The sequence below is a fragment of the Aulonocara sp. 'chitande type north' Nkhata Bay genome, linkage group LG6 (assembly GCF_057382095.1).
Source record: "Aulonocara sp. 'chitande type north' Nkhata Bay isolate Kocher_YH1m ecotype deep benthic linkage group LG6, A_spYH_male_GT1.1, whole genome shotgun sequence".
NCBI lineage: Eukaryota > Metazoa > Chordata > Actinopteri > Cichliformes > Cichlidae > Aulonocara > Aulonocara sp. 'chitande type north' Nkhata Bay.
In genome coordinates this window covers 26,665,123-26,952,195 of record NC_141349.1, presented here as the reverse complement: position 1 = coordinate 26,952,195, position 287,073 = coordinate 26,665,123, and the positions used below count along the sequence as shown (strand labels likewise).

Below are 287,073 nucleotides of genomic sequence, written 5' to 3'. Positions count from 1 at the left end.
TATCATTAAAGTTACGTAAATAGACTGTGATTTCACATTTCAAATGTAAATTAACATTAAATCACTGTAATGTAATAAAACAGAATTTTCATGATTATTAAATGTATCTGTCTGTACATATGCATATTTAGATTGTTAAAATACATTGACAAATGTATCATGATTGAAAGATTGAACTGTTGAATTCAAATTTGATGCTATGGAAAAGTATATAACGTGATTCCTATAAGCTTGTGTTACATCACATAAGTATTATTATCATTGCTATTTAGGGCGATCGTGGCTCAAGAGTTGGCAATTCGCCTTGTGATCAGAAGGTTGCCAGTTCGAGCCCCGGCTCGGACACTCTCGGTATTGTGTCCGTGGTCAAGACTCTTCACCTACTGGTGATGGCCAGAGGGGCCAATGGTGCGATATTGCATGCAATCCATTATTATTTAACTGTATATTTCTGTACATTTCCGTATTATGATTCATATTGCCACATTCATTGACCTTGTTTATAGGTAATTTCATTGTTTGATCACGTTAAAATGTTCCTAATTTAATGTCTAAAAGCACTTGGAAAAGGCAGAATCCCATGTAAAATTAGTGCAACAAACTCTATTTTCATTACCGGAAATGACTGTATTTTCATGAGAAAGTTATTTTCTGTTATTTTACGGTAGTATTTTGGCGCCCCAGCTGCCGGAATATTACCGTTTTTTTAAGATGTTTTTTGTAACAGTGTAGCTGAATATGTTTCCAAACCAACTTCATTCTAAGCCAAAGACGAGAAAATATGGTGAAGCATATCTGCCCTTTGGTTTCACCTGCACAAGTGCCAAGGTAGGTCTCCCCTGACGCAGGGAAATTGTTTTTCCCTGCGTCAGGAGCACGCGCTGGGCTCTTGGTTTTTAGTTCACAAACACTTGTTGTAATGACTAACTACTCCTGACATTTTGGAGATGTTAGGTCTTTATACAGTAAAGTTACAGTGGGATACAAATAACATCAGGCTGTTCCTGCCACGATTTGTTCCCCCAGTTCAAATCACAGACTAACAGTATCCTACAGTTGTTTATGTTTTTGAACCCATTTTGCACAGAGAGGCAAGACTAAGAAGTCTATGCTGCAGTTCTAGTGATTGTTCCAGTATTTATTTGGAAGATATTTGGCACTAATTGTTGTTTAGAATGTTGTCATTATCTATCTTTGAGACAGAGTACGGTTGTCCACCAGTGCACTGTGCACTGATGGAATGATACAGAACTTTGCTACTCAAACTTAGCAGTCAAAGTGCTTTTTACTACAAGCCACATTCATTAGTGCTTTCTAACAAACAGAGCATAAAGTTGCACTGCAATGGATGGATTGTGGGCACTTTGGAGTTCACTATCTTGTCCAAGGCCAAGGAGGAACCAGGGATCAAACCACCAATTTTCTGATTGGTAGATGCCTACCTCTATCTCCTGAACCACAGCACCACAATGCATACAGCAAGATTGCTTTGATTTTAGTCACTATATAATGAACAAATGCACAGACTAAAAATTCAAACATTAATTAAAGACACGATGTATGTGCAGAAAACTGGGAGTGACTGACTTCGTATATAGTCCAGACCAATACACAACCTCTCCTATTTTTCCACACACACAACAGATATGGCTATGATATCAATTGCATTCAAGGATTTAAGGGTTGTACTGCCGTGCAGAGATGCTCTCTGACAGCTGCACACACCAAGGACAAGTGGTTCTTCACATTACCCCAGCAGCATGTTTTCTGTCTCAGTGAGTACAAAAAGGTCCACGAGTGTTTCAGTGCACATTTCTTTATGCAGCCACAACTACAAGGGCACCCACTGAGCATGCTTCCTCCAAGCTGTCTCCATGTGAACTAGAAAGCAGTAAAACAAAAACAAGTGAGTATAATCCTGGTCTTGTGCTACTCTCTGCATGGAGAACTCGTGTGTAATTTTAGTGCAGTGGCTGTGCAGACAAATATGGTGACCATAAAATTCAGGGTACACAAACATCCTCGTGAACAACCTCTGAAGACAAAACTTATTTAGATGGACAAAGTTTAACAAAGGCTTAATTCACCACCAAAATACTTTTTTAAAAACATGATGCTACCTATTCATAGTTATAGTGTTTACTCAATGTCATAACCAAGGAAAATCATCTAAACTGTAAAATACATCAGTGTATCCAATCAGTTATATGAAAATAAATCTAAGACAGTGTTTTCTTCTTAAAAGTGTTTTTTAAATACTCTTAAATGTGTCTTTTTGATTATTTTTTTACTTAGCTTTTTGTCTGATCTGTTCAGTGGTCATAATTGATATACAAAACACCACAATTGAACCATGGATGGACACTTAACAACCACACAGAGGGGGTAAAAACAAAATGGACACAGATATCAGGTTTATAATGCCCAGTCAGCAGACAGAGAAGAGTGTTGGATTGCATTGGAAAAAAAGATTATACTGAGCTTTTAGTCCATCATCAGAAGGAGAAATGATGAGGTATTCTTTGGGCTTAAATGTCTGCGTGTGTGTGTGTGTGTGTGTGTGTGTGTGTGTGTGTGTGTGTGTGTGTGTGTGCCCGTTTGCCTGTTTGTGCCAACAGGCAAAGGTGTACATAGACACCTGCCTGAGGGCGTGAAGATAGCTCCATTTGTAGGTGATTGAGTTTGGGCGAAGGTGTGTGTTTGTGTATGTGTGTGTGTGCACCATGTTTGCATATATTTGTGGGGACCAAAAATTGGAAGTTTACTATACTTGTGGGGACCAGCAGCCCTTATGGGGACAAAATGCCCATCCCCATGAGTTTGAAGGCATTTTTGAGACTCAAAATGTGGTTTTAGTGTCAGGGTTACAATTAGTGGGAAAGCATTATGTCAATGAAGGTCCTCACTAAGATAGCTGAACGTGTGTGTGTGTGTGTGTGTGTGTGTGTGTTCACTAAAAAGAAGAGAGAGAGAGCGAGAGAGAGGCAGGGGGAAAGGTGAAAGAGAAAGAAGGAGGAGAGAGAAGAATGTATCACGTAATCTAATCTAAGTGGCTATTTTTCTTGTATAAAACCTGGGCTGCCCTCAATGAGACCGCTGTCCTCATCTGTCTAAAAGCAGTGAGTGAGTCATGCTGTAGGGCTATACACACTCACAACACACACACACATACACGCCAAGTCACAGTGAGTCAGCCCAGATCTGCTATAGATGCTCACCTCAATAATGAATAATGAAATAGGGAAAGGCATATAAACTGCTCAAATAACATGTGAACACAGTGGATAGTAGACATATGGATGATCCTGATGGACGCACACACAGGCACACAGTGACATCTTCACAGAGCACATGAGCAGCTGGACTATGGGCAGGTGAACAGGTGGATTGTACACCAGCACCTTGAGGTTTGTGTTTGTCCACAGGTGGAGAACATTCAACCGAAGGTCGTCACTGCAAGCTGGATGGAGTCGTCTCGAAAACAAAGGTTTTGTCAGCATTTCAGGGGATTTCAGTTTCCAGTTTCTAGTCAATGAATCAAAAGTTCCGGCCAACAGTTGGATAGCTTAGCTTCTAACAGAGCCTAGAATTAGCAGGACTATAGATAACCAAATGCATCCATTTCCGACTGCTGCTGGTCTACTGCCCATTCCCATTCTCCCACTCCATCCCCACTCCCCACAGGCTGCAGGTCTCAGACTGATCATTCATCGTCCCAGATTTGAACTACCCCCTAACCCCATCTGACACAACAAATGTATGACTGCTGCTGGTCTTCTGCTCTGGCCCTTCTTCATACATGTCAGGAAAGGCTGCACAACCAAATGGATTTGCCCTGCAGTGATTTTTCTGCCTTAATAATATTCAACTGATACCACCATCACTAGTCGCATTTTCCAGAAACATATAACACAAACAGATAAATCATTTCTTTAAAAAGTCTATAAAAAGCAATGTTATGCCTCTGTTCCAGTTTGTTTAGCCTCATCCCGCCATCATGTGCTATAAAAGGCACAAACAGCTGCAGGGAGATGCAGTGAGGTTAGAGATAATCATGTGTATAAGAATTTAACACAAACAATCCCAGTGTCTTCTCAAATATTACTCTTGAGCACCAGGAAACACGCACACGTACAGAAAAAAACATAATATTCAATAATTTCCCTTGTGGGATCAATAAAGTATCTATCTATTGATTTAAGAGGCACGTGAAACCAACACATAACCACACACACTTAAACAGGCAGAGCTAGCCGAAAGGCATAAAACAAATTAAACACCTATTTATGGTCTCTCAGCCACCAGGAGGCCCTAAAAACAAATTAGAAGGGCAAATTTCTTTTCAGCATTCCCTGCTAAATGTTTTGTGATACCATTGAATAAAATGAGCCTCATTTAGCCTTTTAGGCTTTGTTCTTGCAAAAAACTCACATTTATTTATGATGCGCGTAGATACATTTAATGTCCAGATGTGAGGAGCAAGATTTCCAGGACTTTCACTGTTTTAGATGATGCTTTTGGGGTTTAGGGGGTTTGTGTTTACACGTTGTTTTTTAAAATGAAACCCAAAATGAAGACCACACGATTCCAGGAAAAGCTCAAATTTCATCCCCCCCCCCCCCCCCCCCAAAAAAAAAAAGCGCACACAGGAAGCAATAAAACCCAATAATTGTGCTTGAAAGTGTGAAAGTGGGGGGAAAGACAAAGATAGGCAGCAAAACTACAAAAGGCACACAGAGAAAGTAAGAGAGGAAGCGACTAGAAGCGAGGCTTAACGGGGAGTAAGAACAGGAGCAGAAACTGCGCCAAAATCCAAAAACCACGACCATGACTTGAACATCTGTCAATAAGACTTCTTCTGCACAAGAAAGGCACATTTTAAGGTGCATCGTGCAAATCTCAGATTATAACAAAACGAAGTGAATGCACTTGATGATGTCTACAAACTTAAAGAGATTTTCTAAGAAGGTCACATTTGATAAATCTGTGTTAGAATAGTCAGGAGACCACACGAGCCTTCAAGCAATTCATGCTTGCTGTAATCATTCCTGCTGTTCTCGAGCATTAAAAGATCAGTTATTTCTAATGATGTTGGTGGTAAACAGTGTGTATAATTACAGCGCCCATTAACTCAGACCTGTGTCTGTGTTCCTACTGGCATCTAAAGATCTAATGTGGAAAAGTGACCATGTCAACCTCCGTCATATTCTGGTTAAAAACGTTTGCCTGACCTTGCACATTGCCAAATTAAGATTGTTTATTGGCTCTTTCTGGGCTATAGAGTTGATTAAATCTGGGAAAAGTGAAACCGCCATAATGCTGATTAGAGTTGGGAAATGTGACACTATGAAGTGCATCACAAACTGAAAGAGCTCCTGCGGGGAAACTCCTGCCAAGCGAGAGCTATCATCACAACAGGACACGCTGGCCCAGTCGAAGTGTGAGGACAGGCTGCCGCCATAATAATACTTTATTACAATGTCTGTAATATAAAAAAGAATCACGTTATTTAACAGAACAGTTGATCCTCTGTATCCCTGCACCACCAGGACTTTTATTGATGGAAAATTTACTTATTCTTCCAAACGACTGAGTGAAGATGATTTTTATGGGTTTTTTTTTTTTTTTTTTTTTCAGTAATAACAGACTCATCACCTTGGCCAGACTCCAACCAATGCGGGACAGCAAGGAGTGGCAATGATCCAGAGCAGGGGGGAGGGAGAGAGGCGATGCACTGTGTCTTTAAGCTCCAATGAAATCCATCAGGGGGAGCCAGGCTGCTGGATCATTGTGTCCGTGCGCTCATTACGTTGGAGGAACCTGTGCCGCGTTATCACGCTGGACGAGGTCTCGTTGTTTTAGACACAGGATGGTTTTGTCTGCGCTTGAAACGCATGGGGTAGAGTGAAAGACTTGAAAATCACCCGACAATGAGATTCCGCTGGGTTCTTTGTGCCTCGTATTTTATTTTGCTGCCACTAACCGGTAAGAAAACCACTTGCGATGTTATTTCAGCGCGGCGTGTGGATATCTTTTTTTTCTCAGTGTTGACTTTATTGCTTTGTTGTGTTTTTTTTCTCCCAACTCTTTGAGTGGGTAGTTTCAGATATTCTTACGTTTTATTGCTGTTATAGTGGTGGAATTTCTATGACGGCATCCTTAATGCTTTTCACCCTATGGTAATAATTCAAATCATTTATTTCTGTACTTTGTTTGTGCATTATTTTAGAGTCAGTGCTTCTTCGGGTCTTATTCCGTCTCCCACTTGTGCGACATGTGCTGCTGTCACCATTAAAGAGTCTTTTTTTTGCCTATATCTTAGAGTATAGACGTAAACAGCCGAGGAAAAACAGCGTGTATCTTTGCGCATGTTTAGCGCAACCTCCTGTCCGTTTACTGTTTTTCCGGACTGTTTCAAGTCAGTCATTTAGTGCTAAAGGTAAATGTAAAGCTCTTGCCAACCCGCCAGCTTAAGTCTACAAATCATTTGTATGCATAACTGTTTAGTGGTGCGCTGGAAATACCTTTGGCGGGCAACAAGTGTGTGTGTGTTTGTGTGTTTGTGTGTCCCTGTGTGTGCCTGAGTGTTTTGTTTGAAGAGAATTAATTATTTATTCTACCCAAACGAAGAGGATAAGGTTGAGCATCCTACCAGAACAGCAAAAGAAACAAAGAAGAAGAAAGAGGAGAAGAAGAAGAAGGGGGAAAAAAAGATACGCATCTTCTACCACAAAGCACCCGCAGCATCTTGACATCTAACAGCTCTGGATGTTAGGATCAAAGCTTCGTGTGTAGTCACATAACTGCCTCGGGTTTTGTTTTGTTTTTTTGTTTTTTACTACTGAAACCGTTCGCTTGTTCAAATAGTTCAAATCACTGGTTGCCAAACTCATATTCTGAGAGATGCAGCATTAAAAACATGCCCTCACACCCCGCGCAAACACAGATGTGGATATTTTGGAAGGGAGGGGGGATTCACATCCTTCTCCTTTTTGCTTTCTGAGCTCTGCTTGAGCCTGGAGGCACAACAGTCACATGAAAATCCTGTTTTTGAAATGGCTCTTATCATGTGCAAATCTAAGTGGGGGAAAAGGAGAGAAAGAAAGTGGGAGGAAGACTGGTGGAGCTTAAACTAAAATGTCAGCTGGGTTTACTCATCTTAAGGGAATAGGTTTAGGGACCTTGATGCATGATTACTCAGCGGCTGTATAACTCATAATTATTGATTCTCCAATTGAGCTGTCGTGGTTAGATAGCACTCTCTCTTCAGGGAGTCTCTGTCAATCATGCCATCCTGTTTAACCACCACACTGGGCACTCTGATCTTAAACGATCAATCAACAGAAAAATAACAGCAATTATTTTGATATTTTCAGTCCTAGTCAAGCCAGGATACTGTGCTGCTTTCTTACAGCATTTCAGCTATGAGGAATTGTTTGCTTTTTAGTCTCATGTGGTAGTATTTTTAGATCTCTGGAGTGGCAGTCTGCTAACACAACAAACAGAAAATGCTGTTTTTTGTTACAACATGTACTTCAGGATTTCTGACTCCTGGTAGCTATTTTCACAATTTTCTGACCCTTTAGAAACCAAGCTACGAATGGAATAATCAGAAAAATAAAATCTACATCAGCTTTAATCTGTACACCTGCTCACCTGCTTGTTAATGCAGATACCTAATTAAGTAATCACTTGGCAGCAGCTCACTGCATTTTGCCGTGTAGCAGCGATTGAGACAATCTACTTAATTTGAAACAGAGTATGAGAATGGGGAAGGACAGCGGTGTAAGTGATTTGGACCTGGCGTGGTTGTTGGTGCCAGGCGGTCTGGTCTGAGTGTTTCAGAAACTGCTGATCTACTGGAATTTTCTCTGCGAATGCCTTGTTGATGCCAGAGGTCAGATGAGAATGGCCAGACTGCTTTGAGCTAAGGGAACAGTAAGTCACATAACTGTTTGTTAGAACTCTCGTATGCAGAAGATCGTCTCCGATTGCATAAGATATTAAACCTTGAAGCAGAGGGACTACAGCAGAAGACCACGCCGGGTGCCATTGCTGTCAGCTAAGAACAGGAAACTGTGGCTACAATCCACAGGCTAATTAAACTTGACATTAGAAGATTAGTAAAATGTTGTTGGGTCCGATCAGTATAAATGTCTGCAGCAAAATTCAGATTGCAGAATTTTACATAAAACAGCATGAATGCATACATCCATCCCGCCTTGTATCAATAGTTATGACAGCAGTGCACCCGTCTTCTAATTGCTGCTCCTATAAAGCTAAAGCAATCTCAAACTGTTCACTGTTCACTGTACTTAAATGGCCTCCATAGTCACCAGATAGCAATCCAATAGAGCACCTTTGGGATTTGGTGGAACAGCAAATTTATACCATGCATGTGTAGCTGACAAATCTGTGATGCTATCATTTCAACATGGACCAGAATCTCTGAGGAACGCTTCCAGCGCCTTGCTGAATCTGTACCAAAAGCAATGAAAGCAGTTTTAAATGAGGCTATATGTTGAAAAAAATGTTTCGATTAAGAACAACATCTCCGCTATGTCTTCACTGGGTTTTTTTCTTCAGAGGTTGTATTTAATTATATTATTATTATATTAATACACCAGAAAGCAGCAGCATTTCTTTCCCTTCTGGTGTGGATTTTTATCCAAGCCGAACCCATTCAAAATTAGCAACAGGTCCAACATCCATCATCCTTAATGTTCTTCCTCTCTACCAGTGTGGTCAGAGCCACTCATCTCCCCCGGTGGGCCTCACATCGTAGTTCCCAAGAAGGGGAAGCTAGAGCTGCGCTGCTATGACAATGCCACAACGTCTGGCGCCCCGCCCAGGTTAAGGTGGTACAGGGACAAGTCTCGCAAGCTGGATGGAGAGGTGCAGGAGGGCAACGTGGCTTTCGTCAGGCTATCAGCCGCCCAGCTTAACCACATGGGTCGCTATATATGTGTGAATAACATCACACTGGAACAGAGCTCTATCTACGTATACGTGAAAGGTGGGTGTTTAATGGGGGGGGGGGGGGCATTTGGATGTTTGTCTTCACAACATTAATCCAAATCTTTACCTGTCTGTCATCTCCCTAGACCCCTACAATGCTTTCCTGCACATCATGATAAACATCAAACTGGTGCGAGAAGGCGATAGCTGCACCATTCCCTGCCTTGTTACTGACCCCGAGGTCACCCACCTGGGTTTGGAGACCTGTGATGGACGACCTCTGCCCTCTGGTATGAGTTATAAGAGTGACCTTCAGGAAGGCATCACCATCAACAACATTCAGAAGGAATACGATGGCTGCTACGTATGTGTGGGACTTCTTCACGGAGTCAAAGTGATGTCAAGTAAATACAATCTGGAAGTACGACTCGGTAAGTAAAAGTCAAAAAGCGATATGTATTATTCGTGTTTCCTGAAATTACCATTCATGTTAATGAGAGATTAGTCACTTTTGTCCAGAGTAATTAATTACTGGTGATATATTCCCTTCAGTGTGCATATATAGAAAATATAAGGTCTTGTTACAGAACAGAGCAGGCATCAGTGACAACAGGCAGGAGCCTAATTAAGTCAGACACAGCTTGAACAAGAGGACTGAGGAAGGAAGTGGGATTCAGAGCAGCTGGAAGATGTCCAGCAGCTGCCTGATGTATGGAAGAGTACCAGCTGAGCCATCAGCTGATGTGGGCTGGCACTCAGATGTTGTTGTTATCACCTAATCTATCCGGGTTGTGATCGGAGCTTGATTTTTGCAGCGTGACTAAATGAACACCATGTTTAAGTTGTTTCATGGGTGTTAATGAAGCTAAATGTGGAGGAAGAAAACAATGGGTTTACTGCCACATTCATATTTCTCTTCATACCTGAAATACAAAAACATCCATCTATGAGCAGCTGCTGAGAGCACAGAAGCATCTTTAGAGGAACTGTTTGAATTAGGAAAATGGAAAACTGCAAAGTCACTAGCAGGCGAGGCGATGGTGAAGTGGAAAAACGTCCATACTTTACCCGTAATTAGTAATTGGAAGTTAAAACCACAGCATTTGCTTTCACTGATGCCTCTAAAAGCATAATGGCATGTCATTAGTTCTGCAGGAATTTGGTTTGATGCAAAATGAAGGATTTTAATTTATGAAATTCATAGCTGCCTAGACTTTGGCAGCTATTGACATTTTGCTCAATATCACCAATAAGCGAAATTGTAGCATCGTAAAAAGCCAAAGCATGAGCAGATGCAATATGCATTCATCCTATGGGAAATCCATCCAGTCTTGGTTAAGACTGGAACATGATAGCGGACCAACACTGGCAAATGCAGAGCAGCTAGCATGGCTAATAATAGACAGTCCAAAAGCCTTCTGTTCACTTTCTTTTTTAGCCACAAAGAGATATTACATTTTTACGAGCTACGTGCATCTTAATAAAATAAAATCGATCATAGATACAATTTAAGTTTGTGCTTCTGTCCTCTGCATTACATCAGCACTCTTTATGCGGACCAGCTGAGGGGCAGTACGGCATGGTGTCCTTTTGAATGATGGGAAGAGGGAGAAAGCGAGAAGTACGTTGAGGAAGGGAGGAGCCGAGGGATTTGATTCCCCCAGTGAACAAAGCTCTGTAACAGAGCATGAAGGCTGTGTTTGGGTTAAATAGAATTAGTCCAGCACAAACACAGCAACCGAAGCGGCGTCTGCAGGCATTTAATGCTGGAAATTAATCGTCCTGCCTACGTGGGGACAAGTGTCTGCATTTGGTCATGCTGCTCACGTCAGTATAAAGCTGCACAGTACAAACCGCATTGGGGTATTTTATTATGGCGTTTAAATAAGCAATTTACTTATTTTTATTACATTTTAGCACAAAACCACCACATTTTTTGTTTCAGGTCAGATGAAAAGCCGCCGTTTGGGATTCATGATTTCAGATCATACCAGTCCAGAGATATTACAGTGCAGCAGAATGATTTCAGGCTCACATATGTCGTGCTGTTAGAAGTGTCTGTGTGACAATGCACAGGTGAAAAAAATGATATGATGCTGGTTTAGATGAACTCACAAATACAGCAGTTTGCTACAGTTGCTTTTTGAATCCCTTGATTCAGTGCCAGAGTTACGCCCAGTGATCACGCTGTCCCAGAAAGACAAAGTCATCTTGAGGACAGGAGAGCAGTTCGAGCTTACCTGCAGCTCCTCCAATGTCAACGCAGACGTCATTCTCAAGTGGGACTTCCCGTCAACAGCGGTGAGAATGATTCAGGGATTTATTTGCAGTTCTTTGTCAGGGATGTTTGGCTGCCTACTTGTCAAACAGTTTGCAACGTCCTTTAGAAATGATTTCATTTTGCACAAAGCTAACATGGAGAAAAGTGAGCTCATATCCCAAGTAATGCTTTAGAGACTTTTTCGTTCAAGAAACATGTTTCCAAAAGATTTGTGATGCTGTTTAACATGTAAACAAAAAGCAGAACTATATTTTCTGTGAAGAATTATACCCAATATTTTAATATTGAAAAAAAAGTTTGAAAAAAGACAAAAAAAAAGGAGAGAAATTCGTAAAAGTTTTGGAAACAGGTTGTAACTTCGCCTACTTTCAAGGTGCACGGTGAAGGGCAAACATGTGAAGAGGCTGATGGTCCAGCAACATTTGAAGCATGAAGAGCAACTTTCTGGTTCTGCCAGCATATTTCAGCAGCCTGTTCCCGTCATCACTGACAAAGGGTATAGGCTGAAGTAACAAAGTTGCTCTTCATACTGCAAGTGTTGCTGGAGGTTTGACCTTTGACGTGCAGAGGAGTGTCCAGACGGGGGGCTGGGGTGGCAGCTTGTGAGTAGCAAATAGTTACATTGTGCTTTTTATTCATATTTGGCACAAATTCCACACTTTGGATATGGTTGTTACTTACAATTTCTTAGTTACCAGTATAGACATTTTATATACTAGTATGTGCCACTGCTACAGTATTGTTTGATCTGTGATTTTAACCCATTGTTAGGTGGTTGCTAGGCAACATGATGGCATCATGATGTGCTAAATGCAAAATTGAGCCTTGTGGATATAAATGAGATGCTACTGTCATTAAATTAAAATGATACTATTATTTGAAGTGTTGCAGGCGCATAAATGTTACACATAGGTCATTTTAACTCCTTGGTAGGTGATGTCATAACATCTGATCTAGATAAGAAACTTAAGAAGGCTAAGACGTCACTGTGTACTGAGCTTGGTCGCTCAACTTTTGATCATAGGGAGGAGGTGCTGACAGCCAGACTTTGTATGTTACAGTAAGACTACAGTTGCTGGATTATGTAGAAAACAACAGATCTGTGTCATGTTACACCTGTAAAGCATGCTTCTTTGCCTCCTCTTTGCCACTTTGCAGCATCCTTTTGAAACACAAACCTCACACATCCTGTCCGGGGGTTTGGGTTACGAGCGTTCAACCTCACTCTTGATCCCAGCTGTTAACCAATCAGACTCAGGGACTTACCGTTGCCATGCTCACAACGAAAGAGGCCGCAGTGACAAAGCGATGGAGCTCAAAGTTTACGGTAAGAATTGGGGGCTTTGTATTTATACTCAAAAATATATTTTCAAGTTGCCCCAGTAATGTTATAGTTATTTCTGAGGCCACACATACCTGGATGTGTGCAGAATGTTATCAACCTTTTGTTCATAAAACATATTAAACTTACACATTTCTGCTCTTCAGATCAGGGGTTCATTAAAATGTTAGTAAGTCAAAGTCCAGTCCAGGAAGAGGTTAAAGAGGGAGAGAGCCTGAGCCTAAAAGTTGAATTCGATGCCTATCCTGCACCAAGCTTCATGTCCTGGTCTTACAATGGGAAGATTCTCCACAACACCACAGAGCACGTCATCACTCTCCACCGAAACAAATACAGGTACAGTTAGTTAAAAGTGAGTACTTCAAGTAACCAGTACGCTAGTATGTCACTGTGGGTTAAAGGATTTTACAAATACACTTGTTCTATCAGATACAGCAGTAAGCTGAGACTAGTGAGGGTTCTTGGCTCCGAGGGCGGGATCTACAACTTCTCAGCCAGTCACAAAGACGCATCTGTCGATCACTCGTTTCATGTGTATGTCAACAGTAAGTAGCTCTCACATTTGTTCCTTTGGGTTGTATACTTAGAACACAGTTAGTAGCTGAAATAACAATCTGTACAGAAGAGTAGCTAGATAAATCAGAGTTTTACAAACTTTTCGCCTGCATTGATTTTAGTTAAAGGAAACCTCATTTTGATCAGCTGGTACTTTTCTGTAGTAATACCACAGGTAGCCAGTATACTGGGAGTCAACAGGAGATGCTTTGTACATGTGCTGTATGCTTCATATACGACTTTCTTTTTTCTCCGTAAGGTAAGCCTGTCATTACAGCTCAGGAAGGGCCTGTTGATGGACAAGTGCGGTGCATTGCTGCAGGATACCCCGTCCCTAAGATCAGCTGGTACTTCTGTGAGCTGCCGCGCACAAGGTATCCCGAAAACGCAGCTTATATCAAGATCTTACAAAAGAGGATTAGGCCCACTGAAATTAAAATCATAATTCTGAAAAAATGATCATGAAACAGGAAATCAGTTTGCCTTTGAAATTTGATTTATTAGTAACATATTATTAAGTAAATATCTAACCAAGCCTTCAAGTACATTGTGCTTTATTAAGCACTAAAACTTTATGCCTTTTAATAAAAGTTTTAAAGCTTTTCCTATCCTAACAAACCATATGCACACTATATTTCACATATTTCCGTTCTCAGGTTAGCGACTAAGATACAAATAGTGATTTGGCCCCACTGACGAGAAGCAGCTGTATTAAAGGTCCACATGAAGATATGTATATGTAAAAAAAAAAAAAAGAAAGAAAGAAAAGAAAACAACAACAATTGGCTACAAATATAAATGGCTAGGTTTTAGGATCGTAGGAACAGAAAGGATCATTTTATTCTATTAGAACAGAAGTAATGGAGACGATTGCTAGAAGGAGCTGCAGAAACAGCACCCGGTTTCCACTGGGTGATCTACATCAGCGACACCACCTCTGATGTGTTTGTTGGCTGGTTCATCTGTAACTCAGATGCAGAACTGTGCTCTAGTTTCACATCTATTAGACTTAAAATTGCTTTAATTTTTCCATCTTTTTAAATTTGTTTTAGACAATTTAGCAATTGATGGAAAAGCTTTTAACGCACTTACAGTAAGGAGCTGTAAGTTTAGTATGTCTTATTTTTCCTACCTCTCCTACTGGAGTGGATCCAAAGGCACTGAATCAATAAATTGATTTGTAAAGGCTGAAACCTGCTCTTGCACGGAGTGATCGTAAGCAACCTTAATGTCTCAACAGGTGCTCACAATTGCCCAATGCCACCCAGTGGGAGACCTCAGAGGTCACTGTCCTTTCAGAGTCAACCTTTGGTAGGAGTCAAGTGGAAAGCCGACTGAATGTCAGCAAAGAGTTCACTCAGTACCACACACTGGAGTGTGTCGCTTCTACAGAGGAGGCAGAGGCCTACACCCTGTTCTCCATCAGTGGTAAGACACTGTACGGACCGCAAATAGAGCTGCAAGGAGAGTAACACAGGTGAAGCGTCAGTGTCTGCGTGGTGGGGATTTGTCTTATATAGCGCGCCACAAATACGTTGTGCAAGAATTCAAAAAGACACACAAACCCATTGACCCTTTGTCTGCACAGGCCAGGTGTGTGGTTACTGGGTACAGATTGAATGAGATTAGTGTATGCTGACTATGCAAGCTGGGATTATATGGCGCAGACTCACTAATCCTTGTCACACAAACAAACACCACTGCTGCAGCTGTCTGTTTTAACGGTAGAGGATGTCACTCCGTGTGTGTGTGTGTGTGTGTGTGTGTGTGTGTGTGTGTGTGTGTGTGTGTGTGTGTGTGTGTGTGTGTGTGTGTGTGTGTGTAACTACCAAAACTTGGCTACTTCAATGCTCCATGAGATTTCTCACTCTGGGTTTGTTGGTGTTCATTCTCAGAGCGTGTGGTCCCCCATAAACTCTTCACGCCTCTTCTAACCGGCATGGTGGCTACTGGGGTCTTACTCAGCCTCGTGTTAGTGGTGCTGCTTTATAAGTACTTGCAGGTAAGGAAAAAGGAAATAAACTGTGCATGCCTTATGATTATTGTGATTTTAAGCCCGGGTTTAAGTAGGGTCACAGATTTGACGTAAATCACAAAACTCTTTGGCCATCAGCCCCTTTCAAACCCATGAATCAGTTTCAAAGATTATAAACATCAATCTCAAATCAGGATCATCAAGCAGCATTGACATACACTTTGCATCCCAGGAAAGTAAATGGCTTTGGGAGTTTCTGGCAAAGGGCCCATTCTCATTTACTAATGACTCATGCCTCCATCGTGTTTAGAGTACGTTAAAGTTAGAAGCATCTTTCTTTCGTTCTGCATTTGGCAGTGATGTTTTGCACGCAAGAGTGATGGTAAATTCTTTTAATCAACATGAATGTGTCCTAATGAATTTCAGTTGAATCAGTCAACCATTTGAAGTGCAGACATGCTGTAGTTAAAGGATTTTTGACACTGCGATCACGCCTCCAGCCATTAATTTGCCCCCCTGAGCATGCTGTGCTTATTGCTCTCAGATGAGTCAGACTCCTTGAGAAGTAGCTCACGCATCTGCAGTGGGATCGTCAGGGGGAAAGTCTAGACTCGGGCTGACAACTAAAGTGCATCTTTGTAAAAGAGCAACGTGAAAGGGAATATGAGCTATACAGTCAAACACAACAAACAGTCCCGGGAAGCTGATCTGACGTCACTTTTTCTCTCCCTTCCAAACTTTAACAGAAACCAAAGTTCCAGATTCAGTGGAAGGTCATCGAGACTGTCCATGGAAACAACCATATATATATTGACCCCACCCAGCTGCCATATGACTCCAAATGGGAGTTCCCCAGGCAGAAACTGCGCTTTGGTAGGACAGTGTGTGTAAGAGTGCAAATGTACAGCGACTGTTATCATTTTTAGAGCATGAATGAAGTGTTAAAGTTTGTTTTTTGTGTTTATTTGAAGGTAAGACCCTGGGCTCTGGGGCGTTTGGAAAGGTAGTGAGGGCCACGGCATACGGATTGTGTTCTGCAGACGCTGTGACAACCGTCGCTGTTAAGATGCTGAAACGTAAGTCTATATTTTCCCCATCACCGTCTCTGTGTTGTAACAATATTATATAAAGTGGTACAAAGTACTCAGTACTGTACTTAAAGAGTGAAAACACCAAAATTCAAAGTGTTTGACTGCAATCCCATGTTTAAAATTGAATGAAAAATGATGAAAAATAAATCTAACCTGGAAGTGACAGAAATTGCAGTTCCTTAAGTGGCTCCGAAAGCAAGTCAGTGCACACAGACTCTGTGTTAATGAATACAGTGGGGCCTTTTGTTTTTTATTTTTAATAACTCATTTTGATACTTGCAAGAAGTAAAGTTAGTTATATCGCTAATTAAAATCAGTAAACTAGATCGCTCACTTTTGGTCTTTTGGAGCATTTTAAAGGAATTACATGACAAATATTACGGCTTGCTGCTTGGTACAGCTTGTATAAGAAGACTGTGGCTCTGTTTTTACTCCACACTAATTAGGAGGCATGTGTGTCCGAGCTACTCACCCCTACAGTCTATGGGGCCTGCTTGCTGACAGAGCTTGCTTGGGTTAGCTGATAACTTAGCACTCCAACCAATTGTCCAAATATTCTGACTCGAAAAAAACAAACACTCAAACAATAACAACAACATAAACAAGTTTCAGAGTAGAGATGAATATGAAGTTGTTTTTTCTCTTTTTACAATTCTTTTAATCCCCCACATTTATGTTAGATTGGAAAACACTGGGCTGAAAACCAAATAACTGTTACACCGCCACTAGTGTCACTACTGGTACTGTTTCTTCTGTATTTCTGATTGCCGTTAGGCTTTTAAATATGAGAATACGCCAGTCACAAAGGAATACTTTCACTTTACGGCCTTTGATTTTGTGCTTATACGTCTTCCACTTTAATGTTGTGATGATGTCATCTCAGCCAACGCTCACTCCACGGAGAAGGAGGCGCTGATGTCTGAGCTGAAGGTTCTCATTTACCTTGGAAACCACGTTAACATCGTTAACCTGCTGGGAGCCTGCACCGTCGGAGGTGAGAGGAGTCACTACGAGCACAATTAGTTCACTCAGAATCAGATTTGCATGTGAGATATTTTTGGATTGGTTTTGTCGTGTCGGGGGCACATAAACCTTACACATCTGCACTCTTGTTTTATTGTTGACTGTCATGATTTATGATTATGAATATTGTCTGGGAGACACATTTGCCATATCCTCATGTGGTGACTCACTGCTGTACCCGGCCATTATCAGCATCTGCCTTCGATATGAAGACGTGATTCATTTTACCTTGCCACAAATCTGCTGTGTGTGTGTTCAATATTATTTAGCTGTCTAGACCTCAGTATTGATTATAATTTAGTTTGGTGTTTTTTTCCACAGATGTATGCATAAGCACTTATTGTGAGAGAAACAAGGAATAGTGACATTGTTTCCTCTGTTTAAACATGATCAGCTTTTAAACACCCTTGTTGTCAAGCCTCATCACTGTGTCAGAACTGCTTGCCGTTTCTTCTCATTTTCATTGTGCTGTCATGGTTTAAAAATCAGTGACTGATGGTTGTCGTTTTTGTATTGTTTTGGTTTTTGTCCCTGTATTCTGCCAGGACCAATTTTGGTAATTACAGAGTACTGTTGCTATGGGGACCTCCTCAACTTCCTCAGAAGGAAAAGAGAGTCCTTCCTAAACTCCAGAGCTGGGGATGGTTACTACCACAATGTCTCGAACCCAACAGAGTCCACAAGGTGCGTATGTGCAGGAATGCTTCATGGCGATGACAGCTGAAAGTGGCTAGTTTCTCTACTTACGTGTTTGTATCTGTGTGTATTTCTTTAGCAGTGAGGCTACTGGTGCAGGATATATGCCCATGCGTCCCTCTGAGAAAGAAAGGTCCTCTGAGTCAGGTACAACGTCGCTCTCTCTTTACATTTCTAATTACAATACACTGCATAACCAATAGCATGCCTCCACAAAGGATGAAAATTCCCTACAAATGAATCAAAACTGGAATTCTCACATATAACTGAAGTGCATTGTGTGCCTAGATGACATAGATGAGCTGTCCTTGGATGCTGAAGATCTCCTCAGCTTTTCCTACCAGGTGGCCAAAGGAATGGAGTACATTACTTCCAGGAATGTAAGGCTTTTACAGACTGTTAATAAACAGTATATAGACTCGTCATGGGAGAGATTTAAAAGTGCTGTTCCTAGTTCATAAATCATGGCATGGCTCAGGGCCAATATTCGTGCAGAACTTTTTCTTTCAGCTAATGGCATCATTATAGTAGGAAACCACGGCATTGCTGCATTTCAAACGTATACTGCACACAAGCAGATTAAACAATTAGGCGTCTCTATTTAATGCTGTCAATTCAGCAATGAAAAAAATGCCAAATGTAACGATGAAGTTACAGAGAATTTGTTCAGTTATCACATAACTGCATCTTCCCCCAGGCTGTGTGGAGCATTTTAGCCATTAAGGCACTGCTTTGTTTTATGCCATATTTAGATTCAACGCACAAAGTCGACTAGGCGTATAAATCAAGTCGAGATAATGTCACATATCTGGATTGCATCTCAGGACCAGTGTTGTCTTTACAAACTTCTGTATTTGCTGACACACCCATACAACCATAAAACACTCAAGCTGCAAGCTGCACAATCCAAACATTGATGTTTTGCACACTGCATTAGTGCTTGCTGATTTACAGCATTTCTCACAGCGACTTTCAAACAATCAGGTAGAAGCAGAACTCTTACATGCGCTACCTTGTCAATGCTAGTTACCAAAAACAACGAAGTGCACTTGGTAGTTGTAGGACTACACAAACGTAGACGCAGCAGAAATTAAATCCTACAAGAGTGATCCGGTGGACAGGAACATGATTCCAAATGAAAGGAAATTAAATGAATTAAAGTTTGAAGAAGCTCCACCTTAGTTACATACAAACAGTCAGCCTTAAACCGCTTCAATTGCTCAGACTGTACTTTTATTTATTTATTTAATTTATGCATAGTTTGTTGGCTTATTTCTACTAATTTATCCATTTGGATTGCATTCCCTACCATATTTTTTCATGATTTCAGTAGAAACATGGCTTCTGTGCCCAGGTTACCTGAACAGTTAAAAGAAAATATGACATGAATTACAAAAAAGTCCAAAAAAGTTGGGCACCGTTTTGCCCCCAGTACCATCCGAGGCTTTTGAATTGAGTGCTGGATGATTCCTCTCTTCTTTAGTCCACAGGACTTGGCGTCCAAGTTTTCCAAAGAGAATTTCAAATTTCGATTCATCTGCCCTCAGATCAGTTTCCCCCTTTGCCTCAGTCCACTTTAAACGAGCTTTGGCCCAGAGAAGACAGCAGGGTCTCTGTATCATGTGCAGGATAGAGCTTTAACCTGTATTTGTGGAGTGCACGGTGAACTGTGTTCACAGTGCTCACGAGCCCATGGAGGGATTTCCATGACAGGATCATGACTGTTTTAAATGTAGTGCTGCCTGAGTTTCATATGATTTTCAGCCTTGTCCATTGCGCATACAGATTTCTCCACATTCTGTGGAATTGAAGATCATTACTCTGAAATTGTTCCACAGTTTGCAGATTCATTTTTTTGCCGATTGGTGAACCACTCCCCATCTTTACTTCATGTTACTGATCTGTTGCAATCAAATTCGAAATGAGCTAGATTTTTCTTAAATGCATTTTCTTTGTTTAAACGTTTGATGTTTTTCCTATATTGTGTTGTCATTCAAATATGGACTCAAGAGATTTGCAAATGCATGCATTTTGTTTTTACATAGCAGCCCAGCTTTTTTAAAATTATGATCGTAATAACACAATTCCCCTTTTGTTGTGTAAAGAAACTGTGCTCAAACACAGCTTTAACGGTGTCTTTCGCCACAGCTGATTCGTTTCTCACAGACACAAACTGGTGGCAGGCCAACAGAGAGCCCAAGCTGGTGACACTTTTTCTTTGTAACATAAAGATGAAAAAAAGTGTTTTACTTCCCTCTACGATGCAATCTTAAAACCGTTTTATTAACCAGTTACACTCTTAAATAAGACAAAAGTAACTGTTTAAAATGATCGTGTAAAACGTGGCACCCGTTTACCCACACATGCTTTCTTGAATTTTGTTTGGTCATATTGAGTCATTGTTTCTCCTTCTTCTACTTCTTCTTCTTTTGTAAACACGTCAGTTCGCCTTTTGTGTTTGCCACAAGCTTTACCGGCCTCGCCTCCTTTGTAAGCGTGCCCTGTCATTCACTGCAGAAACCGGTTGCTGTGTCAATGCTCATCGCTGTGTTTGTTTCTGCTGCCGCGTTTGTGTGCGCAGTGCATCCACAGGGATCTTGCAGCTAGAAACATTCTGCTGACTCACGGCAGGGTGGCGAAGATCTGCGACTTTGGCTTGGCACGAGACATCACCACCGATGCCAGCTATGTGCTCCGTGGAAACGTGAGTCTGTCTTTCCGTCTGTCAGTCTTTCGCTCCCTCCTCCTTTGTTCTTTGTTCCCGCTCCGTCTCCGCAAACCAAGACAGGAAAACTCCCACGCTCGCTTCTCTTTACGGAGTCTGAACTGCTCTATGAAACAATACATGTAGAATTTTTGTGAAGAAAGTTGGACAGCAAGCTAAAAAGGAAAAGATGAAAAGTTTGCAGTTACACTGGCCAAACAAGAAGAAAGTTCTGTTCATTTTGTACACGAAGGCATTATTTATTGAATTGTATTTTATAAAACTTTCATATAACTTTTTTCACACTGAAAATTTAGATTCTTTTTGATGGGCTATATTATATTCTTATAAATGAGGACACGAGTTCATGGCTCTCTCCCTCCTTCAGGCTCGTCTGCCGGTCAAGTGGATGTCACCTGAGAGTATTTTTGACTGCGTCTACACGATTGAGAGTGACGTGTGGTCCTACGGCATCCTGCTCTGGGAAATATTCTCCCTCGGTAACATTTCCATTTTATGCTTTACTTTCCTTTTACTGTTTCAAATCATCATTGTCATCCATTTGACTGGGGGTTTTAGTACAGGCTTATTAATGCTCACAAGCAGCAACATAGCTTAGGGCACGCACGCAAAGTGGTATTGATTGAGAAGCCAACAGTACCGTGCAAATCAATATTTTTTTCCTTTAAAAATGATGTAAAGTTGTTGTTGCAGGTAACAGCCCGTACCCTGGGATGCAGGTGGGATCTGCATTTTATAGGATGATTCAGGAAGGCCACAGGATGAGCAGGCCTGAGTATGCCCCCACTGAGATGTAAGTGCATGTTTGTGAGAATGAGTCTGTTTCATATACTGCCATCACAAAGGTTGCAGGAAGTCGTGTGTTTGTTTTTTTTTACTATCAGGTGATAAACAGATTATTTTTTCAATTAATAAAATATGTGTTTTAGGCCTTGGTCAAGCACTTACTTCATCCCAACCTTTTTCTTTGATGATATAAGCAGGGCAGAACCAACAACGCCAACAGTGTAGAAGCTAAAAGCAGAGAACTGTTTTATTCAAAACAAATTATCACTCTGTTTTGTGGTGATCAATTAATAATTCTTTGTTTTTATTTATAACCTGGACTTCTTTTATTATAATTTTACATGATCAGTTATTTAAATAAATTATTTGGATCTAATTTATATGTTGTTTTCCATCAGTGGGTACTTGAACTAAATCAGCAGCAGTTAAGGTGTAAAAGCCAAATATGTTATTATTTGTTCGATGCTGCCTTATATCCATGACTAAAGTCATTTTCTACAACGTGACTGATGCAATATGAGCTGTTACAGGCTATGAACCTGTCAGCCTGTAGTTTAGATGTATAAAATAGCTAGATTGTTTTTGTGTTCTGGCTGTTTCTCTGTATCCCAGACATATAAACTAATGCCAGTGTGACCTGCGTTGTAGGTATGACATGATGCTGTCCTGCTGGAACCACGATCCTCTGAAAAGGCCTTCCTTCAAAAAGCTGGTGGAGAAAACAGAGCTGCTGCTGTCAGAAAATACCAAGAATGTGAGTGCAAGAACGACTCTTAGTCTTACTTTTGTAATCTGTCTTTTTTGTTTTTCACTCATTTCCCTACATTTTATCTCCAAAGCACAAAAATTATGTTGTTTTTTTTTTCTTTTTTTCTTTCTTTCTTTCTTTCGTAAAACACAAGTCTGTGTTACTCCTCAGGTGTACCTGACCCTGAGTAATGCTTCAGGTCCTCCAGAGCAGCAGAGGGCGCCATCACGGAGACTGAGCTCAGTCTGCAGCACAACAGCCCCCAACCAACCTTTACTGCAGAACACAGCTGACGTCTTCCTGGACTATGTCTGACACACCAATTGGACACATACATAAATCCCCACCTTCCTGACCTTCCTCACCTCATACCACACAAACTACACTCCACTCTACTACAACTAACAGCTGATCATTTTAAACAAACTCTCAAATGCTGGCCTTCCTGCATCTTCCATACACACACACACTCACACATACAGAAACACACACACATATAGATATTGTACATATTGAGGGCTGCACTTGGCTCTCAGCCTCTATCTACTCTTGCCCTTTCAATATTGATCTCCATGGTAGGTATTTCAGGTGCACGTCTAAATAAAGCAGACCTCAGCACTAACCGGCCATCAGATACATCACCCATCAGCAGTGGGAAGAGTCTTGGCTCACATTCAGCCTTAGATTACATCTTAAGATGCTTTGGAGAAAACAAAAGGCTGCCAGTACATGTACATACCTGCACAGGGGAGATGATAGTGAACTGATAAATAAATAAACAGAGTTGATGCTGTGACTAGAGGACCTCTTTGTATCAGACTTGTCTGCCATTTCATAGAAATATTTTTGACATTTTGGGACTTTCTTGTTGAGAGATAGATGAGAAGAATTATACCATCCTCGTGTCGCCGCATGCAAATGAGGAAGTAAAGCTTAAAAACTGTAGTTTCTAGTTTAGGAGACACAATACACAGGTAATCAGCTTGTCTGGCTTGGTCCAATGGTAACAAAATCTGCACACCAGCATTTCTAAAGCTTGGACACTTGTGCAGTTGCTAAACATTGAGTAAAAGATATGTAAGATAGTAGAATAGCCCCTGAGCTGCATGCCTGTGGTAGTTTTGCCTTTTTAGAGTGTACAGCTTTGAGTTGTGCTTACGTAACTGTCACCATGCTGCTGTTGTAGGTGTTGAATGGTGTGGTTCATACAAAATTATCAGTCTGTGCAGTCTTTAACTCGTCTCCATATGTTCTTTATTGCTGTCTATCAGTATTTACCAGTGAAAGCCGATAAAACCAATCAGTTGAACTACAAGTTTGTCTTAAAGACGTTAAGGCCTGTAAGAGTTTGGCCCAAGAAACAAGGCATCTAACCAGATACTTGCTTTGGATGGCATCACTTTGGCCTTCATTATTAATGTGAAGATCTAAGATAGATATTTTAACACAGACATTGAAGAAATGTTTAGGAGTGCCTTCTCTAATCTGCACAAGATTGTCAAAGTTAGGAGACCCTGCCTTAGAGGGATGCTGAGAAACTAGTCCACACATTTGCTAATTCTAGTCTGGACTGATATGTAATTGTGATATATGCCTAAAAAAAGCATCCATTTGATCAGAATTCCTGGAGGAAGGAACTTAAAACAAGATCCTACTATGTGTTTGGTTGGCTGACGCCATCTCTGCCATTAAGATTAGACTAAAATGATAGAGCTTATATTAAAGGCTACCATTAGAAGTGCCTTCTCATTCTCTGTGACTCCAATGCTATGTGAGCAAAGATGATGGCACTGCAGCACTCATTAGAAGTTGCCATGGTAGTTAATGAAGTCTCAGTAATGGATTTTTGCACATTAGAGGCACCAGATTGTACAGAAGCTATTCGGTGGCTTCTAGCTGGTATTCAGTGGTGACTTGGGGCAGATCCTTCTTATGAGACATGGTAGCTGCACTGTGATGGCGCTTGAAGAGCTTAATCTTGTGGAGGAATGTTGGGATTGAAGAAGATTTTTGACAAAATCCTGCTGGACTTCGGTGAGGGAAAGATTCTTGTTTTTCTAGAGGAGGTTGATTCTGCTGTTGAACTCACTGGGGAGAGATGAGGTCATTCAGAGCAACACTGCCAACCCAGAGTGGCTCGGTGCCTGAAGAACTCTGACAAAGATCCTTCCAGGAGTTTTTGCTGCTTGTGCGTGAGCATCATTTGTATCCTTCCTGAAGTTCTTACATACCCTCTGCCTCTCCGGAAATACCTCTGCATTACCGAGTAATGTAGGAATCATATGATTTAGAAACCAGGACACTGCCATTGTTTAAGGTATTCCATCAATCACATGCTGCCCCATCCGCTGGCTACACACGTGCCGAGCCCGTCTGACCCATTTCCTTTCCTTCTTTCACAAACCCAAGAATAGGTCTCAGGGTTCTTCCATGGTTGACAGTGCATCACTGACGTCATGAAATCGCCCGTGGTGGCGCTGGAGGGTTGAAATGGGGAACATGTCATGAAAAGGGAGTATAGGAGAAGCGTGAGGAGCACACTGCCCTGTGTCGCTGCTGTGTTTAGGAGGCATAGCCTTTCAATCCAGACATCTTGCTTAAAACATTCTGCCTAAGAGGGCAGACTGGATGTTGGAAAGGTTAATTGTTCTTATGTCACTCAGCAAAAATATTTTCCCAAAATGTCAAATCCTAAAACCTTAAAACTTGTTTTCAGCAGGCCTTTAAATGAACACGTTTCTCTAAGGTAGTACAAAGTGTCTTTGAAGAGGAAACAAAAAGAAGAAGAGAAGCCATAGCAGAGTGGCATGCAAGCGATAATTCCTAATGAAAAAGATAAAGCCATAAAAGTTACATAAACACGAATTTCCACCTGTGCGTTGTAGCTTTGAAAACTGTGACTTATAAACAACAATTGCTGTATGTTTTTATGGATAACTTTAGTCTCTTTAGCAAAGCCAGTGTGGCCAAGGATTTAGGACTGATTGTGTGCTTTTTACTGTATGTCAAACCTGTATGCAATGTAAATATCTTAGAGATGTGCCTTTAGACTTTTTTTTTTTTAAGTGAATGCATTTGTTTGTGACAGTTATTGGTGAGAGAGCAGAAAAATGTTTCTGCACTCTGGCTTTCGGGTTCTTGCAGTTTTGATACAGTTGGTTGACTTGTAATAATAAAGAATGTATCTGTGATGGTCAAACTAACTGCAATAAGTCTTTTATTGTTTTCTGTGAAACAACATGGAGTCGTAAAAGAAACTCTTGTGAAATGTTGCCTCAGGTTGCCAACATGGTCCAACCATCATGTGTCGCATGATGCTTCTTGATGAAAGGTTGCCATCCCTGTTCCATGGATGCATTTTAATGGCAGTAATTACTGTAGGAGTAATAGCACTTTTCAGTCAAACTTCTAATGTGAACCTCAGATGGGCACTAGGATTGCCAGCCAGATACACTATGTTGTCAAAAGTATTCACTCACCCATACTGACTTCAGGTGTTTCAGTCACTCGCATGGCCACAAGTGTAAAGAATTAAGCACCTAGGCATGCAGACAACTTTTACAAACATTTGTGAATGAATGGGTCACCTTAGGAGCTCAGTGAATTCCAGCAACTCTGTGCAACAACTCCAGTGGTGAAATTTTCTCACTACTAAATATTCCAGCTATTAGTGGTGTTATAGCAAAGTGGAAGCGATCGGGAACAAGACCAACTCAGCTATGAAGTGGTAGATCGCATAAAATCACAGTATAGCACGGCGCCACTGAACTCTAAACAAGTGCAGACGTGCTCTCTGGGGGATTCATGCTTCTCCATCTAGTAATCTGATGACCAAGTCTGGGCTTGGCAGTTGCCAGGAGAATGGTACTTGTCTCAGTGCAATTTGCCAATTGTGGGTAGGGATGGGGGTTTTTGGAGGAGAAGGGGGGGGGGGGGGGGGGGGTTAGGAGTTGGGCTCAACCCCTTGGTTTCAGTGAAATGAACTCTTAATGCTTGAGAATACCAAGATACCAAGAAATTTTGGACATCTTGGTCCCAACTTTGTGGGAACAGCTTGGGAGTGACCCCTTCCTATTCCAACATGACTGCACAGCTTTGCACAGAGCAGAGGTCTATATAGACATGGATGTGTGAGTTTGGTGTGAAAGAACTTGACTGGCCTGAGTCCTGACCTCAACTCTATAGATCACCTTTGGGATGAATTAGAACAGACTGTGAGCCAGGTCTTCTCGTTCAACATTCATTTTCTGACCTCACAAATGCGCTTCTGAAAGAAAGGCCAAAAATTCCCATAGACGAACTCCTAAACCTTGTAAAAAGCCTTTCCAGAAGACATAAAGCTATTAGAGCTGCAAAGGGTGGGCTGACATCATATTTAAACCTTATGGATTAAGAAGTTCATATGCATGTGAAGGTAAACGACCGGCAATAAGTGTACTTTACTGTGGGTCAAAAGGAAGGCCATCACTGGCTTAAAAACTGAGTACAACACACATGTCACATTTAATATTTGCAACTGTTTTTATTTTCAAATTGACCAAGATGGGAGAAGAGGGGATTATAATAATAATGTTAGCAAACATTTTGCTTCAAAATATTGATTACATCTGACTTTGGGGTAGATAAAGGAGCACAGTTCAAGAGCAGAAGAAGGGATAGAAATACATACAGTACAGGTTAGCATAGCACCGTTTTTACACTGAATACTGGTGTTTTTAACTTTGTGTATGTGTACAGTATTATACTAGATCTAGAACTGTTTAGAACCAAACGGTGTAGTGGAAGGGTGACCTGTGTATCTGTGTGGAAGGGGGAGCTCGCCGTCTTGTCAATGGCGTCCCGTATCAAATATCCTAGACCTCAACTTTGAAGAGATTTTGAACCCTTTTCCCAACCAAGATGTTGTCAGAAACATATTGCTGCAAACCAATAAAGTCTGTAATGGTGAAACATTCAGAGGTTCTTTTACGATAGACTGAAATTCAGATTGTAAGTTCTGGATTCTTGCAGTGAATTGTGAGTTTCGTTCACACCCCTCCATTTCCTTCATCATAAAGCCTGTCAAACAGGCGCACAGTTACAACATCCATTAGTCTCTTTAAAACACCATTACATTCTTTGGGCTGGGTATCAGTGACACAAACTATAAACATTTCATTACCCTTTAGAGATGCCTTAAAACGCACGCACGCACACACAAACACACTAATCTATACAGGACAAACAATTAATGTGAGACGAGTGGAAGACCTGATTCAAATATTAAAGCCCTCACTGTGTAATCTCGCCACTATTCCTTATTGTATGGGGGAAAACAAGAAATGAGGTTTTATCCCCGCTAACAGCAATTTAGTCTAAGTTAAGCTTATGTCCAAGGGTTAACATTTGAGACTTGTCAGATAGTACTAGAGTCACTGTCAGCAGTCTGTTATTGCAGAACAATAATAGTACCCATCTTCTTTAGCCTGGCAGGTGACCAGTGCTCTGCAATGCCTAATAACCACTTTCCAGTCACACTTCTGTGCATGAAAATATACTGGGATAAAGCGACAGCTAACATGCACACAGACTCATTCACACAAACATATTCAAGTTGAGCCGTCCCACACACGGGCTCGCACAATATTGCGCCCAACGAGAGCAGACGTTCCTTGAAAATTACAATTCCTTTATACTGCAACGCAAGAACTGATTGGCTATCGCCAGGGGAAAGAAATACTGACCCCCAAGTGATATAAGAAGTAGGATCAAGGACAGGAGATGTTATATTCACACAAACCCACATGCACACTTTTACTACACTCTGAGACAAAACACATTCTAAATGCTCCTTTGCCAACATTTCACTTCCTCCAAACCAAGGCTTTTCTGTATGATATGGCTTAATCACTGAAGTACACAGGCTGAGCCCAAACCATTTAAAGTGGAGCGGGACCCTGTCCTGGTTTTTGACTGCTATTTGAGAACCGAGAGTCAAGTGAACTGGACTGCATGAGGTTTTCTGAGGCCTAGGAAGAAGGACGAAACACTGATGATACAGGAGACCTTAAGATAGTCAGCTGAAATTCAGATGCTTGGGTAGCGTGAGGTTAGCGTATTCCAATAAGAGTGACAACAGAAGGATTTCTCTGCAATTCTGCTCTACTGCGTCTCAACATCTACCCCCACAAAAACAACAAAAAAAACCCACCAGCATATTTTTATATGCTTTGATAAATAAACAACGAAGGCTCTAAAGAAATCTGGGGCAAATTTGATTCAGTCACCACTTCCTTTATGAATCTTCTTCCTATGGTCTTTGCAGCATCACTGTCTAATCCTTCTGGTCTGGTTCCAGACTGAGGCAGAAGCAAAAACTTTCCACATTCCTGAGAATACAAGTACCATCCAACAACTTCAAACCCTTTACTAAGTCAATTATTGTAAGACACAAGGGGCAACACACACACACACACCAGCCACAGACACTCTTGTTCACTCATTCACACAAAGATTGTTTTCTCAGAAACACTCATTAGCTCAAAGAATCACACAACAGATTACAAACAACAGGGTCGACAGTGATTTATCGTACACAACCACGTTAAGTGCTAAAGTTGAGGAGCTTGAGGATATACTGTTTTGTTACATATAGGGCTCTTTAACTTTTAAAAAATAATCCCTACTATATACACACGCATTAATTTTAATAGGGGTAATATCTTGTTGGAAAATATATGCCTTTGAATAGTCTGTTTGAAATTTAAAGTAAAAAAAAAATTTGACTATGTTATTGGCACTTGGAATCACTAAACCCGTCATATGTACAGTAATTATCCTGTAAATAATACAGTTAAACTGTAATCTAGTTTCTTGCCAAACATGATCTGTAATTAGAAAGAGAGCCTTTTTTTGTCTCAGAGACACAGTGTTCAAAAAACAACTTCCACAAAAAACACCCAAGCCCAGCCATTTTTTAAAACACTCAGAACTTTAAAACCTTGTTCTGGACTTAATTTTTTTTTTCCTGGGAGGGGTGGTGGTGGTGGTGGTGGTGGTAGGGCGGGGAGGTCTAAGAGGAGTCAGTGCTCCATCTTTGACCACACTTGACCAAAGTAAAAAGTTATGTTGTTTTTTTTTTGTTTTTTTTAAAGCAACTAATAAAAGCTTACACAGTTATTTTTTCCATGCAATCATATAAAATACTACATTTCTGTTTTCTGTTAGGCTATGGTGGATATTTACAAGTTTTTGTTTGTATCATACAGTAAATCTGTACAAGGCCAGTTCGCTTTGACACGCTTCTCAGAAAAAAAAACAAAAAACAAAAAAAGTGACCATAAAGTGATTAATTCAGGTTTTCACGGAAACTGAAGCTTCCCTCACAACACCGCTTCTCATGAGAGGAAATGGGGATTTGAATCCATCCTGTTGCCATGGTGACAGTCTTTTGGTGAGTTCCTTGTGGACTCATTTTCCTCTTTCCTATGATTTGTTTCTTTCAGATGAAGGAACGATTTCGGGGGGGAAAAACAAACAAACAAAAAAAAAACAAACGTATGCAACAATCCCTTAAGAGTTCCAATTCCCCACATGTTCTCGCTGTACACACTCCCCTCCTCGCTTCACTGCTGTTGGCTGCTGACAGCGTCAGTCCTGTGCGATGACGGGGCTTTCTGCTGTTTCTGGGGCTGTGGTTTAAGCTGCTGCTGGTGCCTCTGGTGGTGAGATTGTTGTTGCTGCTGTTGCTGCGGTTGTTGTTGCTGCTGCAGTTGCGGTTGCTGCTGTGGATGTGTTGCCTGGGTGAAGGTTCCCTGCTGTTGGAGTGGGAAAGCTGCCTGCAGGATCAGCTGCGTAGACTGGTTGTTGTGGAGAAGACGAGGGCCCTGGCAGCAAGACAATGCAATGATATTAGACAATGAAGGAAATTCTTCTCCCTCTGCTCATTCTCTAGTGTCACTGAAAGTCTTAAACATTTACAAGTGTAAATGACACTCCGTACACTTAAGACACACTTTATATAATTTCATAATTATTCGCAATATCATAAAAATGAAATATCTGTACAGTAAAATTAAACATGAATGCTATCCTATCATACCATGCCTCTACAATATTTTAAATCAATGACATCTTCTGCCCTCTAGTGATACCTGTAGGAATTGCTGTTGTTGCTGCTGCCCCTGCTGGTTGCTTTGTGCCACTACAGCTGTCTGGTTTTGGCCGTCTGGTTGTCCTTGAGGTGCTTGGGCCGGCTGCAGAGTCAGCGTTTGGGTCTGCCCCCCTTGCTGAAGTGGTACAGAGGGTTAACAAAGGGAATATGTTGAGGTAAAGGAATAAAAATGAATGAAAAAGTTCACTCACTCACTGCTTTCAGGGTGAATGAGCAGCTACTCTTAGTTTTATCGTTATCAATTATTAAGATGTGTGCCATTTTTTCACTATTTAAGTAATTACCCAACAACCTGCAAGTCTTTGATTTTTCAAGCGTGCTTTTGGGTTTCATTTAATTATTAAAAGGGTTATGCTGTTTTTTTTAAACCCAAAATACTTTTTCTATCATCCTGAATCTCTTCGTTAACTACTTCCAGAACCACACTGTTGCGTTAACTAGTCTTTTTTCCCCCTCCCCTTTTCATTTCAGTTACAAACACCTAGAAAATTATTGCTAACGAGCATTTTCAAAGCTACTGTGCCAGAATCATTACACCAAGCGTTAAAGAACACACATTTTACTATGCCAGGAGCAGTTTGTCAGCCCTGAGTGGCTCAGATATAATCATTTAAATGGGCTTCACTCCAAATAGTTTTGATCTTAGACAGAGAGAGGCAAAACAAAAGAAACAGACATCATTCAAACTGTGTTTACCTGCTGGCTCCCAAATGGGTTGTATGCGGTAACCACCTGCCCCATAAACATAGAAGTGGGAACCATGACTGCACCACATGCATGCATTGGAGCTGTCACAAGCTTGGTCACAAGCTGCTGCCCTGCTGGGAAGCTGGAGAAAGAACTAGATATATTTATCCATCATAGTAAATATCAGCTTTTCAAATGTACAAACTGTCAGATTGTCATTATAATGGGAATCAGGTTCGATTGTTCTGCACTAACCGGATCTGTCGGTCCTGGGTGAAAGTGGCCACAGCTGTGCCTTGCTGGGTGTTATTCTGCGGCAGGCTGGTGCTGATCTGCAGCACATTTGGCTGTCCTGGCTGGGAAATCATCATTGTGTTGTATAAAGGAGCAGATACAGAGCCCTGGGTCTGGGGTTGAGGTTGGGGCTGAGGCTGAGAAGCTTGCTGAGTCTGACGCTGGGGCTACAGAGGAGCAACAGCAAAGGCCATGACATTGTCTTTTAAATTAACGAAGCATTAACAAGATTATTTAAAGATTTTCTGTGGATTCGTTCTCCAGTTTCACTTTCCCCACTTTTACGCTGTCATGTGTGAAATTTACACATAACACAAAATAAATCAGCATGTAAGTCAAAGTGGTTTTTCGTAAGTTTTCTGTCTTCTAACTTTGAGACACAAAAATGAAATCGGTGAAATGTCTTGCTGCTGTCACACTCACCATTTTGAGCTGACTTCAAAATTGCACGAGATAATCAATAATTCACAACATGGAAATTTAAACTGTGTCTATTCAGAGGAAAGGCGGGGTTTAATGAAAGCCTCCACTATCACTGAGTGACCCCTAAAGTGTCACATTATTAAAAATGCAAACAGCATGAGATTTTAACATTTTATCCTCACAGCATAGCACTGTAATATCTGCATAAAAGTGACTAATACTGTCCCAAATTTAGGTAAGATTATTGTTCACAGAGAAAGCTGAAAGAAGACTACATGCACACACAGGCAACTTCTGAGATTAAAAGGAAATGACAAAATCATGGACATGCAAAGGAAACAGACAAACATTTTCATCTGATCTGAACTTTCAAAACCATTTTCATAGTATTTCCATAGCCTGTCTGCTTGCGTGTGTCTGCCGGTATCGCACCTGCATAAGGGTGTTGGTCTGCTGTTGTAAGCTCTGTTGAGTGGGAGGAGCCTGCTGCTGGATGGTGAGCTGCTGTGTTCCCGAATGGACGGGGTTAATTGTTGTTTGCTGGACCTGATTGGTCAACGTAGTTGTCTGCTGGACTGATCCTACTTGAGGAAGCTGTACATTCATGGGTCCACCCTGCTGCTGCAGCAACATCTGTTAGAATGGACACATGAAACGTCAGGCCACATTCAGATAGTAAGGAGATTTACAATGTGTGCGTGTTACTTTTACCAGATCTGTGCGTGACAACAGAATAATCAACAGAAATAAATTATCTTTACACAATCAGGAGATGGCAGTTTACTGTTTTCTATGAATAGAAGAAATATATAATGCATGCAGGATTCCAGTCCTGATCTAGGTCAAGCAAAACCAGGTACAGGACAATTCACCTACTTGGTCTGAACAGAGGTCACATTTCTTGTTCGATTAAGTGATTTTTTTTTTCCACATGTGGAAAATATTACATCAACACTACTTCTTGGCTCTATCTGTATCCTGTGAACAGAATCCACCCTGTTGGTTTATTTTTATAATTAATTTTATTTTGCTGTAAACACTAGGTGCAGTCATACACACCATTTTCTCAATATACAGATGTTAACTTCGACATGAAGACAGAGAAAGAGTTATGAATAGAGAGAAATAAAGCAAAGTAATAGAGGATGACACAAGGTAAGTTACACTAGAGATATAAATAGACACTGAGTAAAGTGGATTTAAACACACCTACTGTAAGAAAAGGCTTTTATGTCATAAAGCAGTGCTGACCTAAAAGTAATCTTGCATACGCATCTACAGCCTACCTGTATACCCTGCCCCTGGACTCTCTGCAGCTGCTCCTGGATGTGTCTGAGCTCCTCCTGCTGCCGCTGAATGTTAGCCTGGATCATTCTGGTCCTCTGCTCCAGCTGCTCCTTTAAGTGCTGCATGGCATTCACCTGCGCTGAGAACTCCATCACTGGCTGCAGACGGAGAGAAAAAGAACAAGCTGTGCAATGTGTATGTGTATGTAAAAAACGTTTGTCACCAATTAACCTGTTGTCAACAAACCATTTGAGCTCTTCTCCACATAATTATGTCTCACCTGCACATTTGTCTGGAGCTGCTGTTGTTGTTGTTGTTGCTGCTGCTGTTGCTGTTGTTGTTGTTGTTGTTGTTGCTGATTGATCATACCAGGAGCTACACTCTGCCCTGTAGTCTGAGAGCTCATAGACTGCAAATATAATGAAAACAAAAACTATGATTACAGGCATGAATTTTTCATTGTATTACACCACTTTATATGCACATGTTCAAGACTTAAAACTGAAATACACTTGCATTTATATAGTGTTTTTCTAATTTTACAGATACATACATCTACACAGGAAAATTTAGAATAACAGTTAACCTAGTATTCATGTTTTTGGACTGTGAGAGGAAGCCAGACTACCCGGAGGAAACCCACACAGGAACAGAGAAAATATGCACACTCCACACAGAAAGTCCCCAGCTGAGGTTTAAACCAGGAACTTTCTTGCTGTGAGGCAACAGTGCGACGCACATCTCTGAGTTTTGACGCCGCTTAACGCCCATTCAAAGCACAACAACTTTAGTACGCAAGTTGAAAAACACAGATTTTATGGTAATTATGTATTTTTGATTGAAAGATTGTTGAAGTGAAGATGCAAAACAATGAACCTCTCACCATCCCAGCTAACACTGCAGTACTGTCTTGATGCTAACCGCTGGCCTACTGAAACCTCATCAGCATATTAACCTTGTCCGTTGCTCTCCATTGAAGTTTGAAATCAAAACTGTAGCTGAGAAATTTGATTACATGTATTGAAAATTATGGTGGTAAAATCAGGTCACATTCAACATAATGTGATATAATGGAAATTTAAACTCGCGTACAGGTTTTATGTACAGCCCAGACTTTAAGCAGCTAAAAAGATGCTTTATAATTTCCCCAGTGATGCTCTTTCAGGCCTTCACTGTAACTCTGGTTTAGCTCTCTGTCTTTAACAAGTGTTTTTGTGACAGCAATTTTTTTTGAATTTTTGCCTGAAGAGTCATTTAGTTTTAGTTATAATTTAGGGATCTAAGTTTAGGGTCAACTACATATCACAAGATTATCAAAACCTAAATGTGAAGTTGATTTATTTGCCTAAAATATAAAGTGTAAAAGTTTGTGTTTTTACTCCACAAGGTTTGCAAAGCATCTTATTTTCCCAGACTTAAAAAGCGAAATATGTCCATATGTCTGCTCTAAATTTTGTCATGTTTTCATGAGAAACAGAGGCATGGGAGCTTCCTCCACACCCTGTTTGCTGAGGGCAGATCAAATTCTGTGCATCCAACCTTGATGTACACAGAGAATACTGACAGGATCACTTCCAAAACTCGCACCGCCTCTCAGAACATTTTCATCTTGTTTTTATTCGTTGGTACAAGTGTCCGTAGATTTCATCGCAGTTTTTATCCTCATGCATTCGTTTTTATTTTAGTGATTTTGTTTTCGTCAGGGAGAAACAGGTTGTTGACAAAAACTATGATGAAAATTATTAAAATAGTAAATGGCCTGCATTTGTATAGCACTTTACTTATTATTTATTAGTCAGCAGAATTAACACTGTTCTTGAAGTCGGAAGCGTTTGTCTGCGCTTAGTGCTCAGATTACGTAAGAAAGCTTCAGGAAATAGTCAAGCACAAAAGTTCCACCAGGAACCAGATATGCCAATCCATAAAACAAAAAAGAAAACAGTGTTTTCTTGACCAATTTCTGTGTTAGTTATGGCCAGAAGTAGTTTTGTAAGGATTTTCTATGCATTAGCCAGCTGTGTCCTGTCTCACCTGGCTGCTGATAGATGACCGGCGCTGTGATGTCATCTCCATGGTAGATGCTAATGATTGCCGAGGGGGCGTGGCCGTGTCCATGTGTAACTTGGGAGCTGTCGCTGCAGAGAAAGTAATTGGTGGTCAATGGTTATTTTTAGATGATATCATTTTACTACAGGAGTTAGCCACTGAATTTTAATACAGAGAGGATATGTCACCACCTCCCCTTAACAGTATGTCAGTGTATGTCACATTACTTGTGCAACTGTGGGTGTCCTTACAAGTGCAGGTGTTGTCAGACACATGCGATGAGGACTTGCGGGAACTCCGCGAGGAAGTCGAAGGTGTTCTACTGTGGTCAAATCGCTCCAGTGCCTCCTTCAGGCTGGACGTATTGAGCTGTGACTCTGAGCCAGAGTCTTGACTCTGGAAAAATAAGAAAATACCAAAGATTTAAAAAACAAGAAAGCCTATCCATTGTATCTAATGGAGTGCATACAAGTGGAAATTACAGGCCTAAAAGGTAATTGAGGTACCAGCAGAAAATCTGAAGCATAAATTTCATAATCTAACATTGTAACAGCTCCTAGAAGCTGAATATTGTACTTCAACATGTAATATATTTCTGGTATTTTTGCTTTCATCTGTTTCAGTTAGTCTTACGCAACAACTTCTACCACAACATTGTTTTTAGACTCAATTTTACTCCTGTGCTTGACATGTTTGTAATTATAAGGACCGTGCTACATGTTTTATTTATTTCTCACCTTATCTGCAGTGACTTCTGGATTTGCCTCCTCGATGCCGAGCTCTCTGCGCTGTTCTGCCCTCACCTCTGCATAGCTGCATTTTAGACCAAAAACAAAAACAAACAAAAAAAAAAAGGGGGGGGGGTTTGAGAAGATGGTTGACCAATAAAAACATTATAAAAATAGAGACATAAAGAGTCTTTTGTTAACACAAACTCAACATCGTTCCTGAAAAAGTCCAGTGATCAGCAATCTTCTGGAAAAGGGGAATAAAATAAACATACTTGTACCTGACTACTGTGTGCGTGCAGACAATAAACTCAGGTCGAGAGTTCCATTGATGGTAGGTGATGTAGTAGTGTGTCTGCAGCCAGATCCACTGTTGACCTTTCGTCAGGAAACGGTAGTAGCATGACTTCCCTTTACCATATTGCATTACTGAACAGAAGCGGGGCAGAAACAGCCAGATGTTACCAAAAACACTCAGAAAAAGGCTTTTACAAAAGATTTTTGCTAGTTTGACTTAAAAGTAAGTGCTCACAGTGTTCGTGACATTTCGCTAGCGTCTCCAGGTCGTCCACATGGTAATAGTCGTACCCTGATGTCCCCAAAACCTCAAAAGGCAGGTAGCCTATAATTGGTGGCGCTCTGTAAAAGGTAAAAGAATTTTCTTACTCTGATGTAAAATTGCTGAACGGATACTTTTTCTAGAGAAATGCTTTATTTTCATGTACATTTATTTATTTTATTTATCCATCCATTCGCTTCCGCTTATCCTTTCCAGGGTCGCGGAGGGTGCTGGAGCCTATCCCAGCTTTCATAGGGCAAGAGGCGGGGTACACCCTGGACAGGTCGCCAGTCTGTCGCAGGGCTAACACATAGAGACACAGACAACCAGTCGCATTCACATTCACTCACAGATTCACACCTATGGGCAATTTAGATTGACCAATTAACCTATCCCCACTAAGTGCATGTTTTTGGACTGTGGGAGGAAGCCAGAGTACCCGGAGAGAACCCACGCAAACACGAGGAGGACATGCAAACTCCACACAGAAAGACCCCGGCCTGATGGTGGAATTGAACTCAGGACCTTCTTGCTGTGCAGCAACGCTGCTAACCACCGTGCCGCCCTCATTTATTTTATTTATGATTTGTTTATTTATTTTCTATGATTTCTTAACTTCTGGTGTCCTGAAAAGTGAAACTAGAAGTGTGGAGGAAAATCTCAATGGAGAAATAAATTGAAGAACAAGAACACAGTTTGTGAAGAACTGAAATGAAACATATTTGAACTATGACCTGGAAAAAGACCGTACTATCCTCTAGTTCACATTTAAATTTGTCAATAATGAATGAAGACAGAACTTAAGAGGTTAGATGCATGAATAAAGTCTCACATTTGCTAAACTGACAAATCATAACGTGTGTGAATGTGTGTTTCAGCCATCTATATAAGACAGCAGCCATGTGGGTGCAACTCAACCACCCAACAACCCGTTGTGATTGAGTATACAGGAGAAGAACTAGATCTGCCTACCGATGGTCTAAAAAGAGGAATTTCCATTCTAGACTGTGTCTTGATGTGAACTCTTCATTGGGCTCCTCCACCGTACACATTTCCTATGAAAATAAAATTGTGAAAATTAGATGTTTTGAGAGATAATTAATAGCTAATTGACAAATAAATACTTGACAGTCTAATGAGTAAAGTCAGTTCATGTCTGAATAATACCTTGATAAACTGAGGCTTAGCTAGCCGGACCGTGGCTACAAAGCACACCTGGTCATCAAAGGCAGGTTGTAGCGACCGCTGTAACACCCCTGCCAGACCGTTCCTAGTCACATTGGGAACTGCACAACAGTGTTACTTACTCAGCATGTCAAAGAATATAAAATGTGGTTCACAGAGCAGTACACAGAATAATATCTTTCTAGGCTAGTAAATGATATCTTAAAATTATGCTTATTTTCCACTTTTTGACTTTAACATTTAATGGGTTTAACACACAAGTTTAATGCTAGTTTGTATCTATACATGCAAGCTTGTTTGGAAAATAGTATTTAAAAAAAAAAAAAAAAAAAAACATCTTCTGAAATTCCTCACATGCAGTGCGAGGGACATACCGTTATTGAGAGACTTGAAGTTGCCGATGAACTTAACATATTCATAAACAGGGGATTCTTTGGGGTCAATGGCCCCTCGCAGCATATGACAGCAGAACTCCATGTGATTCTTAGCTGGAGACAAAAAAGAAAAAGAGATTATAATTACCAAGGAAAAAAAAATACAACTGCTTGTAAAAACATGCTGTTCATGTGCTCCACAAAGGTCATGTCCAGTCCAGCAGCTTCACTCTGACAAGCCGTGTGTTCACACTATGGTGACGTTTTTGAAATTTGAATCCTTTTTAACATTATTTATTTATCAATTTATTTGAGAAATACTTTTACTTGTGAGCATTTTTAATCTGATAATAATAAATAATCCTGTTTAATCATCAGACATACAAAAAAAAAAAAATTGTAAACCATATCATTTCAAATAAGCAGGTTTTATGGTACAAGATGACGGTGTGTTACTCACACTTTAGGTAATCAGTGCTAAGGTTCTCTAGCTCAGAGGGGTGTGTGGACAGAGCCTTGTACACTTCGGAGTGTTCCCCAACCGGCAGGAAGTTTAACAGGTTCTGGTCCACCAAATCCGCCTGATAAAACACCCACACACAGGCACACACACACATTCAAGAGGAATACAAATGAAGACAAGCCCTTTTCAATACACACTGGTCAGCCTGACATGTTTAATCTGAACCACACAAAAGATCCTATGAAAGCTTTTGTTATAATAAAGTGTATGACTAATACAGACACGGTTGCAGGGGGAGGTGATTTACCGGGAGGTGTTCTAGTAGTGAAGTGACACTCTCAGACACGTAGAGGATGTTGCCATCAGTCATTATTGCTATAAAGAACCCATCAAGAGCCTGTTAAAAAAAAAACAAAAAAACAGTGTCAAATCCCATAAGGACAAACTTAAAATTGTAAATTTAACTTCAGATATAACTATACTGTACAAAATGAGGTGACACTGACCACTGCATTAATACAACTGTGGGTCAAGTGCCTGTGTTTTTACACAACAAACAAGATTACAGAACGAAACCTAAGATTTCTGACCTCCAGCATGAGCTGGGTGAATTCCTCATTGCTAAGAAATGGAGGCTTCCAGTCTTGCCTGATCTCACTCGACTCAGACTGAGCTGCAATCTCTGGTGAAGGACAGAGAATTCAGTCAGAACTTAATACAGACATAGTGGAAAACGTCGAGGAAGAATAAGAGCACGAGAGGTGAGGGCATGTAAAAAGACAACAAAAACAGCATAAAGTTAACAGTAAACAACTGGGTGGAAAAATGTTTTGAGACTGCTATGTCCAGTATGAAAACAAGACAGTTAAAAACATACTAGGCGGAAGCTGGTATTTTATTATCTTGCAAGTCAATGACACTAGATAAAAACAAAAGGATCATTGACCTATAAACAGTGATGAAATAATTTAACATAAACACAATATCAGTATTCATAAAAAGTTAAAACTGCTGAAACCCTTATAATTATTAAAAGACATAAAGGTAGATTTACTTTAAGAATAACTTGTTAGGTCAAAAATACACAACTGGTTCAAATAGTTACCATTTTGTAATGTAAAATTACAGCACCAATGTCTCATAAAAAGGCAATAAAAACATACTTTCGCTTTCTAGTGATGAAGGTAAGCAAACCCTGATAAGTGTGGCTAAATCGGAATGATCAAGCTAAATATACAAAAAACATCCACCCTGTGAGGTGTTTAGCAAAAACAGGAAGTGAGACGAGCACGGCAGAAAGCTCTGACCTTTGTGTTTACACAGGAAGTCGATGCTTTTCTGCAGGATGGTGGACTTGTCCATCTTTCTAGTGTTGCCAGGCAACATTGTGCCGAGTTCCTTGATGAGGACATTGAACTGGTCTCGCCGTCTCTTCTCAGACTTGTTACGGGACACGCTGCAAGCAAAAATAGTTTTGAAATAGAAGGTTTAAGACATTTTATTTGGTTCTGTTTTCATCCAGTGTTTTGACTGGGCTTTAAAAACACAACCTTTAAAAAAACAGTAATGTAACTTTATCATAAGTGACCCTGGTTATGTGAAAGTCAAGGCAGAATGACTGTTGTGTGAATGGCATTAGGACAAAGTCAGCTCTGACACTGTGTATTAACAAAAATGTACTAACTCATGTTTAATCAATATTCTATGACTTTTTTAAGTCCATACTAGACTAATCTCCTCTCCAGCATGTTTATCTTACCGTTTTGCTTTGTCCTTTTCATCTTCTTCCATCAACCCATCAAAGATGCTACAATCATCCCTAAAGAAGGAAGAAAGCAAACATATTTACAGCCATTCACAGCTTTCAAGACTTACTTGTTTACGTTTTCCTGCATGTGCGGTGGCCTTGAAGGCAGGTATGCATTGTTAATAATAACCAATGACTGATGTTGGCTAATGAGAGAATTCCTATTGTACATGCCAGCAGCAGGTTTATTTTTGGGTCACACAGAAAACGGGTGAGAGAGAGAGAGAGAGAGTGAGAGAGAAAGAGAGAGAGAGAGCAGTAGAAGGAATGCGTTTTGTTTGCCAAGAAGATTAAGCGCATTTGTGTACTACGTTTCAATTAATATAGGTCAAAAAAAATCATTTGATGGGGACTCATAGATGCTATCCATAACTTTCTTTCTTTAAATGAAAAAATATTCTTTCAAAAGTAAAGAAATATAAAGAGTTAAAATAATGAGTTTTAATTTTTGAGCCAGATGTTACATACATATATTTTGTGATTTTGTACATGTGACTATGAACATATTCTGTATACAGCAGACACAACATTTTGAGGTGTTGTGTGCAGCATTATACCCCATGCTTGATGTCATGGTGGCTGCTAATCAGGGCTGTGGCTGCAGTGATTTGTTCTTTAGGCGTGAGGTAGGCATTTGGAAGACCACCTGTTGAGACAAAAAGAGCAGGTAGTTTATTAGTTTAACTCCTAGTTATTTTTCATATTGTATATGAAGGCACTAAATGGGGCTTTGAAGTGAAAGCCTGAAAGGGTAGTCCCTTTTCTAACCATAACATTTGCAGATCATATCTTTTCTCTTAACTAGTTCCTTTCTTTTTAAAAAACACAGTTACATCTCCATACATGCATGCACACACTAAATAATAAAAATTTCTGACATTTAATAAACACTTTTCCATGCACCAGATTAAATCTGTGTGTCTGTGTATTAACTTCTCACCTCACTGCAGCCTATGCACGTGCTCAGTTAACGTATTTTCTCAGGGGGTTGTAGAAGGGGTTTGGGGTCAAAAGTGGAGCTGATGTCATTGGGGTCATGAGAGGGCACCAGGCCACAGGAAGGACATGGTGGTCAAGCAAACCTGCTGGAGAAATCAGAGCAGAAACTAATGGTCATGGGGAGACCAACCAGAGAGTTTGGAAACATAATAACCATCTCCTAGTGCACTGTCTGCCATTTCTTAAACCAAGATTTATTTTTATTTATTCTTTTTTCCCCCTTTAAAATCAGTTTCTTCCTTTTAATTTTGGTACAATATACATTATGGACATAAATGTATTTTATGAATTAAGATTATTAAATTACAGTATAACATGCGGCAGCATCTTCAAAGTGTGAATAACATAAATCAATACAAAAAAAATACCCTGAAATGAAATTTACTTCTGCACTTACAATAGTTTTACATCATGTAACTTACATTCTGGAATGTCACTTGTTGGTATAATTAGCTGTTTGAGATCGCAGCCTTTGAGTTGCTGACAAATCTTGTGTGTGCAAACCACACCTCACCTGCAACACAAACATACACCCACTGTTTACCATGCACAGAAATTCTAGAAGTCACCCGAAAAATGCAGATGTTAGTTGCTGCAAAGTACAAAACAGGAAACCTGAGCTGCAAGTAATCAGCTTTTACACATAGATTTGTCATACCACTAAAACGCCAAAATCAAGTATGCTCTGTCTAAGAAACGGTTAAAAGTAAAAGGGATTTAATACTACTTTCATATAAAAAAATTAACAACAAATACCCCATTATCTCAGCAACAGTCCAATCATTTTACAGAGATATATGATCACAATTGAGGTGCTGGACCCAATATAACCTTGGCATTTTGCCATGAAAAATGACTGGTGATGACTTAGAGTAGTTGCTGATTGTTTTCCTGTTAATCAACAGTTCTGTTGTTTTGATTCTCAAACTGTTATGACCAATCTAGTCTTCGCATCAATGCTCAGTGTGCGTTTTCTTTTTTTTATTAAAAACAACAGTCTAAAGATTTACTCTTTACATTAACACCAACCAGCACCACAACTGAACAGCAATAACTTGTGAGTGTTAGTGCTTTTTTCAACAAGCAAACTCATGCACAAGAGTCGAATAATCAATTTCAGCATTTGCTAAAGGCTTAAAAGATTAGTCTATAGGAGTCGCTTCCAAACTCGTCAAGTAGTCCCACCGGCACAGGGACAACAGACCACCACTTAATCAACGCCTTCTAAGAGGATTTTGCTGTATATAAGTGTGGGCAGAGAGGTCACGAAGACTACACTAACAACTGTGGACAGCATACTAGAGGAGATGCCCTCTCATATCTCCCTCATGTGTATAAAACCATCATAAGGAGATCACACTGGTGGTCCCAAGGCTATATTTCGGGATGCTGACCTGCACTTGGTGTTCTCTTCATGGCCAATAAGTGAAGCCTCGTTAAACTGAGCTTCTTCATTGGACGAAGACGTTGTAAACCATTCCCAATGAATTAACTCTCATATGAGCAACATGACCGAATGTTTTTCCGTCTCCCAAAACAGCAACGAGCCATAAGATAAGGCAATCTAGCGTTTAACATATACAATTTAATGCCACAGGTGTTAGTTATACAACCTAAAAGAGAGCAACCCATATAGCTAGCTAGCAGGCTAACTAAGCTTGCTACCGAAAACTGCCAATTTAACTCAGAGATTTAATGCTCTTACTGCCCCAGTTTCCTCATGCTCACACTCCGAAAACACTGAATGACACTCACGGGTAAAGCATTTCACATTTGTCAAAAATAAACAAGAGGAAAAATATGTCTATCATAGCAAGCTGGCGCCGAGCCCGAAGCTGTCACGCAACAACTGACACTGAAGATGAAATAATCTAAAATATTACCGTCGGGTCCTCAAACGCCGCGCATGAACATCCGCGCGGGGCAAGGTCCTCGCGTAAGCCGACAAAAACATGCCTATCCACCGCGGAGACACATCTATAAAACCAACGACGGTGGAAACATTTTCGCGGCAGATGTACATACACACATACATACACTGTTCCCGGGCACACGCGCGCGCGCTCACACACACACACTGGCAAGGATACGCGCACGCGCTCGCCCACTCTTACACATAGACACTGGCTGCTCCAAATGTGGGTCACTGGGCCTTGCTCTCCCTCAAGCGTGCGGAAACAGTCCCGAAGCCTGCTCTGCAGTCCGACCGCTTCCGCACGCCGAAAACACCGTCTACAAACCACGGCTGCCGTGCTATTTCACGATCGGTAACTGCCACCAGCTTCGCGTATGCATTAAAAACCCTTACCTTGACGAATAATCGAGAGCAGCCTCCGTGTTTTGCTTACTTGTGAGCGTTGCAGCGAGGTGGTGGGGGCCAGGAGGACTTCGGGTTGGGGAGAAAAACAGGAGGCCTACTTCATATTACGACGTACAGTCATGCGCAATAGAGACAGCAGGGCGCACTATTTTGCATGTACAGTAGCCGAGGGAAAACTGAGGGAATCGCTGAGTGATCTTCGAAAGGGGAAATGACTCCGCGTTTTTTTATGTGGTTTTTCCACACAAACTACTCCACTGTCCGAGCGACCGAGGTAGCGATTAAAAATTAAGGCATTTAAAATGTTTAAAAATGGCTGACGCCAGTCTGGATAATAGTGATATATAAAAATAGATACACAGTTTACTCGCGTTTTAAAAGCACCTCAATAGCAATATTTAAATAATATATTTAGATAAACTAATAATATCTCTACTGGCTGTAATTTGGGTTGCACGGTATTAACTGTGAATGTGACATTGGACGGTCGCCACAGGGGTGTAGAAGCAGGTTAAAGACAGCCCTCCTGATGACAAGGGGTTCCCCTTTTATCGACATTCAATCGCAGGCATTCACGGCCATGACGTTGTCCGTATTTTGTGTCGAGGTTCCCCCTAACTTTTTCTAAAGGTGCTTTTAGGCTTTAGAGATTCTTTTTATGAGGCATAATCTGGAATTCTACATCAATTTCATGTGTTTGCAGTGATAGATATCTACACTATACTGGTTACTGTCTTTATGGACAAGATGCTATCAAGACAGTACAAATCATATAAAAGTGTCACACCATAAATTGAACAATATCACCAAACTGGGAGACATTTTATTTCACTAGTCCAGCGGCCCTCAACATTTTTTGCACCACGGACCGGTTTATGCCCGACAATATCGGCCTTTAAGGTGTCGCGGATAAATACAACAAAATAAAACTAGTACCGGTACCGAAAAAAAGAAGATTTATTCATAACACACGTGAAAAGACCCAGGAAAACCAAGTTAATGATAAAAACGATAACAAAATAACGCTGAAAACCGATAAAAACCCTGAGAACCATACATTTCACACCGGAGCCTCTACTCTTGTTGGCCGGTACCAAACGACTCACGGACCGATACCGGTCCGAGGCCCGGGGGTTGGGGACCGCTGCACTAGTGTACTTCCTTCTCTGTTCCTCTGATGTGAGCTGTAAATATTGCTCATACGTGGGGGAAGGATTTAGGCACAGAATAAATAGAGGATGACTGGCAGGAAGCTATAACCCTGATCAAATCTACCTTCATATGCAAGAGACTCAGTATAATAGTGTTCACAGATTGCATATCACCGCTGATGTTTTGCACAAGAGTCTAAATTGATTTCCAGGTTCTGGAAAGTTATGTCTAAGGAAATTAGTGGAATGTTTAAAATAAGCTTCTTTATTATTATTTTTTTTAAAGATCCTGGTGTTTTCCTCTTAGGTCTACCCTCTAGCGAGTTGCACCTAGCACACTACAGATTTCTGGAGAAGCTTCTTCTACAGGGAGTGCATAATTATTAGGCAAGTTGTATTTTTGAGGAATAATTTTATTATTGAACAACAACCATGTTCTCAATGAACCCAAAAAACTCATTAATATCAAAGCTGCATGTTTTTGGAAGTAGTTTTTAGTTTTAGCTATTTTAGGGGGATATCTGTGTGTGCAGGTGACTATTACTGTGCATAATTATTAGGCAACTTAACAAAAAACAAATATATACCCATTTCAATTATTTATTTTTACCAGTGACACCAATATAACATCTCCACATTCACAAATATACATTTCTGACATTCAAAAACAAAACAAAAAATCAGCGACCAATATAGCCACCTTTCTTTGCAAGGACACTCAAAAGCCTGCCATCCATGGATTCTGTCAGTGTTTTGATCTGTTCACCATCAACATTGCGTGCAGCAGCAACCACAGCCTCCCAGACACTGTTCAGAGAGGTGTACTGTTTTCCCTCCCTGTAAATCTCACATTTGATGATGGACCACAGGTTCTCAATGGGGTTCAGATCAGGTGAACAAGGAGGCCATGTCATTAGTTTTTCTTCTTTTATACCCTTTCTTGCCAGCCACGCTGTGGCGTACTTGGACGCGTGTGATGGAGCATTGTCCTGCATGAAAATCATGTTTTTCTTGAAGGATGCAGACTTCTTCCTGTACCACTGCTTGAAGAAGGTGTCTTCCAGAAACTGGCAGTAGGACTGGGAGTTGAGCTTGACTCCATCCTCAACCCGAAAAGGTCCCACAAGCTCATCTTTGATGATACCAGCCCAAACCAGTACTCCACCTCCACCTTGCTGGCGTCTGAGTCAGACTGGAGCTCTCTGCCCTTTACCAATCCAGCCACGGGCCCATCCATCTGGCCCATCAAGACTCACTCTCATTTCATCAGTCCATAAAACCTTAGAAAAACCAGTCTTGAGATATTTCTTGGCCTAGTCTTGACGTTTCAGCTTGTGTGTCTTGTTCAGTGGTGGTCGTCTTTCAGCCTTTCTTACCTTGGCCATGTCTCTGAGTATTGCACACCTTGTGCTTTTGGGCACTCCAGTGATGTTGCAGCTCTGAAATATGGCCAAACTGGTGGCAAGTGGCATCTTGGCAGCTGCACGCTTGACTTTTCTCAGTTCATGGGCAGTTATTTGGCGCCTTGGTTTTTCCACACGCTTCTTGCGACCCTGTTGACTATTTTGAATGAAACGCTTGATTGTTCGATGATCACGCTTCAGAAGCTTTGCAATTTTGAGACTGCTGCATCCCTCTGCAAGATATCTCACTATTTTTGGCTTTTCTGAGCCTGTCAAGTCCTTCTTTTGACCCATTTTGCCAAAGGAAAGGATGTTGCCTAATAATTATGCACACCTGATATAGGGTGTTGATGTCATTAGACCACACCCCTTCTCATTACAGAGATGCACATCACCTAATATGCTTAATTGGTAGTAGGCTTTCGAGCCTATACAGCTTGGAGTAAGACAACATGCATGAAGAGGATGATGTGGACAAAATACTCATTTGCCTAATAATTCTGCACTCCCTGTAATTGCCAGAAAGTGTATTTCACTCAACTGGATTAAAGGTTCTAGTGTTACCATTGGGAACTGGGAAATCTTTAATGCTCTTCCACATGAAAGACTACAAGCGACTATAAAGAGTCATGACAAATTGTTTTTGAGGGTCTGGTCACTCTGTCTACACTATCCACCTTCTGGCTTTAAATACTTGCTTCTGGAGTACTCGGTAATATCCCAGAATCTCTGATTGTTAGCTTGATGGCTGTTGATGACAAGTTAACTTATTTATTTATGTTTGTGAATTTGTTAACTATGTAATAGGACTGCAGTGGGATGTTGGGTGGGCTGGTCATTCTTTTGGATGTGTGTCAGACTCTTTGTTACTTGCTAAAACTTAATAAAGTATTTTTTTTAATCCAACAGTACCATAAGGTCATTCACTCATATATAACTTTCATACAGTGCTATGTTCTGTGCATTTATTTCGCTGTTTCTTTCTTTCTTATTCAGCTGCTCCCTTTAGGGTTCACCACAGCAGATCATCTGCCTCCCTATCTGAAGGAAAAAATGTCCATCCCGGTTTTCCCTCCAAGGCACGAGCGATAAGCAGAGTTCTGTCCTTTCCTTCTAAGATTCCTAATTATTTAAAGTAACACTCAGGTATGCCATTCAGCGTGTTAGTACGAGCTCGGGAGCAGCTTGGGAGAACAAGAAAACAGAGACTGCTTTAGGTTGCCTTCCCAATCGACTCAAAGGTTTATTTAGTACATAACAGCTTATATAGAGGAAAAAAAGGTTCGTGTGTCAGCAAGTTCTCAGTTCAAACCGGTACAGACCAAATAAGGAAACGTCTTCCTGCCTTGTGAGCAAAGAAGTATCCTGTGTGTAGTTTATCAGTTCAGCTACAATTTATGATCATCCCAGAAAAATACACTCCTAGACATAGAATACAGAGTTCTTTCATTAGTGAATTCTGAAACAAACCACCTGGCCTTTAACGAGCCTTTTTCTAAGAGATAAAGAAAAAGGGAGGATGGGAGTAAGGAAGTGGTCTCGTCTCTGTGGTATTTTCGACCTTGGGGTACCAGCTTGTGAGTCTTACACATCAATTCTTGGGTCAGAGAGAAAGAGAAAAACAACTATTAAATGGGCCTTATTGAGTAACTCTTTTCTGTATAATATCACAATAAAACAATATCCTGTAAATGCTACCATGGTATCAAAATATCACAACAGTTCTCTCCTTTTATCATGAAATGATAACATAGTATAAAGACAGAATGTAATAACATAATATAAAGACAAATCATAACTGTAACTGGTCCTTCGAGCAAGCTTAATATCAAAAATTCCGAGAGCGTATACATGGTATCACACAACAGACAATCATCAAAAACATGCTGCAACGGTTACAAAGGCTACAATTAGTTCCCTCCATTTTCCAAACGTGTCCTGTAGCCACTTATCTAGCCACTGACCGTGGCCTGTATTGGCAATTAGTTCTATCTTCAATGCTTCAAGTCTATTCATAGCTTGTGTGAATGAACCGTTAGGAGCGGTATTATTGGGAATGAAAGTACAGCATACATCAACGGTCACTAGACCACAGGTACCGGTCCAATTAACAGGTAAAGCTAATCTAAGGGTATTATTGCACAACCAATAAGCGTTAGGGATTGCTCTAGTTAGGCGCGTGACCATGTGTGATTTAACTAACTCCCCCCAGTCAGTATCATTTAAGACACCGTCTGGGGGAACAATGATCGAGTCTCTGCTCGAACTTGAACTGTGTGTGTGTTCCTCCAGATATGATACAACTTCAGCCACAGAGACAGCTAGCCATGTCTCATTACAGCGTGCACCTGGGGAGTCAGAGAAGAATGTGTAGTTATCCTTTGTATAATCTATGTGTGTGTCTGGGCCAGTTAACTTTAGTCTGCGCAGACATATCATACTAGTATTAAAATGGAAAGGGATCTGTCCTAAGGGCAGTGAGGGTTTTAACCTATTCTTAGGGCGTTTCATTGGGGCGCAGGTCCCTGCGGTGTCATTAGATAACTTCAATAATTCGCCTAATGGAGTCTCAGGGTTAGTTGGTGTGTGTGTGTGTGTCTAAGTAAGCAGTCGAGAGGGCTCAGAGTCAACTGTAAAGCGTCTTTAAGGAGAGCATTATCTCCGCCGATTTTCTCTAGTCCCTCAGTGAGGGGGAAACCGGATATGGGGTATCCTACTATTACCTGTTCTGGATTAGCCTTTGAACAGACATAACAGTTACTGTTTCCTAAATCACGAGCGGCTGTTCTGGCATTTTCATACCAGGAGTTGACTCCTGCTCTATGGGGTGCATAAAATGGTTTATTAGTGGCGTCTATGTTGTCATTTACTGATTTTAGGGAACGTGAAGAGTGCATTAAGTAGGTGTCTTGCAAAATAGAACATGAGGTATAGTCAGCAAAATATGACCTGCAGAAATGTGAACATGGTTGCGGTTTACAATACAAAATAGCAAAGAAAAATCCTAAAGTTAATGCGATAGATATGATAAATAACCTAAATATATAAGAAAATATATAAGAAAAACAGTTCTTCAGTCGTCTCCTGGCCTGGTCCCAGGTTCGAGAGACATAGAATAAGCGTCGTATGATGACAATGGGCATTTCATTTTCTCCATTATCAGGATGGAATGAGTCTAGCTTTATCAGGTTAGACATCATGTGGTACTTTTGGCTTTCTGTTCCTGCTGGATGTTTGAGTACCTTGTTGTTGTTCTTTCAGGCGTTGTGTGTTAATCAGTGATTGTGTGTGTGTATGTACATTGGATCCTGGCGCTGGCTCGCCGGAGATGTCGTCTACCCGTGTGTTTATTTGCTCTGGTTCCGGGCGTTGGCCCGCCGGAGATGTCATCTGCTTGATCCGACGCCTGAGATGGTCCGATTGGGCTGGTCTTAACCCTGCTGGCATGAATCCACTGAGGTTGTCCGTCTGTGAGGATGCTGGTTCTTCGTCACTGCCAGTACAGTCTGGGGCTGGAACACGCGCGGCCTCCCAGAGTGTCCTTGGTTTTAGTGACTTCTCCAACACGCATCTCCTTGTCTCCACTGGTGGAACTGTGCAGGGGAAAGGCTGAGAGAGACAAACTTTCTGATAGTTATTATTCAGTTTTTCTACCAGGTTGTGAACATCAGTGGACAATGCAATATACATCACCTTCTACTAGCGGTGCCCCTCTGGAAGCTGACCATGGTGTTGTAAATAATCTTATTTCAAATGGAGATAATTTGGTTACTGCAGATGGAGTCATTCTAATCTCACAGAGGACTTGAGGAAGTAATTTGACCCAGGTCATTAAAGTTTTAGCACACTTTTGAATTACTTCTAATGTGAATGAAGATCCTCTATCACTGTTAATCTGGTGAGGTATTCCGAATCTGGGTATTATTTCATTGCTCAACTTTTGACAGACTACTTCTGCAGTTTCTTTTGAGGTTGGATAAGCTTCTACCCATTTACTAAATTGATCCACTATTACCGGTAAGTACTTGATGCTTCCTTGCGCTGGCATATGTGTAAAATCAATTTGTAATGTATGAAATGGAAAATCTGGTTGTGGTAAATGCTGATGTTTTGCTTTTGATTTTCCTACATTAGTTCGTGCACATGTTAGACAGGTTGCTAATATGCTTTTACTGCATGTGATGTTTTCTCAATTACAAATCTTGATTTTATTGCCCCTATTACCCCTCTTTGTCCGACATGACTCACACAGTGAAAATGTCGGGCAAGGACTGGCATCAGGGAATATGGGAGGGCAATCAAACCCTTAAGATTTTGTATAAGCCATCTCTGTCATCTAAGGTACAGTCATTATTCTCCCAATAGGTGTAATCACATGCAGAGGCTTGCTCTTGTATGAATTTTAAATCAACATTTGTTTCTAAATAGTCTGGGAGTGTAACAAGTGGCAGCTGTAGGGGCACAGATAATACTTCCTGTGGAGGTGGGAGCTGCAGCCTTGGCTGTCACGTCTGCTAAGGCATTACCTGTTGCTTCGTCTGTGTCAGCTGTACTGTGTCCTTTCGTTTTTACAACTGCAACGGCCGATGGTAGCTGTATAGCCTGAAAAAGTCTTTGAACAAAATCAGAATTTAGCAATTTATTTTCCATCAGCAGATCTAAATCCTCTCTGTCTCCACAATGTGCCAAAGTCATGCACAACGCCAAATGCATAGCGGCTGTCTGTGTAAATTGTCACATGCTTATCCAAATGTAGCTCACAGGCGCGTATTAAAGCCATGAGCTCTGCTTTTTGTGCTGAGTGAAATGGTAATGAGTGAGCCTCTAGTATGATGTCAGGCAATGTCACCATTGAATAGCCACAAAGAAATGAGTTGTCATTCGGCCTTGAACAGGACCCGTCCACATAAACCGTGGCTGAGTCTGGGATAGGTGTTTGCTCTAAATCTGGACGTGGTGCTGTGGATTCCTGTATACGTGTCATGCAGTCATGATCATCAAGCCTGTCTGAGCCATCCTGTCGGTCAGAACAACACAGCATAGGATCAATAAATGTGCTGGCGAATCAGGTGTGCTGCTCGCTTTTATAGTGAGATTTGCATATGTTGTGTAGTTATGTTTGCTAGAATGGTCGTGACCTGGTGATTGGTGTGTAGAATAGTGTCATGTGAGAGTGTGAGCTTCTCGCAGTCCCTTATCATGATAGAGCAAGCTGCTACTGCCCTCAGGCAGGCCGGCATTCCCTGAACAATTCAGGCAGCACCTTTGAGTGGTGGAGGTCAGCATGATAAAGCATCCACAACTGCAGAGTTTTTGTGGGTAAATAATGACAAAATCACCGATTTCTTTAAGAATCTAAAGAAATTCCTGCTAACAATGTCCAGAGACAAAATTGACTTAAATGCAGTAACTATGTGTAAACAGAAGCCTGATGAATCTATCCTAGTATTCATAAAACGCTTTATGCACTGTATTTATAATTTATTTCCGGAGCCCTATCCCGAACGATTATCGCCAGAAACCAGGTCAGTAGAAATGTTGAATATCATTTGTGATAAGAAAAGTAGTCTGCTTAAAAAGTCCTGTAGAAAATACATGATAGAATGCCGCGACGTGATACATCAAATGTTACCACTATGGAAAAAGGGACCGGAACCAGGTGTAGATGCTTTAACATCAAATAAAACTAGTGCAGGCTCTAGCAAAGAACATAAACCTACCGCAGGAAAAGCTAGTCTTGCATGTTCAGCCGTTCAGCCTACAGCCCCACCTCATTACGATGAGACCGAATTAATAGTCGCTGTAGCAGCTGCACGCAAACAATGTCAGCATTCTGATCCAACCAGCTCAAAAGAAAGCGACGAAAAATCTGAATCACATGCAACGGATCTTAGACACCTAATTAAACAGGATCAGGAAAAACAATATATACGCCGCAAGGAAGAATTAGCAGAACATAAAAAAAGAGAAAAACTTTTGAAAGAAGAATGTGAGGAACTTATGAGAAAAAATTCAGACGACTATGAAGAAAAACTTTTGCATCAGGCAGTGTCCACGATAGACACCCACATGAAACGCCACGATATCGTAGCTAGAGGTTTAGAGGTAGCTAAAGAAATACCTGTTACCCGAACTTTAATAAAGACTTATCTAAAAGGAAAAAAGGAAAAACAAAGCCAGGATGACAAAGGTCCTCACGCCAACACTCGCGGTAGTAAACAAACAGAACCAAAATCTAGTGACGTCAATGACACTTACCCCTTTATGATAATAGGAGATCAGTGTTGTATTCAGCCCCCTAAAATCTCAGAATTAGTGACAACTATTAAAGTGCACACAATTTCATGAAAGCCATTATTTGAGTTTCCAACCTGGCTGAGGTGACAGTGCTAACCACTCCATCATTGTGTCACCCATAATTTACATACATGCAATATTTTCTTTAAACTAAAAAAGAAAACCAAAAAGAAATTATGAAATAAACCTGTGAAAACCTTTCTATGAGCAACTCTATGACAGGAGTAAAGATTTCAATTGTGAGACATGAAAAAAACAGAGGAACATTTTTTTTATAACTTTAATAATTTTACAACCAAAAGTACCTCTAAATTAAACAATTATCATGTTCCCTTCCTGCAAGTCTCTGCTAGTCCACCTGCCCTTTTCTTCCATATGAGCAATGCACCAGTTTGATGGTCTCTTAATCACACTGACTTCATTCAGCGTAACTGTGTCCATTACTCATTCCTCACTAATGCCTCCGGGTGAAAACGACATGCTATAATAAGACATAACATAAAAACAATCATCCATTAATGGTTTTCACAGCGCAAACAATCATAAAATCAATCAATCTGAGCCCATGGTCCTGAGCTGGAAAAGGCTGGAGTGCCCACCCCAGGTCAGGGATGAGCTCCTGCCCCAAGTGGAGGAGTTTAAGTATCTCGGGATCTTGTTCACAAGTGAAAGAAGAAGGGAGTGGGAGATCGCCAGACGGATTGATGCTGCGGCTGTACCAGTCCGTTGTGGTGAAGAGGGAGCTGAGTGTAAAAGCAAAGCTCTCAATTTAGCGGTCGATCTACGTCCCTACCTTCGCCCATGGTCACGAGCTGTGGGTACTGACTGAAAGAATGAGATCACGGATACAAGCGGCAGAAATGCGCTTCCTCCGAAGGGTGGTTGGCCTCTTTCTCAGAGATAGGTCAAGCAATTCAGCCCATCCAGGAGGGGCTCAGAGTAGAGCTGCTGCTCCTCCACATTGAAAGGAGCCAGTTGACGTAGTTCGGGCATCTGATAAGGATGCTTCCTGGGCGCTTCCTTGGTGAGGTGTTCCGGGCATGTGCCACCATGAGGACGCCCCGGGGGAGACCCAGGACACGCTGGAGAGATTATATCTCTCCCCCGCAACTTGGATAAGCAAAAGATGATGATGATGGATGGATGGAATTTTATATTTGACAATGGTGACGTTAAACCGAACTGATGAAAAAGCCAAATGACAAAAAATAATGAGCTAAACTGAGTTACCTTCTATTTATGCAAAATAAATGCTTTATTAATCCCAAATTTAAGAATTTTTTATGTTACAACTGTTGAAATAATAATACTTATTCTCCCCTCGAAGGCAGGGAGTATGTAATTGTATGTTTGCAGCGTAGCATCCACAGTTTGCAAGATATCATTTTTTCAAATTTTGCGTAGTGGTAGATACCAGTAACAGCTCAAGCTGATATCATTTTTTTGAAAATTCTGTAAAGATCAGAGCAAAGGAGGAAATAAGGAATAACATTTTTATGGGTCAAACCTCACAATAATATATGAAGCCTTTCGGAGACATGAGTACTTGGGTTGACCTTCATTAGCATTTTAGGTCAAAGTTGACCTTGTAAAACAAATTTGAAGAATCCATATTGAGTAATGTGTCATATGAAAGGGCATGGGGAGAGCTGTGCAACACACTTTTTATTTGATCAATGCGACGCCCTGGGGCGTCACAATGAAGCCATAATCAGCCGTTGTCATCGTACTGTAATCAAAACATCATAAAACGAAAGACATCATAAAAGAGTTTTAGTATAGCCCTTGCTATTCCGGGGGTGTTGCATTCTCTGAGTGCTCTTGTTGTTATTATGATTATAATTCATAGAATGTGGTATGTATATTGGACTATTTCTTGAGCTCTCTTATATCTCATTAATTCATTCCTCCTGCCTGGGCTCATTTTTCTCAGTCTCTCAGCTTCTTATTCCCGCTGTCAAGCTCCTTCTTCTGAACTCCAACTTCTCCTCCACTTTCCTCTCTGTCATCACTTTCACTTTCCTCACTGTACGTTGAGATTAGTCCTTATCTGCTTTTTAAAGGATTATCCACATTTTCCTATCTATTATTTTCTCTCCTTTCTGCTTTTTCCCTCACACAGCACCCCTGCATATTATGCACGATTCAGTCATTCTGTAATTGATCTCTTCTTGTCGCGTTCACATTCTGGGTTTCCTTTACTCAACGTGTTCTGTTCCTTCTTTCTTTCTTGCTTTTGTCTTCCTTCTTGCTTCCTGCTTTCTCCAGCATTCCACTTTAACACTTGTTCTGCACCCTTCGTGTCAATCACCTTGTGGGTTCCTCAGTAACTTTATTGCATCTCATTCCTTGCGTCTTCAGCTGATTCCTTCTTCTTTTCATTTCCCCCAAGCCTTCATTATTTAGGATTCCAGCATCACATAGTTGATTTCCTCATCCTTGTTGCTATATGTTCCATTCTATTCATTATCTCTTTGTCTTGTTCAATTAAGCATACCTGCATTTCCAAACTCCCCCCATGTTACCTTCTAACAGTAATATAGCTGTTTTATCCCAATGATTTCCATTTCTTACGTGCACTTGTGTATTCCAGCACATGCTGCACCCCCCCCCCCCCCCCCCCAAAAAAAAAAACAAAACTCTAAACCTTGGATTACCCCAGCAAATGTGCAAATATGAATCTTTTCAATGTATGTGTCATATATACTGGGATAAATCAATGATAAGTAAGTACAAAAAAACCTCATGTGTTATTCATAAGATTCAACACTTGTATGTATTTGCTTTCCTCCCTATACTTCCTGCCTCTCCGCTCATTTTTCCATCTCAGAGGCAAAAAGCCTTTCAAGCGAACACCCACAAAAACCATCAACAACAACAACAATAAAGCACTTAGCAGAGGAGCGACCCATTTTTGTTTTCATAAATGTGACAAATCCAATGGAGCCACACTTTTTAGTGCTAACAAATTGGATCAGAGCTCCGGTCTGGTTCATTCTGGGGTGGTTTTGGCCTGTAGAGAAGTCCTCCCACAACGTTTTGACAAATCTGTCAACAGCTGGGATTCGTTCATAGGTGCAAAATGATGTCCTCCACAGCCTGGCATGTCTAGTAAATTACCTTGTGGAGCCATGATCACTAGAGCAGCTTCCTTTATATGCTTATAAAAATCACCCCCACCTCCCCACCCCTCATCTCCCCATTTAAGTGCTTCACTGTACTTGTACATATTGTCAGAGATTGAATTACTACATGGTAATGGAAACCATGCAGAGTGCTGTGGGACATCCGTTTCCCACACAACAACCGTTTAATCACGGACAAACACTGGGCTGTTTGCCACAATATGTATCAGTGTCTATATGTGAGTGAGTGGAGAAGAGGCCAAAAGACCACAAAAAAAAAAAGTGAGACCGTCTGTTACATGTGCGCTGCAATGGAGCCATGCAACCACATGGAACCGCAGTTAGTTAATATTCCATCTGCCAGGGAACATGCACAAAAAAACATTGATCTTATATGAGAAGAGCTGCCCCCCCCCCCCCCCCCACACCCCCCTAGTTACTGATCATATATAATTAATGCTAAATATACATTTCAAATGCTTATCCAACCATGATATACAAACAGTATCTAAGATATTTTTGTCAGCTACAAATGCAAGAGTGAAATCCATATTTGCAGGAAACCGTCATAACATAATGGATCTTAATTGAAGCAATAAAAACGCAAATGATGAAGAGCTTGGCCTTTTATTGCCCCCTTTCTACTCACTCCCTCCTGGGCAAGTTGGTATGAATGCAGCACTTCAATCAAAGATTAACATACATCATCAGACCATGCCGATCCAGAGTGGACGGTGTGTGTGTGCGTGCATTTGTGGGTAGAGTAAGAGCTTATTTCACACAGAACCAACCCACAAACCCTGCATGCTTTCAGAAGGTCTGGGCACGGGGAGCATCACCACTTCCCTCCCCTCCCGCCACTGCTGGATTCCAGGGTTCTCCAGTGTCACAGTATTTTTGGGGGGGATATCTCATTCCTTTCTTTTGAGTTTCTCTCGCTCTCTTTGGTCCCCCTTCTTGCCGTTGCTGTTTTTTGGGACGCTCCGATTCTTCTCCCCCTCTCTCCAGTGATGTCGTCTCTTCTGAGGGAGGAGATGCAGAGAGTTTTGTTTCGACCTGCAAAAGAGAGACTGGTGGAGTTCATTGAAATTGAAGAGCCATCGCACGGAAGACATTTTTTCTGTGCCTCAGGTAAACAGCTTGATTGTTGACTCAGAAATGTGCGTTTGATTTTTACACAGGAGTAAATATCTTCCTCCTTAAAATGTACATTTTTAATGTGTTTAATAACTTACTTCCTTAAAAGCTGTGTATACCTGCACCACACAGGGTGTGTTAAATCTATAAGGCTGGCTTGCTGATGAAAAGCCCGGTGCTGCAGTGCACCTGTTTGTGATGTTTTTCCATTTTTCCGCAGTTGCAAAAAACAAAGAAGTCCAGCTATGTATAGTGCACTGTCAGATGTCTGTGCCCCTAAAGTCTACATCCAAGAGATCCTTCACCAAACGCTCCTGCATACATGAGTGCTACCGGAGGGCAGAGATCTGGTCCCTGAAAGACCTTACCCTGATTGATGGAAGAAATCCTGACGTGGTAATTAGCCAAATTCTTCTGTAACTTCCATTGTTCTTAACTGGCTAAAATAGAGACAAACTGTCTTTTGGGTAACTGTATGTGGATGGCATTCTTGATGACCACATAGACCGCATAATAATAATTCTGTGGACATTTTGCTTTATCAGTACCTATTAACTAAGTAATTAAAATGTATTTATAAAGTGCATTTAAACACAGTTTTCACCAACCAAACTGGTGCACCAAGTCACTGCACTTTGACCACCACCATAATGTTCTGTTTATGCCACAGCTGCACTAAATTAACAATATTTGTAATTATCCATGTCATTTTTTATGTTTCTGGAATGTTTAATCTACCAGTAAGTACCAAGCTCCTTAATGAAAATGATATTTTTAATGCTAAAATTGCTGTTGTTATTATTATTTTCATCCGTGATTTATATTAAAGCACACTAATTTTTTATTTTATTTTATTAAGATGGCAAATTACAGTGATTGCATTCCTAAACAGAAAAGGTTTAGTGATTGAATGTTATGCAGAAGTCCAGTGTACCGGCATTTTTCAAATATAAAAATGTGAAAACAAATTTTGTGTTTGCTTAATAAATAATAATATAACTTTTAGTTTTAAACACGTTTTTGACAGATTTCTAAAATACTGGTGCTTTCTTGTTTTTATGACAAGTGGTCTAATAAATTTGTTAAGCACTGTATGTATCCCATATACACACAGGGGTGTAAATACATTAAGATAAAATCATAAATGAATTTAAGATAATTCCAAGCTCCTTAGCTGTTAAATTCTAGATGAGTTATGTTATTAAAATCTTTACTCCTGCTCTGGCACCCTCCCGTGACTCATCAGCAATAAATTTGACATTGTTATTTATCTATTTTTCACATTTTAATTAATCGTTTGGAAAATTTCTACAGTTGCTTAAACACATAATGTTTGTGGGCTAACAAGGGACAAGGTAAAGATGAATGGTCTATGGTCATTTGGCTTTAGTTGCCCTATAATAATGTAAGCTTTCTACAGAACAAACACAATAAAAAAAATGCAGTGATTCTTAAAGGTGCTCCATAAATATAATTTTCTTTGGTTTCAGGATGACCCTTGTTTCCTGCTGCACTTCGACGAGGTGCGTACAGTGACGGCCATCAGCTGCTCAGCCAAATATGCTATGGTGCGTGCCCTGGTTGCCCTCAGTGACCGGTACTGTCAAAGGTCACTGAACCTGAGGAACTTTGACTGGCCTTACATCAAGCCCACCGCCTTCTACTCAGACAAAGGGGACTGCGCTGTTCTGTCACAGATATGCTTCTATGCAATCAATTTGGTTTGTCTCTCCATGTGTCATGTGCCTCTGGATGGATAATAAAAGTACGCAGTTGTTGTGAGAGTGCCAGTTAAGGTGGGTGTTTATATTACGAAGTTGTAGCAAATACTGTACGTGTATATTGCTTATATCAGTTAGTGTGAAGCAAATGTAGGCTCGTAGCTTCAGTTAGCTGGGCTTTGAAGAACTCATATTTACAATGAAATATGTTTTGCATTAATGCTCTGCTAAATGTAGCTTCATGGCAAATGCTAGCTATGTGCCATATTTATCATCTAATTTTGTTAACTTTTAATTATATAACCCTGGAAGTTATTATATTATATTCCATGTGCTGAATTTCAAAATAAATGTAGCACAAAAGAAATAAAGCAACTGCAAATTCCTTGCGCTTTTTTCTCCCTTTATCTTCTTAAACACAGGGTACGAATCATGTATTCTGTCCTCTTTATGCAGTGCACAGTACTGTTAACAGCACATGTCACAGGGAGCTGCGCTGCAAAAATCTCATTTAGTTTAATGAACCTTAAAATGTATTTGGTGGATATTTCAGTGTCTGATTCTGATTCCAGTATACTCTATGCCATTTCTAGATAAATAAATGATTAGGTATTTCCTCAATAGATGTATTACTCCAATGATGAGAGGCTTTCAAGCAACATTGGTGTACATGAACTGCTGTGCAAAACTCTTGAGCCACCTCTCATTTCTTTACATTTTGCTGGGAAAATAGATGCAACAAATTTTTAAACATCTGCAAACACGCACAGAAATACAATAAACAGTGAAAAAAAAACGAGTTTGTACAATTCCAGTAAGCCTGAGTTAAGTTAGTTAATACTAAATACTAAGTTAGTATTCTGTATGACCAGCTTTTCTCTTTAACATAGCCTGAATTATCTTTGGAAAACTTGTAATTCCTGTAAGTAGTCTTTAGGAATAGCTCTCTGGGCTTCTTGAAGGACATCCAAAACTCTTCTTTGTATGTTGGCAGCCGGAAGGAAAGGAAATGGAAGGAAAGGCCTTTTCTTCCATTCTCTGTCAAGATGATTCCACACTGCTTCAATAATGTTGAGGGGCAGACTCCAGGGAGGTCGCGCCATAGCTGATAGTGTTCCACTGTATGTTTTTCTATCCAGATATGCTTTTAGTGCATTGGCAGTGTGTTTGAAATGACTGTCATGCTGAAGCCCCTACAAATCAGATGTTTTCAAGATGCCTGCGTGGTGGATCAAACTCTTATGGCACTTTTCTGTGTTAATAAGTCCATTAATTTTGACATGATCACAACACCAGTGGCTGAATTGTAGTCCCAAACCATGACAGAGTCTCTATAATGTTTTACAGATGGCTGTACACGCTGTTGCACCTTTTTCCTGACTTCTTCTCTACATATTAACAATGATTTATTAAAAAAAATTGGTTTCATCACTTCATAAGACCTCTTACCACTGATTTTCAGTCCAGTTCTTATGTAATTTAGCATACCTCAGCGTTTTCTCCGTTTTCCTTCCTTAAGAATTGCTTCTTGAAATTCACCCCTCCACTGAGACCATTTCTGATGAGGGCTCAGCCAGATATCTGGCACACACACACACACACACACACACACACACACACACACACACACACACACGCCAAGACCTGCAAAGGTTTCAGTTAATAGGTGAATCAGAAAATATTACTTCATGCCTGTTCAACTGTGTTATCTTTGGTATTTTATTACAATTACAAGAAGTTCCGGCAGCTTGGAAGCAAAAGATAAAGAAATTAGGGGTGGGTCAAGACTTTTGCACAATAGGTTACATAGGTTAAATAACCGTGGGTGTAATTAGTATTTGAATTCAAGGCTATAACTTCTAGTCAATGCTTTTAGCAAGAGGAGCTACTTTTCGTTATTTAACAGTCATACCTCATAGCGCTTCTAAGTGACAGGTTTTTCAATTTCATTTAATATTTCAGATTTTATATAAAGAAACATTTAATATCTAGCATAATTAAATTATCTTTATTAATTAAAACTATTTTTAGTATAATGCAGTATTTTCTCGACCGGCCAGGTTGACTCGGGACGATTTTACTAAATGCACTTGTACTTCATATCTACAGGTGGCGCCAACAAACACACGCGCGCGCGAGCGCGTGCGTCTAAGAGTTTTAGTTGCCTTGGAAGTTGCCTGACGAAAATAAATATATAGCGCAATAAATATTTAAGAATCGTTGTTTCTTTGATTTTACATTGACGTTTATTTATTTTAAAATTGGATCATTATAATATACTTGTTGTGTGTCTGCATATTTTTAATGTAGTTAGGTTTCTTTGTTTTGTTTCCGGCACACAACGGACGCACGCACTCGCGGCTCAGGGTCTGCACGCCTGCCGCCAAAATTCAAGTTAGAAGAGAGAAGCTGTTTCCCAGTTGTCGGTTGTAAACACGGGGCTAATATTTGGTGCTTTCTGTTTAAGGTGGTGGTTTGTCACCTGGCTGTAACAAATCTTGCCTCCGGAATCAGCTGAGAGAGGAAACCCGAAAGATGTACATCAAGTCTATTATTATCGAAGGATTCAAGTCCTACGCGCAAAGGACGGAGATCAACGGCTTTGACCCACTCTTCAACGCCATCACAGGATTGAACGGCAGCGGCAAGTCCAATATTTTGGACTCGATATGTTTCCTTTTGGGTATTTCAAATCTCACCCATGTAAGTGTGCTGTTGTCCGTAAGCTAGCTTAAAAGCTATCAAATCCAGTGTTCCAGTTGTTTATATTTGATTACTTAAGAGTTTTTGTTGAGTTTGATAATGGCAGTGGTTGTATTCCTCTCAGTAACAAGCGAAAGTCACAAATTGTTATAGTGCTGAAAACTACTGTATTTTGCGAAACAAATTTAAAAATAAAATGAAGTATGAATACAAGAAATACATCTAGTTGTAGTTTCGTAGAAGCTGTCAATAGAGTAAGCATAAGAAGGCATCGACACTTTGAGACTGCGGTCGCTTCATGACTGGAAGTAAATAGCCGTCACGATTTGTTTATAACAATATTGTTCTCTCATAGCAAGTGACAAAAAATAATAAAATAAACATATCCTTTCTGAAAACTGACTCAGGTCAAACTGAACTGCCACAAAAGTGAGAAACAAAATATGAAGAACAACTGTTGAATAATACGAAAGTGCAGTGACCCTGAACTGAGGTTAACTAAGTAAGAAGCATGTGTAGTTGTTTCTCATTCAAAATTTGCATCCTTTTTTGTTTCATCTCACCTGACAGGTGCGAGCCTCCAACCTCCAGGACTTGGTGTACAAGAACGGACAGGGTGGCATCACAAAGGCCACTGTGTCCATTACCTTTGACAACTCCAACAAAAGCCAGAGTCCTCTGGGGTTCGAAACACATGATGAGATCACTGTTACGAGACAGGTGGGGAAAGAAATAAAGGAGGAAACTCTCTGACTTTAGGATTATTATGCAGTCCTTGTATTAACACGCATATACTTTTTTTTTTTTAGGTGGTAATTGGTGGCAGGAACAAGTATCTCATCAATGGAGTCAATGCCAACAACACTCGCGTGCAGGACTTATTCTGCTCTGTTGGTCTTAATGTCAACAACCCACATTTCCTCATCATGCAGGTCAGTCTTGTTTCAGCGGTGTAGTTGTGGTTGTAAATGGATATGATCTGTCACCCCATTCAAAGATTTTCCTTTTGTTTTAATACATTAGGGGAGGATCACCAAAGTTCTGAATATGAAACCACCAGAGGTAAGACAAACACTTTGCCCATTAGGAGGACACTTATTTCCCTCCCTTCTCAGGACTTATAATATTGAATACTTCTCTTCTTTCAGATCCTTGCCATGATCGAGGAAGCAGCAGGTACCAGGATGTATGAATGTAAAAAGATTAGTGCTCAGAAGACCATTGAGAAGAAAGAGGCCAAGCTGAAGGAGATTCAGACTGTATGTTAATTCACTCTGACTGTATCACTATCTATACTTGTTCGTCAGCAAACTGCTGCTGAAGCAAACCATTTGTTGTGTTTGCTCTTTCAGATTTTGGATGAGGAAATCACTCCAACCATGCAGAAACTGCAGGAGGTAGTTTGGCATTAAGATTTGAACCGACTATCTCTCTCCACAGGTTCAACCCGTGAAGCCTGTGTTCTTTTTGTTTTTACTGTTGTAATATCCATTTCTGAACCTTCCTCTGTCCACAGGAACGATCATCATATCTGGAATACCAGAAGCTGATGCGTGAGATCCAGCACTTGTCGCGGCTGTATGTGGCCTGGCTGTTTGTGTGTGCAGAGGAGACCAAGCTGAAGTCAGCAGAGAATCTAAAAGTGATGCAGGACAACATCGCCAAGATGCAAGCCAGCATGGCAGAGAACGAGAGCAAAGTCCAGGAGCTCACAGCCCAGATTCAGGAGCTGCAAAAGAAAAAAGACCAGGTACTTTACACTGGGGAAGAAAGGGAGCGATTTTTCACAATTTGATTTTCTTTTTCTGTAATAGTGGGCAGATTTTTTCAGTACCTTTGTTGAAGTCTTTAAAATAATTTGTATGCTATAGGTCCATCCTCTGTATGTTTTAATCAAACTGCAGCAAAGTAATCCGTATCAATCTGCTTGTCTGTAGGAAGTAAATGGAGTATTAAAGTCTCTTGAGGAGGCTCTAGCTGATGTTCAGCGTGTGGACGCCAAAGCTCAGAGTGCACTTGACTTAAAAAAATCAAATCTCAAAGATGAAACCAAGAAGAGGAAGGAGCTTGTAAAGAACATGGAAGAGGTAATGGATTAATAAAAATCTTGCTATTCTATGACTTGCAAACAAGGGCAATGTGTACATCTGAATCATTTATTCAAACTGTTGTTTTCCTTGATCTGCAGGACAAGAAAATGCTTGTGGTGAAGGAAAAGGAGGTTTCTGTGTTGACCAAGCAGCTTCAGGCTCTGCAGGAGGAGGGAAAGAATGACAGCGCTGCCCTTGAGGCAGCTGAGCAGCATTTCAAAGCTGTGTCTGCAGGTCTTTCTACCAACGAGGATGGAGAGGAAGCCACACTCGCAGGCCAGATGATGGCCTGCAAGAATGACATAAGCAAAGCAGATACAGAGGCCAAGCAGGTGAGTCTTGCTTTTAGAATAAATATTTTTGCAGAAGGCTGATTATGCTTCTGTGACTGGAAAACGTTTTTTTCACTGACCTTATTCCCTGGGTTCTTATTTTATCATGAATTTCCAACCATCTATTTTTTTTCTTCCTTATTTATGCTCAGGCCCAAATGACGCTTAAGCATGCCCAGGCTGAGCTGAAGACCAAACAAGCAGAGGTGAAAAAGATGGACAGTGGCTACAAAAAAGACCAGGACACTCTGAAAGCTGTCAAAAACAGCAGGGAGAAACTAGAGGCTGAGCTAGCCAAGCTCAACTACGAAGGTACTAATTCATGATTATTTATGTATTTGTTTAAACAGGAGTCACATGAACTCACGTATGAGGTGCCTTTTCTGTATAAACCTGTGTACTAACTGGAGGGTTTTTTATGTCCTTCTGCAGATGGGAAGGAAGAAAGTCTGCTGGAAAAAAGAAGGCAGCTGTCCAGAGAGATAACTAAACTTAAAGAGACGCATGAGCGTCTTATGTCACGTTTCCCCAACCTGCGCTTTGATTACAAGTAAGAACTCAGATCTCATCAAATTATACCACATCTAATGTTATAAAGACATTTAATGATTTTCTAATTAGGGAAGTATTAAAAAAAATTAAAAAGGAGCACTGAGAAACTTTCATGTTAAAAATGTAGAGGTGTGTAAATTTATTTATTTATTTATTTTTATAAACTTGTATTCCTTTGCATACTTGGCTGACAGTTCCCTCACCTTTTAGCTTTGTTGTATTGTACCTGTGAAGGGGAGTCTTAGCCATTTGTTAATATATTGATATGATGGCAGATATATATGGGTTTTTATGTGGTGCCAGAGGACACCAGCTAATAAAATGCTAGGACATTTCTTTTCCCTCCTGGGTCCCCACTCTCTGTGGTCAGTTGTTGTTGTTGTTGTTGGTGTGTGTGTGTGTGTGTGTGTGTGTGTGTGTGTGTGTGTGTGTGTGTGTGTGTGTGTGTGTGTGCCCACAGTGCTGAACAGTCCAATGATAATAGTTCTGGAGTGTGTCAACACAACATGTAGTTACATTTCTGGGTCGTAGGGTTTGAAAGCGGTTTGCAGTTATGATGTTGGGATAAAGCCCAAAATTTAATTTATAAGAATAAACGAACAAATGAATCACATCCTCTCTTTTGAAAGGCAGGAAAGAGACACTGTGTGGAAAATTTAAAAATAAAAAAACATAAGAAATATGTATTTCAATAATCTCTTAGCTACCTCAGAATATCTTCGATAATTATAATTTCCAATTATTCCAACTCTGTTAATTGATAACTTCATCAAATTTCTTCAGTATACTTATCTTAAAGACTTTGGCCAAACAAAATATGAAAAAATCAATGCTCGAAAACGGGATTTAAAAAAAATCATTAGAGATTAAATCATTCCTTGAAAAACAGGGTTTATGTGTTTTTAGAGGGAGTGAACACTACTTAATGAACTCAGGTGTGCTAACCTCCTAAGACCTGAACTCTTCCATGGCATGCATTTTTAATTTCTCATTGATATTTGGGCATATTGGGACCCAATGAATGTAAAAACAAAGAAATACCTGATGATTTTTTATTTATTTTTTTACCTGATTTTTGTTTCTAAGAACAATGAGAGCCACATCTGAGGACATTCGTTTTAAATTTTGATAGAACTGTGGCAGTATAATGTCCTTGTAAGTGGATATCAGGCCCTTTAGAGCAAAATTTAGTATTTTGCTCTAGACAACCCAAAATGTGATGTCCACATATGTGGACGCCAGGTCCTAGGAGGTTAATGTTGTTTTTAATGTCCCTCTTTAGGGACCCTGAGCGAGGGTGGGACCGCAGCAAAGTGAAGGGGCTTCTAGCTAACCTGATCACAGTCAGCGACATCTCCTATTCAACAGCGCTGGAGGTCGTGGCAGGAGGACGGCTTTATAACATTGTTGTTGACACAGAGGTAGGTGTGTGTGACCAGTCTGTGTGTTGTTTATTTATTTATTTTCATTCACAGATCAGTGGGATGGCATAACTGAAGTTATTGATTTTTGTTTTTTTGTAGGTGACAGGCAAAAAGTTGCTAGAGAAGGGAGAGCTGCAGCGAAGGTACACCATCATTCCCCTGAACAAGATCTCTGCAAAGACACTTAATGACAGAGTGATCAACGCTGCCAAGAACCTGGTGAGAGAATCTTCTGAGTGTTTGGGTTTGAAAATGTTTGGAGAAGTTGTAAAAGTGCACTTAATTTTTCCCCCCCCCCCCCCCCCCCCCCCGTTTACTGAAACTTACCATTGACTCTTATTGCATTCTTTCTGTCTTATCTTCATCCAGGTTGGAGTGGACAATGTTCACACAGCTCTGTCCTTAGTCGGTTATGAGTCTGACCTACGTAAAGCCATGGAGTATGTGTTTGGCGCCACACTGGTGTGCGACACTCTGGACAATGCCAAAAAAGTGGCTTTCGATAAGCAGGTGATGACCAAGACAGTCACACTCGGTGGAGACATCTTTGACCCACAGGGAACCCTGAGTGGAGGTGAGAGCAAGGAGGACGTGTGTGCTCTGTCATGTGTTATTTATTGGATTTTGTTGCCACTGTTTTATGATGACTTTGAACATTTTACCTGCAGCGATGGTTTTATTTGAACTCACTCAAGCACTCAAAAAGTAAACTGGCTTTTTTTCCTCCTCTCAGGTGCTCGCTCCCAGTCTGCATCAGTTCTGTCCAGCCTGAAGGAGGTGAAGGAGGTTCAGGACAACCTGAATGAAAAGGAGGCCCAACTTCAGGATACTGAACGGCAACTGGCCAGCCTGAAGGGAACCGCTGAGAAGTATGTACATGCAAACACACAAAATATGCCCATGTTTTAACTGTTTACAGCAAAACTCTTAAAAACCTTGTTTTTAAGACTTAATGCACCACAACGCCGTTTAGTATTTAAAAGCAGTGGGAAAAAAACACAACAGAAACACACTGTGATGTAGCTGCCAGCATGTTTTCTCACCTACCCTGGTACATTTCCTTGTTCTTTTCACCACACTTCTCTCTCTCTCTTGCAGGTATCGTCAGCTGAAGCAGCAGTATGAACTGAAGGTGGAGGAAGAACAGATTCTGCAGGCCAAGGTGCAGCAGAGCTCCTTCCACCAGCAGCAAGAGGAGCTGGAGAGGCTGCGCAAAGCAATTGGTCAGAGAAATCAAAATACGTGGGGCAACAAAAAACCATCCAGTCTGCACTTTGTGTTTTCTAACTTGATCAAATGTGCTGTTTGTTAATCCAGAGGAGAGTGAGGAGACGTTGCGTGTTACTAAGGAGGTGCAAAAGCGGGCTGAAGAGAAATACAAGGTGCTGGAGAACAAGATGAAGAATGCTGAAGCTGAGAGGGAGAAGGAGCTGAAAGCTGCCCAGCAGAAACTCAATACAGCCAAGGCCAAAGCCGATGCCTTCAACAAGAAGCTGAAGCAGAAGCAGCAGGTTAAATGAACTTTTGACTGCTTTGAATAATTGCTACAATATACAATAATATATTTTTAATTTTAGCCAGAATTTTAGTCAGCCAGTGTGTGTCTGTCTGTTTTGTGTTTTATTTATTATTTATTTAACTCTTTCTTTGCTCATGTTTGCAGGAGGCTGATGCTGTGGCCCTGGAGCTGGAGGAGCTGCAGAGGGAGCAGGCTGGCTACGAGCAGCAGATTCAGGCTGTAGACGAGGCGATGAAGGCCATCCAGGAGCAGATTGACAGCATGGCTTGCACTGTATCCCAAAACAAGGTATTTGGGCCATTTTGAACATGCAAAGTAGCTCCCAGAAGTCTTTTGGCAAATAGACTTAGATGAGTTTATTACTGCTCCACTCCAGGGGTGGAACTCGTTCACGTGAACTTAAAAAGTGTTATGATTTATCACAATCAATTTGTCTGTGTGGGTTCTCAGTCATCCAGGTCATGACAGTCTTAAGAGCTTGAAAAAGAGGGCGACTGGACTCTCCTTCTTTTGTTAAGCTCTTACGAATCCCAGTCGATTATTAACTCAGATCTTTTAAGTAAAAGTCTGACAACTTTAATTAGGCTGTTACAGGGTTTCCACGTAGTTGTTTTGGTCCTCATTATGAATTATATAGTTTTTCTCTTGTGGATTATTGGGCTGAGCATGTGCCATCTTTCTATGTAAAAAAAACAAAACAAAAAACACCATCAAATGTGATGTTTATAAATTTAAGTATCCAAATGCTTTCCTAATTTATTTTTTCTGTTGTAATGTAGGAGGCAGTGCGTAAAGCCCAGGAGGAGCTGGCCAAACAGAAGGAAGTGATTGTGTCACAAGACAAAGCGCTCAAGGTATATCTATCTATACATCTATATATATTTATTAATTAAATAATGTTACAAGCCTTCCACAGGAGGATTGTTGTTGTAACTGCAACAGTTTCAGTTTCTGACTCAAACATTTTAAAACATTTCACATTCCTCAGCACTGAGAGCTTCACAACTGGTTAGAACTTTCAGATATGACTGATTAACTGAATTGTTTGTCCATCTCAACCCTCCAGACAAAGTCCACTGAGGCCAATAAGCTCAGAGAACAAAACAATGAGGTCCAGCTGAAGATCAAGGAGCTGGAACATAACATCAGCAAACACCGCAAAGACAGCCAGGATGCTGCTGACAAGGTACACGCAAACTCTCATTAGCCCACAGTCCTCCCACTGCAGTAACACTTAATGTTGTCTTGATCCAGAAGATTGGAGTGAGTTTCATCTTTTCTCGTATGACTTGAGCATCATAAACACGTTTCCATCTCTCAGGTGACTCGGATGCTGGAGGAGCACGACTGGATCAATTCAGAGCGCCACTTTTTCGGTCAGCCGAACACTTCTTATGATTTCAAGACCAACAACCCGCGTGAAGCAGGCCAGCGGCTCAAGAAGCTGGAGGAGACCACCAGCAAGCTAGAGAGGAACGTTAACAAGAGGGCTATGAATATGCTGAACGAGGCAGAGGAAAGGGTGAGGAGGGACGAAAAAGTATATTTGTAACTCAAAGGCCTCAGCTACTGTCTGTTCCTCCATGTAACATCATTCCCTTCTGCAGTACAATGATCTGATGAAGAAGAAGAGGATTGTGGAGAACGACAAGGCAAAGATTTTGCAGACCATTGAGGAGCTGGACCAAAAGAAAAACGAGGCTCTTAACGTGGCGTGGCAGAAGGTATACTTCTCAGCACCTTTATTTATTCTTTCTCCTTTACTTATACTTATTGTCACCTTGCTTTGTTTTAAACTTACCATTGCAGGATTTTCAATAAATCTAATATCTGTGGATGTTATAAATCAGTAATGTCAGTGAACAGGACTTATTTTGTGCAGCAGCCACTTCTGCGTCTTTCTCTAACAGGTTTCAGTCACTATGAATATAAAAAGGTGTTAGGATCATAGGCTGTATGAAGAGTGTCACCACCCCATCTTTAAAATGAGGTCAGACAGTGAAACTGTACATATGTTAGGTAATCCTCCTTTCTTACACTCAGGTCATTTTTGTATATTTAGTCATCCTAACATTTTATTCAGTCTGATCCAAAACGGGTGACTGAGCCAAGAATCACATCAGGCTTCTGTAGGTTTTGCCCCCTAGTGGCCATTAAGAAGAAAGCAGGTTGGCTGCCTGTTTTACAGGAGTCACATAGTTTCTTTTTCTGCCTCCATACGACACATATATCATTGCCTCCTTCCTGTCTTGTTGTAGTTTTCTTTGTTTGTTTCTTAGTATCCTGTAGTTGTGGCATTTCAGATACTGGCTTTTGGTTGTTCCTTTTTTGTTTAACTTTAGAATAATTAATTTATTGCCCATTATCTCTCACTGTAGGTAAACAAGGACTTTGGCTCCATCTTCTCCACCCTGTTGCCAGGAGCCACAGCAAAGCTGGCTCCTCCGCAGGGCTGCGGTGTCCTGGAGGGCCTCGAGTTCAAAGTGGCCTTGGGTAACACCTGGAAGGAGAACCTCACAGAGCTCAGTGGTGGGCAAAGGTGAGTAACCTCATTCAGTATGGCCTTTTAGTGTCACTTCGATTGCACCTAAACAATACTGTAAATAAGTTGTGTCTGTTTTCAGATCACTGGTGGCCCTGTCTCTCATCCTGGCCATGCTGCTGTTCAAACCCGCTCCCATCTACATCTTAGATGAAGTGGACGCTGCTCTGGATCTGTCTCACACACAAAATATTGGGCAGATGCTGCGGACGCATTTTAGACACTCTCAGGTAAGTTAAAGCATGAAGGTTTTCACTTTATTTCGCAGAATACACTTCCTGTCGTGAAATACCGTAAACCATTATTCCTCTTTTAAACCAAGTTAATGGGTAAAGTTTTTCCAAACCTTGTAATTTTTATTGTCTTTGCAGTTTGTGGTCGTGTCGCTAAAGGACGGCATGTTCACAAACGCCAACGTCCTATTCAAGACGAAGTTTGTCGACGGCATGTCCACAGTGACGCGGACCGCGCTCAGCCAGAGCGACCCCAAGAAAATCCAAGAAAAGCCATCACAGAAAGAGAAGAGGAGCAAACAGCTCATCAGCTAATCATTGCACTGAAATTTCATCGCACATTATGTCATCTAAAAACCTTGTAACATAACCTAAGGAGGTATCGGTTAATAAGAGTTTTCTCTTTATCTCATGTGTTCTTCTTTGTTTACATCTTTGCATTTCAAACAATAACGAGCTTTATTTTGTCTGAACTGTCCTTATTTATCCTTTCTCTTTTGTGGTTCACGTTCCCCTGCTTCCTGTCATCTGATTTATGTGCAGTTTATATTTTAGTAAATAAAGGAATAAATGCATTTTTGTCTGGTCTTGTTAGTTCTCCCATTGAAAGGGGGGGGGAGTACATAATTCAATTTGTTACTCAAACATATCGAGTAATATGTGATATAAAAGGGCACAGAGAAAACTGTACGACACACTTTAATCTTTTTCGATACAAAACCCTACGACAGGGGACGGGAACTCCAGGCCTCAAGGTGACCTGCACGTGTTAGATATCACCCTGGGTCAACACAACTGAATCAAATGATTAGTTCATTACCAGGCCTCTTCAGGACATGTTAAGGGGCAAATTTAGCCATTTAAATAAACTGTTTTGGATCAAGGTCACATTTACAACCTGCAGGACACTCGGCCCTTGAGACCTGGCGTTCCCCCACCCCTGCCCTAGACATTAGTGACACCATAGCAGGCTGATATCAGCATAAAAAAAAAAAAAGCTAATCGTAAGGTGTTTTGCCTTAAGAGGAGTTACACTCATTGAGTGCATTTGTTCCTAGTGCCTTCCACTGAGGCTGAAAGCGCTTAAACATGTGGTTTTAATACAGAGCCTATTTGGAATTAAGTGAAGAGTAATTGGTGCAAATTATTAAGGGGATTTTATTTATTCAGGGACAAATTCAAACAACTATAGCATCTCTTTGAAGTTGACAGCAGGTTTTTGTTTTTAAAAGACTTCACAAAATAGCCTTACATCTTGCTCATCCATCAGGCAAAAAACCTTAATTTTTTTTAAGATCCCAAGAGTTCTCCAGTAGCCCCCGTCCTTTCACCACTAAGCAGTGATGGTGTTCACAACCCCTGAAAAGCCCCCCCCCCTCCATCCTTGTCGACTAAGGTGCGCAACCTTCTGTAGTTTCCAATGTTAGGCAAACCCACGACAGCAGTAAAGCTCCCAAAATTGGGGCTACAGGAAAACAGTGTCCACAAACCTAACACACTGGTTTATATATCATTTATCGTCAGCTTACTGTCCATTTAAACAAATAAATCTCAACAAGTTACGATAACAGCCTCGCCCTTCAACATGTCACTGAGTGCAGATGTAGAGCAAGGTTTGTTAGTCTCTTCAAGCTTTGCCAGCCATAAACATGAAACAGTCTGCATAAACAGGTGGGAGTCTCTTGGGCAACCCAGCATCGCAGCTCATGGGAATTATTATTATTATAGAGTGGGATATTTGTGAATCTCAGAGCATCAAAGAGGTCGGGGAAGTGTGCTAATGTATGGTCACTGATGAAGAAGGAAAAAAAGAGACACCGATGCTGTATGTTCTTGCCGCTGTGCGCTCAAGGTTGGCTTTGGATGTGTCTGCGCAGCTCCTGGGCCTTATCCCGCAAATCAGGCCTGCTGTCGGACTGCAGCGTCGACAGGGAGCGCTGCAGCTGCTCCCGGCTCTTCACAGACACACAATCCCACTGTTCACTCTCTGTTCATATCAGAGAAAGCACAGAAATATCATCAGTCAATCGATCAAATCTTTATTTCAACATATGAGTAATAAATGTAATCACACATTAAAAAAATCAAAACATGAAATCACTCAAACACGAATATGTACACACGATCTACAATTCTTTAACTACAGCAATCCAAAAGTGTTCCTTTTTATAATATGTAATTATCAATTTTTAATGTATAATACAACCACATCAATTTTTAATACTCTGCTTGATCCATATAGTGCTTTAAGACTACACATGCTCCTCATTGCTGTCTATACTTTTTTTTTTTTTACACTTAGCTCTTCCCTCACCACACAATCTTTCTTTTGTTTAAATTTAGTGACTATTTGTTCATATCAAAGAACATTTGAACTTATTCTTTTCTGTTATGATTCCCTCTAAAAGCTGCTGTAAACTCTGACCTGAACAAAACACGTTCATATCATCTGCAAATAATACAAGTTTCAGGGTGTTTGAGGCTTTACAAATGTCATTTATGCATATGTGGAACAAGTCTGAACCTTAATTCAGAGCAAACCTCACTACTGTAAAACCTTATGATCAAATGGAGATGCTAGAAAAAGAATAACGCTACATCGCCCAAGAATAAAACTGAAAAACAAAATACATGCTTGTATATAAGCAGGAATCGATATTTACCTCCAGTTCTCTTGACGATCACATCCACGACTGACAGGGCCTCGGTCCTCACAGAGGAGTAACTCTTGTTTTCTGGATAGAAAAGCAGCACAGTTGGGCATGAAACGCATGCGTATAAACTATAAAACAAAGTACCAGGACGTAGTGAAGGGCTTACCTAAAGGATATGTGAGAGCAGCACAGGTCTCTGTGAGAATCTCTGACAATGAATTCAAGTCGTCATTACCCTTTTCTAGCAGCAGTAACCTGCAACGAAAAAACAGCTCAATGCCTTTTAATCATTTTTTTTTTCTTCACAGCCAGTCGAACACCTTCTCTTTGTTTCGCTGCTTACCCCTGGAAGTATGCCTTCATAGACTGAAGAACAGCCAGCTGCACTTTCCAGGTGCTCAGCTTAAGCTTCTCGCACATCAGATTGCACACCTCTGCCTGGAAACGTGCTACACACACACACACACACACACACACACACACACACACACAGTTGAGAACATTACTTGCAGATCTTTCAATCAGCTCAAACACATTTCTTGCCCATTCTGTGGTAAGAAATTTGTGGAAGTTCTGCCAGATAACTTAAAAATCCAAGATACATGTAGTGGCTTATAATACGTCTAAAAAGTAGACAAAGGGAAAGAATGGTGTCAATTAAGGGGACAACATTTTTGAGCTGGTCCTACATTCCCATTTCTTTAAATGCCATATACAATATGTCAAAACAAATTTGGGGTTCAGTTTTGTCTCTTGTGAGAATAAACTTACTCTGAGTCTCGGGCTTTCTTGGCCAACCTTTTCCAAGAGTCTCAAAAGCACAAATAATAGCTTCGGTCTGCAGCTCTTTCTCCTTCACATCTTTATCATCATCGTCGTCGTCGTCTTCCAGTGATCTTGGGGATCCAACACCACTCTCTGGACTGCTCTGTTGTAAAATTATTAAGACAGGTTGAGTTCATTAAAAGACTTTTGCAAAATATGGCATCAATATTTTAATATTCATATTCAAGAGGCAGTAGGGAGGTTTCAACCTTCTTGATTAGAGGGAAAAGGATCTCTGCCATGTCGGCGAAACGGTCCTCCTGGCTGCTGTGGAGCACGTCCCCAGCACAGCGCAGAGAAGCAATTTTGTACACGAGATTCTCCTTACGACATTCCTTCAGCACAACCTCCAACACCTCAGAGATGGTGGGCTGGCCGCTGCAAGGCTTCTGTAGCTCCGTGCTGAAATGGAAGAAGTGTGACAAGAAATGTTGTGATGTACTTGGAAGAAAACATACAAAGAAAAGGCTGTGAGAGACTTTTTACCTGCATTTGGACACTACAGATCCAATGGCTTTCAAAAGCTCCTCCTGGAACAAAAATAGTTTAAAATAGAAAAATAAAATGAACACTTTCTTGTTTTCTTCAGGTATATTACATATCATTACCTTGCCAGCCCACGTGCGCCCAGATAGACCCTGCATTAAAGCTGTCAGCACCAAGCCGAGGTGTGGCGCCACCAGTGAGCCTGTCTGTTCCTTGGCAACAGTTGCCATGGCAGCTGCACCCTGAGCCTTCATCTTCCAGGACTGGGACTGCAGCGCTTTCTGTGTGATGGCAATCAGCTCGGTCATGTACAGTCTGATGCCTCCAAAGCTTCCTGATTAGAAAAAAGTTTAAAGAAGTGGAAACAGAATTAAATCTTTATGTCATCACAAAAAGACACCATCACAAATATACAGCACATCTGAAGCTGAAAGGATTAGTTGGTAAAACAGAAACCTTGTAAAACAGGAAGATTTGCTTTGTTTCCTTTATATGTTCAGTGTATTGCAGCAGATTAATCAGTAATGCATAATTTTCATTAATGCTGTCTAGATTTTCCTCACCTGGAACGTTCTCCTGCCACACCTCAGACCACAGCGTGGCATCATGGCTCTCTCCTTTGTCCTCATCAGGACCCGGTGCCTGATGCATGCCCAGGAAAGCCAGTGGCAGGGCCACTCCCGCATGCCCTTTCAGCACATCTGGACTGTAGTGGCTGATTGCATGTACTGTCAGTGCACAGGATGACTTGTACACATTCTCTGGGAGCAAGAAAACACAAAGAGCAGAGTCTGAAAGCTAGCACTGAATTTAGTAAACCAACTTCTTGTGTTTTCAAATATAGAGCAGCTGGGAGAAATATAGACATATTTTACTTTCTCACCTTCTTTCTCCAAGTACCAGGTGTTGAGTTTCAGCAGTAGTTTTTCTACACTGCTGTCTTTTGCTGACTGATGGGAGAAAACAGATGTCCTTATGACTTTAACAAATCATTATTTCTAAATCATCAACAAGATTACTTATCACAATTGCTGCTCACCCTGACCAGGTGTCCCAAAGCAAAGGCATAAGCTTTCTGTACTACAGTGCTTCTGTCATGGATGCCATTCAGCAGGGAGCTCATAAGTTTACCTGAGGAAACAAAAACAGTTATCACAGTTAACACCACACTTCCATCATCCAATACACAAACTAGATGAACAGATTCAAACTTGTCCTGTACCTGAGTGTGGGGTCAGATCCTGTGGACACTGCACTGTGAGGGAAACAATTACACTAGCACAGCCACCCTGTGAGGAGAGACAAAGAGTAGCAGGTAAACACCTTGGTAGAAAAAAAAAAAAGAAAGGAAAGAGCCACTGTGTGGAAAAAAGGCAAATGTACGAAAGATCGGTATGATGATGCAAAGAAAGCTAAATAACTGTGTTTTTTACCTTGGTGCCCAAACCTACTCCACTCTTAAGCAGCTCACAGAGTCTGGGAACCAGTTCTCCCAGAACAGCAACATCCAGGTGCTGCAGACACTGAATACAAAGACAGCAAAATATATGTCACATGCTTTTGTAACACTTTAAATAAGGCACCTCTTTGTGACACATCTACTTAATTAATTAGTAAGGTTGTTTTGTTTTTTACCATGTTAACAGTCTCCATCATTGGAGAGGATTTGGCAGCACTTAGTCTGGCAGCATCCATGGCACTCTAGAAGTAGAGTAATAATAACTCATGACAACTTTTAATAAACTTATAGGCTTCGATTTTTTTATGGAGGCGAGTGCTGAGGTTACCTTTTCCTGCTCTGTGGCTCGGAGACTCAGGTAGTTGAGGACCTGAGGCTCCAGAGTGCTGAGGGACTCCAACAGAGCTGGGATTAACCGGGAAGCATGGGGCCTTAGTCTGGCACCGGCAGTCTTACTGATCTTCACCAGGGTCTGGATACTGATTTGGAAAAAAAGAGATTGTTGAGAGAACAGAACACACAATTATACAGCAAAAAATTACGACCTGGTAACGTGATGACCGAATGATGAATTAAAGTTAGCATCGTGCCATGTTGGAAAAGCGGAAAGGTACTACTACTAAAACATTTTACTAGAATTAAAACTAGAATTAAAGCACAAGTTTACATTAAAAGACTGCCACAGAGGAAAAACCAAACCAAGATATTACCTGAGTGAGCGAACCTCTGCGACATTGCTAACAATGCCTTTTTCCAGTAGGGTGGGTAAAATCACCGCCACAGTTCTCTGGGCTCCAGAGCCTGTAGACTCACACATACGGGTGCACACCTGGAGAGAGAAAAGGTACTCAGACAAGCACACATGTACACACAAACACATACACAGGCCAAAGTTGTGGCAAACAGCTTTACCTTACTGAGTGTTTTCAGTGTTAGGTCTGCAGCCTTCCTCACAGACTCCTAAACAGAAAATTTTTTTACTTTGTAATAATGTACATTTTATTTTTTTTGTTATGCATCAGTGAACGAATTCAAACCTTTGTGCCACATCAATGAAAGAAACACTGATCTCTGATCACTTCCTTCCTACCTTGATGTCATCAAGGACTCTAAACAGCGTCTCCCATATTTCTGCCAGGTGATCAATAAGGTCATCAGCCTGACGGCCTCGAATCAGGTCATTTAAGGCCAGGCAGCTGAAAGAAAAATTCACATAAACGTTTAGCCTTTAAATCTTATTCTAAACAAACTGCAAACATTATTAACAAAGCATCCATTCTAATGCAAGTTAACAAAGTCAAAAGCCAAGGCTGATGATCTTATTTTTTTTTAATATAAGTGTACATGGACCTGGACTCTCGCACTCGCCAGGCGTTGTTGGTCAAATTAGAAATCACATCCTGAAGGATCTCTTTGAGATACTTATCCACCTGTAATAAATCAGAACAAGCAAGCAAGCAGGCACATGTAACTAAACAACTATGTCTACAACCATTTTTTTTCTAAAGACAAATAATGTTTTGTAGTTTGTTTTTTTAATGGATGCAAATGTACAACAATCAGCTCTTACCAGGGTCTTATCAGTGACCAAAGCATCCCAGATGCTTGTCATGGCCTGGCGAATGCTAAGGTTGGGATCAAACTGGTAGCGGTACAGACGAGGAATTATCTGAGGCAGGAATGGAGCCAGCTGTTCCCCGGCTTTAGCTGCGATCATGTGGAAACCAAAAGCTGCTCCCTGAAAGGAGGATAGGCATGATCAGGTTGGAAGGGGCATGGATGTCACGGATGTAAAAACTGGTGAATACAAACATGATACCTTGCGAGAGTTCCACATGGCATGATGATTGGCTAGGTTCATAAATTTGTACACAAGATCTGGTTGGTTCAGGTCGCTGGCCAATGAACACAGCTCCTTGTATGTGGACAAACCGTGACTGCCAGAAACCATGAATACAGATTATGTACAGAAGTAGGCCAAGAAGGGTGAATGTGTGCAAACTGAGCACAAAGATTAAATACATTTTAAAAAGCATGAATATATTTATTACACTTTCACTGAAATAGGAGCTAAAAATGCCAGTAGAGGTGATATGCCTTACCCATCAGGTGTTTTCCCCAAACCTTCTCCTTGGAACACCTCTGTATCCCCTGAGACTGCATGTTTCACTCTGTTTACAAAAAAAAATAAATAATGATTTAACAATTAGCCCAATGCAAGACACGATTGTAAGCTTGTTACAATCTTTGTCCTTCTTCAGTTTAACACTGGTTTCAATCACAATTTCAAGTTTCCCTGACAAACCACTGGAGACCAACAAACCTGCCTGGATCGAGCACAACTTTAGGTGGAAACTGAAGGACACCCACAACAATATATTGCTTTTGTTCTATTTTTAAAAGCGCAAAATTTGACAGAAGCTCGATGCATGTGTTCATCCTGCCCATGGTGCACATTAGCTAATCATTAGTCCTCCCACAGTGCTTAATGGACCATTTAAATTATTTATTTTTAGACTTCTTTTTTAAACATTTTGTGAATCCACTGCTTTATGATCCAAGTCGAGTCAGTCAGCTCTGTGAAACAGATACATTCAGAGGTCTTAACCCTTTAAGACCTACCATAGAACAAAGCCCGCCAGAGCTTATATTATATTTTTACATGCTGTGGAGCCATTTTTGGGAGCATTTCAAGTTGCTATACATCATTACAACCATTACAGCCTAAATTTTAATAATATGTATGCATTAAGTGCATAGTAATTACATAAATTGCAAAAAAGTGCAATAAACTACAAAAAAATTGAAAATCGTTTTGTTTTTTTTTAACATATATTTCTAGTTAGAGAAATTTAAGAGGCTTATCCCTCAAAACTGTAAATACAGAAAAGTTGCACAAAATAGTTTCCCACCACAGGAAATTTATTTTGAGTGTCTTCATAGTTTTATTTTTGAAAAACACCAATTTTTATACACTGCAGAAAAAACGAAAATAAATATTATAGTGCAAAAACAGCATATATATCAAAATAAAATATTTCCAGCAGTGCAATATGAGTCCTAAGCATCCCAGAAACAACACAGAAAGTCATAAAGTCAAACATAACTTTTAAAAACACCAGTATAGGCTCATGAGGCCCTGACGGTAATAAAAACTACATTTCCGCAAAAATTACGTCACTTCCGGTTTCGGGCAGGTCATGGCGGACATGCGATAGTTCGCGCTGACGTCTATTCCAACGTAGGAAGTGTTATGAACAGCTGATCGGCTCGGCAAGGCGTGTTTCTGGAATATTATGTTTTTGTTGCTGCAAGCGCTTTGTATGCAGTTTTTGCAAAGCTTTATGTGGAAGGAAACTGTGACCGAGGACAAGCTGATGGCATAAGATGTAAGTACAACTCCTCCAGTTTCATATGCAAAAAAAATTATTGCGCTAGCTCACATGGTTGCAGAGCTACCGGGATTTTAAAGTAGTTGCACAAAACGGAGCGTGCCCGCTCCGATCGGTTTTAAAGGGTTAACCCAGGAAACTGAGCAGCATCTTTGTGAGTCCATAATATTCCATTCCCATTTCTTCTAATTTTTTATTCTGTACACAAACTTATCAACACTTGCAGTAAAAAAAATAAAATTAACTGTATCTTTAGACCATTTTAGCTTTCAGCTGGGTATGTGGAGGACCTCATTCAACATGCACTACGGTCTAACAGTTTGTTTCAAAACAATAAACCTGTTTCTAGATTTTTCCCTCATTCATGCACAAGCTTGAAGCTGTTGAATCTGTACTCAACCCAACCATCCACTCACCTTTTACCAGTCATGAGCGTTTCAACAAGAGTGGACACCAGTTCCTGCTGGTCACCCTCTCCCCCCATCTCATAGACCAGACCAAGGCCTTTAGATGCCACATCCTGACTCAACTCTGAATGAAAGAGGAAGAGTGAAGCGTGAGGAAGTGCACAGGCACAAAGCTAGCAAGTAATGAGCTGATCAAACAGTTCACTTAGACTTGACTCTGATCTTACCGTCAGGGTCTGAGAGAACAGAGATAAAGGCCCCCTGAATCTCTTTCAAATGTGACTGTAAGAGTTAAAGAAGAGAAACAAAATTACGGGTATTTGACATACGTGCATAAAGAAATTAAATTTGCACACTAAAGACTTTGGCACATGAATATTTTTCCCAGAAAGGTACAATTTCACATTTCAAACATCTGATATGTTTTCTACGGTCTCACAAGATCTGCAAATCATTGCATTCTGTTTTTAATTTACATTTCACCCCGAGTCTCAATTTTGGGGTTAAAAATACACACCGTAATCTCCTTGTGCTGGCTGAGCTTCTTGACAAGGGAAAGCAGCCAGATGCAGGCTGCCTGCCGGACGTGGGGGTTCTGGCTGGTTATATACTTGGTCAGGATGGCGTTAAGGACCCAGGGAACCACATCATTGTTTTTTACATCTGTCAGCAGAAAGGAAAAAGTGGAAATTAAAACTTTTGTGGATAAAACATTCAGCTTTTAGATAAAAATGGACTGCTGCAGGTGAATTTATGCTCAGAAAATTCAAAATAATGTCAGACAGAAAAGATAACCATGGATTTCATTAGGACGACTGCTGGTATAAAGCTGAATATGGTCATGCAGAGTGGACAGTAAGCGTGCCACTATACTGGAGAACCAAATCAGAGTAGTGTGAACTTCAGAAATGGCAAAATTCATTAACAGATAAAAAAAAAATGTTAAAAGCACAATACAAGCTGGGACTACATTTTAGAAATGTACTCTGTGGTGGAGTGTAATGGTCCTCGGTGCAGGTCCATGGATCTCTGGCAGCTCCAGAACTGGTCCCTACTGCACCACTTGTTATGGCCTCTCCTACTGTGAATTGTAGCTCCACCTGCTTGGCCTTGGAAAGATTGAGAATGTAAAAAAAAAAAAAACTTGAGTACTGCTGCCAGCAACGAGTTGTTAAGCCGAGTGACAGCTCAAGTAGAAATGTTTAGAGACAATACCAGCATATCTGTGCAAAAATAACCACCTCAATACAGCCCGATTCATTACCCTGACCTCAAAAAGTAAAATGTTAAAAAACAAACAAACCTTAAGCTACCAATTACACCTGTTCATTTGAACCTAGTCTTTTAAAAATGTACTATCCATCAGTATGTTTCATACCTCTACAGAGTCCATAAGTCCCTGCAGCAGCTTCTTCTGATGAGGGAAATCTTCATCTCCCACTGGCAGATAACCCAAGGTCATGATGGCTCGTTCCTTCATCTGGAACAAAGACACAAACATGATGATCAAGATAAAAAAGTAGGCAAGAAAATCTAAGGACCCGACATATCATTAATTTATACAGTGCAAATAAACCACTGATATAATGTGTGCCAGTAACGATCACTGGAAAGTGCCTCTCAGTAGCCATTTTTTCGATTAGATTTCTAGAATACCTTTGTACTCTCCTTGCCAGAGGGAATGCGGGCCAGCAGGTTTTCTACAACAGAGAGTTTAGTCAAGCCCTCTCCCTCTGCAGGGATCAGCAGGTGGCCATTACGCCCAATTTCCCCCAGAGCTGTACAGGCTGCTATAGCCAGCATTGCACTGCTGTTGTCCAGGAAGGAACCTTGACGAACATGAACAAAAATGGATCAAACAGCATACAAAGAAGCGAATCATTATTTATGATATAAACTTTAAAACTGTCAACTAAAAACTAAGGAATTAAAAAAAAAAAATACTGTATAATCATTACAGTATAGGCAAAATAAAATTTAGCATCAGTTTTTGGTACTCTAACAGTTACCAAATCAGTAAATGAATGAAGCTGATGTGAAATAATTACATACCAATTGTCTTTGTTGCCATGGCAGCAAGTTCATCATCTTCCTGGGAAGAGATGTTCATTTGCTGCCCCATGTTTTCTGTCGAATCAATGGATGTGGCAGCTTTTTTCCTGCTCATGTTCCTTCCGACCATATAGCCAAGAGCCAAGATGGCACCATGCTGAGTTTCAGGGCTCTGTGATTTGACAAAGCAAGTAAACATTAATGCAAGGTAAATTTTCACAGCTATAAAATAAATGAAGCTACGAACGGCTGTGTAGCAACAAAGTGGCATTACGTGGTTGTCTTTGGTGATTTTGACGAGGTTCTGCACGGCCTTCTGCAACTCGTTGCCAGTCATAGTCGAAACCACAACAGCATACAGCTGGGCTGCCAGCTCCCTCATGTCCTCCTTGTTTGTGTTCATCAGACTCTGGGGGGAAAAAAAAACATCTGCTATTACAGCGATGAGATCTGTAAAATGTGCACTAGGCTGATGGTTTTACAATATCACAACACAGCTGAGCAGCTGGATTATCTGGTATCTGTCTCATTTGTGAAATAGTAAATACCCATATTGGCACTAACATCCCACATATTTATGATACTCACTTTAATCCAGTCGATTTTATCAGCAAATCTGGGAGCCAGTTTCTCCGGGCACACAGACACAACCTCCAGTAAACAGTACATGACAGGGATTCCTGTTAAGAGATTATTACATTAAGTACAATTTCCTGACAAACATAAATACCTGGAAATGCACATGGATTCTTAAAGGAACACAACTTATTTACATGAAGCACAAACTGAATTTTGCAGTCTTTTATCAAAGAGACAGTCTTCTTGAACAGAAGATACTTGCAATTTTTAAGAGTCAAGAGATTTTTTGGTTACTTAAATATTCACTGCACATTTTCAGAGCAAAAAAAAAAAAGTTCCAAAAACTGCTTGATTGTTTAATAACTAAGTGCTTCCTCACCTCCTACAGCAGAGAGCAGCTGCTGCAGAAGATCCATGTAGACATGTACAGGATTTGCTTCAGAGCCCTTTGACCCTGAGGGCTGAGAGTCAGAAAACAGCAGCGTGTGGACATAGCGGCCAATGGCAGGGGCATCATCCTGCATGTCTGACAAGCGTGTGGACATGGGCATGGCCCCGGCACTGTGGGCTAAACACATCCTCAGGTAGAGCATGATCTGGGACAACAGGAAACGGAAATGAGACGGATTAGAAGACAAGCATCTAGCACAGGTATAAGAGGTATAAGACTATAAGATGGGCCAGTGTCACGATTAATAGATGCCGTGAGGTCATAACAAATTCATATTTACCTCGCCAAATGCAGAGGGGTTGAAAGGAATTGTGGAAGTTCCCACAATGTACTTAGCTGGAGTCTTGATTCGCTGAGCGGCCTAATAAAGACAAAAGTGCAGAGATTTAAGATTTAAAACGTCTTAGTAAAAACACCATCATGAGAAACTTGGAGAACATGCTCAGAGCCTCACTTTCTCCTGGATATAAGCCACCATATCAGGAAAGGAGGGCATAGGTTTTGGTCCCTCCTTCTCTGAGCTCTTGGTATGGAAAGCCCTCAGCACCCTCTGGGCCTCCCCAGACACCTCTTCTCTTCTACAACACAGAAAAATAAGACACTTCAAGCTTTTCTGCAGGTAAGTACACCTAGGACACATTTTAGTTTAAGCTCAAAGCTTCTTCTTTGTACTATCAATAATTTCATGACCCAGTAAAATGTTTACTGTGTGTTCTTGTCATTTATTTACCACCACACGAAAGATTACTGTGTTTTTCAAACTTACGGGTCTCCAGCAGCCAGCAGCAGTAGGTATCTTGATGGCACATGATCAGGAGCAAAGACCGTGCTGGCAAACTTCATGGCCACCTGGCGAACCTGCACCTCCGGCTGTTACAAAACAAAACAAAAAACAACAAAGAACTATACGAGTGTTTGATTTGCCTCATTTCTACTTATTAAACCCACCAAGATTAAAGTTTATTCTACCAGTTCTGCCTCTCACCTTTCCAATATATGCAGCCACCAGGGCCTCCATTAGGTTGAGCAGTGCTCCTTGGAGGTTAGCGTAAGCTCCAACCATCATAGACAAAGCCTCCTGAATAGCTAGACGGACATCAGCTTCTTCCTGAAGAGGAATTTTAGAAATTTCAATACCAGATGCACAAGAATAGAGTTTAAGGCAATAATTTTATATGGACTGTGAGTGCCAATATCTTGTAATGCATTAGTTGCTTGGTACTCAGTTTTCACTGCAACGTCTTTCCCCTACCTTACACATGGACTCAAAGAACTGCTGCACAAGTGCAATGTCCTTTGTGAAGAGCTGAGGCATACGACTAGAACAGAGGACCGAGATATTTTGTATTACATCATTTGAAATACAATGCAAAACTGGAAATGTTTAAATAAAGAAATAGTTCATTATTTCCTTATACCTTGACAGCTTTCCAACAGCAGAGTAAGCAACACACAGTAACTTAGGATCCTGCAAAGACAAGTGTTTCCCAGTAAGTATATTTCAAATTAAAGTGCGCGACCCTGTATGAACTTCACATTATTTATGTCTTGCATTTTACCTCCTTGTATTCATTGATGAGCTTGGTAAGACCATTAAGCAACATTAGCCCTAAAGGCTTATTAGTGTCAGGGCATCTAATGAAAAATCAGAGAGACAGAATCAGCTTTTAATTACTTGAAACACACTGATGAAGACAGATGTATCTGTAGGAAGACGAAGAAAAGACTTACACCATGCAGATATGATGGACAAACTGTAGGGTGAGAGACAGCAGTTTGTTGTTTGTGCTGGCCCCAAACAGACCGTCATAAACAACCTACAGAGGACAGAAAGCAAACTAGTGAGAAAATCTGGAAAGTTTACTGTTTTGCATGGCAGTACCTGAAAAATACCCATATATCAGAGTTATCTGGATACACTAAAACAAACTTCACACTGAATAAAAAAAGAAAACATGGCCAGAAGCATCACAGATCGTACCTGGATATTAGCTGGAAAGCACTCTGCAGCCAGACGTGAGCGTAGAAGATGCGGCAGGATCTTCAGCTTAACTCTTGTGCTTACTGGCTCATGTTTCAGCTCTTGCTTCATGCCGCCCCCCTACAGTATACATATAAAGGGATTTTACATTTCTACGGGTCAAGAAAATACTTATGTTCACAGGTTATGTTAAAAAAAAGAGAGTTTAAATGTTGAGTTTGAGTTGACAAACCTTTGTTTTAAGAGGGACATCCCCCAGATACACTTTGAACATCTTGTTGATAATTAGAGGATTGTTCCAGTCGATGATGCTGAAACATTACAAAACAAGTGCATTACTAATGATAGGAATGACAGTTTGACAGTTTATTCAGCTCCTCAGAAATACTTGAAAAAGTCTGACTTTTTAAAAATTATTTTTACAAAATCTAGGAAACTGTTAAGTTGTATAAACTACCGGACAAAAGGAGCACTTAAAAGTGGAGGACTTGGTGATGCAAATACAAACACAGACATAAATCAAGTTTCATGGCCTACCTTTGTTTGCTCTTCAGCTCCAGATCAGCTGCAGTGGCCACACTGTGTCTGGTGTCACTTGACGCCACCACCAGGTGGACCACCGTCTCCACTTCTGGGACTTGCTTTGCCTCAATGAACTTCACTATTCCCAGTTTACACTGTTGGAACCAAGTACACAACAAGGAACTATTTAGTCATAGTAAACATGCCACATGGTGCTTCACCGTCCACATTTATATTAAAAAATATACATTACAGAAGAAATTGCTCTGAAGAAATTATACCAAACAGTCAAATTAGGGGTGAAGGTGGAAAATTTATAGACATAACTGATTCTAACCTGAATGTTTAGAAGCTATTCAAAGATTTGCCTTACAAAAAAAAACCCCTCCATATCAGTGTTTCCCGCAGATTTGAATATTTTTGTGCCGATAACCTGTATGCATCCACAAGCGGAGGCACAAGCACTGCATGTGTACAGCAATATTCATCTCCAGTTACTCTTTATGCCTGCAGATGGACTTCAAATGCACAGTGCTGAACTGCAGCTGGTCGTTTTTGTCATTCTCTGCATCATCTGTGATCTCAGTATAGTTATCCACCTACTGCATGTTTTGATGAACATGAAACTCAGTTACAATGAAACCCAGGGATTGTCTTTGTTAACTGCAGTGCACAATGGTATAGTTGGGCACTATTCCAATGAATGACAGTGAATGATATTCAGGATTGTCATTAAAGTCACCTGACTAGCAAAAGACTGGGATGGCCTAGATTAGTTGGTAAACAACTGAACTTTCAAAACATTGGCAAGGGGGACCAAATCTACCAAATCAACAGGACATTGAGCTATCCACACAGACAGACAAAAACAATACAGGTGCAAGATACACAAAATTCACGGTTCGGTTCGATACTTTGGTGTCACGGTTCAATATTTTTTCGATACAAAAAAAATGTTCATGCCTTTTTAATTTGTCATTTATTAAAATTATAAATATATATTTTAACTCAAAAGTACAGTTTTTAAACTTAATGTTGCTGAAACAACAAAATAAATCTATCTGATGGAGAAATCACTCATCTTTGGAAAAGAGAGTTTATTACAGAGAAATGGCTCTTTCCAAAATAAAAGCTATACTATACGCTTCTTCTGGGCTATATTCTCAGCAGCATATTAAACATATCAGGTCCCCATAAGGAGAATCATGTGCTAACGGCTGTCTAAATGACTCGGGTAAAGTTTGTAGCATGCATGCTTGTTGTTTTTGTCTGCTTCCACTTGTCTTTGCACTAGGATGATGTCGGCGTAAATGTGCAGTCATATTTGTTGTGTTCCCACTAGTGCTGTCAGCATTAATCTCGTTAAAATGACATTAATGCCATAACGCGGCAAATCTCCGTTAACGAGTTACCGCGGATCGCCCCCCGTGCGTGGGGCTGGACGGCGTCAACACGTTAACGAGCTAACTGCGCTAACGCACTAGTTCCCACAAATTGAGCATTGCTTGGCACATCTGACATACTGTTTTACTTTTGTTTTCATGTGAAGCTTACCATCAGGGTCATGCTTCACATGAAAACCAAGATAGTTCCAAACGCCAGATCTGAATGAGGGTGGGGGAGGTTCAATTTCAGGTAGCGTTGAGGCAGTTGCCATGTTGCAAGCTTAGCTTCTGTCTTGCTAGCTTGCGTTGCGCTCAGTGGAACTGCACTCAACAGTGCAGCCTAGGCAGAGTAGTCGAACGCAGATCCACTGAAGAAAAGTTGATAAAATAAATAAAAAATGTTGTATTGTTCGATACATATGCGTACCGAACCAAAAGCACTGTATCGAACGGTTCAATATCTATACGAGTATCGTTGCACCCCTAAAAAACAAGTCACCAAACATACTCAGATGGGCATAAATATACTTGGCCGGCCTGCCCAAACACTGAGCATATTACCTTTCCAAACAGATAAACATATAAAGCCAGTTCTCATCCTCCCAGTTCAGTTTGTATACCTGCTCCAGTTGTTCAGCATTCCACTGGGCTTCTCCAATCACCCTCTTGGCAGCATAAACACTCATCCCTGGAGGAGGCTGTGGGAGACCCTGACTACTCGCAGCCACTGTCCCATCTCCAGAAGTACCCTGGGAGGAGGAGGGAGCGGGGCGAGTTGGAGATTCATTCAGCACAAACCTAGGAGGAGAAGGACACTACAGGTCAACAATTTGTGGTAAAAATACTTCTCGCAAGGAATTAATTTCACCAGAGGTAGGTCTGCAACCCTTATTCGCTTATGAATCGTCAACTCACCCATAAGGCATCAGTAAAACATCTAACATGAACTCCAACAGCAGGTGCATTGTCTTTGGCCGCTCAGTTAGGTTAAACAGAGAAGCACTCTTGGAGGTGTCAGTAGGATACTTTATGTGGTAAAGAGTAGGGATCAGCAGGTGCATCAGACTAAGAGAGAACATAGAGTATAGACAAATTAAATTAAAAATAATAAGCTGATATCTCAAGATTGCTTAACACACATGTCACACAACCATATCCAAAATGGGTGTTTGGATACATCCCCTTACCTGTCCTGCTGTGGCTGTGGTTTTCCTTCCATGGCAGTGATGAGGGTCGGGGCTAGCTCACACTGTTTTACCACCTCCAGACGAGGGTAGCCCATTTTAATGTAGATGATGGTGAAATTCTGCGTATAAATGTGACCGTCAAAACTCTGCTCTCAATAATAGGCCAATTTTTAAAAACACAAGTCAATCTAGGATCACTAACTAGATTTTAAAAAAAACCCACATAAACGTCAATTCAATCATGTGTATTAAATTGTGTTTTTAAAACAAAACAAAACAAAGGGACAAAAACACTGATCTGATTAAATCCCATGTGGTAACTGTGTGATACCTTACCAACGATGTTCATTGGCCCATAAGGCAATCACGCCCACAAGGCAAACACGAGATCCTCCACTATATGGCAAACATCCTAATATGAGATTCTTACCGTAACGAAAGAGGCAGCTGCAGGGTCTTGGTACTGCACAAGCAAAGTTTCTACTGGAAGTTGAATCTTAGGCCGGCTTTTTATCCTCTTATTCAGGTGGACCAACAACTCCATTACCTAGCAGAGAATACGCAGTTTCCACATTTTATTATGTAGTTAAATAAGACAGATGCATAAACAAAGTAAAAGGGATCTAAGCTCCTTGAAGAACCTTTGCATCTAGAGAACTGAGTCTATATCTCTGCTATACCTTCAAATAATTTTTTTCTGGGCTGAACTTTGAAGTAATGATACTGCAGTTTATAAACACATCTCCCTTGTAATGCAGTCATTATAATCTCTTAAGTAACAGAGACAGGCTACACCCTTCTTACTTTCTTCCGCACCCCCTCTTGAACGCTGGAGAGCTTGAGGAGAACAGGGGGTAGGAACTTGGAGATAATGTCCTGCAGCTGTTCATCTGTCTCTGCATGGCCCAGGCGAAGGAACACACGTTCCAGTTGATCTGTCAAAAATACATATAACACCCTTGTTAACTCATTTTCCAGGCGGTATTTGTCACACGCTAATTATTGGCCCCATCATGGCTAATTTCGCAATATCTTTCTACTCAAGTATCTCACCCAGTAGTAAGGTATCTGCAACACAAAGACTACGACCTTCAATTTAACATAGAGCAACATGCATGCTTAAAACGGTCTCACGGGCATGTTGCTGCAGTTCTGCTGATAAGTTCGTCCTGTCAGCTGCTGTGCTGGTGCGACCATCACCCAGCCCTGCCTTCCTTCTCCTGGCATGGCTCACCAAGCACCCAGCTAGCTACAACAACTGACAAGACTATTCACGCATTTGATCGTTTCTGTATTATTCAACTAGCTTTTCACTTAAGGTCACATCCTGCAGGTCAAATCCCCAATACCCCGAATATCCTAGCAGTTACTGCGCACTTTCAAAGTTTCATAAATGGATATATATTAATAGCCTACGTGATAGTTTCTTTTTGACCATGACTGGGCAAACGGCCTCCTGACGATAGCATTCTGGTTAGCTTAGTAGCTAGCTATCGCACCTACCCCTGGTTTTTAACTACAAGAAGCTTTAGCGTTACACCAAAAAACACCCCAACTGTCAGGGCGGATCAGGCATTTTCCTGGATACGTTTTTAGAAACCACGAGTGCGACATTTGACAAAATATATGAATCGCCAATAACCCAAAAAGAAACTTACTGAGTTCATCCTGGGCAGCCATGTTTGCAGAAAGTCAATCAGCGACCCCCACAGTTTAGAGAGTGTTACTGCATCCACCGACGCCACTCCTAAGCCACTGCTTCATCACCCCAGACACCAAAAATTATTAAATGACACACAAGGAATCACAAGGAAGTTTTGTACATTTAAATTGTGCAGCACAGATCCTACATGCTCTTATTCTACAGGCTCTCACGACAAATACAACTAGATAGATAGATAGATAGATAGATAGATAGATAGATAGATAGATAGATAGATAGATAGATAGATAGATAGATGGATAGATAGATAGATAGATATTATTAGTATTAATTTCCCAGATTTTATTGATTAGATTCATATGGGGACAGGTAGTACTTCAATCTTCTTCCCTTCTTCTGCTCCTCCCATCAGCTGCTCATTTGACTCAGTATCGCCCTATCACTGGCATTCTTTTCTGTCACACCAACTGTCTGCATGTCCCCTTCATTACATTCATGAATCTTCTCTGTGGTCTTCCTTTTTTCCTCCTACCTGGCACCTTGTTATTCGGCATCCTTTGTCAAATATATTGCTCCTCTGCACATGTCCTCTCTGACTTTGTCTCCAAACTGCTCAACTTGAGTTGTCCTTCTGATCTACTCACTTCCATTGAAATGCTTAACCTCTTTAGCTCCACCTATCTCTTTTTTTGTCAGCACCATCATCTCCAAACCATACATCATAGCATGTCTCACATTTCATCCATCAGCTCCTCCTTCCATCGTCCTAGCACACTCATTAGCAGCTCTGTCCTTAATCACGCTAACCAGCTTCTTTGCCAGTCAACCTGTACAAGTTCTCTATTCTTTAGTGTCCAGCCTTGCATACAACTCACTATAAGCTGTGTCCTTTGCTTTTGTTCCAGTACTGCTGCCCCTTTTTTCTTTGTCATCCTCTTCCTTCAAATGCGTTCTTGTACCTTTTCCTTCCACCACCAAAATCTCATTGTCTACTCTCCTCAGTCCAGGGGATACACGAAATAACTTTTTTTTGTACAATTATTCATAAATGACTAATTCCGTACTAATTCTGGAGCATTAAATCCCAACCTAACAAACCTCTCACAACCAGGCAACCCAAAACTTATTTTCATCAGATGCCTAAAAGAGCCTCGGCTAAGTTAAGCTACTATTAAAAAATCCTTTGGGATTTAACTTAAGCTTAATTGTTTTAGCCCTTGATATTACAAATTGCACAATTAACTCCAGATTTTTTTTAAATTTATTTATAGCTTTAAAAACAAAAATAACTTTCACCTCTGGGCCTCAAGGTGCAGCTATAGAAATGACAAAATATTAGACCAGCACTTTTTGACTTTTTAGCGCTGGGGATGCAGGTGCACTTACTACCTACGTCTCTGGCTGCGTTCCAGTTGACGGGCTCGCCTCCCGATCCGCAGATCTCACAGCGCCTGGATAGGTTACTGCACCACGGCCGTGCCTGTGGAGGCGGTGTGGGACACCGCCGTTCTGCACGGCACGAATCAGCAGCAGCTGTCATGTGAATCAGCTGTACGAACAAGGAAGGGGATAAACAACAACACGACCCGAGTCTTTCTAAATCAAGGTAAAACAAAACAAAACAAAACCCTGTACACTTTAATGCGGACATGATGTGAAATACCGGCGAAAATTGTGCAGAGGAAGCTAGCTTTGCGCCAGTTTGTGTGAAAGCAGGGTGCATTTCGTGACTCCTGTGCAGAATTAGCCGAGCTATCAACAGCTAAGCGTTAGCACTGCCACAAACACAAGTTGGCACGCTCTCATGCCACTGGACTTCTCGCGGTGTATGTTTTGGCTTTGTTTGTTGGTCTGTTGCTAAACTTGCATAACACATAACAGTAGAGAAGTGCTAGATGAAATGTTCTGCACTACATAAAGTGGCGAAGGGGGTAGCTACAGGCCTGTGTGCAGCCTTCTTGTGAGGGGCATTTAAATCTCATTGACTCGTGCAGTAAGAAGTTAGCTAACGCGATAGGTGGCTTAACTTAACACTTTGTAATGCTTTGCCCTCTCTAACTGTTAGCACCAAATACTGTTGAGCCGCAATGCCCCACGAGCACACATTAAATTAAAGCCGGTGGGTATCATTTAAATATAAGCGAGCTAGTCAGCCGAGCTAGCAAGCTGCGCTGTTTGTTCAGCCATTATTTGGCATCCTAACAAAACGTAGGCTAGTTGGCTAGTTAGCTTGTTGGCAGACAACAAAGATCAGCAAAGCCAGAAGCGTTCATGCAGTGTTATTAATACGTAAGTACAATTCTGCTGTGATTTAATGGAGATATTTATCCCTATATATATATATATATATATATATATATATTATGCCAGACAGAGGTTATGCAGGGTTTTAAAACGATTGTTTTAACACCCCGACAAAGAGTAAGGATGTAAACATTGTGCTTAAGCATTTTTTAACTCCCCTCCCAGAAAACTTGCTCCAGCCTGTGATTGCCTATTACATAATTAGGTTGCATACCACTAATTGGGTCGCATATAATGTAGATTGCAGTGAAGTAGCCTTATAAAGAAGTATAAGGCCAAACAAACACAACAGCTTCACCCGTTGATCCTTTGTCTGGATACACAGGAACCTCAGAGTTGGGAGTGGGATGGGTGGAAGGGACAAAAATCTGAAAAGGGTTGTTGGCATGAGCAAAAGGATCACTAGATCACATCCACAGTTGTCGAATCTCTATCTCCATCTAGTGGCGAACCTGTCGGTTACACGCAAGTCAGTTACCCTGCTAATGAGCACAAGATCTTCTAGTAATGCGATTTGTATTTTTTGCAATCGTCAGAAAAACTAAAGAATTTCTAACATTATAACTATAGTGAAGCTGTTTGAAATTATATGTCATTGTGATGAGTGTGGAAAAAGTGAAATAGGAGGTGAACAATTGTTAAATGGCATTTTGCATTGTATTTTGCATTTGTAACAAGACTTGGTGCTGGGGGTGCAAAACCATCTGTCCTCTTGTTGCGCCACTCTTGAAATTCACTCTAAATAACTAACTAATACCCTGCATTTTCACTAACCATAGACAGTATAGGGGTAAAGTATTTTGACAGATACTTTTTATGTGAATTTTAAAATTCATACAAAATTCACATTAATGTTGGAACATCATCAATATCTTCTGTTTTTCTTTCTCCTCAGGTTTTACCTGGTAAGGTGGCAGGATGGCGGGAGCAGAGGTGCATACCGCTGCAAACCCCACCTGCAAGATTATGACCTTCAGGCCCACTATGGAAGAGTTCAAGGACTTCAACAAGTATCTGGTTTATATGGAGTCTCAGGGTGCACATCGGGCAGGCCTGGCTAAGGTAAGTAGTGAGTTGAATCAGACCTTGGACAGTTATTTTTTTTTAAACTTATCATATTGTTACCTTATCTTAGTGAGTGGGTTTACATTTTATACGTAGTTTGAACCGAAGTTGGATTTAGTCAATCAAAAGAAGAAAAGGAAGAATGATGTATAGTGTGACATGTAAATGCACAAGGAACTGACTTTTTCTTTTGAATAAATTTCCTACATCGTTGTTTTTGATTCCTCTGTTTATCCTTCAGGTAATTCCTCCTAAAGGCTGGAAGCCCCGTCGCACCTATGATGACATAGATGATTTGGTCATCGATGCTCCAATTCAGCAGATGGTGGCTGGCCAATCAGGGCTCTTCATTCAATACAACATCCAGAAAAAACCTCTGACGGTGCAGGAGTTCAGACGATTGGCCAACAGTGACATGTGAGTTTTAACTAACTGGTTTACATGCTTCGTTAACTCTAATAATCAGGAGGAATAGTTCTTAATTTCACACAAATGTTTCATTTTGATGTTGTCACAGCCAAAACCCAATTTCTTCAGAGTTTGAGTATTTACAAACCTTTGTAAAAGGCCTGTAAGGTTTTGTCTTATACTAATAAAGAGAAATTGACCACAAGCTGGCAAAACAGTATTAAACATGACCATTAACAAAATAGAATAAAGGAGAATGAAATGAAATGAATGAAAGCTTAATAAGGTTAAAATTACATAAAAAGGAGGTCAAGTAAACAGAAAGAGCAGTAAATAAACACGAATCAAACAAAGAAGCTCAATATGTAAAAAATCACGCACATACCATAGAAAGCAATGTGAAAAGCTTAATATACAAAAAGCCATAAATAAAAATCAAAAATACAATAAAAGTGAATTTTTAAAAAAGGTAAATGTTTAAATTAAAGACTATGTAAAAACTGAATAGAGAAGTAAGCATGATGTAAAGAAGCTCACATCAGTAAAGTAAAATAAAAATAGGATACTAAATCTAGCGAAAAAACATAAGCATAGCAAATATTATTAAAACAAAGTTAAGAGTAGAAATAAGTTGCTTTGGTGTTGGTGTCAGTAGCTCTGATTCTGCGTCTCCGGTTTAGACCACAGCAAAGTACTTGTACAAGGATCGCTGTCTAATGTCAAATGAAATTTCTTTCTTTTTCTCACAGGTACTGTACGCCTCGCTACCTGAATTATGAAGACCTTGAGAGGAAGTATTGGAAGAACCTCACTTTTGTTTCACCCATATATGGTGCTGATGTCAGTGGCAGCCTCTACGATGAGGTAGATGGATCTTTCTTCTCTCTGTTTTTGCTTCTTCTTTTTTTTTTTTTAAATGCATGCTGATGCTAAAGCCAACCTTTCTAGTTTAGCTTTCTCTTATTACATTCCCTGCTGAGTTTTTACAATTCGTTTTATCATAAGCAAAATAATAACAAAATTAAATTGACTGACGATCAGGTTCATGGCCTGTTCCTTTGTTATTTCATGACGAATGAAGCAGATAATATTTGAACTTGATGAGTGTGGAACATGTATTTAGTGACTTGTGAAACAAGTGTCAAAGTGAATGGAAATACAGAGAGTTACAACAAGGTGCAAATCACTGGTTACACTCAAAAACAAGAAGTCTGGATTAAACTTTGACAGAAAACATCTAAAATAGCCAGAACAGTCCTGGAAAAATCATTTGGACACATGAAATGAAAATTCACTTTTACCACAATGATGGATAGAGAAGAGTATTGAGAAAGGAAGAAACAGATTCAGGCAAATACTGCAAAGCTGATTAGACAGCACTTCACAGTACACGTCAGGGGTGTCAAACTCAAATACACAGTGGGACAAAATTCAAAACTGGAACAAAGTCGCGGGCTAACGTTAATATTTATTGAAATATATTTATTCCTCCAGATATAAGAATGAATCTTTTCTTATGGACTCAAACACGTTTTGCTGAAAAACTGAATATGGAACAAGCAAAGCTTAATACTAAACAATATATATATTAGCTGTATAATACCAGTAGGCCAGCTCTAATAGTAATTTGGTATGGCTTCGCGGGCCAAATGTAATTAGGCTGACGCCTATGGTCCACGTGGATAATGACAAAGCATACTGCAAAAGCAATGGAAAGAAATGGGACATCATTCAATGCACAAGAAAGTCAATTAACCCCAGCACAATAGAGCAGCTTTTCACTTATTAAATACACAACTGAATGCGGAAATACCCAGAAACAGGTAGTAAAGGCTCAGCAGAGCACCTCAGTGGAGGAAGCGCAGTATTTGGTGACGTCTGTCAGATCAAGATTTCGGGCAATGATTGACTCCAAAGGATTTTTGGCCAAGTGTTAAAACCAATCCTTATATTTAATAATGGTTAGCTTTTTTTCACCGATTAGTTCTGAGCCTTTAAAAATGAGGGAGTATGTATACAAATAGCTGCAATTCCTAGTTTGGTAATGCAAATAGTTTTGTTAAATAAAAGCTGAAAGTCTGCACTTTGATCATATCTCGATTGCTTGATTTAAAATCCACTGTGGTGGAGTACAAAGGGAAAATTGACATTTTAAACGTGTCACTGTCCAACAACTCACACTATACTGTATATCAATATTGGAACTGTTTGACATTTCTACATGCACACAAATACACCAGAATAATGAAAGTAATCAGAAGGATCTTCTACACAGGGACTTCAATAGTCATTACAAATCCTCCAGTTTTGCACTGCATTGTTGACCCCCAGTAAAATCAGTGAATAGTGCGGTTTCTATTAATATAGAGTGATTGGAAGCCTGAGTAGCATTTCTTCATTGCTGGCTTGAACAACTGAAGGTCAAAACATGTCGAGCAGCACTTTAGCGACACAGCGCACTTGTCTCTTTGTGTAGCTGAGCTGATAGTGATTGGATTTAAAATGCCATCATCAACTGCGGTACCAATCTGTAACCCAGGTCTAAAGCCTGTTTCTCATTTTCTAGGATGTGGATGAGTGGAACATTGCCCACCTGAACTCTATCCTGGATGTTATAGAGGAGGACTGCGGTGTTTCCATTCAGGGTGTCAACACTCCATATCTATACTTTGGTATGTGGAAGACTACCTTCTCCTGGCACACCGAAGATATGGACCTTTACAGCATCAACTACCTTCACTTTGGAGAGCCCAAATCTTGGTGAGTAAGGAACAGTGATTAGTAGGAGATGGAATCATTTTTGTGTTTTCTATTCGTCACTGAGTTATAATCTGACTCCTACAGCAAGAAGGTCTAATCTAACAATGTTTCACAGATTGTATCAGTCCTTTTTCTCTTTTCTATTAACCAGGCAGACAAATTAGACAAAAATGAGAAATTTGAAGCTAAAGGTGATTACAGCCCTTTAAAAGCATTATATCGAAGTCCTTAAATAATAAATGCAATCAAGGTTCAGAGCACAGAAGGCGTTGATCATTAAAGAATAGTCAAATTGGGTTTTTTTTCCAGTCGATCTTTGTTCCTACCTCCACTTATGGCCAAGGGCTGTGTCTTGTGAGACAAAAGGATGACCTCATGGTTACACTGAGCTTCCTTTGAGTGGTGGCTGGGTTACTTTCGAGACAGGGTAAGGACACTTGGTCATTCAGGAGGAACTTGGAGTCTTTACTCTTCCACACTGAAAAGCAGCCAGTTGAGGCGAAAGCATCTAATTAGGATACAGGCGAGGTGTTTCAGGCACTTCCTACCTGGAGGAGGCCCTGGGGCAGACCCAGGACTGGTTGGAGAGATGATATCTCTCAACTGTCTTGGAAGCATCTCAGCATCCCTCTGGATGAGCTGGAGGCTGTCCAGATAGAGCGGGGTCTTGGCTTCTCTGCTTAGACTGCTTGCTCCATGAACCCAAACCCAGATAAGTGGTTGAAGGTGGATGGTAGATGGTTTGGAAAGCCAAATTCTAGATTTCAGTAGAGGAACCAAATGCAAAAAGAATAGAGAATTCTGCTGTGCAATAATACAATACATTGAACACTTCAACTCTGTTAACAAGTCTCTCCTTTAAGTTAGAGGACACTATTATAAATACTATTCACAAAAAAAGAGGGAAGTTTTCCTCCACTGAAAAGTGGCTGGTTTGCAGATAATTGTCTATACTTTTTTTTTTTCAAGGTAAAGAGTTAACTCAAGTTTTGTGGATTTGTGAATAGTCAAAGAAACAATTTTATGTGACATGTTTAAACAAATACAGGGCATAGTGGGGACTATTTTAAGGCTGAGAAAGTATAGAGGAGATGCATATCCTTTACATTTCTAGCAGAGCTGGAAAATAGCTTTTATCATGTCCAAAGTGGATTTAAATAGCAAGTATTTACAGTGTTACAGGTTTAATTTGATTTACATGCCAATTCAAATGCATAGAGACCCCAGAGGATTCTCCCTGTGGTTGTTTTTGGCACACAAAGAAATAAATGAGTGTTGAGTCTCTAAGTAGTGGTGAGAGCTGTAAAGGAACAACAGATGAAGCAATTAGGCTACATGTGCAGGCAGGGAATGTGTGGCAGCTGTGCTATTCTCCACGGGTGCAAGCATTTAAATTGACTTCTCGGAAGCTGTCTTTCCTGTATGTACAACAGACCAAGGTGAAATTTGGCATTTTAGCAAGTCAATCAATACGGTACACAGTTAGCACAAACGCTTAACACAGATCAAAACCATAAACTCTTAGTAGTAGTAGTTTGTTAAGCCTGAGATTTCTCATTGTCTTTGAATTGAACGGAACTGCATTAGTACAGACAATTAGAGCTCCAAATCGTCCGTGTTGGAGGGTTTTGTCTTATACTTTGAAAGTGTGGCATCCCAGCAAGCATCATTGATTTTTTTTCTTACAGATTAATTGGGGTCTGGGGATATAATTACTGGAATTTTCTCTGTTGTTACTCTTTCATTGAGCCAGCTTAATGAACAGATTTTTCTTTTTTTCAATTCATCAAACTATCTTCTTCATTTTAGAGGACGTACTGTATTGACCGCAGTGAAAGGTATCATGATCCATCACAGAGTGCCTATTGCACAGGTCTGATTGGTATTTGCGAAAGGAATTATCAGAGCTTAGTCATTAGGAGGTTAGGACTAGAGTAATAAAGGTAAAGAAGAAGTGGAAATGCAGGTAGATCAGAATGAAGTTTGCTTTTCATTTCTTTGTCAGCTTGGTTGTTCCATTTCTCTCTCTTGCCCTGGAGGGAGTTTTGCTCATTAGAGCAGTGAGCCCTGCAACCCCACAGGGATCAGTGTCACAGCCAGACACACAGAAACAGTCATACACACTCAGAAAGAGCAGCCTGGTGTACCAAATATTCACACACATGCATACCCTTATCATCTAGTACTCTCTCATACACACACACTCACTGACGTAGACTCTTTCATCTCACTGATGTGTTGACATCTTGTCCCTGGAGGGGAGCAGCTTAAAAGATGCACTTCTCTCACCTCTTCTCAATCCTGTATACCCTCCCCCTCCTCTCCCAAACTCCCCGTGTCACCTCTACCTGAGGTTTGCTTCCTTTTCTCACCCTGTCTCTCATTGCCGTGTTAAACTGACAGGTGGTATGATGATAGAAATTCCACACACCTGAGGGTGGATGGTACTAGTCAAATGGAATGCCTAGTCAAACCTAGAGGGAATCTTGTCACGCTTCATGGATTTCTTGCAGGGAAGTTTGAGAAGATTATATATTCAGGTTGCATCAGCAGCATGAACGAGAAGACACAGAATAAGGTCATCTTGAAATTCTGCAAACTCATAACTCAGCAGCAATCACCGATGGTTACTGTGTCCTTATCGGACACATAACTGGGCTTGAATTTTGAAATATTATAGTGGCCAAGATTTAATATAATATGAAGACCAAACCTTAAATGGTCACATATGCTGGAAAAATATGGGTAATTGTAAAGGAGTGTGAGCACAGCTGGGGGATTAATGATAGGATCATGCTGTATGTTGTTAAGATTACATATAAAATAACAGTGCAGTGTATTAAAAGCTTGATCCACCTTTCTGAAGTTTTTCACTTGTCCACCACTTGATGGCAGTCTTGAAACTGCAAATGCTCATTGAAAGTTTGTTTGCAACTGTCAACACATGGTGCCCCGTAGACATAATTAACAGAGCATGTTCATACACAGTCAAAAATAACTCTCTGCTCCATATCTCTGTCTTTAACAGGTATGCCATCCCCCCCGAGCATGGGAAGAGACTGGAGCGCCTGGCTACAGGTAAAAGATTAAAAGGAGTTGGGTTGGGTAATTTAACAAATATTGAATCGTGATCGCAGCATACAGAGGCAGGTCTGCATTAAACAACAACATCCACTTCATAATTAATCTGAGTGCGCTCGAGAGAACAACCTAGATGTAGCATGCTAATGAACTCTGGCTGCAAAGAGATGTAACCTGACAAATCCATAAACACATAAGCCCATGTAAAATAGATGTAAAATGCAGTCGAAATTCCGATTGGCTCGCTCAGTAAGTTGAAAGACAACTAATTTGAGAAGAAAGACAAATACATATAATTCAGGGTTCTCCAGCCTCCTTTAAACTGAAAGCTGTATTACAAAATGAAAGCTGCTGATAGATACTCCTGTCCTACATTTGTTTTTTTGTGTTTATTCATGTGTCACATCAAGACATTCAAACAAATCTCTGAACCAATCCAACCAATGTTGGATAGTTTTAATGAAAAACCACACAATATTTGGTTTAGCCGTATGTCCATGCCTATACATTTCGGTTTCAGTATGGCATTTAAATGACTTAATATTAGTTTCCAATTAATTATTACTGATGGTTTTTGTTATGTTTTTCTTTGTCTGCATATCTCACTTTATCTATTTCATAAATCGTTGAGAGTACTGATGTTGCTTGGGGTCTCAGCGACTTATAAAGCTGGATTGTATCCTGGATTGTATTGTATGTATTAAGGTCACCCTTACAAATCAGATGAGCTCAATTTTAATCTGTTAGTCTTTTTTTTTTCTGCTGAAATGGTGTCTGAATAATTAAACTTGAAGTCATTGTCTAGTTTACCATCCTTGCTTTGTCAGACTATATAGACCACTGTAAACAAAGTACTGGTTGTTGCAATGATCTTCTTTTTTGAGTGGATGAACAGAGATGAACAGAGACAGAGATCTTTTTGTCTTATTGTTCCGTTAAAGCCTGCTATCCCCAAGACACCTCCATACAGCATTTTCATGGACGTTAGTAAAACTAAAAACTGTCTTTTAGTAGAATGTATTGCATGTGTTTGTTTTGCAGCTGGAACAGCTTTTCTAAGAGAAACTGTGTCATTTAGTATTTGCACATTACAGCCATGGTTTGCACATGAAACTGCAAATCCAAAAGTGGTTTATGACCCAAAATAATTTTTTGTTACAGACAGCCATTTCCAATTTCTTATATATGAGAGTCCAGTCCACTATGCTAAATTGTAAAAAAAAAAAAAAAAGAACATAAATAATTGCAGTTCTTTCTCTAGGATAGATGGTACTGACGTGACTGCACAATGCATCAGTGAATTGACAGATACAAAATTAATTGCTGACTGTTGTTTAAGTTTAAGTACAATGTTTTAGGGTTTTTTCTGGCTGTAGTTGAATTCATTCTAAACAGAATACTGCTGTATTTCTTTCACCATTTATCAGGGAAAGTAATTATGTTTAAGATAAGCGAATAATTGAAATAATCTTTGGTTTCCATTATGGAAAAAAATGTCACTCTACTCGATAAATATTAAAAATGTAGCAGTCGATAATAAGCCAGTTCTCACACAGCTTTTCGATTTGGCTTTTTCATTCACCTGTTTTTGTTTTGTTTTTTCTCTCTGACAGATTAAGTCTCTCTAATGGTTTTTTTTGTGTATGTGTGTGTTTCTGTCAGGTTTTTTTCCCAGTAGCATCAAGGGGTGTGAAGCTTTCCTTCGTCATAAGATGACTCTAATCTCCCCTTCTGTACTGAAGAAGTATGGTATTCCCTTTGATAAGGTAGGTTCTCTGTCCCTTTGAAGAATTACTCTCAGTCTTAGTTCCTTTATTTACCACCTGTTTGAAAACAGCTTTTGCTGCTTCTAAAATAGGCAGTGTTAATTTTTATTGGTTGCAGAAATCCTCAGTGGTTTATTTTAAACTTTTCATTTCTTTTCTGTGTTATTATTTTTTTTAAACCACGAGGACATTTAAAGGTCAATCACTCACATACACACATATAAACCAATCTTTGGCTCCTCTTTCTTTCCTTCTTATATGACAAATTGCCAGATTACTCAGGAAGCCGGAGAGTTTATGATCACCTTTCCTTACGGTTACCATGCTGGGTTCAATCATGGATTCAACTGTGCAGAGTCAACCAACTTTGCCACTTTACGTTGGATCGACTATGGAAAGGTTGCTACACAGGTAAGAGTGCACTTAATTCAGTATAATCATAATTTAGATCTCAAATATATGGATTTAAGATCTAAATTATTTACATTTTGAATAGCATCCCAAGTTTTTTGGTAATGTTGTTGTAAAGTTTTGGCCAAAGATCATCACAAAAAACGAATATCTTGCTATTTAGCCTTGAGTCTATTGTGGAGTCTTATGCTGAAAGAAATCTCTTTAATATAAATCTAAACTAGAGATCTCTTTTTTTTTTTTCCTCCTGTAGTGCACGTGTAGCAAAGACATGGTAAAGATATCAATGGAGCCTTTTGTGAAGCGTTTTCAGCCTGACAGATATGCTAATTGGATGCTGGGTAAAGATTCAACGTCAATTGACCACACACTTGCCACTCCCAGTACAACACCAGAGCTGCAGAGCTGGTTGCAGAGGCGCCGCAAGACCAATTCTGGAAACAAAGGGTACTTTGTTTATATTCATGCAATGTTTATTCTCTTTTCTTTAGTTATTTTCACACCTTCACTGAAAACCTGAACTTTTCTAGATATTAACAACAGGAGGTACACGTGAGTTTCTAACGTTCCAGCTCAGTAGTAGAAAATCCGTGTAATGTCTTATTGTACATATGTCAGATAGCATTCACAGCGTCGGTGGCGTGTGTCCTGTCTGCTGCAAATACTATCCATGCTACACGCTTGTCTTAGCCAAATGGGCTATTTTCAGTAGTGATAATGTGGCTGACAATTTCAGACAATGTCCCAACATTCTTCACCCAATATTGTCCTCTTGAATTCATGCGTAAACAGCTTGTGGCACATTATTACATCGAGTAGGGTTAATGGTGGTAGTGGGCACTTCATTTGGAGTAGGAAAGAGAGAGTGCATATATGCATTGGATTGTGATAATTTAACGACTGGTAGCTTTGGTGCAGTCATTGGTGATCTAGTATTTGCCCTCTCAAAAGGCAAATCTTTCTACATTCGCTTTTAATGCTTTCATTGCTTTTCGGTTTCGTTCAGGGTTTTGAGTTTTAATCTTCTTTGATCTCTTCACCTTCTGACAGCAGCCACTCTCGTATGCGCTCCAAGCGCCTCAGGACCACAGAAGAGCCCGTTGACTTGGATGGCACCTCAGCGCTGAAAAGCAAGAGGAAAAGTTCGGCAGGTCCTCCCAGCCCGAAGGTACGAAGGTCTGTGGCTGGGACAACCGGCAAAAAAGAGCAGAAAGAGAAGAAAAAGGAAGCTGAGTCAAAGCACAACCAGAGTCAAAACTCTGTTCAGCTCTCTGGTAAGAAACTGACAGATGATAAAGAAGATATTTGAGATATTACTTAATTTTTTTTTATGTACATAGCTGTCTGTGTTCCTGGTTTCTTATATTTGTAAACTCCTTCATGTGAGGTCTGTAAAAACTTTTGGCAGTGACTTTTTTTCATATTTTAGCCAGCCATTCTTTTATTCTCAACAGGTCCTTGCAGACAGATGTGTGTGGTCAAGGTAAATCGTGTAGAGAGTAAAAGTTTGGGGGTTTCTAAAGACCACTCTCATGACTCTCACGATAGTCCCCCTGCCTCACCTTTGAAGGATGACCTTAAGGCAGAAACAGACACTCATATTGACCCACAATACCTCTCAGGGCCAGGTCTCACAAGCAGAACTGCTGAAAGTCTCAGACAAAGGCCCGAGGCTACTCAGGCAGATCCAGGAATTAACGAGCCAAGGTGTCCCACTTCTGAACAAAGAGACCTCTCATCTCGTAAAGACTGCTCAATCAGGATGCCTCCTGTGGAAGCCAGTGAACACAACTCAACTTCCCACACAAGCACTGCTGATGAGACTGTGGTGAACTTGTGTTCCCCTGTTTCTAAAGCTCACACATCTGCTTCAGTATGCAGAGAAGACACTTTAAGTGAAATATTCAACACTGATTGCAGCATGGACACAGGTACAGAGAGTTACTCTAACAACAGCTTTAAAGCAGAGAGAACGGACGCAGTTGTTGATTTGAAGCCTATCAATCCACACTCCACTACAGAAGCACTTTATGATCTAAAAAGTGAGCCAGTAGAGGGGGGTAGCTGCACATCATGTAGCTCCCCTTCTACACACAATCGCATTTTAAAAAGTAACACTGAGGAAAATCTCCCCCCCCCTCTCCTGCAGAGGAATGCAGTGGATATGCCACAACTCACTCCGGAGCCTGCAGATAAGGTTGGAATTTGCCCTTTGCCACCTGAACTGACCCAAGAGATGCCCTCGCTTACGCCTGCTGATGATGGCCTGACTGATTTTTCAAAATCTCGATCGTGTAGTCACCAGATTGCACCTGTGCTTCAAAGGGAGATGCCAACTGGCTCTTCATCCTCACATGGAGCCAGACAAGAAGAGAAAGAGGCTGATTTAGTGATGTCAGCAGAACTTCATACAGGAGAACATGCCAACAACTGGCATTTAAATTCCCCATATAATTGTGAAGGGGCAGCGGTGTCTGGTTCAGAAGGAAAAACGGCTCATTTAACTGCCAGTGCTATGCACAAAATAACATCTGGTGGTGTCCATGAAATGATGATAATGCCTGCAGTTGCTGCTGACAAGGATCACGCAAAGCTGGAAAATCTTACTGCACCGAACAATGCCTCCCTTGGGCAGCTTGTTCAGAGCACTGCACCTCAAAGAGAACAGAAACCCAACTTACAAGAGTTTGCAAATAAAGATAATTCCAAAGATCCATTTCAAAGACAAGGCGGATTCAGTACCTCGAACAAAAACATCCCAGCCCCTGCCCCTCCATTATGCACTCAAAGTGACAGCCACTCAGCATTACAACTACAGCATCACACTACATACTCCTCTTCCTTTTGTACACCCCAGCACACATACACAGAGCCTAAAACATTTTCCAGTAGTATCTGGAAAAACTTTAATTCCCAAAATCCTGCAGTCCTCATCCAAAGTCTGCACCCAGAGCTCCCTTCTGACTTTACCCACGACCCTCTACCTTACACCATGTGGACTGAACCTCAGTGCAAAGAGGTCACTGACCTGGAAAACCCTGAGCAAGAACTACGTGAGTCTGAAAACCAGGAAGGAGAAAGTGGGCCTCTCACCTGGGCTCAACTCGAGCCCACTTCTCTAGTTTCAGTTGGTGCTATGGAGCCTTTGGGGCTTTGTGGAGAGTACGAGTTGCAAAGAGATGATGGGGCTGACGCGCTGTCCCTATGCAGGGAGCTGGGGAGACAAAGGGAAGCTGAGGAGAGACTCCATTCGGATACTGCTGTTTCACCTCTCAGAACGGGAGATGGAGAACAGGATAGGGTGTCTGATATGGAAGAAGGAGGATCTGATGACGATGAGGCAGAGCAGCACAGTGCCAAGAGAGAGAGCAGTAGTGACTCCTCTGATGACGACGATGATGATGAAGAAGAAGAAATAAATGATACAAATAATTATAAGTGCAATGAATCAGGCCTGGAACCTGGGGAGGTTTGTGCTGTGAGTGTTTTTTTTAAATAGTCAATTATAATAGTTTACACATTACAGAAACTAAAAAATAATGTTTAACACCTTCAATCAATCCCTGTCCATGCCAGTATCCTGCCCTGTCAATGAAGAGGACCACTAAGAGCTGGCGTCACCCACTCAGGAAACCCACCGCAAGGGCTGTACCAACTGCTGTCAAACAACAGGTTGCCAGTGACGACGGTGGGCACACTGAAAAAACACACGCATATATACAGTTAACACAGTTCGATGAAAGGTATTGCTATGGTTGAGCCTTAAAAAAGACTTTTAGACAGCGACACATGCACACAGTATAAGCCAAGAGTCAAGCTTATTTCAATAAAAAACCCAGGGACATTTCCTGTTGTGGTTAGTACTGCATGGTGGGTGGCACCGGGCCAGAACCCATGATCGTTAGACTTCTTTTTGGTTGCACTGGAGCGAACAAGAATGCAATCATCACAACATTTAGATGTTAATCCGTTTTGTAGTCCAAAAACAATAACGCATACTTTGTAAAAGTTTGTATTTCTAACACAATATACTCAGAAGTAATAGAACTGACTCTGTTAGCAGCATGAACAACAGTCTTGACAAATATAAAGTACACTCAGGTAAAATTTGTGTTTTTCCACAGTGAGCCATTCCACCCTGTGGTCCATACTTCCCCTCCTCATTTTTCAAATTTTATGTCCCTCCGAAATGATTCTTTTGACGTCAATGCACACATAAACCAAACACATTTAATTCTCGGGCCTACCACAGTAAAATGATCTAGTGATAGATATTCTATTTGTTTTCATGGTTTTAATGGGGTGGGGGGAGGGGGGCCTCCATTAACAACCACTAATGTGCATATACACACACAGTCACATTTATCATCTCTGTAGTTGTGAGAAAGGATGAATAATTCAGCAGCCGTTGTAGTTGTTTATCTGCGAGTAAGAAATGACCATGGCTGTGAGAAGCCTGTTTTATGATCATGAGAGTGCTTAATTATTTTTGGGCAAATTTGGAAACTGACAGGCGTCTATTCCGTGAAAATGTTTTTAAAGTCACTGGAGGAAATTGTCACCACAGCGGCCGGATTAGCTCTGACTTCTGCAGCGATTCTGTGCAGAAAATGCTGCAGAATTCACTTTGTGTTGCGTTTTTTGATATTCTGGCCAGATGATTATTTCACATTCAGAAAAGGCTTAATTAACAAACTACCAGGCAAGAGATTCGTGGTTGGAATTGCATGAATCATTGTCCGCGCCCCAGTAAAAGAAACCACCGTTTGAATAGATGAGTGATTACAGAGTAAGTAAGGCTTTATTTCGTCTCCATTTAGAGCCACCTGAAGCAAGCTTGGCAGAAGAAGAGGGGCAGGAAATGGAAGCGTGGGCAAAGCCGCTTGTCTACCTGTGGCAGAACAAAAAGAGCTGCTTCTCAACAGAGAGGGAGTACAATGCTCATGCAGCCACCATGCAGCCGTACTGTGCAGTGTGCACACTTTTCATGCCCTACTATCAGGTAAAGGGGAGGTCAGCACAAATTGGGAGATGATTGTCTTTAAAACATGCACAGTTCCACTGGTGTAAATTGAGTGCGCATTGCAACTTTCTTCTCTTGAGAATGTTGAAAGATCACATTTCATTCTGTGTTTACATCATTTGCCTCATTTGGCTAGCATTTTTGCTACTCCAATTAGAGGTTGTTTCAGTATTGCACTGGTCAGTGGTTCTTATCCTGTGTTGAGCTCATATGTCTTTTTTTTCTTTTTTTTCTTTTTTTAAATCCAACCGCTTTACTGATAATTGCAGCTTTTCAGCACATTTCCAGCTCTAAATGTAGTTAAAGTTCAGTCTGGAGAGACAATTTTGAGTTTTTCGTCTGTCAGAGGTTTTTATACATGAAAATTACAGTCTCTTCCTCCCCTAGGCGGAAGACAAAGCAGAGGATAATAAGCCTATGGTAGCTAAAGACACCTTCCAATCTTCATCTCCAATGGAGGGTCCCTCACCTCATGGTGGAGGGTTTAGGAGAAGCAAGCCCCTGATCCCAGAGATCTGCTTTTCTTTTCGGGAGGAGAATTGCCCCCCTACTCCCACTAACCCACTGCTGCAGGAAGACGGCACCTCCCCTCTGCTCTACTGCCAGAGCTGTTGCTTGCAGGTCCATGCAAGTATGTATGCACAAGGCAACAGTAGCACATATATTTGAGTTTTTTTGTGTGAGAGGAGGGGGGTAGAAGATACAAACTGATGTGTATAGTTTTTAAACTTCATGCCATCTGTTTACCACTTACCACCAGGCGACATTCTTCGTTTTCACATGTTGTGCTTGTGTTACTGATGTCATTATTAGAGGGTCAGTGGGTTTAAATCCTGACTCATTTCTTCTGTATGTTCCACCCTCTCTCTGTTTCCCTTTCTCCCCCCTTTCTTTGTGGTTTGGAGTATTTTATTTCCCTCGTCAGACTGGGGGTGAATCCTCTGTTTCCGCCACACACAGTTCCTGTTCAAAATCCCCAAGCCAGTAACAAGCTCTCACACATTTTCTTAAAAAAGGGAAGAAAAAATCCCTGGAGCTTTTCTTTTCCAGGCTACTCAGACACGACACATTGTGCATTGTCGTAATCCCTCATTCACACGGATCTCTGTCCCAATCATGCACATTTCGATATCTTAAGCCTCCAGCCGGCCTTACGCACGCGCGTACACAGACGCGCGCGCAAACGCAGCTACTTTTAAAAGACTTAGACAGCAGTATGCCCAGCTTTCAGTCAGTTTGAGTCACTCTTCCTAACGTTCACTTTGCCATATTTTTAGTCTGCTTGGTCTAGGATGTTGTGCATTTATTGTGTGTGTGTCTGTAAGTCTGGTGGGGTGGGAGTTAGAGATGAAGTGTATGTCATTTGACACTGATGAAAAAGCCACAAGTTCGGTTTCGAGCCCCAACAATAAGTACATGTTGATGTAGCTTTCTGCCCGTTCTGTTATTTGAACTCTGGAAAGGAAACAGAGGTGGGCTTAGATTTTATTTTTGGTTTTCTGATGGATAATGCAGGAAAAGAATAGTGACATGCACACATATACAGACTTCAAGTGTGTTTTTTCAAATAAAAATTCCCAACCTACGTGTCTAAAGCCTCTAGCTCATGGATTGTAATCAGCTGCCAGCTTTGAATAAGATCACGTTTGTTTTACTAAATGAAATCCCAGTGTTTTTCTGTTCAAGGCCATTTTTTATTTTGGAAAAACATTTGGACGCAAGGACTCAGACCAAAAAGCAAAGTTGCTGCTGTGAAGTGTCTAAAATGACAGCGTGCTATGACACACGTTAATATGAGATAAACCCACACAGACGGACGCCTTCGTAAACAACGATGAATTGTACACCAACTCTGTCTTTTGTTGTGACATTTTGTTTCCTTAATAACATAAAATTATCTTGCCATTTACTGTCAAGTCTGCTGTTTCTCTCCCAACCCATTGACACAACAGTTTAATAGCATTTGAGGAGTCGGTGAGTATTTTTGCTACAGATTTTTGATCCATCCCTTCTTACTTTAGGTTGTTACGGTGTTTCTGCAGACGACATCAGTGAACAATGGTCATGTGATCGCTGTACCGAGGGAAACTTTACAGCAGTAAGACAATTTTATACCTTTGATTCAAGTATGACTGTGGTGTATAAGGAGAATAGCAGTGCTATCCTAAAATTTTAATGTGAACTAGTGTTAAAATGATTATACATTATAGCTGATGATGATGGCTCACCCAAAGATCTGACCCTAGTCAGAACAGTCAGTAATATCTTAAAAATATAGATGACCATATTCATATGTGGTAGTTGACACACTGCAGTGTGATCACTGTATACAATAAAGACAACTAATTTTTTCTTCTTTCTGACTATTTAATAAGCAGAAATATCTTCCTCTGTGGCACGTGTATAGATTTTGGTGACTAGAAGAAAAATATCTGCATTTCGTCTTTCTCACTCATTTTTCTCTTTTCCCAGGAATGCTGTCTCTGCAACCTCAGAGGTGGCGCTCTAAAGAAAACCCAAAACAACAAGTGAGACGAGCTTTTGTTCTGCGATTAGCTCTGCACACTTATCCCTCATCTCTAGAGCTCAGCCAAGTGAATTGTCTGGGTATCTTAATCATCACAATGTATTAATTTGTTTGTGTGTATAGATGGGCTCACGTGATGTGTGCAGTAGCATTGCCAGAGGCGAGGTTCAGCAATGAATCCAAGAGGAGTCCCATCGACACCAGCAGGATCCCCATGCAGCGATATAAACTGGTGAGAACACACAGACACACACCCGCACACCACACACACTCCTTGAGGACTGTCCTGGTCTAATTAATGAAGTGTTCACAGTTCTAATTAACAATGTGAGACGAACATGCCCGCAATCAAAGCTAGATAATTAACCACTGGTGGGTGGGAGTGGGGGGGTTTGTGTGTGTGTGTGTGTGTGTGTGTGTGTGTGTAAGTGTGTAAGACTCTGTGTGCTGATGTTTGTCTATATGTGTGCAGGTGTATGTCTGCCTCCCTGAGTGCATGTGCATGTGCTTGTGCATTTATTAAGTGTGTATGTGTTTGTTTAATGAGGGAGCTGCAGTGCGTCTCAGCAGACCTGACATGTTGCCACTATACTTAGCTTTCTGCTGCAGGCACTGTGATAAGTCAGCAGAAAGCAAAGTGTTGGAGAAGCACATCCTCACATAAGATGGATCACAGAGATGGGATAAGTTCAATTCTTCTTAGAAGCATATGTAATAAATCACAGTTTAGGACTCCTTAAAACAGCTCATGACAAAAGATACATTAATAAATCAGTTTATTGTTCAAAATGGGTTGCGTGAGCTGAAAGTAACAATGATGTGAATACATCATTAATATATATGAGCTGAGATTACAAAGTTATACAACAAAAATTAAAAGCCATGCTCAATTTAACACTGGCCGTTGTCCCTTCCAAAGTTGTGTTTGAATGCAGTGATGCGCCACTTCCAGCCCTGCTGCTGTTTTTAGAAGTCTTGTTTTGAGCTTTCGTTACAGCACAGCACAGCTGCGATGGCCTGAGGATGTTACAGTAAAAGTCCATGCCTTCACAGTCACAAAAAAGGAAGAATATACAACACCATGAATGGTATTTAGAAGAAAAAAAGGAAGATGAATCAGGTCTCAGGGGTTTCTAGCTCATAGCCAGAGAACTAGATCTCATTTGTCCCCCGACATAAAATGAAGTTCATTTTTGTCCATAGTCAAACTGCAAATGCACAGATGAACTGGACAGATCTGGGCTTCTAAGAAGGGTTGTGAAAAAGGTAGTATAGGCCTCGGATACAAAGGCCTAGAGACCTGTCAGCAACCATCTGGCAACCTCTGGTCATGAGGGAAAAAGAGGTATTCCCTGATAACATTGCACATGGTTGCTGGAGGTTGCTGGCAGCTACATTGAAATTGATTCCTAAAGCCTCGGCCATGCCAGCCTAGAAACGCGTCAGTGACCCCCTGCTAACCACCAGTCACTTGGGAAAGGTGTGTTTTCTATACCTGGTTGCTGGAGGTTGCAGTCAGGGGAAATTTGGAAGTACCTCCACTTCCAAATTAAAGAAATGGTAAGAAGACTTTTCAGCGTAACACAATGATATCCAGTTTGAGTTTAGTTATCAGTCCCTCAGAAAACGACATCTGAGTGAATAGACTTCAGTTATAACTAAAATGTCATACTTCACCACAGGGAACCAGCATATTTAGGTTTATACGTGACTGCTTACCCAAAAATAGTTCAAGGAATATTGCTGCACTGACACTGAATGGGATGCTAACTCTGTGGACACAGTGACATTACCCATAGGGTATTTACAGGGATATGGTTCATATCTTCTCACACCACATTGAAATTAAGCTCATTTGGATATGAAAGCACAAACCACAAAGTCAGTTTCCATATCCGCAGGCTGAAATCTGAACAAAATGAAAATTATAGTCCAGACGGGGAAGAGGCAGGGTGCTCATAAAAGCCTCTGACATGACCTACGTGATGGCCAAAATATAAGTATATGAAGGACCTAAATTCCTTTTAGAGGAAGTGGCACTTCCTTGCTTTAGATGTTAAATGCTTTATCACACAGTGTGCATGAATAACCAATATGTCCTTCACATGTACACCAGTAGAAAGTGTGCGCCTGTGATGCAGACTTTCTCTCAAAGTTTCGAGGATGGCGTACAGACTACCTTTCTGTTTTGTCTGCGTTGTCATTTGTAGATTCAATCCCCGAGCCACGTGTTCTGAAGTTCGCATTGGACCCGTTGCCCCTGCAGCAGCTCAGTACATTCATAATTTACTATCATACAACACACGCACACCGATGTGCACACATACACATTCATAATTTACTGTGGGAATGTTCTTAACGCATGGCTCAACACAGGCACCCGAATACACACTGCAGAAGTCACAGGGGAGAAATTGGCGAAGTTCACACACGCATTAAAACATACAATTATTCTTACATGTTTATATTACTTTGTGATCTAATTGGCATTATTTTATTTTGTCCCCTCCCCTGCCAATATATGTACATAAGTGCTCATTTGCAGAAATACGAACACAGATTTTGCACACAGTGCATGCCAGCTAGAATCTTGTTATGCTGGCCTCAATAAGTGGACTAGACAGTCGGGCCAGTTCATCTGTGCAGTGCTGTCCATAATGTAGGAGGTATGGGAAAAGGCTTTACGAAATGTAGGCCAAGTTAGTCACCGAGAAAAGCACTGACTGCTTCTCCCTCAGCTCAGGAACAGAAAGGACAAGAAACTTCATTATTAGGGGGGTGGGGGAGGATAACAGCATTTATATTGCCTTTTGGTTTTCTTCACAAGAGGAAAAGAGGGTAGTCTCTCACTATACACAATACCTACTGATCCCCAACTGATATCTGCATTAAGAGGGCTAAGCTGATAATTGTAAAGACAAAGCCAGCCCTGCTGTAGAGGTTAAATTTAATTAACGCTGAGCCAACTAATTAGATCAGTTATTGATTTGTTCAAATAAATGAACAAAGGGCAGTGGCTTAGCTGATAAGGACAGAGACTTTAAGAAAGGTTCGTACTTGCGCAGCGTCACCTTCTTATTTACCTCTCAGATGCCTTCTCTTGTTTCTGGGCATCATCACATCCTATTATATAGAAATATACACAGGGGAATTAAACTGTCATAAGGTGCTTTTGATATTGTATTTTCTTAATATTTCAACACGTGCTGTTTAAACAATATGTAAACAACAATATTATGCACAAGATATAGCAATGATATGGTAATTTGGAACCTTTTATAGAAATAGATATTAAAAAACCAGCTAATTCCCACTTAAACTCACTGAGGCACTGGAACGTGTCTGCATATAGACGTATTACATGTCGATATTATAGCATGGATTTCCGGGGAATTAGATTAATGAATAAATTACTTTCAGTAAGATGTGAAACCAAGCTGCAAAGACAGAAGCCAGGGCAGGGAAGCGAAGAAGAGAGCGTAGATGGGTGTTTTATTAAGAGCAGACTAGAGAAAATGGAGTGAGATGGAAGGCATGCAAAGGGGGTGAAAGAGGAAGAGGGAGCGAGTGGGGTTATAATGGGAGGCATGTCGTCATATTTTCCCTTTCGTTGGAGAGGACAGACAAGAGAGATGCCACAGTAGAGGGAACTGACTTGATGGGCTGTTTAGTGCAGAAACCCGAGAGATAGTCTTTTACAAAATTTCGCTTCAAGTGTGTTTGTGCATGGATGCATGGCAGTGTTTGTGTGTAGGATGTGTATGTGTATTATGCTCGCCAGTGTGCAGTTGTGTACTCTTCACAGAGCTTAAACGAGGAAAGAAAATACCACAACATACAGATTGAAGCACTTTTTATTTGTGGAAAGCGTAAATGATGTCATCTGATTGGCTTAAGTTGAGGGTTTCTTTGTATTGCAGCAGTCCAATAACATGTTTCTGTTGACTATTAAACTGGGGTCTCTCATTTTATTTTCTGCTATCAATGACTTGTTTACACTACCGTATCCAATAACAGCAGATTTCACAGATATAATTTTTTTGGAGCACATATTGGCTTTAAATTATGTTAGAGGTTCACGGCACAGCTGAGCGGTGATTCACTTGTCACTAATTTGCTGTTTTTCCTAGCCAACCTTTAAAGTCTGGAGTGGAAATGCAAATGTTAAATTACTTTATTTTATTTTTTTTATTTTACACCAGACATGGGTGCTTTAGTGAGTAAGGTCAGGTTTCCTCCACAGCAATAAAGGCAGTCACTGGGAGTAGGTGTATTGTGCAGTAGTTTGCATTTGAAATTTAAAAAGGAGAACATCCGACTGAAGGGCTTCCATTTACAGTGTGAAATTTTATTTATTTATTACCCTTGGGGTAAAATGATTTTCCCTTTGTGTAAATAATATCTTCAGCCACTCTAAGTGTGTGTAGGATGTTGCTGTCCATCACAACTTCTCCTTTCATCTCTGGAAGCACAGTATTTCATGTTTTCTATCAGTGTCTTTTGATTTTCTATATAAAAACAACAACAACAAATGTACTAATTAACCAAAAAGTTTGATCGTTGTTCATCGTTCATCAAACTGATGTCAGCAGTGCCAAGATCCAAAAGTGGTGTCGTGGAGATATCCGATATGACGGTCCAGTATGAGTCAGCAGCTGCTGTTGGAAACTACTGTTATATAGATGATATGTTACTTGTCCTGGGTACTGATCAAGAAATCTTTGTTAATATAAAGCAACACAGAGCTGTTTTGGTCTTTTCATTCATTTCTTCAAAGTAACTTTGGTCAGGATGGTGATAAAGCAACAGGAAGATGGAGTAAGTCTGGTGCCAGACTGCGACTGAATGGCTGTTACATCCAGTCTGTCATGGATAATACAGCATTTTACTGATACACTGGTGAAAATCGCAAATCTATTGCTGTCTGTTGCAAATCTGTCGCTGTCTACATATACAGAAATGAACTATTTAAATTCAGAGTCCAGCTAGAACATCAGTTTTGACACTGTTTCAGTAATTCTTTCACAAATAGTGACATTAATTTGCAAAATGATATAAAGATACTCAGTGACATTGCTTTTATATAAGAATATAACTAGAAAATAAATCAGCTGGCAACCAGTTGAGTTGAGTCCCCATCTGCAATTATAAATTAGATGGTAGTTTTTTGGAATCCTTTGCTAATCTGTCTGAGAGTGATTGCAGTCAGTCTGAGCTGTACTGGGATTGTTGCCTCCCACAATGCGACCTGTGCAATTATCTTGTGTTGTCCACAAGTTGAGGGTGTTGCATCCTTGACCTCTGGGCAACAAGTTTTTCACAACATGTACTTGCAATCAGTTTCCAACAGCAAAAAAATTCAATGCAATCACTGCAACCATCAAGTTTTCTTGGTCACGATGAGCTTGGCCATCTTATTCATACTTTAGTGTTATTAAACTGTTAGCAACATGCTTTTAAAAAGACCATATATTCTAAAAGCCAAGAGTGGCGGCCCAGCTGTTGTTTTTATGTGTCTTTAGAACGCAAGCCATAACGATATAGAGGACAAATACTCCTGTTGTAACGATAAGGCTAGAGATTTTATTTATTCGTTGTGTATATTGTTTTGGATCATTTCCAGTAAGGCTTGAAAACATTTTGGTAAAGACGTACTTAAAGAACATGCTTATTGTTTAAAAAATGTTTTTTGAAGAACACTTTGACAGCATTTTAAATCTAGTTATATTGAAACAAAACAAGCTGGATACAGTCTAAAAACACCTTTGGTTTGTCTAAAAGCAGCTGCTGATCGTTCTAGACCACTGGCCATTTTTTGGTTCTTGGCGTCTCTCAATTGTTTTTATAATTCCTTTGCAGTAATAACATTTTCCCAGCTTTTCGTGTGCAACCTAAGTTAATTCAGGCCTATTGACAGTTTGGTCTGGTCCTTATGTGTTTACAGAAGTGCATCTATTGTCGTAAACGCTGTGCGGGAAAGCGGCACTCAGGGGCTTGTATCCAGTGCTCATGTGGCCGGTGTCCCACCTCCTTTCATGTGACCTGTGCCCATGCTGCCGGTGTTATCATGGAGCCCGATGATTGGCCGTATGTTGTGTCAATCACCTGCCATAGACACCAGTCGCGGAGTTCGTCAGCTGTAAGTTATAGGACAGGTGTTTGCTACAGCTGATCTGAACCAGTGCCCGGAATAAATAGACATATTATTGTTTTTGACACGCTTGAAATAACTGACTCAATTATAAGCACTTAATAATTTGTGTTAATGTAATTAAGGAAGTGGCACAAATGACTACTCGCCAGATAATTGAAAACAGCTTGTTAAAGGGGCCCCTTTATGTTATGCCTTTGTCTCTGTTTTACCTGTTGCAAATACTACAGCTGAACTGCCTGAATCACCTTGTTTGTAGTCGAGTCTTTCTTCCATAACTTATACAGGGCACTGTGTAACAACACATCGGCGTGATGCGTGCACAGTGGCTTGTTTGCACTCAAACAAAGAATGAACAACTACTATTTCCCTGCTAGAGCCTTTTTCTGCCAACTCTAACTCTATATTCTATTAATGAAGCACACCAAATGTTCTGTTGTTGGCTGCAAGAATGAACATAAGCATGTTCATTTACTCTTGGCATAAAAGAAGATGAAGATCCAATGGATTACTTTTATTTCTGATGTGAATGTCTCTGCAACACCAGGAAAATCCTTACACTTTATACTGTGTTAGCGTGGGATCTCCTCCTTCTCTAATGTACATGTTCTGTATTTTAATACAAACAAGCTCATAATAAATCATTCAATATTTTGTTTCAGTTAAAACAAATAAAGCGTAAGATAGTAAACTAATGTCCCCACTTTACAAACTGCTGCTCTGCACAACATATTCTCATTTGACCCCAAATAAAATTGAACTTGTGGAATTCCCCCAAAATTGGGATGCTGTGTAAAATGTAAATAAAAACAGAATGAAGTGATTTAAAAAAAAACTCAAAAGTTTATATTTCGTTCACAATAGAATAAAGAAAACATATGAAATGTTAAAACTTAAGACATGGTAATATTTCATGAAAAATAGCAGCTCATTTTGAATTTGAGAGCAGCAGCACTCTAAACAATCTCTTAAAACTGGGGCAAGGGGCAACAAAAGGTTGGAAAAGTAAAAGGTGCTGAAAAGAAGGAGCTGGATGAACAATTTGCAACTAATTACGTCAATTGGCAGCTGGTTAGCCGCATGATGGGGAATAAAAAGAGCATTGCTAAAAACGATGTTTATAATTTGTGGAACAATTACAGAATAATCCTCTATAGTTCATAATACCAAAATATTTAAAGAATCTGGAGAAATCTCTGTGGACAATGGACAGGGCTGAAAAATCAGATTATGTTGGATGCCGCTGATGTTTGGTCCCTCAGATGGCACTTCATTTAAAACAGAAATGTTTCTGTCATGGAAACACTGCTGTCAGAAATCATTGTCTGTGAACACAGTCATTGGGCCATCTATAAATGCACGCTAAAGCTCTATCATGCAAGAAGAAGCCGTATGTGAACATGAGCCACGTGACATTTGGTAAATCATTCTGGTTATAGTCACATTTTAAACGGCGTTCCAGCAGCATTTTTTGTTTTTGGGGGGAATTGCGGTAGTTAATGTAGTTTGACGTTAAGTATTTACTGCAGTCACTTGTAGGTTCAAGTTCAGCTCGTTGCTTTGTTCACTTGCATCATCTATAATAATGCTGGTAACTGAATTAAACGTATAAACTGAAACATTGTCCATGACAGTGCGGTTAGTAGTGCAACATTATGCTAGAAAAGGAGGAGAAAAGTGTGCAGTAAGTCTGTTTTGTTTTTGTTTTTTGTTTTGTTTTTTGTTTTTTGTTTTTGTTTTGGGCATTTTTTTTATTTTTATGGATAAACCAGCTTAAGACACAAAAGATCATTATTACTGAGTTCAGTTATTTAACAGTTATTCTACTGGAACAGCCGTACAGAATTAACTGCTCGTTTAGAAGACTAATTGCTGTTTTAGAAAGTTCCCGCTTTAAGTGAGCGCAGCATACATTTGCACTGTGCCACAGTGGTGTGAGTGAATGCCAGTATCTAAAATGTCAAGGATGTACTTTCACAAATGAGTTCTTTGTGCTGGTACTGAAGAAAAGTTTTCTTTGGGGTCTTGTTAGAGCTGATGCCCAACTTACACTTAAACTCACACTAATTTAAGGTTTGTCTTCACTATGCTGCAACTAACTTGCATGGTGCAATTTCTTCCCTTCTAAATGCAAAGATAACAACCATACTCTGTTCGTACTGAGCTTAATTAAAAGTAAAAGTTGTACCTCGGTACAAGAAGCTGTCAAGATGACTTGAGAGACAGATCTATAAACCTGATTGTATTAAAAGCAGAGATTTGGGTATCAGAGCCTTTTATAATGCAAATAAATCTAACAGAACATTTCAGTTGTCACTTATTATATAACATTGCTGTACCCCAGTGGAATTTAGTTTGACTTTACTCTGTATTGCCATACATTAGTTTAATTGCTACTCTCTGTCTACACTAGAAGCAGCAAGCAAACCAAGCTTCTATCTCACTTGGCCAGACGGTGATCTCCAAACACAAGAACCTGCGCTACTACAGCTCCAAGGTCACGCAGATCACCTCCCAGACGTTCTACGAGGTCATGTTTGATGATGGCTCTTTCTCTAATGACACGTACCCCGAGGACATAGTGGTGAGGATATGTTTAATTAGACGCACACTCAAGAGGTCACTGCGTAGTTGTATGAGGTCAAACCAGTTGTTTAAATCCCCCTCGTTAAGAGGAACTTCTTTTTCTCCTTTGAAAATATGCTCTAGTGTTTCTCATTGTAAATCTTTCAGCGGGTTTCTGAAAGGGCCTTTCAGAGAAAAATACAATATCACACACCAGGGGTTTCGATGGGAGTATGGAAACTGACAGCTAAACGTGTGTTTCTATATTTAAGAGCACATTAAAGTTAAGAGCATTCAGTCCTGAGCCTCAGCTAGCTACCAAAGATATTGTATATTACACCAAAATAACTGAATGTGTATGTTTTGAAGCCTTGTGCTTGTTTTGTTAAAAAGCTATGTACACCTTAAAGCTTGTTGATTGTCTAGTGTTGAAGCCCCTTACATAGAAGACAAGAAAACAAGTTTCTCGGGGATATTCAGTGTGTCACGGTAGCACAAAGCATTCACGAGGTCCTGCTGTCTGAACACTGAAACAAAACCATTTGCTCTTTACATTACCATAGTGTCTCAACCATTTTGGGCTGAGAAGTTTTGTATGCAGCTTTGAGTTTAGATCTCAACAGCACTCGACTGTCAAATTCTCGGCTATAGCAAAAGCTGTTGTCCGTCCACTTGAGTTTTTTTTTAGCAGGTAAATATATCAAAGGGAATTACTCTCTTTAGCAGTTATCCTGACACCCACTTTGAATGACTTCTTCTGTCTTTTTGAAATTGTTTTGAAACACTTAGACACTTACAGACCATCTACTACTCTCTTGTATTTCAGAGCAGAGATTGTGTGAACCTGGGTGCTCCTGAAGTGGGGGAAGCTGTTCAAGTAAAATGGCCTGATGGGCTGTTCTACAGTGCCAAATACCTGGGATCCAACGTCTCCTACATGTACCAGGTACCTGAACATGCGATCCATCTGTAAACTACTCAGTCACGGCAGCAGTGCGTGAGCATGGGAGAGAAAAACAAATGGCCACGTTGTGCTGAATAGACTTTCAGGCATAGTTGCAGGTCAAAGCGGCATAGCAGTAAATTTGTTGAACTCCCTCAACGCTGACGTTGTCAATGTCCCCTGGTCTACGTGTGGACAGAAAAGACAGGGGGATTGAGGGAAGCGCTGAAGTCACGATGATCAAGAGGAGATTAAAGATGACGGGAGGGTAAAAGACAGACGTAGGAAGCAAAAGCTGTTTGGACATAGAGATAGAAAATGGGGAGAGGGGGAAAAAGACGGAGAGTGAGCAAGTGAAAAGTGACGGAAGAAGAGAAGGAGGTGACAATCTGCATTATTCAAACTCACTGAAATATTAACTAAGCTAAGACTCATGCAGCTTCCATTTAAGCTTTATTTAGGCAAGCTGGGCGTTAACCATTACTTATGCACAAATGCACCTGTGACGCAAAGACGGTTTAATATAGGTCAGATTAAGATGGGAAAAAATGGCTGGACAAGAACTTTCCATTGTCAAGGTGTATTTTAGAGATGAAGCCCCTGCTTTTTTCCAAGAACTCCAGCGTTAATGTTTAAAGAGCAGAGGTAACATGAAGATGGTCTTTATTTGATCTTTTTTTATTAGAGCTAAGGGGTGGAACGGCACACTTGTGCATTCTGGCAAAAATGTTGTTAAAGTGAGGGGAAAGAAATTCTTTGTGGCCTCTTATAGTCTGTAATAATGGTAGCCTGAAAAACACACAGAAAAAAGCCTGTGTTATATAAATGCCTGTGTAGGTTCTCAGCTATCCAGGTCATGGTACTCTAAGGAGCTTGGATAGAAAGCAACTGGACTCCCACTGTGAATGACCATCATTGAGCAGAGGGGGTGGCTTATGACACCACATTCAATTTTAAATTCAATTTCATTTATATAGCACCAGTTGCCTGAGGGTGCTTTTTATTGTAAGGTAAAGACCTACAATAATACAAAGAAAAGAGAAAATCTCAAAAATCATATGACTCCCTTTGAGCTAGCGCTTTGTTGACAGTGGGAAGGAAAAACTCCTTTTAACAGGAAGAAAATGCCAGCAGAAACAGCCTCTCTGAGATGCGGCCATCTGCCGCAACCAAAAGCCACTAGCATCTGCTCTCTTTTGGATTTTCTATTAGGTGTTTTTAGTACCTGCTTGGCCAGAGTTCCAGCTGAGCTGAGCTGGAATCCAAACTCGGACTCCTTCACAAGAATCAAAACCGCCATTTTTGAAGCTCGGCAATGAGGGAAATGCTATTTTGACACCTGGGCTCATGTGACAAGGCGTATGATTAATAGTAGGGTTTAAATACCGGGGAGACTCCAGCATTGGGTTTTAGATCTGAAGAAGCCTCTTGGATGAGAGGTGTAATTTCTTCAAGAAACTTTAAGAAGTCCAGTTGCCTTCTTTCCCAGCTCCTTAGACTGTTCTGCATTATTAATGCAACAAACCTACAGATACCACCATATGTAACTGCAGTATCAAAGATGATTAAGTAAAAAATATTTAGAAGACAGTTAAATGTAAATAGGAGGGGGGTTTTTTTGGCTTTTTTTTAAGCAAAAATGTTCAGTAAATTTGGTGGCAAGATTTTGAGTGTGCATGTGCATGAAAACTGTATAAATGCAACACATTTCTTTAAAACCTCTTGGATAGCTGCTGATTGGTTTCACCTTATCTCAGGTGGAGTTTGAAGACGGCTCTCAGGTGCTGGCCAAAAGAGAAGATGTCTACACCTTAGACGAAGACCTCCCCAAAAAGGTGAAGCGCAGACTTGTAAGTATTAGATTTACAAGATTTACACATAAACTTTAAAAGCATAAGTTTCAAACTTCATTGGCATAAACAAACAGAATATTCTCATGCCATGTGGAACATTTTGCTATTACTCATTGGTGCTTTCTGATGTCTTGTTTTCTAGTCAACGGCCTCGAGCATGCGTTTCCAGGATGCTTTCTTCACCACGCAGGGGGAGAGGAAACGACAGAGAACGCCAAATTCACGCTTCCAGAAAGACTATGTGGCCCTGCCAGGCCTCCGTACAACTGCCAAAAGCACATGGGAGCAACGCAGCCACAAAGGGAAATGAAGTCATGGAGAAGCATCAATGACAAATGAATGCACTGAGTTAACAGTGGATGTAGAGGGGAGCTTGTTTGTGTGTGTGTGTGTGTGTGTGTGTGTGCTTGTAAGTTTTGGGGATTTGGGGATTGCTATTTACATCTTAACTCTTGCCCACACAAGTTTCCTGTGAAAAGTTCTGAGGAAATGATGTAAAGGGGGGTTGAATGAGGTGATGTGGATTAGGTGGATGTTGACTTGCGTGTGCTTCTACATTTTACATCAGTGACTGGATGGTGTAACAGGCAGGGGAGGAATTTTGATTGGACTCTTACAGAATGGGTTAACAGAGGGCATTGTTGCCTCAGTTGCCTAATGCTCTCACAACCGTCAGGGAAATTAATTGTGACTTATAATGGTCACATCACCCTTTTTTGGAATAACATTTTTTGCTTTGTACATGAAAACTTCAAAAAGCGATTTTTCTAATTAGCCCACATACGGTAGCCTTTTGGGTGATCTTTTAAGTTTTGATTTTCAATGTTTACGTTCTTTGCCTGTAGTATTTTCCTCATGTCTTACTGCATGTTCAGCATCGTCTCTTAACTGCTTCTGCTGGGCCGAGTCCAGTTACGCAAGAATGGCTTCCTCTCTGCCCATTTTTTTAAAAAAAAAATTCCCTTACAGATAAAAAATAAATAAATACATATGTGAATTGTGTAATTTCAAGTTTAAAAGCATTAAGAAAAATGACCACGTGCTCATAACTTCCTGTGGGGAAAAACAGACAGGAAGCCATAGCTTTGTGTTGGACTTTTCGTCCAATTAACGTGAAATGCTACTGTTGCCCTCTTGAATGAAACACATTGTTGAAATTATTTAAAATTTGTATTTATTTTTGGCTTGCTATAGTTAAGCTATTGCTAACTGCTGTAAGGAAAACAATAAAACATTACATATGTTTTTCTATTCAGTTTTCAGTTATTTTAACTCCAAAAGAAATGATAGTTTAGGAGCCACTGAAAAGCTTTTCAAAGCTATTATGAACACAAATACTGAAACAATACCTGGGTGTTTAATAGTATATGCATTAGAGTATACAATGTAAGGTTTTAAAACTAGTGATAGATTACGGGTTTGTGGGCATTGCCACTAGGTACTGACATTAAATCGTCTACAGTTGGGGAAAAATAAAAAGCCCACCTCTTGATTCATATGTGTGTAGAAGCACCTTTAGCAACAATAACCTGCAGCAGTTGTTTCCTGTATCACTTTGTCAGTCTCTCACATTGTTGTTGAGGAATTCTGGTCCACTCTTCTTTACAGTGTTGCTTCACTTCATTGAGGTTTGTGTGCATTTGTCTATGACAGCTCTGTTAAGGTTCCACCACAGCATTTCAGTTGGGCTGAGCTCTGGACTGCAACACCTTGATTCTTTTCTTTCAACTCTGTTGTACATTTGCCGCTGTGCTTGGCATCCTTCCCTATTGCATGACCCACTTCTGGCCAGACTATCAGACAGCTGGCCTCACATTTGATTCTAGAATACTTTGGTATACAGAGGAGTTTATGGTTAATTTGGAGACTGCAGGGTGCCCAGGTCGTGTGACTCAAAACAAGCCAGATGCAACTTTGCAAACATAAGCTGTGCTGCCGTGTTCTTCTTAAAGAGAAGAAGCCTTGTCCTGGCATCCCTTCCAAACAAGCCATACTTCTTTAATCTTTTATACTGCTAACTGAGGGCTGTACACTCTGAGATGTACTTCTGGTGTTTTTTGCAATTTTTCTGAGCAATGCACTGTCTGACCTTGGGATTTATTCCCAGGAAGACTGGCGAGTGCCTCGAATGTTTTCCATTTGGAAATAATCTTTTTCCTAGTAGAATGATCATCTTGAAATTGTTCGGAAATGGCATTATAACCTGTCCAGATTGATCCGCAAACTTCTGCTTTGCAGAGGTGCTCACACTTGCTGACAGTCAATTAAGTGCTGCTACTTACCCTTTTAATTCCAGCACATGACTGCAAAGAACCATGTGAAACTTTCTTTTTCACACAACTGCAGAGTAGATGAAAAGAGGCTGATGTCAGGAAGTCATCACATGATCAATTATTGTCTTCAGTAATATCACTGAATTTATTTCAAACCATTATTTTTGTCATGCTCTCACCTCTTGGCACAGTGGTTTAAATTTGTTATGCTTTCAAAGATATAACAGTAAATTATGTTTAAATATTAAACTTTTCTGATGTGTTCAGGTTTTCATAAATGCTTTTAGAAACCAAAGCTTCAAGTGCAAGTCAGAAGTACCGGTTACATATGTTTAATCTGGGATACTCTGAACTATGGGGTCAGCCCTTGCAGGTACATACTGTATAAGGGCGCCTCACACTGAACGATAAGGAGCAGAGTGTTCCCAGCAGCTTGGCAGAGCAAACGGAAAGTGAAATCCATGCGGTATCTTAACTGGCTTCAAAAAGCTTTGTACTCCCATGGAAACCACGTCACAGCCAGCTTCAGATGGCTCTTTGTGATACTGAAGCCAAAGCAAGAAGACAAGTCAGCTTTGATGAAAAATGCCAAAAAAGAGAGCTAAACATCCTTTTAACACCGTTCTTTTGTGCGCCCATAATACCCAATCACGCTACCCCTGCTGTTCTTTCAAGTCCTGTAGGACTTTTTTTCTAAACCTTTGACAAAAACATATCCGAGCAGGCCTTTTAGCTGCTGGTAAATATTCAAAGTTATGCACTGGGTGCTGTGCTATTGAAAAGGTTTACTCCTTTTACCAGGGTAGACTTTGTTAGGAGTCTAATGTTTTGGCCAGCTATATTAGAATTTTTGGATCCTTCTTGAGAATAAAGAGGAAAAGTTAAACTGAAGGTTTGAACAGAGAATTCAAATCTAATTGAAGATACATTTCTTATTTGCATAGTTTGAGTTGTAAGCCAGTTATCGTTGTCGTTGTCACTATAAAGCTTTAAAAAAAAATTAGTGCATCATATGTCAATCTGTCACACTTAATGACTCGATTATTTATTGTTCTAACTAATCTGTCAGAACTCACAGGTCAGCTCAAACTTTAAGCTATAACCACAGCTGGACTGGCCATTGGGCATACCGGTGGGCCGATGGTGATTTTTCATTTTTATGTTTGCTTGTTTTTGTAACGTATAAACAATGAAAGGTGGTGGATTAGCCAACAATAAAAGACACAAAGCTGGAGTTATTCTGTGTCTTTGCTGCACAGCTGCCTCTTCTTCTCTCATTCTCTCCCCTCCCTCTCCTGTTGCTACTTCAATCATGAAACTGATCAATGATCAGCTGATCGTCTCTTTTGTCTGTTTATTGCCCACTTTGCGCCAGAAAGAGGAAACCAGCGGATGTTGCGCTAAACAACAGCAGCACGTTTAATCCTGATCAGCTGTTGTTTGAATTTATTTAGTATTACTTTCTAATATCAGCTGATGTTCGCTGGAGCCACAGCTGTAAAAGCTGCTGGTCATGATATCGGTTTGGATATCTGGTGAGAGGGAAGCATGAAGATGATACACTGTATACAAATCATACATATATATCAACATGACAGTGTACATCACTGTCACAACAACGTTTGTTTTTGTTCAAAGGCTTTATGGTTTTTTTCTATAATACCTGGTGGTCTGGTCAATACCCGGGCCGATCTTTTGTCCCAGTCCAGCCCTGGCTATAACTTATTTAGGAATTTCAGTAACATGCATTAATAAAATTTATGCACTCAGTGCTTTCTCTTTACAATACGTTTCACAGTCAGTCAGGAAGTGCTGAATTACTTTTCCTCTATTATCACACTATCAAGTGTGACAGGATAATGGGCAGAGTTATTTAGGTAAGCCAGACCTCTATTTGCACTTGCTTAACCTCTCACAAAGATGGAAGTTTATTTTAGCTAGACTGCTTGGTTTGAGTATTTCATAAATTGCTGGGATTTTCCCACACAACCGTCTCCAGGGTTTACAGAGAATGGTCAGAGGAAGATGAAAGACAAAATAAATGGCCGTTCTCTTGGTGAAAAATGCCTTGTTGGTGTTAGAGGCCAGTGGAGAATGACCTTTGAGCTCATAGGAAGGCAACAATAACTTAAAATAAATGCCCAAGGTAGGCAGAAGCACATCTGCAAATGCACAACATGTTTTTGTTACAGCAGCAAAGACCACATGTGGTGCCACTCCTGTCAGCCAAAAACAGGAAACTGACCTACAACTCACACCAGCTCATCAAAGTTGGACAATAGATGATAAAAAGAATATTCCCAGGTCTACAGAGTTTCTGTCTTGAAATTCAGATACTGGGGTCCGAATTTGCACGGTGCAACAAACAATGTGAAAGTATGGATCCTTTCTTGTATCTTGTATCCATCCAGTTCAGGCTGGTAGTTGGGGTGTAATGGGATGGGGCATATTTTCTTTTGCCTATCAGTTGAACAATGTTTAAACAACACAGAAAAAATTAAGGCAGTTCTGAAGGCAAAACCCAGTACAAAAGAGGCAAAACAGAGAGCACGGGGATAAGTGTAATGATGTAAAAGGCCAAACAAGGGGAAGTGAGATGATAGTTCATAGCACAGGCAAACATTAAAACATTGGTGATTTAGCAAAAGACAGCTCTCAAATGTTCCCTCAGAAAAAAAAAAGGCTCATTTATTTTCTGTGCCTATACTGAAGTACGAGCCAGACATTAATAAGCATCAGCTTCAGCTCTTTCCACTTATTGCCTGAATCTGTTTTCTAATATGACTTTAACAAGACTAAAAGAATAGCACAAAGTCCCGTGAGGCTGCAGTGCTCATTGCACATCCAAACACATTATTGCTGATAAACTGCTGGATCTAAAGCACGGAGATGAAAAAAGAGAGAAAAAAGGAGAAAAAATGTTGCTATTCTGAACATTTTTCCATTAACTGGGGAGTAAAATGTTTTTGGTATGACCAGAGGGTGGCATGAAAGGCTGTCTGTCTGTACAATGACCATATTAGTACACCAGACTCAGCTCTGCAGTCAGAATAAGTTAAGCTGCTGTAAAATATTGTGATTTAATTACTATATTATTATTATCTTGGTTTTAGAAACGCCTCAACAGTGGCTTATGGCTGATAAGGCCTTCGTGCCATTCACATAATAAGAAACACATTAGTTTAAAGAGGAAATAAGAAAGGAATCATTTCAAAGAAGCAGTTAATTAACCAGCAGTAAATGAAGCTTTCACAACAACCACAGTAACTACCACACCACAGTTGGCCTAGCAAAATATAACATCTCAAAAGGAATCAAATAAATCAAACTTAGAAAGAGAATCGTTACAAGAGCTGAGCAAATTACAACACTAGAAGAGATAATCGCCCATGTTTTCGTCTTGGATCAGTATTTTTCATCAGTCACAGGTCGAATAACTCACAGGGAAATCCCCCCCCCCCCCCCCCCCCCCCCCACACACACACACACACACACAGGAATGGGTCTGAATCCAGAGGTGGAATATTGGAGTGAGGGGGTGCTGTCCAGTGGTTATTTCAGTTACTGCTGCCTTCCTCTCACTTTTGGCATCAACGAGGCATTTTGGCCCAGAGAACTGCTGCTTGCCAGATATTTTGCCTTTTTCGGCTTTTTTCTTTATGAACCCCAGAGAGATGCTTGTCCAGGAAAATCGTGGGTGGGTAGATCAGCAATTCCTGTAATACTCAGGCCAGGCCATCTGGCACCGCTTAAATCACCTTTCTTCCCCATTCTGAAGCATGGTTTGAACTTCAACAGGTGGTCTAAACCATGTCTTCATGCCTAAATGAACAGATGTATTGCCATGTGATTGGCTGATTGTAGATTTTTGTTGGCAAACAGTAGAGCAGGTGTACCTAATAAAGTGGTGTATTAACATGAAATGTAATTGTCTCCACGTACGATGATATTATTGTTTTGACTGCTGCCAGCGTAAAGATGCTTTGAAGGGAAAAACTGTGGAAAATCACGTTTGTTATGAGCTGTAAAGGCACCTTTGTTTGCCCTTTTGTGGAGATTGAGTTGCTATTAGCGTTGCTGTTTTGCTGAAAATGTGTACAAGAAAATACTCACCTGCATCTATTTCCTGCCTGCTTTTGCTGGAGCCCATTTGAAGGTGCTCACATTTATAAAAAATAATAATAGTTTTACTGTTTGTTAATTTAGTTTTTATGACTTAGCTTGCTAAGTCTTGTCGGTGGAGTTTGTCTGAATTTGGTTTTCTGTTGCTCCTGGAATAACAGCCTGTAAGCAATATTTTATTTTCTTGTAGCCCATAGACAGTACTGACAACAGTTCTCAACAGTTACACAGTGTATTATTAATTTTTTATACAGACATCTCATAAAATCTACACATTATGCATGAATTACTGAAAAGAATGGGACTTAACGCTGCATATTCACATTGCTCAAAATAATTAAAGGAACACTTTCAAAGCACATCAGCCTTCAATGGGGAAAAAATCATGCTGGATATCTATGGTAAATGGCCTGTATTTATATAGCGCTTTACTAGTCCCTAAGGACCCCAAAGCACTTTACATATCCAGTCATCCACCCATTCACACACACTGGTGATGGCAAACTACATTGTAGCCACAGCCACCCTTGGGCGCACTGACAGAGGCGAGGCTGCCGGACACTGGCGCCACCGGGCCCTCTGACCGCCACCAGTAGGCAATGGGTGAAGTGTCTTGCCGAGACCGAGACTGTCCAAGCCGGGGCTCGAACCGGCAACCTTCCGATTACAAGGCGAACTCCCAACTCTTGAGCCACGATCACCCCACAGCCCATATCTACACTGATATGGGCTGGGTACATCGTCAGATGGAAATGAAAATGGAGGATCTCCTACCTGACTGAGCTCCTGGGCAGTCTGAGGTCCAACCTGGCTGGTGGTTGAACTGAAACATAACATCCCACAGCCACAGGTTTTCTATTGGATTTATGACAGGCGAGAGTGGGGGCTGGTCAGTGGTACCAAGGCACTGACTGTCAGCACCGCCATGGGGTCTGTTAATGTGTCTGAGGATTTCATCCCAATACCTAATGCCTAGCCTATAGAGGTCTGTGTGCCCCATGATGAATATGCCTCCCCATCCCATCAATCGATCATGCTGAACATTATTCACAGTCATGTGTCACATGTGCTCAGGGTGAACTTGCTGTAAACAGCACAGGACAACATTCAGGGTGCCAGGCACAGGCCTCACTAGAGGACATCCGATCCTTAGGTCACCCTCATGAACTTCCTATTGCACTGTTGTGTTCGTATTGTTTTGTTCAGTCTGCTGTTTTTTTGCACACTTGCACTTTATGTAGTCCTGTGTTGATCGTCTGTTATATGTAACACCATGGTCTTGGAGGAACACTGTCTTGTTTCCCTGTGTGAGGTACCACTGTACCACTGATTGAAATGACAATAAAAGCACTTGACTTGACTTGAAGTCTGATTGTTTGGTCAAACACATTCCCACTTGTGGCCTGCTGGAGATCTTCGTGTCATTTTTCACTAAAATCACCATCCTGCAGTAGCTACGTAAATCTATAGATAATATCAATCCCTGTTTCAGGTCTCGGCAGTTCTGACTAGATTCTGTATGTAAGTGGTTAATTAAAATTTCCATGTACATAGACACCAACAGATTTGGTGTTTTTGCTGATTTATCACAGATAACCTTCATTTGTAGCCCAAATTTTGAATTCAAAGGTTGACTCAACATTTAAAAATGACAGCGGTAACAGTCATTTTCACTTGAGTTTATTTGTAACAAATGAAACTTGTGTCGATAAAGAACAGAAATCCATACAGACCTGTTTTTCAGTTTTCACGCGCTCCGAGAACCAATGTAAGAAAATAAAAAGCACTTGTTGACTCGGAGCAGAAAACGGAAACAAAAAGGTTTACATGTACAGACCAATTGGAGGTAACTGATCCCAATAACACATCATATTTTCATTTTTTTATACAATTTATAAACTCCAGTTTAATCCATCTACATGATACATCAGGGTAAAATAGAACACTTCGTTTTGTGAAACTTCTCTTTTGTGGTACAACAAATCCACAATGTGATGTATTGCACATACTGCTGTGCCATAAAAACTGTGACTTGTGGTGCATCCTTTTATTATATCGCTCTGTATATCTGATAAATCTCTATTCATTCTTTGCCGTTATCATCAGTTAATTCATTTACTTTTACGTAGTCATCTATTTATGCATTTCAATTACTCTCTGTGTTTTGTGTTATTTACATATACACAACCGCGTGAGCATTGCAGGGTCCATCTTTGCTGAGTTCAAGTAAGACTCCTTTTTTTGAGGGGGGGAGGCCGGGGCTATCGGAGTTAACAGGATACTAAATATTAGTGCATAGTACAAAGAGAGAAAGTGCAAGTCTTCCCGTAACAGGTGCGACCAAAGGGGCATCTCGAAAGTGGTACCATGCATACAAACAACAACAAGGTTACTTTAAGATGGTGGAAAACTGTCAACAATCCCTCATATGGCCGAGAGTTAATGGGCTTACAAAAAAATGAGTATATACTGTAGGTTCTGTGTCAGCGGAGACGTAGCACCTGAACTTCTCTCAGCCTTCGTTTTTGAAAGAAAAGGAAAAATGCGGAACAGCAGAATGAGGAACACAGATGACCCACTGTGACTGATTTTAGGTAAATGGCTTCAGCTGGGATACTTAAGCATCCTCTTACGGGCTGATGCTCCTCCTTTCAAACAGACTGACAAAGAGCCATTCAGCTTTTACAGATTTCTATACAGCCGAGCAAGTATGACTTGTTCGAGCCAGCTCAAAGTCTGCACCAAAATTTCATGGCGGGTAAAAGAAAAGTGTCCATAATGACAGTATATCCACAAAGCCTGTGTAAGGAAAAGATGGAAAGCTTGACGTAGAACCTTAAAAAAACGATCAGTCTGTCTTGCTAATAACCTACTTTAAAACCACATTTTTTCTGCAGTCGAGTCTCTTGTAACATATGCTTATTTTCTTTTGAATGAAAAGAGATATGATGATGCAGTTGCTGGGTTTAAAATGTGAGTACGACTGTCCAGCCTACACAAACCCTTCCATTCAAAATTTCACAGCCAAAAACAACAAAACAACAACAAAGAACAAAGAAAAAAAAGAACAAAACAAAACAAAAAAAATCCCATAAAATACTTTTTCACATACTGTAACATAACAAAAACACACACACACACACATTCGGTTCACACAAGCATACATAAAATACACAAAAACCCTTTAAAGTAACTTTATCAAAATAGGCGTGTAATATAAGGCACTAGAAATCTAAAATTAAAATACTTATTAGATGCAGTTTGTAATATGACTTCGATCATTCGTTGCTCGCCGTGACACAAAGAAGGATGACATCATCTACTGGACATGTGACTTGATTAAAAAAAAAAAAATCGACTTCCTAAGAGGTCAGAGGTTATTTCTCTAACACTTTTATATGGTGGAGGGAACATCAAGTGTAACATCCTTGTGTCTGGAAAATGATGCACCATCATCAGTATTATCGTCGTCATCATCACCGTCATCATCATCATGGCATATAACTGCAGTTAGTGACTTGACACAAAAATATATAATACATCTACTTATTGCACACTGAATCAGACACAGAGAAAAGTCAACGGTGAGCATTCCAGTAAGAAAATTGTTCTCCTTTTCCCATCCCTTTCCTGCTCGCTCGTCTCGCTTTCTGCTTAGGAAATCTTAATGAAGCTTATTTGGACACCTAATATTTTGTCTGCTCTCTGCGCTTACTAGCTTCAGCCGTGGTCCGCCCAGCTTTCTTTCGGGCTACGCGCAGAACAACGTGGCGGGATTATTCTGGGGACTTTCTGGTAGCAGCAGTGCTAATACTGTACCCCGGCGGGCCCTCGGGAATTGAGAAATTACCGTCTTCGTGTCTTTAAACGTCGCAAGTGAGACAGTAATGAGGCTGAGAGTCCTGTGTGCATGCGAAACGTGTGGGTGGAGAATACAGGAGAGTGACACTCGATTTTTTTTCATAGAACTGTGAACATTTTCCACACTAGATTTGATTGTACACTTTAAAACAGTACCGTATCACTTTAACAAAAGAAAAAGAAAATGGCTACAGCTCATTGGATTACACAGAAAAAAAAAATGCAACTTTGCCCATGTATGGGCAACGGTGACAAAATCATAAACCTATAAGAATGGAAAAACAGAACGTGCCATATGGAATATCCAGTTTTTAAAAAACAATATAGTCACATATTTTTTCTAGAAAACTAAATTAATGTTTTACTTTGCAGTATGCATTTTTAGACCTCAGTAAACCTTCCCTTATCTTAAATCGTGAAGCATAAGGTTGAACTGGTGGTGTTTATTACTGTATGGTAGAAATGTCTTCTTTTTCATTCACAGGAAACAAGAGTCTGTTTCCAAAATAAGACAGAAAAAAACAACCCACACTTCTTGTGTCTTTTTTTTTTTTAAGTTGCGTGTTCTTGGTCTTTTTAATACTCTGTGCTCTGTGTTTTCAGGCTCCTGTTGGCAATTCTCTGGTGCTTGATATCCCAGTTCTTTCTTGTCCACGAGGTTTCCATAAGATGGATTTGTAGCTTCCTTCTGAACTGTCCTCGAGATAGAAAAATCGAAATTTCCTGTGACAGAAAAAAATGCTGTAGCTGGGTCCCGTATTTAGGTTGGTGATGCTACACTGGTGGAGTTCCACACCCAAACAACAAAAAACGCAATCTGGGTGCTCGGAAAAGCACTGAAACAAATAAAAAAAAGAAAAAATCTATATTTGATCAAGTATTCTGATTGGAACAGTGGTTGAAGTTGCTGCTTCAGACTGACCAATGGGTGTGTTTGGGCTGAGGGTGGCAGGAAAACACCCTTGTCAAGCAGGTTGCTATGGCTCAGTTAGAGGTGCTGTTTCTAGGTACGGATAAGCCGATGGTCCCCCTTCACTCTGCATGCAGTGGCAAAGTCTTCATACCTGCACATCGCAACCTAGTGCATTTATTCTGGCTGTGCATAACATGAGAAAAATGCACTCGGTTGAACGTGCGCATGATCGACAGCCACTGGGTTTATGTTGCATAGTGATCAAAGCTTCCCAGGTACTCCAGACTGGCGCGGTAGCAGAACTGGTACTGGTCCTAGAGGGAAGCAGAAGAATTGTGAAGAAGAGAAGAAAGACTAAACGAACATTCAAGTGTTCTTTGAAGACGTGAAGTGGTTTAGAAAGCTCACCTCTGTCTGAACGGTGGCTGGTCTCTGGGTGCGCAGCATCTTGACAGTCTGGAAAATATCCACCACTCCCTCGTACCTCATCCTCTCTAGCACGATGCTGAGGGTGATGAACACACCGGTCCTTCCTACACCAGCACTGTTGGAGCACAGGTGGAAACGTATTCAGAGCTGGAAATACATCTCCTTATGTATGCATCATGCACTAGCTCAGTTTGCTACTAGTCGTGCCAAACCGTTATTCTGAATATTTGCTCACACGTGGTGCAGCAAGCGGTGGTGGTGCTTTATTAGCGTATCAGCAAGAAAAAAAGTCCAGTGCTGTGAAAAACTATTTCCCTCTTCCTGATTTCATATTTTTTCCAATATCGGTCACAGCTAGGTGTTTCAACCATCAAAGAAGTTTTAATATTAGACAAAGAAAACCAAGTAAATACAAAATGGACTTTAAAAAAAAGGTTTTTGCCCAGTCTCTTTCTTATTTTTGAATCATGAACTCTGACCTTAACTAAGGCAAGTGAGGCTTACAGTTGTTTAGATGTTTTTCTGGGTTCTTTTGTGACCTCTAGGTAATCAGCATGGTAATTCTGTTAGCCCTGTCATTCCTAGGATGGTTCACTACTGCTCTGAGTTTTCTCCATTTATGGCCTTCACTGTGGTTCCCTGGAGTCCCTAAGCCTTAGAAATGGCTTTGTAATCCTTTTCAGACTGATAGATGTTAGTGACTTTATATCTCAGCTGTTTCTTTAGATCGTGGCATCATCTGTTGTTTTTTTTTTGGGAGATCTTTTAGCAACATCACTTTGTCCGAAAGGCTCTATTCAAGTGATTTCTTGATTCAACTGGTTTGGGAGTAATCAGGCCAGAGTGTGGTATTGAAATTTAACTCAACTTAGCTTCCCAAAAAATGGATTTTTTCACAGTTAATCTATCATTTAACTACTTTTTCACATAGAAGCAGGAAGGTTTGTTTTTTTCCCTTATTAAATGAAATCATTATTTAAAAACTGCATTTTTCATTTATCTTTGTCTGATATTAAAGCACTGTATATATTTAACAGAGAAGTGGAATAAATTTAACGTAAAAGATTCCCCAAGTCTTTACTCAAGCAGAAACAAAATGTTCCAAGAATTGTAGGTATTCTTTTTTATCGAGTCTGCACAACTTAATGAACAATATGTGAAATGTTGAGGTATTTGTAGGCAGCCTAGACCTTACCTGCAGTGCACAGTAATTGGCCCGTCCTGGCCAAACTGTTCTTTAGTTTTATGCACTTGGCCAATAAAATCAATAAATCCTTCTCCTGACTTTGGCACTCCTTGCTCGGGCCAGTCTGTGAACTGGAACTGACGAACTGTCCGTGACTGGCCATCCTGGGTGAAAGAAAATATGGTAATTTGAAACTCAGAAAATTCTGGAAGCCAGTACAAATTAGTCTGTCTTGCTCACAGGCTGACGACTCACCCTGGCATCAGTGACTTTGAACTCTCTCAAGATGTACTGGGGCATGTTGTACTCAGCCATGGGATCCACCACAAAGTACTGGTACCTGGCTGAGCGCTCTGCAGGCCAGTACTGGTGACACTTCTCCTGTAGAGTACAAAGGCTTCTCTTCAGAGCGCTGCATCATATTTAAAGTACTCAGTGTGTGAGGAGAACCATTTCTAGGCAATTTATAACGGAAATGTCACCATAACTTGTGATATTCATTATTCATTTCAAGACCATCTCAATGCAGATGAGATATTATGTTCACTGAATTAATACTGAAAGTCATATCACTCTCACTGTGCCATGCATAATGCTTCAAAACGCCCAAACATTTATTATATTTAATTCATTATATTAAATTTTTGATAGATTTACCCCCCCCAAAATTGCAAATTCTTAATCACGAAACATTCGCTTTTCCCCTATTGCAGGCATCAAAAGGTATTCTGCTGCCCATTTTAAGAGGACATTGTTATTCACAGTTCCGTCCTCTCCTGATGTAAACTTCTGCAACAACAACACATGGAGCTGCTCATTATGCTGCTATTTAGTCAGCCCTTCAATATATTCTTTTACTGAAAATAATTAGCTCAAATGACAATATATTGTGTGATACTGCATGTTATAGTACACGCTTAGGCACTTAATCAAGGGAAAAATGTGGGTCTATTGTTTAAAAGCTGCAGCTAGCCCAAACACATTTAATTAATGTGAGTTTCAAAGGATTTGTAAATTCTTTGTCTAGTTTTTAGTTAAGAGCTTGTACAGCTACACACATCTCCATACTGGTAATTCTCTGGGCTCTGAATAGCCGAATAGGATGGTCTGCTTTCCTTCTGTGAAGTGACATGCTTTTTTGTTGTTAACTGAAGTTATTTGTAACCTCTTCAGGTTCCTTTGGTCTAAAATATAAGACTTTATAGAGCCTAACAATGGGAGTGGAAATCAGTCTATATGTTGTTGTTGTTTTTATCTTTAACCATTCTATCGCGTGTGAAAATCAATATTTGTAATTACCACCTTTATTCTTCAACACAGACTACTAGGCAAGCTTTGTTGTTATTTCTTTATTTCTACTTTAAGTAGTCTTCAGGAATGGATCTCTGAGACTCTTTGGCATATCACAGTCTTTTCTTTCTCTTTTCCTTCCTTAAGAGGAACTTCTTGACAGCAACCCTTTCACTGAGACCATCCTGATGAAGCTTCAGGTAACAGTGGGTGGGTCGTCTGTAGGGCCAGATGCGTCTCTCAGGCCCTGTGTCAGGTCTTTGCAGCATTTTTTTCCTATTTCTCCAGGACATGACTGTCAGGTGCTAACAGGTTTTCAGTTAATAGCCCTTTGAAAGCTGCCTTGTTAGTGCAAAAAAAAGCTATTTTATGATAATGGGCTGTGTAATTTTTTGGCATTTTCTGTAATTTCAACTAAAGAAATTGGAACAAACTGTGTTTTTGTGATGGGTTGTTAGTAACAAAGTGCCTAAAGCTACAATTTAAAATTGCTTCTTTGCTAAGCTGCTTTGTGTAGACCCAACACTGGTTCATCTCTTGAGTTCAGTTCCTTTTTATCCTTGAACGGTTCATAGGTCAGTGTTAAGTAGCTCAACATTCCTCTGAAATGGTCAAGCACTGGACTGAAAATGAGTAGAAAAGCTGCCAATGTCCAAAGGAAAAAAACCAACATGTAGCTCAAGACTTTTGCACAGTACTGTGATACGCTAATTAAAAAGACATTCAACCAGTGCAGCTATATGTTTTTATCCTGCAGGACCAATGCATGTATCACATTTGAGTGTGTTTGAGTGCATTTATCCGTACCCGTCCCATTTCTCTCAGTTTGGTTAGCATGACAACAATGGTGGAGTTATGTTCCCACAGCATCCTCCAGTAGTCCTCTGTGGTCTCAGCCAGTGGGCCCTGGGTTGCTATATAGGCCTTCTGCTGCCTATAAACACATGGATAAGTATAAATGAAAATAAATTTCTCCCCATGCGTGAGAACATTGTAAAGTGACTGATGTTAAACTGACCTGTATCCATCAATGAAGCTGGCATTGATGTAGTCGGATCCTTCCACTCCTCTGATTGGCTGCAGACACACACGCGTGGTCTCGTAGGGCATGATATTCACCAGCCGGTTTTTGAACTTGTTGCACGGCAGATTGGCACTCACAAACCGTGATGTGTGGGCCTTGGCACTGGCCAGACGCTGAAATATAAGAAATAAAGGAAATATGCTGTAATATTGTGCAGATGAAAATTACAGAAAAAGAATTACAAGCAGCACTGATGAGAGCATTGAAATGATGGCGAAATAAAAAAGGACGGATAAGCAAGGAAGTAAAAGAAAAAAAAAAGTACTCTTTTAAAAAGCACAAGGTTTGGTTTTTTATTGGACAAGTGGAATTAGAAAACCATCTTTAATCTGCAGGCCTCAGGATATTTAGTCAGACATCTTCAACTGAATCAACACAGCAGGGCCGATATAGGGGACGAGGGCAGCGGTAGGGAATGGAACAGGGAGAGGAAGGAGAAAATCAAAAGTCAGGGGGCAGGAAACCACAAGGCCCCACACTGTCTCAACACACACATGTGAACCACAGTTGATCCAGTCAAAAAAAAAAAGAAAAAGAAAAACTGGAACACACACATTCATATGTGGATATGTGCAGACAGGCAGCCGTAAGTACATGCAGTACACTCGCTCACACTCGACCACTGGATGACACGGTTTAAAAAGAAACACAGAGAAACAGAGAATAGGCAGAGGGAAACCGCAGACTCAGGGGGAAACAATGGGGTCTCATGAACCCAACGTCTACCATCAGCGGCTACCGGAGTGCTGTGGGAGAAACAGCAGTACCTTATTTTCTTACAGACAGACTGAGCTGGAAAATCCCCACTAATCACAAGTTCACCAGTTCATTCTGGGTACTCTGAACCCAGTTTCCAGCATCAACAATAGTAATTCTTCATGTCATTTGGTTTGAATTTGACGCGGTCTTATCAATAAAGCCTGGCAAAAACAAAGCTTTTCACCGCTTCGATACATGCCAATATTTTTCACCAAGGAGAAAATCATGCCCTCCTGGCAAGCTCCGAGAACTCCACCAATAAACTCTCTGTGAAAAGAAACAAAAACACGGCGTATTAAGGTGTTGGATTACCAAAAGCAGCCAGAAAACATTCACCTCTCCCTTTTCCTCACACGCTTGCTTCAACTTTGTGATTTTATTTGAGGGACATGACGCCTCTTACACGAGAAGTTCCAACCTTTTGGTGTTTTGTTGACGGAGGTGGAAAGTAATCTTTCAGACGGTGGGCTGTGATATACCACGCGAGTTCAAGTGAGATGAAATATGGTGAGTGGGACAACCCCGCCATGTGTTTCACATCAATCTAAGGCTGTGAAAACAATACAGCGAGCGCTCAGTTCATTGTCATTCTGAGGGGAGCGCTCCTATTAGAGGGAGGACAGCTGGGGCATAGGATGAGGGAGATTGCTCAGAGTCACTTTGTGTTTACCTTGCCCTCTGATTGTCTGAGCAGACACAAGCCATTCCTGGGAAAAATTAAGCCACCTGCTTTCAACGTATACCTGTAAAGCTACAACCGATTCTCTCTTTTTCACCCAGCCAGGCCAGTCAGGTCTGCAGAGAACTCATCTGGCATGAGGTAAACAACACAGTAAACAAAATAACAACTAGAATATAATGAAAATAACACTTCCCAGCAAGACTTTGAATCCCTTATGTTCTCACTGCGATTGTTTATGATGCCTACATTTGCTGTTCTCACTTTATATTCTAATCAGCTCCCTAAAGTTTTGAAAAAGCTGTTATAACTTCCAACCCCCTAAGATTTTATTACAAACTTCAACTTTCTGGCCTACATTATTTGGTCTTTACGTGCATGCCTATCAAACTTCCCAAACTGCGATGCTTTCAGAAACCCTCAGAAAAGCTAACTCTCTTACCTTAGATTCAAAAGGTGCAATCCCATAATCCCCTTCAAATCCAACCATCTATATGAATCTCTCAGAGGGGGATTGAAACTGTAAGAACCACTAACAGCCCTGGGAAAGATGCTCAGGGGCTATCAAAGTCAAAGCTTCCTGAATTAAACATTCTGTATGTCATTTTAGACAACGTTCTTCCCAAGCTTTGGTGGTAAGAACCATCTTCCTATGAAAACCCTCAGCATGGGACCTGAAGTGCAACTTTGTTTTTTGGTCAATTATGGCTTTCAAGGTCAAGAATTAAATATGAAATATGAACGTTTGCTCTATTCTTTATATGGACAGAATGGCCAGTAGGTAAAGTCTTCAGACAGTGATTTATCCCGCTGGATATCTCTGAGCAGGCCCTGAAGATCTGCAGTGCTTCAAAGATGCTTTCACTGGCTCTTACTGTTAACCTTTTAGGTGGCGAAGGGCAAGAAAAAGACAACTCGGCCTTACAGAAACCAGTGAAGTGTTACATTATTATCATGAATCGGTTTTATGAACCACCATAAATCTGTAGGGCTTAATTTTATAGCCTTCGGAGGAACAAAGTGAATCCTCCTCACCTTGAACTCCAGCTCCATGCCGGTGACATTTTCTCCTGGTTCAATCTGCGTCAGCCTCTGGATGTAGGAGTACAGGTTCCTCGCAGGGACTTCGGTGTTCCCGCAGGTCACCGCCTCCAGCAGTGCATCGTGAATGAAGATGTACTGGTCTTCCGTCTGCACCATGTAGTTCCTCTCGGAGCGCATCAGCGTGACATGACCGTAGATGTCGATGGTCTTCTCATGCTTGATTCGCTCTGTCATGGCATCAATCACAATGAAACAGCCAGTGCGGCCCACTCCAGCACTGGAAATAGGAAAAGAGAACCAGATAGTGAGGTTATTTTCTCACATAAACTGCAGTGTGTGCGCTGTGTCCTAATACCTGGTGCAAATCTGTCCCCGCAGAGCTCAAACATAACATGCTTTGCCTAAATCAGCTAACTATCATCGAGATCCCAGCCAGCAATATTTCTGTCAAAGCAGGTAAAAATTGACATCAGCGATGAGTCAGCAACACTGTCTCGCTGGCATTAAGAAGATATCCTCCCTATCGACACACGATCCGGAAATATAATACCGTTAGCTGCCCACCCAAACACTTCACATTTTTGCTGTGCTAGTAAACGGTGAGACAACCTGACCAAGCAAGTTTGTGCAAGTGAATAGAAAATTCTTTATGTGGTTAAATGAATATCGGTGTGCATGCGCGGGAGCGTTGTCGAGGTGGAATGAGATTTGGTCCGTTGTTTGATACAGAGGTTGGTTGAAATGTAAAAGCACATTATGATGGAGTCTTGCCAGGATAATTAAATTTGACTGATAATCCTGTTAGATACTCCATCTGACTGCTACGGAAGATTAGGAAGAGCTGCTCTCCTGCCAACCTTCTCCGCTGCGTCCCGCCCCCGTCGCTCTGCCTCTTTTTCTCCCCGATAAGTACCCTCTCACGCCAGCCCCGACACTTTTTCACACTCACATTTGTCCTTTTCTTCTTCTTGGAAACCATTTTCTCTCCATCTTTCCTTTTCTTTAATTCATCACTTTCATTCACTGTGTCCTGGATTTGACCTCACCTTCTTTTTTCTCACTCTGCACACATCTCCTCCTCTAACTCCCAGTCCCTCACTACCTTTCCCTCTCCATCATTGTCTCAGCCTTACCCCCTTCCCCTCCTTCATTCTCCTCCACATCCATACCTCACTAATTCTTCCTCCCGAGAGTTTCTGCTCCATATTCCCACTGCCCTGCTCTATCTTTTTTTCTCTGCGATTGCCAGTAAGAGCAAACAGAAGCTTCATTCGAGCTCTGGAGCTAAACGCTGTGCCAAGCCCGTAATGACAAGCTCCCAGAGTCTCTTCTCCATCCAACACATTGGCCTCCTGCTGCTCAGACAGCAGCTCATTTGAATATAAACTTGTGAACCCAGATGTACCCCCAGCCTAAATGGTATATTGTCAACTGTGAAAGCTAATTATGGAAAATAGGGTCAGCATGGTAGCTGATGATGGAGATGAAGGAGGTTGTTGTGGGAGGAATGTGGGTGTCTAAGCCAGCCAGGATGTTTGGGGTTTGCATAATTGCAGGTCAATCTTATTTTACTTCAGCGCCTCTGAACTATTTTATACAAGCACCCTTGGACTCTTGTTGATTTTCGCCGACTGCCAGGCTTTTGAAAATGTTGTTAACTCATAAATGCCAAAATAACGCATAAGTGTTTCATGCAGACTCACAAACACACAGTCACGGAGCAGACCTGTTTCCTTTATGGTTGTGGATGGATATCATAAATAATTCTGGTTCAGTGAATAATAAGAATGGATGAGCCGAACTGAAAATACACAGACACATACCTGCAATGGACAACCATGGGTCCCGCATCTGGAGGATTGCAGGCCTTGACCCGGCGAAGGAAGGCCAGGAAGGGGGTGGGATGTTCAGGCACCCCGTGGTCTGGCCAGGCTGTAAACTGGAAGTGACGGACTTCACGCTTCTCATTTGAGCCGCTCTGGTTGAGCAGATTAGACGTGGGGTTAAATATAAAGACTTAGTTATTCTGTAATTTTTGTAAATGTCCACAAATCCCATTAAAAAAACGTAAACAAGCATGTCATGAGCTGCCCAGGCTATCAGGTTTAGTCTAGTTTATTTTAAAAGAAATCTGCAGGGCACTATAGTTTTTGGCAAACACTGCTCAAATATAAAGAAAGTGTATTAGTTGGCACTCTCTTCAGCCACTGATTAATACGCTGATGTGGTTTGATCACTCATTACAGCAGCAGGGTGGTTTATAGTGTGAGCTCTCAGAGCTAGCTCTAAAAATATGCTATCCAACCATGCTGGGAATGAAATTTTGTTTATAGACCTGCAACGAAGTATGTATAAATATTTGAACAGATCAATTACGCACACTCCATTATACATGCCATGTTTCAGTACCTTGTAAAGAGCGAAGGTCCTGACAGAGTAGGTGGCCAGCTCCACTGTGTCAAGCAGAGTGACCTGGATCAGGCCGTAGGTCTCTGTGCCACGTGTTGGCCAGTACTGATCGCACTTCACCTAAAATGGAAGAGGGGAGAAGCTGTGAGAGACGAAGAGCAGGTTGAATAATTCTTTGCAAAGATTTTGGTGAAAGAAAAGAGAAAGAAAAGAGCTGACGTGACTTTGAGTGCATGTGTAGAGGGAACAAAAAAAAAAGAAAAGAAGGGGGAGAGGAGTGCTAAAGCAGATCAGTGAGAGAATTTGAGAGAATCAGACAGTAATGTACATACAGAGACAATCCAGCATATGAAAAGGGGTTTTAGTAAGTGTGTGTCTGTGTCGGGTGGGGTGGGCGTTTGATCATGCTAGTTAACTGCTATAGGTTGGTGGGCTCTCTCAAAGATCCACACCAGTGCTCAGAAAAGCCAAGAGATACCGAAAACTCATCCTTCACATATTCGATGCTGTACGTTGCTAATACATCGCAGCCCCACAAATCCCTACATAACCAATCGTAGCACACACAAAATCCCAGCATCCCTATCAAGCAAAACACTTTGATTTCCCCTGCACCCGGCAGTCATATTTGTAGTTCTTCGATTCGGCTTCGGAGACCACAGAGGAGGGAGGAAAAAAAAATCCCAGAGGAGATGAGGGGGGGCTTGGCAGAATCAGGCCAAACCAAACGTTATGTGCTGATCCCTCCAGTCCTCACATCAAAGACTGCAGGGAGCTCAGCTCAGCTTGCTCTGCATTCCACTGCTCCAGACTGGGGATTATGCGTTTTGGCCCGTGATGTTCAGGCTGTAATTACAGCTTTTCAACTGTTGTTTTCCCACCAGACCTTGAGAGACTGTGGGGACAGGAACGGTTGCCTGTGTAAGGAGGAGGGGGGGCTCACACTGACAGAGCATAAACAGGATCGCAAAAAAAATTAAATCCCTGGTGTGAAGACTATATTATCCATTGATTTATGAGGCTAGCAGCATAACTGTGCCCTGTTCTAGCGTGGTTTGATTGGTGCTAAAAGGAAGGATGCTGGCATCGTTCCCACAGTGGGACCATCTGTGATCATCTGTGCGCTTAATGCGTAAACACATAATGGTATAATGTTGAGAGGTGTTAAATGAGATTAAATAATTTTCTCCAACAAGCAGCCCACTACTCACTCAAACAGTACGTGCAGAGCTAGTGGGCTGATAATAAACAGCTAAATATCTTCAAATTGAATGTTTTCATTTCATAACGCTGTTTATTGAATTTTGACAATTTACAGCTTCACAAGCTCAACACAAACTTGCTCTGCAGTGGAAAAAAACCCAAAAAACCCAACCGAAAAACAGCCAAAAAATAAACCTTATGACAATGTGGCCAGAAAACAAGGACTACTTAATATACTACACAGTCACAAGACAGGAAGTGGAGGAAAATGCCCATTGTGGGTGCGATCATGCAAACCATAAACACTTATGTGCACTCTTTATGAACTGTATTAAAAGCAAAAAATAACATTTTTAACTAGTTAACTATGTGGTCAGTTTACAATACAATTTTTGCATTATCATCCAATGCATTATTTGCTATTGCTTGGAGAAAAAAAAGAGGAGGTGGGGAGGGAGCAGAAAAACTATAACAAAACGGGGGATAAAGGTAAGGAGAAAACCATGAGAAGTGAGTTTGTACTTATAAAGGGATTTTAGCAAAGGAGAGAAAGAGAGATCTTGCCTTAGAGAAGAAATAAGAGGGCATCTGAGGGTCAAACAGACACAACAGAGACAGTTGGAAAAAGTTGAAAAGGAAACAGTGTTTTAACACAAGGCACAGGTTAATAGGAAAAGAAGCACAAATGGGAAGAAAGGATAATTTTCTGAAAAGGTCTTTGGACATAATTGGTTAACACTTCAGTCATGATTCATACCTCAAGCCATTCATGTTCATTTTACTCTGACATGACATTCTCATTACACTGAATTTTTACTCAAGTGCACATTCTGTTAACAATAGCAAATGCCTCGAAGCCAGATTATTTTCTAATTCATTACTTACCCCAATTTAGCTGTACTTGTAATTCCTCCAGGTCTGGTTCATCAATCCACGCTAATTTTTTTGCCTTCTACTCTGATACACTACACGCCCATTCTGACTTCCCAAGAACATTTAGCTTGATCGTCATGCACTAAATGTTGTATTCCAGCGATTCCTCGCGTGTCCTCTTTTAGCCTATTCTGTTCACTCCACCTACAATCTATTGTCCTCGTGCATTCAAATAAAATAAAATGAAATAAAATAAAACTCATGTCTTTTTCTAGTCTCTCTGTATCTCCTCACAACATGCCACAACACCTTAGCTGTAATTTAGCTGTTTTGCATTTCTCACTCATTATGTCACTCTAACCATCAGTTATATATACACGCCTCCATCATGACAGCTTATGCATTAGTCGCACGTTGCACATAACTTGCTTTCTAATGTAAAGAAAAAATACTGACGATACCGATGATGAAAAATGTTTGTCCGTCAGCATGCCTGCTAATGCTGAAAAATATTTAGGAGCTCACTAACAATATTTCAGTACTAATTACCAACAAAACGACTCTTTTCCCCACAAACTTTAAAAGTTAATTCAGCCACAGAACATTAGCTTCCAGTTCGGAGTGACTGGACAGCATTGCATATGGTATAAAACAGCAGCTTTTGTTGGCCTACACAATCTCACTAACAAAAAGTTTAATTTAAGTTTCAATGATTGTGATTTTGTGGATACTAATTTAGACACAATTTTCAATTGAAGCTATCCAATGAAAACACCAGCCAATATTACCGTATTATTATCAGCTTATCGCCACAATAATGTAATAATAGTAGAAGTTTTAAGCCAAAACATTTTCTTGTTACCACCTTAACACATGGCGACCACAACGCTACCAAATAGTTCTACCTCACTGGCATCCTTGGTTTATAAATGTAAATATTAAGTTTACAAATTGTTAATACCTTTGTATTACTTGCTTAATATCTTGGTTATTATATTATTATCTGATTATGTTGTTATTATGAAACTATTACCCTACTATAAGAACATTACTGAGCTGTAATGGAGGCCGCTATAATATATTTATTGTTGCAGATGAACTCTATATATCATATTCTTTTCAGCTTGTGAAAAAGTAGATGCTTCATAATCAAAGACAAATAGATAACCTCATTAATTTTAACCAAACGTGTAACTTTTCTCCTATTTTATGCAGTGGACCTCACAATAGAGCTTACCCAGTTCTTATACTACATTTGATACATTTAATCCAATAATAAAACCACAATTTTTCTCATCTAGCCTTAAAATTATCATGTCCTGCTCTAGTCTTTGGCTTCGTCTGTAATATTGTATTTGTACTCATTCTCTGTGATGCTCTCTCTATTCAGCTCTGCAGTCGTGCACACTCCCACCTTATTCCATTTCCTTACCCGTGATTTCTCTTCCAGCTTGGTCATCATGATGATGTTGGCTGTGTGCTGCTCCCAGACCATCCTCCAGAAGTCCCCGAAGGTCTCGGGAAGGGCGCCCTGAGTGGCAATATAGGCATTCTGACGGCGGTAGCCATCAATATAGTTAGCGTTGATGTAGTCACTGCCCAGGACACCTGAGTAATAAGAGAAAAAGTGGATGTTATTTAAGGTGGAGAAAAGAATAGAAACACATGTGTGCAAGTTGAATTGGAGAATGGATTAGATGGAAAAAGCAAATAAGGGAAAAGACAGAAAAACAGATGGGAGCAAAAGATACAGGCGGTGATGAAACACTCAATTCTAAGTCTGTATGCTGAGAGTATGGGAATGATGCATGGCACCGATTGCATCAAATTACTGTCTGCAGATGAACCTGATTTTTATTCTGTTCCATGTTGAAATAATCCAAGTCTACTACTATAAAGGCAGGTTTATGTGCAAGTAATAAAGGGTGAGGATCATGTGAGGTCATGGCAGGGAGATTAATGTTTTCACAGGGCCCAGAGGCCTTTGGTGTTGGATTGTTCAGCCGTCTTGTTTTATAATACATGCTAAGACGATCACGGGCCTAATCTGAGTATACTCTGGATGTGTCGCTTTGAATGGCAATATGACTGTAAGGCCGTCTCTGTGTAAGACTCGGCTGACACTGCTTGTCCTGGAAGGGATTGTGTGTGTGTGTGTGTGTGTGAGAGAGATGTGAAAGACTGTCTGTGTGTGTTTGATTTAGGATCAGGCCTGCTCATCTAGGGCCTAATACCATAATCCCAAAAATCACTGAGTCACAGCTCAAACATGCACACATACGCCAAAAACACCAAAGTACACACACACACACACACATACACTCAGGCACACATGCGTATGTTCAGCTGTGACCCGATTCTGCCGAAATGGGACCTAAAACTCCTTTTGAGCCTTCAGATGGCAGTTTACGTTTAAACAGATTGAAATCAATGAACAAACAGCAGGATGCTGACAGGAAGAAACTCCTGCAGCCGAGTCTCCTCCCGCAGCTTATTTTCCGAGCACGAATCAGTCCCATACAGTTGTAAAATCCCACGCCAACATCGCAAACACACACACACACACACAGCAGACACACACACTCAAATGACAGAGGAGCAAGAGGAATGCTTATACAACTTACTTTAAATGGGATGTGGACAGACGGTAAGAAGAGCTTCTAACATATGTTTATCAACCCCAGTCTTTAAAAGACAGCTTGCCTAAATTCTTTGCGCTACAACTTTACTGCAATGGACTACAACAGAAGCAATCTGCAGATAAAACACACACTCGCACTTTCCAGTCACTTGGTGGGAATGCTGGCTTGGCAGAAGGTCTGCGTTCAGCAACGCATGGAAGCGGCTGCGAGGAGAGTATATGTTTGTGCTTGTCCACATCTGGGCATATATGTTTTTTTGTGTGTGTTTATGCGTGCATGAAAGCGCTCGTGTGTGTGTGTTTGGACATGCTCAACAGTATTTGCATTTTCTTAGCTGGAAGAAAGACAGACAGCCAGGGCTCCAGCTCCAGGACAGGCGGGGGCGGAGGGGCTGCTCACACATGCTCTGCCCAGATAAGGCTCATCTGTTTGGGCTTGGCCTCCCACTGCCTCCCTCTCTCCACATTGGAGCTGCCAGTTTCTCTGCCTCGGGTCTTTCCCAGCTGAGGTGGGTGAGTGCGCTTCAAAATGCACACTGAGTACAGAACTATTTGTTTCTTCTCATTTTAAACCATTCAGAAAGCCCAAATCCAGGAAAATGGGCACACCATGAATAAATCGGTAAACAGTCTAAATAAAGCACGATCACACGCTATCTCCTCAGATATTAAATTGGTCAGGCCGGGTCCAAACCAGTCATATGATGTGGTAAAACAGTGGGGTAAGACACAGCAGTTGGTTAGATGGGAAAAAATGATTGTTTTCATTGTGTTTACGTAGGCTCAGCACTTGGTTTGTGATGCATGGGAACAGCCAGTGCAGAACAGCTTCGAACTATTAACATCCCATCTTTCACGGATAGAAGCTCTCACGCAAAAGTTCACACAGTCATATACAAACATGCACAGTATGACATAACGCACTACTTTGCCTCCACACCCAAACTCAAGAATCACAACTTCATGCCCAATTTAAAGCCTAGCCCAAACCATAACTCTGCAACCAAATCGTAAACCTTAAATGGCCCTGAGAAAGTGACCAGAGTGGCCTCATTTCCTGAAACCATTACCGTAGCCATATAAAGACGGAGGTAACAGGTCATGCACACCCACACACGCACACAAACACAGCGGAAGCGTGTCCTACCCTCGATGCTGGAGAGTATAACTCTGGAGTGATCGTAGGCAATGACGTTCGCGTAGCGGTTCTTTGGTTTGTTGACCTCCAAGTTGGAGTTCTCCCACGTGAACTGTTGACCAGGATCGACTGACTGCAAGACACGCAAGCGAAGGTCAAACAAAGAACAAACATCAACGAGAAGCTGTTGCAGTTATATCGTTTCATGTGGCTTACCACAGTTGTTCTGTGCTCAATCATGTTTTTGTTACCAGAAATATTTTGGCATTATTAAAGCAAGTGGGTTTCAGACAGTGAGACTAGCATGCAGTCTGTCAAAAACATTAGATTAAGCTAAATGGCCGTGGCACGAATGATTCACAGGACTTGCAATGAGGAAAAAACAATCTTGCTACATACCACTTTTAATCCCCGTATGATTGTAAGGTACGATATGCTGCTTATGCGTGCACAGCATTGGCTGATTCTCTAAAATCACACATAAGCACCAAGCATTAGCACTTAAAATTCACTGCTGGCATCGATATCGCTATCTCTTAAACTGAACCTCAACGTGCAAGAAATTGGCATCCAGAACAGGAAGATTTTAACAGTTCCAAGAATCTGAGCTCACAGGCACCGGGGCAGGATCGTTGCAGCAAAACCCACTGTTAAAACCAACAACAAACTGAAAATTAAGAAGGTATTATTGATACTGTATAGGAACGTGGGCAACCATGATATCCCTTTTCAAGAAAGACTTTCCACTTTCAAAACTAGCTAAAAGAGAAAGACGATAAAAGCGCAACCAATAACCCTGGGAGAGAGGGGATGGTTGTGTTAGAGCAACACATTAAGTTCCTAGAGGGTAATTACAGCAACCATTGCTGTTAGCTGGGAGAGGCAGACATGAGGTCATTATAGGGCTGTCAATGGAGAGGGACGAAGAGGAGAGAGCCAGAGCAATTTAGCAATTCTGAATATTTTACGACACATAATTATGGTTTGGTTGAGGAAAAAGTGGACAGGAGCGGTACTGGATACGTGCACGTATGTTTAAGACTGCTTTCCATGAGCAGCCGACATCATGTGTGCCTGATTATTACACCGCAAGCATTTCTGGCCTCTCTCTCGCTCTCAGTCCCTCTTCCATCCATCTCTCTTGTTCCTTCGTTAAAGCTTCAGTACCGAACAAAGCACACAGTCATGCAGAGAGAATGTGAGGCTCAACAGAGTGGTTCCAGCTCACACCACAATTGCATACAGCTTCTCCCTCAATGTCTCCTCCATCCTCCTTTATCCTCTCTCCCAACACTCTCCGCCCCCCAAAAAACATTCTTGCTCTGTTTTTCTACTTTTTGCATAATGTGTCCTTGTCTTTCTCTATATACGTACTATATATCTGTCACACACAATTTGTCTCTCTTTTGCGGCAACCAATTAGGGCCTTATGCAGTCTCCTCCACCCAGAAGCCCTTGGCCTAAACACATTTTTTATGCAGGGAAAAGAAAACATTTTTACTCTTTTAACAGCTCTCCGTGGAGCTCATTGTAGCGCTATTTGCGACACAGCCATAATATTTCTGCTAATGTCTTTTTTTTGAGGGCCACAGTTCAGCACGACAAGTTCAGCCACACTGTTATCTCCAAGCAAATGGCTTTTCTGTTGTTGTTCCACATTAACTCTTCTGTAAGTTGAAGGAAACTAATCAAGAAGCGTCTATTTTACAGAGAACATTTGCCTCTTGCATCTCTTGGCGAGTCTGCTCTCTGTGGCTGCCGCTTTATTTCTAGCTCCCCTTTTCTCCACCAGAGTGTAGAAATGAGGGGTTGATAACCATCTGGCTGTAAGCAAACTCTCTTTGAGCTTGCAATTTCAATTTTCCTCTTATATTTGTATAGATAACAACAAGACAGCAGAGAGAGGGAGATGCGCTCGATTTTGTATCGTTCGACGGAGACGAATCCAAACGTAACTTAACTGTATAGTCAATGCGAGGCTTTAAATCTACTCGCGCTCGCTATCAGAACTGGAACTGAGCAAGAGCAAGAAACGGCAGGTCAATGATAAATATGCGAGTGTGTGCGTGTGTTTATGTGCATCAGATAATCAGCATTCGTACCTCGTACTCTTGAGAGAACTTGAGATTGTCATTTGCCTTGAGGCGCTCAATGTGATCTGCCAGCTCAGAGATGGGGACGGGCGGGTGACTTGCCATGCCTGCCGAGCACAGAAACAGAAAAAGAGGCGGTTTTGATACACACACAATTGAACTCCTTTGGAGGAAAACGTTAAGAGTTAGGATTCTCAAAGGAGGTGTTGTTTAGTGCTCGGTCCATGGAGAGTGGAGGAAGCAAATGGAAGTGTTGTCTTTTTTTTTTTTTGGTTAAGTGACCGTTTTCTCTCCAGGCAGACAGAAGGAACAATGTGCATGTTCAGAAAGTTACTGAGGCACAATAACATGTCTTCAGAGGATACGCACACTGCTGGTGAAGATTTAAAAAAAGGCTATGACACAGGCAATAAAACATTTAGCATGATTTTAATTTTGTTTTTTTTCAGTAGAAGTATTCCGGAGGCGTTTGATGAAATGTCAAGCAGCTTCATCCTATACGGGATGGATGGTTAGTTAGCATGGATATGGAGAAGGAAAAGAGTAGAAAAAATGGAAAGACAGAAAAAGAAAGAGAAAGAAAGAAAGAGGGGGACAAGGACCAACTAACTTGACAGACGCCGATAACCGCGGTACACTGATACACGGTAGGCTGAAAAGGGAAACAACACCACAGTTAATCTCATCAACACTGGCCACATATAGCATATTTTGCATGTGGATATTTCTCCCCAATCTACCTGGAGTCTGGAAGTTGATTCTGCGTAGCTCCACAGGATCAGTGGGATGGTGGGAGGACATCGCTTTGCTGCAGGGAAAACTGCCCTTTCTTCCTTCAGCCTCGGCTCTTTTCCTGGAAGAACAAACATAATTTACCTCAACCTGATCTACTTAAAATGCACTTAAAATGATGGACATAAACCAGCCGATGCAGTGCAGCTGTCACTCTTCCCATACATATCTTTATCCAACACACTGAATAAAGTGAGCTTGGGGGATTACAAATGTACAATTCAGCCAGTATACTTCTAGTTAATATATTGTCAATAAAGGCACACGGCAATAATCCTGACTCTTCTGGGTTCAATTTTCTAAATGATTCTTTGCAAGGAAATTGTCCCCGTAGGACAGAGGAAATGGTAATAAGCAGTGTTTGTTTACCTGTCAGGTTTGCTGGATCCACGTAGGCAGACGTGTAGATAAAAGCAGAGACAAGGATGAATAACATTAGTGTCCAATCAACAAACATCAGGGACTAAAGCATTGCTGAACTCATCATTCTCTTCCTCTCATTTAAATGGATAGGAATAATAATATGATCTTAAATATGCAAAACAGCACCTCCTGTAGCTATAAAGATCAACAGTAAATCTAAACACAAAAGCTTTTTCACACAAGGACACTACATACATATCAACACCTAGCAACTCTGCCCTGGAATGGTACAGCTTAAGAACAAGTGTGAAATGAATAGCTAGAAATCACCAGGAGTTACACTCTAGGGCTGTACTGAGTATTAGATTATGACCATCAAGGTTAATAATTTTGCTGAGCTGCATCAGTCACACTAATTATTCATGTGCATTAACTAACCTCTAGCTAGAAGATTGGCTGGCGAGCTTATCGTGAATAGTGCTAATGGGTGATAATGTTATCTTTCACTTTTCTCTCATGCTAGCTAACACTGCTCCCTATATTTGGCTTTAAATGGGCGTTACTGTGCAAATACTTTATTTATTTTTATTTGCAGTTTTCTTCAAAAATGGGAAATTGGTGCAACAATTTATTGGAAGTATGTAAACTCAGTATATAAGACAAAAACAGACTTTGCTTCTAATGAGCTTGAAAGTCATTATTTGGTGTTGCCATCTTTTTTCCTCAAAACACACTCTTAGGCAGCTTTCTTGTAGTTTCATTAAGTAGTCGTCAGGAATAGTTCTCCAGGCTTCTTGAAGGGCTTTCAAGTCTCTTGTTTGGATGTTGGCTTTATTTTTGTTCCATTCTCTGTCAAGAGGATCCCGCGCTGCTTCAATATTGTCAATAATGACGTTCGGGCTCCGGGGAGGCCAATCCATGACTCATAGTGCTCTGTTGTCTGTTTTTCTCTCCAGGTTTGTTTTTGTTGCACTGGCAGTGTGTTTGGGCGTCATTGTCACGCTGATGGTAGTTTTCATGATTCCATCAATTTTGACATCACCAGCGGAAATGAAGCTCCGAACCATGACAGAGGCTGTTTATAACGAAAGATGGCTGAAAACAGTCATTCCTGTCACTCCAGAAGACCCGTTGCCACTGATTTTAGGTCCAGTTCTTTTCTCCACTTTTCCTTCCTTACGAGTGGCTTCTTGACAGCCACTCTTCAACTGAAGCCATTTCTCATAAGGCTTCAGCAAACAGTAGATGGATCGCGTGAAGGACCAGATGCATCTCTGAGGTCCTGGAAATGTTCTTATTTCTTAAAGACATCATTTCAGATGTTTTTAAACCTGTGCACTCGTCCAGTTTTCTCAGTTTTTTTAAGGGCAGCTCGTACACCATTATGAGATATGAAAAATGTTCAGCTAATAGCTCTTTGGGAATCACCTTAGAGGTGAATGACCTTCAGAAAGCCTGAAGAAGCATTGCTCATGACTTTTGCACAGTACTGATGATGACAGAAAAAAATACATATCTATGAAAACCTCAAATTTAAGCTTAGCTATTATTAGTATAAATAATTATAAATATTTCACCATACATTTAACCCACTGGTTTAACCTTTAAAGCAACAAGGAAAAGCTGATTTTTTTATTCATTTAGAAATATAAATGATGTTCACACAAAATGATAGATCTGACAACTGATGTAAACGATAATAATCTGTATGCACATCTCTGAAAGAAAACTGACACTGTCTGCTGATTAGGATCTTTTTCTGTCACACACTGCTTGATAACTTGTAGGAAATATTCATGAAATGAACAAAAAAGATACATTAAGTGATGGAAATGGATAAACCCCTGCAGAATAACTGTTGTCCCTACTATAAAGACTTATGTGAAGCTTTAAATTCTTTTCTCCATATTCAGCAAAACTCAAAATCTCTTTTGTTTACAGCTTTCTTTGTGTCAGCATTCAAATGTACTACTGAACAGCGTTTATTTCTGTTTTCCTCCATCGTGCTGATCTTACCTCTTGAAGAGGAGAATGGCAATGACGATGCAGACAATGAAGATCACAGCCAGCACAGGCCCCACCACCCACAAAAGACCCTCCTCCTCATCAACAATTGGTTGAGGATCCACATATGATGATGTCACAGGATCAGAGTAAGGGCTGGTTGAATACATAGTCTGCAAGAGACCAAGGGTTTAAGCAGTTACACGTATAAACACCAGTGTACCCAGACGGTAGATTTGTTCGGGCGTGTTTGCATCTGCACTCACATTCTCGGAGAGGTCGAGCAGCGCCAGCACAAAGAAAACATAGTCTTGTCCGTTCTGCAGTGGACGGTTGCGAAAGTCGCCGTAGTTTCGGCCGTCCCCTAATGTGAATTCAATGGGCAGAGTCTTGAAGTGAGCGGTGACATAAGCCCTGGGATCTGACTGGCTAGCCTGTCTGCGGATGCGAAGGGCTCGGCTGACGCTGGTTCTGTTGATCTCTCTGAGGAGCTATGAGGAAAAACAAAACAGAGAAAATGAACAGGCAGGTTCAGAGTTTAGAGGAGATGGGGAAAATTGACAGAAAGGAAACAAAGAAACAAAAAAACGTCTGACACAAATACGTGACATAAAAATAGGACAACAACCTGCAAATGCTGGTTGCACCAAGTTCAAACAAAGGGCATGACCAGATCATCAGTCTGCTTCAAACTCCCCCCTCCCATCCCAACCCACATACAAAAAAACCTTCAGAAAAAAAGGTCAGTTTTGACAATTTTACCCCAAACAAAACCCTCATTATTGTAGAAACAATGGACTGTACAGTGCAATATCACCTTAGCCCAAATTTGTTCATCAACTGAATTGCTGCCACATTTATCCACTGAGACAGTAGGCGCCATAAAACTCTATTGACTCAGTTGCTTTCAGAGCAGAATAATGAGGTGGTGAAGTCTTTAGAAAAAGGCAGGGAGTGGAATTAGATGGGAAATGGCATGTGAAAGCATTGTTTAGAGTGAGCAAGGAATGGATGGTTAGGCCGTTTGCCTTCACGTAACAAGGCACAGTCTGATAAGTCTGATACAACAGACAAAAAATCTGCATCGCATTTAACAGTTATTACCCCCATCATCCTGATTAACATAATCATTCCCCCCCAGCATCGGTATTACCTTATAACAAGTGTGACCATTATTTAGCTTTTTATTTTTCCTGCCTGCTGCACGTCTCACCTCATCCAGGTTCATTTGGTCAGGGTCCTCCCAAGGATTCAAGAATTTTCCCCCTCTCTGCTTCTTCAGCGGCACCACTACCACAAAATAACCCCTGAAACACAACATGCAACTGGGATCAGGCCTGAGGAAGCACACTCCAAACTGCACAGTTTCTTAAGAACCGTCAGTGTTCTGACATTTAACAGAATACTTTAAAAGGATTTCAGACACAAAAGTATGGAGGCATTTGATGTTACACTTTATTTATTCTTGATGTGTATGGAACATGATGGACACACCTGTCTATATAAAGACCCATAATTCACAAAAACAAGCCATTAAGTTAAGAAACTCTAAAGCCAGCAATTATAATATTGTTTTAAAGCACAGAAAAGGATAGGGGCATAAAACTTTCTAACGCTATCAGTGGTACCACGGGCACGAAGGCCATGTACAAGGATAATCATAAGGATGGTTGTCAGGTCAAGTGGAATAACTGAGCAGGAATAGTCTTGGTCTGGAAAGTGACTTAAAACCACAAGATCATTAAACGGAACTTCAAAGGTGCTCTTCAAAGATGAAGGAAACTCCCTGGAAGTAGAACTCCATTAAACTGGCCTTCATGGTAGAGAAGCAAGACAGAAGTCACTTCTGAAAAATGCATATCAGAGCCTACTTGGAGTTTGCCAAATGGTGCACTGTGAAGTCAGATCTCCAAGCATCTGGCAAACACAATGCACTGACTCATATCATCTCTATAGTAAAGCATAGTGGAGGCAACATTATGACATTGCTTCTCTGTAGAAGGAAAAAGGAGAGAGGACAGAACTGTGGGGAAGACGCATGCAGCCAAATTCAAAAGTACAAATGTGTTGTTCACAAGAGCAGTCGTAACTTTAATTGCATAACAGGGCTAAATAAATGACCTGGACCTAAATTGTAGCCATTTAAATTTTTTCATAGATTTTTTATCCATTTAATTCTTTGAAAATTAATTTTATGAAAAGTTTAAAAAAAATTGTAGTTACTTTCTGAGCATAAGAAAAAGTGGTTGGCAATTTCTATTACAAACAGACTCAGGCTGTTTCAAGTGCTTAGCTAAGCTAAGTGGCTGCTGGTGACAGAAAAGTGCTATTGATCCTCTCATCTAACTCTGGGTGTTATCTCTACTTTAAAAAGAGTATGCAGTATCTGACCATCAATATGATATACATTATACTAATATACATTAGTATGTTGCTGTAGTTGTAGCTGCTGTGAAACAGTATAGTACGTTGAAAGTGTGTGGCATCTGCTGGGAGAGAACTACTAATACAGTATGCGGCCTCATGTTGAATCTGACAATAAGAATTTGTAAAGAGGGAATAGTATCCAAATCGATACGTATTTAAATCCAGTTTGTGTTTTTGGATTATTTTGACATTTTGAGTGACCATCTTGTAAACAATAAAAGAGTGGAAAACCCCCCCACCCCAAAACACTACTGAAGTGACAGAGAAAGACAGACTTCTGGAAAATAGCTGTGAGAAGAAGTATGCATATTTAAACATGTATGGCTATTTGGACTTTGTATCTATATTTATTATTGGTGCCAAAAAGCAGATAAAATGTTCAGTAGTGGGGATTCGTTTGGTCTGTTGAGGGAGTTCTCAGACTTGTTGTAAGCTCCGAGACATAGTAAAATGACCTCACAGGGTCCGTAGATATATTGATACAAAGTAATAATTTAAAGCTTTCACAGTTGGTATTTAGGATAACAAATCCACTCTGTCTACATGCTTTAAGTCTTTCCTACCTGACTTTAGCTGTGGTCTGTACAGTCGGTAGCTGCACAGTCACCATGCCATCTGCATTAGTCTTTCCCACTACAATAGGTTTGGTTTTCAGGATGTCTGGAGCGGTGGTAGTAGTGACACGGTGCTGCAGGCCCCCAGCGCTGTTGGCTCGGTTGGTTAGCAGAAAAGAGTACTGAGTGTCTGGCTCCAAACCAGTGATCAGCTTCTGAGTTTGTTTGCCATCCACTTCCACAGACTGGCCCTTCCCATACAGGATCTGAAAACACCACAAATGCACATAGAGGTCTAAATAGGAAGCCTAGTTTTGCCTTACACTTAGCTGATTAGAATAAAATTATGCTTATATTGTGCAGTTCCTCCAATGGAAGTAGAAACCACAAAGGATGGATTGCACTGACAATGAAGAAAATCAAGTTGTGATGCTATTTTGTTATAAAAAATACCAGTTCATGAATATTTGTTTACCACAGACGTGAGAGGTTTTGATGTTCTTTGAATTTTCTCTTCATATTTAATCTGTAAATATGTATCAAATGTCTGTGTATTTACATTTAACTACGTTATGACTCCAAGATGGAGTGAAAAGATTTTGACATAAATTGTGGCAATTGTGAGATAAAAGTAACAGTATCTTCCTTTGTCTGTTAAGGAGCCAGACTTCATTATCTTTTCTTGACAGGAAGAGTGAAGTTTCATAGATAATGAGTGGTTGGAAATATGATTCCTCATAATTAATCTGCCATATACAACTGCAAAACATGCAATTCTGAATTTAATCTCACGCTTTTATCAAGGTCCTGCTTTTTCAGCTTATAAACGTTAAACTGCATGAGGCACGGCTAATTTTTATACCTACTAACAAACAAATATACATCTCCTTACAGTGAACGGCTGGACAGGGTTCTTATCACGGATCTCCCAGGACAGCAGGACAGAGTTCTTCATGGATGCTTTTACTCTGAAGTTGGTGGCAAAAACTACGGGACGGGAAAAAGAAAAAAGAAAAAAAAGAAAGGAGTATTAATGTGGCCCAGCATTCGCAGTTACGGTCTCTACTGTCCAGTCCTACTGGTCTTACCTGCGTATCATTCTCTAGTACCAGCCTCATGCTAGTTATTTGCTCTTATTAACACACAGGACTGTGATTCCTGCCCAAGACCCAAAACTCTTACCTTGCTTTAGGAAAAGGATGTTGGGTCTAAGGCTACAGTGACAAGACAACGAAAAAGGACACTTAGGATGCAGCCACAAGATGTCTCATGTTCATGTGGGACTTTGCTTGATTTACTCTCAAATGTGCTGTTTGGAAGTGTGTCTAGCATCCTGAGCCTGGTGAAGATGGGTCGTTAGAATGTGAGTGTGAGCCTACCTTGGTCTAGCCGTTGGGTCCTAAATTGGACACTGGGGCTGTAAGGCCCAGGACCGACAGCTGTGAACGCACACACCCTGACATCATACACAGTATCGGCACTCAGACCCTCCAACAAAACACTCGACCTTTGAGTGGGCACCACAACCTCTGTAGCGTTTCCCCGACTGTTTATATCCTTGTATAGCACCGAGTATTTCAAAATTTTCCCATTTTGCTCAATCAGCGGGACTGTTTTCCACGCCAGCCGAAGCGAGGTGGCAGACGCCTCTTCTGAGATAATATTTTCTGGATATCCACTCGGGACGTCTTCTGGAGTAGTCACCTCTTTTACAGCCTCTTCTCCATAGCCCATCTTGTTGCGGGCTGACAGTCTGAACACATAGTTAGCACCCTTGTGGATATCCTGGGCAGTGTAGCGGTTTTCCTTGGGGGGAAACTCAACCACTGTAAAAGGGAGAACGTCAACGCGGCCGAAGGTGAGGCGGTACCCCAGGAGCGGGGTGGCTGGACTGGGAGGGGGGTACCACTGAAGCAGGGCCGTACCCGAGTCAGTGGCACTCACTAGCAGTTTGGGCTTCTCGGGCACTACGAGGGAAAGGAAAGAAACAGGAGAGAGGGAGAGAATAATGAAAAGAAAATTAGACGGTAATTACAAAGCACATTATTCATTACCTCGAGCAAAACTGCACAATACGATTAATACAGCACCCGTGGCTTCTTGTGGCACAGCAAGGTGTGAGACCATTTCAATGGGCAATAATTATCATTAGTGATGCCAAACTCTCAAAGACAATCAACTACGTGTGTCGTTTATTTCAACCTCTGTGTCTTTGTGTATGGTTGGGTCTGTGCAGACACACTTACATGGCGGGGCGGTGCACACAGTAACAGGTTTGCTGCGAGCGCCATCGCCCTTGGCAGTGTAAGCCCCTACTGATACAGAGTAGGCAGTATCTGCCTTCAGGTCCCCAAGCACCACTTCCTGCAGAACAACAAAAAGCATTGTCAGCGACAAAAGGCCACTAATTTTTGTTTGTCCTCGGGATAATGAGCAGTCACTGCTCAACATAAAGAGACTCAAGGAGGGTGCGGTTAAAGCAACACAAAGAGGTACAGCAAAAGCGTACAGTCTTTGTGCCTGACAGTGTGACTGTGCAGTTATTCAGCTCACTTCTACACAAACAATATCAAGACATGTACGGATACTCTTGTTTAAATCATTTTTTAAACTCAAAATATCGTTTACCTACAAAGAAATTAAAAACTGATTTGTCTCCATATAAACACATATATTTTGTTAATTTCTTAGTATGTGTGTAAATCGTATATATAGCAAGAATATTTTGGTGATACAAAAAATGACTCATATTATCAGTCATCTGTGGGGTTTTTTTTAGGTCCCTTTATTAAATATATTCTCTTTTCTATGTTCCTGGTGAACACGCAATACAGAAATAGAAATGTGTTCTTGCACGACGTTTAAAGACTTAATTTTAAAGCTCCAGTCTCATAAATATGACTCATCTACTTTTTTTTCTTTTTCTAACATCAAATAATATGCACAAATAAATGTTTACTCACATATACTGTTGAGTCATCGTATTCCCACTGAATGATGAAGCAGCAGGAGGAAAAAAGAAGAAGAGAGAAACACATTATGAGTAATAGTCAAAAGGACTTTTTTTTTTATCTGCATTTAACAAAATCTCCAGTTTAATTTAAATAAAACGTAATAACACACATTAAGGCTGTTTAACCTTATCAGATTGTAAATCTTATTTTAGGAATTCTGTGAGTCAGGCTGTGTTCACATTACTTTTAGAGTTGCGATGGGAAAAATTCTCACATTTACCAGAAAACAAAACAAGAAGAAACAAATGCTAGCTCCACTTACTCGAAAGAGTAAGAGTCAGAAAATAGTTTACCCTTACTGAAAAAAGCGCATTTTTAATGTTGAGTTTAGATGTTAAAGATGTAAAGTACGATACTTAACACTGTGGTATTTTCTTTACCAACGGACTTTGGCTGACATGACATTTGCTTGCTTTTGCTGGCACATAACATGAGTTACTAGCTGTTATTACTACTTGGACATTAGTGGAGTTACATAACATGTGATGAGAATAATGATTTTGTTCTCACGTCTGCTCGCTAAGTGTTTAGCTACGGGTTGCGGACTGTTGACTTAGCACAATCAGGAGAAAACACTGATTCTCAAATACAAGTAAGCCCACAGCTGGGTGAAGAGATTTAGACAACAGAGAGGGTGCATTTAAGCAAAATTTAATTTGGATCCTTTTTAGTTGATGTCTCTATAACTGTTGATTCTTTAAAATTGTGGTGAGGGTTTGAAGGTTCTTTCATTTCTAAAGGGTAGAAAAAGTCTGACATTTGCCGACCTGCACAAAGATGGACCAGCTTGTTTCCCGTATTCATGCAAAACTAAGCGTACTGGTTGCAGGTATGAGATATTATACAGACAAATAAGAGAGTTAGCTTCTTATTTAGCAAATGTGTAGTCACTAATTCTGTTGTCATAGTGTTGTTTCCTGCTATTTTAGTAATATTGGATCCCTGTTTTGTTTTTATTGTTCCAGTAAAGCTCACCTTTAGTTTCACTATTTTATTTAAGTTCTAGCTCTCATTTAGTTTTCTGAATACCTGTGAAGTTGCTGTTCTAGTGTTAGTTTTTTGTGTGCTTGGTTCATATTTAATTTGAGTTAAAATTTGTCATTTTTTTCTTTCTAACATGTTTAGTTTCTTCAGTGTTTTCAGTTCTATAGTAATGTCGTGGCTCACCAGTGCTACCTGGTCTGATGTCTTCTTAGGTTTTAATTGTCTTCTAGCCATTTCCTGCTTTGTTGGGTTAATTTTGCTTCCTTTGCCTCTGTCTTGTTGTCCTTCTTTGCGCTTCTTTTTTTTTTTTAAACTAACAGTTGTTACACATTTCCTGTTTTACTTTAAAAAGTTGGTCCTCTCATGTGTTCTTTTTCCTCCCTACTTGATTGTCCTCACCTGTGCTGATTATACACATCTGAGTCTAATCCCTAGTTAGTCCTCACTGACCTTTCTTCTGTTTGCTCTTTGCTGTTTCTTATGGTTCTCTTTGTGTTTCTGAACTTGTGTTAATGTATTTTGGACTTAAATAAAAAGCCTATATTGTCCTATATTTGGGTCCTAATTCCAGCACAACACCTTCTATGACAGATGGTGTTTGCACAATTGAAATAAGATACTTTATTGTCTTAATGGCCACATCGTGGTTTTTGACATCTGTATAATATGTCCAAGTAAACCTACGTGCTGCTGAACTGAGCTGACTGTGCTAATAATCAGCATTACCATGTAATATAATTTATCTCATAATGTTTTATATTGCATTTATAGATTACTTATTTACAGATTACCCATTAAGGTAATATTCTCGGGTTACCTGTGAGTCATCTATGAGGATGTCCTTGATGAATGGCTGACCCTGAGGTTCTCCGTAGTTCATCCTCACATAATGGACTTGGTAGCCTCGGATCAGACCGTGCTGTCTTTCAGGTGCAGGGGCTCGCCATTTCACCCTAACAGCCGAGGCGTTCACAGTTTCTGCCTCCACCCCTCGTGGAGGACCACTTGGAACTACAAATGCATTTTTGGATAGAAGTCAAGGGTCACAGATGATGGGCAGTTAAACCTCTCAGTTAAAGGCCTTCACTTTAGTGAAGTTTCTTTCTAGTAAAAAAAAAAAAAAATGCTTTCAGGGGCAAAAACAGCCAAAAGCTAAAAAAAGGTGAAAAACTACAACCCTACAAAAAGTCTAAAACAGCTCTGATGTCAGGGAAAAAAAGTCAAAATAGTAAAAAAAATGAGAGCGCTTGAGGAAAAACATGGAGGAAAAAAGCAGTGGAGGATAAGAAGCAAATGTAGAAAAGATAAGAATGGCAGATAGAAAAGGATTTGTTGCCAGGGGCAGATAAATAGTGGCAGGCAGTCAAAGAGAAAATACTGTTATCAAGAAAAACCTCTCCCGTACTGCCAAGAACTACACTTCTTTCCCCAAAAAGCAAAAATATACAAAAAGAAGGAAAAAACTCCAGCCACCTTTATCTATTTGACAGACCCACCCACAAGCACAAAGAGTACTGGAATCAAAAATATAACAAATTACTCTAGATACAATAAGACACTGCACTGGTTTAACATTAGATGTATCAAAATAATTGTAAAGGTACTGGAAATGATTTGGTAGGACAGATTACTGGTGAGAAAAGCCAAGGTGAGGAAAGATTGAGGTACACCGACAGCCTTGTTATTGTTAGAGGGGACTATTGCTAGCTTTCGACAGGAAAATCTCAGCAATCCTTTTAGTAAAAAGAGGGGCTTTTAGAAGAAAGGGAAAGGTGAGGAAAAAAGATGCTGGTTCAAAAAAATAAAAGCGGATAATGCCAGCTGCTGCAGGAAAAAAGGGGACTGCTGCTGACAAGAGAAAGCAGTGGTGAGGGAGATTCTGTATGTTGGCAGATTCTGGTGGTTACAAAGGAAAAATAAAGAGGAGGTTTTCACTGGAGGGTCTGACAGTGGTTCACAAATGCATTGTCCGTTTAAATTGCAGCTCAAGAACAGAATAAATGAGTTTACTGGCCAGTAGAACAAGCTTGCTGTTAGTTTAGGGTGCTGCTTGGTTAGTAAGTTAGAGGTAGCGACTATTAGTAGGGAGGACCATCCTATTTTTATTTGTATCTTTTGTTGGGAACATACCATCTTCCTCAGTGCGGATAAGAAGCTGTAAACTTTCTGGTCCATCCCCAGCTTCCGTCTGTGCCCTCACGGTTATGCCGTACTCAGTCCATTTCTCTAGGTTTTCCAGGAGATACGGAGAACTTTCCGGAGAAATTCCATCAATTCTTTTTGATGTTTTGTTGCCCTCTGTAGTGGCATACTGGATGGAGTATCCTGTAATGATGCCGTTCTGAAACTCCACAGGTGGTGGTGCCCAACTTACCAGGACGCTGGTAGAACTGGGACTGGTGCATTTGATGTCCTGGGGAGGTGCTGAAGGAACTGATTGGCCAGTTTTGAGGAGGCACAATAGGGGTTGTTTGGGTAAATGTTATTTGGTTGTGTGTACAAGTTGTTATTGGTGGGTGGAGAGGTGAGTGGAGAAGTGAGGTTTGCCATGGGGGTGAAATTGAGCAGATGAGAGACAGAGAGCAAAAGACAAAGAAACACAAAATGAAAAAGAAACTCTGGAGAACTGAAGCTCTTTTGAAAAATGACCATAGAAATTAAAAGATGGTTGAACAGAGATACTGAAATGATGGGTGTCAACTTCTGTTTGGTAGCAATGTTTGATTAATGAAAACGAGTGAATGACAAAAACACTGACTAGAGCTTGAAACACACATACCTTCCCATAATTTGTCCTTACAGCCTACAAGCCTCTGTGGTCCATGTTGGACTTCTCATGTCTATCTGCCAACCTCGTCTTACCTTGTTTTACTGAGTCTCTTACGGACCTCAGATTGGTAGCCAACAAATGAAGTTTTTCTGGCAATCTTAAAAGAATTGCTTAGTACTGTATGCAAAATACATCAACTAAAGCTAAGTTCTTGAAATAATTATTGGTCTTTTATATATTTGTTGAAATATCAATTCTGAGGTCAGCTCCAGCTATGGTCTTGATTGATGATGGCCCCTTTTTGACAATGCAACAATGCCACATATGTGTCTAATTAAAATTGCAGCAGAGAAACCTACGTGATTTAGCATTACATGTATTTGCTTTTGCATTGTCAAAACTGGATCTTGTTTCTCTTTCGCTCTCACAAACACCTTCACACTTTCACACACTGCAGTCTGTGCAGGTAGACCTACGTGTCTGTGGTGTGTCAATGGACACTTCATTGGTATATGCCCCAATTCCATTTTTGCTTTTGGCAGCTAGCTGGAAGGTGTAGGTGGAAAAGGGCTTCAAGTTCTTGAGCAGGTAGGATGTGGTGGGCTCAAAGCTCACTTTTTTCTGAAGGGACAAAAAGACAAGAGTTAACTTTTTATAACTAGATCAATAATGATATCAAATTAGTATCACTTTACACAATCGTATTTGAATTTGTTATTGTCTATCCACCTACCAATGTGATCAGAATTTTAGGGACACTCATTAAGGGCATGGATGTCATGGTATCTTGGAGCTTTTAATGATTTCTTTCAACTTTTCATTTTTTCAGGTGACTGATTTTACAGCATACATCTTTAGTGACTGTTTGCTGAACTGGCAGAATTAGCAGAGTTTGTTTGAAATGGTTGGTTTCCTGAGACAGAACTGGCTGATCCACAAATTTTCAATAGAGTTGATGTTGGGGCTTTGGGAAGCCCTTCCAAAAACGTAACATCAAACATTTCAAAAATGGTTTTGATGTGTGTTTGGGATCATTGTTCTGTTTCTTTACTCGTTTTTCCCATTGTTTTAAAAAATTGGTCAATCCAACAACTGCTGTGAAACTAATCCATGTTATGCGGGAAAAGAGAAACTACCAGTTGTAATCAGTCACGATCACCAATGATTAAAAGAATCAAGATTCAAATTGAGCCTGTTTGCGTGCCCTGTTGAGCCTGTGTGGACTCCAGAAATAAATAAATCATTAAATTCAAACTTGTGCACTCAATTCATGTTTTTTAAAGTCATTAAAGTTTTCTTTTCTGTACAATCATACCACCCTGAAAACTGAACAGTTCAAAGAAAACATTCAACGTCCAAAATGATCATGACATTCATACCAATGATGGGTTTAGGTAAACTTCTGACCACAACTTTACCTATAAAATTATACATTTATGAAAACAGCCCATTTAGTGACAATTTTTTTAATCTCCCCATCTTTACCTCTTCTGTGTTGTCAGCTCGTCGGTAAACAAGTTCATATCCTGTAATCTGGTTATCTGGGCCACCCTGGGTCGTTGGAGCCACCCAGGACAACAGGATACTGGTTTCAGACTTTGCCTCACCCTTAAAATCTAATGGTTGAGAAGGAACTAAAGGGGAAGAGGATTGTTTAAAGAACACTAAGACTACATAATCTTAACCATTATATGCCATTTGCTTCTCTTATTTTACCTCCAGTCTTGGCTATAATCTGCAGGTCCTGGGACAAGGGGCCATCTCCTACAGAGGTAAAGGCCAGCACTCGGATGTAATAAGTCTTGTTAGGAGTCAAATCCTGGATGGTGATGAAGCTGGATCCACGCACCATCTGCTTCTCCCACTGCACAACACCGGTGCACAACACAATGCATGAATGCAAGCAGGCACACAGATACACTCTCATACCTTATACATCTTGGCAACACAAGTTATCATCTGTTATGCATAAATAGTAACAATAACAATAAGCCAAACCACACACACAGGAATACACACCTGGTTCACTGGCAGCGAATTGTCAGAGGTGTAGTACACTCTGTAACCAACCACCTGTCCATTAGGTTCCTCAGGCTCATCCCAGTGGATCATTGCTGTTGTGGCGCTCAGCATCCGACCTATGACCTACAAATAAAAAGAGTAAAATTAAACACCAAGTGCAAAAGTGACACAAATGTGGAGAAAGTTTAAACCTGGATTCTGCTAATAGGCAACAGGGGACAGTTTATGTGGTTGCCAAACGGACAATGATCGCATTTAAGTCTAGGGGGAAAAGACCCTTCATCTATAGAAGGTGTACGTTTTGGTTGACATGTCAATATTGCGCGTGTGAAAGTGCCATCGCACTACCACCACCATGTTTGACTATTGGTAAGTTCTTTGTATTGAAATGCTGTGTTAGTTTTACACCAGCTGTAAGAAGATTCAGGTCTTCAAAAATCCAACTTTTGTCTCATCAGTCCACAGAATACTTTTCCAAAAGTCTAGGAGACCAATAAGATGCTTTTTGGCAACTGGGAAACGTTTGTGTTCTTTTTGGTCAGCAGTGTTTTTTCCTTGGAACTCCTCCATGGATGCTTCCCCCCCCCCAATCTCTTTCCATGTTGAATCTTGAAGACTGGCCTTAACTGAGACAAGTGAGCTGGCAGTTCTTTAGATGTTATTCTGGGTTCTTTTGCGCCCTCCTGGATAAGTCACCGATGTACTCTTGGAGTAATTTCGGTAGGCTGGCCAATCCTGGGAAGGTTCACCACTGTTCCAAGTTTTCTCAATTTGTAAATAATGGTTTACATCAGGGTTCAATGGGGTCCTAAAGCCTTACAAATGGCTTTGTAACATCTTCCAGACTGATAGATGTCAGTGTCTTTGTTTGTCAGCTATTATTGAGTTGTTTGTAGATTGTGGCACAATGTGTTACTTTAAAAAAAGATCTTTTGGCCTACTTCATTTTGTCAGACAGGTGTCAGATATGTAAGGGGTTTCTTGATTCAGCAGTCCTAGAAGTAATCAGGTCTGGATGTGGCTAGTTCAACTGAACTCTTTGCAAAAACATGATTAATCACAATTAATTAATAATTGAAAAAGGAGGACTGATTACTTTTTTGATGCAGAACCTGGGAAGTTTGGCATGTTTTTTCCATAAAGAAATGAAACCATTGTGTAAAAACTGCATTTTGTATTTACTTATCTTTGTCTAATATTAAAAGTTGTTTGATGATTGGAGAGATGTAAACATGACAAATATGCAAAAACAAAACAAAAATAAAACTAAGAAATCAAGAAGGGGGAAAAAAGTTTGTCACAGCACTGGAAAACAGCACACACTGAAATGCATTAAAATAGAGGTTACATAAATGCATCCTCATATTGAACCAGAAATACCAATTTGTATTTATATGCCTAACTAGTCAAGTTGCATATTACATCCATATCTCTCTACATGTAATATGAAATGTTATGATATGTAAAATGTATAATATGTGAGGTGAAGCCTTAGAAAAATTTGGTCTCTGACCAAATGTAAATGATTTAAAACCCTATATAAATATAAGAAACATGTATTTTATAGAAAATTATGATGATTTATTTTGGCTAAAATGCCATCACTGTGATATTTTATCCAATTCCACATTTTTGTATACCATAGTTTGCAATAATTAGTGAAATAAATCCTGGTATATGGCCCTTTGAACAAATTCTAATCATTCCAGTATGTATGCTTGTACCAAATTTGAAATTCCCTCAAAGCTTTTATGAGAATAGAACAGGATGGACAGACAGCTCCAGCAACGGCTGTCTCAGAGTCAAAAATAGCCTCGATCCATATTTGGAAAGAACATTTTTATCGCTGTAAAAACTGCTTTCCACTTTGTCAAATAAAGGCATCATCCTGACCTGGCGAGGAGGCGAGGAGGGGGCCTGCTCAGCTGTGCGAGCCTCCACCACCTCGCTGGAGGGGCCCTGACCAATGGTGTTGACAGCTGCCACCCGAAAGTCATAGTGAGAGTAAGGACTCAGGCCGCCCACACTATAGCGTGTTGTAGCAATGCCATCAATCTCTTTATAGGGGTCCTCTGAGCCTTTGGCGCGATGCTAGATGAAACAAGAGATGAAAAGGGGAAGAAGAAGTAGTACAGACTGAATTCAAGCTGCAATAAACAACTTTGTATTGAGTTAACAGCTACAGCTGTGTCTGTATACATAAATACATCAAAACTATGTAAAACCATACCTGCATCTACTCATCTAGATTTACATTGAAATGTACAGAGTGAAATTTGGCAATTCATGTTTCATGCAGGAGTCCTGCAATTTAGAAAGTGAGTATTTCAATACTACTGTTAACCATAGTACTATTAATTCATTCTCTTTTATGAATTTACCACTGTCAGTAGGGAGTATTCACAGGACACCAGATTTACTTTGAACACTTCGAGGAAGGTTATTAGTATTGGGAGAAACAGGGATTCCTGCCTTTGCAGCCATACTAAGTAGGCTTGAGGCCAACATAATAACAGTTTATATTGATAAATCCTAGTGCTAAGACTCTGGGTATGCAGAGAATGCAATAATTCATAAATAGCATTTTTTATTTACAACAGAACATAGAAAACATGACATTTTCTAAATCCTTTAACGATATTATTTATTCTCGATAACGAGTCTTTACACGTTTACATTGAGGAACATTATTGCGAAATTGTTCCACGTTTTGTATTTTTAATAAAATGATAAAATGCCTCAATTCAAGCTTTCTGTGCATTGTTCTGAAAATATTGGTTTATGAGATCTGGAATTCACTGGATTGTGTTTTATGTATACAGCATTATACATCCCAAGTTTCTTGGAATTCGAGTTGTATAATGTGTGTCTCAGCAATTTGTGTACATATAGTGCTGTGAGGGAGGTAATGTTTACGTGCTTACAAGTCTGTTATACCTGTATGATATAGTAGGAGACGGGTTCAGGGTTTCCAGAATCCCAGGTGAGAGTGATGCTTGTTGCAGTTCTCTCTGTCACCACAGGCATGCCAGGAGCCTTTGGCAAAGCTGAAGTGTGGAAAAAAGACGAGACATATTTTATTGTTTATTGTAATAGACAGCTGGGCAGAGACACGTTTAGCACTCTAGTGCATCACCTCTTTTTTAAGCGCCCCAAGCAACATTTTCTCAGTGTTTCTTGATAGGATTTAAGCTGCTCAGCAGATCAGGGCCTTCTTTGTCATATATATTTTTTTTAATTAATTCTCTAAATATTTTGTCTTGAAGAGAAACACGCAATGAATTTAAGACCACTTAACAGCATTTTACTGCAAAGCTGTGCTAGTTTAATGTATAGACATGGCTTGGTATTGTCTTGCTGACAGAAGTAAGACTAGTTTACTGGTAGCCCACAGGATGCAGTTCTTGATTTTTTTTAAAGAAGAATTTCATATTTTTGACTGAGTCTTACAATCTTACATGAGTTCAGGCCCAGAACTCATACAGTGTAACTCGTGCAACTCTTTCTGGATTTTTGTCTTACACTTTTCATGTTTATTTATTCATTGCATGGTGAAGTCTTACAGTAGAAACCATGACAAGCATTGTTCATTGAGCTCAAAGAGAGATTTTCACAAACCCATTAGGTCAGTTTTTAATGTAGTGCCACTTGAGGCCATGAAGATCATAGTAATTCAATATTGTTCTAGGTCTTGTCCTTTGAGTACATAGATTTACCACAAGCTCTTTAAATTTCAACATTTCTTTTTAATTTTTGTGATGACAATCCCCATTTTTCCTTCTGAAAGACTTTAAAAGTCTCTATGGATGCTCTTTTCATACAGTATATCATTACGTTAGCTACCTGTTACCCATTTGCCTAAATAGCTGAAAGATACTCCAACAGGCGTTATTCCTAAGAACTTTCTTAAAACACAAATTTTCTTTCTTACCCCTGTTCCAACTTTTCTGAGAGTTACAGGAACTCAATTCAAAATCAGCACATTCTTCACAAAGTAACTACAACAGTAAAATCTCAGCTTCAGTATTTAACACGTTTTTCATACAATACTGAGTTTAGATTTGCACATCACTACACTGTCTTTTGATTTCCATTTGCTTAAAGCAGCTCCCCAAGGAATAGAGTTGCATTTGAAACCAAATTAACCCTCTTGAAATAATTAAGTATTCAAACTGATACAGCTGTTACAGCAATAAAAAAGAGCCTTTTCCAATCTAAACCATAACAAAACAAATCTAACTAAATCTCATAAGTCCATGTTACGGCCCTAGCAGGGCCTCCTCCTGAAGTTGCCTGTGTGGGCGTGTCCTACCATCTCTCCTGCCTTAGGTGCCACCTTTTTCTATCGTACAGCTGACTCACGTCAGCAATTAAAGGTATTTAAGGGCAGAGAAAGGTGAGCTCTGGCGCCAGAGTGCCATGTGAGTGGTTGCAGCTAGTTAGCTGTGTGTTTGCACTAAGTTAGCTGTGTGAGTGTTTGGAGGTTGCAGCTAGTGACATTGTTTTTTTGTGATTGTTTGCTTGGTGGAGAGTGTTTGGTTACTAACCTTTTTTCTGGCTTCCATTATAATAGTTTCCTCTTAATTTTAATTAACTGTAAAACATGTAGTTGTCTTTGTATCTGCTTCAAATGTATTCAGTGACTATTTGTCTGCGTCCATATAGTACAGAACTGCATCTTTAGTGTGTTCATTAGATGCACTCATTACTTTCCTCTTCAATACATATTTTTAACATCCGTATATAAAGGAGCTCTCATACAAATAAGTTTCTTTACTGTCTTACTTTTTAATTCTTTTGTAATAAAAATACATGTTAAACAGAGAGAAAGAGAGTACTGCAGTTCTGCCTTATTACAAAGTCATAAGCAAAATCGCCCTCGATTAAGGTTGGTGTATAACTCTTTTGTTCCTATCCTTTCCACTACTCACCTTTAACTATAATCTGTGCCACTGCCTCAATCACACCTAGCGTTGACATGGCAACGCACGTGTAATTGTTGGACTGGCGTACGTCAGTCAGTTCTAGTACATTGCGGCCAATGGGCATGTCGTCCTCTGGCGTCAGGTCTTCTGCCCCCAGCATCCATTTCACATATGGCATGGGTGAGCCTACCGCCACGCAGGTGATGTTGACGTTCCCTCCTGGCATGATTTCGCTATCCGCCGGAGGAATGGAAAAGCGAGGGGGGACACGGCGCACTGGACCAAACGGCAAAGAAGGCAAGAGAAGACAAACAATTACAATTTAATGATTGTGCAGAGCGATGGAGAACAATCAGGAGTTTTGAGTTCTGAGATAAAGTTTTATGACATTCAAGTTAGAGTACAAGCATTTGAACAGTCTGGTACACTACCATTAGGGTGCATGTGATATCAAGATGTTTTATTAATGTGAATTTTAAAATTTTATGAACATAAAAGACAGAAAAAAGGAGAACAAAAATCACAACACACACACACATGCATTCACATGGAAAAACAGCACATGGTATATTACTCTGGAGTAAAATGTACAGGCGGGTTTAGACTTTCAGTATTGCACACAGCCCACAGCTGAGCCACACAAACAGAAAGTGTCAGTTTAATGGAAGAAAAAAGGCAAAAAACAACAACTCAGGACTCGAGAGAACCACTCGGTCGTTACAGTACCAACCTTCTCGCAGCTCTGCAGTGGGAGATATGACATGGCGGGAGGAGGAAGAAAAGACAGGAAAATGCAAAATATCAGAAAGAGAATACAAGACAAAGAGAGATATGTTAGACAAAAAGAGCTTTGCAAGGTGGCAAAATACAGAAAGGACAAGAGAACGAGCAAGGAAGGGCAAGAACGTGTGAGGGGAGGACAGGAAAGAAAAGGAGGCCATACATGGCCAACGTTGGTGAAAGCGTTCCTGTTTAAGGCAGGCTCCTCTGCCAGCTGTCTCCATAGACTGCCTGTCAAACACTCACTGAGCAGCTCTGCAAGATTTCCCTGGCCCTGCAAGCACTGTTAGACACACATCACTGACTGTATGCTGTTTGTGTTTATGTGTACGTGCATGTGGATTTTATATATGACATAGGTGTGTATCCTAATGTGTGTGAATTCAGTGTTTGCTATGTATCCCCATGAGCCATGTTGGAGTCAGAAAAAAAGAAAAAAAAAGATGCTCCACTGTTTAAGACCTTTTTTAAGGGGTGGGTTGAAGGCAGACAACAGAGCAAAAGGCCCCAGGAATAAAAATGTCTCCGAGATTCAAACATTTCGTGGGTATGCGTGTGAACGTGCGTGTGCTGAAGGAGCAGAGGGGAAGACAGCGCCTGAGGAGGTGAGATGGCTGTCAGATTTGGAGAGAAATACAAGTTTTAACCAGACAATGATTTGGTTTTTCTCTGAGGTCTAAAGGCTAAGAGAGCAGGGCAAAGAGATAAGTGACTCGAGTGAAACATTTAGGCCAGCCTTAAGAGCGCTCATTCTTAAACCATCCAGTTTCATTGCTCGATAGCTAAAAACTATAAAATATAGTCTACTTAAAAGCATTGTATCATGTTAATAAATTAGATATATTCCTAATATAGGTCTATCTACTGATACGTGTGTGTAAATTTCATCTCATCCACACATAATCATTAGAATTGTTGCATCATCATAAAAAAAGTGTTCAAACTCTTACCTCTTACATAAAGGTTAGCTGGGGTGGAATAACGTGTCCCATCCCTGTTGGTAGCAACACACTCATACTTCCCCTGGTCTGACTCCTCACTCATCTCTATCTGGAGGGCACCTGGATGCATGGAGGGACGGAGAGGAAGAGCAAAAAGATAAAGAGAGGACAGAGAGTCACACAGACAGACAGACAGACAGAAGAAAGAGCAATCACACAGAAGTGGAAGACATTAGGAATTTTGATATAGTAAGTATATACATTAACATATAAATGGTAAAAAAAAAAACTGCAGAAAGAATAAGAATAAATGAGTCTGTGGGCATTTTCAGAAAACAAACAGGCTGAACTCATTCTGAGGAAAGTAGGGGTACAAACAGAGCCAAATCTATAGAGCGACTTTAACAAGTTTCTACCACTTTCAGCAAGAATCTGCCCAAAACAAGGGTCAGCTTCCTGATTTCAAAATATGAAAAAAAGAAAAAAGAAAAAAAGAGAAAAACAACCCAAAAGACCAAAACAAAACCTACAAAAAAGGAGAATGCGGTCTTCATGCAAAGCAAATGAAACAAACAGCTAGAATGCGCAGAAATCCGTCACTGTATTTTGAGAAGAAAAAAAAATGCTGAAAATTGAGATGCAGTTACATTAAGCAACAAATCATGTTTCATTTTCCAAGGATAACGTCTGACAAAAGATATTGCCATGGCAATAAGATTTCCCCAACCCTTTCGGATCCACCAATGGGATCAGGAGTGTGATGTCAATTTAAAACACACCCAATAAGGAGGTAAAGACATCAACCGACCTCCGTCAAGGCCAACAGATGGGAAAAAAAAAAAGAACGACATACGCAAAGCCTTGGGAAGGGACCGATGTTTTCTCGCTCCCTGAAAATAGAAAAACTGTCAAAAAAAGAGTCAACCAGAGGTTCTTTAAAGATGGTGTGGTAAGGCAAAAAAGCGCCCATAAAAACTTTATCAAAAAAGTGGTTGTTTGGGGCTTTTTATCGGTAATGAGAGAGGTAAAGAGAGAGGTAATGGTAAAAACCATGAAAGTATGTGTGTTTCTGTGTGTGTGCGTGTGGAGATTTGAGAATTTATGTGTGCGTGTGAGCGCACTCATGTTTGCAAGTGTGTGTCTGAGTCTTTGCCATCTGGACTTTTCAGCCTGAGCGAATAACAGCTGGGAGGAAAAACAAAACTGGGACGTTTGATTGGGCAAATAGAGACAAGGTAGAAGGAGAGGCCAGGCCAAGCTTAGGTCAAGACCTCTGAGAAAAAGAGAGAAAAAAAAAAAAAGAAATTCAGGTCACAAAAATTTAAAAAGCAACAAACAAACAAACAGAGGTAGAAGTGAGTACGCTTTTTCACCTCAAACTAAGCAACAAAGAAAGAAAACCAAGTTGTAAACATATCATGCGTTTGATTGGAAACACGGTCGATGTGAACGGTGGTTAAACTGATGGGTACGAAAGAGAGATCACAACATGACAAGGAAGGAAGCAATGGACTTCTTTGTTACAGAGTGAACGCTGAGGCTGAGATGGAAAAATTAAAGTGTGAAGAGGGGATGAAGGATGAGAAGAGGGGAGGTGACAGTCATAGTATAATGAGTTGCTTGCTCAACTCCAATTCCTCCTCTTGCACCTACTGCAGATCTGAAGCAGTTGGATGAGTTTTACCAATGTCACAGAGTCTTGAGTCTTTTGGACTAAACCCCATATTGATTAACCCACCCGGGGCTGCTTTTCAGATCTGTGAGACAAGTAGGAACCAGGGGTTGAAAAGGAATCAGGCCACTGTGTCATGTTGGTCCTCCCAGCAGTCTTACCTCGTATGGGCGTGCCACCTGAGTGGGCAATGAATGCACGAGATTAGAGAAGGAGAAGAAGAAGAAAATGTTAGTACCACAGAAGGAGAAGGGGATAAGGGAGGGAGGGACTGGGGGAAGGGGGTCGGGGTGGGGAGTAACTTGGCAAGGAGAAGAATCAAATTAGAGAGAAAGACTCAAAATATAGATCCTTACAGAGCGAGAGGAAGAAGAGGCATAAAGGAAATAGAATAAACTAAGACAGAATAAGCCTGAGAAGAGGAAAAACTGACCTGAGATAGAGCGATAGACAGTGACAGAGCTATAAGGAGATGGGTTATTGATTGGACTTTATTGACTTGTAGCAGGGGTGGATGTGGCTATAGGAGAAGGGTGTCTGCACTACACTCATCTGGGTGTCTAAAAAGTGTATTGGCGAACTCTAAGTCCATTAACTACTATGAGCTTTTAACTGCTCTTGTCCTCTAAATGGCTCGAAACCAGGTTTAATCCTGCTAGTTGCAAAGTGTGTTAAAACCTCTATTAGATAATGCGATATTTGCCCCATGCAAGGCAAGCACCCGCTATTTTAGTTCGTGGCTTCTGAGTTCATCTGAGTAGTGAATTTCCTAGTAAATTCACTCTTAGCCAGTCACATCACAGGTCTCTATTCTCTGAAACAGCTGTGCCAATTACAGTGATGCATGATGACAACAGCTCCAAAAACAGCAAGAGGCTGATTAAAAAATGTTATTATTGTCTGGGTGGTGCCGAAAGGCACATCCTAAACACACAACACATCAAATTTTCAGCCAAAGGCAGATGGTGTGGGTTTTTATTCAAGTTGTGGAATAATACCAGAAACAAACAATAAAAACGTGGCAGAAGCCTTTGATGTGCCCTAATCTCTCAGAACTACCTTAAATGATAAATGCTGACATGCAGCTTTGCACAAAATAAACATTTTTTATGGTGATTTAAAAGACTCAACTGTCTGGAGAGCGATTAATTAAGGTGATGTATTTGCATAAATCATAAATACATATTTTCATACTCTGTCATACTTCATTTGCTCTCGCTGATGAAATCACAACAGCGTGGTTCCCAGATAACTTTTCCCAGCACGTCTATACATATTTTCCACCAAAAATGCAGACACCCCACGCGGCGCTGACTTATTGGAATGAACTCACACCTGTTTGTGTGACGTGCGCACAGTGTGGTCGCAAAGTAAAGTCATTTAAAGGTCAGGAAATTACCAAACCGATAAAGCGCAAGCTTTTGTGCCACCACTAAAATAGGGCTTATCACATCAGAGCGCTTTCAGCAGGGCATCAACTGTCAGCCAAGAAATGCTCAACTGAAATCAGACGCATGTGTCGAGCTGATGTCTCTTAGGCTCATCTTAAGGTATCTAAACTGAAAATGTATTTTAAAAAAAGTATAGCAAAGTTTTTTAAGGTAATACTACCTATGAGAAATGAAAGCTAAAGCCAGCCTCTACTTCCCCCCCCTCAGTCTTATAATGAAATTTTAAAATTTATAAACTAACATGACAAAAAACATCAGTTTTAATCAGATTAAACTATATATCAGAAAGTAGATTTGCAATTTAACAGATACAACTCTGCCTTTAAAGGTGTAACATGAGGAAAAGCTAAGGTCTGAGTCCTCACATTACAGGAAAATTTAAGCTGTAGTAATCGCATATTTGGCCCACTGTGCATTTATATGCCAAAGAAGTTTTTCTAAATCAAGTAAATGATTCAAATGTCTAAAACATTTCACGTGATTGTTGGAAAATTAGTGGAAATTACAGCATCACTAAATTTTCAACTATCCATAAACTGAGCAGACGAGATTGTTTCTTCTTCTTTCTAAAACAGTTAATCCTTACTAAGCTCTTTTTTACACTAATGCAGTGTAACGTCTGACCACTACTTTTACACCACAGCAGCTAGACTTATATGTTTTCATATATGCCTATCACAATGCACAGCTAATGTCTAGAAGGCTGAAACGTGGTCTCGATTGATTTCTTTATCCTGGCTCCACCAGTGGCCATCTAGAGCTCATAGCTATTGACTGGTAACTTTATACAGCAGACTGGAGATAGTAAGTGGATGAGTGAAAGGCAGGGTGAGTGAGTGAGTGAGGGAAAGAATATTTGAATTAGCAAAGGAGTGGAAAAGTAAATAGGTGAGTGTGAGGAGAAAAAATATTATTCTCTGGGCGTGGAAGGGCTGCAGGTGCACAGATGAGGGTGAGGTCAGCTACATCTAGGTTGACAGAGTGTGTGTGTGTCTTTCTATGTGCATGTCTGTGTGTGTGTGTGTGTGTTTGTACGTCCTCTTTGTGGCATCTACCTTTAGCCAGTACAATGTACAGGTGCTTTGAGAGACAAGTGCGTGTATTACAGTGGGTGTGTTCACATCTATGCTTTGTGCTGTGTAAAAACTGTTAGTATGCCATGCATTTTAATAACACTGCAATAGTTGTAAAAGTGAGCAGCAGCAAAATCAGTAGCAACATTAGTGAACAGTATATAGAAAAGTGGACAGTGAGGGTGTGGGCCTTGGAACAGAAGCACTTACCAAAGGACTCTGTGGTTAAAAAGATACAAAGAGAAAAGAAACAGCATAGACATTGCATTACAATCGGACCATTAGTTACACAGAGGAGTTGACTTAGTAGAAACACCTTGAAAACTCCACAAAAAAAAGTAATGACATGGAAATTTATACTTTAAAGAATCATACAAGTCACGCTATTTTTCATCATAATAATAACCACTTAAAAAAGCTAACATGGCTAACTACCAAGTATTTTACATTTAAGTTGTAACAATTTTTCTACATCCTTTAAATGTTTTTTTTTAAATTTCTTTATAAATTAAGATAATAAAGAATCCAGTGCAGGGTCTTGGGGGTTGAGCCAGATAATAATAATAATAATAATAATAAAAAAAGCAGGGACACAAACAAATAGGTTGGTATATCCACACAGAAGCCAGAGACTTGGGTGTCCAATCACAAGAAAGGGGGTTTTAGGTCCAGAGTCGGTCCCTGAAAGCAGAAGGAGGACTGAGGAGGGAGCAGACTTACACACTACTGTGGCTCAAGAAAAAAACAAAAATATAAAAAAAAATCTCGATTGAAATGGATTAATGATTTGACTGGAACAGAATAAACTGTCCTCGTATTATTCAATTTTGGTTTTTGAAATTCTGTTATCAGATTTTCTCAGATAACACGAATACATGTTCTTGGGCTCAGTGTCACATCCACCCAGGACGCTCAAATCAGGAAAAACAAAATGTTATTCAAGTAAGTCACAGCAGTGAGCTCTATGTTAGAGAGGCCATTCAGTCAGTACATGCCACCACCACTTGGTTTTGCTAAATCTTGTCTGTAGATACAGTTTTTGAGTTTTTACTAGAGATGTAGCCCACTGATGTCTCTTAGGGACATTTTTAGTATTCTTTTACAGAAACTTTAACTGTCTGTGATGGTGACTTGCACAGGAAGACCTCAGAATTAGGAGAAAAGTCGGGAGTCCACTTTTAAAAAGGCTTAGAAGAGTTTAGAAGGGTTGGCAACCGTATACAGTCAACTCATAACAACAGCAGCAACAGCAGCAGCAGCAGCAGAAAGAGAGGCAGCTGAGAAATACAGCCAGTATCCATAGCAGGAGGAGAGTGGAGTAAGAAAAAGGGTTAACAAGGGCAAGAAAAACAGAAACTTTGTAGGAATGGGAAATAAATAATGGGTTTAAGGGGCAGATATTAAGAAGGGGACATAAAACAAAATGGTGGAGGAAAAACCCTTAAGGTGGAAATAAAATCTGGGATTGAAGAGAAGGCAAAAGAATGGAGGGATAAAAGCACTGGTTACCTGAGCGGAGCTGCTTGATTCTTCCATTGTTATTGGACGTGTTGACCGGGAGGAAATCCTTGAACCAGGTAATTTCTGGGTCAGGGTTGCCACTAGCGGCGCATAACATAGTGGCAGTCCGAGAACGCTCCACCACTTTCAGCTGGGGGCCCATGTCAATGGTGGGAAACCCTGAGGGCAGCTGATCCTCTGGAAGGATTAGGTACACAAGTAAAATATTTAACCTAGTAAGACAGAGAAGCAGTTTTCTTCTAACATCTTCCTGCAGTCTTTTCACCCTCACTTACACGTTTGTCATGTTTTGATTGTACTGAATAGATTTGAGTCCATCGTTCCATGAGACAGGTTGTCTCTGATTTTTGTCCAGTTCTTCTGTAATTTGGAATACCTTGACTATTTCTCCCAGTTTCCTCAACTCCTTAAAAAACACCCTCCCACTGAGAGCCACTTTGTTTGTCCTCAGCTGTCCAGTTTGCTCAATTCTTCCAGCCCACACTGCAGACCACACAGAGATATGCCTAGTTTGTACTAATAACTCTTTGGGAATGACCTTGTTGGCGCAAAAATAAAAGTTTATGCCTGTAAAATTGTGTTATCTTTGGCATTTTTTGTGGATTCAGCTAAAGAAATTGGAACAAATTATGTGTTTTTGTTACAGGCTGTTAGGCAAAAAGCCTAAAGATTCAATTTAAAACAGTTTCTTTCCTAAGTTGTCTGTTATGTGTAGACACAACACTACTTCATCCCTTGAGTTAGGCATCGTTTTATGCTTAAATGAGATCAGTGTTAAGTGGCTCAAGAAACAGACAAACAAACAAACAATCCTCTTAAAATTGTCAGGTACAAGGATGTGAAGTGAAAAGCAGCCAATCACCCCCCTTACTTAAATCTTTGGGAGTAGATCTCACCAAGAATTCAGCATGAAAACAAATAACTGTGTTTCCCCAAATGTCAAACTAATACTTGAGATTGTCCCGCCTGTCTGCGAGCAGTGCAATTTAGGCTATTAAGAAAGCTCTCACACAGTGATCAGTCTGTGCTCAATGTAAGAAATTCCTGAGGCCTGAAGACACACAGCTTAAGCACCGAAATGACATCAGGGAGGTTCAAATGCTAGTCCAGTCTCAGAGGAACTTTCAGGGGAAAACTTGCGAGCTAAATGGTAAAAGACTAATTTGGATTCAGTTTAAGTCAAAATATGTTTCATCAGCCTTGAGTCCAGAGGCAAGACTTTTGAAGAATCCAATAGTGAGGTCAAATAGCATAAGTAACATTTCATCCTACCTGACAAATTCACTAATGCTTTAGGCAACAGCTTTTTGAACAGGAATCAGGTGAGCTACAGTTTCTGTAGCGCCGCGTTTTCTACAGCATGAGCAGGTTGCATAAAGTCAAATGTGTGAGCCCTATAAAGACTTATCTACTGGGACTTGCACTCTTTTGGGATGGAAAATCAAATGTAATTTCATTAAATCAATTAAATCAAAAATAGAGAGTCATTTCACTGTGAGAGAGGAAATCAAAGGCAGCGAACCAACTTCATTCAACTGAAGTAGAAGATTTAACAGAAGGGGGGGACAATGGCTTCGAGGAAGTAGGGGATCAAAGACGAGTGAACCCAGCTCACTAAAAACTGAAATGATACGGTATCCCCCCTTTGAATCAAAAAGCTACAGAGCAAACCAGGTTTTTAAAACTTTGTTCAAGGCTACACAATGAATGCCACATTTGTGAGTCATCTATAATACAGGGAATAAAATCGTTAAATAAAGTCAGACGAACAAGGAATATTTATATAGAAGACAAGTTTATTTTAAGCCCTCAACCCTCCACAATCCCACACACACAAACACTCGCATACATATATTTTTTGTTTTACCCAGAATCCCTTGTGACTTTATCCCTCTACGCCAAACAGAACCTCATTAACGGGAAATCCTAGCGCTGAACCTCGCCAAGGAGATGCTAATTCTGGTACCAGCCCATCGAACCATGGCTGATAGGTCGTGAGACGCCGGTTTCATGAGTGCGTGTGTGGCCTTTTAACAGCTCCGGTTTCAATCAATCACCACGCCCGACAAATGGAAACACGGACATAATAAAAAACCAAGAGAACAAGATGAGAAGGTGTTTGTGTGTACGAGCGTGCCAGCGAGCACGGGTGGCGAAGAGGGCGAAAGTGTGAAGAAGAAAAAAGAGAGAAGGAGAATAGACCAGAATAGATTCAAACAGACTGGGAAAAAGAAAGAGTGACAGAAAGGAAAACACAGCGAGAGAGAACAAGAGAGAGAAATAGAGAAATAGAGAGGGAGAGAGAGCACAAGGGACCTATACAGCATAACAATCATGATTCTCTCTGCTTTCATTATGCAAACGCTTACTTCAAAGCCAGCCCCTTGTAGGCAGGAATAATGCATTCTATTTCATCTACCTGGGGTGGGACACTGCACTGAACATTGAGGGTGCACAGTCAGAATGCTACTCCCTGAGAACGTGCATCTTTCTCTGCCCCTTTCCTACAACCACTTAGCATGTGCGCAAAGAAAACAAAGTTGGAAATGTACCACTGCTGGTTGAAGCGTTTAAAGCCTTGCAAAACACACAAGTATGCTCATGTAATAGCTGAAAATATTTGCACACACATAGAGGTATATGTACAAAGAAACACCACAAAGACAAACACATACACACAAATTTAAAGTTGACAAGGTGGAAAGTGATGTAAATGAAAGGTTGAGGGAGGTTTCAATTGGCTAAAGCACACACACAAGTTAACGTGCGCACACAATCAGCATTCCGCCATCCATGATGGCGACAGGTGTAAGCAACACCGCAGTGTGTTTGGGTCAAAGCCGCTGCAGCATGTGTATTTGAGACTGGGCTGCTGAATGGTAACAGCTAAGAACCCCCTGAGGTCAGGGTAGATTAGTAACCCTACACTCCCTTGTTGGCGTGGCCTTGCACACATCACATTGTTTCATTTGGATGTGCTCCCTACTTCACCATTTCCACTGAGAGCCACCCAGATAATTTCACAGCTCATAGAAAAAGCCCCGCTCTCGCAATCATGGGAACCACTGCGCGAACACTGTCCCCTTTATATAAGACCTCCAAAATGAATTCTGCACGCATTGCTTTCTGGGTTTGTCATCTGTAAATTTGGAAGTCAAGCCTGGTTTTATAATCATGGGAAGAATGAGCTGGCTGCTGTATCAGAACCCAGAGTGCACCTGCAAACAAACCTGTTTCTGCCATTCACAACTGCTGCACAGTATAAACAGTGAATGCTTATAAAACAGATGACTTTAGATTTCCTAATAAAATGTTGTGTTTCTGACGTGTTAACCTCTTCCTTCTGTCTGTGATGGGTTTGTCAGGTGTGCCTGCAACACTCTAGCACTGTTACAAGTCATTTATTGTTGCAAAAAGCACCACATGACAACAAGAAGTTGTCACTGAACACAAACAGAAGAAAGTAAATAAGTTGGAACTACAAAACTCCATCATTAACTTTATTTTTTTGGGCTCAAGTACCTAAAATAACGCACAAGCTTTGTCTTCAACCACTAGTTATACAATACCTGATTGTGCCACGGATACTAAAGCACATAATTGCTCTCAGCTTCATTATTATTTCAACCACTGCCAATCACAGCCATTTACTGGAAGCCCAGATTTCAATTAGCCTGGTTCTAATCCTCAGTAATTAAGCCAGCTGACCTTAACACTGGATCCCTCCTGTCAGAGAGTGAGTCAGTCAGTCAGTCACCGGAGCTGTGTCTTTAGAGAGCCAGAGGGGAGGCATGGAGACATGACTGACAAGACTGCATGTGTGTTTGAGTGCTTTTGTTTAAGTGTGTATGTGTGTGTGTGTTCGTGTGTGTGTATTTGTGTGGGTACATTTGGACTGACAGTCTATCGGGGACTATTAGCTGCTCCCAGGTGGCCTTTTATTCATCCACAACACAATGAGTCCTCAGAGGAACAGAAAGAGGCTAATCACTACATAAAGGCGGACTGTTTTAGATTGAGGATACGTTTGTATGTCTCTATGTGAGTGTGTGTGTGCTTGAGTGGTTATGGTCTTGATAAGGAAAAAAAACCTGGAAATGAGTGTATTCATCCATCAAGAGTAAAACAAAAATCAAAAATAGACGCAGACACACACAAAAGTAAGCATGCCTGCTTGCACTCAGATGGACAAGTGCACAAACACGCACAAAGACGACCATGTGAGACAGGAAAAATTCTGGATGGATGGAGCGGAACAGCACAGAAGATGCAAAGAGTGGTCTGATGTGAATAATTTAGAGGCTGCTGTGTAGTAGACCTAAGAGCATGAGGAGAGACAGAATGAGCGAGAGTTTGGGAAAAGGAGGAATGTTTGAAAAGATAAAGAGAGGAAAGGGAAAGAGTAAAAGTAGGAGGGATGGACTTGGAAACAAACAAAAACAAGTATAAGAGAAACAGGAAGAACTGAAAACTATGCTATCACCCATCAGACAGACAAGAGGGACACAGAGAGAAAGAGAAAGACAGAAGGGGAGAGAAAGCATGAGAAGACAGAACAATAGGCTGCATGTCCGTTCCCCATAAGCATGTACTGTAAAGGCAGGCAATGTGATTATCCACACTTGAGCAACTTCACTCACTAAGACACTCTTGAGCTTCAAACAACTGGTACATAATGTTCTCCTAATGGACTCCACTAACACTAACATCACTATCTGCATTAATGGACTCTTGCGAACACTAAACCGTCTACTGCAGCGGATCCAGGCTCACACTTGAATATATAGCCGCTTGCGAAGAATCCCCCAAGCCTCCAATTTCCATCCATTCACTCAGCCATCCATTAGTTACACCCACTTTATCCTGTTATTCTGGGTTACAAACAGGAATAGTCATTTGCAAATCATTGTCACTAAATTATCAGAGGAGCAGTTAACCATTGCAACTATTTCTTTTTAAATATTGCTTCAGTTAGTTAAGAAAACCTGCAAAAACAATGATTGTTTAATGTGCATATACATATATATATATATATATATATATATATATATATATATAAAAAACACCCAGCACGCCCCTGCGGGCGGTTTATCCTTCAAGCTCGGGTCCTCTACCAGAGGCCTGGGAGCTTGAGGGTCCTGCGCAGTATCTTAGCTGTTCCCAGGACTGCGCTCTTCTGGACAGAGATCTCCGATGTTATTCCCGGGATCTGCTGGAGCCACTCGCCTAGCTTGTGAGTCACCGCACCTAGTGCTCCGATTACCACGGGGACCACCGTTACCTTCACCCTCCACATCCTCTCGAACTCTTCTCTGAGCCCTTGGTATTTCTCCAGCTTCTCGTGTTCCTTCTTCCTGATATTGCTGTCATTCGGAACCGCTACATCGATCACTACGGCCGTCTTCTTCTGTTTGTCTACCACCACTATGTCCGGTTGGTTAGCCACCACCATTTTGTCCGTCTGTATCTGGAAGTCCCACAGGATCTTAGCTCGGTCATTCTCCAATATATATATATACACATATATATATATATATATATATATATATATATATTTCTGTACTATTGGAGGGTCTTGGAGGGTCTTTACCTTACAATATAAAGTGCATTGAGGCAACTCACCTTTAAGGTCTAAAGGTGAGGTGATGTATATACTGTATACGTATATACAAATATACTACATGGACAAAACAGGCGCACTACTTAATCTTTGCATGTACATATTGTCAGCCTTATTGCCACAGTTGTACAAAATCAAGCACATGGGCATGGAACCTGCCTTTATAAAGAGATTGCAACAGACTGGCGACCTGTCCAGTGTGTACCCCGCCTCTCGCTCTCTGGCAGCTGGGGGGACTGGAGCCTCTCCCAGCTACCAGGTTGGATGAATGGATGGAGAATTTTTTGGCATAGAAGTATTACTAGGAACAAAAGGATGGGGTTTTAAACAGGGCCAATCCATCCAGTAAAAAGCCACTGAAAAGCTGTTGAAAAGATGACTTTTGCAGAAGTCTAAATGACACTGACATTTAGTTAAAAAATGAAACCCTTGTTTCTTTGGGTTATTGAAGAATTTTGGTTGAAAAGTGAAAAGAGCATTTCCTTTCATCTTTTGAAAGATGAGGAGCAGGAGATTCAGACCCACACGCCTCTCACTGTGAGGCAAACTTCTTAACCACTGAAGTCTCGCTCTCTCTCTCTCTCTCTCTCTCTCTCTCACACACACACACACACACACACACACACACACACACACACACACACACACACACACACACACACACACACACACACACACACACACACGTATGTAAATTGCATAATATACTTCAGCATTCCCCTTCCTGCAACCCTGAAATGGATAAGCAGAAGAGAATGGATGGATGGATGGATGAACTACTAGTCTGCATACCTAGAGTGGATGGCGTGTTGCTGCCTGATCAATTCACAATCAAATGAAATGGCACAGCTAGGTGTGATGCAGACGCTTACTAGACTACTTTACTTCGTTTTTAGAGGTCTTTCTAAACTCCTGAAAAGACAAATGCTTTTGTTTTTCGTCAATAAAAATTCTCATGTTACCCTCAGAGTGAACCCTCAAAGGTTCACTCTGAGCCAGGAAAACCCCATTTGTTATAAAATGAAGTGTGTCATAAACAATTTATTAGCTGTTTATGTACAGATTATAAACGCCACCTAAGATGTGAGACAGCTGGATGGAAAAACTGTGTGGGGGAGTTCACACTGACCTCGTAACACAGTGAGTCTGGCAGTGGCAGTAATCTCTCCTGCAGAGCTGGAGGCGTGACATTCATAAACTGCCTCGTCTCTGGGGGTCCTCAGCGGCTGGATCCTCAGGACTGAGCCGGATCCATCATCAAACTCTATAACCTGTTAGTGGGGGAATATGTTAAAGCCGCTAAAATTTCTATTTCTATTATAGATTGGAGAATGCGCAAGGTCAAAGATTTCCTTGATGAAGGAGTGCATAACGTGCAGTTCCCAAAATTCAGTGGCAGCATATTTGTTTGGATCATTTGTATTTGCAAAGGAAAAGGTTTTTAAGGCTTTCCCCCCATTTTTTTTTTTACTATGGAAAGCTGAATCCAAAGTATGACATCGTTGAAAACACAGCTTAAAACAGATCTCAGGTTTGAGAGAAGCAAAGACCTTACACTTGAATATCTCTCATGTTCTTTTTCACATGTAATGACCAGATTTTTCAGATCTGCTGGACTGCACATTATAACTGCTGTTGCATAAGTCTAATACATGCATGTAATTTATCTGGATTCTGAATTCTGGGAATGTTTCCACTGACTGAAATCCAATAAAAATAAATCCCACAACAAGTCCTAACCTACAGGACGTCAATGGGAAATATACAGCAGGTAGCCCAAATGTTATATAGTCTGGATTAAAAATAAAATATCTCCTCGAGTGATTTAATCATGAACAGGAAGATACTGAGGTGAACTTGAACCTGGAAGGAAACTCCACTTATTAAAGTGGAAAAGCACCCTGAGCTGAGGGTGACACTGGCTGAGCAGGACCAAGGCTGATTCAACATCTCCATCTAAGAGTGACTTGTGGGGTGGGGAAATAAAGCAAAGGTTAGAGCCTACGGGAAACCAATAAGGCTGATCATATAAGAATCTCATATAGTGTAGCCCCAGGCATCAACTGACATATGAAAAAGTTGAAGCATTCCAGACATCTGTATGGCAGTATAAAAAACTGTTCAAATTGACAGTTTTTGTTGTTGTATGCAAACAGATGCATTGGATTATGTATATATATATATATATATATATATATATATATATATATATACACATATATATATATATATATGTGTATATATATATATATATATATATATATATATACACATATATATATATATACACACACATATATATATATATATATATATACACACACACATATATATATATATATATATATATATATATATATATATATATATATATATATATATATATATATATATATATACACACATATACCTACATATGTATGTATACATATATACACACAATTCCAATTTATTTATTCTTAATAGGGACAGACGACAACAACAGTTGCCTCAGGGTACTTTATGCTGCAAGACCCTACATTATTAGAGAGAAAACCCCACCAATCAGATGATCCCATAATAATAGTGATGGGCACTCATTATACAGCTACATGTCAATTTTTGTACAAACAGCACACCTTTCTCCCAGTGGGGAATCTAATGTGTCAAGAACTAGTCCTGTTATATTTAGACAATGATTGAGTCAGTAGCTTTTACAATAGCTCTGACGCTCTGGAATAATCCTTGTTCATGAATACGTTTCATGAATACGTTTCTTAAATAATTGATCGTCTGCTCTGTTAAAATGTCAGGAAATTTAAAGAATGTTTAGACAGTTTTCAGTAGGCCGGTTTGACTTCATCAGCTATTATTTTTTGTTCTCAACGTCAAAGGGTTTTGTTTCATAAGACAAAAAAAGAACATCCTCGCTGTCAGCCGGCTGGGACTATAATGTTCGACATCTGTTCTTAAAAAGTTTTTTTTAGACGAATAGTTTTGGGAATATCCTTTTTCACTTTCATGCTATGTTGTATGACAGCATAAACAGTTAACCTGGCATTATCCAAAGATTATAAACTGAACCTATTAATATTTGACATCTCAGTATGAACAATAAACTATAAAAATTACACATTATCTTCGGCTTCCTCTTTTGTTTTCCACAATTCTCATTAGTACTTTGAACAATTAAGTGATTACAATAACAGCTGGAAATCATTTTCAGCTGATTGCCAATTATATCGGTGCTTTTAACAGCTATATTTAAGGAGCAGAAGTAGCGAGGGTAGATCAGTTGAAATACCTGGCGTCAGAGAGGTGAAGGGGAGAGTGCAGGAAGAGTGGGTGGAGACGAGTTTTGGGGATGATTTGTGACAGAGGGATAACAGCATGAGTGAATCGGAAGGATTACAAGATGGTGGTGAGACCTGCTGTGATGTATGTTTGACAAAAAGACAGGAGGTCGAGCCAGAGGTGGCAGAGTTGAAGATGCAAAGATTTTCGATGGGAGTGACTAGAATGGACAAAGTTAGAAATGATGAATATATCAGAGGGACAGTTATGTAGAGGAAGGATTTTGGTGAATATTAGACACACGGTGTTGAAGATGGAGCTCTCAGGCAGGAGGAAAAGAGGTAAACCACAGAGAAGCTTCATGGATGTAGTGAAGGAGGATGCTAGAGATGGGGTGAGATGGAGGCAGATGGTCTGCCATGGTGAACATCCCAAAGCAGTCTTTTTACTAAAAAATAAATAAATAAATCGTGGGCTGTGGGAAAAATTATAAAGAAAACAAGACAGGAAAATGCTAACAAGAACTGACAGTAGCAGCAGTCATCTTGCCTCAGTGCTCTGTGTGGCCACTCACTGCAAACACAGCTGCTTCCAAGTAGCCAATAAATCTCTGTTGTTGGACACTAATCTATTTTCTTTCACAGCACTTCACCACGGGAAAAAGTTAGTTAATGTTACAGGAGACACAACGTTTCAAATCCCATTAGTATCTCAGCTTCTTTACCTCAAATCGCTGATTGCTGACTTTTTTGCCTTTCTTGTTCCAGACAATCTTGGGCTGTGGATCTCCTGCGGCCTGGCACACAAAGGACGCGACTCCCCCCTGGACGCCTGTCTGGTCCTCTGGGGTTCGTGTGAATCTAGGGGGTGCTGCATGAAAAAAAAACATAAATCAAACATCAGGTTCACACTGAGCGTGTTACTCTGTGTGGATGCACATCCACATGCCGCAAAGCAAAACGATAAGTTGTGACATACAGTTACAATCTTGATAGAATTTCCACCACTACTATTTACAGGCACTCCTACAAATATTCTCTAATAGATTATTATGTTTTTCCGTTCTCTGCTTTGTTGTTTCGCACCCAAATATCACTTCATATAAAACCACAAACTTCTGCTTACACATCAGTAACAGTTAAAGTGTGATTGTGATCTGTGCTGCACTTACACGGAGTGGGAAAGAGGGACGCCAGCTGTGTATGTGTTATGCAGTTTAAGTAGGAAAAATTAAGGACAATGATGCAGCCTGGAAACGATTTCAACAATCCAAATGTGTGTAAGTGTGTGTGAGTGTGTGTGGTATAATGTCAGCTACTTCTTGAAGTAGCTCTACAGCTTCAGCACATCTTTCTGTTGGATGTTCACGAGGTTGGCTTTGTCTGTGTGTCTGTGTGTGTCCTTTTTTCTCTGTACATGTGTCTGTGTATGTTCCGCCATGTTTTTCCCTCTGTCCCTGTACCACCAAAGAAGCTTAATATTTATATGCCATAAAGGATTTATGAAGACTTACTCCTGACATGACCACTAAAGCCCCTCGTTCCAGGGACGCCAACAATATCATAACCGCAGCCTCCGCTGGATTGTGACATCATGACATCAAATAGATTCGGCACGTCAGTCACGGCACGTCACCACCAGCTTGCCTAATGGCATTCCAGCCAAACCAGAAAATCCCTACTTAAGGGCTTACCGCCAACCGCCCTGACAAAGGGAGAGAAATTGCTTTTTGCTGTTTAAAAGGAGGGAGGGAGTAAGGGAGAAAAGCTAAGCTCTTCAGAAAAGGGAAGGAAACAGAGAGCGAGAGAGAGTGAGTGTGTGTGTGAAAGAGTGGGAAGAAATGAACAGAGGAGTGAATGAGATAAAAGGAACGAGTGAGAGAGACAGATGGAGAGCAGTAGAGGGAGCGAGCAAGACACCGAGGGGTGAGACGGAGCGCGAGCGAGCCAGATGTACTGGCAAACATAGCCGGAGAGCCCCAAGCTGCCCAATCACCTCTACACCTCACTGGCTCGCAGCCAAATCTACCTCAATGACTGACTAAAACAATGTGTGTGTGTGCGCGTCTGTGTCAGAGAGCCAGAAAAAGGTAACGTGTGCATGTTTCCGGGTTCTTCTTCATCCTCCGTGCCACATTACATGCAAACCGCATGTTTTGGGTTACGACTAGGCTACTAAATGCTTATCGACAGGCTCGCGGTGACTGCCAAAAAAAAATTGACAACTTATTAGTCGTGTATTTATTTCAGTCAGCTGCGAGGCAAGAAATACCTTCATCAGGCCAAGCTTTTAAAATAAGAAAACTCGCAGATCCTCCTGGTAAACATGTATACAAAACAAAAATATAAGCAAAAAAAGTATCTTAGTATCTTAGTTAACAAATCAGTCAAGCAGAAAAGCAGTCTGCAGATTAACAGAGAACAGAAATAATGACCTGCCTGCAGCTATAACATGTAAAGTATGTGCAACATTTTTTGCGTGTGTCATTATAATGCATGTGTGTGTGTGTGATGCATGAGCGAGTAGATTGGTGTGTCCCTCTGAGAGAGAGAGAGAGAGAGAGAGAGGGAGAGAGAGCATGAGAGAAAGAGAAAGAATGAAGAGCAGGAGAATCTCTCTCTTAATCCTCTTGCTAATCTCTCCCCCACAAAACAAATGAAAAGTGTAAAGGCAGCAGGGCCATACTAACGGTAGATCTTTCCAATTGCTTTTTTTTTTTATCTATCCCCCTCTTCTTTTTTACCCACCCTAACCCTGATCATTCTCTTCATACATCTCGTGTTTAATTGTCTTACGTTAAGCTTTGCCTCTCTATCTCTCTACCCCATCCCAGTTTTTTTAACCACTGAATCCCTTCTTTCTCCCGCTTCACAGCTGCTCTCCTTCCTCCATCTTTCATCCTCTCCTTGTTACTCTTTCCCCATCTCCTCCCTCCATCTCTGGGGTGTTACATAAGTCTTCCTGTCACATTGACTGACTTTATGAAGGGAGGTGGGGTTCCAACCGTATGCTCCACACTTCTCCCAACTCTCTCCTCGCAATTCCCCATCTCTTCTCTCCTCCCCTCTCTTTATTGGCTCTCATCCTTATTCTCTTTTCTTTGATTTCCCTTTCAGTTACTTCACTGTATTTTCTCTGAATTCATCTTCACTGTTCTCCGCCTCTGGTTTCCTCCCTCTGGGTGTCCTAACTGGTCTGTCTTTTGCCTTGATCATCAGGGTTTTTTTTGTGACTGTGCCACTTGGTGGGATTAAGCATTGACATCTGGGCCAAAGGAGAGAAGCTGAAACTCAAAAGGAAACTTAAATATTTGTACATGTTTTCAGGAGGGACGGAATATGTACAGGTTCATTGTTTTGCTGATGTAGATGGACTCGGAAAAATGAAGAACAATTACAGTGAGAAGGTGCTCATGAATGTTACCATATGTTACCACATTTCCTCACACCATCCTTCAATGTGATCCAAGATGGAAGTGAAGGAAAACTACTAAGTGGTCCACAGAGAGAGATTTAGAGGGAATTAGACGGTGCCAATCTTTCCACTCTGGTGTGAGTGTGTGTGGGGGGGTGGAAGAAGGGTGGCCTACATAGCAATCCATATAGTGGGACCTAATCTACACAACAGATTGCAGAAATTATTCGGTCAGCTCCTGTCCCTGCACCACTTCTGAGTCATGGCTAAAGATCTACGGTAAACAAAAAGATAATCTTCAGATCTTCCCTGTAATTAAAAATAAAAGAAACATAAGAATTTGGTTACCACCAAGTAGCACTGAGGATCTATAACCTGAATAATTTTGACTTCTTCACACATGCTTTCACATTTAGACATTGTCTTTTCCGTCCAATTTTTAGTTTTAATTTTGTAAATGGTGACAAATATTATGCCATTTCGGAATTAACCGCAATGGGGTGATGGGGGCTCAGTGAAGAAGCACTTTGAAAAGACAAATAGCCAGACTAAAGGAAGCTAATGGCACCGTGTAGGAGACTATGGGGGCATATTATAGCTGGCAGATGCTGTCTTAACCTAGAGGGAGGGAGAGAGAGATCGGGTTTGTAAGAACAGATGCTAGAACAAACCTTCAGGGAGCATGATTTACGGATATAGTGTACTAGGATTGGGAATGTGATTAGATATAAGAATGGAGAGCTGATGTTTGGTAGGGAAAACAGATGGAAAGTAGTGGAACTTTAAAGGTTTGATAAATAAAAGTCTACTTTTAATGCGCAGAGAAATTCATGAATATGTGCCGAGTAATGAACAACGACTGAAATGTATATTTTATTCTCAAGACTCATGCATTTGATTACAGAAACCTAGGATGACTTTTTCATTCATTTGATTACATTTTCTACTAAAAGTAACCCTTAAATAGCAATATATTTTGGACAGGCTAAGGGCTCTGAACTCATTCCTACACATCTTTTAAAATGCTGCAAATTATGTGCCCTCATATCTCATCTTGTGTGCCCGCAATCACTTAGCTGATCCAATACGAAAAAGCCATAAAGCAGACAGGCGGATCCGAACAAATCAAATCAACAAAAAGCAATGGATTGAGCAACACGAAATGGGACTATTCTGCCTGATACTGCAGATATCAATTGGAAAAGAAAAACTAATATAAACAATATAAAAATATAGCGGGAGTAAGCTGAGTTTTCATTAGTGAAAGACTAAGGTTTCAGCTAAAAGGAGCAGATACTGAGGTCAGCTTTTCCTATGTGCTGGCTAATGTTTGGAAATGAGGATCAAATTGTTTTTAACCTTTATGATCACATCAAAATCAGGGGCATCTTCATCTACGTACTCATAGATAATCCTGGGTGTGGACGTGTAATCATGCGTATGAACAGGTTATGTGAGTACTTGTGTTGGAAGTTTTGATCATGTCTAAAAACGCTGATTAGATCTTACCAAACATCTGTGCTGCACCTGAGATTCATTAGTATGTTAGGGATAGAGAAAAGATCTAAATGTGGCTGGCCGATCAGTACTCAAAAGAGCACTGAATCAGGCTTGTCAGACAAGTTGAGGAACGAGGCCAATATAGAAGACTGAGCCAGGGCCATGATAGTCAGGCGAGAATGGGTGGGCAGCTGGCCAGAACCATAACTTAAAACACATTAACATCAAACGGACACATTAAGAGCAAATTATCAGCTGCTTGCTTTCGTCCTGGTAATGAAATTGGATTGCTTGGGCCAATAAACACAGAAACACAGAGCTATCATCCTTCTGCAGAACACAGAAGCATTAATTGGAAATTATTTGGCAAAATGAGCAATTTCAACTTAGCAAAATTAAATTTTACACAATAAAGTGCCGTAACATTTGGAACAATTTCACATTAAAATATGATGTTATTCAGGTTGCACAAAGTTTAAGTGTCTATTTGAACCAAGCCAAAGCAAAGTATTACATCCTTCTTTAAACTCAAAGCCCTGCAGTTTTTTGGGTGAATTTATTATTTGACTTATTTGACATAGATTAGGAGTTTCTGAGCAACTGCCAGCTGATGTTAACAAGCATTAACGAAACATTGTGATTTTTACACTAATGCAGGGAAAGACAAAATGCACTTTTATTGCTGATAGTTAACGCACATCCAATTAGCATGACACTTACCCACCCAAGCTGCCGCAGGTTTTGGCTAGTGCTGAGTTAATCAGGGTTAATTTGTTAGAAACACAAGGGGAGGAATTAATCAAACAGGATCTCTTTTTATACACAGGTCATTAGAAGCACATGGGCTTCCCACTGGGTATACTACTTTACTGGGTCAGAGCTGGCTTCCCATAAAGAGGAACAGAGGGTTTTCAGTGCTGGTCGCACTGCATTAGTTACAGACCACTGGTCAGTTACGTTACAGCAAAGCTAACATTATCCAGGCCTCAACACAGATGAGTGCACCTGCTAAGCTAATGCTAAGACAAGGTAGTCAGATTCTGTTACTCACAGATGAGCGCACAGCTATGCTAGCTGCTAATAGCTACAGTGCCTGTGATAGCACAAAACTGAGAAGCTTCATATTTCTTCAGTTTCACATGCACTGTCCTGCTCTCAGCCTATCACCTTACTCAGGGTTGGACATTAATAACAATAAAGAACAAATTGAGGGATCACAAATAGTCAATTTAACAATAATTTAACAGGCTAATTTCCCAGAAAGTTAATAGTAAGGCCCTTAATCCTAGCGTGAGCTAGTTAAAATAAAGTAACACAACTTTGATTGCCATTTTAGTTTCGTGTGTTAATGACTTTGGAAATTGTTTGTGATGTGGCCCATTTCTGTCACCTTCTGCTGCACAGATCAAAGATTTAAAATGAGCAGATGAGCATGAGGTGACACATCATCACTGAAAATGAATTTTAATACAATATAATGAATTATTTCAGAAAACATACCATGAATTATTTGGATAATGACTAAAATTACTTAAGTTGATGGATGGCATTTTCATTTAATAATGAGCTGCACACATTTCTTATAACCAATCCTTTTCTCCACTATCGGAGCAGATTTCTGAAAACTGTTAACCCTTCTACTCTCCATGTGTCCATAAATTCATAAATCCTTTACTTGCCTAAAAAAAAATGTTTATATTGCCTTTTTCATTTTTAAGATACAGGAGCAGAGGACCTAATGTAAACAGATCGCCTATTGGTCTATACTCATTTTCATTTTTAAAAAATGTATTATATAAAAATGTAGGTATTAGTAAAGAATTGAAGTCAGTTCTAAAGCAAAGACTTTATCCATTAAATAACCTGTTTTACACTTTGCTTCCTTTGATAGCTCTGAAGTAGAGCGGAGGACTGGAGGGGCATGTACTTTTTTGATTTCATGTGGAGACCAACAGTGTCAACTCAAAAGCAATGAAAGATCTTTTTTTAAATTTTTTACAAAAGCTCAAATGTAAAACTAAACCATTGTGATTGTACAGAGAAGGGTTACTCACAACGAAGATAAAATTAAAAAGATATATAATGTGTTAGATCTGCCTGTTCAGTTTATACAAAACAACTGCTGGATCTTGCTTAATACTGAATAGGGAGCTGTTATATTTATTTCTACAAAAATCTTTGTATACAGTACAAAAAAGTGTCATTGAAGGCAATGAATTCACACAAAAACTGTATGTTAATAACAAACTACAGAGAGTTTCACAAGTGTGATCATACCAACTTAATTTCTTGGACCTCACCCAATAATGAATGACATCACTCATTCATATGTCAGCTACATACCTAAATAGGTACAAAGTTTAAATACATACATAAAGTTTGGGGCTATACTTTGAACAGTTGGACACTGTTATTGATCACTAGTGCGCCAGTCATTTGAAAATCTGAGCCTACAGAGGAATTCAGCAACTGTCTGCATCATGGCCCAAACTGCGTTGGGCAGGTGCTGACGTTATAACCAGTCATGTCAACCAGGTTCGGGGCTTTACTCTCCTCTTTCAGTGAGCAAAGTGATACAAATCACAAAAGAAACAAAATCCCTTAAAGTAAATTGCTTGTATATCTTTCACGCACTTAACAAATTCTTTGGGCTCAACCCGCTGACCCTGACCTTTAGGCTAACCTGACCTCTGTGACCCTGTTTCTTCACCCTGATCCAATGAATCCTGACTATGGCTGCATCCACACGTATTGGAATTTTCCATGTTAGTTTTCTAAAATATCTCTGACTATTTCCATGAAAATGAAAATGCAAAAAATGATGTCAGTTGTCATCAAGTGCATGCCAAAGCAACAGGTGGCAAAATAACCTCAACTGTGTCGAAATGTCAGCGATTCGGGAGCCTGAAAAAATACTGAACACGCAGTCTGCCAATAAAAAAGGAGAGAAAGGCACAAACATTTGATGTTGGAAAACAAAATCTTCACTCTGGTTTTTCAAAATCTCCTTTCAAAGTGACCTAAAATAAAATTTATGTGGATGAAATGTCAAATAGGAAAAGCTACATTTACTTATTTTCTTTATGTGTGCATGTGTGTGTGTGTGTGTGTGTGTGAAAGTAAGAAAAGCTAGCTCCACTGTCACTGTAGCATTCTGAGCCAACCATCTCTCACTTTAAGCTCGTCCAAAAGGCCAAGTAAATACTGGCAATGGCAATGTGTTCAGAGGGTGACAGGTCAATCGGTCACCACATGAGCAAGTTCTTTGTTTCTAGTGTTGTGCGCTTGTCTAATATGAATGAAAAGATTATTTTTTCTAGTAAAAAACAACAAGAACAAAAAGACTAAGGAGTTTATTGAATCTCCTGTGTTTTTTCCCTTTATACAAAAACCTTTCAAAATAGATAAATCGGAGCTGCCCAGTTTTTACAACACATTAATGAAGTGACGAAGCTGAGGGAAAGTTTCACATTACTGAAATCTTCCTCAGGCAAAATGTTAAAAAACTCTTGCTTGGTTTCAAAATGTACAGTCCCCTTACGAAAGCACATGGCTGCGACTCGATAATGCCATCCCTACTGTAAGCCTCTGAAACATGAGCTGTTTCTTTGTGTTGTGTTTCACATACTGCGGGCTGGAGTTTTCACTGATACATCCAAGCCACATGGGGAAGCATGGCAACCCAGTGGTTTTTGGGGGCAAATGCAGGCCAGCAGAAAGAAACCCTGTTGTTGTTTTGTTCCCGCTCACCCTGAATGATACGCAGAGAGATGGAGTTTCTCGTATCTTGATGCGTACGTGTGGCAGTGGCCTAGATTGTGACAGGATCAGGGCATTACTCCTAATCCACCAGATAGATGTCATATACATGCACGCGCACAGAAACACAGAGAAAGAAAAGTGTGTGGGGGGAGAGGTGGAGAGTAAAAGAGGGTGAATTAAAAAAATAAAAACGTGAAATCACATATGCAAGCTCAGTGCACTGCTTGCACAGTCGTACCAGCGCTTGTGTGCAGAATGCACATATGGTGAAGTCATGCAAGGTTTCCAGCTATGCACATGGGATACTGTTCCATTTGATTGCGTCATAATACTCTAGTGTAACTATACGAGTAACTTGGGTGTCGAGCAAGGGCGTCGATGTCGTCGGGATTTCTAGAATTTAGTAACATTTTATGCCACATACACATAAAAAAATCAAATGTGGCCTCTTTTTCTAGAAAACCCTATTATCCTTCAAATGTGTTTTATTCCTTCTGCATTAAGTTTAAGGAGAGATAAGCACAACTGAAAGCAATTTTTAGAATGAATTTAACATTTCAAAACATGTCGCCACATTTTGAAGACCAAAGATGCCAGTGTGTCCCAGCACCCCTGTTTGAATCCTCAGTATTCAAATCTCAGAGTCCCTACTGTTGATATTAAAAGAAGCTCTGAATGTCATACACAATGAGATAAAAAGGGGAAGAAACATCCCACCGCCCCCTTTCAAGCCCTCTGTCCCTTCTTTCTCACCAGATTACATGGATGTGCTGAGAGGAGGCAGAGAGCGAGCGCCAAAAGAGCAATGGAGAAAGTCACAACGAATGAGATGAGGGCAGGAGAAAAGAAAAACATAGACAGAGAAGGCAAAGTATGAATCCTTTCCCCCCTTGTCGCATCTGTGCTGCTCCCCGAACTCTCATAGAGGAACTGTGGGAGCATCATTGTTTTGATGGATGACTGGGCCTTAACTGGCCGACCCTGGAACTTACACGTGGGACAAGAGGGCAGGAGGCTGAAAGGAAAACAAGAGTGGTTTGCGAATATGTGTGCGTGTGTGTGCTATAACTGTGCTCTGGGTGACTGTGTACTTTTAAAACATTGCAGGATGGAAATGGCTGACTGAAGCCTGCACTTGTGTGTCATTACAGCAGCTTTGTGCATATGTATGCCTGCTTTAGAAGGTGATGATGAAAAATGTGCTCTATTCTATAACCACAAACAGCTACGCATGCTTCATGTATTATATACTTATGCAACAAGCATTTCAAAACAAATACACGGAATGAAATTTCCACTAGATACCATTTTGACTGAAAAAGTATAACTCCTGGATGTTTAAAAGACTCATAAAGCTTGACTAGCAGCCTTTTCCTCTTACATTACTCCCTTTCTGAGTATCAAGTCTTTTAGTACTCCCACATTCCTCTTATGCCTTAATGTCTTTTATGCTTAGTCTCAACTCAGACCGGAGCATTTCATCATCTCTGCTATAAGATCCTCATTGCTAATTGTCAACCTGAATAGTCAGACCTGGCCATGTCTCTCTCTCAAAAAGTCTGGATATGTTTCCAAGCACATCAACTCAACACGACGTTTTTGGTTTCCAAAATCTCCAGAGCCACGTTTGTCCCTCTCAGCAGCTCCCGGCGGTCTGTCAATCTATACAGTCTCCAGTTATTTAAAAAAGTGTTCTATTCTATTCTGTTCTATTTATTATCAGAGAAAGCTGCTTTAATTTTTTTTCATTGGCACAAATAGATAGAACTGACCTTCCTCCATATCACAAATATTCCGTTTTGTTGATAATGAAAAAAATCACAACACTGAAATGTAGCTTTTTTGTTTCCACAGTTTCATAAATGCAGATGAAAATGCAAATTTAAAATACCAAAAATTTTGTGGACAATTACTGGAGACAAGAAACACCTGGTAAAGATTTTAATTCTTTACACTTATTAATAATGTTGGTAGGACACGTAGGACACATGTTCTTCATGAGATCAAAAATGTGTCTCAATACAGATTTTTGTACAGATTTGATCTTGTAAATTAATTCAGTTAAACAAGCTAAGCTTAAACTATTGGTAAACTAGCTTATGCTTAAGAAAACGAATCACCAACTATCTTGTAATCATTAGAGCACAAATAAAAAAAAAAATCAAAATTTTAAAATTCCAAAATGGACTATTAATAAACTAATTGTCTTTCAGTTTTAATTTAGCCAGTGGTTACACATATTGAGCATTTTGATGACATCAACTTAGGCTGTGGGAAAATCCATCCTTTCATAAACAAACAAACAAAAAATACATAAATAAATGAATAAATTCAGTAACATTAAAAGTAACGATTTGCAGTAATTGCAGCTATAGTTTCGTCCAGGATGTGACTATACCCAGTATGCTAATGTGCATGTAAATTTCCTTGACAAATATATCGGATGAGGATTGGATGATGTGATGAGCCACAGGGATCACACATGGATACACACACACACACACACACACACACACACACACACACACACACACACACACACACACACACACACACACACACATGCACATGGTATAATCACAATTACACAAGCAGTAGGGAAATTATCTGATTTGCCATATGTGGTCTGTCTATCCATGCCAAGTAATACTGGGATGGACAAAAACATCTGGCCTTGTATCAAACCTGCTACCAAACATACACTCATGCACAGATGTATAAACTCACACAAACACACACACATATAGTAGGGATGTGATATCTGGAATAGTGGTCTATGAAACACAAACTGCTACAGTGGGGCAAAAAAGTATTTAGTCAGCCACTGATTGTGCAAGTTCCCCCACTTAAAATGATGACAGAGGTGCACCAGAGGTACACTTCAACTGTGAGAGACAGAATGTGAAAAAAAAAATCCATGAATTCACATGGTAGGATTTGTAAAGAATTTGTAAACAATCGGTGGCTGACTAAATACTTTTTTGCCCCACTGTATATATAACATATAATATATACAATTAGCTTTAGCAATGAAGCAATGAATCACAATGTACAATAAATTACAGCAACAGTTTATAAAAAAGCATTTTATTATATTTTTTACACCTTACATACTTTGGAGGTTTGTTGTCATGTGCATCTTGAAGAACTTCATGTAATCTCAGAGTAGCTAAATGTTAATGAGATCAGGGCTCTGTTGAGTCCATGGCATCTACTGCAGATCTGTTTGTTCTGCTTTCATGACTCTGGCTGTTTGTTTGGTTTGATTTCATCAGAATAAACCAAATTAAATTCAGACTCCTCAATGTACACAAATCCAAACATATAAGGGTCACAAACCTCTGCACAATATTATATGCGTGCATGTGTGTGTGTGTGTGGCTGTGTCTGCACTAGTGCAGAGTGTGAAAGCACTCACTGTCAGCATCAGCGAGGAAGAGGAAGCTGAGGAGGAGCAGGCCTGGACAGGAGTGCATCATGGGATATGTCGACACATGCATGCTGTATCAGCCGTGAGCTCACTGCCTCACTGTACAACAGGACAATAGAAACAGGCTCTCACAACCTAGGGAGGGAATCAGGGAGTCAGAGAAAGAAAGAAAAGGAAACACAGTTATTAGTCCACTTTTTAGAGAATTTCAGACATTATATCAACTGTGGCTACACACACACACACACACACACACACACACACACACACACGGGCACACACAGACTTGAAGTGTGTGAGTTCCCTCTGGGCCTCACACTCCAGTTATGCAGCTGCCTCTCCCCTTCTCGCTTCATTAAGACCATACACTCATTGCCAGAGGTGTGTTTTGATGTGTGTGCACTTGTGTGTGTGTTTGAGAGAGAGAGAGTTGACTAAGTAGCTGATGAATTTCAACTTATGGCAAACATTTGGCATTAAAAAAAATCAGCAACTTCTGAAGTTCAGTTATGCTTTTCTTTCTTTCTTTTTTTTCCAATCTGCCAAGCAAGCAATGGTCTGAGTTTTTCTGCTTTATTTTTTTTGCCCATTATATAATCTACAAAGCTTTTAAGTACTACAAAGTACTTCAGTAATGGATTTCTTCCAAATGTGCGTCATATCGTCATGATTTCAAATTGATAAAAAAGGAATGACTGGCTTTAAGATGGAGGGGTGGAAGGCTAGAGCAAGGGATTGATGGATGATGGGCAGATTAAAGTGGGAGGAGACTGACTAGTTTTATCTGCTGGCTATGTTGCACAGTGTTGGATCAACATACAGCTCAATGTCTCTATCCCTTCATCTTAAGCCTCCTTCCTTCCTTACACTCTGTCAGGTCCTTTCCTGCTTTTAAAGTCTTTACTCTCCAAAACGTTCCCTCGTCACTTCCTCATATCCTTTCTCTTTAACTTACGTTCCTTCCCTTTTCCTGTCATTTGTTGTTACTCTCTCCATTGCATCATTCTTTCTCCTTTCCATCAGTCAATTTTTTTTGTATTATTCCTAACTCTCTGTCCCTCTAACTGTCTGTCTGTCTGTCTTTGTGCCATCTGCAGTGCCTGGTGTGAGTGTTTGGCATTAGAAGAGACAGGCGTCAGTCTGTGTGTCAGAAATCTCACAGCTCAAATCACATGACACAATGAGACATGGCAGATCACTGCTGCTGTCCAGAAGCTGACAGTGTTGAATGAGAGACACTGAAAGTGAGCAGAGGCAGGAGAGGGATGCGTCTGGGCCTATGCTGTAACGTACATGCGAGCATATGCGCGGGTTCATGCTCATGCTGCTTTACGTGAATTCCTGTGTTCGCTAACTCTGACTGCAAGTACCTGTAACTGAACTGTTTCTGTGTGTGCATCTACATATGCATCTGTGCGTGCCTGCAGCTGTGTCACTGAGAGGGTATGTGCATGTGTTTGTGTGCCTTCCAAAACTGGACAGATTCATCAGTGACGGCAGCAGTCTTAATCCCCTCCACTCGTGAACAAGCCATCTGATTAAAAAAAGACAAGAGGGGTGGGGTGGAAGAACACTGGAACCCAGAGCTCTTTGCATCCCTGCAGCTAAGGCAGCAAACAACTAAAACCCTCGCTGGATTTTCCACTTGGTTAGGTTTGGAACAATTGCTTTGGGATAACCTAGATCTCTCCGTGCACAAATTAAGTCCTGCACTGATTTACACTACTCTAGTACAGTATGGCCAGGCACAATACTTATTGTGTTTCTTGAGGATCTACCCAAAAGAAAAACACGTTTTTTTTGTGTGTGTTCTTACTAACTAATTCACAAGTTATTTTGTTATTAGCTGTAAAAACTGCTCTCAATTACACAAACTCTACTTATTGTACTAACTACAGGGTGACTGCTATTGTCATTCTAAATGCATACTCATAACAGACAGAGCATTCTTCACAGAGCATTCATATGCACATTTGTGTAATTAAGTCTAATTTGCAGAAAATTCAATATTGGTAAGAATGGATCTTTTTTTTTATGTGTGTGTGTGTGCTGTGTATGCCCACTAATCACTGCAGCTTATTCACTGTCACTGGAAAAGCCTGCATTATTTAGTAACTCACTTCACAGCGTGTCACGTTAATTAAAGAGCTAACTCAGGGTGGTTTAGGGGATGGCAGTGATGGAGGTAGTGATAAATAAAAAGATATGAGAAAAGGTGTGTGGAGAGAGGAGAAATATAATAACGTGTAATGGAAAAAAGACTAAAAGAAGCCCAAAATACAAACTTACACACACAAATGGACAATCACACACACACAGCCAGGTAGTCACCAGATTGTCATCTGCTGGCTGTTGTTGCTAGTATTACTGACGGCCTAACAGAAAGCCTCCCTCTATGCCCGAGCTTCTGCTGCTGCTGTAGATCACAGTCGGCCCTAAGCCATTCACTTACATTAGTCCCTATCACTCAATTATACACTGTCTGTCTGCCTGGGCCTGCAGCTATCTGTTACACTTATCGCTGGAATAGCTTCTGACAGAACAAAGACTAACTGAAGAGTGGGAGACCAGCTTATGCTTCTATGTCCGGGACAGACAGACGGACGTAGAAAAGTGAACAGGATTAGAAAATATGTCCGGAGCCTTGTTTCAGTAATAATAATAATAATAATAATAATAATAATAATAATGATCAAGAAAACATAGAAAAAAACAAGGTTAAATTCATTTAAGTGCTATTTATAGTATTTATTTTAATCTATTGCATTCTTCCAGTTGTTACAGTCAATTTAGAACAGAAACAATTCATTAAGAGATCAAAAGTTGAGAGCTGAGGAAGTACAAGTCAAAAGGAAAAAAAAAACAAATTAAAAGAAAGTGAAAATCTGATCCAAAAACGGAAAGAAAAGGAAAAGAAAGTGTGGGCGGATGATGAGAGAGAGGAGGGGAGACTACAAAGCGAGAGCCTAGTACAGCTGGAAGGGATGTTGAGAAAGATAGAGACAAAGACAAAAGACAGATCCTAAAAAGCATAGCTTAAGGCAAACCGTGTGCCATGGAAGAGAACACTGAGAATCCTAATTTGATTTGATATTCCAAAAGCTGAGCCACCAAATGCAATTAGACATACTAATTAACTTATTCTATTTGCCCTGTTGAAATGGTGGCAGACTGACAGAAATGTCAATGAAGAGACAATTTGTGTTTGTTGCATCATAGCGCCGCACGAGAAAAAACAAGATAAGCTAAGTGGCAACAACAAGGTTTTTGTTGCACTCCTCAGCAGCGAGCTCAAGTTTTCTCAAAGACCATATTTTGATTATCTCGGGCCGCTTTCACACATGCAGCAAGTTTTATGGATCAGCTCATACGAACTCTGGAGTGACAGCTGTCAGCTCATCTCTGGTGCTGTTATTTTATGAAGAAAGTCATCTTACAAATGACCTGTATGAGATCATTTAGTAACCACGGTAACACCTGGTGGTTCCTTGAAAGCACTCGTGTGGCAAAACTGGCTTTTTTTCTTCTTCTCAAGATGACTAACTTAATTCCTAAAGGACTTCAATTCTCAGCTTTTCCTCCTTCTCGGTGTAGGTGGTTTTGACGGCAACATGTCGTTTGATTATTTAACAGCTCCTTAAACTAATACCACGGCTTAACGGCGAAGTTGAAGATGCTGCCTTGTCACTAACACACGATCTGAAAGCACTCACTGACGTAACGGATAGATAACAAGCAGTATACGATAAGAAAAAGAAGAAAAAGGAGCAAATTGTCAAACTGTCTCCTAACACAACAAAGAAAACACAGCTGGATATGGCTTGAAGGGAGAGTGTTTGTTTGATGTATATGACTACTGAGCATGTGCGTGCACATAAACTCATACACATGCTGATTACCAGTTATCCATCATCTTCCCAAGTGTACACAAACAAACTCAAACAGACTCCAGAAGTAAGCCCTCAGCATTTATTTAAGAGAAATTATGATCTTTAAAGGCACAAAACTTAACGTTGCGCTGGCACATTTTAATTGCCTCTGCAGAGGATAACTCACCCACCTTTGAGCGTTCAAGAGCAGCCGCTGTATGCAGGTAGATACATCATATGCCCATGTGTTATTATTTGTCAGTGTGAGAAAAACACAAGACAAGAGACACAGAGAAAGTGCTCTGCCGAGCCACCTCGCTGGCCTTTTCAAAAGTGACTCAGAGGGTGGTATCGTGTGGGCGCTGAGACGCACGTAAACTGTATACATCAGCTGCATATCCCAAAGATTCAAATGCTTATATTCAATTATTGTTTTTCATTACTGATGACATTTTCAAAAAATTAAGGCCATCTGTGCCTCAACTTTTTTCAATGTTTTCCACATTAGCCATGCATGACAGATCAAAAACCACATACATTTGTGAACTTGCTGCACCTCTTGCACCAACATTTTAAACCTGTAAATCCAAATTGGAGCAATACACTTGAAACTTGACTGCTGCGTGACTTATTGACCTCACCGAGTACAAGTGAAGAGCAATAGATTTTAGATGATGAATTGAAATCACATGTATTTGTGATATTAATCTCCACATTTTCAAAATAAGCAAGCTTTACATCTCCATTTGTTTAAGAGGACATATGATTTACTTGCTCTTAAAGTTAAAAAGAGACGCCCCAATTTCCTCAGTTCACACCATAACACACGTCAAGCACTTTAATGTGAGTGCAATGTGGAACAGTGAGCTGCTGCACATATAGCTATATATAGCTATGAGAACAAATGACCAAATACCAGTTTTCACTGGGAAATGGAGCCCCCCAAAACTCTGAAAAGTCATTTGAGCTGGCTTTCAGGACACTGGCAGCAACAAGAAATCAATAAGACAAACTGAGAGGGGAGGAAGAGAAAATGTGATTGATTGAGATGAGGATTTAGGCTATCTGGCTGTACTCAACTTATCACTTCCCCCGGTTCACCAAACACTCTGTCCTCCTCCCCTCACGACATGCCTCTTATCCTTTCTTTCTGCCTCCCTTTATATCTTTCTTCAGCCTGGCTGCTTCTCTCTCTGCCTCCCCTTTTCGTTTTTTCTCTCTCCCTTCGCTACCCCGAACTTTCATCCAATCCCAAACTCTCAAGCAAACTATCATTTTCTTTTTTGCCTTTGTAAGATGGTTTCACCAACATCTTACCTCTCTTAAGGAGCACTGCAATGTCAATCAAGTGTCTTATCAGGTGATAACAGGGGATTTTGGATTTTCTTGAATAAAAATAAGAGCAAATTTCATACTCAAAGAGGCAAAGAGTACCTATTTCAGATTGCGAGATGGGCTTCTATTTCATTTCAGAACACATTTTTATTTTAATTTGCAGACATTACCCATTTTTCCTTCCTCCTCAGTTCTGTTTCCTTGATGTTAGAATAAAAGCTTTTGAGTTGGTTCTCCCTTTTCAGCAGCTCCTTGCGTGAAAGCAGTCTGTTCTTAACACCTGAAAGATGAAAATCCATACTGCTGTGACATTGCTGAATAATGTGGAAACCTCGAGAATGGCAAACTTCACAAGCCTGACTGGCTCAATACTGTTTAATAGCCATTTATGTATTATGGTAAACACTGTTATCACTGATGTAACAGATGACAACTCAAAGACAACATGGTTGCAATTATTTATTTCAGTCGCTCTGAAGCTGATGAATAGTTTGTTTCTATTTTTTTTTGGGCCTCGTCACAATAATACATCCCACTAGCTTCACCGACTGCCTGTGGACTGTTGCCTTCAGGCAGGCGATTTGATTGCTTTAATAGCCGTTAGAGTGCTGAGCCAAAGCGAGTGCTTTTCTGATTGTCAGTCTCACAAAAACTGCAACTATTGCTCTCCACCGCTGACCATTTATGGCACCTCTTTCTGACAGACCAAAATACCCCGGACTGCATACAGTCTATTAGCAGGCAAGATAGTGTCATCATTTAGCCAGTGGGTGGTTCCAGTTTTCCCATTATGATTATACATTTCACCAAATAACAGGGAGGGAAAAAAAAGGGGGGAAACTGTGCACTAAGCAGACTGCTGAATATGGCCAGTTCACTGGTTAAGCCAGCTGTGACTAACAGACCCACTCTTGAGTTTCTATTGGACCATCTCTGGCAGCCACCCATGATATCGAGAGAGCAAGAGGGAAAGAGAAGTAGACAGAGAGGAGTGGAGTGAAGTTGAGTGGATTAGCAAGAGGTGGGGGGATGACAACATGTAATTACCTATTTATCCAGCCTTTAGTGGAAGCCTCATCGAAGGCTAATTGAGCGGTGCATTAGTAAGAGGGCTGTAAAGATAGCAGCAGGGAGGGATGGAGGGAGGAACTGGGAAGAAGATGAGAGATGAGCACCAGCTGAGGGCCATGAAGGTTAAAGAGAGGGATTTCAGTGGCACACAAACCAAGAGCTGGAAAGAGACAGAGAAAGTACAGCAATACGGTTACTTCGCTGTGGTAATTTTATGTCTGTGCCCGTGTAACTGGAGCTCAGATGCCTTATTTTAAGTAGCGGCAACACAGTGGAAACATTTTCAGCCATGTTTTACACGTATCCTGTTTTCATTAAATGTCTTTTTTTTTTAAAAAAGCGCAGCAGGAGCTGTAAAAAAGAAAAAATCTTGTGATTTAAAATTCACATTAGAGCAGAAACTATAAGCCAATTAACTCATTAATCAACCGAAAGAACTGGCAACGTCCCAGCAATGTAGCAACTTACCAGGGCACTGCACCACCGTCACCTCGGTTATAGTGTAAACTGCACACACCATCTCTGAATTACACCACTTCTCATTTTCTCAATCAAGTCTGGTAAACAACAACAAAATTGTGCCGCAGTGTACTGGACAGTGATAAATCTGCAATGAGCCTCAGAAACAGTAGAAACAGCACTCGTGTACAGTACTTCAAAATCTAGTTATGTCATATTTTTCGTATTCTCGTGCTTCCAAGTGTGCCTCCTCCGGCGGCATTCACTGTACAGCGGAAAGCCTTTATCGCTGGAGGTAAAGTGTCACATCAGAGGCAGTCATCTCTGTAATGTGTTTTAGTATATGGATGGACGGAGAGAGGATAGATCTATGGATCGATGGGCCCGCAGTATGGTTATGGTGTGACTGCTGCTGCAGCCCTGTGACATGCTACACATGTCTAGCAGAACTGGATACACATCAGGGGGAACATGAGCGCTAACACAGGCACACATCCACAAACACACATACAAATATCTATCTAGCTGCCAGGGTGACCTCTAAAAGCAGGAATATGGCAGTAATAATTTACAGCCCTTTGAACGGCTCTCACATCAAATAAAATATGGATTTCCTCCAGAAGCGGGCTAACCCTTATGTAACTGGACCTGTTATCTACAGCTATAACCTATCTCCCAAATCCTCTTCTTTTATATACTATCTAACCTGGGTGCTCAATAGGTTCATCAACCTGAGAGCTCACTCAGCGCAGTCCTTTGCATTCTGCTCACTTTCCCTGAGAGTCCACTGAATGCACTTACAGTACCTGTGGTCTCAAAACATGCAACCATTCACAGAAACAGCCACTCACATGTCCAGTGGTGCTCAACAACTGAGCGAACCTCCTGTTTTCTGTTGACACTGAGGAGGACGAGGCGGCGGCAGTGGAACCACGCAGCAGCTCATAAACTCTACTTCACACATTCACTGAATTCCACGGTGCACCACAAGTCAAGAGATGGCCTTCCTATTGTGAGAGAAAACCACTTTCTTCGTCAATGAGAGGAGTGACTGCTGACTAGATAAAAGCGAGCTCCATTTGAAAGTAAAAAGTCATGCTTTTTCCACGCTTCCCTCCGGCTGATTTCATGCAAAGTGGGCAAATTAAATCAATCTAATCTCTCCTTTTCAACTATTCATCTGTACAAGCTCAGGGAAAACTTTGAAGAAGGCTGAAACCTACTGATTACTGGAAAAACACAGACACACAAATATTCCTAGCAACAACGAAACAGAGACAAAGGGGATTTTAAAAAGTCGTAAAGAGTAACTACCCTCAAGGTTAAAGGGAGTCCAAAAATACATTTCTAGATCAATCTTCTCCAATGTCATGTTACAACGTCTGAACGAGAAGGATGGGGTTACCAAAGCTTTTTTCCTCAGATTGATTTTGGCTAGCAGAGTAGTGGGAGTACATGGGTACGACTCAAAATAACATGCAGGGAAAAGCAACGATGTGAACACCATGCGTGGATTTTTAAATGTGTTTTTTTAGCACGTGGCAGCATCTTGAAGGATTCTTTCCAACTATATAATCAACCATAACTATTATAATTAGGAAGGAAACGTGCCAGAATCTTGATTATGTCTTGCATATGCTGCTGCCAATTTAAAGAAGGTAAAGAAGAGCAGAAAGACCAAGTTGTACACATGCAAAATTGCTTAATGAGGTGTATGTATAAACTGAGAAATAAGAAATAGCTTTGCTTCGAGCTGTGACACATGCAACATCACACACTTGTCACATGTGCCAGTTCCATTGGTTTTCTGCAGGAAAATTCAAACATGCTGGGTAACTTTCCAAAACACAAGCTGCTGAGACTACAGTTTACACAAAACCTCATATTTTCCATTGGTGGTTACTTTATATGGATATGAAGTTACATAGTTTGAAAGGACAGAGGTCTGACAAATGGAGAGATGGGAGAGCAAAAAAAGACAGGAGAAAGAAGATCTGATCGCTACGAGTTAAAAAGAAAGACAGGAGAGCGAGACAGAGAGAGAGAGAGAGCTTGGCTATATATCCTTTGGCTCAATAATTAAGAGTGGGGACAATAAATATGTAATGGGGACTTTTTCCACCAAGTGCGGCTGCCTCTCCTTCTTGGAGATGGGACCGCGGGGAGACAAGCCTGGGAAGAGCAACTAAGCACATTGGCCATTAAAAATGGATGCAAGGAACCCTGACCGGCCCTGTCGACCAACCACCCTGAATGTTGTGATGAGAGTTGCCGTGGTTACAGGGTTCCCAAATGGTCCTTGGTTGTCAGGGTGAATCAAATCAGACATCACAGCACCTCCGCCCTTCGTTGGGCTGCTGCCGCTGGGGGCACCGCAACACAATGATGTCACCAAGGAAGGAAGTTTGGACCTGCAGTGTGTATGTGTGTGTGTGGTTTGAAGAGCAAGAAATCCAAGAGGCAGAGAGATTAACATGATTTCCCAACCAGCCCTTAAAAAGTTCTGCTTGTTAGTATCAGTGCTCCATTTGTCTCAACTGGATCCAGGGTTTTATATAACAGCAGGCTTGCTTGTTTGAGTTCCTAGAGTAAGATGAATACAGTGGAGTGTTAAACAGATAAGGATCTTATTGCGCCATGACTTCAAAATATGACTTGCGTCCCAGATCTATCAGTGATGCATGTTTATCCAAACTCATTGAGACTTTTCAGAGAAAGAAAAGAATATTTTGTTTTAGAGAGAGCGACAGGAGAGAGGGAGCAGTGGTGGAACTCGGAGACTTTCCTAAAAGAACTAGGAGGTTTGCTTATTGGCTTTCTGGTGGACATTTTGAGAAGATTGAAACCGCCCTCATATCTGACCATTAAATATGAAGTAACACCCAGCGGCCAGTTAGCTTAGCAATACGACTGGATGGAGGGGAAGAAGAAGGAGGGGCCTTAAGGGTGCTGTTAGCTCGATTTTGTTATCTTTCTTCAGAGACAGGTGAACTGTTTACTGTTGTTTTCACCTTTAGCGATAAACTAGCTTATCATGGGAGTCATAGTGAGCAGTAATAAAGTGCTTGAGTGTATTAATTAACATCACCTTTTACATACAGACTGACTGTGTTGTTCCACAAAGCAGGAAATCTGCACCCATGATGCACCCATAAAACAAGCAGCATCACTAAAAAAAAAATCTGTATGATGTAGCATAAGCAAAAATACTCAAGTAAAGGTCCTCAAAACTGTGCACACATCTATACAACATTAGAAAAAAATGTACTTAGATACTTTTAACAATTGTTTTGGAGGCAAAATTAGAAAAGGACATGCAGAGGGTTGGTGTGACAGAGGAGGATGCTGGGGATAAGAATACAGGGAGGAAGATGAGCTGCTGTAGTGACCCCTAAATGGAGCAGCTGAAAAAAGAATAAGATACTACTGCTTGTATGTGAGAGTGGATAAAAACTGCAAGATGTGAGCACAAACAAGAGCAAGAATCTATGATGCGTGTGATGCTGTGCACGTATAAAATGTGGAGAATATATGCATGTGCTTCCTTCTGTGTGTTTATGTGTGTGTGAGTGTTGGCCTGTGAGGAGAAAAGACCTGTAAGGTGGTGTACACTTTATAATGGCTAGTGACAGCAGTGCAGAGGTTGTCTTACAGCAGAGGAGACTAGGCACCATGAAGAGAATACTGCAGGTGCACAGATATGTGACCTGCAGTGCTTTCTCACAGGCATTAACACAGCAATATTCTTGGTTGTTTGGTGATAACGATGAAGGCAGCAATGGAAAATCTTGCATGTTGCAATCTTGCAGCTTCAGGCTTGTTAAATGGACCCTAACACCTCCACATGCTAGGGAAAGATGAATGTGAAAAGCCTGCTGTCTGTCAAGGCATGTCCTAGTTTCTATGAGCCATTGATGCTCAGAGTGACATACAACTGGAGAGGATTCAGAAGTCAGGGGTCAGGGAGAAAGCATTTGGCTGAATGAAACGAACACTCACAGAGTAAACATGTACAGTACATACTCTCTACTATATAAACTGTAAAACAAAACCTTTGCTTGTGATTGCTGGAGACACGCATCACTCGATGAATTAATTGCAGGGTTCATGGGGAATGCTGTTCAAGTGCTGAATCTGAGAGCACAATAATCTGACACTGAGTGCTTTTTTTTATTGCTAGCACTAGTTTTTCAGGGCTAGAGCTGAAAGAAAACCCCATATATGTATAATATTTTATGCTGCTGAATGTTGTACCATAAGTTAAGGGAGCAAGCTGTCTGATGTGACGGTTATATAAAGTTGTCGTCAGAAGATGTTGTAGAACCTTCAGCACTGCTTATTAAAAGATTTTGTACACTTTGGTTCCATATGAGCACAAAGCAGGTAGAAGTACATACTTGAGCACATATTGCTCCTTTCACAATGTGGTTATAAACTACACACATCCAATGCATTCAATCTCAACTAACTCTTCTTATTCAAATGTGAACTACAAATCACAAATTGAGGGTACAGAAGTTTTCCAAATATAGACTACTTGGCATTGGACCGACAGCATAATCAAGGTTTATTACAGAATGTTTTGTTTCCATATAAAATCAATGTTGTCCTTAAGATTCAAAGAGGAAGAGCTTCCCTCTAGAACAACGAGCATTCTGCACTGATTTCTGCCTAATGCGCTGGAGGGAAATCACTTTGAAATAGTCACCGATACCAAATTTCTCTACTGCTTAGATTGGTTGTGAAATTTCGAGTCCACACACAGAGCATAGACTGCAAGACTTTAAGGTGTTTTCCTTGAAAGGCTTTTCTTTAGAAGAAATCCTGTTTCTTGTGCACTGGCTTCTTCCACTACAGTCCACCTTCATAAACACCCAGCTCATCTCATCTCCTTCTTTTCACCCTCCTTGAAAAGTCTACAGTGAAAAAATGAATCTCATATAACACAACGCAAACTGGCACTGGATAAACACCAACGTATAGAAAACAATAACAACAACGCTCATATAATCATAAAGAGGCATAATGATCTAATCTGTCATTTCCTCAAAGGCTGATAGGCTCATACATCAGCACGTGAAAAGTAATTCATCACGGGGCAGCGGCAGATTATGGCAGTGTGCTGATGGATAGGAGCTGTGGATGGAGAGGATGGCTGAGTTGCCCTTGTCGAAGTTATGAAAAGGAGAGGTACGGGCGGAGGGGGGATAGGATGCAACGAGACCTAAATGTGTTCTGAACAGACTCATTTGTCACGCGTTGCCATCGAGGGACATCACGGCAGTCAACAGCTTCTGCACCTATACAGTAGTAACTGTGTGCGAGAGGGTCATCTAGTGCTCTGCTACATATGTGACACTGTGCAAGTGCACTTAATTACTACACTGACTGATCACCGGGGAATAAATTTTGCCCTTAACAAAGAAAAACACAATGCTTTATGTGATCTGCGAAATGTGCGCACGTATGTGCATAAGCATCCATTCAGCGATATGTGTTGTGGAATCCAAAGCATTTGACCCCAATCTCTGTTTCTGCATTATTTATAGTCTGAAGCCAGCTTCCCTTTGTTTGTTTTTCAAAGCTTGTATAAGGAGCTGAAGTGGTGGAAGAAAGTGAGGAAAAGGGAGGTGAGATGACAGTGAAATATTGCAGAAAGCAGCACTTTTCGGGTAAATCTGTTCTCTGAGTAAACACAAGAAATCACATCAAAAATATTCCTGCTAATTGATCACTTTGGACTTTCCTATAGTTTCCCAAAGGGATTTAAACAGTTCAGACCATATAGTTACTGCAGCCTTGCTGCAGAATGGGATTTAGGAGAGTTGTCGTCACAAACTGCACCAATGTACACTTGAAAATCCCTTTTCCCTTTATATCTGACACACACACACACACACACACACACACACACACACACACACACACACACACACACACACACACACACACACACACACACGTACAAACACTAGTTCCCTTCCCTGGGCCTAGCCGGCAGGGCAACAGTGTGCATCCACAGAGACCTGCTGGGCCAAATCAATAGCAGCCAGCAGCCTTCCACAATGAGCGCCACCATTTTACTGGCTGCCACCCAGGGCAGCAGAGAGGCAGCTAAATTGTCTGTGAGGAGAGTAGAACGGCATAGCTAGGCTGCTTAAAATGAGCACACGTCACAACAGGAAAACAAAACAAAAAAGAAAAGAAAATATCTCTGTGATGCAGTGTGTGTCTGTGCTAGGCAGCCAATTTGAGCAAGCTTAATGTATGCTGCTTGTGCAGATGGAGTTGTGTGCGCATGGGCGGGGAAGCCCATTTGGGGTAAGCAAGCTTATCATAACTCGCTTGCTTGTATGTGAGCATGTGTGAGAATGACAGAGTGCGTTTTGCCCGAGTGAGTTGATGACAATACAGAGGTTTCTAGTTCTAATCAAAGAGGGATGTAGTTTTACAATTGTCTTTTGGATGATCGCTCTCTTTCATATCATCTAGCCAAAAAAGCATGCCTACAAACACCACATACCCATGCACACACTTTATCTGTTATTATGTCTCTGTTTTTACACACAAACACACACACTCACCCCTGGCATGGCAGACTGGTTTCTAATCGGTGAATCAGCATATCAGCCAAGAAATGTCAGATTATATTATAATCCCGCGTTTTAGTGCCTTTAACTCCATACACATATATATTTGCGTGTGTGTTTGTGCCATAGTTTTTACACTGGCCTATTATGTCTGCCTTTCTGTGAAAAGGGAGGCAACACAGATGCCGACACAGAGACTCGCACACACTTGGACATGCACACACCCGCTGGGGAGCACAGACAGTCTCAGGCTCAGGCGGTGACAGAGCTGTGCAGGAGGAAGGGGATCAATCTGTGACGTGACTGATTTCTGAAGTGTCCCTGTGTTGCTTTAAAAAAACCACACTGCTGAAACAACTGAAGACCAGTTGTGCAATTAACCTATGTGATGATCAGCAGCTGCTTGTAGATATATATAAATTATCTTATCCAATGCTTTGAGAGTTTGAGTATCAACACAAATAGATGGTATTCATGTAGAGAGGTATGTTTCATAGCTTCTTATACACAAACGATTAAGAAAAACTCTGAATAAAACTGCTTCCCCATTCAACTTTGTGCTTTGTTCTATGGGTTGTTTCGTGCCCTTTTATGAACAATCTCAGGACGCTCACATTTCTCAGCATTAGGCTGGATACCTTGGTAAGCAGTCGAAACGCGCCTAAAAAAAAAAAAATCACTCCATTGAAAAAAAAACGCTCCACAGTTTATTGATGTTCGAGCCGAGACAGCGGCAGAGCCCCGTCTGTAACTCTAGAAGACAACCTTGTTATTTTCAATAAACCTATTACAGGAGCTTTTTATGAAAGGCCGCAGTAGGTTAGGTGTCTCTTTGCTTTGGCCGAGAGATTCAGAGTATGCACAGGGAAAATGATGCCAATCTGTACACCAAGGGATGTATTAAATGACCAGTCTAATTTAATATCGAGATATTGAGAAACCTGCTAAGGCACTTCCTGTGTCTAAAGGGCATCCAGGAATGGAGTAGTTGGGGATTGCTGAGTAGGTGGTTTGGGATACATTAGAGAGGAAAGGCAATGATTTCATAGCACATGTTTATAAGAAGAATGATGAGCACAGTATGCAAACCTTTTCTGATGGTTCAGTGTTGAGCTAGAACAGTGGTTCTTAACCTGGGTTCGATCGAACCCTAGGGGTTCGGTGAGTCAGTCTCAGGGGTTCGGCAGAGCCTCCGCCGTGACATGCACGGCTCATTTTGTGCACCAGAAAAAAACATATGAATGTCTTGAATTTGAAAAAAAAATCATATTTTATTTTTCACTAAAGAGGGGTTCAGTGACTCCACATATGAAACTGGTGGGGTTCGGTACCTCCAACAAGGTTAAGAACCCCTGATCTAGAATATATTTAGAGATAGCATCTCCTAATGTTGATATTGATATTAGTGTTATAGCTATTATATATATTTAAGGTATCACACGGCTAACTTTATGTTATCCAATAGACACTACATTTTGAAGACTTGTACATATGCTGTGTCATTCAGATAATCCAAGCCGTAACCTCTGAGGCTGAGAACTGACTTGGAAGTGCAAAAAACTGCAGTTCCTCAGGTCTCCACTAGAGGCAGGCTCATAAAGCGAGTCGATCAGCATAGAGCCCCGTATTAAAAACACATATGGCTGCTTCTTGGTTTCTTTAATCCAAATATCAAAAATGGGTATTGTCACTATCTATAATATGCATAATAAAAAATGCATTCTGAAATAAATGAAACACTTATTGTGAACTAAGTCCATCTGATATGGCAAAATCTTAGGCCATGCCTGCAACATTTGCTCCCTGGTGTCTAAGGTCTTCTAAGGACAAAAAATGCCACGTAATTTCAAATGTTTGGTGCATGTAAAGAGATTATTCATCCCCATGCACACACACACACACACACACACACACACACACACACACACACACACACACACACACACACGCCCAGACTTACACATGCTCCCACACACTCAACGAATCCACAGTTTACAAACCCCGAGTCTTTTAGAGCACCAAAGGTGAGTCTTACTGTGGCTGTTACACACAGAAAACCCACACATCACATATCACGCATCATTTAATCCCAGGTGCCTTAGGGAGTCTGAGGGAAATAGCACGGCTGAACGTAATTCCTGAACATGAACAACAAGAAATAGGATTTGTGTTGGACTTTCAGCCCCCCAGAGAGAAGCCGAGAGAAAATGAAAGACAACAGGATGAAGAATGATCATGAGAACAAAAGAAAAAGCTCAACTCAAAAGACCTCTTCTGATTCAATTGGCAAAAACAAACAACGAAGACAATCAAAGTTATTAATTATAAATCAACAGACAAGCAGCGATGAAGGCTAATCCTGGACAGGCAGAAGAATTAGGAGCTAAGAGAGACTAATAGAATTAATGAGCTGTGGGTGATTGGTGGAAACCAATTTTAGGTTCCTAGTTGCGGTTTGGACTTTTGTTTGAGAATGGAGAGGTTGTGAAAGTAGGTAAAGTACTGAAACCCTGTCATTGTGGTTAGAACAACAGACTCCAGAGGACAGAGCAAAGACTACGCCTTCATATTTGTAATGGATCATTACTCACTGTAGAATGGAATAGTCATCTGTGAGACGTTCGTGTCCAGTGTGGACTTTGCAGCTCTATTTCTGATTTATATAAAACAGCAGTAACGTGTATCGGGTTGACATTAAAAACATATGATGGGAAACATCTGCTTGCAAGGGGAAAAAAATGAGAAAAAAGTGTGTAACTTACAGAAAATGTAAAATAGACATAGCCACTGTCACCTCACAAATTGGTTTGTGCCATCCTGAAATCTTGACTTGAGCATGCATTTTTTTTAAACATGACATGACACTGTAGCCTCATGTGCTGGTAACATGTCAGTACCAATGATAGTCACACCCAAGTTTACCCTACTTTCGTTTTTAGTTTGCTCCAGCCAGATGCGGCGCCTCCTGCTGGCCATTAGAAAGAATGTATGTTTAAGGCAATCCATCGCTGACTTCACTTTTCAGACTCAGGGCCGTGCCCATCTTTTATTTACAATCAGTGGATAAATTCCAAGACAGAGAGGTGCCAACACTGTCTGACTGACAAGTAATCTCTGGGAAAATACCACAGCGGTAATGGATGACTGCCAAAGAAAAATAAAGGAAGAAAGAACAAATGTTTAGATGACAATCAGTCGTCAAAGTTATATATTCAAAAGTGGATCAAGCAGTGGTTGGAAGCCCTGTCTTTGCAGCTATATGTGGTGCAAAAACTCATAGCAGTGATTTCACAGACATCACCTGAGTTTTACCGCTGTGTCAACTGAATAGTGGCTAAAGATAGAATAATGTTCTAATGCAAATGCGTGTCACTCAAGCACTGCTGTGAAGACAATTTCTGAGGAAATCTAAAAATGAATAAATGATTAAATAAATTCATAGCTTTAGAGGACCTAAGGCAAAGAGGGCAATAGGGAAAAAACAGAAGTAGATTCTCTGGCAGCAAAAAAACGAAGTGATGTGGAAGTCCTGCAGCCGTGCCACTAAGCCCCCACTGCAGATTAAACTGTACAGTAGTAAGCAGGGGAGGGAAGGAAAGGAGGGGAGAGACAGATAAAGAGAGAGCCAAAAAAGAGAAAGAACTGTAAAGAGAGAATAAAGCTTTGTGGTCTGGCACCAGTTTGCTATGTTAAACCATCATGCGCACCACAGGGATAGAAGATGAGGAAGAAAGAGCACAACACACACACACACGGAGGAGACAATAAGTGAAGTAGAGGGCAGGGAAAAGAAGACAGAAAAAATAAATGTGAACCTGAAAAGAGTGCGTAAGAAACACATAAGTCGTGACTGTGGCCGTTTGGCTCGGATTGTGCGCTCATGTGATTTTGTGTGTGCAAGTGTGGTTGGAAAACAGAATTGTTGTGGTTGTGCCTGGCTCCTTCAGGGTGTCTCCCTGCCTCCCTGGGATTGGTACATGAAGGGGATCTGTAAAGGGACAACCCCAAACACAATCTCTTTCGGTCTCTGTCACACACTCTGAATCTCTCCTTTATTTTTCTTTATTCCATGCACTCCATATCTCATACCCCTTTCCTCCTGGAAAATCCAACACAGATACTCAGCCTCCCTCTCTCTCTCGCTCACAGACACACACACATAGGGAATACACAATCCATGTAATAAATATGGAAATCTGATGCCAGTGCTTCTCTATTATGGAATAATAAGCAGAGCACTGCTAAAAATGTCCATGAGCAGAAAAAAAATCTTTGCTTGCTTTGATTTAAAAAAAAAAATCCAAGTAAAAACAGGATACAACCAAACAGTTTTGTTTTTCAGTAATACAGAAGCACAAAAAGAAGAGACATGAAGAACACGCCCACCTGAGTGGAGAACAGATGAAGCTAGGAAAGTCTTAAGTTAAATTTTTAATACCTTGCCATATGCTCATCTCCACAGGTGAAGACATCTTCGCTATTAATTAACAATTCACAGCCTGTATGTGGGTGTGATTGCGTGATGGACGGATAAACACAAAAATAACGAGGCAAAGTGAAGGATGAGTGAGCATGGAAAAGAAAAGGGGCGATGAAAAGACAAAAATTAGGTGTAACATGAACAAGCAGATCAAGCAGAGAACAAACCAATTAAACAGAGACATGACACGTAGAGTATCGATTAGCCTCAGATGCTGGGAGGAGTGTGGGAAAGTGAAAGCAGGGGGCAATCTAGATATCAGACATAGAAAAAGAAGGGAAGGCTGAGACAGAGGGGTGAACCGATGGACAGATGATAGGGAAAGCCGATATAGATTGGAAGTTGTCCCCTCCAACTGCAAAGTAAATCAATAGCATCGCTATGCCTCTTCCACTTGTCTCAGCTGCTCGTCCACCTATTCCACTCCTCTCGGCTCGTCATCTTATCACTGTTGCAAGCAGCGGCACAGCTGGATGCTGACTAACTGTAGCTGAAGCGAGTGCCTCCTGCTCATCCCTTTAGACTTACGGCTTCCTTTCACCACAAGCGTGTCTCTCAAAATAGCCTCTTCTAAAACATTTACAGATCATGAGTGAAGGGGAATATAATTGTAGGCACGCTTACTTTTTCACTCTTCCACCACACCAGGCAATAAATATAAGAAATATCTAGGCAGATATTTTTAACAAGAACCATTTTTTCCTTATAATAAGGCCAGCCTGTCGTCTTCTTCCTTTGTATAACTTTTTTTTTCTTGACTCTGTCTTTTGTTATCAGCAGAACAGCTTGACTCGAGCAGCAATCTGGCACTGTTGACCCGCTCATGTTTTCCTGGTTTAAACTGTGTAGGCTGGGGTGTGGGGACCAATAGCACAGCCACTATAATTACCAGCCCAACTCATGAGTTCCCTGACCTTAACGTCACCCAATCTGGCCAAACATTTACTGCATGTATAGGCAATCATGTCACAGCTTAGTGCATATGTGTACACAGAAAAGTGCTGACAAGCATGCAAGATACACACGCAAACACATGCACACACACACCTGGCTCTGCAGACACTGGCATCCATCACATCTTGTGAAACTTAATCTCTCCACAAGGTGGAACAGCTGCAGAGCCACGCATGTACACGTGCACGCGTGCCCACATGTGCGCACAATCACACACAGCTCAGGAAAACAGCAGAAGATCAGCTGGAGTAAACTTGTTCATCTGCAGACTGGCATGTCACAGGGCACCTCTGACCCGTCAGTAGCAGCCTGTGGTCGTAAAAGCGGTAGCAGTCACTGCTTAATGTGCCCGAAAAGTATCTGCAGAGAGCAGCGAAAGCAGGTCTTGTGATGCATGTATGTGTGTATTCCTTTTCTTTTTAACAGTTCAAATCAAACAGGCAGCTAATCATAGGCATCACAGTGTTCATCAGTGTTTCGGGAAGGGAATTATTTGGTTTCAGCTTTCAGTTTTAAGATACACATTAGGAAGTGCTCACACTTAGTGTTAAAAAAACCTTTCACAAGTTCTTTGCATAGAATATTAATGCGATGAACACCTGGTCATTAAATTAAATATAACTTGGATGAATAGTTAAAAAAAAAGTAAGTGTAGTTTTTTTTTTCATAGCATGCTAAATGTAGATTCAAGCATAGTGGGGTTAGAGAAACAACTGCATATGTGATATCCGTCAAGCACATGCAGGCACCTCTCCTACTTACCTTCTCTATGTACATCTCTCTCTCTCACATCCTCAAACCTAATTGCTGTAAAAGTACTTGCATGATTGATTTGTAAGCTAGTGAGGTCTGTAATGCTGCCATAGACAGTGTTTGAGCAAGACTGCTGACTGCTGTCAAACACGCATACACAAAAACACACAGCCATCAGCACATTACAGCACATTAGAGTCTTTGAGTTATGGCATAAATACAGGAATATAGCAGCAAAACTGTATGCGGTCATTACATCTCTCACAGGTGAGAGCATATTGCAGACTTGATAACCTGGACATGCTTCACGAAGATCAGCTGTGTTTCGAATTACCTCTTATATGTGTCCAATGGACTGGATGCAGGCTGGCAGTGAAATCCACAGGCAGAAATTCGCCCTCTATAATCCACTGTAGCCTGCTAGAGTCTAAAATGTTCACGCAATTTTGCATAAATTCGCAAGGAGCCAACTCAATACAGGTTGAGGTGACTGACAGCCATTAACAAGTCCTGTTGCTTTGAGTCTACACCATTAGCAGTCCATCCAGTCTCCTCTGTGCCGGTGGCATCGGTCCAGTCATGGGAAAATACCTCTGAGCATGTTTAGAGGGGGAGCACCAAACCCCAGGCAGCATCAACCAAGCGGTTTACAGCCTCCTTAATCTCTAATCAGCATTAAAAACCTCATTTCATGGGCCGCTCTAAAGCGAAAAGAACTGTGGTCATCTCGCAGCAAAACAGACAGAAATGCAATTCTGATTAACAATCTATTAAGTGTATATTTATATGGCTGTGACATAAAATAAAGAGCACAAAGATCAATGGGCAACAGTCATCTTGTCCTGTAAAGCCCCAGTAGGAATAACACAACGAGAGAATAGCCTCCCACAGAAAAGGACAGGCTCTAATAAACCGATCACAATTAATAAAATTGATCAGGACAAATTAAGATGAGCACTAACTCTCCATTGACTCTCCACGACAAGCTCCAAGTCCTAAATATAACAGAAATATCACAATGATTTCCCAAATGGTGTGAATTCAAAGCCAGGGCTTGCACCTGAAACACCCATAAAACAAGTACCTGCTCATGCTGGACAGGACGGATCCGCCAAAATAGTCTGATTATATCGCCGGTCATACGTGTTTAACGCCGGAGGACGGACGCGCACGCATGCACCCACACGCGCACACACCACGAGCGGAAAGATGCGAATGGACGCTTTGCAAAGGGAAGGCTTAATGACAAGAAGTTAAGGCTCGGCTGTGCACAACAAAAAGAACAACAAGAAAAAGCAACTACGGGCAAAATGACGAGAGGCGCGCTCACCATATCAGCGTCCTGCCAGGCGCCGTCGTTGGGAAAAACTCACAGTCTGAATAGATTGAAGCTCTCCGTCACTCGTCTCCCTGTGTAACATCCACCGTGGCTGCAGCCGCTTTGCCCAAATAATCCAGCGCCGTGCGTCTGCTCTCTCTCTCTCTCTCTCTCTCTCTCTCTCGCTCCAATAATTTCCTACCCGGTGTGTGTGACTCGGTAAGGTAGCTGCTTAAGTCCCCCGGTGTGGTAGCTGGAGTGAAGTTGGGGCATATTTAAAGCCGCAGGCGCCGCTCATAATGTTTGCGACGCTATTTCTGGGGAGTCCGTTGCATAGTTCCATACAGCGATTTGGAATCGCCAAAAGGCTTCAACTCCCGTTATCGTCACTCCCTCCCCCGGCAAGAGATGAGATCGTCCAGGCAAACGAGTGGCGAGAAAGGGCTGGTGGATATGAGCTCGGCAGTAGTCACATATTCAGTTTCGGTGTCTTATCAAATTGACAGGAGTGAAATAAGCAGTGAGCTGACTTTTAATGCAGTTTGTGCGTTACGTGTTATATCACAACAGAATGAAGAGATATGGCATCCATCATCTCCTCTGCCTGGGGGGGGGGTCAAACACTGACAATGTCAGTCTTCTCAATTATTTTGGGAAAATTAAAACTTCATGTTTAGATTTAATTTTTTTTTCTTCTTTTGTCAAAAGGCTCTCTGGGATAAAATGCAGAATTTTAGAGGGAGGGGTGCAATCACAGGAGCAATTTATCTGTGGACAAGTGGTGTTGATCTTATCTGCAGCTAGGAGCAGTTCCCAGATAAACTCGGGCTATTGCCTGAACATTTCATGGTATTAGGCCAACAGTCGTCAAATTGTGCTATTATACAGACACAGAAAAGGGAGTCCAACAGGGTGATAGCAGAAACAAAATCATTTTCACCTTAATTTTGCCAAACAGATGAACTGCTCTGACTACAGCTTAGTTAACTGTATGATGAGTGCAAGATCAAATCCAAAATCTTACCAGATGGAACTGCTTACAGCGATTACATGCTTCTAACAAGATTATGCCAGTATGGATGTTAGTGATTTAGTTTGGTGTTAATTTAATGCATTGCTGTTTATTCATATGCCAGAATGGTCATAAAAGAAGTCATCCTCGCAGGCAACAACGTGTTCTGAGCAGCTTCAACAATTCACTCTAATAAGGAGATCAAATCAATAATTACGTATAGGCCTATAACAGCGTGTGAGGTTAAACACAGTGTGGCTTACAGTGTTTCTACATTTCATTTTTATGATGAGCTGCAGAGCAAGTTTTGTGTGAAAATAAATATAGATGGCGTGTAAAAAGCTAACAGTGTCAGGGCTGACAAAGATAAAGAAAGTCAGCAAAGTCAGCCGGCGAGACGGGCCTTAAGACACGCGTGCGCCACTCACACACATAGGGAAACACTTAGATGCACACAGACTTATCTGTGTGTGCTGACCTAGAACACCAAACACAATCAGTCGTTCAGCAGATTCCCATCAGCACAATGTAAATGAGATGGAGAGCCGTAAACGTGCTTTTGTTGCAGAAACTCCTCCGCTCACTGGGTGAAAGAAAACACAACCTCAGGCAGGGCTGGGACATACACGGACACACACCCACACAGATGCAAAGCTCTGTTTCTCTCGCAGACGCACACGGGAGAACGATGTGAATGCCCATACGTGCATGATGATGCACATGCACATGCAAGGACACTCAAAAGATAACCACTCAGCACATAGGAGATAAGGGGTTTGCCATCAAGATAGCGTCACTGGCTAAAATAGAATTCAGAGCTCTGTTTTGATAAGCTTCAAGACACAGCACCACGTTTGCACAATACACATGTGCTAATGTGTCAGTTTGTTTCCTATACTATTCTTTGCAACTATTGTTGCTATTGTTTTGCTTCATTTCACCCCGCGCTCTCTATCAAGTCCACAGTACAAACAGCTCTTGATAAAATAGTCAGCTGATCCTCTAATAAATATGTATGGATTTGTGCGCTCAACGTTCAGTGTGTGTTTATGCATGGATGCTTTCTGTATGTGAAAACGCAAGATTGTGTACACACACACACACACATGCACTGTGGTTCACATGCTCCCCGCAGGCACTGTGCACACTTTGAGCCAATTTATCTATCAGCTTTAAAGCCATGCATGAACTTGAGTACTGTTTAAATGCACTTATTAACCCCTATGAACATATCAGTGCTCCACTGTGGCAAAAGCTGGAACAATAATATTCTCTGCGAAACTGTTAACAAGCAGATAGAACAAATTAAAATCCCTTTTTCCAAAAATTGGGGACTGTGAAATGCAAATAAGAACAAAATTCAAAGTGAGGATAAGAACAATAATAGTTTAGTTTCCGACATTTCATATCTTGTCTCTGTACCATTTCCAAATAAATATGGGGCTTAAATGATGTGCAAATTGTTCCAATATGTTTTACGAAAAGTCCCGACAGTTCTGGGAAAGCTGGTTGTACTCCAGGCTGTAAGGGCGGCAAATTTTCTTTTTTAAATAAGTGATTGTAATACAAAGTGTCCTGCTCACTTATGGATTTACTCCTGTGGTGTAGAGATAGTAGCGAGGTCCATAAATATCGGGATGGTAGCACAATTTTTGTACGTTTCACTCTGTGCGACGCCATGGGATTTAAAACAAAGTAATTCAAAAGAAGTGTGAGACTTTCAGCTTTAATTCAAGATGTTTAACAGAAATATTTCTTTTGCCATTCAAGAATTAAAGCCATGTTTTCCTTTTAACATCATCCCTCCATTTTCACAAGCTTATTAATAATAAGTTCACTGACAAAAAGTCTCATGGTCAGGTGCGGCCTGCTGCCTCATTACTTCATGACAAATTAAGCCGATAAAGGTCTCGAGTTCATTATTATTGTGTAATTTGCATTTGGTAGCAGCTTAATGAGAAATCTCAATAAGCTGTACAAAGAATAGCAAGTGCAAGTGGGCGTAATTAGGCTGTAAAAATAACAACAACAAAAAAAACCTATCAGAAAGATAACAGGAGCTTTAGGACTGGTCAAAACAACAATGTGGTCCACACTTTAATAATTCCTTGACTACTTCGTTTCAAGTCCAAGCTAAAGAGGCAAAATGAGAAAAAGTATCAATCTAAAGAAGCCGATTGCATCACGCCACCTGCGGCATGTGGTGCTTTCATCTTCTAAAAGATAACATAAATGGGATTATTTCATTAATTATATTTAGAAAGCAGTCATCATTAATTCTGTTGCTGACACGCACGCTTGACGGGTTGAAAAGTTTTGCCAGAACACAGCCTGCGAGAGAAAGAAAACCACATAAATGAAGGTAAAAGGAGGCTACAAAGGAACGATAGAGTATGCTAAACAAAAAAGCATTTAATAAACACACAGCGTCGCAGCATACGGGCTCTTGTTTCATCACTTTGAGAGTTCAAGTCATGACTTATGAGAGGGGAACAGAGCAGAAGCCCATTAAAGCCATGACATTTCGAATAATTGCCTCCAATCTCAGCATCACAGAGAGTCACAGTACCACCCACTTGCACTACTCGCACAGACACACACTCACACATTCTTTAACCTTAATGATCTTAATGATTAATGTCCCCCAACACACTCGACTCCCACATACACACACACACACGCTGCACAGCGTGTACATGCTATGCAAACTGGACGACTCTAGATACTGAGAAGAATAGTTTTCAAAAATTGAGATTTTGACACTTTTACATCATCAGGTTGATTTTTTTCAATTTTTCAAAATTGCTTGATACATTTTAAAGGAGTGATCTGCAAGAAAATGCCTGATGATATATGCAAATTTATATTTAATTGATTATTTCTTTAATTTCATGGAGGTTCACTAAACACAGGAAAATGTTACAAGGTTCAGGCTTGAACTTGCTCAAGGAAAGCCTTCCACTTGTGTAGTGGATTCTTGGTCGCTCCTGTCTCTTTCTGTACTCCCAGATTCACTCTGTGATGTTGAGATCAGAGCTCTGTGCTCAGGATATTTATTATCTGTTGCAGGAATCCCAGTCCTTGTAGCTTAAGATTGTGTTTTTATGACTCCAGCTGCGTGTTTTAGGTCGTTTTTAGTACGGTGGGATTGCCAGATGGATCAGAAGCTAAACACTGACAAGTCAGTGACACGCACGGGCATCTTTCTCTTAGTGCACGTGAAAAATTTGTTTTGTATAATTTGCACATCTATGACTGCATAACACATCATTATCTCTTCCTTCCTTTAGGCACCAACTTGACATTTGCTAGTGCTCCCGTCATTTGTTTTCTGCACAGACATTAGAGGCTGCAGTTGCTAACCGTTAGCGACGTTGGCTGGTATTGGAGATGGCACCTTCTCTAGTTGCACCTGGACAATTACGACTATAATTTCATAGCGGGAGACACTAATGCAACTAATAAGGCAGGCATAAACAGTCAGGGGGATGTCAGGGGAAAAGCTGTTGACTTGTTTATTGTAGTGTATGAAAGCTGTATTCTTTTCTGCAGTCATATATCGGAATCACGCTAAAAGGATAAACAAGGATAACAACACATTTGTATTGTCCAATTCACTCTACACCTACCATTTTCTTTTATGAATTCTTTGTTATCAGTCTTAAAGGGATTGAGTATTTTTTCTTTTTCACTACTGTAAACATGTTGATTTAGCTCTGACGATGTCAATCCCCTCTGAAATAGCTGCTGGAAAAGGCATTTCAGAGCTTTCGCAACGGGAATTGATCGATTTCTGAAATGTGTTTTCATTTATATATAAATGTTAAAACCTCCATAACTAGAATTGATTTTTGCAAACACATTGCAGATGAGCTTAGGTGGTCTCAATGACATGTTACAGGCTCAGAATGTTGAGCAGAATTACAAAGAAGCATTCAGGCAACATGCTATGATACACATTGTAACCGTGCACCTGAGACAGATCTGTTTAACAAAGGCCACAAAGGTATGACACTTCAAAGTGTGCGTGCGTGCACATGTGCTTGACTGTGCACGGTGAGAAAGACTGAAAATGAAGGCGTGACAAAATAGGAAGAGCCACAGAGCGAGCAGCCTGGCAGTTCTAAAGAAGCTTTTATTGAACACTAAGAAGGGAGTATAGAATGATGAACACCCAGCCTGAGCTTTTCACATTGAGGAAATTGCATTTGGGAATATTGAACTGGCTGGCATGATGAAGTACACAACTCCTCCCCCACACGCGCACACAAATGCTCACATTTTTATGGTACAGTGTATTAGCAATACAGAAACAATCATGCTCACAGAGCTACATGCACACGTTGCACACGCACACGCACACAGGATCTCATTTAGTCTGTGTGCATGGGTTGGATCAGCACTTCCCACTATTGAATGAGCGGAAATGAGAATCGGTGCAAACAGGGAGAGAGATAAAAGAGTGAAGAGACAGCAAGAGAAGAGGAAGTGGTAGAGAAAGAGAGACAGAAAGCAGGTTTGAGGAATAGATGAGCGAATCACGAAAAAAGAGCAAGATATCCTTCATCAGCACCACTGTAGGAGCTAAAAGTGTTGCTGTTGATGTGGTGACAATTCAACACATCAGAATTGTTTTTCACCCCCCCCCCCAAAAAAACGAAAAAGAAAAAAGAAAATCATTATTCTACTGTTAGGAACAGCTGGATTCAACAGGTTCTATACAAATGTCAAGCAGACAGACCATTACCCATGGATGCTGACTCAAAATGAGTGGCAAATGATCACAGTACTGATGGTTGTTGGCAAGGCTGCACTGTGTTAGGCTGTAGATTCTCAAGTTGGGTGTGTAAACCCTGAAAATGTAAAACGAGGAGCAAAAGAAATTTGTGCTATATAAGGAGGCTGTACCTGCATATTCACACTCGCACAATCGCGCTCCCGCACACACACACTCACACTGTCACACAAACTGCTGCCGCCGAACAGCTTATTTATGTTTACATAAATGCATTACTGTGAACTATAAAGAGAGCTGTCAGTTACTTGCTGTACACACTCGACAAGCAATTACTTCTATGCACGGAGCAACAAAAGCAGACAGCAAAATAAAATACTATCAGCACTTCGCACACACAGAGACTCACACTTGCATGAACGCACACGCTCACTCGCGCATGCACGGGTCACAGAGAAGTGGCTGTCACTGTGATTGGTTCCTGCTGCCGAGGGCAAACCCACAATAGCCAATTATCTGTCATTATACACCACAGAAGCTCTTGCGGTCTGGATAACTCTGCATGTGTCTGTGTGTGCATGAGCGTCTGCGCGAGCGTGCATGTGTGTCATAGGGGGAGAGATTGGCAAATTGCTAGTTATATATTTCAGCATGCTGAAAGAAGAGAGGAGAAATGTGGAGGAGGAGAAAGAGGAGGAGGGTAAGAGGGGAGAGTTTGAGTAGACCAGGCAGAAATATGCAGAGTGAATATAAAAGGAAGCAAAGAAGAGATTGATTATTATATTTGACAGTAGTAGAGAAGATGGGATCACGGAGGAGCCACAGACCTCCGCTGAGCTGCATGCTGATGACAGATGTCTGGTGACCGACATGCCTGATGCGGCAGGGCTAAAGTTTAGATGGCCGCAGATTGAGGCTCTCAGTCAGCATATGACTGGTGCTTCATCATATATGAAGTGTGTGACTGAGCTCTGACTAGTGCGGACAGAAGGTACCATCGCAATATTAGGATGAGTACAGACCTGCCTAACTGGAAGCTCTATGCTTCAATCACCATATCAGAGTGCCCTTGGGCAAGATCCTGAACCCCAAAACTGCCCTTGATATGTCACTGTGTGTGACAAAGCTTTGTATGTATTCAATAAAGCGCTGTATGAAAGTGTGTGGTATTTGTTGAATGTGGCTTAAAGTGAAAAGCACTTTCAGTAGTCGATAAGACTAGAAAAGATAAATGCAGCCCATTTACCATTTACTTTGAAATTCATCAGAAACAGCACAAAGTATAAAGCTCATATGCACTCTGATTCACAGCAGTGCACAGAATCAGAGACTGTTACAAACTAACAAGGTGAGTGGTTGAGAGCTCTCATTTTCTGATAATGTGAGTTTGTGTCTTCCACGCTCAGCATGACAACTTAGGTCAAGATTGGTTACAAAGTCCACCAGCCACCATTAAAGATGCAGCAATCAGCCTGCTGAAGACCAGAATTGAACACATTTTCAGTGAACTAAGCTCAGACCGTGGTCGCTCTCACCTATATCCAATAATGCGCCAGTCTGTTTTATGCATATGCAATACACGCACAGTGGCGCAGGCAAACAGTCCCAATATGCTGTCATGTGGTTTGAATGCAGCCATTGGCTATTAGCAAAGTTTTCCCTGTTAGTGAGCAAGCCACACATTTAGCTTTAGTAAACTGTAGGTGAACATCACCATCAGCCAGCTCAACATGCCTCGTTTGAAGACGCTAAAGCTAAAGTCAACAGCTTCATCATGAGCCTGGGTATCAGCAGTGAAAGGACAAAAGCAGATATAAGCAAAATTATGGAGACAAGAGAAAAAGGTTGATGTCCTGTTATCTGGTGAAGTATAAAACGTACTCTAAAATTATGTAAGTGACTGAGGCTTGTTTTGTTGCATAAATCGGCTGCACCCGCTTTTGTTTAGTAAGGTGAAATCATCAGATAAGTACAGCAGCTCTTTTATCTGTACCTCTTTCGAGAAGCAGAGAACTTTGCTTTCTGTTATTTTAGTAAGAGGAGAAAATTTCATTTTTGTTTGTACATTATGGCAGTTATAGTTCTTTGGAAGAAAAGCAGGTCAGGCTCTCAGAAAAATCAAAATCAACCATGAAAATTACAATGATTGTATGTCTAGCTGTTATAGATGTTAATCAGACCACAGTGACACAGAAAGCATTTATGTCTTTAGATATAGGGAAAAGATTTTTTTCTACTAAGAATTAACAAAGTGACTAATTAGATGACAATCGTAATAGCCTGTACAGCTATAAAGGTAGTGATTAGGGACTTGAAGAAGACATATCTCGTTTTGACATTCCAGTTTAAAGGTAACCATGATCCTTTCTACCCAGAGGGTCAAATATTATCTGCTTGGCATTCATTGACTTTTTGTCAGACTTTAGCTGCATCACAGCTCATCATCTGAGGTTTTATCTTTTTCTTTTTATGGATGTAATAGAAACATATAAAGCTCTCAAATGTGTGCTTCACTGTAATTTTTCACTTTGGTCATTTAGTAGAAAGTAAAAACACACATTGTAAAATGCTTCAAGACCCAGACAGGAAATATCTGCAGCTTTATGTTCCATCCATTCGAGCTCTATAGCTCCATAATTGATTGCTAAAGCTTCTCTACTGTTAAACCGAACTGTCCTCCTATTTAAGCTTGAATGGTGCTCAGTCATGATGCGTGAACCAAAGTCATCATACCATCCACCTCAAAATAAATCCATCTTACTGTACACTCTTAATACACACTCAATGTGTGTGTGCGAGTGCTTATGAAGTATGACACTGATCTGTCTCTGCCTGTTTTACAGCTATGCTTTGATAATCCCCATCCTAATCCACTGCCTGTGTGTCTGCCTGTGTGTGTGTGTCTGTGCTGTCCTTTTATGTTTGTGCATGTTATGCATGGTATTTAAGCTCGTGGCTTTCAGAGGGTCTCTCTTTCCCATGACTTCAACACTATATGTAACATCACAGATAGATAGCCCTCCAGTCATCCACTCCACTCCATCGAACCACTCAGCACAATGGCCTAGACACAATCGCTCTGCAGTCAATATCTCCATTACCATTTCTGTCAACAGAATAAACACAGTGGAAATTGAATGGTTATGGGTTATATTACTTTTAAATGAGCTGATGAAATGGGTGCAGTGGCGATGGGAGAGAGGGCCGAGAGTGGCTCAGATGAGGAGAGGTTAATATGTCATTTTAACTAAAAGATACATGAACAGACCAACAAATCAGTATTACTTTTCCTCACAGTCATATCTTTTCTGTTTTGGTTTCATATTCTTATTCAAATGTAAGGATTTTTTTCATGCATCACTTTGAGTAGGACAACCTGTTCAAGTGCCTGTACACTTTTGCACAGACTATATTATGCAAGCTTACTCTAAGTTTAATTAATTTCATTATGACACACATGACTATAAACCAGTAATTCCTAGTCTGGTGTTCAGACTGTCCAGGTGGGTTTATGGCAATAAAGCATAAAACTATTTCTTGCACAAAACACTTTCCTCTTCCTATGTTTTCTGGTAAAATACTGGATTGTTTCAATTCTCAGTGCCTCTAAACAGATTCAGATACACAGAAAAAACAAACAAAACAGTCTGGTTTAAGTGGTCAGAACTGCATATGCAATCTGAGATAAGGGTTTGTACAAAAGACTCTTTGTTTGCATGGAGTCACTGACCAAAATGCTTGGAAAATACTACTATATAGTCATAGATAGAAACTAATTTAGATCTTATTTTGGTGTTTTAGATATTTTGTTTAAACCCAACAGCAGAAACAGACAGGGAATAATGAGAAAAATAATGGAAAAAACAGAATTCAATCATTGAGAACCATATTTCTTTAAAAAATGTAAGGTCATTTTAATCTGATCCCAGGAACACTTTTCAAAAAGCAGAGATGGGGTAAAAAAAAGACTGAAAAAGTTGTGTAACTCTAACAATAAAAAAATAAATAAACAAAAAAACCTACTTGATCACAATTCAGTAATGGTGCATCAGCTTAAAAGATCATCTCAGAGAAGCTCAGCCTTTCAAAATAAGAATTAAAGATGGGTGCATGGAAAAGCAGTTCAAAAATTTAAAATAAAATTATTACGACTTGGAGACTTCAGTATATGCTGTACATTAAACAGTAACACAGACAATCAGCTAATGCAGGCTGTAAAAGCGCTTCTATTTCTCTCTCAAACACTCGCTCTCTTCTGGTGGGCCAAGAAAAGCTCTTGCATGGACTCCCTGCTTGTCAGTTTGTTAGTACAAGTTTTAGATAAATGGGGGTTTGTCCGGGACAATCAAACCTATCTGGTTATGTTAAAGCTTCCTGTTATGAGTGATTTATAGTGACTACCAATGAGCCACGTGGCATTTGCAAAAAATGACTGTAATAAAGTGCCTAGTAGAAAGTCAATGCAATAGATTTGGTTAAGTCAATAGGAATTAATCTCAGAAGAAGTCAGTAACATCAGTGATACAAGCATCGATTGTGTGTCATACTTCCTGCGAACCTGTTGATGGTACAAACAAAAAATAAAAAGGTGAGATTTAGGTGGATGGAAGCCAGAGGGAATTTGAACATGCACACACTGTTTGTGATTCATGTCAGCCAGCTGCCCTTCAAAGTAGGCCAAGGCTGCCAAAGACACTGGGAATGATGTCACAATATTATTGAATGATTATGAGCTGGATAAATCTTGGACACGGCTGAAAAACAATATTTAGGTGGCTGTGATTTTTAACATTTCAACTAAAACCAGAACCAATTCTGTTGTGGAAATCAGAGAATGGGGTCAATAGCTTTAGAAAATCCTTATGAACAAAAACTGTCCCTGCAATAACAAATACAAGTTAAAACTGCTATTCAAAGAAAATCCATGCATAAAAATGAAAAGGGCATGGTCTGGGCTCAAGTTCATTTAAGATGGAGACCAGAGTGAATTAGAAAATGATTTTGTTCCCTGACAAATCACGACTTGAGATTCTTTTTGGAAATTATGAAGGCTGCGTCCTTCAGGCTAAAGAGGAGAGGGACCATAAATTTTTTTCCAGTGCGCAATTGAAAAGCCAGTATTTGTGATGCTGTGGATGTGCATTAGTGCTCTTGGCATGAGTAGCGTGCACATCTGTGAAGGCCCCTGTGCTGCCATCCATCCATAGAATCCATTGAATGAACTTTCATTAAAATGTCCTTAAAGGTAATGAAGAAAGAAACACGAAAAAGAGAAAGAATTACATTGCATAGAAAGCACTGAGTCTTCTCATTTTTTGAGAATCCTGCTTGATGATGAGTAGAGAGAGGAGTGAGAGCTTGATGAGTGGAACCCTTAGCAATGATAATCCCATTAGTACTGTACTGCATGTTAAGCTCTCCACTAATAACTCACACGTATGAGCATGAAGGGTGTGTATGCGCATGTATGGCCGAGTCCCGCTTGGACCATCCTAATTATCAGACGAGGCTCACGTGAGGGTAATTACCGCATCTGAGACAGTGGGAACAAGGCTATGACTGACCCAGAAATCCACAGGCTAATGAAGCGATAAGACACACACACACACACACACACACACACACACACACACACACACACTGTTTCTCTCTATGTGTTGGTATTACCTCACATAGAGACACAAGGACAGAGCAAAAGAAAGAGAGAAAGCCAAAAGACAGAAAGGGGAACAATGTTTCCCTCAGCCTGCATTAGAGAGAGCAGAGAGATTTGGGAGGAGCTGTCAAGAGACGCTCTGTCAGGCAGCTTCAAGCTCAGCCCTTTTCCTAGTATGAACTAATCTGGCTGCTCTCTGTTCTTTGTCATATCTGGCCATGGCTCCACAGCACTGTGGTCTGCTTCCACAGCCGCGGATTAAGCTCGGCTGCCCGAGACTAAATTCTCTATTGAAGAATCATCTAGGTGTAATCCCTGTGTGAAGCCAGCCCTGTATGGTACAGCACATTATATCTCTCACAATGACTATTATTCACATCAGGCTGTGCACTCTGGAGATTCTGGAGACAAGCACAAGGGCGGTTTGCTGTGCATAGGCAAGGGACCTTAAGGGTTTGTTATGTGAAGTGAGATTGGCTCACTTAAGGTGGGCCCTCCTGGGAAGAGATCAGCTAATTCTGGCAAGTTGTTTTTCCACACCTAGGTGATTAAAATATTAACATTTTAATACACTCTGTCACATATTTCTTTAGTAATCCTGTCTCCCATTTTCTACATTTGCATGAACATTTAACATTTGCATTTTTCCATTTCCCTTTCTGTTGAATGTGCAGGGAGAAAAAAAAATCAAGAAAGAAATAAAGTAATAAGGGCAAATAAACCGAATGTGCCTATAAATCAAATACAAACAGTTGAATAACAGAAATAATGACAAACTTTACAGACAATCAGATATTTATAGAAGGAACTAATATGTGTAAGCCAAATTCCATCTATATATGAATTAAATTGCATTAAGTAGTTAAATATAATGATAGCTTATCCCAGGTGTCCTAGGGTGAGGGTTGGGGAACAACATGATCACCCTTCCTTCATAAGGGGTTATCACCAACCAAAGGAAGTCTATTGAGGTAAGAGGAGAATGTGCAAACTCATAAAAGAAACAAGACAGAACCTTCTTTCTGTGAGGAGACAGTGGTAACCATCAAAAATCTGCTCTGACAGTGGAGGGTATGTGAATTCCCCTGGGTAATGTCAGACTGGAGTACAGGTGAGAAAATGCTTTATGATGTGACAATGACCTTTGACCTTGAAGATAAACATCAGCAGTTTATTATATTAGACAATGGTGTGGAATTGTCTTGAGTTATCCCCAAACTCAGCTCTGTAAGGTCATAGTGACCTTGATCTTTGACTACAAATTTCTAATCCGTTCATCCTTTGATTAAAGTCATGATGAATGCTACAAAGTATGGAAGTAGTGATGTACAGATAAAAACATTTTGTATTCATCTACTGCTCGAGTAGTGAGCAGCTGAGTCAGTTTTTATTACCAGAGAAATCCCTCATGTCATGACACCTTACATACAGGAATACAGATTTTACGATATTTTAACATGCTTCCCTACTCATATTTTAGACAAATCTCCTATATGGGAGTATGTTTGGTTTTGAATATCAGATGTTAAATTATTCACTTACTCTTTATTTATTTTCAAAATCAAGAAATCTGGGATCAGAGATTGTGCACCCCATAAACCTACAGTGCATTTTAAAAAGGGCAAAGATTTAGTGGTTTATTCCAAACCAGAACTGTATTTGTATTGATAAGTGCACTGTAGCTGACAGAAATACCACTAATTTCTTTTGGTTGCTCCCTTATTTCCCAAGTGGTCGCCACAGCGGATGGATCCACATGTTTGATTTGGCACAGATTTTATGCCAGATGCCCTTCCTAACACAACCCTCTCAACTGTCTTGGGACTGGCACTAATAGGACACTAGCTGAGGCTGAGTTTGTGTGTCCTTCTGGAATCAAACGGGGGAACCTTCATATGTACCACCACAACAGTTTATTTATAAAGCGCTTTCACAGACAAGCAATCACAAAGCGCTGTACAACAAGACAGAGTAAAATAAACAAGAAAATCAAGAGCTGTAATAGCAATACAAAACGGGAGACTTGGTGCCACAGGCTGTCTATTGCCCTAGTTTTTAATCTTATACAAGAAACAACTAACAAATTCTGAGCCTGTGATCGAATACTGCGAGGACAGGTTTGTTTAGTAAAAAGTTTATATAAATACTATGGATCCTGGCCATTTAGTGCTCTGTATCTAAGTACAAGAATTTTAAAACAGATCTTAAAATCTACTGGTAAAGAAATAAAATAAAATAATAAATAAATAATAAATATTATATTATATATATTATAAACATTAATAGTCTGACTGCAGCGTTTTGTGCCTGTTTGAGGCCCCCAAAACATAATTTATCTGAGTCAGTAAACGGGGAATTACAATAATCTAAGCATGATAACACAAACGCATGAACAATTATGTGTGGTTTGGCCAAAGAGACCATATGTTACATTTTAAAATGTTCCTGATATGAAAGAAACAGGAACAATAAATAGAGAGGAATCAAATATTATGCCAATATTTCAAATGCCGGACCTAGCAGATGAACAAATAGAAGCATGAGCCTGACTGATTTTCATATATAATAGAGGAGAAGCTACAATCATAGCCTCAGTCTTGCGCTGTTTAGAACAAAATAATAGCTTGAGAGCCAGACACTAATGGGGGTTAAAGAGGAGACTAGAGCGAACAGACAATTCAGCTGGTGAGGTTTTAAAGACATATCCAGCTAAACGTCATCTGCATAGAAATGTTAAGAAACATCAGAAAAATACTTAATGGTGCCAGCTAGGAGAAGAATGTAGAAAGAAAATAATAATGGACCCATTACTGAACCTTGTGGAACCCCCACAGGTTAGGGAGGCATAATCAGAGAAGAACTTGTTCACCCTAACAGAGAAAGTCTTGTCAGAGGAATATATAAATAGGAAGAAAACCAATGTAACACAGAGCCAGAGAGACCAGCCAGAAACTTAAGCCTATTAAGTAAAATTTTATGATCAACAGTATCAAAGGCTGAACTGAGGTCAAGTAGAATGAGTACAGAACAAATCCCTGCATTTTTGCGTCATAACTTTTGCACTGTCCACTTCCTGCTGTGACAAAACAAATTTCCCACGTGTGGGACTAATAAAGGTTATCTTATCTTATCTTATCTTATCTTAGAAGCCATCAAAAGACTGTTATAGAATTTCAAAAGCGCAGTCTCAGCGTGATGCTGCTTTTGAAAGCTAGACTGTAATAGGTTGGGAAAAATGTAATTAGCATAATAAGGATCTGAATAGACTTTCTACAGCTTTTTCTAAGAATTCCTGTCACGGTCCCCGTGTCTCTCTGGTTGGCCCACGCTGGCTACAGGTTTTGTTGTTGTTAGTTTTAGTTTTTTGTCTCTCCTCCTCCTCTCTGCCTGGGTGGAGCTCATTACGGGCTCTCACTCTTGGCCCACACACCCCTGTGGATGGTGTCCACCTGCGGCTGATCTGGCTGATTTCCCCAGCTGCTATTTAAGGCAGTGGCACAGAGCAGCTCACCGCTGGAATGTCGAACCACCTGAGTTCGTGCTCGCGGCATATTCAAAGAAGAATCGCTTACACGTGTTTTATGTTGGGGAACTAACCTTTGACCTTCTGTCTGTAGATTCTGGACCGAATCACCGGACCTGTCCAAGTGGGGCAGTGTGTGGAGTGTTGGAGCGAGTGCGGCTGAAGAGGAGTGCGCGTGTGCGGAGGAGCGGTGGCGGTGACTGAGTGGAAGAGGAAGCGTGTGTGTGGATCCCCCCCCCCCCCCCCCCCCCCCCCTTCTCTCCCTGGAGCCCTGGACCCCCTCCCAACTCACTGTACATATATTTTGCACTAAGGTGATCCCTATTGTAAATAAATCCCCTTTTTGTTTCCTTGAAAGAACTGTCTGCGCGTGGGTCCGTTCAGTAGCCATGACAATTCCCTAACAAATGGCAATTTCAAAATAAGACGAAAAATTACCAATGCAGAAAAAAGAAGAAACTAATCATGAATTCTTTCTTCATATGTTGTAATTGAAGATAAGATAACATTACTCAACCTTTAAATATACTCTGTAAATTATTGCTTCTCCACCAGATCAGTAAACAGGAGCACAACAAAACCGTGAACCTCAAACAAGGGTTAGGAATGCACAGGTTGTGGGTCAGTACTCAGAATCAACATCAAACACAGCGAGAGCTCAAGTACTTGAAAGTGTATCAAGTAATAAAAAGTTGATCTCGCTATTGTTATCCCTACAGATAACAATAGAAACACAAAATTAATGAAAGAGTTCACAATCATCTCTATGTCTATAGGTGGCTTTTGAGCTCCCCTTAAAACAAACCTGTAAATCATGTCTGAGTTTTATGCAGTTCAACCAACAAGATATGTTTCAGAACTCCCAAACTGTCTCTTACTTCACAAAAGGAAACGAAAAGGTTACAAAACATCTAAAAGTCAATCTCAGGGATCCCCACTTTGGTCTGACAAAGCCTCATGGAAGATGATACCCTCAGGGTAATACTGTTGATACTGTCCTACTCTGGAGCCTTACATTTAAGTGCTTCAGACTAGTGTTGTACAATCTCTGTGCTCACAGAAGCAGAGGGCATTTCTTTTGCTTGTACCAGTTTGCTAAACAGCTTCATTGACGTGGCAGTTTAAGTGATAAGTATGACCCACTCATAGTGTTGGTCTGTGAGGCAGAACAGGTTACCCCAAGCCCACGCTCCAGCCATCACAGGATCCCTGTCTCTGTCGCTCCTACGCAGAAAGAAAATGTGTGTGCGCACATGATCGACTGTGTATTCGAGTGAGTTATCTTGATCAAATTCCCAATTACACAGACGAGTGTCTCTTCAATGCTGTGCTCTTTATACAGATACACAAACAAACAGACATAAACATCACACAAACACGCCCACTCTCACATACAAAACAAGAAAAAGAAACACACGCAGGCCAGAGGCAACAAGCACTTCATTTCCTATTCCACCCCCTCTTCTCATCCTCAGCACCCCTTCTATTCCACTCTGGCCTCCCCAACACTCAACCCACAGTCACTATAGCAACCTCACACACAGAGGACTAATCATGCCATTGCAACATCTGTCAGACAACGGAGACACACGCCCTTAAAATGTGCATGCCACTGCATACACTAATGAAGCACACAAGCACAGAAACAGTTAAAGAAAGCAAACTTTATTACCTTTGCTCATGGTTCATCCTGTCACATGAAGTTTGAAAGTGGGAGCTGCAAGAGAAGATTATTGAAGAATATTGGTTTTCTAGGACCGGAAGAATGATCTGTTTGAAAACTTGCAATGATGCCACAGAGGTTTATGAAGACCCTACTGTACAAAAGCCTTAGCCGCTTAAAATGAGCAAATAAAGTCTGCTCCAGAAACATTTCTGCTGGGTATGCTGCTCTGCTGCCACCTGTAGATTACACCTGGTACTCCACAATATAAACATATAAGTCTCAGGACTCTGGCCTTGCAACATCCACGGAAATTCACCATATTAAAAATTAGAAAAAAAGGAACTAAGAAAAATGAGGTGTCTTAGATCTGCCGTATTCCACCTGCTGTTAAGCAGCAAAATCAATCCCCTTCCTTCAGCAAACAGTACATACGAGTCCCAGTGAAGCACTCATCGTGCTTCAGCATACTCTATGCACCATCTAGCCAGCTTTCAAGGAGTTTGATGATATCTATTTTGGTTTTTGTAAAGTTTGCTGAGGCTTGGTACCAAAATGAGTCACACACAAACTCAACTCAAACTCCAGCTGTAGCCTCAGAAAAGGAAAGTGGCTCTCAGAGCAACACACAGCCTACGTGCAGCCTCTGCATCTTTTAGCAAAAAATAAAAGGGGGTGAGCGAATGCTTTATATTTAGAATGGTGACGCTATACAAACTTGAGCACTAACATGAGAGGAAAGCTCAGCGATGCGTTAGAGAGCCGCATATTCAATAATGTATCAGAGGCAGGATTTTAAAAACAGCTGGGGATCGCCGCTCTGTCTTGTCCTGTCTGTCAGTCTGTCTCTTTGCATGTCTTTCTCCCGGTCCGTCCACTGCGACGGCAGCAGATTTGCTACTCCTGTGGGGAGCTGATGTTTGGTTAAACTTTCATCCTATCAACGTCTTCACTTGATTTTTCTCTGGGCCTTATGATGAATCTCCATCTGAGTTTTCTTCACTTTCTCAGAAGAAAGGTTCCATTCCTTTCTTTATCTTTGTGTGCTCCCTTGCTGTTTCTTCCTTAGTGGTCATGGTGCAGCCTTTTAGCAAAATAGATCATACACAAAACACCTGGGGAAAAGGGGGCTTCTGACGGTAAATGTTCATGTGCGTGCATGTGTCTGTCTGACGTTCACTGTGGTAATCATTGCCTACCTGTTTCAGTGCACAGACACACTGCGCTGCTTCATCCTTGAGGAATGAAAGAGTAAGAAATCTCCCCAGAATTCTCCTGCAAGAGAGAAGAGAGGATACAGTGAGAAAGCAAAGAGGTTGGGGAAGGAAAGAGAAGAGAAAGAAGGAGAAGGAAAGGAATTAAGAGCAGAGCTTTAGCTTTATAGAAGTCACTGATCTTAAAGACAACTCTGACTTTCAGCTAAGTTCTCCATGTTCTTCTTGCACTCATTTGTTTATATCATTGCATTCAGATCAAAGCTTCCAATCTGAAACCCGAGTTCAGCTAGTGCAGCTCAGTCGTTCCAAAAGCAGTCTGGGTCAAATGGACAGCCGCGGCTCAACTTCTACACTGGGAGCTTTTAAGGCTTTTAAGGCTTCCATGCCAGCAAGATGTACAGGCTTGTGAGTGGAACAGGGGCTGAAATGCCCAAGTGGGAAAAGCATGCAGCACCTCGGCATGAAAAGTACACACTCGCAGATCAAAGGTTCATGTGAGAATAATAGCAAGGAGGCATGTTTAATGTAACAGACCATACATGCATGTGCACACACAGACCTGCACACAGATATACAGATGTCACTCTTCTATGTTTTGTGACTCCAGTGACATCAAGATGTAGCAAAGAAGCAATCACTGGTGGAGGGAAATCAGTGTGGATCTGAAAGGATTACAGGGTTGTTTCCAGAACTGCTTGCGTTGATGATGATATTTGTCTTTTATTGAAGTTATATATTTTGACCAAAAGTCCTCTACACACATGCTGTGAATCAGCCACTTAAAAAAAAGAACATTTTGAACATTTTCAACTTAAATCTATAATTCTTCTTCTTCTTCTTCTTCTTCTTCTTCTTCTTTTTATTATTTTCTACTACTTCTGGTGTATCTGATGGGATGGCCACTCTAAGCACTGTGGTGGCTAGCCTATAAATTTTTTATATCACCAAATAAATAATATAATGTGCAATAAATATATTAAAATCAAATTGAAAGAATGTAATAGAAAAGCCTATTAATAATATCAAGATGATTAGAATAAATCAGTCCCTGCCAAAAGATGCCATAACAAAGAGTCACCACTGGTCTGTGCTATTATACCACTCCTGTGTTTGTGCTGCTGACCGACTTACCAAACAAGGGCAAAGACGGTGATGGCAGCATACATTAACTGCAGAATCTGGTGATGTAAATATCAAGATTGATTTGTTTGCAAATCATAACCAGGTCATGCTGTGCGTTCCTTGGCCTGTAATCACCTGTTGTTTTTAGGTTATAAAGGTGAGATCTTCAATGATGCAAAATTCAAAGAATGTGTTTCTTTGTCTGACTTTGACAACCTAAGCGTGTGATCTGAGTTCAGGCTTGTGTTCGCACAATTGCAAATGACCGTGCATCACGTGTGGAGGCAAGCTAACATTTTATTTTCAGTCGATGACACATTCCTCCCTCGATTCCCATCCACTCGCAACATGTTTCCTCTGTAATGATCTTACAGTGCTGGTGAAATGAGTTGTGCAGAGGATTATTATAAGCATCGGTTACCCTCTATTGCGGGAACTGGTTTCCCCCTCAATCATGTTGTTTTCCTGTTGGGTTTCAGTACTCCCTGTTTGGAAACCACCTTGTTAGTGAGAATGTGCTTCACCTGTGCTGGCCCAGCAGAAGTAATTAAAGCCTCAGCAGCTTTGTGCAGGAAAGGGAGAGTCTGGAAACTAGATCAGTGAGAAAGCTCGTGTTGGTGCAAGCAATTCAGTTTACAGATCTTGCATAGCGACATAGGACAAGTTATGTTTGTCCTGCATTGGTGGACACGGCGTTACTTTAGATTCTTCTGTGACTTTTATGCAATAAAGTGGCACCCACTGGTGAAAGCCTGTCTGCAAACCTTTTTTGCTGCTTTGAAACTCTGAGAGGACTCCCATGGGAACCCTTCAGAGCAGCCTTTGAAGCCCTTTTATGTTAATGGCTGAAAGTGATTATTCAGAGAGAGTGAAAATGTTGATAGTAATTTGAAGGGAATTCATCTCTAGGTGCTACGTCTGGACGTCACCTTAAAGGTTTCTGCTGGTGGTGGAAATGGTTCTGGGCATGGTAGCATATTATTTAGGTCACTGAAGTGCTTTCACATGGCCCTTTCACACCATGAACCAAACTATTTCTGCACTGATCTGCACAGCAATGGCCCAGATAATTTTTTGATGTCTAACCCTAACCAGGGCAGCTCAGTGGAACTCCGCTTACTTTGGTTTGGCTTCACTCAGCATGTATGAAACACTCTTCATAGGCTTCTGTCACTCAGACTCAAAATCAAGGCAAGTGGGGAAGCGGGGCAGCAGAGTGGGCATCAGATGTCTCTTAAGCCTATTTTAAATGCAGTGTCACAGTTAAGCCACGGACAACACTGACATGATTACCTACAAACTTTATCTGCAGACGCAACCGTCCTCAAGCTGCACCATCTTTTTACAGTGTCAGTAAAGTGTGAAATGTTTCAAGATCATATGTTCACCAGAAGTGTCATTCCCTTTTAGAGAAATATATTTCAGCAGCATATTTCAGTTTGTAAACATGTTTACTCTTTCGAAGTGTATGTGCGGCACTGATCAAAATTGGCCCAGAACGTTAAGGAGGTTGTTGCAGGTCAAGCTGGCAACAGGGACTCTCAGAGTGGAATGGCACAGTCTTGCTTCTCCAACTTGTTTACAACTTGCATACTTGTGTGTGTGTGTGTGTGTGTGTGTGCATCTCTAGCGTTTAAGAGTTTACACAAAGGGAATAAACTGGGTGAGGATTAAATCTGACCCCACAAGGATGATCAAACATCTTGAGAGGATTCAAGATGCCTGCATAATTCAAATGAAACTTCAAAACTGACCTGCTGCTCTTGAACCTTTTAAGCTGAAAAGATATACAGTATAGTAATACAGCTACATTCAAAACCCAATTGTTCCTCCACCCATTGAAAAAGCTGTATAAGAAGAAGCAAGTTGACAGGTAGGCAGTTCAGACACACACTCACTTTAATCCTAAACTACATAAAATTACCACTCCTGAAAAATCAAAAGTAAGTACAGCTGTCTGGCGTTTCAAGTTTGATCGGATTACAGAGCTCTGGTGTTCCTTCACGTCTCAGTTTATTATAGCAAATGCAGCTGGGTCTCTTGGGATTTGATTCAAAACAGTGAGTTAAAATTTGATTCCTCTATTGGCATTCTCAGACATTTATCCCCACCGTACATCCAGAACAATGAGTAAAATCTTTAAGCATTTGCTTTAAAGTGAGGATATTTTTAGTAAGAGCTGATCATTATTCAATAAAAATGCAGAAAGGGAAAAACATAATCTCTATCAACTGCAATTAATTCTTTTGTGACCATGGTTTTTAAAAAAAAACAAAAAAACATGATTTTTCCCCAGGTCCATCAGGGTACAGTTTTTTAGCATCCCTGTGAACCTGCTACAGTTTTTGCATCTGTTTAGGGACTCTAAGTCACTTCTTCCTCTTTGTGAATCCCCAGACTGACTCACTGATGTTGACTGAAGGGTTCTGTGTTGGGCAAACAATCTGTTACACGACTTGGCTCTTTTTCATGCCACTAAAATAATTCTTTATGACTCATTTTTAAGGTTGGGGACAAACAGATGCCTCTTTGGTGGTATTGGACGACAAATGAGATTTTGTCTATATTTCTTATTAATGAGAAGGTCACTAATTCTGACCAAGCCCCTCGCTCCATTTGCAGCAATGCAGTCCTAAAGCAGCAGAGAACCTCTACTGTGTTTCCTGGTTAAAGCATGATTCTTCAGCACTTTGCCAACGAAATTTGCACTTTGCCACCAAAATTTGCACTTTGCCAACGAATAACAACACCTATGCCAGAATGCTGTTTAAAGACTTCAGTTCAGCGTTCAATACAATCCTCCCCTCACAACTCATCAGGAAATTGACAGACCTAGGCATCAGTTCCCTCATGTGTAAATGGTTACTGGACTTCCTGACCAACCGGCCCCAACATGTCCGGCTGGATAACCACTGCTCATCTACAATCACAATGAACACTGGTGTACCACAAGGCTGTGTGATGAGCCCTTTCCTCTACTCCCTCTTCACCCACGACTGCAGACCTACCGATGGTTCCAACACCATCATTAAGTTTGCAGATGACACCACGGTGATTGGCCTCATCCATGACAACGATGAGGCCGCCTACAAGGAGGAGGTGGATCGTCTGGCTGAGTGGTGCGACAGAAACAACCTGCTGTGAGCAGCTTCAAGTTCCTGGGTGTCCTCATCTCCAAGGATCTCATCTGGACGACCGACTTCTCCAAGCTGGTCAAGAAGGCTCACCAGCACCTCTTCTTCCTGAGGACTCCTGTCCTCAGACATCCTGGTGAACTTCTATCGCTGCACCATCGAGAGCATCCTGACCAACTGTATAACAGTCTAGTACGAGAACTGCTCTGCCTCGGACCGGAAGGCGTTGCAGAGGGTCGTGAAAACTGCCCAGCGCATCGCCGGAGCACCACTTCCTGCCATAAATGACATCTACAGGAAGCAGTGTCTGAAAAGGGCTGGGAAAATCATCAAAGACCCCAGTCACCCATCACATGGACTCTTCACCCTCCTGCCTTCTGGGAGGCGCTACAGGAGCCTCCGGACTAAGACCACCAGGTACCGGAACAGCTTCTTCCCCACAGCTGTCAGACTCCTGAACTCTGCCTCCTGACATCTGACCCACGTTAAACTCATGGACTGAACATACAGACATCCACAACCACTAGCACTTTATATAGCCTCTGTAGAAAGTAGCCACATATTTCTCTTCTCTTAACTGCACTACTGTATGATTCTGTATAAACAATCATTCTGCACAATAAGATAATTATAATTCTACAACTGTTTATAACTTGCATATTTCTGTATAGCTCTATATTTCATATTTCTGTATAGTTTCATATGTATATCCTGTTCATAGCCTGTACATGGCTTGTATACCCACTACAGCCTGTACATACTTATAGCATATTCATAACATACCTTCATACCATGTACATTGTAACATACCCATAATAGACCCATTTTTGTACCCTCATACCTATAACAGACCCATTTCTGTAAAATATGTATATATATTATTGCTAATATATATTTTGTAATATATCTATATCATGGCTAAAGCACTTCTGGATGGATGCAAACTGCATTTTGTTGCCTTGTACTTGTGACATGTGCAATGACAATAAAGTTGAATTCTATTCTATTCTATTCTATTCTATTCTATTCTATTCTAAATTGCCTTCAGTTAGACCCAGTTTTTATATTTTCAAGCATCACTTTTCTTTGTTTCCACATTTATAGATACTTCCATAAATACAACTTTAATAAGCACTGATTCAGTAAAGTCTACTTATGACCAGACTGTACACATTAGATGGATGTACCCACTTGTTTCTGCCAGTTCTTTGCTGATGGTGCTGCCGGGCATCTTTTAGATTCAGAGAACAGTAAGTCAGCTTTTTGTATTTTTCATCTGCCATACTCACTTTCATTGAACAACGCTTTCTGCCTGTCAGAGACCTTGCTGATGCAAGAAGCCCAGCTTAAGTTTTCTTCTTATATAAACTCTTTCCATACGCTTTAGATGAAACTGTCATTGGCTGTTATTCACCCAGTTTAAATCTCATATCTGTATGACTATTTCTATTTCAGCAAATGATCTGGTTCAAGCATTACATTGTGGGTTATAAGCACCCCTTCGCAATACTTGTTTAATTTTCCACTCGGCTCAATGCATACAAATGATTTCCTTTTCTTCTATAAAGTGCTCTGTTACTTCATTTTCTTCAACAGGATGCAGATATTGTAGTTTAGTATTTCACTCAAAAAATGGCTTGGAATTTGAGGTCAATTTCAAACTGTCACTTTAATAGAGACGATGCAGAATAACCTTAGACAAATGACAAGTTATTGTGAAGCACACAGAGAAACAATAAAAAAATGATATACAGCTGCCTTTATGTTAGATCACAGTAAAGGGGTTCCACATATAAAGCTTTTCATTATATGGTGAAAGTTTTTTTTTGTCCATTTTAACTGGATTTTCTGTGCTAATATTTCTTTTTAATTAACAGAAGTGGTAGTGCCTGTGTACTTAAGCAGCAACCAACCTTTCTCAGTTCTACAGCATATTTTATTATATTTTTCTGCTTTTTAGATTTTCAGTTTTAGATTAATCATGGGACTTTTATAAACAGCCTGTGTAAAATTTTGTGACTAAAGCGTTCCATCAAAAGACCAGCAAGAGCTCAATCTACATTTCACGTGTCAGGCTGCACAGCCTGTGTGGACACTTTTATTGACTGAAACAGGAGCACATCTTTCAATCAAATGCACCTGACAACTGAAAAAAAACAAACCAATAACAACAAAAAAGCAGACAAACTAGGCTTTGTTTGTGGTTCCGTCTCACAACGTTCATCAACCTTCTTTCAGATCATCAGGATTAGTATAAATTAGTGTCCAGTTCAAGCCTTCACACATAAGCCTAAGTTTGTCATCCAGACAACTTCAAAAGCGATCTGATCTTACGTGAACCCAACCAGAGACTCACATGCCCAAAGACCACTTAACGAAAAGCTTTAGCTTCAAACCAGTAGCTTTCATTAATAATGTAATTAATAGCTGTGTGCTGTCTGCCACACAAACTAAAATAATTAGTTCATATGCTTCAAAAAGTTATATACAAAAAGTTAAATCTTACTTCCACCTCCTACAACAAAAAACATCAATACAGGAAATTAATAAAGAAGATTATACTGCACAGATTTTGGTCCAGTTGTATTACAACGTGGGTATGAACAGACTGAAAAAAACAAAGAACAAAACAAAAAACATACCTGACCTGGGGCCTGTACTACTGTGAAGTGAACTGAAGATATGCTGGGTACCTTTCCCTTATCTGAATTCAGTTACACCAACACTGGCAATCAGAAGAAGCAGGCACATGAAGCTGATTATCAGTTCCCTAAATTAACCCGGGGTTTCCTTTGCGCATTCACACAAAAGAGGTGACGCTGGAAGCATCAGCCCAATCACATATATGAATAAGTGCACTGGCAGCCTACGCTATGGAAAACTAGTAAGAGGTCAAACACATAATACAGACTGAAAGTAGCACTGCTGCTGCAGACAAAGTCTGTAAAGTCTGAGAGCACAAACACTAAACAGTATGATAAAAAAAAACAAAAACTGAAGCGTTGTGTGTGTGGTTGAAAAGTTTTTGATTAGTGAGACTGGAAAAGACCTCAGATCAATAAAATGTAGCCTATTTGAAACCTCGAAAGAAGTCTGGCAAAAGTGCAAACTTTGTACTGCAAGTAAAAAACAACAACTTTATCTGAAAGACGCAAGAGAATCTGACAGTAAATTAATGTTTAAAATACAGTTTTAGTTTTTATTTTTTCAATTCAAGCACAGACTGTCTCCAATTTGATGTAAGGTCAGAAAGTACATCATTTATTAATGCATACAAAAAGTAAAATAGTTTAAAAGTAATTGTTTGCAGCCACCAGGGAAAAAATAAAGCCGCGTCTACGAATCTGTATTTATTACTGAAGTTCATCATGGAAACACAAAAACTTTAGACAGTCCTACTATCCACCAGCAAAAGTTCAATCTTTCATGAATTTTGATCATATTTTGATTGAACTGACTGGCAAATAGGTGTTAATTTCACACATGTTGATCTCTAATGTGCTTCAGAGCAGTAACCAGGGTGATGCAAGCAAGTTGAAACCTGGTGATCTTAAAAAAGACGCGAAAGAGAGATAAAATCTTTTTTTTTTTTTTTTGCCTGTCCCATGTGGTTCTTTAGACGTCAGAATTGTTGTCTAAAGACCAGCAAGGATACCCAATGGATTTACTTTGCCAAATGGATCATCACGGCCTTGGCGTATTGGTCCATTTGATCGACATTTGTTGTTATTATTTATTTTATTTTATTTTCAGTTGTTACAGACGGGACAGACATGACTCAGGGATAGGAAAGGGAGAAAGAAAGATGAAGGAAAAGAAAAACAGAAGGGAAGAGGGACAGTGAGAAAGGGCACTTAAAACGAGAAAGAAGAGAAAAAGAAATCTCCTGGATCACCTGTTGAGAGAAAAAGAAGAGAAAACAAGCCAAAAAAAAAAAAAACAGAGCAACATACTAAACACAGCACCATCACGTTAATCTAGCTAAGTGTAAACAGCAGTAAATACTAAATATTGAATGTTGTTGTGTAGCAAGCAGGACCGACAGCGCACAATGTGCTTGGATATAGCAGCCAATAAAGGTTTGTGTCTATGAACAGTGAACACCCGTGTGCACACCTGTGTGGATCAGCGCGCTTGTATTCAAAAGGTTTCCCCATGTAATGGTCTGCTAGAGGATGTAGAGAGCCATGGCTCTGTCCTCCAGGGCATGAAGCAGGCATGGAGGAGATCCAGGCTCCAGACATCCAGAGGCCCCAGAGTGCGAGAGCCCAAGGAGGACCACCGGAGGGGCATCCGTGCCACCCTTCTGGGAAGAGCTGAGGAGAGCCCCAGATGAGGGGTCACCCAGTAGCCACTGAGCAGAAGCCAGAGGGGGCTGCAGTGGCGTGCCCGCTGGCTCTGCCGGCAGCCAGCTGTGCCAGAGTGAACTAAGCCACAGGCCCAGAGGCCAGAGGCCAGAGGCCCGAGGGCCCCCTTTGCCCCGGAAGAGGCCTAACCGAGCAACAGGCACCAGGCACCAGGCACCAGGCCCCGCCAAGTAGTCACTGGGAGTGAGCTGGTACATACCTGAGCGCCCAGCACTGGACACCAAGAACCACCAACGCACCGACCCCTGAGGGCATCAGTTACCAGCAGGGAGTGTGGTGAGGGGAGATAGGCCTTTGGAGGGCCTGGGAGTTCCCAGAGAGGTGGAGTGTAAGACCCGACCTGTCACTAATCTGAAGGTCGGTGGTTCGATCCCAGGCTGCCTCCTGGCTGCATGCCAAATATCCTTGGGCAAGATACTAACCCCATGTTTGCCTACTGGTGGTGGTCAGAGGGCCCGGTGGCGCCTGTGTCCGGCAGCCTCGCCTCTGTCAGTGCGCCCCAGGGCAGCTGTGGCTACAATGTAGCTTGCTATCGCCAGTGTGTGTGAATGGGTGAATGTCTGAATGTAGTGCAAAGCGCTTTGGGGTCCTTAAGGACTAGAAAAGCACTATACAAATGCAGGCTATTTACCATATAGACACAGACACAAACATGCATTCCCACCCTCATGCACACATATACAAATACTCAGCACTCACCCAACGTAGGGATAGACATACATGGACACTGTACACACAATCACACACAATTTTATCTCACACACAAAGAGATAAAATCTTACTTCACAGTACAGGCCTTTGATTGTTTAACACACCACATTATGTGGTCTTCCTAGAAAGCAGTATAGACAAGGGATCAAGAATAGCTTGAACACAGTGGAGTGTTTAGCCATTAAAGATGAAGATATGTCCATTTAGGGAAAAGAGCTGGTACGGAACAAAGCACATCATAAATAGTGCTGGGTGTGATGGCGTGTTACTATAATCACACACTTTCCAGTTACTGTACTACAGTAAATGCATTTCATTTCATATAGAATAGAATAGAATTAGAATTCAACTTTTTTGTCATTGCACATGCACAGGTACAGGGCAACGAAATGCAGTTTGCATCCATCCAGAAGTGCTTTAGCCACGATATAGATATATTACAATATACATTAGCAATAATATAGATATGTAAGTATATTACAGAAATGGGTCTATTATGGTATGTTATAATGTACACGGTATGAAGTATGTTATGAATATTCTATAACTATAAGTATGTACAGGCTGTAGTGAGTACAAGCTATGTACAGGATATAAATATGAAAAACTATACAGAATATGAAATAAAAAAAACTATACAGAAATCTGAGATATACAGTTATACAGAAATGTGAACTATGCAGGTTATAAACAGTTGTTGGATTAAAAATTATTGTATGTACAGAATGATTATTTACACAGAACTATACAGTAGTGCAAGATAAGTGAGATATGTGGATAGTTTCTACAGAGGCTATATAAAGTGTAAGTGGTTGTGAGTGGTGGTTCAGTCCATGTTATTATTGTGTGTTTGAGGGTACAGTTGTCCATTGTGTGTGTGTAGGTGGTTGTGGGTCAGTCCATGAGTTTAATGTGGGTCATATGACGGAATAAGCAGAAATAATGTAACGAGTAGCATAGTACCATATATATATATATATACTTTATATGGGGAGTAATAAATATTATATAACAGACTGTATTACCTGTAGGAAATGTGCAATACATGGCTTTCTTTGGGTAATAATGGATTGACAGTGTCAACTTTTGTTGGGCGAGAACATGCCAGCCTTATGTTGACAGCCTGCTGTGCTGCATCTTGGAAAAAACGTATTTAAATCTAAATGTATGAATGTGAGCTTAAGTGCAATCCTGTGTTTCAGAAGCTGTAACAGTAGGAACACTCCATTTATAGATTTCCATAAGACTAAGACGGCAGACTGAAAAGCTTTTACTTTTACAACTGCTACTATGGGTCAAGGCGACCACAAATGCTATTGACCTGCATCTGTATTTGACTTGTAAATGTCTTTTTCACCCCCTTTAAACTGTACACTAACAAAGAACCACCGGAACCATAAAACTGACAGTTAAATAATATAAGTAACATTATTGCTTACATATTGCTGATACTAATACTAATGTTGGCATTCAGTCTCTTGAGAGGCCAAACCTTGTGAAACTGCTTTCACTAAGCCTTCAACATTAAAGCATAAAAGCTTAAAATTAAGGCAGATATATTTTCACGCTTACTGCCAGGAAGAGCAGCTACAACAGAAGGTGGCTGTAAGCAATCGAGAACACAGCAAATTCCATGTAATGTCAGTGAAATGACGCAGCTTACACAAAGGGTACAAACATCCCTGCTGTGAAATGGTGTCATGCCTTTGTGAAATAATCCTATATTTTCAAATTCAATTCAGTAATACAATGACGGAAAAAAAAAGCACAATAGCTGTTCTCCTGAGAAGCAGATGCTATTGTGTGCTTGGGGTGGCCCTGTAGTCATGGATATATGGTGACAATTGTGAATTATCATTTGCTAGGTGCAACAAATTACTCAGTGGTGTCCTACTTTTAAAGACATATTAGAGTCTACTGCGCTCGGGGCCAAGAGAGCGCTGACTGAGGGAGTGAAACAAGTGAAAGGAAGCGTCTACAAGCGTCTATCGGGTGAAGAAGAGAGAGGGTGATACGGAGAATTATAGCTAATGAGAAAGTGCAAATGGTATGTGAGAGGGAGGAGGAACTTCTGAAGTGCAGAAACTTTGACAGAGCTTTGCCCTATTCCATCTGCTCAGCTATCATATTTGAAAGGCAAAATTACATGGTACATCTAATTCCCCTGCACAGTTAACATCAAATTGTCTCAGCGCTAACATCCTAATTCTTTCACTGACAAAGACAAAGGCTGCATTTTTTTTCATTTCACCGAGAACCTGCAAAGTTTTGGATTAGAAACAACCTGACATTTTTCTTTCCAAGGCGAGCGAGATGAAGTGCTAATTTAGGCAGAATAAATAGAAAGCGGTGGCAGGATGTCACAACTGTGGTGGTGGGTGAGACCGGCGTGACCTGACTCCTGGTTATTTCTTTGTTTTGACGAGGTCACAAATGTTAGGCAGATATTGGATTCCCACGAGCGCTGAATGGGAATGCTGAGGCAGAATTAGAATGACCACAGAATGACTGCAGCGGGTATCCTAATGAAGCATCTCAGTCCCTCTGTTTAGATGACCCATTTTCTCTTCCTCTCTCTTTTTCTTCCTTCTCTCACTAATACAGATGCCCCAAATTCTTCAGAGGGAAGAATATGCATAAATTTAATTAAAATTATTGGGTGAGATTCGTATAGCCTCCCTCTAAACCATTAGTTCTTGGGCTTGCTCGGACTATGGCAGGTGAGGAGTCTGATGGGGTCAGTCCTCCTTCTTGGGAGAAAATGTCACAGTGAAAATGGTAAATTACAATAACACAAATGAACTTTCACTTTAAAGGACAAGATGGGATTGAAAATGTGTGTTTTTTATGTATGGATGAATGAATTAGAAACAGATTTTGGAGGGTTTATGAAGTAAAAGTGTGAGGACTAGTCCAAATTGCAAACCATTGCAAGATAGATGGGGATTTTGTTAAATATCTTGCAATTACAAAATTCCCGTGGGCAACTGATTATACAGTACTCAGACACCCAGTGTAAGTGAACACGGTTGTTAGTTCAATAAGAGATGCTCTATTTCCATGCTTGAGCTAGACTGTGCTCTACCAAGGGGCTTGGACAGCATGAAGAGGACGGTGTTTTTAACTAGTTTTATAATTTCCCCACCTTCTCAGATAAGAAATGATTCATAAACACTTTAAAACTGCCCCTTTTTTAAAAAAAAACATACACATACAAACAGGGGGAAATGAACAGGGAAAGAAAATCACATATTTAAAACATAAACAAACCAAAGGGAAAACACAGCTCGATTCACATAGTTTACCTTTTCTCCTATAAGTATTTTTAGCAATGAAGTTCAGTAATACGACTACTTTTTCAGTTATGAGTACTGAAGGTACTGTATTTTAAAATTCAATAATTAAGCCACGGTTTGCTAGTACCTATTTTCTTATGATAACTTCTTCAGCACTTGTACTCATTTGTCTTATCCAGGAGCATACTATATTTTTGTCACACTTTCGATTACAGCCCACAGTGTATTGCACAGTGCATTAATGCTGTAAGTAGGAGTGACTGAGGTTTAGTCATCACGGAAACATGTTATACATACAGTAAGGTTTAGTACCAAATTACTGATAACTACCTAAATCATTTTCATGTTTCTGAAATGGTTAGTGTTTTTTTTCTTCATAAGATTTATTTTCATTTTTAAATTGAAAAACAAACAAACAAAAAAAAGAAACAAACAAAAAGCTCACAAACATCTACAACTAACCACAACATGGCAGGCCATTGTGACCACAGGAGCACTCCTAGGTGCACACTGTTGTATCCATGCCATTCAAGGATAACCTCAGACATCCGAAAACCAAACACAAAAAGTAATAACATAATGAAAATAACAATAATAATAACATAATAACATTGGTAATTACAGAAAGAATTAGGACAAAAAAAAAACAACCCCAAAAAACAAAAACAAGAACTCAAAAAGCAAAACAAAAAGCACAGAACATCATACGAAACCCCTTCAGTCAATGAGCAACCTAATTAAGTTTTGTATTACACTAGGCAGAGTAATCCAAAATCTACAAATCATAAATAATCATAAGTAATGCCACTCTGCACAGTTGTTGTTGTTTTAAAAAAAAAAACGAACTTTCTCATCCCTGTCACTCGTCCATGATGTAACTATAATGATGGATGATGATGGTTCATGTCAATAAAGTTGTGCTTTAGGAGCTAGTTACCACTAAAGTGAGCCTAAACAATTGTGAGAACAAAACCATTTAAAAAAAAATGTATTTATTTTTTAAGTAGAAGGTTTTTTTTTCAAATGCAACCTTTCACACAGCTCACCAAGTAGCACCAAACTGTTTCTATGCAGCTTGATAGTAATTCTGTCTGGTAGCTTAAACTGTATGTTACAGGAAGAAAGACAATGTTAAGGTGTGTTAATTCCACTCTCAGATTTGGAGCAAGATAAGAGAAAGAAAGGACACGAGAGAGCGCAAGTTTAAGAACTGCTCAGCAAGTGACATGTCTGGCAGCTGGCGTTGTAGACACTGCAGAGGAGGTGTGGCTTTTTCCCAAACAGCAACACTGGCAATACCTGGGCCCAATGTGTCACTGCTCTAAAAAAGTCCTGGGAGCTCGGCTGCTGTGCACCTCTCCTTTATGAGGCACCCAATTAGACTGCATTTGCTGCTTCAGTTTTCAATTTATTGCATTACACGACACTGCATTTAACACTTCTCCACTCATACGTTCATTTACCCTGCTAACGTCACCCACCCTTGAGTGGAATGATTATGCAATAGTTAGTATTGTCACCTCACAGGAAGAAGGTTACAGATTTGAATCTCCTGGGTGGCTGGGACGTTTCTATGTGGACCCGTGCCCAGATGGGTCACCTAGATTTCTCTGGCTTCCAGAGAAGCACAGTATGAATGTATGATTAAATGCAACTTACAGTCTAAATCACTTTGAGGGATCAAATCGACTAGAAAAGCACTATATAAATACAAATAATAAAATATTTCTTAATTGCCATTTGCGTCTCCCTTATTGACATTTTTTAAACTTTTTAAATTAAACATTGGATTTGATCATGTCATGTTCCTGGAGTTCTCTGGTATTTTCATGCACAGAACTGTCAATCATGTTGTATTGTTTAAATTGTCTATTTTACGGCAGTACTAGGTAGTGCAGTCCAGCGTAGTGCAGGCTAAATTTGTTAGCTTGCAGTGTTACCTTGCAGGTCTTGAAAGACGCCTACAAATAAAATGTATTATTATTATTGTTATTGCAGTCATCACTGTCATCCCTGTTGGACAACGTCTCCCACCCCATGCAGCAGACTGTGACAGCACTGAGCAGCTCCTTCAGTGGGAGACTGCGGCACCCACGGTGTGGGACGGAGAGATTTCGCAGGTCTTTCCTCCCCACTGCTGTCAGACTCCACAACAAAGACTTTAACTGAACAAACACACACATCCACACATGTGCAATAACACTAAGTGCAATAATCTTTTCTGGCATCGTTGTATTTTTACTCAGTTGTATATAGCATTCGTATTCTATTTTTATCTTATTGTATATTTTTATTCTATTTTATTCTACTGTATATAGTATATTATTTTATTCTATTCTGTACAGCTGTGTACTGTATTTATTCTTATTGTATTCTAATTTTTGCGTCATAACTTTTGCACTGTCCACTTCCTGCTGTGACAAAACAAATTTCCCACGTGTGGGACTAATAAAGGTTATCTTATCTTATCTTATCTTATCTTATCAGCAAGGAGGAGCAGATTTCACGTGTCACTGCTCCTGTAGCTGCACAATTCTGCTTGTGTGTATGTGCTTACATGTGTTTTTTTTCCCTCTTCTCAAGCATCTGCTGTCAACCAGTTGGTGAAAAACGAGGTGAATATAAGTCATCTGGTGAGAAGTAGTCACTAATAGGATCGAGCCTGCTCCTTCTTCGCAACATAAGCACACAGACACATAACTTCAGCACACATAGACTGTTGGAGACATTCACACTCTCAGACACCTCCACAGGAATGAGCTATGGCCTTATTACCCACCTCACTTCCTAGCAGCCGGTGTCCTCCCGTAAAAGCACAACAGTGTTCCTATCCTCTCTCCTACACATCATCCATCCATCCATCCATGCTCCCTCCTCTTTTCAACATTGCCCTAATGTTTTCCTGGGACTTTTTTGCCTTCACATTCTGCTTTCTTTCTACTATTCTCCCTTCCTCCGCTCTTATTTTCTCTTTACCTCATTTACTCTTTTGCTCCACATCTCCCCTCCTACCTCTTTTCTTTGGCATCCCACCTCAAGCACCTGATTTCTACCCTGAATTAAAATAGCCTCTTCCGCACCTCTTTCTTCAGCATGGCACCTACCTGATTTAGTCAAAGCTCTTCTTTCCCTTTACACCTCCACTCTTGCCTCCCTGCTCCAATCCTATCTTAACCCATTCCTTTCCTTTCCATCATATACCTCTGTGGCTGATCTACTTACCTTTCTGCTCTCGATCACTCTTCCCTATTCCCTTGACTCCTCTCCTGCTTTCTCCTAGCCTCCTTTCTTCCCTGCCCCCCTCTTTTCTCACCCCATTTTTTTCCTCCCAGCCCTAACACCTGCTGCTGAAGATGTCTAGACCAGGAATGAAATGAGGATGGAGAGAGGGGCGAGGACGTGGTGCATGTGTGCACAAATAGGACGATAAAAGACAGGAAAAGCATGGAGAGAGAATATAAGGGGCGAAAATGTTTGAGTAAAAACAGAAAATGGTTTGAAGAATGAGTAGATGTCATGAGGAATGCAGATATGTTGTAAATAGGTTCGCAAATTTAAACCGAACTGATTGTTGTCCATTTTTAGAAGAAAAAAGATTTACTACTTCTCGGTGGTTTCTTTTCAGCTGTCACTTTCAGATTTTTCTTTTCATTCTAAATTGTTTGGCTTCTTCCAGACAACACAGCAGCAATCATTTTTTATGGTTCACTGCTTCACACCCACTGAACACCTCTGTCTACCCATCTGTAATTTCATTTTTGATCTGAGAAACCTACCCAAGTCACACATTGTATCAAAGCGAAGGAGCGTGATCTAAGAGGACTTTTCTCCGTTTCTTCCTTATGAACAACATGAATGAAATTTGTGCCATCAGTCCAGGCATATCACCACGCATAGAGTCCGTGTGGTGGGATTAGAAGAAAGGATGAAAAATAAAGAAAAAAAAAAAAAAAAAAGGGCCTCGACTAAATGATGAAGGAAATGAGGACAAACAGATGCTGGATTACATCTTTATATGGCAGTTACACACTGAGAGAGAGTTTTGTTTGATGGCTCGCTTGTTTGTGTGGTTCAGAGTGTTATGTGTGTGTGCTTGACAGGAGGAGGTGTCCTGTCTGTAGCAGGATGTGATAATTAACCTTTCTCCTGCTGAGCGCTGCTATTAAAGCTAGGGCTGTAAATGAATCTTATCACGAAAACAACATATTACACAACTTCACTTGTTTAGAGCTGTTGTACATTCAGAGTGAAATTGTAAATTGGACTGGTTCATGCAGAGGCCATTCTGTCTGCTCATGTCTATCTGTGCTTATCTTTATGTGCGCTTACTTACCTGTCACTTCAAATTCATGGCCAGACCCACTGGAGAAACCTTTTACTTTAAAATCAAATAGAATTATTCAAATTTCTGTATTATCTGTTGACATCCAAATTTATGATTTGGCTTTTCTTTCTTTTTTTCCCTCTTACCTGCTGCTTGGAGGGATGAAAACTACTAGATTTACTGGCAGCAGTTTCACAACATAACGCAATCATGTGCTTAGATTTAAATTGCTGTGGTCAAAGTTAATATAGAAATGTTTTGATTAGTTTCAAAATTACTTTTTTCTGTAGAAAATAATTATTTTTATCAATGCGTACAACTTTAGTTAGGGGAATATGTCTGTGTAGGTTCTCAGTCATTCAGGTCATGGTATTCTAAGCAGCTTGGAAAGAAAGCGACTAGACTTCTTTGAGTTTCGTGAAGACCTCTCGGATGAGAGGTCAAACATCTTCAAGAAACCAGTTGCTTTCTTTCCAAGCTCCTTCGACTTCTGTTAGGGGAGTTGAACAGTCCTCCTGGTCACAACACAAGAAAACTAAATACGAGGGATTTTTGGAAATAACAGGGTCACTACTCTTCCTCCCTTAGCAGATTTAATGGCAGCAGACAGCAGTGGGTTTAAGTTAAAATGCTAGCTTGCATTTTGCCCTCTCTGATATTTCTGGTTTGCTAGTCTAGCTGGGAAGTGGATCTCTTTGCTTCCCTGAATCTGACTTAAACTTCCAGAGCTTTAAGTCACAGTATAAGTGACAGTGAAATATAACATGGGTTTTATAGATTGGTGCTCAGAAAACTACATAAATATGCATACAACTGACACAAATCAAAGTCGGAAAGTGGCAAACCACGTAAGGTTGCAGAGTTTCAGAATTAAAGTACATTGTGGAGACTCTGGAGAGTCTCCAATGCTCTACAGAGCTCCTAATGCTCTGCCGAGTTTTTAACCCCCTCTAGCATTAACATCAGCATAAAACTCATAAAACTGTGAACCAGGAGCTTGATGGCACGGGTTTCCATGGCAGCACAGCTCCTGCAGGTGTAATGTTTAGGTGGCGCTGTACATTTGTCCATATTGTGTATGTTCTCAAACACATGCATAATATTAACAACCTGTGCGTGAATTAATTTAATCAATATACCAACATGATTGTGCTCCTGAAAGACAGATAATTTTGAAACAAAATATTGATTGTACACTGTCTCTGCCAATGTTTAGCTACAACTCTATGCAACTAAATGCAGGTGGAAATTAATGGATAGATTTTATTGATTCTGGGTATACTGGGCAATCCAGAGATGCATCTGGATTGCCCAGTATACCCAGAACTGTATATACGCATAACTGTCAGGTTCTTAGATGTAGTCTATTTTATATTTAATGCTAATTGTAAATGATTTCAGTGTGCTAGAAAAAACATTATGCCTCCATAAATTCTACATTAATATGATGATTTTACAGTTGAATATTGCTGGGTACAAGTTTCTGTCTGAAGAATAAAAACACAAATGAGATTATGAAGCGATGAATTACTGATGACAGAGGAAAAAAAAACAGGCGAAAACTTGATATGACAGCAGAGATACAAATCGAGAAATATGGAGAAAATAAATGAGGAAGGAGGAAAGAGACAAAAACACACTTCAAAAGCGTTGGTTAGGCATGACACATAAAACTTAGAGGTTAAGGTCTAAGCACTGGTTTTGACCCAGGACTGTGACCTTCCAAAATCATTGATTTGGCTCAAATACAGTATCTGGATCGCCTACCCAACGTCACTGTAAATTAATTTTTTTATTGGTTGTATCATTTAACACAAAGGCAAAGACTCATTTGGATCAAATTGATTGTAGCCCTCAGAGATTTTTTTTCCTTAAAAAAAAACAAAAGCTGTAAATAGAATATTTAACAGGTGTTGTGTGTAGGTACATGAACGATCACAAATTCAAAAATGCCTTAATTCCCTTATCGTGCAGTGTAACCTTTTGTCTCAATAGACAAATTGTTTCCATTCAGTATCAGTTCTGATCAACTGAGAAAAACTAAATAATGGTTTTCCATTAGTATTACAGATCATTTAACCCTTTAAATATATTTTAAACAACACAATTTACATCATTAACAATGATTCTAGCTGGTGAGTGCTTGGAGACAAGTCACCATCTTCCACAAATTATGTAACTACTGTAATTTGCTAGTGACCAAAGACCAAACCTTCTCTATTTCACAGAAAAGTCAAAATCCTGTTTCAGCATAATACTGAAAACTATTCCATGGATTTGTTACTTCTAGGCTGGACTATTGTAATTCCTTATTATGAGGTTTTTCTAAGATGAAAAAAGTTAATCCAAAATACTGCAGCGAGTGTACTATCCAGAAAGAGAGATTATATTTGACTCATATTAACTTATTTTCATAGGTTCCCTGCAGACCATGTCATTTTCAAACTGCAAGCTTACTCATGGTTCCTAGAGTTTCCTCATGTAGAATGAGAGGCTCCTCACCTGTGAAACCAGCTCCCATTTTGGGTTCAGGACACAAATACCCTTTGTTTTTAAGAATAGGTAAAAATGTTCCTTTTTGGATCAGATGACCTTAGCATAAACCTTAGTTATGCTGCTGTGGGCTCAGGCTGGGGGGGGGGGGGGGGGGGGGGGGGACTTCCCATGATACACTGAGCACTTCTCTTTTCACTCAACATGCCATTATTGAATGTCACTAACTTTAGTCTACTCTCTCCTTTAGCTTGATGTTGATGGTCTAGCTAAGCTCCTCCTTTTCTCTTGTCTTGGTAAATGGTTGATGCTTACTAGGCCCGATTTTGCTGTGGGTCATCCTTATGAATATAGTGCAATACCTTTCCTATTGATTAGGGAGGACAGGGTATTCAGCTGACCCAAAGCCGTTGATTTTGAACATAAAAGCAATGTTAAATAGAAATACTGTAAAAAAAACACCTTTATGAAAAATGCAAACAAATATCTATATAATTATGTCTACACTTAAAAGAAAAAATCATTTGCATGATGTCTATTAGTCTATCATCAAAGTAATCCTATCATAATTATTTACACTTCAGTGCATGTATGGCATATAATAGTTAATAGTTTAATTTTAAAGGTGCTAGGTTACTGAAAATACCGAAAACAAACACTGATTTAAGAAATACAGCAGTGTTATAATATGCTTCCTAGCAGGACAATGAATTATTAACACAGATTTTTATTATCTTACTTTTTAAACTAGAAGGGCTGACATAGCAGAGGGGTACATTGTTGTTCCAGTTTTGTTTTAGGAAACCCAGTATCAAATGTTCAAAACATTTGTTCCATAATAATCATATTTTATTACATTTTTTACATTTAATATTGCGTAAGGAGCACTTTTTCCTTTTGGACTGTATTTTTTTTTAAATACATGTAAAGCACCAATACCTCATAACTGTACTTAAGTACAGTGCCTGGTGAATTTTTGCTTACAAAGATTTACGTGCACAAAAAAATTAAACAAACCTCAAGAGTATCAAGTGAGGGCCAATGTGGCAGATGGGCCAGCAGTAGAGTAACATATGACTTTGTGCCCCGAGTATCTTCAGTAGCAGCACGCCAGCCAAACCTTAGCCACTAATGAGGCTCCACACAAAGTCCCAGCAGAGCCCACTCAAAACACTGAACCAGACACAAACACAAGGAAGACACAGAGACTAAGATGTAGGCATATGCCCTCCCAAGCGCACATGCACACACACACACATGCTTTTTCACACTACCTCGGGTAACAATAAAACGCAAGCACACACACACACACACACACACACACACACACACACACACACACACACACACACACACACACAAATAATTGAGGTTTGTACCAAAGGTTAACATTGCACCTTTGGTAAAAAAACCTTCTTAAATTCTTTGTTGGACCGGCATCCCTCTCAGCTTGTCCTTCTGAAGTAGATGTGACATAGCCTGCCATGATTATTAGTATTTTATTCCACTGTTACTGACACGTTCCAGTGTTAAGCATTCAAAATCAAAGATTAAACCTTTAACAACCTTTTGCTCCTTTCACTGTTAAATCTAAAAATTCTTTCAACATCTTTCAAATAATGTTTTTTTTTTTGGTAAAACGCTGCTTTGTCCATTTTCTGTAACTATGAATAACTTTCCAAAAATGATTTCTGCTTTATCACAGAGAAAGAATACCTGTGAACTGTAGTTTACCCAACACACGCTGCTTACTTTAGCTGAATATGAATGTACATGTGCACTCTGTACAGAACTCTGCACTGATGCATCGTGACTTTATTTTAGTTAACCTATTATTACCTATTTTTACCATGTTGTTCAACAGAGTGAAAAAAGGAGAAATAACTAAACTTTTACCCTGAACTTTAGTGAGTCATTAGATCTTCTCTCACTTAAACAGCTGAAAAATAAGTTTTCTGCTCTTAGAACAGGGGTAGAAATATTGGAGTTGTTGTACAATCATCTTTACCTGTATTTTATCCTACCAAACAGGAGCATCATTTACTTGCATCATTTTTCGGTATGGTTATGAGTTAGAGTTATGAGTATGGTTATAGTGCAATAATAAGTGCAATAATCCTTTCTGTCATCGTTGTATTTTTACTCAGTTGTATATAGTATTTGTATTTGTATTCTATTTTTATCTTATTGTATATTTATTTTATTTTATTCTACTGTATATAGTATTTTATTTTATTCTATTCTGTACAGTTGTGTACTGTATTTATTCTTATTGTATTCTAATTTTTGCCTCATAACTTTTGCACTGTCCACTTCCTGCTGTGACAAAACAAATTTCCCACGTGTGGGACTAATAAAGGTTATCTTATCTTATCTTACCTTATCTTATAGGTTCAAAAGATAACAGAATATTAACCATTTTGTCTTTTTCACCTGTTCCATCATCTCTGCTTTCATCCTTTCACTGTTCAGACTGAGGCTGCTGGCTGAGCTCTGGGTAGCTTTAGCTTTAGCAACTTTGCCTTTGTTAGCATCTTTAAAATATACATATTCAGCTGGATGATAGTCATTTCAGTGTCTTATTAAGTTTGTTATTACAAACATTTTCATGGTAGTCCCCCAATGGTTTATTTGGCAAACATTCCATACTGTCTCCACCAGAGATGGGCAGTAACGCGTTACTGTAATCTGATTACTTTTTTCAAGTAACGAGTAAAGTAAGGGATTACTATTGCAAAAACGGTAATTAGATTACCGTTACTTTCCCGTAGGAACGCTGCGTTACTGCGTTACTAAAACCGTGATTTTTTGCGAGAATGTCTCACGACAGTGACGTAAGCGAGTGCGCCGTTAGTGACAACAGCTGTCTGCAGATCAACAATGGATCACATATCGATTGTGGGAGAGAGTATGAGCGTGCAGCGTTTAAAGCGTGGAAGTACTGACCTTACTTTGAGTTTGATTCCATAAAAAGTGACAAAAACATTAGCGTCCATTGTGCGTGGGAAGAAAACTTCTTTTTACAGCGAAAAAAAACCCTAAACTTCCAAGCAAGCACCGAGTGCGCCATGACGTAATGGGAAACTCACAGAGAAAGTTGCGGATTCTTCAACTGACCGCGGCACACCTGCACCAGGGTAAACCTCCGCCTACCGCAGTCCTGCTTTACAGGTGAAAATAGAGCAACAGCACCGCTGAGTGTTTGACTTTATTTATTTTCAGCTGTGTTTTACTTGCATCTATTTGAAAGAGTGAGTGTAAACACAAAAATATTTTATTTTATGTGCTGGAATGTGCAGAAAATAGCTTTAAATGTTAAACTAATTTATTCAAGTCAGAGAATGTTGCATATAATTAAATTTTTGCTTGATGCATAAAGTTAAAAGATTAAAACTGATAAAACAAGTTTAAAAAAAGAGACTTTTCCATTTGATTACATTTTGTATGATGGATTATGCAGTAAAAGTAGAAAGATCTATCGCTTTATCACCTATTCAGGTTGTAAATCGTGTTTTTAAAAAGTAACTAAGTAACTAAGTAATTAATTACTTTTGAAAATAAGTAATCAGTAAAGTAACGGGATTACTTTTGGGGGGAAGTAATCAGTAATTAGTTACTGATTACTTTTTTCAAGTAACTTGACCAACACTGGTCTCCACTCAAAGTGAGGGGCTTCTACTCTAACAACATGTTAGCATGTAGCTGTGGCGCTGCTGTTCCCGTGTTGTGCATACATGAAAAGGTAATGTAATGTGACCTTCCAGGCCAAGAACACTGGAAACTGTCTGATTCCAGTTGCATCCCAGTTGAGCGTTGCATCTCTAGTCTTCTGATTACTTTGCCATTTGCCTTTTTTATCAGCGTTGTCTGGACTTTACAGCTTTTGTTGCTTTTGCTAGTTAGTTTATTAAAGTTACTTTTCCTATTCATGCTGCCTGAGTGCCTGTGCTTGGTGTCCTCTTACCAGAACTCCACATAACAGTGACATTGCAGATATTACAGAGACATCTTTTATGCCCAAACACAAGGTCAAACCCAGCTGTATGGCATTGAAGCACATTTAATTTTCTTTTGAAAGTATTGTGAGTCTGCTGATATTATTACAGAACATTGCAGCCTGAAAGTAATACATTTGAGATTTACTAAAGCTGAAACCTGTAGTCTACAAATAAACAACAATATTGGCATTGCTTTTTAAAAACTGTAAGGTATTTTTATTTTTTTTGCTCTTGTTGATTTGCAGACGGGTTCAGATTCAGTCGTAAGATGCCACAGAAGAGGACTTACTGTGTTTTATTATAGTTTGTGTACGGAATTGCCAAACAGCTTCTCCTTATATGTTGATTTAAAAATATTTATTGCCTAATACAAGGATGAAAATATATCACACGTGCTATAAAATCCCAATGGAAAGTGTAATACTGGCTGCTGATTCTGCTCTGTACATTTCAGACCATGGCTATACCAGCTGAGTGCAGTGGGAGTGCTACCCAGAGTGTCTCTTTGTTATCTTAACACAATTTCATTGTGTTTCAGTGAGCAGAATACTGAGCCAAATAAATTTTGAGGACGCAGACTGTTCCGTGAAACACACACTGTGCCAAGTGCTGATGGCATGCTGTGTTTTATGGGTAGAAAATCAGACGAAGAAAAGTACTGAACAAGAAAAGGAAAACATGAAATGAGACACTCTTACCTTAAGAAGCACTTCAGCACTTCAAACTGCAAAGAAAAGGAGCGAAACAGGGGAGAGGCAGAAGGAGAGAGGGAGGGACAAGAGGGGAGACGAGAGGGGGAAAAAAAGAGAGACTGAAATTAGATTACCATAGGGTGCAACAACTTTCCACTTTACAGGAAAATATCTGAGATAAAACTACAGACATTTTTTGAAGGAGTGATTTAATTTCACAAGCAGTGCTGTTGTGCATTTCTCTGCAATTTCATTCCCTTGCCTTCGGCAACACATACAGTACTGAGCATTTATAGTTGACTGGCCTGCATGCATTTTGAAAAATAATTCTTTGTGAGGATGTAAAGAGTCATTTCAACAATTTTCAAGAAGTCCAGTAAAATTGATTTGGACGTAGTTATCAAAAGCACAATTACCTCTTGAGTTCAGTTTTGAGTATTTTTAATGACATCACTTAATCAGTGTTTTACACTGATAGATTACATGAAATTAAAAAAACGATAAAATGACTGTGATTTTATTTAAAGTTTTAAATGTCGAGCAGGTGTGCTTTGACAGGTTTGACTAAGAATATGGAGAAGATTTACAAGAGGAAACAAAGTGAAACCATTTCTCCTGCTCCGAATGTCACTTGACAGTTGTTTTCTTCAAAAAATAGAAAATAAAAGAAGCTGCTCTTAAGTTTAGTTTTGATGGGGCTGCTCAAATGTAAACAGAATTTAAACAAAGAAAAAAATTGTAAGGCATTATAAATAAAAAAAAATCTCTGTACAGTATGTATTCTTCAAACCTGAGTTTAAAGCAGAAAATACTACTTTGCTAGGTATTGTTCTTCTCTCTTATCCGTTGCCAACTACTGACTTTCTCTACTTCACACTGTCACATTCTCCTGGCTGCAATTCATGAAGCTTTGGAGAGAGATAGCACACACATTCACACTGCTAAAACACACTGACATGCCTAAAAAAAAAGAAGAAAAAAAAAAACAAAATAAACAAAGACTGACCAAGAAAACTGCTTCCTAATTAAAAAACTGTAACAAGCAGATGCTAAAGTAAGAAATGCTGACATAGACATTATAAAGGTTGACCAAACTTTAAAAATCATGTCTGTGCCTTCTAGCTGAGTTCGCAACATTAAAATAGATTACTAAAATAGAACCCAGGTTTCATTTTACTCACTTAATATGAAGAGAAGTTGTGTAATGAATCGTTAGCCCAACTGTACAAAAGAGTATATATATATATATATATATATATATATATATATATATATATATATATATATATTAGGGGTGCAACGATACTCGTATCGATATTGAACCGTTCGATACAGTGCTTTCGGTTCGGTACGCATATGTATCGAACAATACAAAATTTGTAATTTATTTTATCAACTTTCCTTCTGACGATGCTGTCTGTGTTGAGCGCTCAGTGAATCTGCGTTCGACTACTCCGCCTAGGCTGCACTGTTGAGCGCAGATCCACTGAGCGTTCAACACAGACAATATCGTCAGAAGGAAGAGCGCAGGGCAAGCTAGCGAGACAGAAGTTAAGCTCTCCTTGCAACATGGCAAATTGAACCTCCCCCACCCTCATTCAGATCTGGCGTTTGGAATTATTTTGGTTTTCATGTGACGTATGACCCTGAAGGTAAGCGCGTCATGGACTAAAGTAAAACAGTATGTTGGATGTGCCACGCAATGCTCAATTACATGGGTGGGAACTAGTGTGTTAGCGCAGTTAGCTCGTTAACGTGTTGGCCGTCTAGCCCCCCCCCCTGTTTATTGACATCTGCAGACGAACACTGCCGCTAGCTAACTGCTCAGCACGGCAACCGCACAGTAACAACAACACACAGAGCGCCCTCTGACCCCGGAAGGACACACCGTCGCAGCGAGAAGGTGTCACCCGTCACTATGGCAACATAAACAAAACATAACTGTACAAACAGAACCCCGAACAGCCCTGACCCGCTACATAGCCCCCACCTAAGGGGTCAGTCGTCCCCGACGACCCCATTACCCCACACAAAGTCCTGCAAATGTCCAGGTGCCTTCTTTTGGCGCACCGGCCGGTCACGACCGGCGGGGAAAAGTCACTCGGGTCAGAACATGAGGTGCCACCATCATCCCACTTCTGACACCAATGTGGCGAGCTCAGACAACGAGGAAACGGAGGTGTCGTTTGGTCTTGCTTCCCGTGAGCTAGCCAGGGAGCACAGCCGTTTATTGACATCTGCAGAAGAACACTGCCGCTAGCTAACTGCTCAGCGCGGCAACTGCACAGCAACAACAACAACAACAACACACAGGGCGCCCTCTGACCCCGGAAGGACACACCGTCGCAGCGAGAGGGCGTCACCCGTCACTATGGCAACATAAACAAAACATAGCTGTACAAACAGAACCCCGAACAGCCCTGACCCGCTACAATATGCTACTGAGAATATAGCCCAGAAGAAGCGTATAGTATAGCTTTTATTTTGGAAAGAGACATTTCTCTGTAATAAACTCTCTTTTCCAAAGATGAGTGATTCCTCAATCAGATACAGGGCTCGCAAAATCGCTAGCCCGACGTCCCGGAGCTAGCGATTTTTCCAGTCGGGCTACCAAAATCTATCTCTGCCCTGCCCGTCGGGCTATTGTAGGAAGGAAAAATATATGTCAATGCTTTTGCATTCTTTCGGAAATGTAGCTGGGCAATTATGTCATTGGCATCGGTGAGCCACTGTCAATATGTGACATATTGAAATCGCGTTTGAATTTGCGCTTGTTTTTTGCTTTCACTTTGCAATCGTGCGAAATGTGTATAGAGAGCGACAGTACTGATTGGTGAGTGATGATAATTTGCACACCAATTCCTCTGACATCGTCTTATCAATCTTAGCTTACTATGCAAACATGACAAGTGAAATCTCCCGCAGCTTAAACATATGAGAGGTTGATCGCGCAGAGAATCGCTGACCGTTATGTGTGTGTGTGTAAAAGCAGTAGGATATATATTTTAGTTCTGCTGAGCCAAATAAGAGTGGTCAGGGTGAAGAAGTGACAGCCAAAGAAAAGCTTACCACAAAACGGAAAAGTTATGACAAATCAGACTATAAGGCAAAAAGAAAGTGCAGCTTTATGGTTTCATGGACAAAAGAATTTCTGTGGCTGCAATATGACGAGCTATATAACCAGGGCTGCACATAAGTGGTCCGCAGGTGCGCATTCGCTGTCAAAAAAAAAAAAACGCGCACAAGATATGAAGTTGCAACGCGTGTTTGCATACATAAGATTTTCTGGAGGAGGACAGACATTTGTTTAAAACTCTTAAAGATGTCGAAGAAGCTTCTTTAAGCAATTACTTTGGTGTTCCTCTACCTCCAAAGAAATGTCAGAAGGAGTCCGAACCACAAAAGAAGCGCGTATTCTCGGAAAAGTGGTTGCAGGAGGTGAGCTGGCTTCAAACAAATGATGAACACACAGAGATGTGGTGCGGAATGTGCCCACTCTAGCGGACAAAAACAGTGCTTTTTATATGGACGCAAACGCGCGTTGCAACTTCTTATCTGGTGCGCGTCTTTTATTTTGACAGCGAATGTGCACATGCGGACCACTTATGTGCACCCGTGTAAATAACATAATCGAACCGAACCGAACCGTGAATTTTGTGTATCGTTGCACCCCTAATATATATATACAGTCACTTTATTACAGTAGGTGCTTTGAACGTGGCATGGCTGTTGCTGTGAGACCAGCTGATCTGAATATTTCAGAAACTGCTTTTCTACTGGGATTTTCCCACACTAACATCTCTGGGGTTTGCAGGAAAAACAGAAAATATCCAGTGGGCAGGAGTTCTTTGGGTGAAAATGCCTTGTAGATGCCAGAGGTCAGAGAAGAATGGCCAGACTGCTTTGAGCTCATAGGAAGACCTTAATTCAAATAACCACAACAAAAGTATGCAGAAGATCATCTCTGCATCAGAGCAGATAACCTAAGCATCAGAAGACCACACTGGGGGTCTGTCAGCTAAGAGTAAGAAGTTGAGCCTACAATTCACATGAATTCACCAAAATTGGGCAGTAGAAACCTGGAAAAATGTTACCTGGACTGATTTCTGTAGCAAAATTCAGATGTTAGGGTCAAAAAATGGCATCAACAACATGAAAGCAGGCATTCATCCAGCCCTGTACCAAAGATTCAGGGTTATGGCAGTGGTGTAACCGTGTCAGGGATATTTTCTTTGCACACGTTGTGCCTTTTAGTACCAAATGAACAGCCATTGTTGCTGACCATGTATGACTATGTGCATTATTCTACTGGTAGTAACGATCAAAACGGGGTACACTTCTTGAATAGGACACAGTTCACCATACTCAAATGGCCTCCAAAGACACCAGATCTCAATTCAGCAGGAGACTTGTATCATGGATGTGCAGCCAACAAATCAACAGCAACTGTGTGATGCTATCATGTCAGCATGGACCAACTGTTTCCAGCACGTTGCTGAATCTCTGTCACAGAGAATTAAGGACGTTCTGAAGGCAAAAGGGAGTCTAACCAGGTAGCAGCATGACATATTTAAAACATGGCCACTGAGTGAAGAGTAACAAAAAAAGAAGTGTGGCTGGAATGTAAACCGTAAGAAATAGTTCTTATATTTGCATATTATAGTTTTCAAAACCCGGTTTTATATTGAGTGCTTACCAGTGAAACAGAGTTAGCAAATCAAAGGCAATTTTACGTTGGTACGCGCACTAATGTTGTTTTCCTTAAATTAAATTAAATATTCATAAGAACATTGACAACATACACACATATACATGATGGTGCACTCTGTAATTAACCTAAGACTAAGCTACATGACTCCATATCCATATAATTTAAAATCAATCTTACCAATGAGTGCATGCAGACATTCAAACCCACACATACACACTCACGATCAGAGTGTTTCATTAGTGAGGAGCAGATAGATAACCCTCCCTAAGGAGACATTGACCAAGGGGCCATTGATCTACTGAGCTAAGCCATTCTGTGTGTCTGTGTGTCTGTGTGTGTGTGTGTGTGTGTGTGCGTGTGTGTGTGTGTGTGTGTGCGTGTGCGTGTGTGTGCGTGCAGAAAGTGGCCTACTGATGGAGTCTTTAAGCTGTTAGAGTAAGCACAGTAAATCTAATCCAGTTGTGTTTAATGGAAAGAGAAAGAAACAGTCTGTTGACATGTTCATTAGGACCAATTACTCTGTCCAATCACTGCCATATCACTCACTCACCAGAGAGGGTAGAGACACAAAGAGAGAGAGAGACCATCAGCAATATTTATGTCTTGGCAGACGACCATGAGAAAAGATTGATAGTACTTGAATGATAAATAAAAAACATATTTATTCCACTTACTGAGTGACAACATGGTGCATTTTGAGGCATCTAATTTCATTTGATCCCATTCAAGCCTGGCAGGGTACTGAAGTGTAAATCAATCTGACTAAAACTGGAATCACTAAATTATACAGTCTTATTGATGATTCAATAAAGCTAGTTGGGCTCAGAGGTTGTATCATGACTTATGCTAATGATCCAATGTCACAAACATATTTCCCATAACAAGCTAACAACCACAGACGAAAACAAGAAAATGCTATTGCTGGTCACATATCACGGGCCTAAGTGTGTGTGTCTGTGTGTGTGTTAGAGAGAGCTTGAACGGTTTCCATCTACATGTGGGGGACTTATAATTAGCTTTCCAGCTTGTTCTCTTACATTGGATGTGAAGGTAATTGGCGCTTTTAGACACTCACTCTCAATCTCTGTCAATGCAAGCGTGCGTGTGTGTTTGTGTGTGTCTGAGTGTATGTGTGCGCTGTAGTGTCTAAATTCTGGAGGATGGCCAAACCATTACTGTGTGCTCAGCCTGCTCTAAAGCTGCTTGTGATTCATTAGTAATGAGTCCATTTGCAAACTAAATGAGTGTCTGAGTGTCCGAACGGCGACGTGTGCAATGATTGTGTCCACTTCATCTAGTCAACACTGCGCTGCTATTTTGTAGTAAAACACACATTCTCTCACACTACTGTACATTCAGAAGCATGTTGTAATGTTTCTGTATTTGTGCGTGCACGCGCGCGCGTGTGTTGAGCCAGGATGAGAAGCTCATGTGGAGATAATGAAGTCAGTCAGTTGTGCCATTAATTACTGTTTTACACCTGCATATCTCAGCTAATTAGACATGCTGACACACACACATGCTGTATACACATACATTCTCTTGTTTTCTCAACTTGCACACACACGCAAACGCACACACTTAATAGAATTACACATGTCTGAGTGCACAGAAAACACATATTTTGTAACACTCACTCCCAAACACAAACTTCTAGACTTTTTTTTTTTTTTTCCACCGACGAGTCAAAAATACATTCTCATCTTCACTTTCTGGAAGGTGAGATGGCACTGCTAAACACAGCGTGGTTCGGGGATCTCTCTCTCCCCCCTTTCCCTCTTTTAGTCTCACTTACGAACACATCTCTGCACACCTCCGTCTCCCTTTCTCACTGTCATTCTCTCGTCCTCACACTCTTCCTTCCTGCAAGCGTTCAGTTCCCACTGTCTCTCGGTACAGTGTATAGTCTATTCACTTCTTCACATCCAGTCTTTAAACTTCGCCTCGGTGTGTGTGTGTGTGTGTGTGTGAGACAGAGACAGAGAGTGTGTCTCTCTCCTCCTAGCCCATTTCCTCAACAAAGGCCACAGCTGCTGCCGGTTTGCTGAATAAAAGATGACAGAGCCATAATATCAGGAGATTACCAGCTAACGAAACAATGATTTTGTCCAATTTAAATAGTGACATCAGTTGCATCACAACCACTTTGCATGTCAACTGTGATATGATAATGTTTGCTACCAAATGAAAACAGCTTCATCTGCACACACGGAGACTCCCTGATTTCATCTCCTCCTTTTGTTCTCTCACTCCCGATCTCACTCTCTCTCTCCCCACACATTTGCTCTGGCTCTCTGACACACACACACACACACACACACACACACACACACACACACACACACACACACACAGCAACACGAAGAGCATATGGCTATTTCTCTCCTCTTTGAGGGGTTGCTTTGAAGCTATGGCACCCGTATCGATTGGCGCTCAGATGAGCTCGCTTCACCAGAGCCCTGCGATTATCTGTCGCTTTATTTCAAACAGAGCGCAAGAGAGGGAGGCTTACACACCCATCACTCACTCACACTCTCACAGTCAGTTATACACTCATTCATGAAGTGCACGCGCACACACACACAAACACATACACACATACACAAACGGGGATAATGAGATGAGCTTACATGCTGAACCCCGATACTTAAGGCAAGCTGTGCTTCAGAACTGACAAGTGAGTGGTGAATGTTAAGAAAGTGAGGACATAGTGAGAGAAAAAAAGACTATAAAGTCTGGCAAAGTGATGAAACTTAAGAGAAAGAAATTCTTCCTACGGTTCTACGCTGATTAAAAAAAAAACACACCTCTTTTTCCATAGGCATTATGCAAATCAGTTTGGCAAAATGAGCATTTACTGGAGTGCAGTCGGTGTAAAAAAGATTGTGCTTGGGGTCAATGCTTAACACTGATTGTCATCTTTTTAAAAAAAAAAACTGGAAAAAACACAGCTGAGGTCCGATAATAAAAGTGTGGTCACCATGGTCTGCTTTTAAAGTCTGTAGGGATTATACAAAGAGGGAATTTCTGCCACATGCCCATGGGAGAAACACAGGGAGTGAGCCAGGGTGATATGAAATGTTAATGGTCTGCTCAGGGCAGCAGAACTTCATAAAAGTCTTGATTTAGAAACAGAGGCTTTCAGGAACAACGAAAATTGCCGTAGCACACAGAGAGAGGCACACATGTGGCCATGGCTTGGGAGATGGAGGGAGTTGTCTACCAATTGGAAGGCCGGTGGCTCAATCCCCGACTCCTCTAGTCTGCATATTGAATTATCCTTGGGCAAGTACTGACTTCTTAGTTTCTTCTGGAGTGTGAGTTGGGTTAAACGTGCTCAGGCATAGAGGAATAGGTGAATGAACCCTATAAGTGCTCAAACATTTATGTTTATATGCTCCTAAAAAAATTAAGGGTACAATTGAAACTTTATTTTTGGTGGGATTTTGAACTCTGCTCTCGACTCCGCTGACTACTCTTACATCATTTTGTTCTCAAAAGGTTACACAATGCACGCCGGTAAAGATTTTCAGGTTGAATATTTCATTCACAATCCAATGTATGATGTAAGTGTTCCCTTAATGTTTTGAGCAGTATATTTGAGGGTGAGGTTTGAGTCAAGATTATCACTCTTGGATTGACACCAATACTCAAGCATTTAGCAGAGTCTTTTCACAACATCTCACTTCCTTTTCTTTAAGAATATACATACAAAGGGGGCATCCACAATCTCATATTTCATGCATGATATTGCAAACAGTTACCAAACCATAAAACTTAAAGATATCCTCTAACCACACCGCTGAACTCTACACAACAAGTGCTCTCATTTGATTTTGTTCACATTCTTCATAGTAATGATTTTTTCTTTCTTTCGTTTTTTTTCCTGCACCGCTCCAATTCTCTGAGATTAAATTTTTCATCTCAAATCTTACACCCATTACCTGCACACGGTTAACTGTCACAGCATATCTGCCGGGGCACACTTAACAGAGTGGACATTACACGCAGCTGTTTGGTAACAAACACAGTTTTCTTTCGGCTACACTGTATGTTAGAGTATGCACAGAATGGGGCTGAGTATGGATATTGCACTTGGAAAACTAGGAAAAATAATGAAGTGACTGATTAGTGCACAAAACACTTGCTGCCTGTCTGGTTATGCAGAGCGTGATGCGCATGTCTAAATGTGTAAGCATGCGAATATTTGTATGCATGTGTGTGCAAGAACAAAGGGGGTCTCGAGAGGTTGCGAGGGGGATGTCTGGGTGAGTAAGTTTATTAGCTGAGGTGGAAGGTTTATGTGCATAAGTGCACCTCCGAGAACCTGAAAAAATGAAAATGTGGGTGTGAGTTTGTGTGTGTTCGTATGTGAGCAAGAGGCAGAGGGAGGGAACTGTGTGTGTGTGTGCATTTATGTGTGTATTTATATACTCGTTAGGTCGGTATCCAACCATTGCTATCAGCAGTAATCTTGACTCAGCATCAATAATGACCCCATTAGTCACAAACCCCTACTGGTGCACACTCATACACACAAACTTAAACGCACACATACACAGACTGCCAGATGGACACGTCCTCTTATTACTGTTTGTGTGTATGTGCATGTAAATTACATGTGACATTTTCTAAAGGGACACAAAAGCTATACAGACACAAAATTCAACGTATAACACTTGGTTCGTCTCATTTTTACCCATGAACCAAATGACGCTTGGAGAAATCAGTCGTTTTCACACCATCGACAATGCAGCCAGACAGATTTTTTTTAAAAACGTGTCATGTCATTTCAGCAGAGTTATGTCACTGAATTTCAGCAAGGTCGGAGTCCGTGGTAAAACTTATCCACCATTAGGTTTTAAGTTCTCAGTTCTTATTCAAATTTGACCTTGAACCTTTTTTCAATTTGATTGTGGGGTTTTTTTAATCTATAGCCGTGTGCATCTCATTAAATATGCATAAATGTGTCTTTTGTTTTGATAATATCTTTTATGTATGCAATTAATTGTATGCATGCACAAAATAAAGTTTCCATTTGACTTTCACGCTGTAAGAAAGGACAAAAACACAGGACAAAAAAGAAAACACCCTGAGTGTACTTGGAAGGACATGCAGAATCATATTCAAATGTACAGCAATTTCACCCAGTTTGACACCTTGTTATCTTCTTCGTACTACGGTGCAAGTAGTTAAAGTACAGTTTCATGCATGTTAATAGATTCGTCGTTTGCTGGCATGAAAGAGAGAGAGAGAAGGATAATGTGAGAGAAAGTAAGGCAGAAGGAAAACACAAGGGCAGGAAGCTGAATAATAAATAACATAATGGCTGTATAATGATCTTAAATCTAAAAACACAAATAGAGCCTGGCTAAACGCACACAGACAATCTGGTGAAAAGAGAGAGATCTGGAGAAAAGCTGCGTTGCTGACGGTGTAAAGGTCAGAGGTCATGTGTCAAGAGTTAAGACCCAGTCAGCGAGACCGAACCTCGCAGGAGACCTCACCTCTGCCAGCCCTCCGCCTGCAAGGGTATGTGTGTGTGTGTGTATGCTGGAAGTGCATGCGTGTCACAGTCATACATATGCACATTTACATCACATTTCAGTTACGGATGTGTGTGTGTGTGTGTGTTTGTGTGTGTGCCAATCACAAAGCTCACAGTAAGTATGTGATCCTTCCTTTATATGTCGCATGTGTGCGCGTGACCCCATGCCCTACATCCTGACAGGAAGAGCCAGCAGGCTACGTGGGGAATGTTGGACCCCGAGGTGTCAATCACAGATTTAGATTGACAGACGAGTTAGCTAGCGCTGCTCTCACATTCACCCACACACTCTCCCTCTCAGGACTGCACTCTGTCACTCTCTCAGGCTGACTGTCTTTCACTCCCTCTTCCTGTCTCTGTCTCCTCTCCATCTCTTCATTTCTCCTTGTCTCTCTTTTTTTGTCTGTCTCACAGTCCACGTCTGTACACTCACATGCTGTTTTTCAGTTTGTGAACCCCCCTTCCTGCCCTACCACCACCACCATTCGCAGTCACTGCCTGTCTCTCAGCTTGCCTCTCCTCTTTTTCTATGACAGATGGGTGCCTCAGAGGATTTCTGTTTCTGTTTTCTCTCTATCGCAGTGCATGTCCTTTCTTTGGTTTTCTAGTTTTCTTCAAAGCACACGATGGTGGTCATTCATGCATGCACACATTTGTGATGAATGTGTGTCAAACATCTGTCTGTTTAAATGTGGCTTCATGACTGTTATTGTTTTGCTGTCTCTGAAAAAAATGCAAAAAAAAGGTATTTTAGACTTCTGACTGTGAAATACGTGCATGCTGTTAATGGTTTTAAATGTTAAAATGAGTTTTAAGATGTTAAAAAGAAACCTAAAATTACTGCTTAACAAGTAATGCTATTTGTTCAGTTATTCAAATTGGTGCTGGATTAAACCTCCTCGTATGTGGATGCCAAGCTTGGGTTGAAGTTTTTTTAGGTAACGTGTTTATAAGTGGAGTCAAATATAACATATGTGATTGAAACTAAGCAGAAAGTAAGTGTCTCTCTAACTATTATTCCACAGTTTTAAAGAAAGTGATCTGGATCTACGCGAAAATGTAACAGGTTTCCTTTTTTGCCTATCCTCCACGTCTCTAAACCATTTTCATCAGAGTGATAGTTTTTGAATCATCTTGCTAACAGACAAATGGTATCAGTCATACCAGTGCCTCTGCACAGGAATTAAAGTAACAACAACGGCACACAGAGAGTGATCCAAGGACACTGTCCTGCTTCCTAATGTTCACATAAAGGATTTGGAGGTGTACCAAAAGTTAATGAGTACTTCAGTGCCCGAGTTCCACCTTTTCACCAAGATTTTTGAAATTTGGCTGTGTAGTTTATTCTTATCCTGCTGACAAGCAGGCAAACAGCACTGGACACTTTATTATTTTGGAAAAGGAATAAAAAAGCAAGCAGGTCATAATCTTAAGGAATTGTGCTTTCAACCACTTTTAAGAAAGCAGTGCTGGGCTAATGCAGCTCCACTCTTGAGATGACATCACAGAAGAGAAAAAGTCCTTGAGCTCCAAGGACCATTAGATAACTATATTATCCAAGCTAGAAAAATGGATAATTATATAATATTGTATAACTCAATCCTGTCTGGTTCTTTATATACAGACGAGATCTGAACACTTGGTATGCATTTTTTTTTAGTAAATCAAGTAATTCCATAATAGGTGAATTACTACTATTACTCTTTGTTCTCAGTGTAAGCAGAGTGTAACAGGTCTAAATAGTGCAAACATCACTCCAAGTCAGTGAACACACTTTACAATAAATGCGTCCAGGTGTGATTGCAGATTAAGTCACCTGAAAACACAACTATTAGCACTGGTGCACAAATAATCACGTGTTTCCAATGTACTGAAGACTCAGTTCTATAGAGTGATGTATGATCTGCAAATCTGTTGCACTGAGCTAATAGCTGTATAATAATCCTACTGCTTATCTCTACAAACATCCAGAAGGAGCAAATATCTTCTGATGTTTTACCTTTGCAGAGATGTCAAATCTGTCCTCAAAACAGGATAAATTGCCTGCCTTGTTGTATAATCAGGCGTCAGTGGTGACTTCCTTGTTTGCATCTCATTTTCTCACTAGTACCTGTAGCCGCTCGCCCATTCCTCGCAGCCCGTTGTGCTGTTATGATGTAGTTATTTTTGGATTTGCAGGATAAGTTGCACTATATGAGAATTTTTTTCATGGCACACTTGTAATATATTTATATATCTGAAAAATAATTACTGTATGTTTAAAATAAAATGTATCTGTGAATATATGTTCTGTTTTTCACTATGGCACTCAGCCAGATCTTTAATGATGTATCCGTGTTTCCTCTTTGGGGTCAGTATAGTGTGTAACTAGTCTATTAGTGGGTGAAAAACATTCACAGTGACCATTTAGCCTCAACTTTTGCCCCTCACAAGGCCCTCGGGGCTTGACTGTTGAGAGAGTTGGTTTTAAATAAAAATGAGACATGGGGAAATCTTTATGCTTATCAAAGAACAGAAATTGGTTTCTGGTCAGCATGCAAATACATGTTTCACCTGAAACTGACAGAATGAATTCCGGTGTCTGCGATGTGTTAATGTGAGAAAGTGAGAAAAGGAGGGAAAGTAAGGGAAAACTGCGTTCAGTTACATCTGAGCACAGGGCTGATCTGTCAAACTATATTCAGAGACTCTTTTAAAAAAACATAGTGTAGCCTCTCCTTCTATTCTATACTCTGTTCACATTTTTCTTATTCTATCTCATTCTATGCTCCCCTGCATAATCTTCTCTGTCTCATCCTTTTCTTTGCCGTCATCCTCTGATTCCATTTCCCTCCCTTCTCGGCCTTCTTCATCTCCCTGTGTACTGCTCTATCTTCCATCTGCTCCCCCCCACCAACCCACCCGGCCCCCTCAGCCCCCCCCTCGTCATCGCTTTCCTTTCGTCTCGACACCTGACAGAGAGAGGATCCAGCAGTAAATCTCCTAAAGCACAGTCATCCACCATTGTTCACACCACAAAGCTGGAGAGGTAGAGAGAGAGTGAAGAAAGATAGTGAGATGGGCGAGGGAGACATTGAACGGTAGTTTGTTGAGAAGGAGAACAAAAGATACAAGATAACAAAAAGACAAACAGACACAAAATGGCCTGAGACGCAGGCGGTGGTGAGGGGGAAACAGACACTGATGGAAGTGCTAAAAGAATGATGGAAGGGAAGAGACAGTGCGGGAGGGAGATAAAGACACAAGCTTTCACTTACTGTAACTCACACAGAACAGACAGTAGTCCATCCTTACACACACACACACACACACACACACACACACACACACACACACACACACACACACACACACACACACAGAGTGTGGCACTTAGCAAAATGATTAAAATTCCCTTTGGGTCAGAAGACATCCTTCCTGCCCAAGCAGAGAGGAATGTCTTGGACTAAGCTCCTTGGGCAAAAAGCTCAAACTTATGGAGGCCCACCACTCAGCTCTCGATGATTCACTTAAAGCTGCGAGTCTGCGCATGTATGTGTCAGCATGTACAGATTTGCGTACATGCATCTCTCGTCTGTGTGCTTTCATTTCTGTTTACGCACACAGATCTGTCCTTGTGCATGAGTCTACACTTGCATTCGTTTCTGTGTACTTGAGATTGTGTTTCTATGCGTGTGAGTGTGTGTGACAGCGGGCTGGGCAGAGTGTCCATAGCCGGTGGTTTATGGCTGTTGAGGTCTGATTACATTGGTGTGACTGGAGGGGTGAGCAGACTGGTAGTTCTATCTGTCTTCTGTGTGGCTGACTGAACAGACATACAGCGAATGGAGGCGACTCAGCCAGAGACACTTGGCCTGCCTCCCAGAGATCTCGCAGAGTTACAGCCACATAATGGATTCACACAAGAAAACACATCTGATTCATACTTGATTTGCAGGTTCTGTGTCTGTCTATGAATTTGATAATTATTTAAGTTGAAAGTGTTGACCCATAGTGACTAGAGAGTTCGACGCTTGTGTTTCACACATGCAAATCCACGCGTAACAATATTAAAATAACTACCTTTTCTTTAATGCTTCACACTTGAGTGGCTCCAGTGATCTCTCACAATCAAGTTGGGGTCAAGTTAGAGAAAATATTTTTATACAATAATAATAATTCATCATTCTGCTCTTACCTGACTGTGTTAGCAGGCAGGCAGCACTACCAGAAGCAGATAACCCCTGATTTATGACACTGAATCGTATGAATAAGATCTGAATATATTTACTGGTGAATAAAATTTCACAAGTGAGTTCTATGGGCAAGCACACAATATAATTCAAACAAGCAAATGAAAGAAACACTTGATTATCTTTCCTCTTCTGCACACGCAGAACATCTCTATTCTATTCTAGATGATACTTGCTTGTCATAGATATATGGTTATAAATGTTTAGTCGAATGATCATCTTACCTAATAATCTCTCATTTACTGAAACAGTTCTAATGTATAAAAGCAGCAAATAAGTGCTTTATTGAAGATGGAGATGGGAAATGCATGCAAATGTACACTAACTTTTAACTAACTTATTAAACGCGCCTAATATTTTGTTTTCACAGATTTTTTTTTTTACTTTTCAGAATTGCTCTCGCTACATTCAGTATATCATTTTTAATTAACAGCCAAATTTTTGTGCCAGCAACTGCTTAAGTAAGCTCTTCTGTAGCAACTTGTATTACTGACTCAACGATGTGAGCCTCCACTCTCCTTTTAAGTCTTATGTTAGATTTTGGACCAGGGAGTTTGGTTCACTTTCACTTTAGAGCAGCCTGAATGTTAAATTCAGTGCAGTTAAATTTTAGTTAGAAAAAAAAAAAGACTGAAACATTCTCAGGATCGCAGCGAGCCAACCTAAGCTGTATTAATGACTGCTAAAGCAAAATGTTGGCAAGGTTGTACAGGTACCTGGAACATTCCAACTATGATTTTAATTAAGTTTCAGAGTACTGATGTGAGGGTCGGTCTGTTTTAACTTTGCTTAAAATAAAGGCAAGAAGTTGAAATTCCCTGCAGCTGTTAGTTTCTTTTACATTTTTAGCGCATTAGCTGGAGCATCACTGGATCCCAGCGGTCATACATGAACCTTAAGTGTTAGTTGTTGCTACTGCAATAAACCTATTCCTACTTGTTAAGTAAACATGATCTAAAAATATATATATTTTTGTGTTATTCTTAAAAAAAAAATTCTATTCTATTCTATTCTGTTCTAATTAAGCCACTTCAAGTCAATTTAGTCCAAAGAGTCTGAGCTTTATATGGAATGAGGTACTGTTTGGAGGTGGCCTTGCTTAATGATACCCATGGTGGATTTATGTAATACACAGAGGGATAAGGCAGAGGTAGCATGTTTTATCTTGCGACTATAAGTGTGCACTAGCAGACTGCTGAGAGAGGTAGAAGTGACAGAAAGAGGAGAGAGGGGCTGGTAGAGATTGTGAAAAGGGGGCAGGGGGGTGGAGGGTTGGGGGAGTGTTGAACAGAACAGAAGGCAAGATGTTGTTACATTTACTGAAAAACAGCTAAAAACCCTCTGTGCTCCGGAACTTTGAAGAAGAGAGAGGAGAAGGGACAAAGATTGGGCTAATAGATAGGCGTGCATGAGAGAGCGAAGGTGAGAAATGAGAAGAGAAAAGAAGGAAAATAGATAGACACGAAACCAAGAGCAATTGAGAAGGAGGGAGGGGGTGAAAGGTGGGAAGATGGACAGTGATGTATAGGTGTGCCGAGCGGTTGAAGCGCAGGTTTACTCCCAAGTGTGTGCAATGTATGAAATTAGAAAGAACAATGTGACGTAAAGTGATGAGGGAGACTCGGATGCCTGATGTTGTTTCTGTTCGCTTCCACTGCATCGGAAGGGAACACCTTCCACTAGTGTGTTTGTGTTTGACAGAGCGAGAGAGGAGAAAAAAAGACAAGTAGGCAGCAAGAGAGGGTAATAAAAGGAAGATAATGAGAAGGGAAACTTGTGTGTGCATGCGTTTTGCGCGTTAATGTGCAATCGCATGTGCACGTGTGTATAAGTGAGTGCACGTGAGTGTGTATATTCGATTTCATGTGAATCCTAAATGTGGATGAAAACCAAGGCTTTAGGATTTTAATCAGCCCCATCTGAACGCTTTATGGCGAGTCTGAAAAGCTTTCATGTAGTTTCTCTCACGCTCACACACATACACACGTAGGCACACACAAACACACATAGCATTCCCTCATGCCTTCTGTTCTAAATTTACACCTAACACGAGCAGGAGAATGGGGGAAGAGGAGAAGCAAGGTAAGAGAGCGAAGAAAGAGAGTGGAGGAAGAGTGGTGGACGAAAGAAGTATGGGGGAGGGAAAAGGACACGAGCGAAGAGAAAGTGCACAGGGGAGGTAAAAGAAGTGTAGACAGAAATAAGGGGGGAAGCAAATCTAAAAGGAGAGCAGAGGGGGGAAAAGAGAAAAGGAGAAGAGCCAAATTTGATTTAGACAGCGGCCAGGAGACATGGAGAAAGGGAGGGATGGAGAAGTTCGATAGACTCGGGAAGAGAGGAAGGGAGAAGGACAGCGGTATATTAGTCAAGGTGTCCAGTCTATGTATTGCCTGCTGTGCAATACCACCCCTCTGATTTACTCTGCCGGGTGACTGATGAGAGGGAGGAAGAGAAGGAGGGATACAGAGATGAAGGGATGAGAGTGGAGGGAGGTCTCGCAACGAGCGTTTAGGCCAAATTAACGGCACCTCATAAATTAGACTAACAGCCAAATCGGAGGGGCTGAATGGGAGGGGCTGTGTTTGCGTGTGTGTGTGTGTGCAAGCGTGTTTTTGTATACACAACTAAGTATGCTTTGTGCATGTATAGTATGTGAATGATGACATGTCAAGAGGGAACAATTTGAACCAGTGCAAACAGATTACTCTGATAAAGCAGTGATATCCAGCCGCTTACTCATGCAAACACAATCTTCCCTTGATTACTGAACACACTGAAGCCTTTTCTCCTGCACGGTGCGCTCGTAAACTGAAACACTGTTACACATCGAGGATGCTGAATTTAAGTTGCCCACCTTTTTCACTAATAGTACGTTTTACCGTAAAGCAGAATGAATGTGAGACTAGAAAAAGACTAAAAAAAACAAATTAACTGAATTACATGAATTACGTTTCGTTAATAAAATAGCAAGGACATATTAAATGTAAACGAAACTCACTGCCTGCGCAAAATGTTCAGAGACAATTCAGTTTGGTTTTATTTATATGGCGCCATATTGTAAGGTAAAGATAATAATGTACAATAAAACAGAGAAACATAGAAAACCCAACGATCAAGCGACCTCATTTGAGCAAACACTTGGCAACAGTAGGAAGGAAAAACTCCCTTTTAACAGGAAGAAACCTCTGACAGAACCAGGCTCAGGGAGGGGGTGGCCATCTGTCGCGACCGGTTGGGGGTGATGGGAGGAAGACATGATGAAAAACACTCTGAGGGAGAGAGCCAGAGATTAATAATAACTAATGATTGAACGCAGAGTGGTGTGTAAGCACATAGTGAATACGTAAAGATGAATACATCAGTTAGATGTTCACCTTTTCATGTCGTATAACACCTTTGCTCCAAGCAGCTGAAGAATAAAAAATGCTTTCACAGGCTTGTTAAGGTACTCGATCAGGGGGAAGTCGAGTTCTGGGTTGAATGTCGAATTTCTCGAGAAATCAACATTAAAATCAACGTTAACCATGAACCCAGACTGTGCTCTCAGGTCTTTTCTGTGTCTAGTTATCTCCCCCCTGCCTACTTTTTCTTATATAGTAGTACGACATCACACTCCAACGTTGTTATGACTCCAGTGAATCAAATAAAGACAACAGATACATTTAGTCATTTTCAAAGCTGTTAGAAGTATATTTTATGGGTGATGGGGATTACAGCTGGGGATGTTCACCTCATATAAGGCTTGGTGCAATTTTTACCCCCCGTTATATAATATATGTTTTATCCTACCTTTCAAGCTACACACAGCATAAATCCCACCTCGTATACGTTATTTATGTCACTCCCTTTACATTCTAAAGAAATGTTAACTCTGTCAGAAGTGCAAGCACTTGCCGATCGTTGTGTGATTACAGCACTGCTGGACAGAGTGAGATACTAATACAAAAACACACACACACACGCACTTATGCACGCACACTAACCCACCCACACACCAATCTTGGCAGTGTAGAGTTGATGTTCAGAGTGATTAAAGTGGCATGCTTCTGAGTGTGTCACCTGGGTGCTGCTGTATCTTAAATCAGGACAGTGGGGCTCAGATTGGGTATTGACTGGCCTGCAGAAGTCTCCATCCATCACGCTGAGAAACGATAGCAGCGAGGCCGCCCTGATGTAGCCATATACCACTGATGTTGCTCGCTGGCTGGCTAAGGTGACGTAAGGTTAGGGTTATGGCACAGACCCTTATTTATACTGCGTGGTGCGCAGGCAGGGAAGTGAAGCACACGGCCAGATGTGGACTGACAGGGAATGCGTCTGCCGTCAAGATACGGATAAGCACATGTTCACAAGCTAACGCGAAGGCAAGCGTACCTGTGACAAGCACAGGCTGACAAACACATGCTCAGACATGCAGCAGTTATAAGAGATAAGGCTTCCTGTTCTGTCTCCATCCTGTTGTCTCTCACTCTCAGTGACATAAACATACACGCACAGACGAGCACATGCACACACACATGCACAGATGTAACTCTCTGTCTTGAGGGTCTGAGCAGCATCTTTTGACTGTGTGCCTAATGATAATAAATGAGCCATCATGGGTGGGGAGGGAGGCACTAAGTCATCCCCTTCATCGACAGGAGGAAGACTGGGAGCCCCAAGGTCACCCCACTGTCAGCATCACTCTCCCTAATGACTTCTCCTGCTCCAGCACATACACACATGCATGTGCACATACATCGGCACACACAAAGTGCACCCCACCATGTTCACAGTCATATACCTCTCACCTACACATGTGCATATAAATAGAGATGTGCACACACAAAGAGTGTTATAGTAGCAGGAGTTGTATAGCAGAGCTGAATATCGCAAGGAAGGGTATTAAGCATGCAAGTCCGACATGAGGCTTTTATTTTGAAAATGTTATTTTTCTTTCATTACTTTCATTTGGGATTAAAAATATCATTTAACTTAAACAAAGTTAATGTTTTGATACTAGACGTACCTGGGGCATAGTGTCAGGCAGGGCAATCATTTCACCCAGTGAGTATATGTTAAAGGAGAGTCTGAAGAGTTTTAAAGATGTGAAAAGTTCATATGGTCGCATGTGGCGAATAAAATTTTGAACTTGAACTTGAAACAGGTTAGATTAGAACATTTCTGAGAAGTCAGAAAAGGTCAGCTGAATTTGCAATATCAAAATGTGTGTTACTAATCTTGTAATCTTGTTAATTACCTAACACTAAGCCCCCCTACCCCTGATATTTATCTTCTGACCTTTTGGATTGTGAATCCCCAGGCTGCAAAACACTCCTCTAATTTTCTATAATTTCCTTAAAATGCACAAATAGCCTTCTTTTTCTACTCAAAAACATTTTTAACAGTCTATCAGTCCATTACCGTGTTAAGTGAGGCACACTGTACCACTGCCCTCATGGTTCAATGTGTACAGAATATCACCAAGCAGCTTTCCCCTTTAGCAAAACAGCGCTCGATCAGATCAGGAAAGAGGAAGACAAGCAGTGGATAACTGAAACATGTCTCTATAACCTTCCTGACCCTCCTGACTTCCATCCCTCTCCCTAATGAGCTGCCATGCACTGTCATCTCTCAGAGGCACAGATCAGAATTCAAATCCATAGAGGGTGGCCAAGTGAATTCTTCCAGCCAAAAGAGACGAACTAAAGCATTCCAAACCAGCGAACGTTATTAGCGCTGTACTAAAAATGTAAATTTGTGGGAGAGATGAGGCATCAGTAGACACAATGGAGAAATGAATAGGAACGTATAACGCCTTCACTTTTAACCGTGGGAATTTTTTTCACACACACGCACGCGCACATGTACATGCATGCAAACATGCACGGGCACACGCTTACATACGTTGCAAGTTTAGGCTGGAGCTGTAGAAAGCTAATTTGCACCACATTGAAATGCATCTCAATTAAAGAGAAACACATCGAGGTGCCAGGGGAGGAGAGAGATGTGAGAGAACGGGAGGGAGGAACGGGGTGTGAAACAGATAGTGTGTGAGAGTATGAGAGTAATAGAAGGCTGGGTGGATTGGGGGGTGGGGGGTGGATGAGCTCAACTGGCAAGGGAAGAAGAGAGGGAGAGGAAAAACAGAGGAAGAGAGAGTATTTTCATCTCCTTCTCTTGGAAAAACATCTCATTTTGGGATGAATCAGATTTAGAAAGGGTGTTAGGAGGTTCAGGCGCAGCTAAAATCCTAACTAACTTCAGCCTCGTTATCACCACCTCTTTGGTTTGGTGCCAGCACGCCAGGGCTGTCCCTGCAAAAACTGTGTGTGTCCGTGTGAGTATGACTGTGTTTGTACTCAGATATTTTTAAGCCCAAGGCCATGTTCTGTTTGACAGAATGGGTGGAGGATAAGCAAAAGACACAATGAGGTTTTACCTAAGTATGTAACCAAATGTGACTGTGGGCCTGCATCAATGAGTTTTTGGTGTTAAATTCTTCATTCCTCATTGTCATATTTGTCCACGCTGAAAATTAGATAATGCGCAAAAGTACATGTGTGTGTGCGCTGTTATGTGTGATTTAGTAAGTGTGCATCCGAGAGAACAAACAACATCCGGAGTAAAGGAAAAAAAGGAAAAACATACCCAATCTGTCACATGGAAAAAATCAGGATTTGCTTCGTATGCCTCTACCATTTTGCATGGGTTGTCATGTTCTAAAAAACTGTGGTGATGCTCTCAGCCCACCATCTTAATAACGCCACCAAATACAAGCAGGGACATTTGTCCTGCTGTCAAGATACTTAACTTCTTCCTTTAACCTGGTGTTTGCCTCCGCTCAAAGACACTAGAACTTGCACATATCTCAAAATGAAAAGCACTGTGGGAAATGAAGTGCTTTTAATCTTCTTCTGTTTTAAGATGTAGTGCATTACCATCACAGCATCATAACCATGATGTAATATACCTACCTCCTTCAGCGTGAGCGATAATCAACTGGTCAGCATTATAGCTATCATTAAGAAGAACCACAATAGGACTGCCATCATCATCATCATCTTGACTGCCATCAGCGGCAGCATATCAGCACATCATCTGAGACTACATCTCATTTTCACCTGACGAAAAAAAAAACTGATGGGGGTTATAAAGGCTAAATGTTTGGCTCGTTGCATGATTGCCTGTCCACGTCTACAATGAGGTTCAAATTCTCCACTGAAACATCTGTGTGAATCCCAGAACTGAAACTCATCTAAACAGAGTGCAGGAGGCAAATTGAGGAGGTACGACAGAGGACAATTTCCCACTGAAATGAATTTTCTTTGATACATTATTACTGTTACAGTAAATGTAGCTAGACAACACGAAATAAATTCTGATTATTGAATATCCTGAGCCCGCCGACCGGCGGCAAGACGGTGGCCTTCGTGCGTTTTCACCTCGGCTTTTCGGCCAGTAAGTGCAAGTGAACCCCGGCACTTTCCACTCACGTCACCTAAGTTACAAGCTGCCTTCATATGTGTTTAAATCTATGCTCTTGTTTGGTCAGTCCTCTTAGCCTCTTCTTGTTTATGCTCGCAGGTTGTATAGCTAAAATAAGCAGTGGCCTTCTTTCATATACACCTCAAGCTGGTGACAAGCATGTCAAAGCCAAAAGAACCAAGTGTGTTTCAGTGAAGACCCTGACAGCTAAATATATAAATATATAGGCTAAAAAGAAAAACTGCTTACATGGGTTTTCCTTTTTCCTTCAATACTTTGAGTTAGCATAATCTCTCCCCCTCTCTCTCCTTCTCTCTGTCCCTCTTTTCTTTATGCTCACTTATTCTTTCCTTGCACACACATGACTGAGCAGATCCGGCTCACACAAACAGCCACTAAGACGCACACACATCAGGGCACACACATTCTGGGTCGCATGCTTCACAATGACAGCCCCATACTGTACTCGGACAATAAACCACATCAGAAAACTACTCAGACAACCTCTGAAGGCACTTTGTCTTGTCTTCTGTGTCTTTATGGCCTCTCAATCTGGCCTTGATGACACCGCTTATGAGCCTTTAAGCAGCCCTCTGTTGTGCATGGCCTGACAGATAGAGTTGTCATTACATTAAGTAGGGACTCTCTATTAGTGCAAATGGTGGCACATAACCAGATAATCGGCTGTGGACAGCAAGTGTGGCTATGTGGGAGGTGAGATGCTAACGGATGGTGTGTGGGAGAGTAATGTTTTATGTTGGAGGAAGTGTGATATTTCCATTATAGACAAGCTTAATTGATAAACAGGACAATAAAAGCAGAAAATGGCCTCATAGATTTGTGCCTACAGCACAGGCAGTTGTACTGTAGGATGTCACTATGTATATAATGAGTAGTAATGGCACTGACAATAAAAGCATATTAAGTAGAGGCTTTAGAACACTATCAGATAATGTCATCATTGTAGGGAATAAAAAGACTAATAAAATCCCCCTCATAAAAAGGAGGGAAGCAGCGCTTTCCCTGAGGGATCCCTGCGTCCTTTCTTCTCACACTCCTCACTCATCTCACCTAATCTGCCCCCCCACCCCCCAACTCCCTCACCCGGCCGGCTGTATTTTACTCTCACCGCCGTCCGTGAGTGGAATACTGACACCACTTCTAATTGTCACAAATAGCCACGTTTAAGTCCCATGCATAATAAGCGAGAAGTTAAAATGTAGAGGGAGCAGCGGAGGAGCTGCGCTGCACACGCTCGTTTTCCGCTTTTGGCACAAAAAGACAATTCATAAAACACTTCTTGAAGTGTCTGATGGTGATTATTAAAAGAATAAACCAAAAAGAAAAAGACAAAAGTACTCGGTGTTTCAACACACTGCCGATATGGACCATTACAGCGAACCAGAATGGGGCACTTTGGGATGTTTTCCGCAAAAAATGAGGAAGGAAAAAAACATCAAGCAACAATTCCGGTCAAAGTGTACTCACCACAATATCCAGATCAGCGCACGGTGTATGGAGAATCCCGAGGAGTTTCCCGTGTCTTTCTTCGCCCCAAGTTGAAGACAGCGATCAGATGCGGTCCCACAGTCCCGACTGAACTGCAAAGAGAAAAGGTAAGACCACATTGACAAAAAAGCACGTCAGCCAGATTCCCACATCTCGGGCGGCAATCGAGGTCAATCTCCCCCCACCTACCCACCCGAAAAGTAGATCAATAATTACACACGTATATCTTTGTAATCCGGGGCTGTACCTCTTAAATGAGGCGGGATGACCACCAGAGAGTAAAAGAGACCGTTAAAGGACCGGGAAAGGCAGCGGCTGTCAGATTTGACTTCAAACTGATGCTGACGATGCGCACAGAGATAAGCTCCGGAGGGGAGAGAGCGAGAGAGGGAGAGAGAGAGAGAACGAGAGAGAGAGGGAGAGAGAGAGGGAGAGAGAGACGAGCCCACGGAAGTGAATTATAAAAATTCACCACTTGAAAGTTTCTCTAGTAGGTCGAAATATGAGCACAGAACATCTTTGCTCCAGAAATGATATCACAGGAGCCGATGGGAGGTCTTAAAACATTATTTCCAATTCGACTCGGGCATGTTTAGGGTTGCACTAAAAATGCTACAAGAATAATAATAGTAATAATAATAATAATAGTAATAGTCAATATGCACGCTCTAACCACAAGGGGCTGATGGTCTTGCCAAACACACACACAGAGACACACACACAGATTAGCAATAATTATACAGCTTGCCAGTTATTTCCCTTACACAGAAAGTCTGACTTGGATAACACAAAAAGGGAGAACGACAGAGAGAGATAAAGAGTAGTAATAACTATATTTTATACACAATTCATGTTCTACAAGGTACAAATGTTTCTTTAGAGGAATCTGGGATCTTTCAGCAAACCTTTTGTACCTCAGTTGATGAAAGTTCTGGTGTCAAAAAAAGTTTTAAAAAAGTAAAACACAAATCACAAATGCACTGTTTCAAATATTTACATATACATTATGTAATCATGTGAAACAGACAGTACACCCTCTTTCTGTTCTAAGACTTTATCTATCAGGACACAAAAGGGAAAAAATGATCTGAGTCTTATCAGGTTATCACACATTACGTTTATTCAACAAAAACTAAGCCAAAATTCAGAAGCAGTGTGGGGGGAAACAGAGTGCATGCTATGGTTTGTAGAACCACCTTTAGCAGCAATAACTTGAAATAATGGGTTTCTGTATGACTTTATCAATCTATCACATTGCTGTGGAGAAATTTTGGCCGACACGTCTTGACAACATTGCTTGAGTTTATTGAGGCTTGTGGACATTCATCTATGCACAGCTCTCATAGGGCCCTGCCACCGCTTGTCAATGAGGTCGAGTTCTGGACTTTGACTGGGCCATTGAAACACCTTGATGCTTTTGCAGCTGTCACTGATTTGCTGCTGTGCTTGGAAACATTGTCCTGTTTTGTGACCCACTTTCCGCCAAGTTTTATCTGTCAGGCAGATGGCCTCACATCTGTGGAGCTGTGCACTATGGCCAAGCATCTCCACTTTGGTCTCGTCTATCCAAAGGACATTGTTCCAGAAGTTTAGTGGTTTGTTCACATGCATCTTTGCAAACGTAAGCCATGCTGCTGCATTTTGTTTAGACAGAAGAGTCTTTCTCCTGGCAGCCTCTCCAAACAAACCATACGTGCATAATCTTTCTAATTGTACTGTCATGAACTTTGACATTTCACTTGCTAACTGAGACCTGTAGAGTCTGAGATGTAGCGTTTGGATTTTTGCAATTTCTCTGAGCATTGCTGCGTAAGACCTTGGGGTGAATTTGCTGGGATGTCCACTCCTGGGAAGATTGTCAGCTATACTGAATGTTTTGTGAACAGTCACTCTCACTGTAGAATGATGGACTTGAAATTGTTTGGAAATGGCCTTATAACCCTTCTCAGATCGATGGACAGAAACAATTTGTTGGATCATTGCTGATGTTTTTCATCCTTGGCATTGTGTTAACACACAGTCGAATGCTCCAGACCAGCAAACTACTCAAACTTTGCTGGTGATCAGTTCAGATGATCAGTACAGCATCTGACTGCTGCTTACCCTCTTAAATCCACCAAAATCTATAACAGGGGCTCTTCATTTTAAACACCATTTTGCCCTAATTTTCACTAAATAAATAATAACACAGTGTAATATATCATGTGTTGATGTTCATCAGAGGTTGTATTTACCCAGTTCTAAGACCAGCTGAGGGCCAGATGATTTTAAGACAGCTTGAGGGCCACAACTACACATTTTACATGAAGGAAATCCCGTGTGTACATGACAAATGCAAGAAAACAAACATATGGTGTCACAGCCACAATGTATATCAAATGCTATATATGCTTAAATTATTCCCACTCATTATTCACACCTTCATGCAAGCTTAAAGTGATTACTTCCAAAAATGCCCCATGTAAAAATGTGTTTCATTTATCTGACTGTCATCCCCACCCCACAGGTGACACTTTATATCTCCCTCTGGGCTTGACTGTTGTTCCACAGCCAAAGGCGGGATCCCCAGAGAACAAACAGATCTTTGTACTGTGGTCAAAAACTGCAGAATTATTACAGGGGTATAACAATGATAGCAGGATGTAAAAGCTACAAAAATATGTGTAGGTGTATTATTTCATTTTCAAACAGATTCTTTTTTGGTGTGAGACAACAGTACCAACTGCTGTTATGTATTTTATTGTACTAGCACTATTTTTTTTATTTGACTTTTGAATTACACTTTCATATATTTCATATATTTGTGCCCGCAGATGATTTGTCTCCTGCTATATCTCGTGAACATTCTTTTTTTTTCTGTTTCTTTTTATAAGAATGCACTGTGACAGCTGCTAGTCACAGTAGTAGAGTGGCAATGTAAATAAGGATGAAATGAATAAAAAAAAGAAAAAGGAGAGAGAGAGGATGGAGAGGAAATGGAAAGAAGAAGAGGAAGAGGAAGAGTTGGGTCCAGGATGAGATCCATGACCCTCTCATCCTACTTTTCCTGTCTAAAGAAAGAATGGGAGAGGAGAAATGAGGAGGAGGGGAATTATTCCAAGTGCTGATTCTTGTTCTTTTCATATCTCATTCCTGACTCACCACTTCATCTGTCCACCTACCCCAGCTCGCTTTTCCTGTTTCTCTCTCTGTCTTGATTCTGTGTGCCTCTCTACCACTCGCTCTCATCTGTCCTTCCTTCCTTGCGTTCTTACTCTCTTACAAGGAGCATCACTTGTTTGTTCATACACCCAAATGTCTGCAACATCCTGTTCTCTATTTACAGAGCATGTGGGATGAAATGTGCGTGTTTGTGTGTGCGCGCGCACATGTGTTTGTGTATGTGCGAGTCAGCTTTGTACTTGTATAACTCTCTGTATTCTTACGTATAGGTTCAGTATGTGGATACATTGTACTGTTGTTTTTATTTATCTTTGCCTTAACAGTATGGCCCATCCATCTATCCATCCATCCATCCATCCATCCATCCATCCATCAACACCAACAGTAGAGTATGAAATCCAATTAATAACAATTTGGTTCCTTTTATTCAAGCTCAATCCATGTAATTTCAATTCAGTCGTACTTTACTGTTCATTCAACATCCCTGAGGGTCTAGCGTGTGGATGCATACCTACATATATATGTGCGAGAAGATATGAGGCTCCATTAGAAGTATTTAAACTTTTGAGACTTCAGCTGTTTGAAATCTAAAGTCACAGTTGAACTTGTTAATAAAAGTGTTCTTTGAGCAGAAATTGTCTCCACTTTACCTGTCTGACTGTGACATATTTCTATTGGTTGTCATGATGTTTTTGGCTTTGCTATTGCCAAATTGTGCTCACTGAGCCGGCACTTGTTCAGGAGCTGTCTCTGTTGTTTGCGTTTTTTTCATCCCGGGTAGTGGAGAGATGTTCTGCCAATTTATAATGTTTTTTGGGGCAGATAACATTGTGATCTGCTTTGCCTCTTAGTTTCTTCTTCCGACTATTCTACTTATAGTATTTCTTTACATTACCCTGTAATTTGGTTTCATTCTGATAGGTGTTTTTTTAAAAGCAGTATTGTGAGATGATTCAAAGGGGAGAAGTAGCTGAGATAAGGGACTCTCCTGGGCTCAGCTCTTGGGTTAGGAGGGGTTTTGAAAGGGATGTGTGTGTATAAGGTGATTAAAACATCCGAGTGCTCTCTTTTGAATGAAAACTGTCAGTGTATGACTGCATTATTCTGCTTTTTTAAACATGTTTTTTGCATTGTACAATAAGCAGGAGTGTGAAAATGATTATATTCTGTAATTAGAGCTCTGTAGGTTCCACAGCATATGTACAGCTTTCTGTTTTTAATTAAATTAAACTTTACCAAGAGAGACAATAGTGTTAAGATATATTCACTTACAGTGAAGTCAAGTGATTGATTACATACTTGGCTAATCAATGAAGTCATCTTAATTTCTCCTTGAAAGGACACACAATGGAAGTCGTACAGAAGGGCAGAAGTGCACATTAAAAGCTTTTACTTTTTGGATTTAGAGTCTAAGACTCCTTCTTTTCCTTGATAAAGCTGTGTTGGCTTCAGAGCGGTTTATTTAAGACACTCTGGGACTCAACTCTTCAGTAGATTTAGGTCTAAACCTGTATTTCAAGGTGAAGAATCTTATTGTTATGCGCCTACTGTTGCACTCCAATCCATCAGTCCATCTTCTTTCTCTTTCATGAAATACCCAAATAATAAGCGGTAATTCGTTGCCCATGTTTCAGGTTTAGTTGAGTATGTAATGAGTGTGCGTGTGCTATATGTTTTGTATAAAAATAGGACAAGAGCAATTTCACCTTTTGGGTTACATAAACCAGTATGTGCGTTTTGTACATACAAA

General features: G+C 40.6%; 7 protein-coding genes across 20 annotated transcripts; 4 read left to right on the top strand and 3 right to left on the bottom strand.

Moving 5' to 3' along the window:
• Positions 1-5,717: 5,717 nt before the first annotated feature.
• Positions 5,718-25,426, top strand: kitb (KIT proto-oncogene, receptor tyrosine kinase b). 3 transcript variants are annotated; one of them, XM_086295952.1, is made up of 21 exons: positions 5,718-5,985; positions 8,741-9,016; positions 9,105-9,389; positions 11,120-11,259; positions 12,398-12,566; positions 12,728-12,917; positions 13,011-13,126; positions 13,396-13,510; positions 14,377-14,564; positions 15,032-15,138; positions 15,858-15,984; positions 16,083-16,187; positions 17,086-17,196; positions 17,771-17,909; positions 18,001-18,068; positions 18,210-18,301; positions 20,503-20,625; positions 21,014-21,125; positions 21,340-21,439; positions 22,081-22,186; positions 22,335-22,492. In XM_086295952.1, the coding sequence occupies exons 1-21, from the start codon at positions 5,931-5,933 to the stop codon at positions 22,359-22,361; spliced, it is 2,751 nt and encodes a 916-aa protein (XP_086152078.1). In that variant the 5' UTR covers positions 5,718-5,930; the 3' UTR covers positions 22,362-22,492. The 3 variants fall into 3 exon arrangements, with proteins under 3 accessions (XP_086152078.1, XP_086152077.1, XP_086152075.1); XM_086295951.1 differs by having other exon boundaries at positions 5,719-5,985; positions 18,004-18,068; positions 22,352-25,426; XM_086295949.1 differs by having other exon boundaries at positions 5,719-5,985; positions 22,352-25,425.
• Positions 25,427-26,677: 1,251 nt separating this feature from the next.
• On the bottom strand, positions 26,678-43,628 carry clockb (clock circadian regulator b). 6 transcript variants are annotated; one of them, XM_086295953.1, is made up of 24 exons: positions 43,493-43,628; positions 41,607-41,698; positions 41,126-41,270; positions 40,743-40,831; positions 40,138-40,197; positions 39,686-39,834; positions 38,969-39,060; positions 38,686-38,775; positions 38,376-38,496; positions 37,916-38,029; positions 37,524-37,642; positions 37,329-37,411; positions 36,330-36,436; positions 36,079-36,226; positions 35,807-35,882; positions 35,321-35,465; positions 35,055-35,158; positions 33,304-33,432; positions 33,023-33,181; positions 32,169-32,369; positions 31,275-31,480; positions 31,029-31,161; positions 30,313-30,447; positions 26,678-30,045 (listed from the first exon to the last, which is right to left on the bottom strand). In XM_086295953.1, the coding sequence occupies exons 4-24, from the start codon at positions 40,757-40,759 to the stop codon at positions 29,785-29,787; spliced, it is 2,649 nt and encodes an 882-aa protein (XP_086152079.1). In that variant the 5' UTR covers positions 40,760-40,831; positions 41,126-41,270; positions 41,607-41,698; positions 43,493-43,628; the 3' UTR covers positions 26,678-29,784. The 6 variants fall into 6 exon arrangements, with proteins under 6 accessions (XP_086152079.1, XP_086152082.1, XP_086152081.1 ...); XM_086295956.1 differs by having other exon boundaries at positions 41,126-41,267; XM_086295955.1 differs by having other exon boundaries at positions 43,533-43,613.
• A 12,621-nt stretch (positions 43,629-56,249) lies between these two features.
• On the top strand, positions 56,250-58,669 carry exoc1l (exocyst complex component 1 like). Its single transcript, XM_086295959.1, has 3 exons — positions 56,250-56,611; positions 56,838-57,013; positions 58,108-58,669. Exons 1-3 carry the CDS (start codon positions 56,491-56,493, stop codon positions 58,375-58,377), a joined length of 567 nt encoding a protein of 188 aa, XP_086152085.1. The 5' UTR covers positions 56,250-56,490; the 3' UTR covers positions 58,378-58,669.
• A 2,029-nt stretch (positions 58,670-60,698) lies between these two features.
• On the top strand, positions 60,699-70,308 carry smc2 (structural maintenance of chromosomes 2). The gene is made up of 25 exons (XM_086295948.1): positions 60,699-61,041; positions 61,612-61,761; positions 61,851-61,973; positions 62,065-62,103; positions 62,190-62,300; positions 62,394-62,438; positions 62,558-62,791; positions 62,979-63,128; positions 63,230-63,463; positions 63,616-63,775; positions 63,896-64,013; positions 65,298-65,436; positions 65,539-65,658; positions 65,809-66,013; positions 66,173-66,308; positions 66,538-66,662; positions 66,757-66,950; positions 67,103-67,246; positions 67,738-67,812; positions 68,025-68,144; positions 68,280-68,480; positions 68,566-68,682; positions 69,337-69,497; positions 69,583-69,730; positions 69,872-70,308. The coding sequence occupies exons 1-25, from the start codon at positions 60,874-60,876 to the stop codon at positions 70,046-70,048; spliced, it is 3,594 nt and encodes a 1,197-aa protein (XP_086152074.1). The 5' UTR covers positions 60,699-60,873; the 3' UTR covers positions 70,049-70,308.
• A 921-nt stretch (positions 70,309-71,229) lies between these two features.
• On the bottom strand, positions 71,230-88,872 carry ecpas (Ecm29 proteasome adaptor and scaffold). Of its 3 annotated transcripts, none has more exons than XM_086295945.1 (49): positions 88,772-88,872; positions 87,918-88,048; positions 87,544-87,660; positions 87,114-87,232; positions 86,842-86,991; positions 86,547-86,724; positions 84,557-84,696; positions 84,252-84,330; positions 84,020-84,139; positions 83,770-83,855; positions 83,598-83,673; positions 83,457-83,506; positions 83,291-83,357; positions 83,024-83,146; positions 82,805-82,908; positions 82,493-82,616; positions 82,319-82,399; positions 81,967-82,183; positions 81,597-81,688; positions 81,283-81,417; positions 81,009-81,180; positions 80,613-80,785; positions 80,335-80,436; positions 79,927-80,065; positions 79,474-79,619; positions 79,184-79,238; positions 78,966-79,080; positions 77,260-77,328; positions 76,977-77,094; positions 76,728-76,895; positions 76,508-76,587; positions 76,248-76,353; positions 76,070-76,117; positions 75,868-75,986; positions 75,486-75,636; positions 75,334-75,399; positions 75,132-75,221; positions 74,921-74,987; positions 74,738-74,829; positions 74,582-74,648; positions 74,262-74,459; positions 73,821-74,032; positions 73,699-73,742; positions 73,422-73,614; positions 73,159-73,315; positions 72,731-72,836; positions 72,554-72,642; positions 72,397-72,468; positions 71,230-71,720 (listed from the first exon to the last, which is right to left on the bottom strand). In XM_086295945.1, exons 1-49 carry the CDS (start codon positions 88,791-88,793, stop codon positions 71,581-71,583), a joined length of 5,565 nt encoding a protein of 1,854 aa, XP_086152071.1. In that variant the 5' UTR covers positions 88,794-88,872; the 3' UTR covers positions 71,230-71,580. The 3 variants fall into 3 exon arrangements, with proteins under 3 accessions (XP_086152071.1, XP_086152072.1, XP_086152073.1); XM_086295946.1 differs by having other exon boundaries at positions 79,942-80,065; positions 88,772-88,871; XM_086295947.1 differs by lacking the exon at positions 88,772-88,872 and adding an exon at positions 88,167-88,316.
• Positions 88,873-90,193: 1,321 nt separating this feature from the next.
• On the top strand, positions 90,194-123,275 carry kdm4c (lysine (K)-specific demethylase 4C). Of its 5 annotated transcripts, none has more exons than XM_086295943.1 (22): positions 90,194-90,382; positions 91,976-92,142; positions 92,387-92,562; positions 93,303-93,417; positions 95,120-95,313; positions 98,342-98,391; positions 100,057-100,160; positions 100,434-100,571; positions 100,825-101,018; positions 101,622-101,845; positions 102,026-104,049; positions 104,148-104,259; positions 105,392-105,573; positions 105,982-106,225; positions 107,616-107,692; positions 108,067-108,122; positions 108,245-108,353; positions 114,066-114,260; positions 116,686-116,856; positions 117,664-117,783; positions 119,538-119,615; positions 119,776-123,275. In XM_086295943.1, the coding sequence occupies exons 2-22, from the start codon at positions 91,999-92,001 to the stop codon at positions 119,941-119,943; spliced, it is 4,875 nt and encodes a 1,624-aa protein (XP_086152069.1). In that variant the 5' UTR covers positions 90,194-90,382; positions 91,976-91,998; the 3' UTR covers positions 119,944-123,275. The 5 variants fall into 5 exon arrangements, with proteins under 5 accessions (XP_086152069.1, XP_086152068.1, XP_086152065.1 ...); XM_086295942.1 differs by having other exon boundaries at positions 90,195-90,382; positions 101,625-101,845; positions 119,538-119,630; positions 119,776-123,273; XM_086295939.1 differs by having other exon boundaries at positions 90,195-90,382; positions 119,538-119,630; positions 119,776-123,273.
• A 4,417-nt stretch (positions 123,276-127,692) lies between these two features.
• ptprdb (protein tyrosine phosphatase receptor type Db) lies at positions 127,693-282,527 on the bottom strand. Its single transcript, XM_086295938.1, has 46 exons — positions 282,409-282,527; positions 282,141-282,253; positions 258,701-258,726; positions 234,540-234,615; positions 233,350-233,394; positions 195,911-196,057; positions 184,541-184,686; positions 181,673-181,814; positions 174,912-175,100; positions 173,613-173,621; positions 171,040-171,057; positions 169,216-169,326; positions 168,216-168,227; positions 167,492-167,761; positions 165,498-165,607; positions 164,454-164,651; positions 162,558-162,683; positions 162,255-162,402; positions 162,024-162,172; positions 161,015-161,159; positions 159,899-160,201; positions 158,586-158,779; positions 156,734-156,760; positions 156,017-156,134; positions 155,150-155,737; positions 154,663-154,757; positions 153,780-154,036; positions 152,003-152,096; positions 151,056-151,280; positions 150,802-150,962; positions 148,792-148,803; positions 148,371-148,483; positions 148,241-148,282; positions 147,640-147,737; positions 145,547-145,670; positions 143,191-143,366; positions 141,450-141,473; positions 139,683-139,802; positions 139,097-139,251; positions 137,265-137,550; positions 134,726-134,904; positions 134,515-134,641; positions 132,673-132,798; positions 132,427-132,581; positions 131,211-131,346; positions 127,693-131,116 (listed from the first exon to the last, which is right to left on the bottom strand). The coding sequence occupies exons 6-46, from the start codon at positions 195,990-195,992 to the stop codon at positions 131,048-131,050; spliced, it is 5,859 nt and encodes a 1,952-aa protein (XP_086152064.1). The 5' UTR covers positions 195,993-196,057; positions 233,350-233,394; positions 234,540-234,615; positions 258,701-258,726; positions 282,141-282,253; positions 282,409-282,527; the 3' UTR covers positions 127,693-131,047.
• Positions 282,528-287,073: the final 4,546 nt, after the last annotated feature.

Excerpts from the sequence above, each read along its gene's own strand:
- clockb (XM_086295953.1), bottom strand. Across the intron at positions 37,412-37,523 it reads CTAAGCCTCAGTTTATCAAG|GAAATGTGTACGGTGGAGGA; the intron begins GTATTATTCAGA and ends TTATTTTCATAG. Across the intron at positions 30,448-31,028 it reads ACCCATTTGGGAGCCAGCAG|CAAGGGGGGCAGACCCAAAC; the intron begins GTAAACACAGTT and ends GTACCACTTCAG.
- kdm4c (XM_086295939.1), top strand. The coding sequence starts at position 91,999 with ATGGCGGGAGCAGAGGTGCATACCGCTGCAAACCCCACCTGCAAGATT. Across the intron at positions 106,226-107,615 it reads TTGCTTGCAGGTCCATGCAA|GTTGTTACGGTGTTTCTGCA; the intron begins GTATGTATGCAC and ends TTCTTACTTTAG. Across the intron at positions 108,123-108,244 it reads AAGAAAACCCAAAACAACAA|ATGGGCTCACGTGATGTGTG; the intron begins GTGAGACGAGCT and ends TTGTGTGTATAG.
- exoc1l (XM_086295959.1), top strand. The coding sequence starts at position 56,491 with ATGTCGTCTCTTCTGAGGGAGGAGATGCAGAGAGTTTTGTTTCGACCT. Across the intron at positions 56,612-56,837 it reads ACATTTTTTCTGTGCCTCAG|TTGCAAAAAACAAAGAAGTC; the intron begins GTAAACAGCTTG and ends ATTTTTCCGCAG. Across the intron at positions 57,014-58,107 it reads ATGGAAGAAATCCTGACGTG|GATGACCCTTGTTTCCTGCT; the intron begins GTAATTAGCCAA and ends CTTTGGTTTCAG.
- kitb (XM_086295949.1), top strand. The coding sequence starts at position 5,931 with ATGAGATTCCGCTGGGTTCTTTGTGCCTCGTATTTTATTTTGCTGCCA. Across the intron at positions 17,197-17,770 it reads GGGAGCCTGCACCGTCGGAG|GACCAATTTTGGTAATTACA; the intron begins GTGAGAGGAGTC and ends GTATTCTGCCAG. Across the intron at positions 18,069-18,209 it reads AGAAAGGTCCTCTGAGTCAG|ATGACATAGATGAGCTGTCC; the intron begins GTACAACGTCGC and ends TTGTGTGCCTAG.
- ecpas (XM_086295945.1), bottom strand. The coding sequence starts at position 88,793 with ATGGCTGCCCAGGATGAACTCA. Across the intron at positions 82,617-82,804 it reads CTGCTGGCTGCTGGAGACCC|AAGAGAAGAGGTGTCTGGGG; the intron begins GTAAGTTTGAAA and ends TCTGTGTTGTAG. Across the intron at positions 72,469-72,553 it reads TGCTCTCACATATCCTTTAG|AAAACAAGAGTTACTCCTCT; the intron begins GTAAGCCCTTCA and ends TTTTCTATCCAG.
- ptprdb (XM_086295938.1), bottom strand. The coding sequence starts at position 195,992 with ATGCATGTGTCGACATATCCCATGATGCACTCCTGTCCAGGCCTGCTC. Across the intron at positions 147,738-148,240 it reads CGGTTATCGGCGTCTGTCAA|GCATGGCAAGTCACCCGCCC; the intron begins GTTAGTTGGTCC and ends TGTGCTCGGCAG. Across the intron at positions 132,799-134,514 it reads AACTGAGAGAAATGGGACGG|GAGAAGTGTCACCAGTACTG; the intron begins GTACGGATAAAT and ends TGTACTCTACAG.
- smc2 (XM_086295948.1), top strand. The coding sequence starts at position 60,874 with ATGTACATCAAGTCTATTATTATCGAAGGATTCAAGTCCTACGCGCAA. Across the intron at positions 65,659-65,808 it reads TCAACGCTGCCAAGAACCTG|GTTGGAGTGGACAATGTTCA; the intron begins GTGAGAGAATCT and ends ATCTTCATCCAG. Across the intron at positions 68,481-68,565 it reads TGAACGAGGCAGAGGAAAGG|TACAATGATCTGATGAAGAA; the intron begins GTGAGGAGGGAC and ends TCCCTTCTGCAG.